Source organism: Quercus lobata, chromosome 10, assembly GCF_001633185.2.
Source record: "Quercus lobata isolate SW786 chromosome 10, ValleyOak3.0 Primary Assembly, whole genome shotgun sequence".
Classification (NCBI taxonomy): Eukaryota; Viridiplantae; Streptophyta; class Magnoliopsida; order Fagales; family Fagaceae; genus Quercus; species Quercus lobata.
In genome coordinates this window covers 48,407,393-48,695,750 of record NC_044913.1, presented here as the reverse complement: position 1 = coordinate 48,695,750, position 288,358 = coordinate 48,407,393, and the positions used below count along the sequence as shown (strand labels likewise).

At 35.9% G+C, this 288,358-nt stretch overlaps 18 protein-coding genes, 4 long non-coding RNA genes, 3 other non-coding genes and 1 pseudogene across 41 annotated transcripts; 11 read left to right on the top strand and 15 right to left on the bottom strand.

Moving 5' to 3' along the window:
* Positions 1 to 1,123: 1,123 nt before the first annotated feature.
* On the top strand, positions 1,124 to 1,708 carry LOC115964885. The gene has a single exon (XM_031084116.1). The coding sequence runs from the start codon at positions 1,124 to 1,126 to the stop codon at positions 1,706 to 1,708; it is 585 nt and encodes a 194-aa protein (XP_030939976.1).
* Positions 1,709 to 26,331: 24,623 nt separating this feature from the next.
* Positions 26,332 to 46,239, top strand: LOC115963631 (3-oxo-Delta(4,5)-steroid 5-beta-reductase-like). Of its 2 annotated transcripts, none has more exons than XM_031082717.1 (3): positions 26,332 to 26,721; positions 44,866 to 45,553; positions 45,747 to 46,239. In XM_031082717.1, the coding sequence occupies exons 2-3, from the start codon at positions 44,878 to 44,880 to the stop codon at positions 46,202 to 46,204; spliced, it is 1,134 nt and encodes a 377-aa protein (XP_030938577.1). In that variant the 5' UTR covers positions 26,332 to 26,721; positions 44,866 to 44,877; the 3' UTR covers positions 46,205 to 46,239. The 2 variants fall into 2 exon arrangements, with proteins under 2 accessions (XP_030938577.1, XP_030938578.1); XM_031082718.1 differs by lacking the exon at positions 26,332 to 26,721 and adding an exon at positions 39,391 to 39,404 and having other exon boundaries at positions 44,865 to 45,553.
* On the top strand, positions 26,704 to 37,912 carry LOC115963630 (3-oxo-Delta(4,5)-steroid 5-beta-reductase-like). 3 transcript variants are annotated; one of them, XM_031082716.1, is made up of 2 exons: positions 26,704 to 27,397; positions 37,365 to 37,912. In XM_031082716.1, the coding sequence occupies exons 1-2, from the start codon at positions 26,722 to 26,724 to the stop codon at positions 37,820 to 37,822; spliced, it is 1,134 nt and encodes a 377-aa protein (XP_030938576.1). In that variant the 5' UTR covers positions 26,704 to 26,721; the 3' UTR covers positions 37,823 to 37,912. The 3 variants fall into 3 exon arrangements, with proteins under 3 accessions (XP_030938576.1, XP_030938574.1, XP_030938573.1); XM_031082714.1 differs by lacking the exon at positions 37,365 to 37,912 and adding an exon at positions 27,583 to 28,167; XM_031082713.1 differs by lacking the exon at positions 37,365 to 37,912 and adding an exon at positions 27,580 to 28,167.
* On the bottom strand, positions 28,592 to 33,163 carry LOC115963632. The gene is made up of 2 exons (XR_004085860.1): positions 33,041 to 33,163; positions 28,592 to 32,588 (listed from the first exon to the last, which is right to left on the bottom strand). It is a non-coding gene; the product is annotated as an uncharacterized LOC115963632 (long non-coding RNA).
* A 28,751-nt stretch (positions 46,240 to 74,990) lies between the features above and the next one.
* LOC115965485 (3-oxo-Delta(4,5)-steroid 5-beta-reductase-like) lies at positions 74,991 to 76,429 on the top strand. The gene is made up of 2 exons (XM_031084719.1): positions 74,991 to 75,735; positions 75,921 to 76,429. Exons 1-2 carry the CDS (start codon positions 75,060 to 75,062, stop codon positions 76,376 to 76,378), a joined length of 1,134 nt encoding a protein of 377 aa, XP_030940579.1. The 5' UTR covers positions 74,991 to 75,059; the 3' UTR covers positions 76,379 to 76,429.
* A 13,049-nt stretch (positions 76,430 to 89,478) lies between these two features.
* LOC115963064 lies at positions 89,479 to 90,148 on the bottom strand. Its single transcript, XR_004085674.1, has 2 exons — positions 89,973 to 90,148; positions 89,479 to 89,885 (listed from the first exon to the last, which is right to left on the bottom strand). It is a non-coding gene; the product is annotated as an uncharacterized LOC115963064 (long non-coding RNA).
* A 30,006-nt stretch (positions 90,149 to 120,154) lies between these two features.
* Positions 120,155 to 132,436, top strand: LOC115963033. 5 transcript variants are annotated; one of them, XM_031081917.1, is made up of 21 exons: positions 120,155 to 120,262; positions 120,366 to 120,432; positions 120,819 to 120,947; positions 121,454 to 121,528; positions 122,238 to 122,353; positions 123,897 to 124,011; positions 124,432 to 124,560; positions 125,310 to 125,357; positions 125,553 to 125,758; positions 125,877 to 126,073; positions 126,177 to 126,466; positions 127,670 to 127,819; positions 127,915 to 128,271; positions 128,406 to 128,555; positions 129,073 to 129,148; positions 129,395 to 129,522; positions 129,645 to 129,845; positions 130,491 to 130,631; positions 130,724 to 130,849; positions 131,151 to 131,357; positions 132,043 to 132,436. In XM_031081917.1, the coding sequence occupies exons 3-21, from the start codon at positions 120,822 to 120,824 to the stop codon at positions 132,199 to 132,201; spliced, it is 2,997 nt and encodes a 998-aa protein (XP_030937777.1). In that variant the 5' UTR covers positions 120,155 to 120,262; positions 120,366 to 120,432; positions 120,819 to 120,821; the 3' UTR covers positions 132,202 to 132,436. The 5 variants fall into 5 exon arrangements, with proteins under 5 accessions (XP_030937777.1, XP_030937775.1, XP_030937776.1 ...); XM_031081915.1 differs by having other exon boundaries at positions 120,794 to 120,947; XM_031081916.1 differs by having other exon boundaries at positions 120,366 to 120,436; positions 120,794 to 120,947.
* A 4,621-nt stretch (positions 132,437 to 137,057) lies between these two features.
* On the top strand, positions 137,058 to 147,885 carry LOC115963759 (ATPase family AAA domain-containing protein At1g05910). Of its 3 annotated transcripts, none has more exons than XM_031082905.1 (11): positions 137,058 to 137,174; positions 137,439 to 137,741; positions 139,376 to 139,477; positions 139,613 to 141,436; positions 141,522 to 141,710; positions 141,869 to 142,011; positions 142,385 to 142,630; positions 142,983 to 143,169; positions 145,841 to 145,906; positions 145,992 to 146,241; positions 147,377 to 147,885. In XM_031082905.1, exons 2-11 carry the CDS (start codon positions 137,499 to 137,501, stop codon positions 147,766 to 147,768), a joined length of 3,642 nt encoding a protein of 1,213 aa, XP_030938765.1. In that variant the 5' UTR covers positions 137,058 to 137,174; positions 137,439 to 137,498; the 3' UTR covers positions 147,769 to 147,885. The 3 variants fall into 3 exon arrangements, with proteins under 3 accessions (XP_030938765.1, XP_030938763.1, XP_030938762.1); XM_031082903.1 differs by having other exon boundaries at positions 137,413 to 137,741; XM_031082902.1 differs by having other exon boundaries at positions 137,403 to 137,741.
* A 951-nt stretch (positions 147,886 to 148,836) lies between these two features.
* Positions 148,837 to 167,840, bottom strand: LOC115963760. 2 transcript variants are annotated; one of them, XM_031082906.1, is made up of 10 exons: positions 167,469 to 167,837; positions 165,555 to 166,080; positions 164,038 to 164,188; positions 161,287 to 161,397; positions 158,676 to 159,171; positions 153,108 to 153,506; positions 152,549 to 152,618; positions 151,601 to 151,779; positions 150,058 to 150,124; positions 148,837 to 149,342 (listed from the first exon to the last, which is right to left on the bottom strand). In XM_031082906.1, the coding sequence occupies exons 1-10, from the start codon at positions 167,607 to 167,609 to the stop codon at positions 149,194 to 149,196; spliced, it is 2,289 nt and encodes a 762-aa protein (XP_030938766.1). In that variant the 5' UTR covers positions 167,610 to 167,837; the 3' UTR covers positions 148,837 to 149,193. The 2 variants fall into 2 exon arrangements, with proteins under 2 accessions (XP_030938766.1, XP_030938767.1); XM_031082907.1 differs by lacking the exons at positions 148,837 to 149,342; positions 150,058 to 150,124; positions 151,601 to 151,779; positions 152,549 to 152,618 and adding an exon at positions 152,630 to 153,015 and having other exon boundaries at positions 153,067 to 153,506; positions 167,469 to 167,840.
* A 4,467-nt stretch (positions 167,841 to 172,307) lies between these two features.
* Positions 172,308 to 184,050, top strand: LOC115963189 (endonuclease III homolog 1, chloroplastic-like). Of its 4 annotated transcripts, none has more exons than XM_031082113.1 (11): positions 172,308 to 172,495; positions 172,599 to 172,720; positions 173,093 to 173,150; positions 175,353 to 175,421; positions 177,078 to 177,196; positions 178,840 to 178,906; positions 180,844 to 180,935; positions 181,021 to 181,158; positions 181,237 to 181,341; positions 182,365 to 182,448; positions 183,595 to 184,050. In XM_031082113.1, exons 1-11 carry the CDS (start codon positions 172,336 to 172,338, stop codon positions 183,736 to 183,738), a joined length of 1,158 nt encoding a protein of 385 aa, XP_030937973.1. In that variant the 5' UTR covers positions 172,308 to 172,335; the 3' UTR covers positions 183,739 to 184,050. The 4 variants fall into 4 exon arrangements, with proteins under 4 accessions (XP_030937973.1, XP_030937972.1, XP_030937971.1 ...); XM_031082112.1 differs by having other exon boundaries at positions 172,593 to 172,720; XM_031082111.1 differs by having other exon boundaries at positions 172,590 to 172,720.
* An 823-nt stretch (positions 184,051 to 184,873) lies between these two features.
* Positions 184,874 to 190,701, bottom strand: LOC115963191 (protein farnesyltransferase/geranylgeranyltransferase type-1 subunit alpha). 2 transcript variants are annotated; one of them, XM_031082115.1, is made up of 5 exons: positions 190,349 to 190,701; positions 188,430 to 188,539; positions 186,675 to 186,795; positions 186,360 to 186,455; positions 184,874 to 185,552 (listed from the first exon to the last, which is right to left on the bottom strand). In XM_031082115.1, exons 1-5 carry the CDS (start codon positions 190,586 to 190,588, stop codon positions 185,121 to 185,123), a joined length of 999 nt encoding a protein of 332 aa, XP_030937975.1. In that variant the 5' UTR covers positions 190,589 to 190,701; the 3' UTR covers positions 184,874 to 185,120. The 2 variants fall into 2 exon arrangements, with proteins under 2 accessions (XP_030937975.1, XP_030937976.1); XM_031082116.1 differs by having other exon boundaries at positions 186,675 to 186,805; positions 190,349 to 190,560.
* A 2,114-nt stretch (positions 190,702 to 192,815) lies between these two features.
* LOC115965820 lies at positions 192,816 to 195,409 on the bottom strand. Its single transcript, XR_004086200.1, has 2 exons — positions 195,324 to 195,409; positions 192,816 to 193,365 (listed from the first exon to the last, which is right to left on the bottom strand). It is a non-coding gene; the product is annotated as an uncharacterized LOC115965820 (long non-coding RNA).
* Positions 195,410 to 202,600: 7,191 nt separating this feature from the next.
* LOC115966129 lies at positions 202,601 to 202,817 on the bottom strand. Its single transcript, XR_004086319.1, has one exon. It is a non-coding gene; the product is annotated as a small nucleolar RNA U3 (small nucleolar RNA).
* A 4,579-nt stretch (positions 202,818 to 207,396) lies between these two features.
* LOC115964883 lies at positions 207,397 to 211,570 on the top strand. Its single transcript, XM_031084115.1, has 2 exons — positions 207,397 to 207,502; positions 207,648 to 211,570. Exons 1-2 carry the CDS (start codon positions 207,397 to 207,399, stop codon positions 211,568 to 211,570), a joined length of 4,029 nt encoding a protein of 1,342 aa, XP_030939975.1.
* A 1,484-nt stretch (positions 211,571 to 213,054) lies between these two features.
* LOC115963907 (H/ACA ribonucleoprotein complex non-core subunit NAF1) lies at positions 213,055 to 217,877 on the top strand. 2 transcript variants are annotated; one of them, XM_031083141.1, is made up of 4 exons: positions 213,055 to 213,355; positions 213,712 to 214,644; positions 215,465 to 215,542; positions 216,522 to 217,877. In XM_031083141.1, exons 2-4 carry the CDS (start codon positions 213,712 to 213,714, stop codon positions 217,647 to 217,649), a joined length of 2,139 nt encoding a protein of 712 aa, XP_030939001.1. In that variant the 5' UTR covers positions 213,055 to 213,355; the 3' UTR covers positions 217,650 to 217,877. The 2 variants fall into 2 exon arrangements, with proteins under 2 accessions (XP_030939001.1, XP_030939002.1); XM_031083142.1 differs by lacking the exon at positions 213,055 to 213,355 and having other exon boundaries at positions 213,364 to 214,644.
* A 2,622-nt stretch (positions 217,878 to 220,499) lies between these two features.
* On the bottom strand, positions 220,500 to 226,150 carry LOC115963547 (protein ULTRAPETALA 1-like). The gene is made up of 3 exons (XM_031082587.1): positions 225,373 to 226,150; positions 223,511 to 223,835; positions 220,500 to 220,911 (listed from the first exon to the last, which is right to left on the bottom strand). Exons 1-3 carry the CDS (start codon positions 225,584 to 225,586, stop codon positions 220,737 to 220,739), a joined length of 714 nt encoding a protein of 237 aa, XP_030938447.1. The 5' UTR covers positions 225,587 to 226,150; the 3' UTR covers positions 220,500 to 220,736.
* An 18,168-nt stretch (positions 226,151 to 244,318) lies between these two features.
* Positions 244,319 to 247,007, bottom strand: LOC115964207 (glutamate formimidoyltransferase-like). The gene is made up of 3 exons (XM_031083565.1): positions 246,930 to 247,007; positions 245,265 to 245,676; positions 244,319 to 245,153 (listed from the first exon to the last, which is right to left on the bottom strand). Exons 1-3 carry the CDS (start codon positions 246,951 to 246,953, stop codon positions 244,636 to 244,638), a joined length of 954 nt encoding a protein of 317 aa, XP_030939425.1. The 5' UTR covers positions 246,954 to 247,007; the 3' UTR covers positions 244,319 to 244,635.
* A 5,819-nt stretch (positions 247,008 to 252,826) lies between these two features.
* LOC115963597 (glutamate formimidoyltransferase-like) lies at positions 252,827 to 256,346 on the bottom strand. The gene is made up of 4 exons (XM_031082666.1): positions 256,286 to 256,346; positions 255,731 to 255,798; positions 253,938 to 254,349; positions 252,827 to 253,501 (listed from the first exon to the last, which is right to left on the bottom strand). Exons 1-4 carry the CDS (start codon positions 256,341 to 256,343, stop codon positions 252,984 to 252,986), a joined length of 1,056 nt encoding a protein of 351 aa, XP_030938526.1. The 5' UTR covers positions 256,344 to 256,346; the 3' UTR covers positions 252,827 to 252,983.
* Positions 256,347 to 260,248: 3,902 nt separating this feature from the next.
* On the bottom strand, positions 260,249 to 261,808 carry LOC115964882 (annotated as a pseudogene).
* A 3,407-nt stretch (positions 261,809 to 265,215) lies between these two features.
* Positions 265,216 to 267,588, bottom strand: LOC115963596 (pentatricopeptide repeat-containing protein At3g02650, mitochondrial-like). Its single transcript, XM_031082665.1, has one exon. It carries the CDS (start codon positions 267,407 to 267,409, stop codon positions 265,637 to 265,639), a length of 1,773 nt encoding a protein of 590 aa, XP_030938525.1. The 5' UTR covers positions 267,410 to 267,588; the 3' UTR covers positions 265,216 to 265,636.
* Positions 267,589 to 269,492: 1,904 nt separating this feature from the next.
* On the bottom strand, positions 269,493 to 274,349 carry LOC115963668 (glutamate formimidoyltransferase-like). 2 transcript variants are annotated; one of them, XM_031082761.1, is made up of 5 exons: positions 274,176 to 274,349; positions 273,951 to 274,077; positions 272,134 to 272,197; positions 270,531 to 270,942; positions 269,493 to 270,176 (listed from the first exon to the last, which is right to left on the bottom strand). In XM_031082761.1, the coding sequence occupies exons 3-5, from the start codon at positions 272,155 to 272,157 to the stop codon at positions 269,659 to 269,661; spliced, it is 954 nt and encodes a 317-aa protein (XP_030938621.1). In that variant the 5' UTR covers positions 272,158 to 272,197; positions 273,951 to 274,077; positions 274,176 to 274,349; the 3' UTR covers positions 269,493 to 269,658. The 2 variants fall into 2 exon arrangements, with proteins under 2 accessions (XP_030938621.1, XP_030938620.1); XM_031082760.1 differs by lacking the exons at positions 273,951 to 274,077; positions 274,176 to 274,349 and having other exon boundaries at positions 272,134 to 272,579.
* An 829-nt stretch (positions 274,350 to 275,178) lies between these two features.
* LOC115963669 (formimidoyltransferase-cyclodeaminase) lies at positions 275,179 to 277,672 on the bottom strand. The gene is made up of 3 exons (XM_031082762.1): positions 277,573 to 277,672; positions 276,226 to 276,644; positions 275,179 to 275,794 (listed from the first exon to the last, which is right to left on the bottom strand). Exons 2-3 carry the CDS (start codon positions 276,614 to 276,616, stop codon positions 275,295 to 275,297), a joined length of 891 nt encoding a protein of 296 aa, XP_030938622.1. The 5' UTR covers positions 276,617 to 276,644; positions 277,573 to 277,672; the 3' UTR covers positions 275,179 to 275,294.
* A 2,241-nt stretch (positions 277,673 to 279,913) lies between these two features.
* Positions 279,914 to 284,820, bottom strand: LOC115962494. The gene is made up of 4 exons (XR_004085441.1): positions 284,639 to 284,820; positions 282,951 to 283,021; positions 282,602 to 282,688; positions 279,914 to 280,238 (listed from the first exon to the last, which is right to left on the bottom strand). It is a non-coding gene; the product is annotated as an uncharacterized LOC115962494 (long non-coding RNA).
* On the top strand, positions 282,229 to 282,358 carry LOC115966122. Its single transcript, XR_004086312.1, has one exon. It is a non-coding gene; the product is annotated as a U6atac minor spliceosomal RNA (small nuclear RNA).
* Positions 284,821 to 285,079: 259 nt separating the features above from the next.
* Positions 285,080 to 285,151, bottom strand: TRNAD-GUC. The gene has a single exon. It is a non-coding gene; the product is annotated as a tRNA-Asp (tRNA).
* Positions 285,152 to 286,905: 1,754 nt separating this feature from the next.
* LOC115964881 (enoyl-CoA delta isomerase 2, peroxisomal-like) lies at positions 286,906 to 287,947 on the top strand. Its single transcript, XM_031084114.1, has 2 exons — positions 286,906 to 286,958; positions 287,335 to 287,947. The coding sequence occupies exons 1-2, from the start codon at positions 286,906 to 286,908 to the stop codon at positions 287,945 to 287,947; spliced, it is 666 nt and encodes a 221-aa protein (XP_030939974.1).
* Positions 287,948 to 288,358: the final 411 nt, after the last annotated feature.

The following is a 288,358-nucleotide window of genomic DNA, read 5'->3' as shown; positions in this document are numbered from 1 at the left end:
CCCTCCTAACGAGACTTTTTCCTATGAGGAAGAGCGGCCTAGCAAACGCGGCCACAAAAGCCCGTCTTACCAAGGCCTGGCCAATGATGCCATGAGTAAGGCCTTGGATCGCATCTCCCAGTCGCCATTCACACGTAGAATAGAGAGGGTAGCGCTTCCTCGACGGTTCAATTAACCGACGTTTGCCATATACAATGGTCGGACTGACCTAGTAAAGCATGTAAGCCAATTCAACCAGAGGATGGCCGTCCACTCCAGGGATGAGGCGTTAATGTGTAAGGTGTTTCCGTCCAGCTTGGGATCCATGGCGATGAGATGGTTTGATGCCCTCCAGCCGAATTCCATAGATTCCTTTAAACAGCTGACGCAGGCTTTTGGTTCCCGCTTCATCACCAGTACTAGAGTCCCTCGGCCCCTCGATTCCCTCTTATCCTTGTCCATGCGGGAAGGAGAAACGCTGAAGGCCTACTCGGACAGATACTGGGAAATGTACAATGAGATAGAAGGAAATTACGATGACGTCGCCATTAGTACATTCAAAAGGGACCTGCCGACAGAGCATGGCTTAAGAAAGTCCCTTACTGGGAAGCCAGTCACCAGCGTGCGCCAACTCATGGACAAAATAGACAAGTACAAAAGGGTCGAGGAGGACCAGTAGACGGGGAAGGGTAAAGCGAAGGTTGTCCCTCAGGAGAGGAGGGACTTCAAGTCGGACCGCTTTAACAGCAGTAACAGGCCGAGAAGAGACTACGTGGAACAGTCCAGACCTACTGGGGCTCAGGCAATCCACGCTGTGTTCTGAGAACCATTGCACAAGATCTTGGAGAAGGTGAAGTGCGAACCTTTCTTTCAGTGGCCGAACAAGATAGCAGGCGACCCCTCAAAACGCAATCAAAATCTGTACTGCGCGTACCATCAGGAGCCCGGTCACACCACTGACGATTGCAAGAATTTGAAAAACCAATTGGATCAGCTTGTCCGAGAAGGAAAGTTGAGGCATCTATTGCACCGCCCTGAACAGTCGAATGTCGAAACCAGACAAGGCACATTGAGGCCACCCATTGGCACAATCAATGTCATTCTTACCGCACCTGGGAGGACCGGTTTTAGCCCTTTCAGAGTAATGTCAGTGGGCAGGTTCTCGATTGAGCCAGACGAAAGGGAATCCAAGAGAGCCAAAGTGAGTGCCACGCCATTGATCGGGTTCATGGAGGAAGACAAGCAAGGAACCCTTCAACCCCACGACGATGCCCTAGTCGTTACGCTCAGAATAGGAGGTTATGACGTGAAAAGGGTGTTAGTTGATCAGGGCAGCGCCGTGGAGGTAATATACCCCGATTTGTATAAGGGGTTGAACTTGAAGCCAGAAGACCTATCGCCATACGATTCCCCTCTGGTCAGCTTTGAAGGAAAGATCGTCATCCCGAAAGGCATGATTAGGCTGCCTGTGCAAACAGACTCGGACGTGGTAGAGGTGAACTTCATTGTCGTAGATGCATACTCCCCCTACACAGCTATTGTGGCCCGGCCGTGGCTTCATGCACTGGGGGCTGTGCCATCAACCTTGCACCAAAAAGTGAAGTATCCGTCAGGAGGTCAAGTTAAAGAAATAATAGGGAATCAAGGAATGGCTAGGCAATGCATGGTGTCGGCAATCTCACGACGACCAAATAGGGAACCTTCCACTTCAGCCGAGAGCGGCTTATAGCAATCAATGACCCCGGTCCAAACTACGGGTAGTGGAGGACCGGCCATGGAGATGAACTATGAGGAGCTGGAGAAAGTACTCGTCGGATCAGATCCTGGGAGGTTTTTTCAGATCAGCTTAGAATTACCAGCAAAGGAGAAGTCAGCGCTAGTTGATTTTCTTCGACGGAATGAGGACGTATTCGCCTGGGATCCCTATGAAGCCCCCGGGGTTGACTCAGATCTCATATGCCATCACCTTAATGTTAACCCGGCCATAACACCAAAGAAGCAACCTCCTCGGCGGCCGTCAAAAGAACATACAGACGCCATGAGAGAAGAGGTCGCAAAATTGAAGAAAGCTGGGGCTATCAAGGAAGTATTCTACCCCGAATGGTTAGCAAACACAGTCGTGGTAAAGAAGAAGAGCGGGAAATGGCGGGTCCGCGTAGACTTCACGGACTTAAACAAGGCCTACTCAAAGGATCCTTTCCCAATGCCGCGGATAGACCGATTGGTAGATGCGACTGTCGGACACCCTCGAATGAGTTTTTTGGACGCTTTCCAAGGCTACCATCAGATATCCCTGGCTGTCGAAGACCAAGAAAAAACCGCTTTTGTCACCCCAGTTGGCAACTATCATTATAAGGTGATGCCATTTGGCCTGAAGAATGCCGGGTCGACCTATCAAAGGATGATGACTAGGATGTTTGAACAGCAGATGGGTAAAACCGTTGAAGTGTATATAGATGACATGGTGGTAAAGAGCAAATTGGTGGTTGACCACATCAGAGACCTCGACGAAGTGTTTCAAATTCTGAGAAAGTACAAGCTACGACTGAACGCATCCAAATGTTCATTTGGGGTGGGATAAGGAAAGTTCTTGGGCTATATGGTGACCCACCGAGGAATAGAAGTCAACCCTGACCAAATAAGAGCCATTCATAGCTTGCAGCCTCCTCGGAATCCTAAAGAGGTCCAGAAGCTTACCAGCATGATAGCTGCTTTAAACCGTTTCATCTCCCACTCAACGGACAGATGCAGGCCTTTTTTCCTCCTATTGCACAAGTGGAAGGGCTTCGAGTGGATTGAAGAGTGTGCTTTAGCTTTCCAACAGCTCAAGGAATACCTCGCCCGACCACCAATCATGTCCAGTCCCGATGCCGACGAGGTCTTGTTCGCATACATCGCGGTAGCCTCTCATGCGGTGAGCTTAGTGCTAATCCGAGAAGACAACGGCACGCAGCGGCCCGTGTATTACGTAAGCAAATCGCTGCAGGAGGCAGAGACCCGATATCTGCCCCTCAAAAAAGCTATATTGGCCGTCGTACAAGCCACGCGGAAGCTCCCCCACTATTTTCAGGCACATACAGTAGTTGTGCTAACTCAACTTCCACTGAAATAAGTCCTCCGCAGTGCCGACTACACAGGTAGAATAGCTAAGTGGGGAACAATCCTGAGCGCCTTCGACATTAGATACATGCCTCGCACCGCCATAAAAGGTTAGGTCCTCGCCGACCTAGTAGCTGAATTTGTGGAGCCCACCCAAGAAGGGATGGAAATGTCGGGATCACCAAGTGCCGATGGGAAACTGGTCAGCATGGTCTCTCAGCATGAGCACAATAGGTGGAGAGCACACATCGATGGTGCAGCAAACCAAAGGGGCTCAGGGGTGGGGCTTGCTCTAGTCTCTCCTGAAGGGATAACCATAGAAAAGTCGTTGAGGCTCGGATTCTCGGCCACGAATAACGAAGCCGAGTATGAGGCACTATTGGAGGGGATGTCGATGATCCGAAAATTGGGTGGAAAATGCGCAAGCATATTCTCGGATTCGAGACTCATTGTGGGACAAGTAAATGGGGAATTGGAGGCGAAGGATGAAAGAATGCAAGGGTACATTGCTCTGGCTAAACACCTGCAGACCCATTTTGATAACTTCCGTTTAACGCATATACCCAGGAGTGGGAACACCCATGCTGATTCTCTCGCAACATTGGCCACCACCTCGGCTCAGCCCCTTCCACGGGTTATTTTAGTTGAAGATCTCTGCCGCCCAACAACAGAGGAGGCCAACGGTATTCGGGTACACAGCGTCGGGGCAGGGCCTAGCTGGATGGACCCTTTGGTGCTGTTCTTAAAGCACGACACCTTACCGGACGATAAGGTTGAGGCTGACAAAATCTGGAGGAAAGCTTCTCAATTCTGGCTGTCCGAGGACTCCAAACTTTACAGACGCTCGTTCTCGGGGCCATACTTGCTATGTGTGCACCCAGGAGCTACAGAACTCATCCTGGAGGAGTTACATGAAGGGATTTGTGGAAGCCATACGGGGGGCAGGTCCCTCTCCCACAGGGCCATGACGCTGGGTTACTGGTGGCCGAGCATGCATAAAGAGGCTCTGGAATATGTGAAGAAGTGCGACCAATGCCAAAGGTTCACCCCGAACATACATCAGCCGGGCGGAGAACTTAACCCGTTGTCCAGCCCTTGGCCATTCGCACAATGGGGCCTAGACATACTAGGGCCGTTCCCCAAAGCGGCTGGGAACAAGAAATTTCTTCTCGTCGGCACAGATTACTTCACAAAGTGGGTCGAAGCTGAGGCGCTGGCAAACATCAGGGATGTCGATGTCAAGAAATTTGTCTGGAAAAATATTATCACTAGGTTCGGGACCCCACACACCCTGATCTCGGACAACGGCCTCCAATTTGACAGCAAAGCCTTTAGAGAATACTGCAATGAGCTGGGAATTATCAACCGATACTCCACACCGGCCTACCCACAGGGTAATGGACAGGCGGAAGCCATCAACAAAACCATAGTGAATGGACTGAAGAAGAGGTTGGACGACGCGAAAGGGAGGTGGGTTGAAGAGTTAGCCCACGTCTTGTGGACATACCGCACCACGCCTCGCAGGTCCACGGGAGAAACCCCATTTTCATTGACCTACGGAGCCGAGGCTGTCATCCCACTGGAGATAACTTCCCGACCCGGAGGACTACTGCCTTCAACCCCATTGCTAATAATAGCCTTCTGGAAAAAAGCCTAGATCTCCTCGAAGAAAAAAGGGAAAGTGCGATGGTTCACCTAGCCTATTATCAGCAAAAGCTCAAACAGGACTACGACGCCAAGGTGAAGTCAAGGCCCTTAATACCCGGGGATCTGGTGCTGAGGAAAGTCCTGGGCACCACGAGGAACCCTGCATGGGGAAAGCTTGGACCAAACTAGGAGGGCCCATACCGTATCACTTCCGTAGCCGGTATTGGGGCATACTTTTTGGAAGACTTGGACGAACATGTAGTACCACGTCCATGGAATGTAAATAACCTGAAAAGGTACTGTTATTAATGAAAGACACCATACTTGACGCCGTGTTATTTTACAGCTATTTGGGATAAGTGTTAAACAGAACCCAAGTCTTGCATGGCTCCTCGGACCATAGACTTGGGGAAAATTAACCTCGCAACAATTCTCAATAAGTGTTAAATAGAACCTAAGTCCTGCATGGCTCCTCGGACCACAGACTTGGGGGAAATTAACCTCGCAACGATTCTCAATAAGTGTTAAATAGAACCCAAGTCCTGCATGGCTCCTCGGACCATAGACTTGGGGGAAATTAACCTTGCAACAATTCTCAATAAGTGTTAAACAGAACCCAAGTCCTGCATGGTTCCTCGGACCACAGACTTGGGGGAAATTAACCACGAAGCAATTCTCAATAAGTGTTAAACAAAACCCAAGTCCTGCATGGCTCCTCGGACCACAGACTTGGGGGAAATTAACCTCGCAACAATTCTCAATAAGTGTTAAACAGAACCCAAATCCTGCATGGCTCCTCGGACCACAGACTTGGGGGAAATTAACCTCGCAACAATTATCAATAAGTGTTAAACAGAACCCAAGTCCTGCATGGATCCTCGGACCACAGACTTGGGGGAAATTAACCACGAAGCAATTCTCAATAAGTGTTAAACAGAACCCAAGTCCTGCATGGCTCCTCGGACCACAGACTTGGGGGAAATTAACCTTGCAACGATTCTCAATAAGTGTTAAACAGAACCCAAGTCCTGCATGGCTCCTCGAACCACAGACTTGGGGGAAATTAATCTCGCAACAATTCTCAATAAGTGTTAAACAGAACCCAAGTCTTGCATGGCTCCTCGGACCACAGAATTGGGGGGAAATTAACCTTGCATCAATTCTCAATAAGTGTTAAACAGAACCCAAGTCCTGCATGGCTCCTCGGACCACAGACTTGGGGGAAAATTAACCACGAAACAATTCTCAATAAGTGTTAAACAGAGCCCAAGTCCTGCATGGCTCCTAGAACCACAGACTTGGGGGAAACTAACCTCGCAACAATTCTCACTCAGTGTTAAACAGAACCCAAGTCCTGCATGGCTCCTCGGACCACAGACTTGGGGGAAATTAACCTCGCAACAATTCTCACTAAGCGCTAAACAAAACCCAAGTCCTGCATGGCTCCTCGGACCACGAACTTGGGAGAAATTAGCCTCGCAGCAATTTGGTCTAGATTATTGGCTATCATTCTTTACACATTCATTCACTCATGCTTGGTTTTAGCGGTTAATGGCAGAATAGATATCCATTTATGATATAAAAAAATTAAAAAAGAAAACAGAAGAGAAAGTAAAACAACAAGAATAAAAGGAAACGACGCTTTTCATTAAAATCCCCAAAAGTGATCCTTTTACAATCATTAAATAGAACAAAATATAAAAAGGTCTGAACAAGTAAGATCCTATACTACTTTCCTAAATTTGATCCCTGAGCAAGCTCGGGCTGGTCGTCCGCTGGCTGTGGCCCCAGAATAGTTTCTTTGGGCCTGTGCAACAACCTCCCTAATTGAAAGACTGTCCTCGGGTACCTTGTCCTTCACGGCCGGTTGCGCATCCTCAGCTTCAGGCATAGCGGACCCCGAGGCTAAAGCCTTCGTTAGGAGAGGCTCTTCAGTCGCGACCTCGTCAGGGATCTCACGAACGTCCTCAGGAAAAAAGATGTTCTCAGTTTTTCTAAGATTGGAATCCGCTGGGACTGCCGCCCGGTCCAAGGCCACACCCCAAGACAGGGTGATGTATTCCCTGCATACAGTAGCCACCTCCTCGGCCAGCCTGACCTTAGTGTCCTTGACCCCGCGATCATAAGAGGCCGCCACTGCTTTCTCAGCCGCCTCCCTGGCTAGACGGGCCTCCCCCTTGACCTTCGTAAGCTCGGACTTGAGATCTGAAACTACCTGCTTCTCTGTCGCGAGATTTTCCTCGGATTGACGGAGCTGTAGGCACAGATCCTCAGCCTGCTTAGTAGCGTTTTTAAGGCTGGCTTCCGCGCTCGCATGGTTCTTCTTTGCCTCCTTTACTTCATGGCTCAGACCATCATTTTCCTTCTTGAGGTCGCCTGCAATCCTCTCGGCAGTACAGCGGGACTGAGCCTCGTTGTGGAGGTCCTCACGTGCCTTCTTAGCCCATTCCTTAGCAACGAAGATTTGCTGAGTAACCTGCGCCGGAAAAGCAAAGGTTTAATTAAAGAGAATAATGCATAAATAGATATGTAACAAGAGAAAGAGGTAGGAGAAGTTCTCACTTACCATGGCCATGTCCCTCTTCAGTGACATGAAGAGCTCGGGCTGCCGAGTATCCCGTAGCCCATTCATGTCATGAGGTAAAAGAAGAGGCTGCTGCAGGGCCTCAGCCAAGAATGACGCCTCCCGACGTTGGGATTCCCAAAGGGTTGCATCCCAAGAAATTGGAGCGCCATCCAGTTTGAGCCGCGGCGACCATATTCGCTGCTCCCTCCGAATAGCCGCCTCGTCTCGGCTATCAATGGACTTGGTCCTCTTCTCTTTGGGCTCCTTGGTCTCTTTGCCCTTCTTCTGGGGTTTGGCTTTTTCTTGGCCAACCTCACCCTCCTCCAACTCCCCCACAGGCCTTTTCCGCCTTAAATTGGGCATAGGCTGCAGTGTGGCATCCGATGTGGGAGGAGGAGGAGGAGGAGCCTTGGAGGTCGGCTGCTCCTTTGGGGCATCCTTGGAGGACTACCCTTTGTTCCTATTGGCAAGAAGGCCCCTGAGGCCAGACCTTTGTCTCAGGTCCATTCCTTCTTCTTCAAGCTCTTGGCTGGTACCAACTTGTGCGGTTACTAAACCCAGGTTAGGGGCTGCCTAGGCGCGGTCTAGATCTGAATCAGAATCCGAGAGCTCTACTATCCTGGCCGACGCCTCTCCCTCCTCGGCGAAGTGAAACTGGTCTATCTGATCCTCCAAAGACGAGTGCGAGGAACCGGCTTCTTCCGCTGGGATAACTACTACGGGAAAGGCACACTGAGCAGGCAGCTGGACGGGGGGTAAATCTCTCGAAGCAAGAAAGCCTGGTACGGAGACGTCTATCCGTGCCAATCGCGGACTACCTGCCCTAATTGCTTGGCCAGGCTCCACTAGAGCACGAGTAAGGGGAACGTAGTCCAAAATCAGAGGCGCAGCTCGCAATTGCCCGTCTGTACTCACATAAATCTCAGACCTTAGAAGGAAATTGAGTGCCTGGACGTTGACCAAACTAAGCCGAGGAGTCGTATGCTTCTTGTCTGCAAGATCCGAAGAGAGGGATATGTTAGTCCGAGGAGGCAAACAAGTAAAGTCAGAATCGAAATAATAAAAGAAAAAGGGGAAAAGATCAAAACTAAGATCCTTTCCAAGGGATCTAACTCTATGGTGCCCCACCTGGTTTTCCTGCCCTGACCGGGTAGTGAAGACCGTCGTGCCACCGTCCGGAGACGATCAAAAGGTCGTCCTTCAAGCCTTTGTTGGACTTGGGAAGGCAGGATATCAACCTCACCTCATCGGACCTGGACTTCAAGTAATATGAGTCGCCGAGGCTGTGCAGTTCATATAAATGAACCACATCATGCCATGTAAGGCTGAGGTTCATCTGATTGTTCAGGACCTCTATGCACCCCAGGATCCGGAACATATTCGGGACGCATTGGTGAGGGGCCAACCTATGACCATGCAAATAATCCCTAGTTATCCTCCCCATAGGGATGGTCATTCCTCCTTCCACAAAGGCTATCACTGGAATGGCGACCTCCCCCATTTTCCTCTTGATTAAGACCTCCTCCAGAGGACAATACTCTAGACCTACCTTCGGCGGAATACAGTATTTGGCCCTGAATTCCTCCATACCGGCCGGGGAATTTACCAATTTGTCAAGTTTACCCATCCCCCTAATCCTAGGTGACGCGAAGACGATTTATTTAAGGAGTAATGCCGGAAAAAGGCAATGGAGAGGGAACGTACACTTACGGGTGAGGAATTTGCAGGAAATCTTCAAGGGGACGACTGCGAGGGCTTGAACGCTTTAAAAGGGAGAGTGCGAGAGTGCTCTGAGTGCTTGAGTGCTTGTCCAAAAATGAGAAGGGAATGCCTTTTGAAAATCTTATGTACCCAGGAGAAGCCGGACAGACATACTCCCGCCTAGGGAAACAGAAATTATCACAACCGTTGATCTAGTGTCCAACCGTAGGATCAAAATATATAAAACCGCTAAAAGCAATAATTAACGCCGTATGGGTCATCAACCACCCCTGTCATAAATGAGGCACGTGAGAAGCATACTTTCGCGCAAGTGAAGCAGGGACCCACAGCAGATAATCCTATGAATGTCAAAATCCCGCCCTTCCTCCTCGGACAAGAAAGAAGGAGCTGGAATTTTGAGGGGCTATTGTAGGGGTGAAATTCCCAAAACTAACAGTGGGCCTGAGGACCCACACGAAGCCTAACCATGACCCAACGAGGAATAGGGGCCCAAATGACTTCTGGCCCAACCCTGTTGAGCCTGGTTCGTTCTAGAAGACGTTTGAGGAGGAATGCCTCCTCGGACACGCGAATATGGGCCCAATGAGCGTCCCCTTCACAGTGAAGAACCCATCCAGGCGAACGTGGGTAGGAGGGTGAGCCTCACGCAACAGGAAAGAAGAAAATGTAAGACATCAGGGAGAAGCCACAACTGCCGCATTAAATGTAAGAAAGCTACCTTTTCAGCCGCATTAATGTGGAGAAGATAGGCGAACAGTGTTACATTGGCCAGTGCAACTCACAAAAGGATAAAGGAGATGTCTGATGGGACAGGCACTCAAGTGAAGGTCCAGATAGCTAACAAGTGTAAGGTTTTTATCAATTCAAGGAGGCTATATAAGAGAAGGAGATCCCCATGAAGAGGGGATCGGGGAATTAAGAGAAAAGAGAGAGAGAAAGGTGAAAGAACTCTATAGTCTGTAAACAGAGCAAGAGGTGCACTTATACGTCTCATCAGACCGATATCCTATTAAACATAAGTGGAATATTCTCACATTCAACATGTTGCATGGCGTACATCTAACTGACGTTCACTTTGTCTAGTCCTAGCTTTGTAACCCACCCTCTACAAATTCATTGTCTGGGGACCTTTGGGGCCAGAACCACTTACTTGCTGGGCCTGGGCCCCAAAAACCCCCCCTACAATATATATATATGATTTAGAATTTAATTAGTTTTAAACTCTTAGGTTTTTACACTTAATAATTCATTTGTCACAAAAATTAAAAATCTATATGGACACGTGGCAGAAAATTGGACTCTAATTGAAATTCAATTTAGAATTTAATTGGATTTGAACTCTTTGATTTTAACACTCAATAATTTACTTGGCTCAAAATTAAAAATTAAATGAGACATATGGCGCAAAATTGAGAATCCAATTAAAATCTAATTGGATTTTCTCTAAGTTTTGACTATATATATATATATATGTTTTTTTTTTCTTTTTTTCTTTTGCTAAATGAACTTTCTTCATCATTAGTTCTTCATTATATTAGAAAAATATGTATGCTGTATAAATTTTTTTGCTTATATGAGCTGCACTTTTTATGAAATTGGTTCAGTTGAAAATATATTTTTATGGACAAAAGAAACCTAAGGTGTAGGGGTAAAATTCCTAAGGTCAACAATGGGCCTTGGGCCCCGCACGGAGCCCAACCATGACTAAAAGGGAAAAAGGGGACCAAAAGGCCTCTGGCCCAGTCCTGTTGAGCCCAGTTTATTTTAAATGACATCCGAGGAGAAATGTCTCCTCGGACACACAAATATGGGCCCAATGTGCGCCCCCTCCACAGTGAAGAACCATCCCAAACAAACGTGGATAGTAGGATGAGCCTCACACAGCAGGAAATAGGAAAATGTAAGACGTCCAGGGAGAAGCCACAACTGCCACATTAAATGCAAGGAAGCTACTTTTTCAGCCACATTAATGTGGAGACGACAGGCGAACAGTGTTACATTGGCCAGTGCAACTCACAGAAAGATAAGGTGGATGTCCGATGGGACAGACACTCAAGTGAAGGTCCAGATGGTTAACAAGTGTAAGGCCCTTATCGATTTAAGGAGGCTATATAAGAGAAGGAAATCCCCATGAAGAAGGGATCGGAGAATTTAGAGAAAAGAGAGAGAGAGGTTAAAGAATTCTGTAGTCTTTAACCAGAGTGAAAGGTGCACTCATACGTCTCTTCGGACTAGTATCCTGTAAACTTAAATGGAATATTCTCACGTTCAGACTGTTGCATGGCATACAACAAACTAACGTTCACTTCGTCCAGCCCTAGTTCTGTAACCCGTTCTCTACAAATTCATTGTCTAGGGACTTTTGGGCCAGAACCACTTACTTGTTGGGCCTGGGCCCCAAAAACCACCCCTACAATTGGCGCCATCTGTGGGAAGAACTTGTGTCTCGACAAGTGAAACTGTAAGAAATGGAAGGATCAAGTCCGCGCCAAACCGGACATGCAAATTCCCAACGGCAGGACAATTTTATGAATCTCGAACGAGAGAAGGACCAAGAAATCAACGAGAGGGCAGTGTGAACACCTCTTACACGAGTAGAAGCCGCTCAAAAGGGAAAGATCATGCATCCCATAAGCAAAACGATTGAAAGGCTCTACAGCAAGAGATTGATGATTTGAAGAAGAAGCTGCGCCGAGCGCAGCGAAAACGTCCTTCACCCGGCTCGGACACTAGCAGTGATGAGGATAACGAATACAGGCGAAGATCAAGAACCCCTCCGAGCAAGACTTTTTCCTATGAGGAATAGCGGCCTCGCAAACGCGGCCACAAAAGCCCATCTTACCTAGGCCTGGCCAACGATGCCATGAGCAAGGCCCTGGATCGCATCTCCCAGTCGCCTTTCACGCGTAAAATAGAGAGGGCAGTGCTTCCTCGACAGTTCCATCAACCAACGTTTGCCATATACAATGGTCGGACTGACCGAGTAGAGCATGTAAGCCAATTTAATCAGAGGATGGCCGTCCACTCCAGGGATGAGGCGTTAATGTGTAAGGTGTTTCCGTCCAGCTTGGGACCTATGGCGATGAGATGGTTTGATGCCCTCCAGCCGAATTCCATAGATTCCTTTAAATTGCTGACACAAGCTTTTGGTTCCTGCTTCATCACCAGAAGTAGAGTCCCTCGGCCCCTCGATTCCCTCCTATCCTTGTCCATGCGAGGTGGAAAGACGCTGAAGGCCTACTCAGACAGGTACTGGGAAATGTATAATGAGATAGAAGGAAATTACGATGACGTCGCCATTAATACGTTCAAAAGGGGTCTATCGATAGAGCATGGCTTAAGAAAGTCCCTCACTGGGAAGCCAGTCACCAGCGTGCGCCAACTCATGGACAGAATTGACAAGTACAAAAGGGTCGAGGAGGACCAGCAGATGGGGAAGGGTAAAGCGAAGGTTGTCCCTCAGGAGAGGAGGGATTTCAGGTCGGACCGCTTTAACAGCAGTAACAGGCCGAGAAGAGACTACGCGGAACAGTCTAGATCTACTGGGGCTCAGGCAGTCCATATTGTGTTCCGAGAACCATTACACAAGATCCTAGAGAAGGTGAAGTGCGAACCTTCCTTTCAATGGCCGAATAGGATGGCAGGTGACCCCTCAAAACGTAATCAGAATCTGTATTACGCGTACCACTAGGAGCCAGGTCACACCACCGATGATTGCAGGAATCTGAAAAACCATTTGGATCGGCTTGTCCGAGAAGGGAAGTTGAGGCATCTGTTGCATCGCCCTGAAGGATGGTAGGAACAGTCAAATATCGAAACCAGACAAAGCACATTGAGGCCACCCATTGGCACAATAAATGTCATTCTTGCCGCACCTAGAAGGACCAGTTCCAGCCCTTTCAGTGTAATGTCAGTGGGCAGGTTCCTGACTAAGCCGGACGACAGGGAATCCAAGAGAGCCAGAGTGAGTGCCACGCCCTTAATCGGGTTCTTGGAGGAGGACAAGCAGGGAACCCTTCAACCCCACGATGATGCCCTAGTCGTCACGCTCAGAATTAGAGGTTATGACGTGAAAAGGGTGTTAGTTGATCAAGGCAGCGCCGTGGAGGTAATGTACCCTGATTTGTATAAGGGGTTGAACTTGAAGCCAGAAGACCTGTCGCCATACGATTCCCCTCTGGTCAGCATTGAAGGAAAAACCGTCACCCCGAAAGGCATGATTAGGCTGCCTGTGCAAACAGACTCAGACGTGGTAGAGGTGAACTTCATTGTGGTAGATGCGTACTCCCCCTACACAACTATCGTGGCCCGACCGTGGCTTCACGCACTAGGGGCTATGCCATCAACCTTGCACCAAAAAGTAAAGTATCTGTCAGGAGGTCAAGTCAAAGAAATAATAGGGAACCAATGAATGGCTAGGCAATGCATGGTGTCGGCAATCTCACGACGACCAAATAGTAAACCTTCCACTTCAGCCGGGAACGGCTTATAGCAATTAATGACCCTGGTCCCAACTGCGGGTGGTGGAGGACCAGCCCCGGAGGTGAGCTGTGAGGAGCTGGAGAAAGTACTCGTCGGATCAGACCCTGAGAGGTTTTTTCAGATCGGATCAGAATTACCACTACAGGAGAAGTCAACACTAATTGATTTTCTCCGACGGAATGTGGACGTATTCGCCTGGGATCCCTATGAGGCCCCCAGAGTAGACTCAGATCTCATATGCCATCACCTTAATGTTAACCCGGCTATAACGTCTAAGAAGCAACCTCCTCGGCGACAATCAAAAGAACATGCAGACGCTGTGAGAGAAGAGGTCGCAAAATTGAAGAAAGCTGGGGCTATCAAAGAAGTATTCTACCCCGAATGGTTAGCCAACACAGTCGTGGTAAAAAAGAAAAGCGGGAAATGGCGGGTCTGCGTAGACTTCATGAACTTAAACAAGGCCTGCCCGAAGGATCATTTCCCAATGCCACGGATAGACCGATTGGTAGATTCGACTGTCGGACACCCCCGAATGAGTTTTTTGGACGCCTTCCAGGGCTACCATCAGATATCCCTGGCTGTCGAAGACCAAGAAAAAATTGTTTTTGTCACCCTAGTCGGAAACTATCATTATAAGGTGATGCCTTTTGGCTTGAAGAATGCCGGGTCGACCTATCAAAGCATGATGATTAGGATGTTTGAACAACATATGGGTAAGAGCGTTGAAGTGTATATAGATGACATGGTGGTAAAAAGTAAATTGGTGGCCGACCACATCAGAGACCTCGGCGAAGTCTTTCAAATTCTGAGAAAGTACAAGCTACGACTGAACGCATCCAAATGTTCATTTTTGGTGGGATCAGGAAAATTCTTAGGCTATATGGTGACCCACAGAGGAATAGAAGTTAACCCTGACCAAATAAGAGCCATTCATAGCCTGTAGCCTCCTCGGAATCCCAAAGAAGTCCAGAAGCTCACTGGCATGATAGCTGCTTTAAACCGTTTGATCTCCCGCTCAGCGAACAGATGCAAGCCTTTCTTCCTCCTATTGCACAAGTGGAAGGGCTTCGAGTGGACTGAGGAGTGTGCTTTAGCTTTCCAACAGCTCAAGGAATACTTCGCCCGACCACCAGTTATGTCCAGTCCCGATGCCAACGAGGTGTTGTTCGCCTACATCGCAGTAGCCTCTCATGCGGTGAGCTTAGTGCTAATCCGAGAAGACAACGGCACGCAGCGACCCGTCTATTACGTGAGCAAATCGTTGCAGTAGGCAGAAACCCGGTATCTCCCCCTCGAAAAAGCTATCTTGGCCGTCGTACAAGCCACGCGGAAGCTCCCCCACTATTTTCAGGTACATACAGTAGTTGTGCTAACTCAACTTCCATTGAAATCCGTCCTCCGCAGCGCCGACTACACAGGTAGAATTGCAAAATGGGGAACGATCCTGGGCGCCTTCGACATTAGATACATGCCTCGCACCACCGTAAAGGGTCAGGTCCTCTCTGATCTAGTAGCTGAATTTGCGGAGCCCACCCTAGAAGGAAAGGGAGTGTCGGGATCACTAAGTGCTGGTGAGAAACTAATCAGCACAGTCTCTCAGCATGAACACAATCGGTGGAAAGCACACATCGACGGTGCAACGAACCAAAGGGGCTCAGGGGTGGGGCTCATTCTAGTCTCTCCCGAAGGGATAACCATAGAAAAGTCGTTGAGGTTCGGATTCTCAGCCACGAATAACGAAGCCGAGTATGAGGCGCTATTGGAGGGAATTTCAATGATCCGAAAATTGGGTGGAAAATTCGTAAACATGTTCTCGGATTCGAGACTCATCGTGGGATAAGTAAACGGGGAGTTGGAGGCAAAGGATGAAAGAATGCAAGAGCACCTGGCCTGGGCTAGGCACTTGCAAACCCATTTCTATCACTTCCGTTTAACGCATGTACCCAGGAGTGGGAACACCCATGTTGATTCTCTCGCAACGCTGGCTACCTCCTCGGCTGAGCCCCTTCCATGGGTTATTTTAGTTGAATATCTCTACCGCCCAACAACAGAGAAGGCCAACGGAATTCGGGTACACAACGTCAGGGCAGGACCTAGCTGGATGGATCCTCTGGTGCTGTTCTTAAAGCACGACACCTTGCCAGACGATAAGGTTGAGGCCGACAAAATTAGGAGGAAAGCTTCTTGATTCTGGCTGTCCGATGACTCCAAACTTTACAGACGCTCGTTCTCGGGGCCATACCTGCTGTGTGTGCACCCAGAGGCTACTGAACTCATCCTGAAGGAGTTACATGAAGGAATTTACGGAAGTCATACGAGGGGTAGATCCCTGTCCCACAGGCCCATAACGCTGGGTTACTGGTGGTCGAGCATGCATAAAGAGGCTCTGGAATATGTGAAGAAGTCCGACTAGTGCCAAAGGTTCCCCCCGAACATACACCAGTCAGGCGGAGAACTTAACCCGCTGTCCAGCCCTTGGCCATTCGCACACTGGGGTCTAGACATACTAGGACCATTCCCCAAAGCGGCAAGGAACAAGAAATTTCTTCTCGTCGGCACTGATTACTTCACAAAGTGGGTCGAAGCTGAGGCACTGGCAAACATTAGGGACGTCGATGTCAAGAAGTTTGTTTGGAAAAATATTATCACTAGGTTCGGGACCCCGCACGCCTTGATCTCAGACAACGGCCTCCAGTTTGACAGCAAAGCCTTCAGAAAATACTGTAATGAACTGGGAATTATCAATCGATACTCCACACCGACCTACCCACAGGGTAATGGACAGGCGGAAGCCATCAATAAAACCATAGTGAATGGGCTGAAAAAGAGGTTGGACGATGCGAAAGGGAGGTGGGTTGAAGAGTTAGCCCACGTCTTGTGGACATACCGCACCACGCCTCGCAGGTCCATGGGAGAAACCCCCTTTTCAATGACCTACAAAGCCGAGGCTATCATCCCACTGGAGATAAACTTCCCAACACAGAGGACTACTGCTTTCAGCCCCATTGCTAATAACAAACTTCTGGAAAAAAGCTTGGACCTCATCGAAGAAAAAAGGGAAAGTGCAATGGTCCACCTAGCATACTATCAGCAAAAGTTCAAACAGGGTTACGACGCCAAAGTGAAGTCAAGGCCATTGGCGCCCGGGGATCTAGTACTGAGGAAGGTCCTGGGCACCTCGAGGAACCCTGCATGGGAAAAACTCGGACCAAATTAGGAAGGCCCATACTGTATCACTTCCGTAGCCGGCATAGGAGCCTACTTTTTGGAAGATTTGGATGACCATGTAGTGCCACGCCCTTGGAATGTAAATAACCTGAAAAGGTACTGTTATTAATGAAAGACATCATTCTTGACGCCGCATTACTGTACAGCTACTTGGATTAAGTGTTAAACAGAACTCAAGTCCTGCCTGGCTCCTCGGACCACAGACTTGGAGGAAATTAACCTCGCAACTATTTTCACTAAGTGTTAAACAGAACCCAAGTCCTACCTGGCCTTTCGGACAACAGACTTGGGGGAAATTAACCTCGCAGCTATTTTCACTAAGTGTTAAACAGAACCCAAGTCCTGCCTGGCTCCTCGGACCACAGACTTGGGGAAATTAACCTCGCAGCTATTTTCACTAAGTGTTAAACAGAACCCAAGTCCTGCCTGGCCCCTCGGACCACAGACTTGGGGGAAATTAACCTCGCAGCTATTTTCACTAAGTGTTAAACAGAACCCAAGTCCTACTTGGGGGAAATTAACCTCACAGCTATTTTCACTAAGTGTTAAATAGAACCCAAGTCCTGCCTGGCCCCTCGGACCACAGACTTAGGGGAAATTAACCTCGCAGTTATTTTCACTAAGTGTTAAACAGAACCCAAGTCCTGTCTGGCCCCTCGGACCACAAACTTGGGGGAAATTAACCTCGCAGCTATTTTGACTAAGTGTTAAACATAACCCAAGTCCTGCCTGGCTCCTCGGACCACAGACTTGGGGGAAATGAACCTCGCAGCTATTTTCACTAAATGTTAAACAGAACCCAAGTCCTGCCTGGCCCCTCGGACCACAGACTTGGGGGAAATTAATCTCGCAGCTATTTTCACTAAGTGTTAAATAGAACTCAAGTCCTGCCTGGCCCCTCGAACCACAGACTTGGGGGAAATTAACCTCGCAGCTATTTTCACTAAGTGTTAAACAGAACCCAAGTCCTGCTTGATTCCTCGGACCACAGACTTGAGGGAAATTAATCTCGCAGCTATTTTCACTAAGTGTTAAACAGAACTCAAGTCCTGCCTGGCTCCTCGGACTACAGACTTTGGAGAAATTAACCTCGAAGCTATTTTGTCTAATTATCGACTATCATTTTTTACATATTCATTCACTCATGCTTGGTTTTCAACAGTTAATGGCAGAATAGACATCTATTTATGATGAAAACAGAAGAGAAAGTAAAACAACAAGATTTAAAGGAAAACGACACCTTTCATTAAAATCCAAAAGCGATCCTTTTACAAACATTAACAGAACAAAATATAAAGGGTAAAACAAATAAAATCCTACACTACTTTCCTAAGTCTGAACCCTGAGTAGGCCCGGGTTGATCATCTGCTGCTTGGGGTCCTGAAACAGTCTCCTTAGCCTGTGCAACAACCTCCCTGATTGAAAGACTGTCCTCAGGCAACTTGTCCTTCACGGCCGGCTGCGCATCCTCAGCTTCAGGCATAGGGGAGTCCGAGGCTAAGGCCTTCGTTGGGAGAGGCTCTTCAGGGGCAACCACGTCGGGGATCTCATGAATATCCTTCGGAAAAAAGATATTCTCAGCTTTCCAGAGATCGGAGTCCGCTGGGACTGCTGCCCGATCCAAGGCTACACCCCAAGACATGGTGATGCAATCCCTGCATACAGCGACCACCTCCTCAGTCAGCTTGATCTCAGTGTCCCTGACTCCGCGATCATAAGAGGTTGCCATTGCTTTCTCGGCCGCCTCCCTGGCCAAGCGGGCCTCCTCCTTGACCTTCGCAAGCTCGGCTTTGAGATCTGAAACCGCCTGCTTCTCTGTCACGAGTTTTTCCTCGGACTGGCGGAGTTGTTGGCGCAGATCCTCAGCCTGCTTAGTGGCGTTTTTAAGGCCGGCCTCCGCGCTCGCACGACCCTTTTTTGCCTCCTTTACTTCATTGCTCAGGCGATCATTTTCCTGCCTGAGGTCGCCAGCGGTCTTCTCGACAACACAGCGGGGCTGAGCCTCACTGTGAAGGTCCTCACGAGCCTTTTTGGCCCATTCCTCAGCAACAAAGATTTGTTGAGTGACCTGCGCTAGAAAAGTAAAAGCCAAATTAAAAGGGAATGACGAATAAACAGATACGTAATAAGAAAATGAGGTAGGAGAAGCTTTCATTTACCATGACCATGTCCCTCTTCAGCGACATGAAAATGTCTGGTTGCCGAGTATCCCGGAGACCCCTCATATCGCGAGGCAAAAGAAGAGACTGTTGCAGGGCCTCAGCCAAGAATGACGCCTGCCCTCGTTGAGATTCCCACAGGGTCGCATCCCAGGAAATTGGGGCGTCGTCCAATTCGAGCCGTGGCGACCATATCCGCTGCTCCCTCCGAATAGCCGCCTCGTCTCGGCTATCAATGGACTTGGTCCTCTTCTCCTTAAGCTCTTTAGTCTCTTTGCCTTTCTTCTGAGGCTTGGCCTTTTCGTGGCCAACCTCACCCTCCTCCAATTCTTCCACAGGCTTTTTTCTCCTCAAATTGGGCATTGGTTGCAATACCGCATCCGACGTGGGAGGAGGAGGAGGAGGAGCCTTGGAGGTGGGCTGTTCCTTTGGGACATCCTTGGAGGACTGCCCTTTGTTCCTGTTGGAAAGGAGGCCCCTGAGACCAGACCTTGGTTTCAGATCCATTCCTTCTTCCTCGATCTCTTGATTGGTATCGACTTGCGCAAATACTAGACCAAGATCAGGGGCTGCCGAGGTGCGGTCTAAATCCGAGTCAGAGTCCGAGAGCTCTACTGGCCTGGCCGACACCTGTCCCTCCTCGACAAAATGGAAGTGGTCTATCTGATCTTCCAAAGACGAGTGCGAGGAACCGGCTTCTTCCACTGGGACAACTACTGCGGGAAAAGCACGCTGAGCAGGCAGCTGGACGGGAGGTAAATCTCTCGAAACGAGAAAACCTGGTATGGAGATGTCGATTCGTGCTAATCGTGGACTGCCAGCCCTGATTGCTTGACCGACGTCCACTCTAGAGCACGAGTAAGGGGCTCGTAGTCCAAAATCAGAGGTGCAGCCAGCAATTGCCCGTCTGCACTCACGTAAATTTCAGACCTTAGAAGGAAATTGAGTGCTGGGACGTTGACTAAACTTAGTCGAGGAGTCGTATGCGCCTTGTCTGCAAAGCCCAAAGAAAGGGTTACGTTAGTCCGAGGAGGCAAACAAGCGAAATCAAAATTGAAACAAAGAAAAAGAAAAATCAAAACTAAGATCCCTTCCAAGGGATCTAACTCTATGGTGCCCCACTTGGTTTTCCTGCCCTGACCGGGCAGTGAATATCGTCGTGCCATGGTCTGGAGACGATTAAAAGATCGCCCTTCAAGCCTTTGTTGGACTTGGGAAGGCAGGATTTCAACCTCACCTCATTGGACCTGGACTTCAAGTAATATAAGTCGTCGAGGCTATGCAATTCATATAGATGAACCACGTCATGCCATGAAAGGCCAAGGTTCATCTGATCGTTCAAGACGTCTACGCACCCTAAAATCCGGAACATATTCGCGACGCATTGGTGAGGGGCCAACCTATGACAACGCAAATAATCCCTAGTTATCCTCTCCATAAGGATGGTCATTCCTCCTTCCACAAAGGCTATCACAGGAATGGTAACCTGCCCCGTCCTCCTCTTGATTAAGACTTCCTCCAAAGAACAATACTCTAGACTTACTTTCGGCGGGATACGGTACTTAGCCCTGAAGCCTTCTATACCGGCCGGGGAATCTACCATTTTCTCAAGCTTACCCATCCCCCTAATCCTAGTGACGCGAGGACGATTTACTTAAGGAATAACGCCGGAAAAGGCAACGGAAAAGAAATGTGCACTTACGGGTGAGGAACTTGCAGTAAATCTTCAAAGGGACGACTGCGAAGGCTTGAACACTTTGAAAGGGAAAGTACTGGAGTGCTCTGAGTGCTTGTTCAAAAATGAGAAGGGAATGCCTTTGAAAAATCTTATATATCCGGGAGAAGCTGGACAGACATACTCCCGCCTAGAGAAATGGAAATGATACCAACCATTGATCTAGCATCCAACCGTCAGATTGAAAGGATATAAAACCGCTAAAAGCAATAATTAGCGTCTCATGGGTCATTAAACACCTCCGTCATTAATGAGGCACGTGAGAAGCATATCTCCGCATGGGTGAAGCAGGAATCCACAATAAATAATCCTATAAATGTCAAAATCCTGCCTTTCCTCCTCGGACAAGAAAGAAAGAGCCGAAATTTTGAGGGGCTATTGTAGGGGTAAAATTCCTAAAGTCAACAATGGGCCTTGGGCCCCGCACGGAGCCCAACCATGATCAAAAGGGAAAAGGGGGACCAAAAGGCTTCTGGCCCAGTCCTATTGAGCCCAGTTTATTTTAAATGACGTCCGAGGAGAAATGTCTCCTCGGACACACAAATATGGGCCCAATGTGCGCCCCCTCCACAATGAAGAACCATCCCAGACAAACGTGGGTAGTAGGATGAGCCTCACACAGCACAAAAGAGGAAAATGTAAGACATCCAGGGAGAAGCCACAATTGCCGTATTAAATGCAAGGAAGCTACTTTTTCAGCCGTATTAATGTGGAGAAGACAGGCAAACGGTGTTATATTGGCCAGTGCAACTCACAGAAAGATAAAGTGGATGTCCGATGGGACATGCACTCAAGTGAAGGTTCAGATGGTTAACAAGTGTAAGACCCTTATCGATTTAAGGAGGTTATATAAGAGAAGGAAATCCCCATGAAGAAGGGATCGGAGAATTTAGAGAAAAAAGAGAGAGAGGTTAAAGAATTCTGTAGTCTTTAACCAGAGCGAGAGGTGCACTCATACGTCTCCTCGGACTGGTATCCTGTAAACTTAAACGGAATATTCTCACGTTCAGACTGTTGCATGACATACAACAAACTAACGTTCACTTCGTCCAGCCCTAGTTCTGTAACCTGCTCTCTACAAATTCATTGTCTAGGGACTTTTGGGCCAGAACCACTTACTTGTTGGGCCTGGACCCCAAAAACTGCCCCTACATAAGGAATAGCACCTAAGTACTGTACCTAAATCTTGTTTTATTTTTATACTTGTTTACCTTTTCTATTTTACACAAATATTCACAATTAATGTGAAAATTTATATATTTTAAAGGCCAAAATGCAAAAACTCACATTCTAAATTTCATCACTTTTCATTTTAGTCTTCTTTAATCTTCTAAATTTCAAACTTCTTCAATTCAATCCTCTGTTAACTCACCACTCATATTTGCCATTAACCTGCTCAAAACAACATTATTTTGACCATAATTTAGTAATTTAATTTTATTATTTATTTCTTAATTAAACAATTTTAATAAAATAAAAGAACTACAAATTAAAATAACCCCCCTTATCCAATTGCAAATTCTATCTCACATGACATCACAGTCAAAAATAACAAAATCATGAGGGACATGAGTCCTAAAACGTATAATATCTACACAGTTGGAACGGAAGCGTTACATTCAATCTCACATGACATCACAGCCAAAGATTAAAGGAATACAATACTACACCGTTTTTTCAGAAGCTTCCGATTACTAGGATCTGCTGAATACTCTCTCTCTCTCTCTCTATGACTCTCTATTAGTCTTTCCTTCCTTTTTCGTCTTCCTAGTCTTTGTGCTTTTCTTAATTTCTCATATTGGACTGGTTCTTCATCTGACCTGCCCCTTTTACTTTTCTCAATCATATCTTTCTTTCAGTTTTAGTTTTCTCAATCGTATCTTCCTTTCATTCTTTAATTAAATTCATCATGTTACGAACCTAATGGATAACGATGTTGATTTGAAATTTATAGACTACTCTGATATGGCCTCAATTATTTTATTATTTGCATTCCATAGATAACCTTCACCTTTCATATCATTTATAGACTATTCTGATATAATGGTCTCCTACGTAACACTACCGTTACTTAGTATAACTTTTAGCCAAAGTGACAAAACTATGTTCAGGGTTGGAGGCAGACGTATAAATACTAGATCCCCAACACATTACCCGACCAAATTCAAACGTAAAAAATAAAATATAAATAGTAGTTATTACACTCTATTTTTGTCTAAAAAGTTTTTGCCAGTATTTGATTTTGAGTAACCCATTCATAAAGTCTTTATTATAAAATTTTAACTTATTTTTAATGTATGTTTGTATACTTAAAGTTATATTAAACTTGTTGTGTGTTTGTTTCTATAATAAAAAATTTTAAAAAATGATAATTATCTCACATTACATAAAATAGTACGTTGTGTGTAGTATAACTTGCCCACACTCCCTTAAAAATTATCATAGCTTTTAAATAGAGTTGTTGTGTGCTTTTATATTAAAACATCTTTCTCTCTTCCTTGCGTGTGTATTTGTTTCTTAAAATATAAATAAATAAATATATATATATATATATTAAACTTTGTATATTATAGATTAAAATACTAATAGTATTTTATTAAAAAATATTAATGCATTACTCACCAACTTGACAACCAATTTTCAAATATAAATGTTTTCAATGTCAGATCTAATATTAAATAATTTTTTTTTTTTTAATTTCATTATAGATTTTCTTCATAATTAATTACTTTTTACTTTACCTAACCTGTTATATTTTATTCCTAAAGTTGTATCATGAGTTTGATTTAATTTCTCTCTTTTGACTTTTTAACGTATTTGCTTATGTATAGGTTTTTGGAAGCCTTATTTATTTTTTATTTTTATAAGGGCAAATATAATTTTTCCAACTTTCAATAAACAAAAAATTAATCTAAAAGCACAATAAGTTATAAGTTATAGGTGTTCAAGTTTATTTCATGTTTCATATATAACATGTATACACTTTTATGGAATTATTAAACTTATAAACTATTATAATTTATCAGACCGTAAACTTAATACTTTATATAAAATTCAATTCTTTTTTCATTTTTTTCTTTCATTTGTATTGAAAGAAATACGGAAAAAAGGGTTAATCAGTGTCTTAAAGATTTTTGTGAAAACAATATGGCTCATTCTAGGCTAATTAACCTAATGTGTCAAAGACTGGGTAAGGTCCTATAGGAATAATAACACGTTAGAGAGATTACATTAGGGAGAGGATTTGGCAAAAGATGCAAGGGTGGAAAGAAAGATTACTATCACAAGGCGGTAGAGAAGTGTTGATAAAAGTGGTCCTTCAAGCTATGCCCACTTTCACCATGGGATGCTTCAAACTCCCAAAAAGTCTATGCAAGGATATTGAATCTCTAATTCGGAAATTTTGGTGGGGCTATAAGGGGGAAGCACGAAAAATTCATTGGGTGGGATGCAAAAAATTGTGCAAGTCAAAGAGCCACGAAGGGTTGGGATTCAAGGATATTGAACTCTTCAATATTGCTATGCTAGGCAAGCAAGTTTGGAGATTGATCCATAACAAAGACTCTCTCTTCTACAAGGTCTTTAAAGCTAAATATTTTCCCAATTGTTCAATTCTGGATGAGGGGGTGAAGGAGAATGGCTCATATGCTTGGCAAAGCATTCTAAAAGCACAAGGGGTGGTGAGGATGGGGTCAAAATGGAGAATTGGAGATGGACAATCTGTCAGGATCCGTGGGGACAAGTGGCTACCTGACTTGTTCTCTAGTCGTGTGGTGTCACCGCAGAAAAACTTCCCCAACAACACTCGAGTCTGTGCTCTTATTGATGAGGAAAATAGACGTTGGATGGAGGATCGGATGCGTGAGGAATTTCTGCCACATGAAGCTGAAGCAATCCTTAGCCTACCTTTGAGTTTCAATGGCAAAGAGGACAGGTTGATATGGGCTGAAACGACGAATGGTTATTACACCACTAAATTAGCATACCGACTTCTATTATAGGCAGCAGAGGCAGCGGTTCCTGGCACTTCAAACTCAGCGGCTCAGAAGCCTTTCTGGCAGGAGCTTTGGTCACTGAATGTGCCAAACAAAATTCGTCATTTCTTGTGGCGTGCGGCCAATGACTCCCTTCCAACAAAAAAGAACCTACAGAAGAGGAATATCATTCAAGACTCAACCTGTGAACGTTGTGGAGGTGGAATTGAAGATGGAGTCCATGCAATATGGGGCTGCCAAATGATCAAACAAGTTTGGTGGGAACTGGAAAAGTGCAGAGAATTCTTGAACGAAAATTTTGCTAGTTTCCATGACTTGCTACAAGGAATCCTCGCCCAGAAAATTCCAAACTTGGCTGAGCTCTTTGCCTTTATTGGGTGGAGTATCTGGCATGAACGAAACGCAAGGAGGTTGGGCTCACCTTCTCTGCCAATTGAGAAAATATACAAAGATGCTGTGGAGCGCTTAAGAGAGTTTCATTCAGTCCAAGAAGAACCGAGAACCCAACTAACGGTGCACCATCCAACTCACTGGCTGCCACCATTGCCTTCAGTTTACAAGGTAAATTTTGATGGCGCTACTTTTCCGGACATCGCTGCAGCAGGTCTGGGTGTGGTTGTACGTGATTCAGAGGGCTTGGTCATTGCAGCGCTATCGGAACAAATCCATTTGCCTCCAACTGTGGCAGCTTTGGAAGCGTTGGCTTGCAGGAGATCCATAGTATTTGCAATTGAACTTGGGCTTCAGGATGTGGTTTTCGAAGGCGATTCAGAGTTTATCTTTAAACTCCTCACTGCAGAGCAACCATGCATGTCAGCATTTGGGCACATTATTCAAGAATCCCGCTCCCTAGCATCAACATTTAGGTCGGCTACTTTCACTCACACCAAGCGCCAGGGTAACAACGTTGCAAACAAACTCGCTAAGCTAGCGAAGAATTTGTATGTACCACAAGTATGGTTAAAGGACATTCATCGTAATGTAACAGAGCTTGTAACTGCTAACAGAATTTTCCTGCATGTTTAATGACAAGTTCTTTCCGGTTTCTCAAAAAAAAAAAAAAAAAAAAGAATAATAACACGTTATGGTCCAAGAAGTTTATGGCCCGAACTCAATATTAATCGAATGCAATTGGGTCGAACTGGAACCCGACTAATCCAAATTGAGGTCTAGTTTTTTTTTTTTTTTTTGAGGTCTAGTTGTGGGGCAAGTAGTTCACAAAAAGTTTGAATATTATATATATATATATATATATATATATATAATAAAAAAACCTAATTTAAGAGAAAATCAAATCTCCTTTTAATTACAACCCAGAAATATCAATTAATCAAAAACCGTTGATCTCCCCCACACAATTAAATGTTCAGAACCAAAAATTGGGTACTTTTTTTTTAGTACAACTAATTTTGATTTTGAGCATTTTGGCACTTTTTTTTGTTCAATAGATCATATAAAAACATACGAATAAAAAAATACTCTATAACGAGGGTTTTATATTAATTTTACGTAGAATGAACGAATAAAAAAAATACTCTATAACGAAGGTTTTATATTAATTTTACATAGAATAAGTGAATGACTTTCTATTTTAGATAAATTTTAGTAAAAATTTATGTAAATTTCGATTACTTTTAGTCAGTTAATAGTGAATATTACAGCCCATCCTATTCTTACATGAATATTGGAATGTAATCATATATTATTTCCTAAAATTACACATTCAAATTTAGAGATAAAACTAAAGTCTATGAAAATGATGTAAGGGTCTACCTAACATTGCTCTTCCTTAGCAGCGAGAGAGGTCCCACCAATGCCGGTCAATATATAGCAACTCCTTCGTCCTTCCACTTGTTCAAATCTCCAAACCAACTTGCCGACTTACTAAGCTCATTTCATTTTTCTATCATTTTTAGATCAGGTTATAAAAATCTCTCTGATTAGTAAAGGCAATTCAGATAGCAACCATATGAAATTTCTCTTTGATTTTTGACGCCACCAAACACCTTATAACAACAACAACGCCTTCCACCACTCATATCTTATACCCAATCCAATAGATCAAACTCTCTCTCTCCCTCTCTTTCTCTCTCTCTCTCTCTCTCTCTCATGGAGCAAGAGGTCCCTAACACCAACACACCAGTAGCACTGGTTGTGGGAGTGACAGGCATGGTAGGGTTGAGCTTGGCTGAAGCTTTAAAGAGTCCAACAGCCCTTGGTGGTCCATGGAAAGTCTACGGCTCAGCTCGCCGCCCCAAGCCGACATGGTTCCCTTCCTCCACCCTTGACCATTACATAACTTTTGATGCCTTAAACTTTGATGACACACTCAAACATCTCGCCCCAATAGCCCATGAAATTACCCACGTCTTTTGGGTAGCAATCCAAGTACGTGAAAATGAAGAATCTAACGTAGCTGCCAACTCTACCATGCTTGAAAATGTTATTAAAGCTCTCAAATCAGCCACACCTTCACGGCTATGTCATATAACATTGCAAACCGGAACCAAACATTACATGGGTCCGATCTTTGATCCAGTTCTTGGAACCCAACTTGTGCATCATGAACCTCCATTTCATGAGGACATGCCTCGACTACCCTATCCTAACTTCTATTATGCCTTAGAAGACCTTTTGGCTTCATACTCACCATCACTCTCATATTCTGTGCACCGTTCTTCTAGAATAGTTGGTGCATCCTCAAGGAGCTTCTACAATGTATTGCTGACTCTATGCGTGTATGCTACTATCTGTAAATACCAAGGCTTGCCCTTTCGGTATCCAGGTATTTAATTATAATTCTAATACTCTCCCATAATAAATAGAGCACAGCACATGAGATTTTTAACAATTTAAATGAGATGCAAAATATAAATAGAGATCAAACTCATGATTTTTTGATTTAATATCATGATAAATTTGTGGTATTAGGAAATGATGAATTTAATCACTTAATAAAAATTCTAGCAAGTACAAAATACACATGGGAGAATTTCTGCGACATGTCAGATGCACGTGTGTTAGCGGAGCAACAAATTTGGGCTGCGGTAACGGAAAGAGCCAAGAACCAAGCCTTTAATTGCACCAATGGTGATGTTTATACGTGGAAGAGCTTATGGAAGGTGTGTTGTGAGGTCTTTGATGTTGAGTTTGTGCCATTTGATGAGAATGAAAAGTTTGATTGGGTTGGGATGATGAAGAAGAAGGGAAGGGTGTGGGATGAGATCGTTGAAAAGTATGGGCTCTATAAGACCAACATGGAGGAAATTGTTTGTCCAGAGGCATGCGATTTAGCTTTGCATTTTGATTTTCAACATGTTTGTAGCATGAACAAGAGTTGTGAGTTTGGATTTTTTGGGTATGCCAATACATTGAAGAGTATTGGCATGTGGGTGGGACGATTAAGAGACATGAAAATAATACCCTAGTTACGAAATCATGATTGCAAAGAATGTAATAAAATAATTTCTTAGATTGAAGTTTCACTTGGTGTAAGATTCTACTATTGTTGTATTATTGAGAGGTGAAATGAAATACATAGTTATCTGTTTTTTATTTTTTGCTGAATAAAATAAAGCTAGCTTTTTTTTTTTTCATATAGTTACAATGGGATCAGGATACTTTGTTGCACTTTGTTGCTTCCGGTGTCTGTGAAGAACTTTCTTCATTATATATACTAACATTTAACCCGCACAATGTGCGGGAACATTTAACATATTTAAAATACCATCAATTTAACATAACAATACAATAAAATTCATTGAAATTCATTTGGGTAATGCAGTGCGTCCATCATTTGTTCTACTTGTAAGTATACTTTTTACACTCTTGACCGTATATTGGGTGAAAATATTAAAGCCTATAAACATGTTCCCATCTTTTTCTGAAGTTCCAAAAGCTCCTAACAATATTTAAGGCACTCAGCATGATGTACAACAGTTAATATTTTTAAGAAAGGCTTGTTAATGTCAATCACTTCAAAAAACAAAAATGACAATTGTGTAATATAGAGTCAGGTTCAATAACAATGCCAAAAGTTCAAAATTCCCCAATAGCAGAAAATTAAGTCTAAGATCTCTTTAACCAAAAAACAATTTAGTTAGATTACCCATATTCTGTCCATGATGCACTGAAGTGCCAGCTCTATTTCACTCGGATGAATTGAAACATCACCATCCACCTGCAAAAACTATAGCACATATGAACCCCCACAAATGTAGTCCATCTTGAACGTGCCAACTCCAAAGGTATACACAATAGGAACAAACTGGATTCTTTGGTGTGGTAAAAGGTCATTGTTGTCCTACTCGAGGAAATAGCATAATGAAGACCTATTTAAACATAACCTTTGAAAAGATAGAAACTAATACAACCTTTTGAGCCCCACGTTCCAAAAAATTCTTTCAATAGTAGAAGTGCACCTATATTCATAATCCATTCAAACTATTTCTATTGATCTATAACAATCACGAAAACTAAGGAGAGCATATTCAATAATATTAAAAGGTAAAATTCCAACATATAGATACAAAGAAACAATATTTTAATTTCTATTAGTAGAAACACTTTAAGAAGAAAAATTTAAATGTGGAAAAACCAAAATCAAACCTTTATGAAAAAAAAAAAAAACCACCTTAAATTCTCTAAATTTGATGGTTTGAATCTAAATGACTTTGATAGAGTAACTAATTGATAAGAGAAAGCATAGCTGATAGTTCAAAGGAATTCGGATGTAGCTAAAAGTATTATAAGATCTTTTATAGCTAACACTTAGCACTAAGCAACAGAATCACTTACACCTCTGCTAGGGAAATCCAAATTGGAATGTAGATGCCTAAGATTGATGTTCTATTCTTAAATAGATAAAAATGCATCAAGCATAGTTAATAATTGCAACTTTTAATACACAAACAGCATCTAAATTAAATCCCTAAAAGCCATAAAAGAACAAAAGAACCTAAACAAAATTGGAAAAAATAAATAAATACATATTTTTTCCCTTCCAAGTTACACTTTGCATCTTTTGTAGTCCGAATTCTAAGAATGCATCTTACAATCCCAGCCACCAAATTTCCACCATGGAAGTTTCAAGTGTGTAATGGTCATAAGCACCATAGTGTCAATCAAATTTTTGTTAATAATTAAAAGCACATAATTCTTGTAATTCAAGCAGTTTTATTTTTTTGATAAGTTGTAATTCAAATAGTTCTTTAGAAATTTTTACAAAATCTGTCCAAAGTTGAAGCACATACATGCTGGAGGAATTGCATCTAAAATCTCATTTTGAACAAATTTAAACACATCAATTAGTTAGACTTATACATTAGAGAACATGATTGGTGCTAAAATTCCTTCTTTTCACTAACTATAGACATTTCCTTCACTTCAGATAGACTATTATTTCTACATCAATTTCATAATTTTTTTTTTTTTTTAAATAAAATTTTAGGCAGGAAGAAACTTCTTAATGTATGAATGATTCAACATAGTTCTCCAATTCACCTGAGACACTCTACACATACCATGTCCTCCCTATTCCTAAATTTTTCTTTCTTTCTTTTTGACCCTTTCCCACATAAGTATAAAATTTAAAATGCATAGTAGAAAGAAAAACACATACACATTATTGAACAAACAGTATAAAAATAAATAAATAAATAAATTGCAGGTGATACACGACAGCTTATTTTATAGCATGAAGAGATTATGTATCAGGCTTCAATCCGAGATTGGAGGGATCAATTTGTATTTATTAAAATCTGTAACTGGATTAACAAATTATCACCAAATTCTAGGCACATAATTTGTTAGATGGGTTAGTAGTATTGTTAAGTTTTTGTAAATACATTTGTTTTGGAGGCTTTTGTTGCTATTCTTTCTTGAAGGTGCCGGAGCTTATGTGTTTTTTTCAATAAAAGTTTCTTACGGAATTCTTAAAAAAAATAAATAAATAATTAACTATAGCATTAAAAAACCCAAACAAAGGTTCTTTTTTACCTTGACAGGTCCACAGTTCGACTTGAGGTTAATCTTCTGCGTTAGTGCTATATTCCTGAAATCATTCACGACGTTAAAAGACAAATAGAGAATATAAACTAAAAAGACAAAGCTTTGATACAGAAACCCAAAAACCCAAAACACAAATCTATCCCAAAAACCTAAAACCGAACCAAAATACCCAAAACTAAGTCATAAATCTTAGTTATATTCAAATCGAAGGAAAGGAAAAAATTCTGGCTTTGATATAGAAACCCAAACCAAAATACAAATCTAACCCAAAAAACTAAAACCCAACCAAAATACCCAAAACTAAGTCATGAAACCCAATTTAAGATTTTAGCATTTGGTTCATTTTCAAATATTCTAAAAAGATTAGACATACTAAAACAAAATATACTGACCATATTGGAACTCTTAACTCTTCCAATTAGAAAGTAACAATTTGTCAATGCCACCCTCCCTTGAAATCAACATAGGTAAATAAGCATATCCATAAATAAAAGAATTTGTGCAAAAAGTATAGCAAGCTAATAAGAAAACAATTGTAACTAATCATAAAATTCAGCAAATTTAGACCACATTTGGTAACATAAAAATTCATGACAGCAGTAATATGCAAGTCCATAAGACATTTATCAGTTCATAAGACGGGAATTGATTCTAAAACCACACTGCTAGTCGATCATTGTGGTTCTTTGTTGCTATGTTGTAGCATTATTCACAGATTGCTATTCTACACCTAGTCTAGTGCTAGTGTGTTAGTGATTTGGCCATTTGGTCAACTGACTGGCTAATATACTTATTGTGGGTCCAAATGCGAACACCCAATACTAAGAGAATTTTTTTTGAATAAATAGCTTTCTCTTTTTGTTTTCCTAAGCTCTGTGTTTTTTCAGATTTGATAAACTCAATAACTTATAAAGAATAAAATAAAATAAAAAATCTTCATTAACACATACCTAAACAATTATACAAATAAAACCAAACAGGCAATTAAGCTAAAGCTAAACCAAATCTACTAAAAAAACCTAGATAGCAAAAAAAGCAGAACTTGAAACTTACACATGAAAGCAAAGAGCATAAAAGCAAGAGCTGTAGGCTTGTTGACTCCAAGTTGCTTAAGATTTTGCTGATCTCTCAATGGTGTAGACCAAGAATGAAACTGTTTCTGTGGCTTCTACATTTGCTTCTCATCAAGAAGGAATCAATAAAATAAGACTAATAGCATTCTTTTACTCTGATTTTGTGCTAAAGTTTAAATTTCAATAATTCCATTCACTCAAATTCTTTTCTTTGTCATCCAAATTTTACATGGGTCATTATCAAAGTTAGGGCCCATGGATTCCAGGATATAGATGTGTATTTGGTAGTGGGGCTGTGGGGTAGTGTTTAAGAGCCTCCCAATCAATTGCATAGCCATGAAAAAAAATATGTACATGCTATGTAATACTACCAATTGCCTCACATTTGTTTCATAATTCATTTTTTCCACCATGTTGATATCTTCTAGACTTCATCCTCGAAATTTTTAGTTCAAATTCATTGTTCATAAATGAATAAATCATTTAGATTTATCATGGTATGAGGGCGGCAAAAATTGAATCCAATCATCACTAATTAAGTCTAAAAGGGATTTCATTGAACATGTGGAATGCAATAAAAACAAATATATAGAATATCAAAATAACATATATAGAACAATGCAAATTTTCATCTGCATTCAAAGAAACCCAAAAATTCATATCAGCTCCCATTTAGTAACACCATAGACACAGCAGCAAGCAACGAAACATATATTGTAGGATTCCAAGATTATATTAGCTTACCAATAAAAGCTATTGTGGCCCATTTCATTGTTGCATAACCCCCCATCATTGAAATTTTTTAGTCTTACGGTGCAGGAGGCTGGCCTGACAGTGGCAGTGTCCTTCAGATTTCTCTCTCTCTATATGCTGGACCAAAAAAACTCGCTGACCCTGAGATTTCTCTGTCTTTAGCGGCTGTTCTAGAATGCATAATAACCTCTCTCTCTTTTTTTCTATTCTAAGCTAAGATGGGTTAGATTGTAAGAGATGCTATTGGTTGTTGATTAAAGAGAAGAGGTCTGTTCAATTTCTGAAGAGGCAAAATTGGTTTGCGCTTTTGGATTTTCTTTTTTCCTCTGTCTGTTGGTTAGGAACGGAACATGCATACAGTAATAAAGTGGGCCGAATTGAAGATGGCAGAAAATGGTAAATTACACAACAGAGAGAGAATCTGAGGAAAATTAACAACGCTATTCTGAAATCTACAAACCGTAACAGAAAATCCCAAAACATCAAAGCAAATATCTAAATCTATACCTACCCAACCAAAATACCCAAAAACTAAGTCATATTACATTAAGTCATATTTCATACCCAGAAATAAGAAAGGGGAGAAAAATTACCGGTGGTGGAAAAACTGACCATAACGGTGGAACTTAGATATTTCTCTCTTCACACCGTACTACTCTGTCTCTCTTTGTGATTGATTGTGTATCTTTCTCAGACTCTGTCTCTCTCTTTCTGCTTTCTCCTTTCTCCGCGTAGCAATCTTTCTTTTTTAATTTTTTTTAAGCGGTTAGTTTCCTTTTTATACGGGCTCTCAAACAGTGTAGTGAAACATTATCGCTTTTAAACGGTGTCGTAACCTTACCAAACATTGTAATTTATCGCCTTTTAATTTAAACGTGGCAGAATCTCCTTAAAGGTTTCTGCTATTATATATGGTATTAGATTAGATTAGATTAGATTTGTTTTTTTGGTAAATGAACTTTCTTCAATATTAGAAAAGTATGTATACTATATAGAATTTTGCTTATATGAGCTTCTCTTTATACGATATTGGTTTAGTTGAAAATATCTTTTTATACTGCGCTTGTTTACATTTACTATTTTACACTTGAACAAAAAATATGCCAAAATGCTCTAAATCAAAACTGGTTATAGTTATACTCTAAATTTTGTCAAATTATAGCCACGTTAAGGTGTTCTCGAAGAAAAAAAAGTCCATATTTATAAGATTTATTATATTAAATTTGTACTTTTGATCATCTGAGCACATTTTCATACCAAATAGAAGGCTATTATATGAAATTAAGGTACCCAATTTTAGGTTCTGAACATTTAATTGCTTGGGGAGATCATAGGTTTTTGATTAATAGTAGTTTTAGGATTGTAATTAAAAGGAGATTTGATTTTCTTTTAAATTAGGGTTTTTCGTATATTAAAAAGATATATTCAAACTTTTGGAGGACTACTTGCCCCGCAACTAGACCTCAAGTTGGGTTAGTTGGGTTAATTGTGTTCAAGTAATTTGATTCAAGTGAGATTGGGTATGGGCCATAAACTTATGGATTGTTATTTCTATATGAAACCTTACCTAGTCTTTGACAAGTTAGGTTAACCTAGAATCTGCCATGTTGTTTTCACATAAAAAAAATTTTAATATTCTGAATAACTACTTTTTTTCGTATTTCTTTCGATACAAATAATAAAAAAAAGAACTGAAAAAAAGAATTGAATAGTATATAAATTATTAAGGGCATAGTCAGAAAATTAATACTAGTTCATAAGTATAATAATTTCATAAAAATTTATACATGTTATATATGAAATATGAAATAAACTTAAACACTTATAACTTATTGCGCTATTGGATTTTTTTTTTTTTTTTTTTTTGAAAGTTGGCAAATATTTATACTTAATAAAAATATTAAGGCTTTTAAACCCTATACATAAGCAAATACGTTAAAAAAGTCAAACGAAAAAAAAAAAAAAAAAAACCAAACTCATGCAATATATACAACTTTAGGAATAGAATATAACATGTTAGATAAAGTAAAAAGTAATTAATTATGAAGAAAATCAATAATGAAATTACAACAACAAAAATTTAATGTTAGATTTGACATTAAAAACAGTTATATTTGAAAATTGTTTGTCAAAGTTGATGAATAATGCATCCAACAGAAAAATATTGGAAGGTAAAAATACTTAAAATAAAATACTATTAGCATTTTAATCTATAATATACAAAGTTTAATATAACTTAAGCATACGTACATACATTAAAAATAAGTTAAAATTTTTATAATAAAGACTTATGAATGGGTTGGGTTAGATCAACTTAGACGGATTGACTCAATAAGTCAGATACTGGAAAAAACTCTTTAGTCTAAAATAGAGTGCTATAACTATTGACACGTCTACCTCCAGCCCTGAACATTGTTTTGTCACTTTGGCTAAAAGTCATACTAAGTAACAGCGTAGTTAGTGGTTGCTCCATGAATTTTGTTTAAGGGATTATTAAGAAACTAAATTAAATTTTTTTTTTTAATAAAAAGAGAACTTGAATATATCAAGTTATCGACAAAAACAAAATAAATAAAGTTTTACAATTTCCTTCTACAAATTTTCAAATTTTGAATTGTTACATGATAGTTTATTATGAGTATTTATTTCCAATGTGGGTAGTTATGACCATTTTATTTTGTTAAGTTTGGCAAACATTTTTATTTTTATGCAGTTTTTATTATCTATTAATTTGTCATCGTTTTTATAAAAATATTTTAAACTAAATGAATAAACTTAACTTATTGGCTCTGTATTAATTACTAACACATATAACCATATTCATTTATACATAAAATAGGAGTAATACACTACGCGTCTACTTTACCAATTAAATGTTTAAGCAATCACTAACTTTACCATTTTTCTTCTTGAATATTTCTGACTATATAACAAAAAGTTATTATAACATGATAACAATACACACACAAGTAATAAACCCTTTCTATTTCCTAATTATTAAATTATATAAAATTATATTATATTTATACTATAGACACACAATTATCCACACACATCATTATTCACACAAATAATATTATAATAAAAAGTAATGTACACAATTAATATTAGACACACTCACACACATATAATATAAATTTATAATAAAGAGTGACACTTACAGTTTACAAGCACTTACTCATACTCTTAGAGATGAAAATACTTATAGTAAGGGTGTGTAAAAATATTTTTAAGAATAAATTAAAGTATTAAACTAACAAAAAATATTATAAATATATATAATATATATATTTTTTTTAAGTCAGGGGGTTCATTTGAACCCCTTGAACAAAGGGTAGAGCCATCCCTGATAGTAGTGTTACGTAGGTAGGAGGCTATATCAAAATAGTCTATATTAGATATTCAAGAAGTTTAGGGATGAAAACCACATAGGGTATGACTTGATGGTAGGAGTCTTTGTCCTAGCACTCAGAGAAGAGTGGTTCAAACGATAGTCCCAGCAAACCCCGCATGATACATTTCAAATCCCCAAACTAAACCAACTTATTGGCTTGCTTACGGTCTAATTTCACAACTGGCTAACTTGTGTGCCTTATTACTTTTCGTCAATTACTAACTAGTCACAATCAAATAGGTTGAATAAGTTGTGCGTGCTCACTTGGTGTATAAATCCGTCTTTTGCATTTACTTACTATCATTTTCTATCATTTTCAGATCAGAATGTAAAGCCAATTCAGATAACAACCATATGAAATTTCTCTTTGATATTTCCGTAGCCTTTATTGACTTTTGAAAATTTACTAGCAGCCCTGTGAAATTTGACTCACTAGGCATATCGAGCACCACTGTTCGTAAACTTTATAATTAAGCTGAGCTTTAAGTTTAGATTGACTATTAAAGAAGGAAAATGTTAGTGCTACTGCTGATTTTATTAACCAAAAAAAAAACTTTATAAATGATGCAATAAGTAATGTAATTAGTGTATCATTTCAAAGATATGATAATTTTTTTTTAATGGTCATTGGTGACATATCAGCTTATAAAGGTTTATGTAACAAAATTAAAAATTCATAGTATCCCTCATTTTACTCATTAAAAAAATATCATAGTTTTTAAATCCAAACCATTCAATGAATTGAAAAAAGGAAATGTTTAAGATTTTTGAAGTCAAACCGAGGTTTGACCAAGGTCAAATTGTTATAATGTTATTGTGGGGGCCAGTTAATCAGGAAGTACTGTTAAAGCAGTACTAACTGGGCCTATGACCCGATCCAAGGACGTTAGACCATCCGAGGAGGTCCAGATAAGATTATAAGGAGAATGGAGTGAAGAGAGGAGTAGAGATAATATGAGATAAGTCCAATGAGCGTCCGAGGATAAAAGCCATCTCAACAACATGTGTCCGAGGTCAGTACGAGTGTCATATCATCATGGACTTACTTTGAAGTCATATCATCATGGACTTACTTTGAAGTTACATCATTACCAAGAGTTAGACGTCGAACAAGGGATAAGAAATGAGAAGGGCAACAAATATCTTCAAAAAGCTGCTACCTCCGCATTAAATGAATCCCAACCAACTCTCTAGTCGCATTAATGTGGAAGTGACGCCTGAACAGTGATCAAGCAGCCTTACAGCTACTAGTTGATGGTTCTGAGAAGTGTTAGATGGGACAGGAAGGAGTTCCCCGAAATATTTCGTTTCAATAGAAAATCTGAAATGGATTCCGAAATAATATTCATAACTTTCTATTACTCCCCTTAATAAATGGAGCCTAACACATGATATTTTTAACAACTTAAATGAGATGTAGAGTATAAACAAAGATCAAAATCATGACTTTTTGCTTTAATACCATGATAAATTTGTGGTATTAGGAGATGGTGAGTTTAATAACTTAACTATAATTCTAATAGGTACAAAATACACGTGGGAGAATTTCTGCAACATGTCAGATGCACGCGTGTTAACGAAGCAACAGATTTGGGCTGCGATAACGGATAGAGCTAATAACCAAGCCTTTAATTGCACCAATGGTGATGTTTTTACGTGGAAGTGCTTCTGGAAGGTGTGTTGTGAGATCTTTGATGTAGAGTTTGTGCCATTTGATGAGAATGAAAAGTTTGATTGGGTTGGGATGATGAAGAAGAAGGGAAGGGTGTGGGATGAGATCGTTGAAAAGTATGGGCTCTACAAGACCAACATGGAGGAAATTGTTTGTCTAGAGGTAGTCGATGCGGTTCTGCATTTTGATTTTCCACATGTTTGTAGCATGAACAAGAGTCGCGAGTTTGGTTTTTTTGGGTTTGCCAATACATTGAAGAGTATTGGCATGTGGGTAGGGCGATTAAGAGACATGAAAATAATACCCTAGTTACGAAATCATGATTCCTTTGATGTGTATTGCTTGAGGAATGTAGCAAAGAATGTAAATAAAATAATTTCTTAGATTGATGTTTCACTTTGGTGTAAGATTCTACTATTGGTGTATGATCCAAAGGTGAAATGAAATAAATATAGTTATTAGCTTTTTTTTTTTTTTTGTTCACTACCAAATCAGGATATTTTGTTGCATCTAGCTACGTTGAAGAACTTTCTTCATTATTTATATTAGTGTGTAGCTCCGTGCATGTGTATGAGTACAATTAAATACAATTATAATTATACTTTTCAAATGATACATGGTATTAACTTAAACTTTTTTTAAACCATACATTTCTAATATATGTAATGCATAGTTTCTCATATATATATATATATATATATATATGATTTAGAATTTAATTAGTTTTAAACTCTTAGGTTTTTACACCCAATAATTCATTTGTCACAAAAATTAAAAACCTATATGGACATGTGGCAGCAAATTGGACTCTAATTGAAATTCAATTTAGAATTTAATTGGATTTAGACTCTTTTGATTTTAACACTCAATAATTCACTTGGCTCAAAATTAAAAATTAAATAAGACATATGGCGCAAAATTGAGAATCCAATTAAAATCTAATTGGATTTTCTCTAAGTTTTGACTATATATATATATATATATATTTTCTCTTCTTTTCTTTTCTTCTTTTGGTAAATGAACTTTCTTCATCATTAGTTCTTCATTATATTAGAAAAATATGTATGCTGTATAAATTTTTTTGCTTATATGAGCTGCACTTTTTACAATATTGGTTCAGTTGAAAATATATTTTTATGGATAAAATTTAAGTACAGTACCTTAGGTGTTGTTCCTTAAGTTTCCATCTTAAGATTCAGCCATATGACTACTTAACTTAAAAATACATTTTCATCCCACGAGAAAAAATCCACATAGCAGAATCTTAAAAAGGGAATCTAAGGAACAACACTTAAGTACTGTACCTAAGTTTTGTTTTATTTTTATACTTGTTTACCTTTTCTATTTTACACAAATATTCACAATTAATGTGAAAATTTTCATATTTTAAAGGCCAAAATGCAAAAACTCACCTTCTAAATTTCATCACTTTTCATTTCAGTCTTCTTTGTTTGCATTCTGTCATTTTAGTCCTCTAAATTTCAAACTTCTTCAATTCAATCCTCTATTAACTCACCACTCATATTTGCCATTAACTTGCTCAAAACGACATTATTTTGACCATAATTTAATAATTTAATTTAATAATTTATTTCTTAATTAAACAATTTTAATAAAATAAAAAAACCAGAAATTAAAATAACCCCCCTCATCCAATTGCTCGTCCTATCTCACATGACATCACAGTCAAAAAGAACAAAATCGTGAGAGGCATGAGCTCCAAAGCAGACAATATCTACACAGTTGGAACGGAATCGTTACATTCAATCTCACATGACATCACAGCCAAAGATTAAAGGAATACAATACTACACCATTTTTTCAGAATCTTCCGGTTACTAGGATCTGCTGAATCCTCTTCCTCAATTCAGCTCTCTCTCTCTCTCTCTCTAAGTCTTTCCTTCCTTTTTCGTCTTCCTAATCTTTGTGCTTTTCTTTATTTCTCATATTGGACTGGTTCTTGATCTGACCTGCCCCTTTTACTTTTCTCAATCATATCTTTCTTTCAATTTTACTTTTCTCAATCGTATCTTCCTTTCATTCTTTAATTAAATTCATCCTGTTACGAACCTAATGGATAACGATGTTGATTTGAAATTTATAGACTATGATATGGCCTCAATTATTTTATTATTTGCATTCCATAGATAACCTTCACCTTTCTTATCATTTATAGACTATTTGTTGGGTTCATTGCACCATGAGTTCAGCCCACTTGTAATAGACATGCTCATTTAATGAGCTTGTCTTTAATGTTTCTTATCTTTTCTTCATCATGTACAAAAGTCAGCATAAGTTATTGGGTTGGTTGGCTTAGGCGTGTTGGACACGCTAAGAAAAAAGAAAAGAAAGATACAAAGGCCTAAGAGCATCAGCATCAGAGAATTCTATCCTATTCTATTTTATTATCTCAAAAAGCCACTTTATTACTTATACCATACCATTTTACAATTCTTTCAACATCCCAAAATTCTATTTTACCATACTACACATTAAAACAATATAAAGTAAAATAAAAACAATATAAAAATATTCACTCTACAACCACAACTCAGTAAGCCCAAATATCCGCCGACGATTCGTACTCATTGTGATTAACTAATTCCAGCAACATGTACAAAGGAGTTCCTCTAAAATCCCATCAGAACAAAAATCCCATATTAAAAAAAAAAAAAAAAAAAAAAACCAGCGTCACAACAGAAACCAAGCAACACAGGACTCGCCAACAGAAACCCAGCCTCACAATAGAAACCCAGAAACATTGACCTCGCCGTGACCCACTTCAGCCATACCACAACCCACTCCGATCTTCAATCTCCGTGACCTATGCCGTGACCCACTTCAGCCATACCCACAACTCATTTCAGCCCACTCTGATCTCCAATCTCCGATCACCGTGACCCACGCCGTGACCCACTTTAGCCATACCCACAACCCACTTCAGCCCACTCCAATCTTCGATCTCCGCGACCCATGCCGTGACCCGCGCTGTGACCCACTTCAGCCATACCCACAACCCACTTCAGCCCACTCCAATCTCTGATCTCCGTGACCAATGCTGTGACCCACTCCGATCTCCGTGACCCACAACTCACCTTAGCCATACCCACCACTTCCTTTAAGCACCAGTCACAGCCAAAAAAAAAAAAAAAAAAAAAAACAACCACAAAACCCGCCGTATCGCAACCCACCAGAAAAAATGAACCATTGTGAGATGTTGGGAGGTGGATGATGTTTGGATTTGAAAAGAGGAGAGAGTAGATGAGAAAGAGAGAAGGAAGAGAGAGAAGAGAACATAAATTATGAGAGAGGAGAGAGAAATGTCGGGGAAAGTTGATTAAAATATATATATATTTTTTATATTGCAAAAAAATTTGCAATACCTGCGTTTAACATTCCCTGATGCAGAACCCTTTAAGGCTTAAAATGCCAAATTCTCCTAATATTTGGCATTAGCATTGTCCAATGTTGATTCTCTAAGGAGTGGAAGAAAAAGATTTTGTTTGAAGTAAAGTCAAAGTAAGTGGTTTGCATTTATTGTGATTTGATGGGAAGAGTGTGGAAGGAAGAAAAGAAGAAAAGGTGAAAGAAATAAAAGGGAAAGGCCATTCGGCCATTTGGGGCAGAGAGAAGAAGTGAAGTCCCAGAGAAAAATGAAGTCCCAGCAAGTGAGACCGAGGATTAAGTGCAGTCTGGCAGAACTGTGTGAGTGAGTGAGCAAGCAAAAGAGAAGAGAAAAATAGAGGGAATAAGAGAAAATTGTGAGAAATATACGGTGAGAAAGAGAAATGAGTGAAAAGAAAAAGAGAGTTTTTTTTTTTTTTTTTGGAAAGGCCATTCGGCCATTTGGGGCAGAGAGAAGAAGTGAAGTCCCAGAGAAAAGAGAAGTCCCAGCAAGTGAGACCAAGGATTAAGTGCAGTCTGGTAGAACTGTGTGAGTGAGTGAGCAAGCAAAAGATAAGAGAAAAATAGAGAGAATAAGAGAAAATTGTGAGAAATATACGGTGAAATTATTCAAGTTGTAATATCTAAGTGTTGTAATCTCTATTTAATATAGTGAAATTATTCGGAGTTTGTCCCGTGGTTTTTCCATTCAAGAAGAAAGGGTTTCCACGTAAATCTTTGTGTTCTTGTGTGGTTATGCTTCCGCTGTGCTTGCTAAAATTTATTCAATGTTATAGAAAATTTTTCTCAACACTATTCTAATATAATGGTCTACTACGTAACACTACTGTTACTTAGTATAACTTTTAGCCAAAGTGACAAAACTATGTTCAGGGTTGGAGGCAGACGTATAAATACTAGATCCCCAACACATTACCTGACCAAATTCGAACGTAAAAAATAAAATATAAATAACAGTTATTGCACTCTATTATTGTCTAAAAAGTTTTTGCCAGTATTTGATTTTGAGTAACCCATTCATAAAGTCTTTATTATAAAATTTTAACTTATTTTTAATGTATGTTTGTATACTTAAAGTTATATTAAACTTGTGTGTGTTTATTTCTATAATAAAAAATTTTAAAAAATGATAATTGTCTCACATTGCATAAAATAGTGCGTTGTGTGTAGTATAACTTGTCAACCCTCCCTTAAAAATTATCATAGTTTTTAAATGAAGTTGTTGTGTGCCTTTGTATTAAAAACTCTTTCCCTCTTCCTTGTGTGTATATTTGTTTTAAAAAAAAAAATTATATTCAACTTTGTATATTATAGATTAAAATACTAATAGTATTTATTAAAAAATATTAATGCATTACTCACCAACTTGACAACCAATTTTCAAATATAAATGTTTTCAATGTCAGATCTGATATTAAATATATATATATATATATATATATACATATATATATATATATATATATATATATATTTGTAATTTCATTATAGATTTTCTTCATAATTAATTACTTTTTACTTTACTTAACCTGTTATATTTTATTCCTAAAGTTGTGTGGGGCCAAAGAACTTGACAATCCCGGCCCACTTTGTACTGGGCCCAAGGCCCGCGCCAAGGAGGGAGAAATGGCCGAGGACAGACAAAGAAAGCCCAAATGGCCTAGAAACGTTGCCGAAGACGATCCTACTCTCGGCATCCCAAATCCCAAGAGGAGAGAACAGCACACCGGTAAAGGCAGTCTCCCAGAGCGCCCCCAGGGGAAGGATAAGTACATTAGGATACCCATAGGCATATGATGCAGGAGCAATCCAAGGAGAAACTGTCACCTTCGCATTAAATGCACCCAACTAACGTTCTGACCGCATTAATGAGGAAATAACCCCTGAACAATGCGGGCTTGGTTGCCGCAACTCACAGAGGATTTGGGAAGGTGGCTGATGGGATGAGTACTCTAGTAGTGACCTGCATGATTAACAGGTGGAGGGCCAAGATCGACTGGAAAGAAGTATATAATATGGGAGACCCTCCAAGAATGGGGGATCGCGAAAAAAGAGTAGGAGGAGAGAAAAAGGAGGAAGCTATGGCAGTCTGCATGATCTTAAAAACCCCTGTAACCTAATATTGAAAGAAGAAGAAGAAGAATACTAAGTTTCTTAGACGAAACACCTGAGGACAAAATTCCATACTTTAACCCATTTCCTTGTTACTCAGCCCACACCTAACCGTGTCTAGTGATTGTGGTTCGAACTAAGACCTAGTTCTTAAACTCATTCTCTAAAAATTTATTGTATTGGGCTAGTTGGGCTTGAGGCCTTTCATCCAATAGAAGGAGCGCTCGAACCCAGTCCCTACAAGTTGTATCATGAGTTTGATTTAATTTTTCTCTTTTGACTTTTTAACGTATTTGCTTATGTATAGGTTTTTAGAAGCCTTAATTTTTTTTATAAGTGCAAATATAATTTTGCCAACTTTTAATAAACAAAAAATTAATCCAAAAGCACAATGAGTTGTAGGTGTTCAAGTTTATTTCATGTTTCATATATAACATGTATACACTTTTATGGAATTATTAAACTTATAAACTATTTTATCAGACCGTAAACTTAAGAATTTATATAAAATTCAGTTCTTTTTTCATTTTTATTTTATTTTATTTGTATTGAAAGAAATACGGAAAAAAGGGTTAATCAGTGTATTAAAAAAAAATTTTGTGAAAACAATATGGCTCATTCTAGGCTATTAACCTAATGTGTCAAAGACTGGGTAAGGTTCATATAGGAATAATAACACGTTATGGTCCAAGAAGTTTATGGCCCAAACTCAATATTAATCGAATGCAATTGGGTCGAACTGGAACCCAACTAATCCAAATTGAGGTCTAGTTGGGGGGCAGGTAGTTCCCAAAAAGTTTGAATATTATATATATATATATATATAAAATAAAAAAACCTAATTTAAGAGAAAATCAAATCACCTTTTAATTACAACCCTGAAATATCAATTAATCAAAAACCGTTGATCTCCCCCACACAATTAAATGTTCAGAACCTAAAATTGGGTACTTTTTTTATTTTTTATTTTAGTACAACTAGTTTTGATTTAGAGCTTTTTGGCACTTTTTTTTGTTCAATAGATCATATAAAAACATACGAATAAAAAAATACTCTATAACGAGGGTTTTATATTAATTTTACATAGAATGAGTGAATGACTTTCTATTTTAGATAAATTTTAGTAAAAATTTATGTAAAATCGATTACTTTTAGTCAGCTAATAGTGAATATTACAGCGCATCCTATTCTTACATGAATATTGGAATGTAATCATATATTATTTCTAAAATTACACGTTCAAATTTAGAGATAAAACTAAAGTCTATGAAAATGATATAAGGGTCTACTTAACATTGCTCTTACTTATCAGTGAGAGGTCCCACCAATGCCGGTCAATATATAGCAACTCCTTCCACTCGTTCAAATCTCCAAACCAAACCAACTTGCCGACTTGGTTATGCAAGTTCAATTTCACACCTTGCTAATTTGTGTGGCTTATTACTTTTTGTCGATCTCTCATAAGTCACATTGAGATCATAAGTCACATTCACATAGATCAAGTAAGTTTTGTGCGCTCTCATGGTGTATAAATCCATCTTTGTACGTCATTACTTTCTAAGCTCATTTCATTTGTTATCACTTTTATCAGAATTGTGCATGGTCACATGATATATAAATCCGTCTTTGTACATCATTCACTTACTAGGCTCATTTCATTTTTCTATCATTTTTAGATCAGGTTATAAAAATCTCTCTGATTACTAAAGCCAATTCAGAATCTCAGATAGCAACCATATGAAATTTCTCTTTGATTTTTGACGCCACCAAACACCAGATAACAACAACAACGCCTTCCACCACTCATATCTTATACCCAATCCAATAGATCAAACTCTCTCTCTCTCATGGAGCAAGAGGTCCCTAACACTAACACACCAGTAGCACTGGTTGTGGGAGTGACAGGCATGGCAGGGTTGAGCTTGGCTGAAGCTTTAAAGAGTCCAACGGCCCTTGGTGGTCCATGGAAAGTCTACGGCTCAGCTCGCCGCCCCAAGCCGACATGGTTCCCTTCCTCCACCCTTGACCATTACATAACTTTTGACGCCTTAAACTTTGATGACACACTCAAACATCTCGCCCCAATAGCCCATGAAATTACCCATGTCTTTTGGGTAGCAATCCAAGTACGTGAAAATGAAGAATCTAACGTAGCTGCCAACTCTACCATGCTTGAAAATGTTATTAAATCTCTCAAATCAGCCACACCTTCACGGCTATGTCATATAACATTGCAAACCGGAACCAAACATTACATGGGTCCGATCTTTGATCCAGTTCTTGGAACCCAACTTGTGCATCATGAACCTCCTTTTCATGAGGACATGCCTCGACTACCCTACCCTAACTTCTATTATGCCTTAGAAGACCTTTTGGCTTCATACTCACCATCACTCTCATATTCTGTGCACCGTTCTTCTATAATAGTTGGTGCATCCTCAAGGAGCTTCTACAATGCATTGCTGACTCTATGCGTGTATGCTACTATCTGTAAATACCAAGGCCTGCCCTTTCGGTATCCAGGTATTTAATTATAATTCTAATACTCTCCCTTAATAAATAGAGTACAGCACATAAGCATATAAGATTGTTAACAATTTAAATGAGATGCAGAGTATAAATAGAGATCAAACTTATGACTTTTTGCTTTAATAACATGATAAATTTGTGGTAATAGGAGATGATGAGTTTAATCACTTAACAATAATTCTAACAGGTACAAAATACACATGGGAGAATTTCTGCGACATGTCAGATGCACGTGTGTTAGCGGAGCAACAAATTTGGGCTGCGGTAACGGAAAGAGCCAAGAACCAAGCCTTTAATTGCACCAATGGTGATGTTTATACGTGGAAGAGCTTATGGAAGGTGTGTTGTGAGGTCTTTGATGTTGAGTTTGTGCCATTTGATGAGAATGAAAAGTTTGATTGGGTTGGGATGATGAAGAAGAAGGGAAGGGTGTGGGATGAGATCGTTGAAAAGTATGGGCTCTATAAGACCAACATGGAGGAAATTGTTTGTCCAAAGGCATTCGATGCAGCTTTGCACTTTGATTTTCCACATGTTTGTAGCATGAACAAGAGTCGTGAGTTTGGGTTTTTTGGGTATGCCAATACATTGAAGAGTATTGGCCTGTGGGTGGGGCGATTAAGAGACATGAAAATAATACCCTAGTTACGAAATCATGATTGCAAAGAATTTAATAAAATAATTTCTTAGATTGAAGTTTCACTTGGTGTAAGATTCTACATTTCTACTATTGTTGTATTATTCAGAGGTGAAATGAAATACATAGTTATCTGTTTTTTATTTTTTGCTGAATAAAATAAAGCTAGCTTTTTTTTTTTTTTTTTTTTTTTTTCATATAGTTACAACGGGATCAGGATACTTTGTTGCTTCCGGTGTCTGTGAAGAACTTTCTTCATTATATATATTTACTTTTTTGGTAAATGAACTTTCTTCATTATATTAGAAAAGTATGTCTAGTATATAGAATTTTGCTTATATAAGCTTCTCTTTATATGATATTGGTTTAGTTGAAAATATCTTTTTATACTGCGCTTGTTTACATTTACTATTTTACACTTGAACAAAAAATATGCCAAAATGCTCTAAATCAAAACTGGTTATAGTTATACTCTAAATTTTGTCAAATTATAGCCACATTAAGGTGTTCTTGAAGAAAAAAAAGTCCATATTTATGAGATTTATTATATTAAATTTGTACTTTTGATCATCTGAGCACGTTGTCATACCAAATAGAAGGCTATTATATGAAATTAAGGTACCCAATTTTAGGTTATGAACATTTAATTGCTTGGGGAGATCATAGGTTTTTGATTAATCGTAATTTTAGGATTGTAATTAAAAGGAGATTTGATTTTCTTTTAAATTAGGGTTTTTCGTATATTAAAAAGATGTGTTAAAACTTTTGGAGGACTACTTGCCCCGCAACTAGACCTTAAGTTGGATTAATTGGGTTCAAGTTAAACCTAATTGGATTCAAGTGAGATTGGGCATGGGCCATAAACTAACGGATTGTTATTTCCATATGAACCTTACCTAGTCTTTGACAAGTTAGGTTAACCTAGAATCTGCCATGCTGTTTTCACATAAAAAAACTTTAATATTCTGAATAATACTTTTTTCGTATTTCTTTCGATACAAATAAAAAAAAAAAGAACTGAAAAAAAGAATTGAATAGTATATAAATTATTAAGGGCATAGTCAGAAAATTAATACTAGTTCATAAGTATAATATACATGTTATATATGAAATATGAAATAAACTTAAACACTTATAACTTATTGCGCATTTGGATTAATTTTTTTTTTTGTTGAAAGTTGGCAAAATTATATTTGTACTTAATAAAAATATTATGGCTTTTAAAAACCTATACATAAGCAAATACGTTAAAAAGTCAAAGGAAAAAAAAAATCAAACCAAACTCATGCAATATATACAACTTTAGGAATAAAATATAACATGTTAGATAAAGTAAAAAGTAATTAATTATGAAGAAAACCAATAATGAAATTACAACAACAACAACAAAAATTTAATGTTAGATTTGACATTAAAAACATTTATATTTGAAATTTGTTTGTCAAAGTTGATGAATAATGCATCCAACAGAAAAATATTGGAAGGTAAAAATACTTAAAATAAAATACTATTAGCATTTTAATCTATAATATACAAAGTTTAATATAACTTAAGCATACATACATACATTAAAAATAAGTTAAAAATTTTATAATAAAGACTTATGAATAGGTTGGGTTTAGATCAACTTTGTCGGATTGACTCAATAAGTCAGATACTGGAAAAAACTCTTTAGTCTAAAATAGAGTGCTATAACTATTGACACGTCTACCTCCAGCCCTGAACGTAGTTTTGTCACTTTGGCTAAAAGTCATACTAAGTAACAGTAGTTTTGTTTAAAGGATTGTAAAGAAACTTAAATTAAAATTTTTTAACAAAAAGAGAACTTGAATATATCAAGTTATCGACAAAAATAAAAAATAAAATTTTACAATTTGCTTCTATAAATTTTCAAATTTTGAATTGTTACATGATAGTTTATTATGAATATTTATTTCCAATGTGAATAACTATGACCATTTTATTTTGTTAAGTTTGGCTAATATTTTTATTTTTATGCAGTTTTTATTATCTATTAATTTGTCATTGTTTTTGTAAAAATATTTTAAACTAAATGAATAAACTTAACTTATTGACTCTGTATTAATTATTGACACATACAACCACACTCATTTATACATAAAATAATACACTACATGTCTACTTTACCAATTAAATGCTTAAGCAATCACTAACTTTACAATTTTTCTTCTTGAATTTTTTTGACTTTATAACAAAAAGTTATTATAACATGATAACAATACGCACACATGTAATAAACCCTTTCTATTTCCTAATTATTAAATTATATAAAGTTATATTGTATTTATACTGTAGACACACAATTATCCACACACATAGTTGTCAAAACATGAATTATATCGTGAATCATTATTCACACAAATAACATTATAACAAAAAGTAATGTACACAATTAATATTAGACATACTCACACACATATGATATAAATTTATAATAAAGGGTGATACTTACAGTTTACAAACACCTATTCATACTCTTTGAGTTGGAAATACTTATAGTAAGGGTGTATAAGATTTAAGTTAGGATGTGCAAAAATATTTTTAAGAATAAATTAAAGTATTAAACTAACAAAAAAATATATTATAAATATATACAATTTTTTTTTTTTTGAAGTCAAGGGGTTCGTTTAAACCCTCTGAACAAATGGTAGAGCCGCCCTGACAATAGTGTTACGTAGGTAGGAGGCCATATCAAAATAGTCTATATTACATGTTCAAGAAGTTTAGGGATGAAAACCACATAGGGTATGGCTTGATGATAGGAGTGTTTGTCCTAGCACTCAAAGAGAAGTGGTTCAAGCGATAGTCCCAGCAAACCCCGTATGATAAAACTAAACCAACTTATTGGCTTGCTTATGGTCTAATTTCACAACTTGCTAATTTGTGTGCCTTATTACTTTTCGTCAATTACTCACAAGTCACAATCACATAGGTCGAATAAGTTGTGCGTGCTCACTTGGTGTATAAATTCGTCTTTGCACGGCATTTACTTACTATCATTTTCAGATCAGAATGTAAAGCCAATTCAGATAACAACCATATGAAATTTCTCTTTGATTTTTCCGTAGCCTTTATTGACTTCTGAAAATTTACTAGCAGCCCTGTGAAATTTGACTCACTAGGCATATCGAGCACCACTGTTCGTAAACTTTATAATTAAGCTGAGCTTCAAGATTAGATTGACTATTAAAGAAGGAAAATGTTAGTGCTACTGCTGATTTTATTAACCAAAAAAAAAAAACTGTATAAATGATGCGATAAGTAATGTAATTAGTGTATCATTTCAAAGATATGATAAATTTTTTTTTTAATGGTCATGGGTGACATATCAGCTTATAAAGGTTTATGTAACAAAATTAAAAATTCATAGTATCCCTCATTTTACTCATTAAAAAAATATCATAGTTTTTAAATCCAAACCATTCAATGAATTGAAAAATGGAAATGTTTAAAATTTTTGAAGTCAAACCGAGGTTTGACCAAGGTCAAATTGTTATAATGTCATAATTAGTTTAAAATTAAATTAAAATCCAAATAAATTTATGTAAAAAATGCAAAAATTACTAAAAAAATTATCTAAAGCAATTTAAATAATTTTCAAATGAATTTCTATAATTTTTATAAAGTGAATAGATAATAACGAAGTATAAACAAGCATAAAAAATTTATTTAATAATCTTTAAAAATAAAAAGCATTTTAATCTAAAATAAAATCATTTTTAACATGAATTCATAAATTGCACATTCACATGTAATGATGTAAAAAGCATAATTCTTGAACACAAATAAATTTATCAAATAATAATTAAATACAAATTTTTTAATCGTACAAAAGTAAAATAAATATAATACAAATTCAATAAATGACACAAGAAAACTAGTCAGCCTGGTGGTCAAAGTGCCTAATATTAATTTAAAAGGTTAAGAGATTTAGGACAATGGTTTTATTAATGTATGCCCTTAGGGCATACATTAATAAATCATTTTAGGAAATTTTTTTTATAGATAAATAAAAAAGTGATTAACTGTTTTGACAGTTTTTTCAATTTCCCATAAAAACTTTCCCAAAATAGATGATACGCCCTAAAGGCATACATTAATCGAGCCTTTAGAACAATGGCTCAACTAATTGGCATTTACTCTATTTTCAAATGAGATATTTAAATTCAAACCTCTCTTTCTAACTATAAAATTATTATTAAAATAAATAAAATTAAAAATAAAAAACAAAAACAAAATTGAAGATGTATCAGAAGGGGGAAACAAAACAAGCTGAAATAATATTGACATGGCTACTTTACCACATGTTTCTCAAATAATGCTAATAATACATAAAAAGACATAATTTTGGCCAAACTTTGTCATGTAATAAGTTGTGAGTAGTAGAGGTGTGTCCCTACATGAACTCATCACAAGACAAGTTGTGTCAAAAATGTCATTTTATGTGTCATAGCATTATGTCACTCTAATCAACAACAAACAAAACATGACATGACATGACACCCATTTATTGTCACTTTTATCTCTTGTTTTTTAATAATGAGAAGCCACGACTAAGCATTAATTTATCAGAGGCGAAAAATACACTTTTGGTTCCTACATTTTGGGTCAATTCACATTTTAGTCCCTAAATTGATTTTGGTCTAATTTAGTCCCTGAAATCAGAAAATCATTCTTGTTTTGGTCTCTGCTATCAACCCATTAATAGAAAAGTCTTACGTGGCAAACAGAGGTCCTACATATCAAGGCCACCCATTTAAATAATATTAGACTAATCCTACGTGTACCACACTTACACCCACGTGACCCCCACATGACCCAGCCACGTCATCTTCTCTCCACTCAACCCCCCACCTGACGCCCCACGTGATCTCACTCCTCAACTACCTTCATTGATGTTAGACCTAAAACCCCCAAATTTCACCTGAACCCTAAAATCCCCAAGTCAACTTGTCTTCCTCGTCCTCGTCCCTGAGAAAACTCAAACCCATTTCCTTGAAAACCTAATTGGTGAAGTGAGATACTGATTCCCTGAAAAATCACAATGAATCAAAATAAAGAGGGAATGATAATGTGATTTGAAGAGCGGAGAACGTTGCAATTTCAAGTTCAAATTTGATAATCTGACATTTGAAGTTTCGAATCTGACATCTAAGAATCTGAGAGTCTAAGTTTCAAGTTCAAAAAGGTTTCTCTGTTTCAATCTCTCTCTCTTTCTCTAACCTTTAACACTTTTTCTCTGTCTCTATGTATGTATATATGTCTCTCTCATTGATTAGGGACCACACTTTTAATGATTTATTATGCCTTTATTTGTATAATGTTGTCTGTTTGGTTGGTTTTTTTTTTTTTTTTTTTTTTTTTTGGCCTTTAGGGATCAAGTTGGCCGGTCCATGTGTATTCCCTGTTATCAGTAATATATATATATATATATATATATATATATATATATATATATATATATATATATTGTTTCATGTTGAAGGATATTGTTTTGAATGTATAGTGTCAGTGCATGTTTAACCGTTGGTTGAGTTTTGTCTTTATTAGATTAAAATATGTTGACTATATATTTCATGCATACATAATGGATGAGTTCTTTACTTTGTATGTGCATCATGGTGGGTATTTCAGTGAAAATCCTCAGGAGTATGTGGGGGTGATGTAGGGGTAGTAGATGATTGTGATCCTAATAAGTGGTCTAAGGTAGAAATTAAGTCTATTTGTAAAGATTTTTGGTATACATCTGTTAGTAGGTTGTGGTACAAAATGCCTGGAGATAATGAGGAGGGTAGGAAGTTCCACTTGATTAATGATGATCATGATGCAATGTTAATGACTGATTTGGTGAGGGGTCATGGACAGATTCATGTATATGTAGAATGTCCAGTACATAAGCCTATCCTTATTAATGGTGGTAATGGTGTGACTTTAGATCTTATTATAGAGCCTAAAGGATGTAGAGCCTTTGGATGTTAGTGAACTTGATGGGTACACTTCTAGTGAACCTAAACCTGCTTATGATGGTTATTACAATGGTTAGGTCTATTTTTGTAGTAGTGGTTCTAATGATGATGATGAGTTTTATGATGGTGGTGATGATTTTGATGGTCATCAGTACTTCTATGAGGGATATAGAGATGGTGGTTCTAATGATGATGATGAGTTATATGATGGTGATGATGATTTTTATGGCCATCAGTACTTCTATGAGGGTGATAGGGATGATAGGGATGGTGGTGTTGATGATAAGGGTGGTTGGGATGGTGGTCATGATGAGGGTGGTATGGGTGCTGATGATGGCAATCTTGATGGTGAAGGTCATGCTCCCACTAATGTAGATGGTAACCAAAGTGATTCAAATGTTAAAGTATTTGGATGCAAGAGACCAGGTAAGGAACTAGTTGTTAAGGAACCACAAGAGGATAGAGCTGTCACCACTGACAATAATGACAGTGATGAAGATAGTGATGTGGAAGAGGCTAGAGAAATGAACCCCAGCCAGAGGTATGGATGAAGATAATAGTGACAGCTGGGACAATAAGGTTGTGGTGCAATTGCTAGATCAGATGGATGCTGGTGTGAGTTATATATTCTATATCATGCATTAATATGAGAGTTGTTTATGTTTGCAGCTTGAAGACATCAAGTTGTATTTAATAAATAGATCCCAAAAAAAATAGACTCAGTATTTTGAAGGTAGAGTCTGAGTTATGCCCAAAAGTCTGTAAAAAATTACATAGAGAAAAGATGGGCAGTAGTAGATGGTTGGCTTGTTGGGCTTCTGACACAAAATTTGAGATTAAGAATGGGCTACAAAGCTTCATTGTGGACCTAGCTAAGAGAACATGTAGTTGTAGGAAATGGGACATCAATGGTATCCCATACTGCCATACAATTTCATGCATATTCTTCAATAGAAAGGCAGCTGAGAAGTATATTAATGACTGTTACAAAGTCAGCATATACAAGACATGCTATGAACCCATCATTGATCCAATAAATTGTCATAATATGTGGACCCCAATTGGTCTCTCACCTGTGCAACCTCCCATAAAGAAAATGCCACCTGGCAGGCCCAAGAAAAAGAGAGCAAAGTTACCCAATGAACCAAGTTGGGGTCATAGCAAGGGTTTGGTATTGCCAAGAGATGCAAGTCATGTGGGAAACTAGGCCACAACAAAAGAAGTTGCAAAGGTGGGGTTGGAGGGAATTCTTCATTACCTACAGTTGCTGGTGGTGGTCCAAACCAAAGGAGACCTAGGCCAAAAAAGGTAAAAAATATATAGAAATTTGTGCATGTTTATAGTTTTCAATTTTTTTATGTTAACTTAATTGTATATGCTGCTTGTAAACAACTAACAAGGTCCATGCTGGTGGACCAAGTGAAGGAGTGACCATCAATGAGCCAAATACTACAAGGGTACCACCTACCAACAAACAACCTAACTAGCAGCCAGCAATCCAACAACCAACAATGCACCCCCCCCAACATTACAACATCTAATCCAAGCAGGAACATCCATGGAAACGTAAATAAGAGAATGAAGGGGATTGTCACAAGACTCTTAAGAAATGCATCAAGGTACAGAGAAGTATTGAGGTTTGCTAAGAGCCAGTCATCTACGCATGGTCCAAGGTTATAAGCTAATGGAGTCTAAGCAATGTCTGCTTTTTCTTCTTCTTTCTTTTTTTTTTTTTTCTTTTCTTTTGGGGTAGTCAATGTGAAAATTTGTAATTGGCAGAAATGGCCTTTTTGTTGGTTATAATTATGGCTGAATTATGTACATTTTGGTAAAACTAAACAGTGGTAGCTAAGTACTATAATTTGTGGTGTAATCACCTTTTGTTTTTATTGCCTGAACTATGGCTGAATTATGTAGCTTTCTTGTATGCTTGATATCAGTATATGGTGCTTTTTCTTTTTTCTTTTTCTTTTTTGCAAGGAATGTTGTTATCATTTACTTTGAAAAGTATTTAGTTGGAATTTGTCAATGCCTTAATGCTTTGTGTGTTGGACAGATTCATGTATTCTCCCAAATGTGTAGTTGGATTTGTCTGTCATGTATATGTTGTAGCCCTTTTACTTGGTATCACATAGTTTGGTAGAATTGGTAGCTTAAGTTCAATCCATTACACACAATGACCAACTTAAGTTCATCCATAACAAACCAGTTAACAATGAACAATTTAACTGAAACATATTAATACTTTAATTTCAATCCATGATAACTTCTTTTCATTCATACTGAAATTACAAGGTAATTGGGATACATAAGTCCACAAAATGCTCCACAATGCAATATGGAAACACACTGACAAAAAGCATGCCAAACCTTTAAACAAGACATGCTATCATACTTCATTTCTCTACCTTAACCCTGCCTACACCATAACCCACCCATCTAATCCACCAAAGCTAGAATCAAACAAAGGCAAATCCCATATATCACTAATGCCAATATCAAAGATACTATCAAACACTTCTCCCTCTTCTTGCAGGTTGATACCTCAGCCTCGAGTTTGAGAATTGTCTACCTCTGTTTTACGATAAGCACCTTACCACGCAGACAAATATCATCATCAACCCATTGAAAAAATTTGCACATCAGGACCAACCTGAAATTAAACCCAAATCAACCCAACCCATTATAAAAATGAACTAAAGAAGAAAATTAGGAGATATTGAAAGAACTCGGACTTTATCCAGTAATTGAGACACCCATAGAACCTTCTGCCAGGATTGTTCTCTATCTAAGACACCACTAGAACTAGTTTAACAGGGTTAGGGCAGTAGCACATGTGTGGTGCCACACCTCAAGCTTACCGAGGATGATGCCGAGCTTGATTCAATCTTTTTATCGCAGTTTGGAGCAAGCTTTGATGAGTGGGTGAAGCAGAGGCAGCCCTGTGAGTGATTTAGGGTTCTTCGAGTGTGTCTGGGTAAGGGGTGGCTGAAGGTAATTAATGAGTGGGGTCACTTGAGGGTCATGTGAGGCGCTGAGTGGTAGGCAGATGATGTGACTGGGTCACGTGGGTGTAAGTGGTACATGTAAGATTAGTCTAATATTATGTAAATGGGTGGCCTTGACATATAGGACCTCCGTTTGCCATATATGACTTTTCTATTAATAGGTTGACGGCAAGAACCAAAACAGAAATGATTTTCTGATTTCAAGGACTGAACTAGGCACAAAATCAATTTAGAGACCATAATTCGAATTAGCCCAAAATATAGAGACCAAAAGTGTATTTTCGTCTTTATCAAATTTAATTAATTGTTGGACTTTGCAACTAGACGATTGGCTAAAATCAATTTTTCTTTCTTTTTGAATTGCCTAGAAACAAACTTGGCTCAATGAAACAAGTATAATACTTAAAAAGATTGGTCCAGATTGGGTAGAATCAAACTCTTTTTTCTTCTTCTTTTGAATTGCCTAGTAGCAAACTTGGGCTAATTAAACAAGTATATAGTACTTAATAAGATTGGTCCAAATTGACTAGAATCAAACCACTTTTTTTTTTCTTTTTGAATTTCCTAGAAACAAACTTGGGCTAATTAAACAAGTATAGTACTTAATAAGATTGGTCCAAATTGCTATGAGATTGGTCTAGATTGGCTAAAATCTTTTTTGTTGTTGTTGTTGTTGTTGTTGTTGTTTGAATTGCCTAGAAACCAACTTGGGCCAAGTAAACAAGTATAGTACTTAATAAGATTGGTCTAAAATCCAAATTGCTATAAAACAAAGGGAAAAGTTAAGCAATGCGCTAATAACACTAGTTTAGTAGTTATTTTTAGAAACTTCTTATGAGGAAAAAAAAACTAGTTTTTGTAATAGCTTTTTATATTTTTCATGAAAATGGTATTAAAATTTTCTTAAAATTGTCCATTAACAAATGCTTTAAAGACACTCATTAACTAGACCCTAAAATGAAATATTTTCCAAAGTTAATGTTTTGTTCCTATTATAATGCTTTGTAGTGCAATGGTGGCTTCAGATTTTTTTTTTAGGGAGTAATTAAGAAACTTAAATTAGAAAAATAATAATATAAAAAGAACTTGAATATATCAAGTTATCGACACACAAAAAAAAAATACATACGCAAATAATGAATACATAAAATTTTATAATTTCCTTCTATGAGTTTTCATATTTTAAAATCGTTTCATGATAGTTTATTATTAGTCGTCATTATCTATTTTCAATGTAATTAGTAGGTGTGATAATTTTATTTTGCTAAGTTTGTATAACATTTTTATTTTTGTGCAATTGTCATTATCTATTTGTCATTGTTTTTATAAAATATTTTAAAATATTTTAACCTAAATGACAAAACTCAACCCATTTGCATTGTAATAATTATTGACCTACATAGCCACATTCATCCATACATAAATGATACATTAAGTGTCTACTTAATCAATCAAATGTTTGAACAATCACCAACTTTACTTTTTTTTCCTTCTTGAATTACTAACTTTATTACAAAAAAATATTATAACATGATAACAATACACATACATGTAGGAATGGCAACGGGTCGGGTTCGGGCCGGGTTTTTCAATACCCGGACCCGACCTGCAGGCCAAGACCCGTGGCCCGAACTCGGCCCGTTTACTACACGGATTTTTTTCCCGGGACCCGGACCCGCCACAGCCGGACTCCATGGGCCCCGCGGACCCGTTAAGCCCTGCCAGATTTGGGCCGGATTGGGCCCAAATCATGGCCCAACCAAAAAAAAAAAAAAAAAAGAATTGAAGAATAAAAGACTTTTATACTTTGCCCCCTCTCTCTTCCCTCTGCAACACCACTTCTGTGCCGACCCATTGCCAATGAATTGGGTATGCAAAGTAACACAACACAGAAATTCAAAGAGTTTTTTAACAAATTCATCATAGTTTCAAACTACCTGAGCTCTTCAAAGGAATCAATAAAAAGATCATTTTTTTATATTACATGAATGCAAATATAATACTTTCAAAAACCAAAACTTGTGTAATAATCACAACTAGAAACTTGTATATAAATTCAACTCATTTTGTGAACTTTTACAATCAAAATTAGGAAATCAGTAACGAAATCAGTAACCCATCCCCAGTCCCCACAGGAAAACCCATACCCAAAAAAAAAAAAAAAAAAAATCCTTCCTTGCGTTTTGTTCTTATTGTACCCACTAAAAAACCCATAGAAAAATCTTAATATCACCGTAATACCATAATCAAAACAATTGTAATACCTTGCTATCATCATCAATACCCAAAGACATCACCCACATCTTAATCACAGAACAGCAACCCTAGCAGAGACCCATTCCTCCACCACCGAATCAAGCCTCAAAAAATCAGAGAAAACAACTCAATGATTGAGATGAAATGAACCCCAAAAAAAAAAGAAAAAGAAAAAGAAAAGAGAGAGAACGAGGCGGTCCGGTGGAGACACACGGAGGGAGCAAGGCGGCTGGGCTGAGGCAGTGAGGCGTGGAATGAATGGGGCTGAGGCCGGCGACAGTGATGCAGGGATGAGAGTGAGTGTGAGAGTGACTAAGGGTAAGTGTGTGAGGGTGGCGTGAGCTGCTGCTGCTGCTGCTGCTGATGAAAAAAAATGAGGGAATTAGGGTTAGTAATAGCAATATATATATAGGGGTTTTTTTTGTAATTTCAGGGTAACCGGGTTATATCTGGGCCGGGTTTCGGGTTTTTTTATAAAACCCGTACCCGACCCGGACCCGCTTCATGTTTTTTTTTTTTTTTTTAAAATCCATACCCGACCCTATTCCTAATCGGATCGGGTAAAATCCGGCCTATTAGGGTCGGATCGGGCCGGGTACCCACGGGTCGGGCAAAAATTGCCATCCCTACATACATGTAACAAACTCTCTATATTTCCTAATTATTAAATTATATAAAGTTATATTATATTTATACTACACACACAAAATTTAACACAAATAGTATTATAACAAAAGAAAAATAATGTACACAATTAGTATAAACAGGCATAAAAATTGTCTTTAATAATCTTTAAAATTAAAAAGCATTTTAATCTAGAATAAAATCATTTTTAACATGAATTCATAAATTGCACATTCACATGTAATGATGTAAAAAGCATAATTCTTGAACACAAATAAATTTATCAAGTAATAATTAAATACAAATTTATTAATCATATAAAAGTAAGATAAATATAATACAAATTCAATAAAATAAACAAGAAAACTAGTCAACCTAGTGGTCAAAGTGCTTAATATTGATTTAAAAGGCTAAGAGATTTAGAACAAGGGTTTTACTAACGTGTGTTCTTAGGGTTTTATTAACGTGTGCCTTTAGGGCATACATTAGTAAACGGTGGGGCCCAGCAATTCGTGGACCAGGCCCATTTGCCCTTAGAAAGTCCGAGGGCCCAATCCGAGGAGAACTGTGGCCCAAGCTCCATGACGCCGAGTACGGACCAATTTTTGGGAGGCAGCCGAGGACAGTCTAGTCCTCGGCAGGCCCATAATCCGCCCAGAATAAAGGGATAAATTCGTAAGGAAATCCAAAATACCTTGGGGCGATTACCCTAAATACCCTTCTGGATAAGGCCCAATGCCTGGCAGAACCGTACTCTACAGCTTTATCAAGTCATCCCCAACAATTCCGGGATTAGACTGATGGGACCAATGTCAGTATTTGTAAAGACTGACCCTACACGTGGACGAAGGACATCGAACGCACACTAGTATAAAAGGAGAAGTAAGTGAATCTAGCAGGGGGAGGAAAAAAGGGAGACTTCATGAGGAAGATCGCCGGAACGATCCATGCACAGAACAGAGAAAGTCCTCCGTTGGACAGCCGGAAAGGACCACAAGGGCCCTCGGATCAAGTCCGAGGATCCCATTCTCAGAGGTGGCAGTATGGCGGGGCTTTAAACGTTTAGGCCCAGTCCATTTTCCACAGGGATCTTTCTGAAATCCAGACCGGACCATCCCCCCGTGACCAAGCCCAAGCTTTTCAAGCCCACTCTCTACAAATCGTATTGTGAGGGATCTCTCCCGCGTGAACCCTAAGATGTCACTGGGCCGCGCAGGAACCGTGTCCCTACATAAACCATTTTAAAAAAAAAATTATGGAAAAATGAAAAAGTGATTAACTATTTTTATAGCTTTTTTAATTCCTTATAAAAATTTTCCCAAAATAAATTATTAATATATGCCCTAGGGGTATATTTTAACCGGAACCTTAGAAGAATGGCTCAATTGACTGGCATTTACTATACTGTTGTTAGAAATATAAAATAATTTTTGTAATCCCTTTAATTAAGTAATTAGCTAGTTGGTTGAGATTAGGATAAGGTAGTTAGAATTTAAGCACATATAGCTCATTTAACACACGGCTTAATTCATAGAGCACATGTTAAATTAACTGGCAATTATCTTGAGCCGTATAGGCCAATGACATTAGAGATAGTCTCCTATAAATACATAATTGTAATTCAACATTGGATATGAATTGAAGAATAAACCAACTCATTGCTTAGTGCATCTCTCTCTCTCTCTCTCTCTCTCTTAATCTCTCTCTTAATCTCTCTCTTTCTTAATTACTCTCTCAATAATTCTCTATGGAAAGTGACTATCTCGAATTAAGTCAATTCTCTTCCCATTAAGAACCACCTGGTTCCTAACAGTTTTCAAATGAGATATTTAAATTTAAACCTTTCTTTCTAACTATAAAATTATTATTAAAAACAAAAAAAAAAAAAACAAAATTGAAGATGTATCAGAAGGGGGACAAAACAAGCTAAGATAATACTGACATGGCTAGTTTACTGCATGTTTCTCCAGTTAATGCTAGAAATACATAAAATGACACAATTTTTACTACAACTTGACATGTGATAAGTTATGAGTGATAGAAGTGTCCCTACGTGAACCATCATCATATCTCTACTATTCATAACTCGTCATAGGACAAGTTGCCTAAAAAATTACGTGATTTTGTGCGTGCATTATGTCACTCCAATCATCAACAAACAAAACATCAGATCAAAAAACAAACAAAATATGACATGACATGACACCCACACTTTTTTTTTCTTTTTATAATGAGCTGCCACAACTAAGCATTAATTTATCAAATTTAATTAATTGATGGACATTTACAACGAGACAATTGGCTAGAATCTTTTTTTTTTTTTTTTTTTGAATTGCCTAGAAACAAACTTGGCTCAATGAAATAAGTATAGTACTCAAAAAGATTGGACCAGATTAGGTAGAATCAAACTTTTTTTTCTTCTTTTGAATTGCCTAAAAGCAAACTTGGGCTAATTGAATAAGTATAGTACTTAATAAGATTGGTCCAGATTGGTTAGAATCAAACCTCATTTTTTTTCTTTCTTTTTGAATTGCCTAGAAACAAACTTGGGCTAATTAAACAAGTATAGTACTTAATATGATTGGTTCAGATTGCTATAAAACGAAGGGAAAAGTTAAGAAATGTGCTAATAACACTAGTTTAGCAATTATCTATTAACTATATAAAAAGCGGCTATGCCACTACAGTGTTTAGCCACTGTTCACATAACGTATTGCACTGTTCATCTACAGTGCAGTTTTGGTGAGCCACTTTTTTTTTAGTTTTGAATAGTTATAGATTTTTTTTTCGGTCTTCCGTTTGTTTTTTTTTCTTTTATATATATTGTTATACTAACATAATAAATTTCACAATATTTTCACAATTATTGAGGTGTCAATTTCTTATAAGTCAAAATAAAATAATAAAATATGAAACTGTGACTAACCACAACTGAAAATAAATATTTTGTGAAAATGTTGCAATACTTGTTAGATAAAGCGGCTATGCCGCTACAATGTTTAGCCACTGTTCGCATAACGTATTGCACTGTTCATCTACAATGCAATTTTGGTGAGCCACTTTTTTTTTTCTTTTTTTTAGTTTTGAATAGTTAAAGATTTTTTTTTTTTCGGTCTTCCGTTTGTTTTTTTTTTCTTTTATATATATTGTTATACTGACACAACAAATTTCACAATATTTTCACAATTATTGAAGTGTCAATTTCTTATAAGTCAAAATAAAATAATAAAATATGAAATTGTGACCAACCACAACTGAAAATAAATGTTTTGTGAAAATGTTGTGACACTTGTTAGATAAATGTGTAAAAGCTACAGTAATCAATGTGTGTGTGTGTGTTTTTTTTCTTTTAAATATTTATGTAAGCTGGTATATATATTGTTATACTGACACAACAAATTTCACAATATTTTCACAATTATTGACATGTCAATTTTTGACAAGTCGAAATAAAATAATAAAATATGAGACTGTGACTAACCACAACTAAAAATAAATGTTTTGAGAAAATGTTACAACACTTATTGTGCAATGCTTTTATTTTATCATCAATGTGTGTATGCACTGTATCTATAGTGCTTTTGGTTTAGTTAACTGGCATTGTAGCTACAGTGCCTTTTTTTTTTTTTTCCTTTCAGTAATCGGTTTGTGTTTTTTTTTTTTTTTTCTTTTAAATATTTATGTAACCTAGTATATATATTGTTATACTGACACAAAAAATTTCACAATATTTTTACAATTATTGACGTGTCAATGTCTTACAAGTCAAAATAAAATAATAAAAATATAAGACAGTAACCAACCACAACTAAAAATAAATGTTTTGAAAAAATGTTACAACACTTATTGTGCAGTGCTTTTACTTTATTCAACTGGCACTGTAGCTACAATGCCAAATTTTTTTTTTTTTTTTTTAGATATTTATGTAAGCTGGTATATATATTGTTATACTAACATAACAAATTTTACAATATTTTCTCAATTATTGACGTGTCAATTTATTACAAGTCGAAATAAAATAATAAAATATGAGACTGTGACCAACCACAAATAAAAATAAATGTTTTGAGAAAATGTTATAACATTTATTGTGCGGTGCTTTTGGTTTATCCAACTGGCACGGTAGATATAGTGCCTAAAGTGTTTTTTTTTTCTTTTCTTTTAAATATTTATGTAAGCTGGTATATATATATATATATATTGTTATATTGACATAACAAATTTCACAATATTTTTACAATTATTGACGTGTCAATTTCTTACAAGTCGAAATAAAATAATAAAATATGATATTGTGATCAACCACAACTAAAAATAAATGTTTTGAGAAAATGTTACAACACTTATTGTTATCACAATATTTTCACAACTGTTGAAATCTCAATTTTTTATAGATTAAATAAAAAAAATGCTAAATCCAGAACATTTTAACATTAATTTCTACCGTGCCTAAAGTTTTTTTTTTTTTTTTCCAGTTATCGGTTTGTGTTTTTTTTCCCCTTTTAAATATTTATGTAATTTGGCATATCTATTTCTATTAAATATATAAAAAGAGCCAAAGGTTCATGAATAGTCTTTTTTTGGTTTATTCAATTAGTGAGGTGCACTTTTTTTTTTTTTTTTTTTTTTTTTTTTTTAAGATCTTTATATGTTTACTTTGTACTTACAATGCAAGTTCACATTGTAAATACACAAAAGTGGTTAATATTATACACATTCACACAAAAAATGCTAAATATTGTACAAATTTTGTAAATACGTACAAAATTTGCCAATTTTTTTATGTCTACAATATAAATTTACATTGTAATTAAGTACAATGTATACATAGAGATATTGTGAAAGTGAAAATGTTGTGACGCATGTGTCAAGTCCTTATGAGTCAAAATACAATAAAATAAAATAATAAAATATCATACCGAGATCTAGCACAACTAAAAATGTCGTGACATATTATTGTTATTATAATATATTCACAACTATTGAGATGTAAGTTATAGGTCAAAATAAAATAATAAAATATTGGACTAAGATCCATCATGGTCTTATACGAATGAGATTAACTTTTTATGACATAATTATCAAAATTCTTAAAATTAATGTCTCTTTTGATTAATGTAAATCTCTATGTATTTTAAAAATCTAATGATTTATATCTTTATTTTGTGATACAAATAAAATTTAGAATTGATCTTAATCACTACTTTTTTTTCATGGCCAGCACGTGCCTTACACGTGCTGCCCTAAGTAGTATTTAGAAACTTCTTAAGAGATAAAAAAAAAACTAGTTTTTTTAATAGCTTTTTATATTTTTAATGAAAATGATATTGAAATTTTCCTAAAATTGTCATAAAATTGTCCATTAACAAATGCTTTAAAGACAAATGCTCCAGGAAAAAATATAAGTATCATATTTGTATCTTTGTAATTTAGTATGCATTTTGGCTCTCTCTTTTTTTTTTTTTTTTTTTTTTTTTTTTTTTTTTTTTTTTTTTTTTTTATAGAATAGATTATATTAGAAATATGTGAATGTAAAAATTTTATATAATTGGAGTTTTATAATTTCACATAAAATGATTTTTTTCATTTTGAGATACAGATTTTGTAAAAACTGCTATGTGAATTATTGTTACGTTTAGTTAATAGTGACATCTTGAGGATGTGACTTGAAACTGTTTAAAAAGTTCATAGTTTTAATTAAAATATTTTAGAATATAAGAATTAATATGAAACTACCACCCAAAATTATAAGAGAATTATGTTAGCTACCCAAGTCCTTAAATAAAGGGTAGCTACTTAATTAATGCAAAAAGAAGATCATTATTCGGCGAAACCACAATCTTTAAAACCTGATTTTTATTATATAATACATGACTTGGTGTCCGTCTTTCTTATTTGAAGTTGCAACACATTTAACTACTTTCTCCAAAATTACTTAAATGCAGAGCCAGTGGAGGTAAAACTAAAAATATTATCTAGTTGGGGGCCATCTCCAATTTTGAAAAATTATTATTTCCATCTCCTCCTCTCATGAAAATGAAATGCTACTCAAATCTATAATATCCAAACCAACCACATGTCCTCATAGAGATTAGGATAGTGTTTCTAGAAGGATATATTAGCGTGTGAGAGATCTTCTTGTATTTAATTTAGTAATCATCAACAATTTTATTCAAAGTGATCTTAATTTCATATAGGTTCCAATTAGCTCAACTGGTAAAGTTTCTAATAATTGTATAAGAGATCTGAGGTTCAATCTCTGCCTACATCAAAAACTGATTAGTGTCTTAACTTGATGATAAAAAACTATCATCAGAAGCAGTGGCAGAGCCAGGATTTGACTCTAGGGGGGGCAAAATTTATATACACTATGCATGCATATTGAAACACACACATATTACATATATGTTGGATAGTTGTAAAGGATTTTTTTTTTATTTTTTTTTTGCATAAATAAGCCATCTTCTTTTATATATATATATATATATATATATATATAGAGTAAAAATTCCATTTATAAATGAAAATATTTTTAGTAATTAAGTATGAACACCAAATACAACTAACGTTAGTTTGTGTTATTATATAATTATCTCAAAATTTTGGTTTATTATACAAAATTTTATGAAGTAGGATAATTATTACATAAATAATTTTTTTTAGTAAGGATCCACATGGTGAAGTGGAGAATTGACACCAAGTCCCAGCCAAAGCTAGAGAAAGAGATGCAACTTTGAGATGGATATATTGTCAAACCAAATACAAACCTTCTTCTTACTAAAATTTAAAAGCCACCCAACAATTTTTTTTGCTGAGCCAGGGGGGGCAACTGCCCCCTCTCGAACCCCCTGGCTCCGCCCCTGATCAGAAGCGGACATCATAGGTTGAACTCTCTAAAAAAAAAGTGATCTTAATTTCAAGTAAGCTTTCATCAAAATTTATTAAAGTTCTTAATTGTTAATCAATTCCTTAGTTTTCAATCTAATTTTCTTTATGTTTGTAATTGCTTTTATGTGTGTGTTTTATCCTTTTTTTTCTTTTCCTCAACAAGACTTCTTTTTTTTAATATCTTTCCATTTCCACTTTTCTATACCAAACACATAACATGAAAAAATAAAGATTGGCAAATGAAGCGCATTTAAAAGGACCCAATGAGAGACTTACGAATGTCATTGGACCGCACATGAGCCTATATGAACCCATGTAACAAATTGAGCCATTTTCAAATTGTTACCATGCCACATACCATACCACATATTTCACATACTCTACCACATATTCGAGCAAAATTCAAGTGAAGCGCATCAAATGGACCTAATGAGAGTTACGAATGTCTTTTTTTGGTCAAATGGATACAGAAAGAACAGAAAAGCAAAAAAACTAAGGACTAACAAAACTTCCAGGGCACTGCCTGGCAAAACTAACTCCAGTGCAGTCCATCTCTACAACCTCACATAAATCCACAGGCGGATTTTCATACAAAATAAAATTCAAAGACTGATTGGCGCCCTTCCTCGCAAGTTTGTCTGCGCATCTGTTGGCCTCCCGATAGCAGTGATTAATTCTAACTTGAGGAATCTTAGAAACCAGGTACCTGCAGTCTTCTAACAGAGGCGCAACTGCATTGTTTGAATACTGGGATTTGGCTAACATGTCCACTACAGCCTTAGCATCTACTTCCACTTCAACCATAGCCAAGTTACGATCAATACAGAGAGTTACGAATGTCATTGGACCACACATGAGCCTATATGAACCCATGTAACAAATTGAGCCATTTTTGAATTCTATACATCACATCATGAATTTATTGGCTCACAAAGAATTAAGCCAACATAGTGATTGGCAATTTCAAACGGCATGGATTGTCGTATAAAGCAATTTTGCCACCCAATTACATGTATTCCTGACATTTTCTGTGTGATGGCTGTCACAACTAAGCACAAGCCAAATAGCCAATTAATGCCCTAATAATTATTAGGGTACTTATCTACTTGTATTTATATTCCCCCTCTGGTAAGGTATCAAAATAATTTATATTCCCTCTCTTGTAAGGTATCAAAATAACAAAAGGAATGGATCTTTCCTTCCCATCCTTTGCTTCACTAAGACAGCTTCCCCTTCCATTATTATATCAAATCCCCAAACCAAAATAAACAACTTTGATCAACTCTCAGTCATGGAGCAAGAGATTCCTAACACACTAGTAGCACTAGTTGTGGGAGTGACAGGCATGGCAGGCCTAAGCTTGGCTGAAGCTCTAAAGAGTCCCACAGCCCTTGGTGGTCCATGGAAAGTCTACGGCTCAGCTCGCCGCCCCAAGCCAACTTGGTTCCCCTCCTCCATCCTTGACCACTACATAACCTTTGATGCCTCAAAACTTTGATGACACACTCAAACAGCTCTCCCCAATAGCCCATGAAGTTACCCATGTCTTTTGGGTGGCAATTCAAGTCCGTGAAAACGAAGAATCCAACATTGCCGCCAACTCCTCCATGCTTGAAAACGTTATCAAAGTCCTCAAATCAGCTACACCTTCAAGACTATGTCATGTAGCATTGCAAACAAATATGGGCTGTGGTTACAGATAATGCTAAGAACCACGCGTTCAATTGCACCAACGGTGATGTTTTTACGTGGAAGAGCTTATGGAAGGTGCTTTGTGAGGTCTTTGATGTTGAGCTTGTGCCGTTTGAAGAGAATGAAGAGTCTAATTGGGTTGGGATGATGAAGGAGAAGGGAAGGGTGTGGGATGAGATTGTTGAAAAGTATGGTCTCTATAAGACCAACATGGGGGAGATTGTTTGTGTTGAGGCGGTAAATGCTATTTTGCATTTTGAATTTCAGGATGTTTGTAGCATGAACAAGAGTCGTGAGTTTGGGTTTTGGGGAGATGCCAATACATTGAAGAGTATTGGTATGTGGGTGGGGCGATATAGAGACATGAAAATAATACCTTAAACTATCAAATCATGAATGGTTCTGTTATTTTATCTCTTAAGGAATGGAACCAATAATTAAATAGAATAATGTGTTAGGTTCAAGTTTAGCTTGGTGTAAGATTCTAGTAATGCTAAGGCCATTGTATATATGAAAGGGCTGCTAGCATGCTAAGTCTTGTATACAAGCTGCTTAGAGTTTGTGTTTATTAGATTAACTTGAAATGTAGTCATCGACGTTGTTTGCGAAGTTGAAAGTGAACATTTTAGAATTTTGGCATATATTTTCACAAACATAGAATCAACTACAGCTTCTGCCTCGCTTCCTGCCAATGTAAAAAGAGTATAGGAAGGAAGAGGCCTCTATTGGTCCCAACTTCACTTCTCAAGAGTCCAAACCGACCATTTAATTAACCATTCTTTCATTCTCATGAGTTAAAGTTAATATGTAATGGGATTTCTCCTATAAAGTTTTGGTTTAGAATTTACCATATTCTTTCACTAAAATGTGATTTGATTTAATCCCTTAAAATTTCAGTGACTTCTTCGGCCTTGCATCTACTGATATGATTATAAAAGGCTTGAAACAATTTAAGGACTTTGTAATGAGAAATAAACAACATTTTGGGTTATATTTTAAATTTAAATATATATATATATATATAGTAAATAGAATTCAATGGCAACATAAACTACAAGAATGAGATTTTATGAACTCTGTGCATGCATTATTATTATACAAACAAAATTTTTGTCTAACTCAAATCATTTGCAACTGAAAAAAAAAATAATAATAACTAAATGAAAATTCTAATTCATAAAGAAGAGAGAAACAACTCAATCCATGTACACACAGGAAGGGTACGAGGGTTCATAAAGACTTAAAATTGATCCTTCTTTTCTTCAAATCCATCTTGATTTGGACGCTGATTCTGTTTACCGACCCGACCCGACTCAAGACACATATATAGACTCATTTATCCAACAGTCCAAACCCAAACCCCTCCACCAGATCCACTTGGTTACAACCCGAAATAACAGACTTGAGACTGAGACACCCGTAACCAACCGATCCGATCACCCTTAACTCGACCCGGCAGCAGCATTGACCCGACTCAAACCCCTCCACCAGATCCTTACAACCCGAAATAGCAGACTGGGACTCCCTTAACCAACCGACTCGGCAGCAGCATTGACCGGTCCAACGCCCCCAAAAAAAACAAATCTTAGGGTTTGGCTGAGAGAGAGATTGAGAAGAAACTGACCCGTTAACCCGACTTGACATGATGAACCCGTTTCAACAGATTTCTCAGGGGTTTTGGAGTTTGGAGTTCTTGATCATCAACGCTAAGATCCTCTGGCGAATGGACTCAACTTGGCGCTTGAGATTCAACACCACAATGGGGTCGGTAGCAGAGACATCGATTGCGTCCAGTTCATCTTGAAGTGCAGTGAAAGACGCACTTGTTCCCACGTCGGAATCATTCACACCCTTGCGTCTTTTTCTGCACACAGCAATTTCCTCCATTGAAAACCCAGAGAGATCAGAGAGAGCGTGGATCCAATTGAACGTATCAGAGAGAGAGAGCGTGTAGAGAAAGCTAAGAATTCAAAAATTATAGACCGTTACTAACGAGGGGACTGGCGGTGGATATTTATAGATGACATTACACACCAAAACTATGCCGTTTAGAAGTGCCACTAATTTAAGACCAGGGGCAAAAATAATAAAATATTACTGTATATAATTATCCATTTATATATATATATTTAAATAATTTTTTATATATAAATAATAATAATTTTTTATAGATTCTCAAAAAAATAAATAATTATTTTATAAAAATATATTTAAATTATTAAATATAATAATCATTGATCTCTGAAAGGTGAGCATCACATGGAGACTCTCATTTTGAGTCCATATGCATAATAAAATTTTTATAGGTGACATCACATAAAGATCAAAAGCAATATTGGGCATGTCAAAATGAACCTTATTGTTTTGTTGAATTTGTCTAGGCATTTTAATCATTCCATGTGGGAAGAAGTTTAATTAAATTTGAAAATGATTAAGGTCAGTAATTTGTTTATGTTTTGCTAAATTGTACACACACATTGCTTGGTTTGGCAATTGCTTTGATTAATGTTTTTATTTTTATTTAAAAAAAAAGTGGCTTTTGATGTATTTGTTTTTGGTGTTTTATGAAAGTACAGGAAAGCAGTGATTCTTAAGTCAGTGAGTATGTGCCTCTTTTCAAGAAATTGGAGAGTTCATTTCTTGGCTGTTTTTGTTATTGTAACTTATTTTCACTATTTTGAATAGAACTAATGATTCTTGTGGATGTTAAATTTGCATTTGTTAAGTTGCATTTGGGTTTGAGGATTTAAAACAAGGGTTTTAAGAATAGTTGTTAGTATAATTGTGCGTTTGGGAATAATGTGTGCATTTTACAATACTTCCAGCATCCCAAACTTTTATTTTCCTATTCTACTCATTAAAATAATGTGTGCGTTTGGGAAGCGTGTTTGTGTTTCCTAAACGTACGTTTTGCGTTTTCAGCCCTTTTTTTTTTTTTTTTTTGCACGTGTTTCAGGCCAATATTTTTACTGTTCATTCACTATTACGGTTACTATTCATGAACAGTAGCCACAATATTTGACTTTTCCCGTGAATAGTACACGATGTGCATTGTTCACGAACCCACAAATTTTATTTTTTAACCACTTTTTCATTAAAAATGGGTCCCACGGTACTATTCACACATTTAAAAATTATTTTACTACAATGTTTTTCAGTTTTCAGTTTTCAGCTGTATCCAAATGGACCCAATATATCTACACAATAAAATAATATTTCCCCCCAATCACCATGATTTATTCTTTCTTTCTCATTCTTTCTGTTCAACAATCACAAATTTTATAGAAAACACCATCACCACATGCCCACCACCGCCCACCAGCAACCCATAATCTACCATCAACACCAAAAAAAAAAAAAACACAGACCATCAAACACCAATCACCCAAACACCACAGCCCAACGCCGATCACCCAAACACCACACTGATCACCCAAAAAAAAAAAAAAAAACCACTTGCAGATCTCCACAGCCCAACGCTGATCACCTAAACACCGATCACCCAAGCCGATCCAAACCCACGCAACCCATGGCAAACCCACAACCCAACGCCGATCATCCAAACACCAATCACCCACGCCGATCCGAACCCACGCAACCCACGGCAAACCAACGCTGATCTCCACACCACACCCAAACCCACACCGATCTGAACCCACGTAACCCACGACAAACCCACAGCCCAATGCCAATCTCCACACCACACCCAAATACCAATCTCTGCGCCAAACCCCAAACGCCGATCTCCACTCCACCATATTGATCTGGAGTTTTGGTGGTTATTGAGTTTTGAGTTTTGTAGGCTATGGAGTTTTGAGTCTAGAGAGAGGGAGTGAGTGAAGACTGAAAGGAGAGAGAATCAGAGATTGAGAGACGGATAGAGAGAGAGACAATAAAATATTAGTTTTTTTTTTTTTTTAGAATTGTGCTACAGTGCAATTCTAAAAATAGAATTGCACTATAGCACTATTGCAAAAATTTTGCAATAGTTAGCAATAGCATTTCCTGATGCAATACATTTTAGGGCTTAGAATGCCAAATATCCCTTAGATTTGGTATTAGCATTTCTCAATGCTAATGCTCTAATGAAAGCAAAGAATATGGGATATCAGATAGGGATGGCAATTTTTACCCGACCCGCGAGTACCCGGCCTGGCCTGACCCTAATGGGCCGGGTTTTACCCAGTCTGATTAGGAATAAGGTCAAGTATGGGTTTTTAAAAAAAAAACCCGAAGCGGGTCTAGGTCGGGTCCAGGTTTTATCAAAACAACTTGAGACCCGACTCGAAATCTGACCCGGATAAAAACCCGATACCCTAAAATTACAAAAATACCCTATATATATATATACCTATAATCTAACCCTAATCCTTCATTTCTCTTCAGCAGCAACTGAACTTAGCAGCCTCCCTGCCTCAGTCCGACACTCCTTCTCCCTCATTTCAGCTCAGTCCCACACTCCGACACTCCCTCACCCTCACTCCCACATTCCCTCACGCCCCCCTCCCTCAGTTCGACACTCCCTCTCCCTCAGCTCAGTCACTCCAACACACCCTCAGTTCGACAAAGGTACCAACTTGTTCAAAACGTTGACCCACCATTTGAGACAGCTCCGTCTCTTTCTCTCGCTCAATAGCCAGCCCCAGGTTGAGCCTCCATGGCTGAACCTTGTTGAGGGAAGAAATTGATGCCTCTAAATGAAATGTTAGGAAACCAAACCGAGACTTAACTATGGGCTCTTGAGATGACACCCATAGGCTTTCGGTGTGATGACAAGCCTATCCAAGCAAGAAGAAACAAGAACTGCACTTAACAAAACAGCAACAAAGGCCCAATAAAAAATATGTTACAATACTTAATTAGTAAATTAGTGGTCTTGTTTTAATAGTCCAAGGGAAAACGAATTCTCCAACGGTAAGGGTGAAGTTGTTCTTAAGTCCAAAAGGTAAATTGTCCAACAGTAGGGGTGGAATTACACGGTCCAACCATCAATAATTAGATAGATTTAGGCAAATTTTAGGTCCTTATGTGTCTCATTCAAGAGGAATTTATTGTGCTTTCAGCCATTGTTACATCAATGTGAGGAAAAAGTTCAATCGTTACAAATACATCATACCCTTCAACAGTAAAGTAAAAAATAAAAATTAAAGGCTCCATAGGAAGAAAAATGGAGGATTAATTGGCATGGTGTGAAGGGAGAGAAAAACCCCCAACTCAGTGCAGCAAATTTTAAGCTAAGACTTTAGTGAGTGTAAATTTGTAAGGCATGAATGAGATGAATGTGGGCTGCTTTTGGGTTAGTGAGATGGGGTTGATGCTGAGACTGAAGTCTTTTATGGGTAATGGGCTGTTTGTGGTTAGCTAGAAGAAAATTATGAGCTGTGGTAGTGTAAAGGGAGGAGAAGAATGTCTGGGATCAAATGGGTATGGGTTGAAGGTGATGGATGGTGAGCTAGAAGAAAGTTGAACCACTAGTAAAAATGGCCAACGAATTTCAGAGTCTCAGAGTCTCGGAGGGGTGGCTTAGTTGGTTTTTTTTAGTTAGCTTCCTTGTGCTTTTATAATGGAGTTTTCAGAGAAGCATTTATTGACAAAGCTCCAAAAAATGTGTGACCACTCAGAGGTGATGAATCAGAGTCAAGCTTCCTTGAGATTCTTGCTCAGAAGTAGGAAAATCCATTTAGGGGGGTTGCTTTGCTTTTTTGGGTAATGATGGGATTTTAGAACTTTTTGCATTAAATGCCAGAATTCTTAGGGCTGAGTTTGATTATTGTGATTTGAGGCGTGTATCATGAGTGAATCCTAATGCTGCAACTGAGATTCGGACCCTTGAGAAGTAAGATTTAACACCCCAAGCCAGGTGTCAAGTTTTAGTCTACTTCAAGGGGGTTCCGTTAGAGATCCCTTTATGCCCTCCAAACCACATGTTCCCAATTTTTCCCCTATAGGATTCATGGGCTTGGCACATGAATCACGTTTTGAACATTTTTTAGTATTTTTAACATCAATTTGTTGGAGTTTGAATAATTTGGTTTCAGCTTCCCTTCCGCTGGAGGTGCTGTTTTGAGGAAGATGATGGAGTTCCATCATTCTTTAAACTCCAGCTGATATGACAGCCCTTGGGCACTGTTCACGTCAAGTAGAGGGTGACAAAAAACTGATGGGATAGCCTTTAGTCCATTCTCAACGGTTTGGTTCCCTTGTATGAGTCCTTAGTTGCTCTTTTTGGTTAAGCATGAACAAGGGCAGTTCTGCTTTGCCTCCTACTGGTGTTTTTTTTGCTTGGGCTTGCTCTCATGGGCTGGGTTGTGTGCACATATTGCCATGGGTCTTCATTCCTCATGGACTTTTATTAGTAAATATTTTTTGGGTTTTTCATAAATACTTGCAATGGGCCTTTGGGCAATTTGTAATGTTTGAAACAATAGGACAAGTTTCAAAATACTTTTGTAAATAATATTTACTTTGACGAATTCTATGTTGCAAATAATGTTCATGGTTTCTAATAATTGCATCATGACTTAAATGATGATCTTATGGGTTTGAATGTTTACCATGAGTGTTTGAAGGTGTATATTATGGATGTCGCGATGCAAATGACGTCCATGTATTTCATGGGTTTTATAATACAAGAACATAATCCTCAAGATAGCTCTCAATGAGTTTTTTCATAAGATGATTACCATGGTAACATTTTAACGTGATATTTTTTCTTTGCCAAGCGTTGATAATTTTGGACTCTTTTCTTTTTGATGAAGTAGTGCCAATGAAAATTAGGCTTTGATGTTGCCAATAAGAATTGGGTTTTGATATTGCTAATGAGAATTGGGCTTTGATGTTGCCAATAACAATTGGGCTTTGATGTTGCCAATGAGAATTGGGTTTTGATGTTGCCAATGAGAATTGGGCTTTGATATTGTCAATGAGAATTGGGCTTTGGATGAATGAATCGCCATGGGTTTGAATCATGGGCTTTGATTATGGATTTGAATTCCACTGATAAAATTGTTTTGCCATGGACTTGAATCATAGACTTTGATTATGAATTTGAATTCCACTAATAAAATTGTTTTGCCATGGACTTGAATCATGAGTTTTTCAAATATTACCAAGTATAAGTATTCTTGGGCTTTAAATATAATAAGGTGTGTGTATTTGAAAGTGAATAGGTGGTACTTAAATAAAGTTAGGTGTGATAAAAAAAAAAAAGTACCCTAACAAACCTAAACACTCTTCCCTTTATCTCTAGATCAAAAACCCAAGGCCGAAGACCTCAAGCTCTCTCTCTCTGATCTCCAACTTAGGGCCAAGACTCTCTTCTCTCTCCATTTCTATTTTTATCTTCTTCTTTATATTTATTTTTTGTTTGATTCGAAATCTCCTCCGTTGGTTTGGTTATTTCTGGGTTTGAGGATTGAAAATGGGATTTTTATTATTATTATTATTTTTAATATTTGGGTGTTGTTGTCGAGATTTGGAAAGAAGGGATTTTTGGGATTGTTTGTTTGGCCGTGGGATTGATGTTAAGTTTAGGGCTTGTTTCAAAAAAAGCTTCCTTTCTGGTTGGGCTTAACGGGGCCCGCGGAGCCCGACGGGGGCGAGTCCGGGCCTTAGAAAAAAATCCGTTTAGTAAACAGACTAAGTTTGGTTCGTGGGCCTTAGTCCGCGGGTCAGGTCCGGGTATGCAAAAACCGACCCAAACCCAACTCGTTGTCATTCCTAATATCAGAGGCTATGGCTGGGTTTGGATTCAGCTTTTACGTTTTACGTTTGCGTTTTCAGCTGTTTTTTTTTTTTTTTTTTTTAGCCGGTTTTGTTGACTTTTCCATGGTAAATAGTGCATCCGTACACTGTTCAAGGACCCACAAATCCCACTTTTCAGTAACTTTTTCATTAAAAATAGGTCTCACAGTACTATTCACACATTTAAAAATTATTTTACTACAGTGTTTTCAGTTTTCAATTTTTAATTTCAACAAAATAAGTTCTATCTAAACAGACCCTATATGTTATTAGCCATGATAAATATTCCATGATAAATATTTGGTTCAAATTTCCAACTATGTCAAGAAGGCTGGGTGGATGGACAGAACTTTTCTTTCAGACTTTAGCAATTTGCACCGACAGGGACTAATCACTAAAATTTTGTTTGTTCCTAGAATAGTGATCCATTTTGTCTTTAGACCTTGCCGACAAAACTACTGGATATCCGGTTTACTGTATAAGCTAAATATCTGGACTTTTTTTTTTTTTTTTTTTTTTTTTGAGAAAGAATATCTGGACTTCTTTGTACTGCCTTTTTAGTTTAATATATGTTATCCTTATTTACCAAAAAAAGAAAAGAAAAAGCCTATCTCATCCCCAAACCATTAGATCAAATTCTCTCTCTCTCTCTCTCTCTCTCTCTCATGGAGCAAGAGGTTCCTAACACTAATACACCAGTAGCGCTGGTTGTGGGAGTGACAGGCATGGTAGGGTTGAGCTTGGCTGAAGCTTTAAAGAGTCCAACAGCCCTTGGTGGTCCATGGAAAGTCTACGGCTCAGCTCGCCGCCCCAAGCCGACATGGTTCCCTTTCTCCACCCTTGACCATTACATAACTTTTGACGCCTTAAACTTTGATGACACACTCAAACATCTAGCCCCAATAGCCCATGAAATTACCCATGTCTTTTGGGTAGCAATCCAAGTACGTGAAAATGAAGAATCAAACGTAGCTGCCAACTCTACCATGCTTGAAAATGTTATTAAAGCTCTCAAATCAGCCACACCTTCACGGCTATGTCATATAACATTGCAAACCGGAACCAAACATTACATGGGTCCGATCTATGATCCAGTTCTTGGAACCCAACTTGTGCATCAGGAACCTCCATTTCATGAGGACATGCCTCGACTACCCTACCCTAATTTCTATTATGCCTTAGAAGACCTTTTGGCTTCATACTCACCATCACTCTCATATTCTGTGCACCGTTCTTCTAGAATAGTTGGTGCATCCTCAAGGAGCTTCTACAATGCATTGCTGACTCTATGCGTGTATGCTACTATCTGTAAATACCAAGGCTTGCCCTTTAGGTATCCAGGTATTTAATTATAATTCTAATACTCTCCCTTAATTAATAGAGCACGGCACATGAGATTTTTAACAATTTAAATGAGATGCAGATTATAAATAGAGATCAAACTCATGACTTTTTTATTTAATATCATGATAAATTTGTGGTATTAGGAGATGATGAGTTTAATTACTTAACAATAATTCTAACAGGTACAAAATACACATGGGAGAATTTCTGTGACATGTCAGATGCACGTGTGTTAGCGGAGCAACAAATTTGGGCTGCGGTAACGGAAAGAGCCAAGAACCAAGCCTTTAATTGCACCAATGGTGATGTTTATACGTGGAAGAGCTTATGGAAGGTGTGTTGTGAGGTCTTTGATGTTGAGTTTGTGCCATTTGATGAGAATGAAAAGTTTGATTGGGTTGGGATGATGAAGAAGAAGGGAAGGGTGTGGGATGAGATCGTTGAAAAGTATGGGCTCTATAAGACCAACATGGAGGAAATTGTTTGTCCAGAGGCATGCGATTTAGCTTTGCATTTTGATTTTCAACATGTTTGTAGCATGAACAAGAGTCGTGAGTTTGGATTTTTTGGGTATGCCAATACATTGAAGAGTATTGGCATGTGGGTGGGACGATTAAGAGACATGAAAATAATACCCTAGTTACGAAATCATGATTGCAAAGAATGTAATAAAATAATTTCTTAGATTGAAGTTTCACTATTATTCAGAGGTGAAATGAAATACATAGTTATCTGTTTTTTATTTTTTGCTGAATAAAATAAAGCTAGCTTTTTTTTTCATATAGTTACAAGGGGATCAGGATACTTTGTTGCTTCCGGTCTGTGAAGAACTTTCTTCATTATATATAAATATATATATATATATATATATATATATTTTGGTAAATGAACTTTCTTCATTATATTAGAAAAGTATGTATACTATATAGAATTTTGCTTATATGAGCTTCTCTTTATACGATATTATATTGGTTTAGTTGAAAATATCTTTTTATACTGCGCTTGTTTACATTTACTATTTTACACTTGAACAAAAAATATGCCAAAATGCTTTGAATCAAAACCGGTTATAGTTATACTCTAAATTTTGTCAAATTATAGCCCCGTTAAGGAGTTCTTGAAGAAAAAAAGTCCATATTTATGAGATTTATTATATTAAATTTGTACTTTTGATCATCTGAGTACGTTTTCATACCAAATAGAAGGTGTAAGGACACAATTATTCAATGACCCAAGAATAACATTGGGCTCGTACGTAAAAGGTCCGAACAATACAATTCATAGAGAGTGAGTTAGAAAGGCTGGACCTTGGTCGTTGTACGGCGGTTTGGGCGTGATTTTCATTGAAGCTCATATGAAGGTAGGCTTAGCCAAAATAGCTATGCTTCACATCGATGTAGCTCGGAGAGTTTGAGTCCTCGGACTTAGTCCGAGGAGCATCACATTCTTCCTTTTGTAGGATCCTTTTTTTTCCCCCCTCTCTCCCCTGGCTCACTTCCCCTTTTATACCAGTGTTTTCTTCCCGTTTTTCATCTACGTGTCAGTTTTTCCTTTTTGGGGTAATGACTCGTCCTATCAATCCATACGTCAGAGTGGTTGGGGGTGGTTGGGAAAAGTTAAATAGCATGGTCTGGAGTATGGGTTTGTCAAGTGCAGGGCTCCACATTACGGTGTTGACAGCTTTCTCCCTTGTACTGCTCTTGTACTGAGTTTGTCCTTTTCTTCAGGCATTTTGTGAGGTGTTGAGCGTGAGATCGTCCTCGGCCACATCCTTGGGCCTTTAAGGGGCTTTCATCATACGTCATCGGCAGTAGGGCTCCTCAGCCTGGGCTTTGGGCCCTGAATACAAAGTGGGCTGGGATCTCAGATTTCAGGCCCCACAATAGCCCCTCAAAATCCTACTGCCCGGCCTTGTTGTTGGGGAGGAGGGTTTTGGTAATATTAGGCCCAAACCATGATTGGCCCAGCTCAACATTTCTTTAATGCTGGGGTTTTTTCGTTTGCATGGGGGGCGCACCAAATTTGTGAGACATCCCTCTAGGTTTTCTCTCATGGCATCCTCAACGTTTCAGTGTTCAAGGCGCGCCATTAATACGTTTCCTTCACGAGGTTATTCAAACTTTGCGGTTGCAGATGGTGTTGGAAATTGTGCCAAGACCGTCTTGTCTGTAGCACTTATTGGAAACTTGCATGGATTAAATGCCACCGGTTTGCTCTCTATATAAATAGGATAGGGGGTCACTCCCCTTGCATATAAACCTTTCTGCTCCCTTCAGAATCATAATCCTTCCGCCATACTCACAATCTCCATTTCCAGTGCCATCCAACCTTAGAGCAATATGTTTGAGGCATGGGTGGGGATGAAGGATCTTCACCCGCTTCAGAGGCATCGAATCCTTCCGAGACTCAAGGTGATGTGGTCTGGACAGGGGAGGCATAGATTCAAGATAATCCTCCGTTTTGACAAGGGGGAAATGGTATTTCTCCCTCTTTCAGTCAAAATCCGAAGCAGGTACTGGTCGCATCAGATTCTTGGTGCGTCAGAAGTAAGGTTTTCCGCCATCAGCGCCGTCTGCTCTATCGCAGGCGTGGTTATATGGAGGCTCATCAACTTCCGGCTCCCTGCACCTTTTCTTCAACGGTGCTAGCCCGAAGTCGGGCTTTCTGCACCTTTTCTTCTACGGTGCAAGCCCCAAGTTGGGTTCTTTTGCTGCCTGAGTCGTAGGCATGTAAAAGTATTGAGGAATGGTCTCCTTAGACAACATTTTGGAACGGCAGCATCCCTCTTCTCTGCACCTCTTCTTCGGCTTTTTCTTCACTCTCTTGTATCTTTTCTTTCCGCTTATGTAGTTAGCTTTTAGTATAAGCTTATTCGAGCTTTTTCATTGTACGTTGTACTGTTTCTTTGTGCTAATAAAAGATGAATTTGTTTTCCTCTAAATACTTTTCTTTTTTGCGGCAATTACTTTGTGAATGAGTATGCTACATGTGTATTTTCCTTTAATGAAAGTTAGGACAGGAAACCTTGTGACGAAAAACTACCAATTTGAACCTATTGAAACTATCAAATATAATAACACCAATCAATAGCAAATTAAACTTATGAGACTAACCGAGATAACGGTTGAGTGTACCGCAACGCACGTGAGGTAGGTGCCCGAGAATGAGGAACCCAAAATAATCCATCCGAGAGGGTTGCCGAGTAGTGTGGAACTTTGGCCGTGTTTTCAATAATACTTGGCCTTCGCTCCGAGGACCGAGGTTTGATTGTACCGGGTTGTGCCCAAAACTTGCATTATTTATTTTTTATTTAAGTAGTTGGTTTCCCCATAGGCTTGAACCCGAGGACCATACAAGGCCTTGGTTATGTCCAAAACTTGTATTTTTTCTTTTTAAGTAGTTGGTTTTCCCATAGGCTTGAGTCCGAGGACCATACAAGGCCTTGGTTCTGTCCAAAACTTGTATTTTTTCTTTTAAATAGTTGGTTTCCCCATAGGCTTGAGTCCGAGGACCATACAAGGCCTTGGTTCTGTCCAAAACTTGTATTTTTTCTTTTAAGTAGTTGGTTTCCCCATAGGCTTGAGTCCGAGGACCATACAAGGCCTTGGTTCTGTCCAAAACTTGTATTTTTTCTTTTAAGTAGTTGGTTTCCCCATAGGCTTGAGTCCGAGGACCATACAAGGCCTTGGTTCTGTCCAAAACTTGTATTTTTTCTTTTAAGTAGTTGGTTTCCCCATAGGCTTGAGTCCGAGGACCATACAAGGCATTGGTTCTGTCCAAAACTTGATCATACAAGGTCTTGGTTCTGTCCAAAACTTGTATTTTTTCTTTTAAGTAGTTGGTTTTCCCATAAGCTTGAGTCCGAGGACCATACAAGGCTTTGATTCTGTCCAAAACTTGTATTTTTTCTTTTAAGTAGTTGGTTTCCCATAGGCTTGAGTCCGAGGACCATACAAGGCCTTGATTCTGTCCAAAACTTGTATTTTTTCTTTTAAGTAGTTGGTTTCCCCATAGGCTTGAGTCCGAGGACCATACAAGGCCTTGGTTCTGTCCAAAACTTGTATTTTTTCTTTTAAGTGGTTGGTTCCAGGCTTGAGTCCGAGGACCATACAAGGCCTTGGTTCTGTCCAAAACTTGTATTTTTTCTTTTAAGTAGTTGGTTTCCCCATAGGCTTGAGTCCGAGGACCATACAAGGCATTGGTTCTGTCCAAAACTTGACCATACAAGGTCTTGGTTCTGTCCAAAACTTGTATTTTTTCTTTTAAGTAGTTGGTTTTCCCATAGACTTGAGTCCGAGGACCATACAAGGCTTTGGTTCTGTCCAAAACTTGTATTTTTTCTTTTAAGTAGTTGGTTTCCCATAGGCTTGAGTCCGAGACCATAAAGCCCTTGATTCTGTCTCAAAAACTTGTATTTTTTCTTTTAAGTAGTTGGTTTCCCCATAGGCTTGAGTCCCAGGACCCATACAAGGCCTTGGTTCTTCCAAAACTGTATTTTTTCTTTTAAGTGGTTGGTTTCCCATAGGCTTGAGTCGAGGACCATACGAAGGCCTTGTTCTGTCCAAAACTTGGTATTTTTTTCTTTTAAGTAGTTGGTTTCCTATAGGGCCTTGAGTCGAGGACCATACACATGCTTGGTTCTGTCCAAAACTTGTATTTTTTCTTTTAAGTAGTTGTTTTCTCTAAGGCTTGAGTCGAGGACCATTACAAGATGCGTTTGGTTCATGTCCAAAACTTGTATATTTTTCTTTTAATGTAGTTAGTACCAGAGGGCCTTCAGTCACGAGGACCATACAAGGCCTTGTTCTGTCCAAAACTTGTATTTTTTTCTTTTAGTAGTCTGGTTTCCCCTAGTTAGGCTTGAGTCCGAGGACCATACAAGGTCTTGGTTCTGTCCAAAACTTGTATTTTTTCTTTTAAGTAGTTGGTTTCCCCATAGGCTTGAGTCCGAGGACCATACAAGGCCTTGGTTTTGTCCAAAACTTGTATTTTTTTATTTATTTATTTACTTTTCGAAGGTTAGCCCCTAGACCAAGGTGGGGAGAGTTAGCTTGATGTTGGAAGCCCCTAGAGCTACCCATGCCCTCAGCACTGCGAGGCGCAGCCCCTGGCGAAAATTTATGTCGGAGCAACAACTGCATGTCGCTGGAAATGGAGGAACCTTTGCAGACCTCTGCTTGATAGAGGCTTGACTCCACTGCCACCTGCGCCAATGCGCAAGCCTCCCCACAGACGGCGCCAATTGTAAGGACACAATTATTCAGCGACCCAAAAATGACATTGGGCTCTTACGTAAAAGACCCGAACAATACAATTCATAGAGAGTGGGCTAGAAAGGCTGGACCTTGGTCGTTGGACGGCGGTTTGGTCGTGATTTTCATGGAAGCTCATACGAAGGTAGGCTTAACCAGAATAGCTATGCTTCACATCGGTGTAGCTCGGAGGGTTTGAGTCCTCGGACTAAGTCCGAGGAGCATCACATTCTTCCTATTCTTCCTTTTGTGGGATCCTTTTTTTTCCCCCCTTTCCCCCCTGGCTCTCTTCCCCTTTTATACCAATGTTTTCTTCCCATTTTTCATCTACGTGTCAGTTTTTCCTTTTTAGGGTAATGACTCGTCCTATCAATCCATACGTCAGAGTGGTTGGGGGTGGTTGGGAAAAGTTAAATAGCATGGTCTGGAGTATGGGCTTGTCAGGTGCAGGGCTCCACATTACGGTGTTGGCAGCTTTCTCCCTTGTACTGCTCTTATACTGAATTTGTCCTTTTCTTCAGGCGTTTTGTGAGGTGTTGAGCGTGAGATCGTCCTCGGCCACATCCTTGGGCCTTTAAGGGGCTTTCATCATATGTTCTCGACAGTAGGGCTCCTCGGCCTGGGCTTTGGGCCCTGAATACAAAGTGGGCTGGGACCTCAGATTTCGGGCCCCACAGAAGGCTATTATATGAAATTAAGGTACCCAATTTTAGGTTCTGAACATTTAATTGCTTGGGGAGATCATAGGTTTTTGATTAATCGTAATTTTAGGATTGTAATTAAAAGGAGATTTGATTTTCTTTTAAATTAAGGTTTTTCATATATTAAAAAGATATATTCAAACTTTTGGAGGACTACTTGTCCCGCAACTAGACCTCAAGTTGGGTTAATTAGGTTCAAGTTAGATCTAATTGGATTCAAGTGAGATTGGATATGGGTCATAAACTTACAGATTGTTATTTCTATATGAACCTTACCTAGTCTTTGACAAGTTAGGTTAACCTAGAATCTACCATGTTGTTTTCACATAAAAAAACTTTAATATTCTAAATAACTACTTTTTTTTCGTATTTCTTTCAATACAAAAAAAAAAAAAAAAAAAAAAAAAAAAGAATTGAATAGTATATAAATTATTAAGGGCATAGTCAGAAAATTAATACTAGTTCATAAGTATAATAATTTCATAAAAATTTATACATGTTATATATGAAATATGAAATAAACTTAAACACTTATAACTTATTGCGCTTTTGGATTAATTTTTTTTGTTGAAAGTTGGCAAAATTATATTTGTACTTAATAAAAATATTAAGGCTTTTAAAAACCTATTCATAAGCAAATACGTTAAAAAGTCAAAGAAAAAAAAATCAAACCAAACTCATGCAATATATACAACTTTAGGAATAAAATATAACATGTTAGATAATGTAAAAAGTAATTAATTATGAAGAAAATCAATAATGAAATTACAACAACAACAAAAATTTAATGTTAGATTTGACATTAAAAACATTTATATTTGAAAATTGTTTGTCAAAGTTGATGAATAATGCATCCAACAAAAAAATATTGGAAGGTAAAATTACTTAAAATAAAATACTATTAGCATTTTAATCTATAATATACAAAGTTAAATATAACTTAAGCATACATACATACATTAAAAATAAGTTAAAAATTTTATAATAAAGACTTATGAATGGGTTGGGTTAGATCAACTTGGTCAGATTAACTCAATAAGTCAGATACTGGAAAAAACTCTTTAGTCTAAAATAGAGTGCTATAACTATTGACACGTCTACCTCCAGCCCTGAACAAAGTTTTGTCACTTTGGCTAAAAGTCATACTAAGTAACAGCAGTAAGTAGCTGCTCCATAAATTTTGTTTAAGGGATCATTAAGAAATTTAAATTAAAATTTTTTTAACAAAGAGAGAATTTGAATATATCAAGTTATCAAAAAGAAAAATAAAAAATAAAAAATAAAGTTTTACAATTTCCTTCTACAAATTTTCAAATTTTGAATTGTTACATGATAGTTTATTATGAGTATTTATTTCAGTGTGGGTAGCTATTTGTTTTTATAAAAATATTTTAAACTAAATGAATAAACTTAACTTATTGATTCTGTATTAATTATTGACGCATACAACTATACTCATTTATATATAAAATAATACACTACGTGTCTACTTTATCAATTAAATGTTTAAGCAATCACTAACTTTACAATTTTTCTTCTTGAATTTTTCTGAATTTAGGTCCGTTTGGATTGAGCTTATTGTTGCTGAAACTGAAAACTGAAAGTACTGTAACAAAATAATTTTTAAATGTGTGAATAGTATCGTGAGACCCATTTTTAATATTTTTAATGCGTGAACAGTATATGAACAGTACATGAACAGTGAACCCATGTGTTATTGTTCACGTGCAAAAAAAAAAAAAAAAAAAAAAAAAAAAAAAAAAAAAGCAAAACGTGTAACTGAAAACGCAAGAATAAGCACTCCCCAAACGCTCACTTTATAATAAAAAGTTATTATAACATGATAACAATACACACACATGTAATAAATCCTTTCTATTTCCTAATTATTAAATTATATAAAGTTATATTATATTTATACTGTAGACAGACCATTATCCACACACATTATTATTCACACAAATAATATTATAACAAAAAGTAATGTACACAATTAATATTAGATACACTCACACACATATAATATAAATTTATAATAAAGAGTGACACTTACAGTTTACAAACACTTACTCATACTATTAGAGTTAGAAATACTTATAGTAAGGGTGTATAAGATTTAAGTTAAGGCGTGCAAAAATATTTTTAAGAATAAATTAAAGTATTAAACTAACAGAAAAATATATTATAAATATATACAATTTTTTTTTTTTTTTTAGGGGTTCGAACAAAGGGTAGAGCCACCCCTAACAATAGTGTTACGTAGGTAGGAGGCCATATCAAAATAGTCTATATTAGATGTTCAAGAAGTTTAGGGATGAAAACCAGACAGGGTATGGCTTGATGGTAAGAGTCTTTGTCCTAACACTCAGAGAGGAGTGGTTCAAGTGATAGACCCAGCAAACCCCGTGTGATACATTTCAAATCCCCAACTAAACCAACTTATTGGCTTGCTTATGGTCTAATTTCACAACTTGCTAACTTGAGTGCCTTATTACTTTTCATCAATTACTCACAAGTCACAATCATATAGGTCGAATAAGTTGTGCGTGCTCACTTGGTGCATAAATCCGTCTTTGTACGGCATTTACTTACTATCATTTTCTATCATTTTCAGATCAGAATGTAAAGCCAATTCAGATAACAACCATATGAAATTTCTCTTTGATTTTTCCGTAGCCTTTATTGACTTTTGAAAATTTACTAGCAGCCCTGTGAAATTTGACTCACTAGGCATATCGATCGAGCACCACTGTTCGTAAACTTTATAATTAAGCTGAGCTTCAAGTTTAGATTGACTATTAAAGAAGGAAAATGTTAGTGCTACTGCTGATTTGATTAACCCAAAAAAAAACTTTATAAATGATGCGATAAGTAATGTAATTAGTGTATCATTTCAAAGATATGATAATTTTTTTTTTAATGGTCATTGGTGACATATCAGCTTATAAAGTTTTATGTAACAAAATTAAAAATTCATAGTATCCATCATTTTACTTATTAAAAAAATATCATAGTTTATAAATCCAAACCATTCAATGAATTGAAAAAAATGAAATGTTTAAGATTTTTGAAGTCAAACCGAGGTTTGACCAAGGTTAAATTGTTATAATGTTATAATTAATTTAAAATTAAATTAAAATCCAAATAAATGTATGGAATTTGTAAAAATAGCAAAATTTACTAAAAAAATTATCTAAAGCAATTTAAATAAATTTCAAATGAATTTCTATAATTTTTATAAAGTGAATAGATAATAATGAAGTATAAACAAGGGTAAAAAATTTCTTTAATAATCTTTAAAAATAAAAAGCATTTTAATCTAAAATAAAATCATTTTTAACATGAATTTATAAATTGCACATTCACATGTAATGATGTAAAAAGCATAATTCTTGAACACAAATAAATTTATCAAGTAATAATTAAATACAAATTTTTTAATCGTACAAAAGTAAAATAAATATAATACAAATTCAATAAAAGACACAGGCAAACTAGTCAGCCTGGTGGTCAAAGGGCCTAATATTAATTTAGAAGGCTAAGAGATTTAGGAAAAGGGTTTTATTAATGTGTGCCCTTAGGGCATACATTAATAAATCATTTTATGAAATTTTTTATAGAAAAATAAAAAAGTGATTAACTGTTTTGACAATTTTTTTAATTCCCCATAAAAACTTTCCCAAAATGAATGATTAATATATGCTTTAAGGGCATACATTAACCAAGCCTTTAGAACAATGGCTCAATTAAGTGGCATTTACTATATTTTTGAATGAGATATTTAAATTCAAACCTCTCTTTCTAACTTTAAAATTATTATTAAAATAAATAAAAACAAAAACAAAATTGAAGATGTATCAGAAGGGGGAAACAAAACAAGCTAAGATAATATTAACATGGCTAGTTTACCACATGTTTCTCAAATAATGCTAGGAATACATAAAAAGACACAATTTTGGCCAAACCTTGTCATTTAATAAGTTGTGAGTAATAGAGGTGTGTCCCTACATGAACCCATCACATGACAAGTTGTGTCAAAAATGTCATTTTATGTGTCATAGCATTATGTTACTCTAATCAACAACAAACAAAACATGACATGACATTACACCCATTTTTTGTCACTTTTATCTCTTATTTTTTTATAATGAGATGCCACGATTAAGCATTAATTTATCAGAGGCGAAAAATACACTTTTAGTCCCTACATTTTGGGTCGATTCACATTTTAGTCCCTAAATTTATTTTGCGTCTAATTTAGTCCCTGAAATCAGAAAATCATTCTTGTTTTGGTCTCTGCTATCAACCCATTAACAGAAAAGTCTTACATGGCAAACAGAGGTCTTATGTATCAAGGCCACCCATTTAAATAATATTAGACTAATCCTACGTGTTCCACACTTACACCCACGTGACCCCCACATGACCCAGCCACGTCATCTTCTCGCCACTCAGCCCCCCACCTAACCCCCCATGTGATCTCACTCCTCAACTACCTTCATTAATGTCAGACCTAAAACCTCCAAAATTCACCTGAACCCTAAAATCCCCAAATCAACTCGTCTTCCTCGTCCTCATCCCTGAGAAAACTCAAACCCATTTCCTTGAAAACCTAATTGGTGAAGTGAGATACCGATTCCCTGAAAAATCACAGTGAATCAAAATAAAGAGGGAATGATAATGTGATTTGAAGAGGGGAGAACGTTGCAATTTCAAGTTCAAATCTGATAATCTGACATTTGAAGTTTCGAATCTGACATCTAAGAATCTGAGAGTTTAAGTTTCAAGTTCGAAAAGGTTTCTCTATTTCAATCTCTCTCTCTCTCTCTCTCTCTCTCTCTCTCTCTCTCTCCTTTACCGCTTTTTCTGTCTCTATGTATGTATATCTGTCTCTCTCATTGATTAGGGACCACACTTCTAATGATTTATTATGCTTTTATTTGTATAATGTTGTCTATTTGGTTGGTTTTTTTTTTTTTTTTTTGGCCTTTAAGGATCAAGGTGGTCTATGTGTATTCCTTGTTATCAGTATATATTATATATATATATATATATATATATATATATATATATATATATATATATATATATATTGTTTTGAATGTATAGTGTCAGTGCATGTTTGACTGTTTGGTTGAGTTTTGTCTTTATTAGATTAAAATATGTTGACTATATATTTCATGCATACATAATGGACGAGTTCTTTACTTTGTATGTGCATCATGGTGGGTACTTCAGTGAAAATCCTCAGGAGTATGTGGGGGTGATGTAGGGGTAGTAGATGATTGTGATCCTAATAAGTGGTCTAAGGTAGAAATTGAGTCTATTTGTAAAGATTTTTGGTATATATATGTTAGTAGGTTGTGGTACAAAATGCCCGGGGATAATGAGGAGGGTAGGAAGTTCCACTTGATTAATGATGATCATGATGCAATGTTAATGATTGATTTGGTGAGGGGTCATGGACAGATTCACGTATATGTAAAGCGTCCAATACATAAGCCTATCCTTATTAATGGTGGTAATGGTGTGACTCTGGATCTTATTATAGAGCCTAAGGATGTAGAGCCTTTGGATGTTAGTGAACCTGATGGGTACACTTCTAGTGAACTTGAACCTGCTTATGATGGTTATTACAATGGTTAGGTCTATTTTTGTAGTAGTGTTTCTAATGATGATGATGAGGAGTTCTATGATGGTGATGATGATTTTTATGGCCATCAGTACTTCTATGAGGGTGATAGGGATGATAGGGATAGTGGTGTTGATGATGAGGATGGTTAGGATGGTGGTCATGGTAAGGGTGGTAGGGGTGCTAGTGATGGCAATCTTGATGGTGAAGGTCATGCTTCCACTAATGTAGATGGTAACTAAAGTGATTCAAATGTTAAAGTATTTGGATGCAAGAGACCAGGTAATGAACTAGTTGTTGAGGAACCACAAGAGGATAGGGCTGTCACCACTGACAGTGATAAGGATAGTGATATGGAAAAGGCTAGACAAATGAACCCCAACTAGAGGTATGGGTGAAGATAGTAGTGACAGCTGGGACAATAAGGTTGTGGTGCAATTGCCAGATCAGATGGATGCTAGTATGAGTTATATATTCTATATCATGTACTAATATGAGAGTTGTTTATGTTTGCAGCTTGAAGACATCATGTTGTATTTAATAATAGATCCCAAAAAAATAGACTCAGTATTTTGAAGGTAGAGTCTGAGTTATGCCCAAAAGTCTATAAAAATTACATAGAGAAAAGATGGGCAGCAGTAGATGGTTGGCTTGTTGGGCTTCTGACACAAATTTTGAGATTAAGAATAGGCTACAAAGCTTCATTGTGGACCTAGCTAAGAGAACATGTAGTTGTAGGAAATGGGACATCAATGGTATCCCATACTGCCATGCAATTTCATGCATATTCTTCAATAGAAAGGTAGCTGAGAAGTATATTAATGACCGTTACAAAGTCAACATGTACAAGACATGCTATGAACCCATCATTGATCCAATAAATTGTCATAATATGTGGACCCCAATTGGTCTCTCACCTATGCAACCTCCCATAAAGAGAATGCCACCTAGCAAGCCCAAGAAAAAGAGAGAAAGGTTACCCAATGAACCAAGTTAGGGTCACAGCAAGGGTTTGGGTATTGCCATGAGATGCAAGTCATGTGGGAAACTAGGCCACAACAAAAGAAGTTGCAAAGGTGGGGTTGGAGGGAATTCTTCACTACCTACAGTTGCTGGTGGTGGTCCAAACCAAAGGAGACCTAGGCTAAAAAAGGTAAAAAAAATATAGACATTTGTGCATGTTTATAGTTTTCAATTTTTTTTGGTTAACTTAATTGTATATGCTGTTTGTAAACAACTAACAAGGTCTATGCTGGTGGACCAAGTGGAGGAGTGACCGTCAATGAGCCAAATACTACAAGGGTACCACCTACCAACAAACAACCCAACTAGCAGCCAGCAACCAACAATCCAGTAGCCAGCAACCAGCAATCCAACAACCAACAATGCACCCCCCCACACTACAACATCTAATCCAAGCAGGAACATCCATGGAAACGCAAATAAGAGAAAGAAGGGGATTGTCACAAGTAAGACTCTAAATGCATTAAGAAATGCATCAAGGTACAGAGAAGCATTGAGGTTTGTTGAGAGCTAGTCATCTGCGCATGGTCCAAGGTTATAAGCTGGTGGAGTCTGAGCAATGTCCGCTTTTTCTTCTTTTTTTTTTTTTTTTTTTTTTGGGTAGTCAATGTGAAAATTTGTAATTGGCAAAAACGGCATTTTTGTTGGTTGTAATGATGGCTGAATTATGTACATTTTGGTAGAGCTAAACAGTGGCAGCTAAGTACTGTAATTTGTGGGGCGATCACCTTTTGTTTTTATTGCCTAAACTATGGCCGAATTATGTAGCTTTCTTGTATGCTTGATATCAGTATATGGTTTTTTCTTTTTCTTTTTTTCTTTTTCTTTTTTTTTTTTTGCAGAGAATGTTGTTAGCATTTACTTTGAAAACCTTTGTTAGATTTTGTATTCTGAGTATTTAGTTGGAATTTGTCAATGCCTTAATGCTTTGTGTGTTGGACAGATTCATGTATTCTCCCAAATGTGTAGTTGGATTTGTTTGTCATGTATATATTGTAGCCTTTTTGCTTGGTATCACATAGTTTGGCAGAATTGGTAGCTTAAGTTCAATCCATTACACACAATGACCAACTTTAGTTCATCCATTACAAACCAATTAACAATGAACAATTTAACTAAAACATATTAATACTTTAATTTCAATCCATGATAACTTCTTTTCATTCATACTGAAATTACAAGGTAATTGGGATACGTAACTCCACAAAATGCTCCATAATGCAATATGGAAACACACTGACAAAAAGCATGCCAAACCTTCAAACAAGACATGCTATCATACTTCATTTCTCTACCTTAATCCTGCCTACACCATAACCCACCCATCTAATCCACCAAAGCTAGAATCACACAAAGGCAAATCCCATACATCACTAATGTCAATATCAAAGACACTGTCAAACACTTCTCCCTCTTCTTGCAGATTGATGCCTCAGCCTCAAGTTTGAGAATGGTTAGCTTTTGTTTTGCGATAAACACCTTACCACGCAGACAAATCTCATCATCAACCCATTGAAAAAATTTGCACATTCGACCAACCTGAAATTGAACCCAAATCAACCCAACCCACTATAAAAACGAACTAAAGAAGAAAATTAGGAGATATTGAAAGAACTCGGACTTTACCCAGTAATTGGGACACCCATAGAACCTTCTACCAGGATTGTTCTCTGTCTATGACACCACTAGAACCAGTTTAGCAAGGTTAAGGCAGTAGCACATGCGTGGTGCCACTCCTCAAGCTTACCGAGGATGATGCCAAGCTTGATTCCATCTTTTTATCGCAGTTTGGAGCAAGTTTTGATGAGTGGGTGAAGTAGAGGCAGCCTTGTGAGTGATTTAGGGTTCTTCAAGTGTGACTGAAGGTAATTAATGAGTGGGGTCACTTGAGGGTCATGTGGGGGGCTGAGTGGTAGGTAGATGATGTGACTAGGTCACATGGGTGTAAGTGGTACACGTAAGATTAGTCTAATATTATGTAAATGGGTGGCCTTGACATATAAGACCTCTGTTTGCCATATATGACTTTTCTATTAGTAGGTTGACGGCAAGAACCAAAACAGAAATGATTTTCTGATTTCAAGGACTGAACTAAGTGCAAAATCAATTTAGGGACCATAATACGAATTAGCCCAAAATGTAGGGACCAAAAGTGTATTTTCGTCTTTATCAAATTTAATTAATTGTTGGACTTTGCAACTAGATGATTGGCTAAAATTTTTTTTTTTTTCCTTCTTTTTTGAATTGCCTAGAAACAAACTTGGCTCAATGAAACAAGTATAATACTTAAAAAGATTGGTCCAGGTTGGGTAGAATCAAACTCTTTTTTTTTTCTTATTTTGTATTGCCTAGAAGCAAACTTGGGCTAATTGAACAAGTATATAGTACTTAATAAGATTGGTCCAAATTGACTAGAATCAAACCACTTTTTTTTTTCTTTTTGAATTTCCTAGAAACAAACTTGGGCTAATTAAACAAGTATAGTACTTAATAAGATTGGTCCAAATTGCTACGAGATTGGCTAAAATCAAACCTTTTTTTTTTTTTTTGGTTGTTGTTTGAATAGCCTAGAAACCAACTTGGGCCAAGTAAACAAGTATAGTACTTAATAAGATTGGTCTAGAATCTAGATTGCTATAAAACAAAGAGAAAAGTTAAGCAATGCACTAATAACACTAGTTTAGTAGTTATTTTTAGAAACTTCTTACGAGGAAAAAAAAATAGTTTTTGTAATAGCTTTTTATATTTTTCATGAAAATGGTATTGAAATTTTCTTAAAATTGTTTATTAACAAATGCTCTAAAGACACTCCTTAACTAGACCTTAAAATGAAATATTTTCCAAAGTTAATGTTTTGTTCCTATTATAATGCTTTGTAGTGCAATGGTGGCTTCGGATTTTTTTTTTCTTCAGGGAGTCATTAAGAAACTTAAATTAGAAAAATAATAATATAAAGAGAACTTGAATATATCATGTGGGGGCCGGTTAATTAATAATTATTAAAACCGTATTAACTGGGCCTATAGCCCATCCGAGGATGTAAAACTGTCCAAGGAGGCCCATATCAGGTTATAAGGATAACCAAATGAAAAGAAGAGTAGATATCACGTGAGGTGAGTTCAGTATTCGTCCGAGAACAAAATCCTTCTCGGCAATATGTGTCCGAGAACGACCTAAACACCATATGGTTACAAACACACTTCAGAGCTACATTACCATTAAAGGTGGGACATGAGACCAAGGGTAGGAAAGAAAAGGTAAACAAATATCTTGAACAACTACTGCCTCCGCATTAATTGCCTCTCAACCAACTCTCTAGCCGCATTAATGTGGAGGTGATGCCTGAACAGTGATGAAGCAGCCTTACAGCTACTGGTTGGAGGTTCCAAAAGGTGTTGGATGGGACAGGAAGGGATCCCTCGAACCCAACCTACACGTGTGTGGTGAAGATGACACCAAGAGGGCAGTATATAACATGGAAGAATGCATCGCCAAAAAGGATCGGGACTTCAAAACAAGTAGTACTTAGAAGAAAATCTTATGAAATAAAGAACTGAACTTACTTCAAGGAGAAATTATCGTTATATTGGTGTTAATCCATCTATAAACGTTAAGTTTAATTGTTTTTCTTTTGGAGTTAATCTAGTTCTGTGACATCCATGCTCTACAAATTTATTATTTGGGCCTTTAACGTTCGAACCCAATACGAATTTGGGATCGTTACAAATTGAGTCCTTACATATCAAGTTATCGACACACACACACCAAAAAAAAAAAAATACACACGCAAATAATGAATACATAAAATTTTATAATTTCCTTCTATGAGTTTTCATATTTTAAAATCGTTGCATGATAGTTCATTATTAGTCGTCATTATCTATTTTCAATGTAATTAGTAGGTGTGATAATTTTATTTTGTTAAGTTTGTATAACATTTTTATTTTTGTGCAATTGTCATTATCTATTTGTCACTGTTTTTATAAAATATTTTAAACTATTTTTCTGAGAAAGAAAATATTTTAAACTAAATGACAAAACTCAACACATTTGCATTGTAATAATTATTGACCTACATAGCCATATTCATCCATACATAAATAATACATTAAGTGTCTACTTAATCAATCAAATGCTTGAACAATCACCAACTTTACTTTTTTTTTCCTTCTTGAATTACTAACTTTATTACAAAAAAATATTATAACATGATAACAATACACACACATATAACAAACTCTCTATATTTCCTAATTATTAAATTATATAAAGTTACCTTATATTTATACTATACACACAAAATTTAACACAAATAATATTATAACAAAAGAAAAATAATGTACACAATTAGTATAAATAGGCATAAAAATTGTCTTTAATAATCTTTAAAAATAAAAAGCGTTTTATCTAGAATAAAATCATTTTTAACATGAATTCATAAATTGCACATTCACATGTAATGATGTAAAAAGCATAATTCTTGAACACAAATAAATTTATCAAGTAATAATTAAATACAAATTTATTAATCATATAAAAGTAAGATAAATATAATACAAATTCAATAAAAGAAACAAGAAAACTAGTCAGGCTAGTGGTCAAAGTGCTTAATATTGATTTAGAAGACTAAGAGATTTAGAACAACGGTTTTACTAACGTGTGTTCTTAGGGTTTTATTAACGTGTGCCTTTAGGGCATACATTAGTAAACCATTTTAAGAAAAAATTTATGGAAAAATGAAAACGTGATTAACTATTTTAACAGTTTTTTCAATTCCTCATAAAAATTTTCCCAAAATAAATTATTAATATATGCCCTAGGGGTTTATATTAACCGGAACCTTAGAAGAATGGCTCAATTAACTGGCATTTACTATATTATTATTAGTTTGGGGCCAGAGAATTTGTGGTCCCGGCCTACTTTCCATTAGGGCTCAAGGCCCACACCGAGGAGAATAGTTGCCGAGGACAAGTAGTGAAAGTTCAAATGGCTTGGAGATGCAGCCGAGGATGACCCTGTCCTCGGCATCCCAAGGACTAAAAGGGAATAACAACATGTCATCAAAGCAACCTCCAAAGCGCTCCCGGAAGAAAAGGCGAGTGGAATGGGACTCGCACGGGGGTGCGGTGTGGGAATGGTTCAAGGGAAAGACGTCACCTCCGCATTGAATGCGCTAACAAACGTCCTAGCCACATTGATGGGAAAGGACCCCTGAACAGTGTGGCTTCGGTTATTGCAACTAACAGAAAGTGGGGGGGAGGCGGCTGATGGGACAGGCACTCGAGTAGTTACCTGCCGGATCGACAGATGGAATGTCAGGATCGACTGAGAATGACTATATAATGTAAGGATTCATGCACCAAGAAAAAGACCCAGAAAAAGGGAAAGGAATAATAAGAATATGAAGTTCAATGGACAAGGTCCATGAACCAACTTGGTTCGTCTCTGAGCGTCCATCACGAACACCATGACTAACCACTGTCCGGTGATCAAGGTCTAGCCTTTCAACCCACTCTCTACAAATTTTATTGTTTGAGCTTTTAACGTGCAAACCCAACATCAGTTTGAGATCGTTACAAATCGAGTCCTTACAATTAGAAATATGAAATAATTGTTATAATCCTTTTAGTTAGGTAGTTAGCTAGTTGGTTGAGATTATGATGAGTTAGTTAGAATTTAAGCACATGTAGCTCATTTAACACATGGCTTAATTCATAAAACACATGTTAAATTAACTAGTCAATTATCTTGAGCCGTATAGGCCAATGACATTAGAGATAGTCTCCTATAAATACATTATTGTAATTCAATATTGGATATGAATTGAAGAATAAACCAACTCATTGCTTAGTGCATCTCTCTCTCTCTCTCTTTCTTAATTACTCTCTCAATATTTCTTTATGGAGAGTGATTATCTCAAATTAAGTCAATTCTCTTACAATTTTTATCCATTCCCATTAAGAACCACCTGGTTCCTAACAGTTTTCAAATGAAATATTTAAATTTAAACCTTTCTTTCTAACTATAAAATTATGATTAAAAACAAAAACAAAAACAAAATTGAAGATGTATTAGAAGGGGGAACAAAACAAGTTAAGATAATACTGACATGGCTAGTTTACTGCATGTTTCTCCGGTTAATGCTAGAAATATATACAATGATACAATTTTTACCACAACTTAACATGTGATAAGTTGTAAGTGATAGAGATGTGTCCCTACATGAACCATCATTATATCTCTACTACTCATAACTCACCATATGACAAGTTACCTCAAAAATTATGTCATTTTGTGTGTGCATTATGTCACTACATTAGATCAAAAAACAAACAAAATATGACATGACATGACACTCATTAATTGTCACTTTTTTTCTTTTTCTTTTTTTTATAATGAGCTGCCACAACTAAGCATTAATTCATCAAATTTAATTAATTGATGGACATTTACAACGAGACAATTGGCTAGAATCTTTTTTTTTTTTTTTCTCTCTCTTTGAATGGCCTAGAAACAAACTTGGCTCAATGAAATAAGTATAGTACTCAAAAAGATTGGTCTAGATTGCGTAAAATCAAACTTTTTTTTCTTCTTTTGAATTGCCTAAAAGCAAATTTGGGCTAATTGAATAAGTATAGTACTTAATAAGGTTGGTCCAGATTGGCTAGAATCAAACCTCTTTTTTTTTTTTCCTTTCTTTTTGAATTGCCTAGAAACAAACTTGGGCTAATTAAACAAGTATAGTACTTAATAAGATTGGTCCAGATTGCTATAAAACGAAGGGAAAAGTTAAGAAATGCGCTAATTACACTAGTTTAGCAATTATTTTTAGAAACTTCTTAAGAGAGAAAAAAAAAAAAAAAAAAACTAGTTTTTTTAATAGCTTTTTATATTTTTAATGAAAATGATATTGAAATTTTCCTAAAATTGTCCATTAACAAATGTTTTAAAGACAAATGCTCCAGGAAAAAATATAAGTATCATATTTGTATCTTTGTAATTTAGTATGCATTTTGGCTCTCTTTTTCTTTTCTTTTTTAGAATAGATTATATTAGAAATATGTGAATGTAAAAATTTTATATAATTGGAGTTTTATAATTTCACATAAAATGATTTTTTTTTTTTCATTTTGAGATACAGATTTTGTAAAAACTGCTGTGAATTATTGTTACGTTTAGTTAATAGTGACATCTTGAGGTTGTGACTTGAAACTGTTTAAAAGTTCATAGTTTTAATTAAAATATTTTAGAATATAAGAGTTAATATGAAACCACCGCCCAAAAGTATAAGAGAATTATGTTAGCTACCCAAGTCCTTAAATGAAGGGTAGCTACTTAATTAATGCAAAAAGAAGATCATTATTCGGTGAAACCACAATCTTTAAAACCTTATTTTTATTATATAATATAGGGTCATGCTAACGAATGCCCTAAGGGCACTGGTTAAGAATCTATTTTAGGAAAGTTTTGACATCACTTTTATGGGAAATGAAAAAAACTGTCAAAACATTAATTGTTTTTTTTTCTTTTCTCATAAAAATTTTCTTTAACTGGATTCATAACCAGTGCCTTAAGAGCACTTGTTAGCATTTCCCTATAATATATGATTTGGTATCCGTCTTTCTTATTTGAAGTTGCAACTCATTTATCTACTTTTTCCAATATTACTTAAATGCAGAGCCAGTAGAGGTAAAACTAAAAATATTATCTAGGTGGGGGCCATCTCCAATCTTGAAAAATTATTATTTCCATCTCCCCCTCTCATGAAAATGAAATGCTACTCAAATCTATAATATCCAAACCAACCACATGTCCTCATAGAGATTAGGATAGTGTTTCTAGAAGAATATATTAGTGTGTGAGAGATCTTCTTGTATTTAATTTAGTGATCATCAACAATTTTATTCAAAGTGATCTTAATTTCATGTAGGTTCCAATTAGCTCAACTGGTAAAGTCCCTAATAGTTGTATAAAAAATCCGAGATTCAATCTCCGCTTACATCAAAAATTGATTAGTGTCTTGATCTGATGATAAAAAACTATCATCAGAAGTGGACGCCATAGGTTGAACTCTCTCCAAAAAAAAAAAAAAAGTGATCTTAATTTTAAGTAAGCTTTCATCAAAATTTATTCAAGTTCTTAATTGTTAATCAATTCCTTAGTTTTCAATCTAATTTTCTTTATGTTTGTAATTGCTTTTATGTGTGTGTTTTATCCTTTTTTTTTCCTCAACAAGACTTCTTTCTTTTTTTTAAATATCTTTCCATTTCCACTTTTCTATACCAAACACATAAAATGAAAAAATAAAGATTGGCAAATGAAGCGCATTTAAAAGGACCCAATGAGAGACTTACGAATGTCATTGGACCGCACATGAGCCTATATGAACCCATGTAACAAATTGAGCCATTTTCAAATTGTTAGAGCATCCACAGCAGTGGAGCTAAATTTTTAGCAATTTAGCTCCACCAAAAGTTACTTTATCTATTTTACCTACACACATACTGCAGCAGTGGATCTATTTTAGCTTTCAGCATAATAAAATAATATAAACATCGCAATAAAATATTATAACTACTACAATAAAATAATATATTTCACTACCAAAAAAAAATATTACACCACCAACCTCAACCACCTCTACCATCAACCACAGACACAACCACCACCAACACCACCACCACCACCACCACCACCACCACTACCGGCAGTCACAGCAAAAAAAAAAAAAAACCACAACGAGCACAAGCCCACTGCCACAAACACAAACACAAGCCCACTTGCCCACAATAGATCGAAAAACATAAACACAAACCCACATCGGCGCTGGGCCTCGCAGAGAGAGGGTGGAGCTCGGTCGGCGCTGGGCCTCGCAGAGAGAGGGTGGAGCTCGGTTGGCGCAGGGCAGTGAGGAGTGGTCGGCGCTGGGTTAGGCTTCGATCGGTGATCGGCGCTGGGCAGCGAGGATGGTTGACGTTGGGCTGGGCTTCGATCGGCGATCGGTGCTGAGGAGTGGTCGACGTTGGGCTGGGCTTCGATCGGCAATCGGCGCTGGGTAGCGAGGAGTGGTCGGCGCTGGGATGGACTTCGATCGGCGATCGGCGCTGGGTAGTGAGGAGTGGTCGGCGTTGGGCTTTGGAGCAACGGACTGAGCAGAGAGGTCGGTTTGATTAAAATGGAGGACTGGAATAGGAAGAAAGAGGAAGAAAGAAGAGACACCGAAGAGAGAGAAAGAAAAAGAAAAAGGAAAAAAATATTTTTTTAATAAAAGAGGAGAGAAGAATTTAATAAAATAATATTTTTTCTTTTAGATGTTATGAACAGTGCACATCTATTTATAGATGTGCACTGTAGCAATGAAGCTAAATTTTTTAGATTTAGCTCCACTGCTGCAGCAAGGTTTTTGGGTTTGAGGAGCTAAATTTTAGCATTATAGTATTTTAACTCCACTGCTACAAATGCTCTTACCATGCCACATACCAAATATCCATACCACATATTTCACATACTCTACCACATATTCGAGCAAAATTCAAGTGAAGCGCATCAAATGGACCCAATGAGAGTTACGAATGTCATTGGACCACACATGAGCCAATATGAACCCATGTAACAAATTGAGCCATTTTTGAATTCTATACATCACATCATGAATTTATTGGCTCACAAAGAATTAAGCCAACATAGTGATTGGCAATTTCAAACGGCATGGATTGTCGTATAAAGCAATTTTGCAACCCAATTACATGTATTCCTGACATTTTGTGTGTGATGGCTGTGTCACAACTAAGCACAAGCCAAATAGCCAATTAATGCCCTAATAATTATTAGGGTACTTATCTACTTGTATTTATATTCCCTCTCTGGTAAGGTATCAAAATAATTTAATTCCCTTTCTTGTAAGGTATCAAAATAACAAAAGGAAAGGATCCTTTCCTTCCCATCCTTTGCTTCACTAAGACAGCTTCCCCTTCCATTATTATATCAAATCCCCAAACCAAAAAAAACAACTTTGATCAACTCTCAGTCATGGAGCAAGAGATTCCTAACACACCAGTAGCACTAGTTGTGGGAGTGACAGGAATGGCAGGCCTAAGCTTGGCTGAAGCTCTAAAGAGTCCCACAGCCCCAAGCCAACTTGGTTCCCCTCCTCCATCCTTGACCACTACATAACCTTTGATGCCTCAAACTTTGATGACACACTCAAACAGCTCTCCCCAATAGCCCATGAAGTTACCCATGTCTTTTGGGTGGCAATCCAAGTCCGTGAAAACGAAGAATCCAACATTGCCGCCAACTCTTCCATGCTTGAAAACGTTATCAAAGTCCTCAAATCAGCTACACCTTCAAGACTATGTCATGTAGCATTGCAAACAAATATGGGCTGTGGTTACAGATTATGCTAAGAACCACGCGTTCAATTGGGTTGGGATGATGAAGGAGAAGGGAAGGATGTGGGATGAGATTGTTGAAAAGTATGGTCTCTATAAGACCAACATAGAGGATATTGTTTGTGTAGAGGCGGTAAATGCTGTTTTGCATTTTGAATTTCAGAATGTTTGTAGCATGAACAAGAGTCGTGAGTTTGGGTTTTGGGGATATGCCAATACATTGAAGAGTATTGGTATGGGGTGGGGAGATATAGAGACATGAAAATAATACCTTAAACTATCAAATCATGAATGGTTTTGTTATTTTTTTCTCCTAAGGAATGGAACCAATAATTAAATAGAATAATGTGTTAGGTTCAAGTTCAACTTGGTGTAAGATTCTAGTAATGCTACATCATCCAGAAGTGAAATTAAATAAAGCTAGCTATTATTAATCTTCTATAATATTCTTTGATAATTGCATACCTTGAGTTGCAGTCCTGTTAGTCTTGGGTTGCCTCGAGCCAGCACTGCATGTGTGGGCTGTTTATGCAAGCTATGCAAGTGGACACAACCAAGCAATAGCATGGCAGTTGACTTTCAAGGGGTTAAGGTTGTGAACACGGCTGTGTGTGTACGCATGCGCACGTGTGCAGCAGAGTGTACTAGCTTGAGACAAAGTGTACTAGTTAAGACTAGGATTATTGTAATTGAGTTGTTAGCTGTTATTTTAAAAGGCATGTTCCTGACTAGTGATTAAAGAAGCTAACTGTTAGGGAGTTACAGGCCATTGTATAAAAGGGCTGCTAGCATGCTAAGGCCCTGTTTGGTACACCATATTATCCACGTTGTTTGCGCAGTTGAAAGTGAACATTTTAGAATTTTGGCAAATATTTTCACAAACATAGAATCAACTACAGCTTCTGCCTTGCTTCCTGCCAATGTAAAAGGAGTATAGGAAGGAAGAGGCCTCTATTGGTCCCAATTAACTTCACTTCTCAAGAGTCCAAACCGACCATTTAATTAACCATTCTTTCATTCTCATGAGTTAAAGTTAATATGTAATGGGATTTCTCCTATAAAGTTTTGGTTTAGAATTTACCATATTCTTTCACTAAAATGTGATTTGATTTAATCCCTTAAAATTTCAGTGACTTCTTCGGCCTTGCATCTACTGATATGATTATAAAAGGCTTGACACAATTTAAGGTAATGAGAAATAAACAACATTTTGGGTTATTGTTTTAACTATCAATTTTAAATTAAAAATATATATAGCAATAGAATTCAATGGCAACTTAAATAAACTACAAGAATGAGATTTTATGAAATCTGTGCACGCATTATTATTATTATTATAAGTTGTAACTAAATAGTAAATACAAAAAAAAAAATTTGTCTAACTCAAATCAATTGCAACTGAAAAAAAAAAATAATAATAATAATAACTAACTGAAAACTCTAATTCATAAAGAAGAGAGAAACAACTCAATCCATGTACACACAGGAAGTGTACGAGGGTTCAAAAACTAAAATTGATCCTTCTTTTCTTCAAACCCATCTTGCTTTGGACGCTGATTCTGTTTACCGACCCGACCCAATGGCCCTGATTCCAACCCGACCCAACTCAAGACGCATATATAGACTCATTTAACCAACAGTCCAAACCCCTCCATCAGATCCACTTGATTGCAACCCGAAATAGCAGACTGAGACTGAGACACCCGTAACCAACCGATCCGCTCACCCTTAACTCGACCCGGCAGCAGCATTGACCCGACCCGACTCAAGACGCTGAGACTCGTTTACCCAATACTCCAAACTCAAACCCCTCCGCCAGATCCACTTGATTACAACCCGAAATAGCAGACCGGGACTCCCTTAACCAACCGATCCGGCAGCAGCATTGACCCGATCCAACGCCCCCAAAAAACAAATCTTAGGGTTCGGCTGAGAGAGAGATTGAGAAGAAACTGACCCGTTAACCCGACTTGACATGATGAACCCGTTTCAACAGATTTCTCAGGGGTTTTGGAGTTTGGAGTTCTTGATCATCAACGCTAAGATCCTCTGGCGAATGGACTCAACTTGGCGCTTGAGATTCAACACCACAATGGGGTCGGTAGCAGAGACATCGATTGCGTCCAGTTCATCTTGAAGTGCAGTGAAAGACGCACTTGTTCCCACGTCGGAATCATTCACACCCTTGCGTCTTTTTCTGCACACAGCAATTTCCTCCATTGAAAACCCAGAGAGATCAGAGAGAGCGTGTATCCAATTGAACGTATCAGAGAGAGAGAGCGTGTAGAGAAAGCTAAGAATTCAAAAATTATAGACCGTTACTAACGAGGGGACTGGCGGTGGATATTTATAGATGACATTACACACCAAAACTATGCCGTTTAGAAGTGCCACTAATTTAAGACCAGGGGCAAAAATAATAAAATATTACTGTATATAATTATCCATTTATATATATATATATATATATTTAAATAATTTTTTATATATAAATAATAATAATTTTTTATAGATTCTCAAAAAAATAAATAATTATTTTATAAAAATATATTTAAATTATTAAATATAATAATCATTGATCTCTGAAAGGTGAGCATCACATGGAGACTCTCATTTTGAGTCCATATGCATAATAAAATTTTTATAGGTGACATCACATAAAGATCAAAAGCAATATTGGGCATGTCAAAATGAACCTTATTGTTTTGTTGAATTTGTCTAGGCATTTCAATCATTCCATGTGGGAAGAAGTTTAATTAAATTTGAAAATGATTAAGGTCGGTAATTCGTTTATGTTTTGCTAAATTGTAAACACACATTGCTTAGTTTGGCAATTGCTTTGATTAATGTTTTTTATTTTTTATTTAAAAAAAAATGGCTTTTGATGTATTTGTTTTTGGTGTTTTATGAAGGTACAAGAATGCAGTGATTCTTAAGTCAGTGAGTATGTGCCTCTTTTCAAAAAATTGGAGAGTTCATTTCTTGGCTGTTTTTGTTATTGTAATGTATTTTCACTATTTTGAATAGAACTAATGATTCTTGTGGATGTTAAATTTGCATTTGTTAGGTTGCATTTGGGTTTGAGGATTTAAAACAAGGGTTTTAAGAATAGTTGTTAGTATAATTGTTAGATGATTTTGTCCAGCCAAAAACACTTGCAATATTATGAATTTGAAATGATATTTAAAATCTAATAATTTTATGTAAGGAAACTTAGCCCAAAAGGGGGAAGAAAGCGTCACGCTTGAGTATTAGATTTCTTTTGTTCTCAAAAATGTTTGAAATTGAAAAAATTTTCAATCCAAACATGAGATAAAATTCAGTTTGGCAACAATAATTATTAAAGGATATAATAGTAATGGATATAGTTTTGCATTTTTCTTTCCACCTTTTTGAATAGTAAACGAACTCAAACAATTAACCCATCCTTGGATGTCGTCCACGACCAAACCACGTCCAAAGAAAACAATCTAATGATTGAACAACACTAGTCCTTTAACAACGAAATGATCCAGTCTAGAATTCCTTCATGGACGATTAGATATATGGACGAGTATATGTATATGCATATACGAGTGAATTACACTTGATAAATCCTACAAAGAATTCTCCAAAAGTTCCACATAATCATACGATGGACACATAATCAGTAACAGATATAGTTTTGCATTTTTCTTTCCACCTTTTTGAATAGTAAACGAACTCAAACAATTAGTTAATTATTTTTCTCCATGCAAAAATACTGTGTTGTTAACTCATACTTTCATCTACATGTGGTGAAAATGAAAGTCACCATTCATTGAGATTTTTATTTTTTTTTGTTAAATGTGAAATATATTTTTAAAATTTTGTGCATGTACCTTTGCGACATGATTTTATTCTTATAACATGGCCTTTTTTTCTTTTTGTTAAATTGAAATATATTTTTAAAATTTTGCACATGTACCTTTGCAACATGATTATTTACTATCTATGGGGAATTCCAATTTCAAGTGAATAAGTGATGGAATTTTTTGTGGTGTTCAATGTTGTGTTGTTTCGAGCCCTTCAAAGAACTAATTTTTTGTAATTATTAAACTATGTAAAGTTGTATTATATTTATACTATACATGCACACATTCACCAAATAATATTATAACAAAAAAAAAAAAAAAAAAAAACCCACACAATTAGTATCAAACACACACTCACAAACATAATATATGGGCAAAGCAAAACTAAGGTATAGTTTTTAGGTGATGTTCCTTAGATTTCCCTCTTAAACTTCAGCCAGGTGAGTAAGAAAATATTCTCTTATACTCATTTTACATTTATTATTCTTCTCAAAAAAAAAAAAATATGAACATTATGTTTTTGCCTTTTATATCAACGCATTAATTATATATTGTGTAAAATAGTAGATGTAAAATGAGTATAAGAGAATATTTTCACTTAAGCTCCGTTTGTTTCGATAGAAAACCTTGTGTAAAGATAGTTTTCCATGTTTTCCAGTATTTAGTAGCATAAAAAAAGATGAGTTAAAGGAAAACTATCTTTGGTCAACATAAAAAGTATGGCTTATTTTTAGACATTATTTTCCATTAAATTTTTTTGGAAAACAACTTTATCTAACAGCAAGCTAAATAAGGAAAGTTAGGAAATTATTTTTCAACTCATTTAAAATTGTTACCAAACATTGGAAAATAAGATAGTTTTATAGAAAATAATTTTTGAAAAATGAATCATTTTCTAGAAAACATCATTGCTGAAACAAACAGAGCGATTGTATCTTGTAATGATTTTCTCATTATTATTATTATTATTATTGGTGGGGGATCAAATTAGAACCTAACCCATCTATGATGTATTTAGTCCTTAACCACTAAGTAAGGTGTTGATGTTAAAAGGCATAAGCATAATAGAGGAGAGGACCTTGGATTATTTGTGAGACAGATGCTGAAAATATTAATCAGACTTGGTCAAAGTAAGATTTCAAATGACTTTATGAAAGACTTCTAGACTTCTATAATAATATATTTCTGACTTATTTGTGTGTTGGGCGAGTTAGTCCAACGATGGGATCCCAAAAGTTGTGTTTCTAATGGAAACAAAAGTAAAGACGGCGATGGAGAAGGTTATGGAGAAAATTAAGTTTGTGAATGGGCTTGTTGTGCCTAGTGAAGGTAGGGGCGGAGGCTTAGCAATGTTATGGAAAAGAGAGGTACATCTAGAAATTATGGTATATTCAAGGAACTATATAGACGCAATTGTCACGAAGCAAGTTTTTAGTATCAAGTGGAGGATCACGGGGTTTTATGGGCACCCGAATACGCATAAAAGAAAGGAATCGTGGGAGGAGTTGGCGGCTTTGAACAGAAAATTCAAACTTCCTTGGTTGTGTTTTGGTTATTTTAATGAAATCCTATCTATAAGGGAAAAGATGGGGGGTGCTACGAGGTCTCAGAGACAAATGGAGGGCTTTAGGGAGGTGATTAATATATCTGGCTTTAAGGATTTGGGGTACAATGGCTCTGACTTCACTTGGTGTAATATGCAAGAGGGAGAAAACCGGGTCTATTTGAGGTTAGACCGAGCTTTTGCCACGAATGAGTGGATACACCAATTTAAAGGGATAAGAGTTCTTCATTTGGTAGACTCAACGTCTTACCATTATGCCTTACTAATTACTGATAAAATTACTCCAAGTTAGCCACAGAAGAGAAGATTTCATTTCGAAGCCATGTGGACAAAAAAGAAGGAATGTAGGGAGATCATAAAATTGGCTTGGGAGGGTTACCCGAACCAAAACACTCGTAAAGGAATTGCGGCTGGTCTACAAAATTGTGCAGCAGACTTTTTGAGATGGAATGCTTCAGTTTTTGGCCACATCCCAAAACAGATTCAGAATAAGAGGAAAGCACTCAACACCATGGTGTTGCAAGATAGAAATGGAATGATGGGGAAGGAGATAAACAGGTTGAGCAGTGAGATCAATGATCTTCTGGATAGTGAGGAGATATTATGGCACCAAAGGTCAAGAGTTCAATGGTATGGGCAAGGGAATTGCAATACTAAGTTTTTTTTCATTCAAAAGCCTCTCAGAGGAAAAAGAAGAACACGATTACAGGCCTATGGGATGAGAATGGGAATTGGTGTGTGACAAGTGAAAGTATTGCAACAATAGCCATTAGCTATTTTGAGAAGCTATACACAACATCCCATCCAAGCCAAATTTCAGAAGTCACTGACACCATTCCAACTAGGGTCACTGATGAGATGAACCAAAGCTTAACTTAAACTTTTACAAGGAGCGAAGTGGAAGCCGCACTGAAGTAGATGCATCCTACAAAGGCTCCCGGCCCCGACGATATGTTTGCTATTTTTTTCCAAAAATATTGGGATGTTGTTGGAAATGATATAACATGCATGGTTCTAAATGTTTTAAATGTACGCTACAATTTGTCACTATAAAGGCTTGCCCTTTCGATACATGTGCTAGCCGAGGTAACTAATATGGGTTGTGGTTACAGATAAAAAGCTAAGAACCATGAGTTCAATTGCACCAATGGTGTTGTTTTTACGTGAAAGAGCTTATGGAAGGTGCTTTGTGAGGTGTTTGATGTTTGTGGCATTTGATGGGAGAAAATGGGCAAATGCCCTTTTCTCCCAAACTAAGCAGGGTTTTGCCCCATTTTCCAAACTAATTAAAGAAATGCCCCTCTTTTATAACTTGATTTAAGATAAATCGAGTTTAAAAAAAAAAAAATTCTGGAGCCCTATAGTGGCGTTTTTAAGGACCTATAGTGATGTTTTAAGGACCTATAGTGGCGTTTTATAACTCGACCTCCATGAAATCGAGTTATAGGCAATTTTTTTTTACCTATAACTCGATTTCATAGAGATCGAGTTACAAAACGCCACTATAGGTCCTAAAAACGTCACTATAGGCTTCTTAAAAACGCTGCTATAGGGCCTAACTCGATTTATCACAAATCGAGTTTCAAAAAAGAGGTATTTCCCTAATTAGTTTGGGAAATGAGGCAAAGAGCTGCTATTTTTGCCCGAAAAGGGCATTTGGCAATTTTTTCCGCATTTGATGAGAACGAAAGGTTTGATTGGATTGAGATGATGAAGGAGAAGGGAAGTGTGTGGGATCGATAAGATTGTTGAAAAGAATGGGCTCTATAAGACCAACATGAAGGAGATTGTTTGTGTTGAGGCGGTCGATGCTATTTTGCATTTTGATTTTTAACATGTTTGTAGCATGAACAACAGTTGCGAGTTTGGAATAATTTTGTTATATGCCATTGCCAATACATTGAAGAGTATTGGTATGTGGGTGGGGATGGGGGTGATACAGAGACATGAAAACAATACATTAATTACAAAATCATCTATGTTACAATACATTTAAGATTCTAGTAATGCTACATCATCCAGGAGTGAAATTAAATAAAGCTAGCTATTATTAATTTTCTACAATATTCTTTGATACTTTATTTTCTTGAAAAAGGCTAGATTAAACTTAAATGTGCCCCTATTGAAAAACTCTTTTAAAAACCCTCGGTAGCATTGCGTTGCCTTGAGACAATCACTGCATGGTTGTGCGCAAGTGTATAGCATAGTGTACAAGCTTGTAAACATGTGCATTGAGACTAGGCCTATTGACTATTGTAATTGTCACCTCTTGTTGTTTTCATGGAGACAAATATGGTTTAAATCCTCACTTCCTCATTGTAACTATGAAAAAAAAAAAAAAAAAAAAAAAGACGTGCTTGATTAGAGAAGTAGTTGGGTAGTTAGAGGTTGTTAGCGCTTGTTTTTTTTAGTTACCTTGAAATGCCATTGACGTTGTTTGTGAAGTTGAAAGTGCACATTTTAGAATTTTGGAAAATAATTTCACAAACATAGAATCAATTACATCTTCTGCCTTGCTTCCTGGCAATGTAAAAGGAGCATCAAAAGGAAGAGGCCTCTATTGATCCCAACTTCACTTCTCTAGAGTCCAGATCGACCATATATTAACCACTCTTTCATTCCGAGTTAAAGTTAACGTGTAATGGGATGTCTTCTATAAAGTTTTGGTTTAGAATTGGCATGTTCTTTCACTAAAATGTTATTTCAGTGACTTCTTCCGGCTTGCATCTATTGATATATGATTATAAAAAGCTTGAAACAATTTAAGGACTTCGTAATGAGAAATAAACAACATTTTGGATTATTCTTTTAAATATCAATTTTAAATTTAAAAAAAAAAAAAAGATATAACAATAGAATTCAGGCCAAAATGGGCATTTGCCTCTTTTGCCCAAAAGATGTAGCAAAATGCCCATGTTCTGAAACTATCTAGCAAAATGCACCTGTTTTGAAACTCGATTTGATGAAAATCGAGTAATGTGAGAAATTTTACATGGAACTCAAGTTCCATGTATTTTTTTTTTTTTTTTTTAAAGTTTGATTTCACATAACTCGATTTTCTAAAAATCGAGTTTTTCATTAAAACTCGATTTTTAGAAAATCGAGTTTAAAACATGAGCATTTTACTAGATAATTTCAAAACAATGGCATTTTGCTGAAAAGTTTTGGCGAAATAGACAAATGCCCATTTTGGCCATAGAATTCGATCACAACATAAACTACAAGAACAAGATTTCATGAATTCCATTAAAAAAATGCATGCATTATTATTATAAGTTGTAACTAAATAATAACAAATTATTGTCTAACTCAAATCAATTGGGACGAGCTAGTCCCTGCAATAAATCTAATTTAAAATGTATCTTTAAAAAAATTAATAACTAAAAATTTTAATCCAAATGAAAAGAGAAACAACTCAATCCATGTACATAGGAAGTGTACGAAGGTTCACTAAGATTTAAAATTTATCCTCTTTTCTTTAAACTTACCTTGATTTGGATGCTAATTTTGTTTACCAGACTCAACCCAATAGCCCTAAATCCAACCCAACCCAACTCAAGATATTGAGACTTGTTTACTCAACTCCAAACCCAAACCCAAACTCCTCTAACAAATCCACTTAATTACAACTAGAAATAATAGATTAAGTGTCTGTTTGGCTAGAGCTTTTAAGCTCTAGCTTTTAGAGGTTTTTAAAACCTCACTTTCTCGCACTCTTTCAAAGTATAATTGTAGCACACTTCTAGCAAAGAGCTAAATAAATAGTTCCCAAATGAACAATAAGACTCATTCAACCAACCAACCAAATCACCCTTAACTTGACCTAGAAGTAGCATTGACCCAGTCCAACCACCCTATTTCCAATGCCCAAAAAAATCTAGGGTTTCGTTGATCAACAAGATCTAAGAGAGGAATGAGAGAAATAGCGAAGTAACTGACCCGTTAACCCGACTTGACAAATTGACCCGTTTCAAATTCAAGTGTTTTGGAGTCTGGACTTCATGATCATTAATGATAAGACCCTCAAGCAAATGGACTCAACTTCACACTAGAGATTCAACTACACAATGAGGTTGGCAGCAATGGTAGCTCAATCATTAGGTCATTTAGGAAGTCGCCTAAGACCCCAAATAAAAGAAGGCCTTTTAAAATAGAATATATTATATTTATTTGTCTCATAGTATTGCACAAAAATAATAAAAAAAAAATTAGGGCCTTTCTTTTAAGGGGAAAAATATATCTTCTGCCAATAGAATGTCTTGTATATCTATCTTACAATGTAAAAATTTTGTAAGGCCCAAATATTTAAAAATAAAAAAAATATAATTTTTAAATATTACATTCTTTTCAAATGTTCAACATTTGATTAATATGTTTAAATATGTTGGGTAGTTTAAGAGTGTAAAAATTTTTAATCTTCCAAAAATTTTACTCTCTCTCTCTCTCTCTCTCTCTCTTGTTGGGTGAGCTGCACCATGTTCCAGCCCACACTTTGTCTTAGCTCATTAAATGAGCTTGTTGGACAAGTGCTGAGAAGTCAGCAAAGTGAAATGGGTTTGCTGGAGCAGCTTTTCTGAAAGAGAAGAATTGAGTTCATCTTTTCCTCTATAATTATGTACAAAAGTCCAGCAACATTTATGAAGGGATGTACAAAAGTCAAGCCACATAAATGAATATGTGATGTTAAACTTGTGAGACACGTTGGAAGGAAGAAAGAAAAGAAAGAAGTAAAAGGCAAGGGTCATTCGGCTAAGGGAGAGCTGAAGAAAAGAAATTGGTTGAAGCAAAGTCAAGATAAGTTGGCTTGCATTTATTGTAACTTGATGTGAAGGTGTAAAAGGAAGAAAAGAAGGAAAAGATGAAGAAATAAATAGAGAGGCCATTCGGATAGTGAAGATGGGTTGAAGAAGTGAAGTCCCAGGGGGTGAAGATGTGAAGCCCCAGAGAAAAGAGAAGTCCCAGCAAGTGAGATTGAGGACTAAGTGTAGTCTGGCAGAACTGCGTGGGTGAGTGAGCAAGCAAAAGAGAAAAGAAAAATAGAGAGAGTAAGAGAAAATTGTGAGAAATATACAGTGAGAAAGAGAACAGCGAGTGAAAAGAAAAAGAGAGTTTTTTTTTGCTCAAGTTCTATCTTTAAATGTTGTAATCTCTATTTAATATAGTGAAATTATTCGGAGTTTGTCCCGTGGTTTTTCCCTTAAAGGAGAAAGGGTTTCCACGTAAATCTTTGTGTTTTTGTGTGGTTGTGCTTCCGCTGTACTTGCTGAAATTTATTCACAGTTATATAGAATTTTTCCCAACATCTCTCTCTCTCTCTCTCTCTCTCTCTCTCTCTCTCTCTCTCTCTCTCTCTCTCAAAATTAAAATTAAAACTAATAGTTTTCAAGACAAATTCATTACTAAAATCCATTATTCAATAACTGAAGTCCAACATTGTCAAGAGAGATAGTAACTGTAAGGACGCGATTCGTGGCGGACCGTAACAGTGTCGGGTTCGCACGTAAAAAGGCCCCTAACAATATCATTTGTAGAGCGTGGGTTTGGAAGGCTAGGCCCTGGTTGACAGGCAGTGGGTTTTTCGCGGTGTTCGTGCAAGTTTAAGTTTTCCTTCACCCCTGGAGTCTTTCTCCTGGAGGTGGGCTGGGAGGCTCTGGTTTCTGGCCATTTTTCCCAACCCCCTCCATAGATTACTTACTTTTCCTTTTATACTAGCTCGCGTCCACTGTCCTTCGTCCACGCGTAGGGTTAAACTTTCCAAAATTGATACTTGTCCCATCAGTCCATACTCAAAGTCGTTAGGGATGGTTGTAAAAGCCAAAGAATGCGGCTCTGTCAGGTTCAGAGCATTAAATGGCAGTAACAGCAGCTTTCCCAGGATATTTTAGATCTTTCTTCCCAGTTTCAGTCCTATACCGTCTTTACCCCTCTTTCAGGGGGGGAACTTTGGGTCTGCCGAGGACTGAGCTGTCCTCGGCGGTATCCATAGGCTATCTTGTCGAGCTTGGGCCATAGCCCTCCTCGGTTTGGGCCTTCGGATTCTCCCCGGGTAGATGGGCCTGGCCCATAAATCATTTGGGCCCCACAGTAACCATTTAAAATATGATATTTGTTTTGATATTGATTGTTTTGATGTTTTTAGAATTAAACATTTTAAAATACATTTTATAAATAGATGAAAATAGTCCAACTAATGTATTAAATTATATAAAAATGTTGGATTCTTTTTTCTAATTCATGTATCACTTATAAAATATTAAGTAACAATATATTTTACATTTACGTCTAACCCTTTGTATTGAGGTATTCAATAGAAACGAATTGTTTAAAATTTACAAGTTTTTAAAACTTTTTATTTTATATTTAAAATACTCTACACTTGAAACTCTTCATAGAAATGTGGTCATATTTGCATGAAAGACATTTAACATACTAATAACACAATTAATATTTCATGATTTTGGCATGATCATGGTATTATTAGTACAAAGAAACCAATCAATCGAGGAAAAAAGTTGATAAAATATATATATATATATATATATATATATATATATACATATCATATTGATGATTTTATGCATAGAAGTGTTCAACAAATACCATCATTTGGGATATTGGAAGAAACTAATAACTCTTCACAAATAGCTTCACTTTAAAGTTTAAACTGTGACTTAGACCACAAAATAAGTTGAACCGGCCCTGGTTGGTAGTAGACACAGTGATCAAATCAATTGCCACTGGGGAGTGCCTTAGACCACAACACTTTTTTTTTTTGGGGGTAAACCGGAGAGTGCATTAAAGATTATAAAGAAGTATAGAGTCTAGGGTATAAAACACCCCAAGCGTCAGCTAAAAACTGGTACAAAATGTAAGAAGGAGGACTAGAATGTAAAACAAGGGAGTTGGGATTATGCAATCCTTCTTTGGCCAAAATGTCCACTCAATGGTTCCCCTTGCGGTGTATATAACTGATGTGAGCTTCCTCAAAATACTGGAGGAAGGACCTGCAGTCAACAATAAGAGAATTATAAGGATGGGAATGATCATAGTGAGTGCTAATAATGTCCACTACAGCCTGAGCATCTATCTCTATTAGCAATTTTCGAACATTTAAGTTTTTGGCAAGGACAAGTCCATCTCTAAGGCCCCATAATTCTGCTGCCATAGAGTGAGTAAAGCTGATAGCTCTGTTGAAGCTTCCGATCCAGTTGTTGTTGTGGTCCCTGATAATACCACCAGCAAAGGCTTTACCCGAGTTGCCACGTGCCGAGCCATCTATATTGAGCTTGTAAACACCTTGGGGCGGGGGTTTCCACCCGATCTGTAGGACGTTGGATTTACGGGTGAGGGTCGTGGGGGAAGTGTGTAAAAGATCTCCTGGAAGAGATCCTTGATCTTTTCCACAATTTTTTGGGTTACGAAGGGTTGCGCTTCCATGGCAAATTTGTTGCGGGTTGTCCAAATAGTCTAGGTTGCCAAGGGAAAAGTAACCCTCTAAGGGATGTTTTGCATGCATGGGGTGTTGGCGGAGGAAGTGGCCATGCATTTGAGTCAATCAAAGAGGTTTGGGGAGAGGAAGTCATGAGTGGGCGTGGTGTTATATAGACTGCACCAAACGGGAAATACCGCTGGGCAATCTCTAAGAATGAGCAAGGTGGTTTCTTTGTCTGTAAGGCAGAGTGGGCAAGTGTCATCAGTAAGAATGTGCTGTTTGCAGAGTTGGTTTTTGGTGAGGAGCCAATCATAGCATGAGAGCCAGAGGAAGGTTGAAACTCTAGGGATGGTGGGAATTCTCCAAATCCATTTCTAGGTGGGAGCGTCAGTTTTTAATGGGAGGTTAGCAGCGAGGAGGTTGGCTGATCGAGGTTTGAACTAGCCATTAGGAGAGTAGTTCCATTTGTGCAGGTCATCTTGTAAGGAGGAGAGGGGATTGGGGGTAGCATGGATGATATCACGGATATGTTGGGGTAGCACAAAGGATAAAGTATGGAGGTCCCAGTTGCCGTGGGTAAGGGTCCGTTTGGATACAGCTGAAAATTGAAAACTGAAACTGAAAACTGAAAAACACTGTAGCGAAATAATTTTTAAATGTGTGAATAGTATCGTGGGACCCATTTTTAATGAAAAAGTTGCTGAAAAGTGAAATTTGTGGGTCCGTAAACAGTACACGATGTGCTGTGATTGGTCCAAAAGAATTTGAAAAGTCAAAGTTTGCGGCTACTGTTCATTGAACAGTGCATGAACAGTAGCCGCAACACCCAAAACGCCCCAAAACGCGTGAAAAAAAAAAAAAAAAAAAAAAACGCAAACGCAGGATTGGACAGAAAACGCCCAATCCAAACACACTCTTAGACGTCCATAACCTTAAGGAGAGGTCACTGGAATGGAAGGGCCCATGAATGAAATTACGGAGTGGACCATGCTCGGTCCAATTGTCTTGCCAAAAAAGGGTAGACACATCATTTCTAATGAGCCATCTAATGCCCTTGTTGCATATGTCCTTAGCTTTTGTAAGGTTGCTCCAAACCAAGGATTTGCTTTTTGCAATGCTAGCAGTTGATGGGTATTTTTTCCTGAGCGTGTTAAGCCCAAACCTCGGTGGAGTTGTTACGCATGTCCCAAACTCTTTTCACGAGAAGGGCCTTGTTACGACAATAGCTCTTTTTTATTCCCAAACCTCCCAGATGTTTGGGTTTGGTGACAATGTTCCAGTTCAAGGAGTGGATTTTTCTGCTAGTGGTTGTATGTCCACAGTACTTTCATAGTAAATGTTGGAACATTTTAATATTAAATAATTAAAATGAGTAAATGTTATAACATAAATGTAAAGATGTGGGAGTGAATATGGAAGATGAAGAGTTGTGAAAAATGTTTAATCCCACATTGAAAAGGAGAGAGACTATTTTATTCTTTTTAATTGTGGTGATTAATGGGCTAACATGAATTGTCTCAGATATTGGGCTAGATACGTGCGCAAGGGGGAGGTGAAGAGTAGAGGTATCATAAATGGAAATGAATCAGCCCCTTGGATCCTCCTACTTGACAATCCATTCAGAATAATTACCATATCCGTTGGTGAGTAAATGGCCCGAATTAATACTCCATTTTTATTATGGACAATGAAGAGCCATTAACCCACTTAATGGACTATCCGTTTGGGCCTATTCATTCTTCAGAAACTCCTCATCTCACCATTAATTGTGTAACTCCAGCCCATCAGATTAATATCCAACAATTAATCTTGTAACACCCATTACATCAGAATAATTGGACCTAATTAATTAGAATAAATTGGGTAGTAATTTCGTAAGGCCCATTGAGCCTATAAATAGACTCATTCAGACCCAATCCAAGTTACTGAAATTTACAATACACACTAAAAAAAAAATAGAGAGATTATTGGCAAGGAAGGGTGTTCTTTCTGGTGGAGCTTTGGGCCGCGCCTCAGTCCAAATAGTGTTGTGTATTTCCTTTCTTTATATTAATAATATTCAAAAGTACTATTCAGTTTCTCTTTGTGTATTATTTCCATTATTATTGTGTTTGCACCAACAGTAAATTATAAGTGCTAAATTATTATTGGTTCTAATTTAAATTTATTATTGAAATTACTTTTTTGCCTATCAATAACAAACCGTAACAATGTGCCACTTTTAATTTGCTGTGAAAATGTAGTGAACATAACATTTTTTTTTTTTAATATATAAGTTTTTATTTTCTCACATCCACGATGAGAACCAAACCCATTTACAATGAATGAAATTTCTCTTCAAATTAGTTTGGAAAAAAATCCTTCAAACTCTTCCCATTTTTTTTTTATCGGACTTGAAATTTTAAAATTTATCTGTTGGATTGCATGTTCTTTATGTTTTTAACACACATGTCAAATTTTATTCAAATTGGATGTTATTAACTATTAGATCAATAAACTTATTTTTTATGCATTATTTAAGACAAAAAAACTTGAAATTTAAATATTTGATTAATAATATAGCTATTAATCTTTGATCTTTTTGAAAATTTACAATCATAGAGGATATAATAAGAATATACAATTCAACAATTAAATTTTCAAAATTCACATCTAATAAAAATATATATATATATAAGAGGAGTTTAAAGAATTTTTCTCCAAAATCTTGTTCGTCGTTCGCTCTGTTTGTTTTAACAAAAAACATCATTATGAAAATGACTCGTTTTCCAAAAAAATGTTTTATGAAAAACTAACTCATTTGCCATATTTGACTATTTGTTGACTCTAAAAATAAGCTAGACAACATTTTCCAAATTTTGGTTTGCATAAAAATTAAAAATTAGTAATATATATAAATATATATATATATATATTTTTTTTTTGAGAATGAAATGATTCACTCATTCATTTATATGTAGACAATCATGATACAGAGTATCTATGGCAAGTGGTGGCTCATCTTCCAACCAATGCATATCATTCACAACATTCTTAGCAAATCTAGCTAAAGAATGAGCCACCATATTTCCTCCTCTTTTCACAAAGAATTTTCATTCATAAAATATAGACCAAGGACAAAATCAACCAAACTTTTATTAATGTGGTTGATTAAAGAGCAAATGAGAGTAGTGAAGCTTAAGATACAATTGGATGTGATATAGGTGCCTTCGTTCACTATATTGAGGTCAGATGGGACCGCTGCTTCCGAAGTATGCTTCCATTGGGTGGTGGCAATCTGAAAGTGGCAGGTGGCATACGGATACGGTGGCAAGAGACTGCAGGTCTCTCTCTGGATTCATTGGTTAAACTTTTTCTTCTTTTTTCTTTCTATTTTTGTGATTAACAGCAAATAAACAGTGTTACAATAATGTGATTTCAAGATTTAATTTGTTACCTTTGAAAATATAAAATTTATTTTGGACTATCCGCAAACTATAGAAACTAAAATTGAAACTTCAAAAAAAAAAAAAAAAAATTAATGAGAGGGGACTATATCCTTACTCTTTCAGTAAAGATGATGAAATACCCAAAGAGCCACTAAGAAAAAGGAAACAACATTTTCTTAACAACAAAATGCGCTAATTTAGCCATTCAATATTTCTTTGCTTAGGAAAAAATTATTATTATTAGGTCCATTCCTCTCACATAGAAGTGTATCCCACCCACTATAGGGTCATTCCTATGCGAGAGGAAGAAAATATACTCCCAAACTATTTAATAAATTTCTCAAAAAAAAAAAAAGAAGAGAGAGAGAGAGAGAGAGAGAGAGGCTGTTCAGGGACCAACTACCAAGGTCCCATGGTCCATGGATATGAAAATATCCAATTATTACTACCAGCTCAAGCTAAAAAAAAAAAACCGTGAAAAATGTCAGAGAGAGAGAGGCTGTTCAGGGACCAACTACCAAGCTCCCATGGTCCATGGATATGAAAATATCCAATTATTACTACCAGCTCAAGCTAAAAAAAAAAAAAAACCGTGAAAAATGTCATCTAATTAATATCAATTCACTCGTACCAACTAACATCTTCCCCCAAACAAAATCCAGCTGCCACACAATTATACAAGTGAAGTGAACTACAAAGAGTACCAATCCATTGGGGCCATTACAAATAAAATTAAATAAGATTCCGACTTTAGTGAGAATCTAATTGATAGCACCAACAGCTCGATCGTCAGAGAAGCGGAAAAAACAAAAAAATTAGGGCAAAACACAAAAAATTTGGGACCAGAGTAAGTAGAAACCATAATAATTGATGAACAAATGAAGTTAACACTCCAACAAAATAAAAAGATAATTCTGCCTTTAAAATCATATGTATTCCCAAAATCTTTAAAGATAAATAATTGTTTTTACAAAGATGCTTTTTTTTTTTTTTTTTAATGTTTTATTGCTTATAACAAGTGAGAGGTAGAGGATTTAAACCTATATTCTTTTCATTGAGAAAGCTTTATGATATCACTAAAGTACTAAACCACTAAACTCTTTGTACAACGGTGAACACTCTCAATTTACTTGGAAGAATAATATTCAACCATTCATTATCAACTTCTCAGTTGTAAAAGATATTTGGATCTCTTAAGTTAAATGTAGAGATCATTCAATAAAATATTACAATTTGTTTTTTTTTTTGATAAACTCACACGCCACAAGCAAAACTGCATGCGGCAGTTACTTGCGCGGAGCGAATTATATACAAGGAAACACACACACACTTGCCCGATGTGGGACACTTAGTCCCACTGTTTGGCCTGAGCAAGGCACGTGATATTTTTTGATAAACTCACAAATATTACAATTTGTTAAATAAATAAATAACTTCATTATTTGAAATTAGCTATATCAACTTCTTTGTTTTAGATACATTTCTCAAACAAATATCTAACCAATAGTCAGTTGCTCAAAATGGATCTAATATGATAAGTATACGTTTTATTGATAAATTCCTGGTTACAATATGGGATGGGGGAGTTTCTCTTGGGTGTATGCAGTCCCTTCGTCCCACACGCACCTAGTTATTATAGGATGGAATCCCATGAGAGTGGCCCTAAGATAGTGGCAAGAGGTTTCGAACCTAGAATTTCATGAATATCATGAGGTCTTAAGAACTACTAACTCAACATCTTAGAGTTACTCTTGGCTACCTTTCAAAGATGAAATAAAAGCAATAGATAATTGGAATTAATAAAAAGAAGAGGAAGAAGAAGTACCAAAAGATGTATTGTAGTTGAAACCCATGATTTATTGGTGTCTTTTATTGCTTTTGCTGGACAAAACCGTTGGTCATTGGCTCATTGCCAGTAAACGAACTCAACCAACTTTTACTTTGCAAGGTTGGCCAAGGCGTGAATCTCTTTAAGGCAATGAGGATATTTTGAGGCTATCATTTCTGGTTTCTTCAATAAGTAAAGTTACGAAAAGGACAAAGAGATATGAGCATGAGGCTGTCAGCATTATGTTACTTGCCTTTTGGTTTTCATTCCCCTAAACAAGACAAAGTCTTAGAATTTGTAATGTGAGATAGTGATATTTGTAATTATTTTTTAAATTTTTATTCACACATATCACTGTTCTCCCATGACATATTCTTGACTTTTTGTCTACTTAGAATAATTAAACCAAAAGCTAATTAACATATGGGAGTTGTGAGGTGTATACAAATTTTATTAATTGAAATTTATTCGGATATTCCAGGGACCTTCCACATAGGTCATTGAAAAAATATTATAAAAATAAATAAATTTAATTAAAAATAAATTAAAAAACAAAAATAGATAAAGTTTACTAAGAACTAAGCAACTTTTGGATAGGATGAAGTTTACTAAGGATTGGGAAAAACATTTTAATCCTTTTGTTTATTTAAAAGTTGGAAGAACTCAACAGACCTTGCCCTCTCTTAAAGGGTAAAGACAAAATAGATGTGACAATCTGATTACTTCAACATACATTGAAAAATATTGAATTAAATTATAATGCACACCGTATTTATTTATAAATAAATGAGTTTTTTTAGAGATATAAATAAATGGGTTGAGTGCATTTTACTCCTTTTTTTAACAAACAATTTTAGCTAAAAATCTTCTATATTAATTTTTTTTTTCACATAAATTTTCCATTTCATGCGCCTATTAAACAAACTTAAATAGTTTATGTCTTCCAAGAGTCATTGTGAGAAACCTAAAAAATTAACTTAAGACATTTGTTGAAAATCACCCTAACCTTATCATTAGATTCATTACTAACACAATAAAATATCAAATATAAAATTTTTAATTTTGTTGGTGTTAATTAATTTGGGAAGATTTTTTCAAAAGAACAAAGAATGATACCTTCAATTATACAAGAATTTTACAAGTTAGAATACTACCCTTCTAACTAATAGTCTAATACAAGTAAACCATTATGTATTATAGTTAGCAGTTGATAAAAATAGCTTCTTTTTATTGATGAGAGGACCTAATGGTCATCCTTGTATTATAGTATTGAATAATTTCTCAAATCATACAAGATTAGCTTAATAAATTTCCAATATTTTGATTTAAAACCAAAAAACAAAAGCTTCTAATAATAGATTTTTAAGTAAATTACTTTTTAAATACTATCATATTTTAGAGATGGTTTCAAATTAAATCACACATTTACAAAATTTTCAAATCAAACATTACATTTGCAAAAAATATTTTAATTGAAACCATAAACCCATTACACACAAAGCTATTAATTCTATTAATGAAATATAGGGTGAAAAAATAATCATGTATCATATGCACATGTTTTTATTTGAAATAAATCAATAATCACATAAAGTTCTTTCGTATAAACATTTTTTCATTAACGATACAACATAAATGTATTAATGATTTGATTTATAATTTTTTTTTTTAAAGGTTTAGACTGCGTTTGTTTTGGCTAAAAAAGATTTCAGAAAATCATTTTACACCATCCTATGTGTTTGGTAAGCACAGAAAATTGGGTCAAACAGAAATCAATTTCCGCATTGATTGTAAAATAACCCTCCCAAGCCTGAAATGAATTTCAGTTTCTATTTTACCTTCAAATGATTCCTACCCTAGGAAAATAGAAGAGAGAGAGAGAAATAGCAAGAAGAGATCGCACCAGAAGCAACCCCAGATCGCACCACTGCCCCCAACCCTAGATCACACCGGTCTCGTCGTACCCTAGCACCAGTGAGATCGCGCCGCCTGAAGCATCGCCGAGATCGCGCCACCTGTAGCACCATCGAGATTGCATCCTAGCACTGGCAAGATCGCACCCATAGTTGCCGCTGGAAGCTCATTGGTGCCGCCATCTAGATTGTCACCACCCAAGACCGTTCCATCCAAAACCGAACTCGTTCTCGACCCACCCAAGACCAAGCTCGTTCTTGACACAAAAATCTTGTTCTCCCTCTTGCTCAATGTCGCTGATTTGGCTGCCATCGACCACCAGCCCACTCCACTCCACCCCCAAACCCACCTGATCTGGCCGCTGCTGTCCTCCATCCACTCTAATCTCTCTTTTTCCTCAATCTATCACTCTTTCTCCCTCCGATCTCACTCTTTCTTCCTCTTACTCAATGTTTTTATTTTGATTTTTGGTTGTGTTAAGTGTATATTTTGAAATTTTCTATAATAAAATTTGTTTGGATGCTAAGAAAATGTGAAAAATTTATAGAAAAATAGCATTTTTAGAATGTTACCAAAAACTAAAAATCGTTTTTCGGATTATTTTTCCATTGCACAACCAAACACCCGGATTTCATTTTCTTTACGAGAATTCACTTTCCCATGCATTCATTTTACACTCAGAATTCGATTTACATTGAACTAAACACAGCCTTAATTTCAAATTTACGAGACTTGGGGTTCCACTCGTAAAGTCTTTTATCATTGGTTAAGAAATCTTAAATTTGAATTTGTCTTACATTAAAAACTAATTGATGTTCTAATTTGATAGTAAAAAGTAATCATCATAAAACAGGCATTATAGAATAAAAATATTATTGTCTCTATTAATAAAATTATGAGATTTAATTTGAAAATTTTCTCATAATATGTAAATTAAAATATAATTCAATCTAATTTTTTGGAAGAAAAAAAAAAAAGTGGAAAAGTGAAAATAATTATGTGGCAGAAAAAGTCAAAAAGTGAATAGTGGAGGGACATTTCTGTCAAGCAATCAAAAAAGCAAACGCCCTTAAATCTCGGGACCGTTGGGGCTTTTGGCATTATCTGGTTTTTAATCCCTTACCCCTAAACAACTGTATATGTTTTTTTTTTCGGTTTTGCATAATCTTATTGAACAGAGGCTAAAGTCACAGCTCCTTATCCAAACTACCAATCACAGCCCCAAAAATTAATTGATCAGCCACCGTAACCGTACAATCAAATAACTCAGTGGTCCCTTTGCTTAGATCAGTCCTTCACTGCATTGATTGCATGAAAGCGACTGTTCAAATTGTGGGCTGTCACCAATGTTATTACACATAGCTGTCACTTTAGCATGAATGTTTTTTTTTTTTTAAAGAAACTTTTATAAAGGAGATATTGGGTTTTAACGGAAAGTTCCTCATACGAATGTTTGGAAGTGAGGAAAAAAAACAAAAAGCCAGGGGGATATTTCAAGCCTCTGCCCCCATTGGCAATATTCTGAGGTAAAATTCATTTAATCTGAATTGAGTTTTCATATAAATATTTGATAATTTGTTTATTTATTTCTTATTACTACATAATTCTTTGGGTTTTTGGCATTTTCAGGCTTGCCCAGATCTTGATCTTAGCAGCTTGGTCTTGCCCAAAAGTTTACTTCCTGTAATTTTAATTGGTGGGTATGTCTTTAAATTTGAAAATTTTTGATTGATTCTGGTGAATTTAATTGTTTTGTCTCTTTTTTTTGTTTTTTTTAGAGTCTATGGACCTTAAAATCTGCTAAATTCAATCTGGGTTGTAGGAATTTTTATTGTTTATGATGCTTGGAAACATTGGCTACACAGTTATGCTGTTGGGAAAACCTAAGAATTTGCTAAAATTCAACTGGGATTTTTGAACTTGTACTGTACCCTTTTAATGAAAGCATTATAAGAACACAATTCTAGGATAGTTTTGTGAGTTTAAGTTGTTTTGGTCAAGTGGGTCAGTCAGTTTATGCCAAATTGTTAATCTGAGGTTATGATGTTGACTTTCAGAGCCTGGGGTTTTGTGTTGCCTTAGGAAATGGGGGTTATGTCAAGGCGGGTTGTGCCTGTCTGTGGTAGCCTCTGTTTCTTCTGTCCCTCATTGCGTGCGAGGTCCAGACAGCCCGTGAAACGGTACAAGAAGTTGGTCTCAGAGATATTAAAGGTGAATTTTCAGCTAATGTAATGCCATTTTACTTCAATTCATATCCTTTCAAGGCTTGTTGTTGATATTTGCTCATGTGGAAAACTTTTGAGTTAGCTTAGCAATTCAAGGACTGTTATATATATGACTACTCTCATCAAATATGATTTTATTTGTTCTTCTGGAAGCAGAGTTGACTATGCAAATCTATGATTTTATTCAGTTTAGGTGCTATCAACGTCAAGTATGTGGTACTTTAGTAGTGGTACCTTAGTTATAATAAGTTCGATCTAGGCCAAGAGACTTGTGGCTCAATTGGCGCTTCCTAATGTTTCCAATAGAGATGTTTAGGGTTTAAATACAGTAGGGAAGTAGAGGATGCTTCTCCCAAAAGGTCTCAGATGCTTACGATTCCCAGCGCTGCAACACCCCCCCCCCCCCCCAAAAAAAAACACCCAAATTAAATGAATGAAAGAAAGAAATGAGCCATCTGATATGCTTATACCTTTTCCAATTATATATGGCAGGATGCTGAACCAAATGATAGGAAAATTGGGAAACTTTGTGAATATGCTTCGAAGAATCCATTGCGTATCCCCAAGGTACATTCTCTTAGAAGCTATTATATTGCAGATGATTTAGTCATGTATATGTATATGTTTTTATAATTGGTATGTTATAGATCCAACGGTCTTGAATCCAATACCTCACCCTCTGCTTTTCTCTTACAAGGGGAGGAAGGGTCATTTTTTCATTTATATTCTCTTTTCAATTCATTAGTTTTGATGGAAAGGAAAAAAAATTTAGCCAACTCATGTTTATTAATATTTGTACTCATCTTCATCAACCCATCCGTATTTACAAAGACTTAGGTTTGCTTCCCATATGCTGTTTATATGGTGGTGCTATCATTACTTACACTTCCATATTGTTTTTCAATTATTGGGTTAGTTTTGAACCAAGAATTTAAAATTATTGCTCTCTTTTTTCATTTCTGGCCCTACTTGCTATTAAGATGAATTATGATATTATGTCAAAAAAGTTACAAATTCTTTCCAAAAACCATTGAAAGTAGTTAATAAGCTAAATTGGTGAAAACAAATGTCTAACTCAAAAAATTGGAAAAAAAAAAATTCTAGAGCTTTCGACTTTTGAAATTTCCATGATAATGTCATGTTGTAGATTTTTGGTTTAAATGCCTACCTACAAGGAAAAGAAGAATGTCTATGCTCTTATCACAGAATAAATAAATTAATAAAAAGATTGTCTATTTGCTTCACTCTCACGTCACTCAATGTTTTGCCTCCACAGATTACCGATCAATTAGAGCAGAGATGTTACAAGGATTTGCGGAATGAGAACTTTAGATCCGTAAAAGTTGTGTTGTGCATTTATAGGAAGTTGCTATCATCATGCAAGGAACAGATGTAAGTTTGATGGATTTTAATTGAGATATCAATGGATTGTCATTGTGTTTTTATCTTCTTCTTTTTTCTTTTTTCTTTTTTTTTTTTTCACCACTGAGAGAGAAAGGTGGTGTGAGGGGGGTTGGAAGAGTTTGGAAATTTGAAATGCAATGAAGAAAAGTCTGCATTAGGCAGATCATTGTCTAGCTGACTATTGGGCAGCAGTGCTGGAAGATGTTTATGCCAGGGATCCAACCCTGTGGTCCCTCAGCTGGATTTACATAAGAGAAAACTGAATCAAATAGCAGATAATTTTTGCATGTTGATTATAATTTTGTTTTTCTTAGTGATGATGTTACATAATTTATAAATTATAACAGACATGTGAGTTGTGATAGACACCTTATAAGTTGGTAGTGATTAATATCCAAAAGCAATACAGATCACATTGAAGAAGTCATCAATGGAATAGATAATAACATGTTTATTTATAACTTATCAAAAAAAAAAAAATGTTGCTCTTTCAACGTTTATCTTCTCATTTTTAAGTATTTCATTATTATGAAGTCAATAAATATATCTCTGCATCAAGTTTTATTTATGACCAGATAAAAAAGAAAAGAGAAAATATGTACTTCTCTGCTGGTAAAAAAAAAAAAAAAGACTGGAAAAAGAGAATGTGCCAAATCTTGACAGTGTCTAAATGTCTACTTATGCTGCTTTATAATACTCTTTGATTTTAGCTGCTTATCCAATTAGGGGTGAATGCCCCTGGATTACTTGAAAATTGGTTCTAGCAGGAGGGGTCAATTACCTATAGGTTTTACTGGCTAGACATAAGTCCAAAGGGCTCTTCTTTAGAGGGTTCTGCATTATCCCCACAAAAAAAAAAAAAAAAAAAGGTTGATTTTTAGAGAACCTATTTTTATGTAATTTTTAGAAAGTATTATTAAATGCTGTAGAAAGAATACATATTTTCCCTGGTTAAATGGGGTTCTTTATCTGATACTTGAAATGTTATTTGGCTGGCAGATTCTGCTTTCAGAACTTAAAAACTGAGACTTGAAATGTACTCTGGAAAAAAGAATTCTGGAAACTAAGGAATACTATTTCAGCCAGTTTTTTTTGTTTTTCAGAACTTTTTTTTATTAATGGCAAAACCATAATAAACTGAAGCAATCTAAAGTTATCAAAAAAAAAAAAAAAAGATGGAGTTTGAGGGGGAGAAAAAAAGATAGAGAAGGGGAAAGTCCTGAGAATGTAGGACTGTCCCTGCTACTTCACAAGAAACTACTCTTAGTAAATGTATGCATAAGCCTTGTAGCAAGAAAATTTTTTTATTGAATGTTTTGTTTGATTATTTATTTATTATTGGTAAGTTACACACATGTAGACCTCACCCTCCATCTCATTCTCATGGAGTAGAGCTCATTGGCAATATTTTGTTTGCTTGATTGCTTCTGTTTGGTTGCTTATTTGCTTCTTTCTGAAATTTCACTTTTCCATTTAAAAATGAAAGTATTTAAAATTTGTGATATTCACTGGAAGCTTTCAATTCTTGCAGGCCACTATTTGCTAGTAGTTTATTAGGGGTTGTTCGAACTCTTTTAGAACAAACTCGGCAGGATGAAATGCAGATTTCAGGATGCAATATTCTTGTTGAATTTGTAAATAGCCAGGTATGTAATGGATAGAAAGATGAAGTTTTGATCTGTTTAGTCAATATTTAATGAAAAATCTGTTTATAATATGGCCATGCACATGGTAGAAGTGCATATGGAGGAATTCATTCAGTGAGGCCCTAACAAAATTCACTACCCCATCAATAAATCTTTTAGTAAATTTAAAGCAGACAGTCCATTTAATCTTCTGGACATCAACAGGAAAGAAAATGGAGTGGTTGAAGTGAATGCCTAAACCTCGGATAATGTGATTTTGAATTTACAGATGCTGTAGAGGGACCTGTTGAATCCTCCCCATATTGCTTGAGAACATACATATATCAAGTTAATTCTGTATATAAGTTAGGCCATTGATCATAGATGCTTTAATTACCTATTTTGTCATTAATTAATACTGACATCCTGAAATAAAAGTAGATTGATGGTACATACATGTTCAACTTAGAGGGTCTCATTCCGAAACTTTGTCAATTGGCTCAAGAATTTGGAGACAATGAAAGAGCATTATGTTTACGTTCAGCAGGACTCCAAGCTTTGGCTTTTATGGTACAATTTTTTTCCTAGATCAAATCTCACTTCTTGCTCAAACATATCTATCTTACATTTATTCATACATGTATATACTGCTCTTTCTTTTTCTTATGCTTGACTTCTTTACCCGAAATACCCCCAATGTAATTATATTTGTATGTGTGGATTATTCTATTTCATGACCTAGTTTTGTAGTATGTGTGACATGTCTTTTTCTCTTATATATGGATTATTCTATCGCTATATTTTCAGTTTGTTCTTGCTTTGACATTCATGCTAGGAGAATTTAACATAGCAATGATAATCAAGTTTTTTTTGGCTTGATATGTGTGAGGTCCACTGCATTAGTTAGCTGCAATTTATCCAAATTTGGTAGGTATGGAAATAATATGATTAGATTATATCAGCCTTATATTAGACCAGATAGGATACTCTTTGTAGTTATGTTTCACCTTTGTATTCAATTCAAGGTTTTGTCAAATTGTATTTACAGAATTTGATCTCTCTAATCACATGGTGTGTGCACCTTGTATATAGTTTTTGTCTTACTTCAATTACTGCTTCTTTTTAAAATTTTAATTTATTAAATTGTTTCATCAATGCTTCTTTTTGCGCTTGAAATGGTATTTTTCCCTTTTCATATCACCTCATTTTTTTTACGTAATTTTCTCTACCCACGCCATTTGGCTAGTGCTTCGTAATGTATGCTTTTTCCACACTGTTTGATGTCCGTTGTTTTTTTGTCTCCACTATACTGTGCCTAGGTACGGTTCATGGGTGAGCACTCCCATATCTCAATGGACTTTGATAATGTGAGTAGTCCTTTCCTTTTGTCACATTTATTATTAATGCTTTTCAGCTTTTGACATAAGCAATGACCTTAAAAGCTAAAAATTGTTTATCTTTTGGGTTAAAATTTAAGGTTTTATTTCGAAGTACACTAGCAAGAGTGGATATCCATGGATCAATTTGAAATCTTTTTGTTTTTTTTACCTGTTCTGTAATAGATCATATCAGTGACCTTGGAGAACTACATGGATCTCCAAATGAGCTCCAAGAATGGAAAGGAAGATGTCTTACACTCTCAATCCCAGGACCAGTGGGTTCTAGGAGTGGTTAAAGCAGAGGAACATGACTCATCTTTCCCCGATATCAGCAAGAAGGTTCCTTCGTTGCCAAGTGCTCTGACTAACCCTCATTTGGACCCCACCATGTAAAGCTTTTCAATTTTTGTTTCCAAATCATCACCTTTTTTATCAAAAACTATACATTTTATATACAAAAAGTATATAAACTTATAGCATCCTTGCATTTATTTGCCAATTTCACAGTGATGCTTCCCAAAGTCCTGCTTACTGGTCAAGGGTTTGCTTGCGTAATATGGCCAGATTGGCAAAGGAAGCCACAACAGTGCGGCGTGTGCTTGAACCCCTTTTTCATAGTTTTGATGCTGAAAACCACTGGTCTCCAGAAAAAGGAATTGCCTCTTCTGTTTTGATGTATTTGCAGTCACTTTTGGAGGAATCAGGTTACAATTGATCTTTAATTCTCTATCATTGCCTAAAATAATTATTTTTTAATAAATCATTGGTGCATAATTGATATTTGTTATATTTATTGTACAACACCAGGAGATAACTCCCATCTCTTATTGTCTATCCTGGTCAAGCACTTGGATCATAAGAATGTCATCAAAAAACCTCTTGTACAGATAAATATTGTTAATGTCACCACAAAACTTGCAAAAAATGCAAAGCCGCAGGCCTCAGTTGCGATCATTGCTGCAATAACTGACCTGATCAAAAATTTACGGAAGTGCCTGCAAAATTTAGCCGAAGTACCCAGCCCTAGAGATCTTACAGATAAGTGGAATACTCTTCACTCGGCTCTTGAAAAATGCATTTCACAGATGTCAATTAAGGTTTGTAATTTTTCTGTTTTTGTGTTTTAGATGAATTTTGAGCAATTTGTAAAATATCCAGAATACTGAAGTGAAAACATCAAGAAAGGCATGACATTTTTTTTTTTTTTTTAAATCCAGGTCGTTTTCTAATTTTACTTAATTTGTGGAAGTTTGTGTAGATTTTGGACCTTGTTCTATTTAAATAATCTTTTTATTAATTGTCTGTCAATTGCATGACATACCTTTCTGGAGTATCTGTTTTTGTCTTCAATCAGTTAGCCAATTTGTTATTGGAATGAAATCCATATTAAAAGTGGTCCTCATTGCACATGATAAACATTTTTTCCTATTACGGATGCTCTTGTTAGGGAGGAAAAGTGAGAGGATGGAAGAGGGTGGAGAGAAAATGGAAGATGGGTTGATTTTTTCTTTTGTTTGGTAGGGTAGAAAAGTGGAAAGCAAAAGGAGCTGCATTTATTTTCTTTTCAGGCCCACCATTTTGAAGCCTCACAAAATGGGAGGAAAAGAGGAGAAAAATGTATTATATAGGTGATTTGACAATTTTATCCCCCAAATATATTAAAAATAATTTAATATAAAAACATATTTCCACCTCTCTATCCCTCCTACCATACACTTATAAATAGAATATATTCATCTCTCTTTCCTTGTTTTAAAACAAAAAAAAAAAAACATTCTTTTTATATTTTTTTTCCTCATACATTTTTATTATTCCTACCAAACAAAGCCTTAAACTTGTGTCCCAATATTCTCATTTTCACTCCACCTTTTCTAAGGTAGCGTTTTTTGTGCTATGAAGCATTGTTGGCCTTATAGTTGTAAACTCCTGAGAATGATAAGTATGTGGTGATTCTGGAACATATAGTAGTTCCTCACACGTTTTACTCCTCTTCAACCAAATGAGCAACATCCCAGTATCAACAAATTATATGTGCTTATCAAGCTTTACTATTCAGTTCTGCTTCAGATTTGATTTACTTTTCAAGATTTTCAACTTTTTTTTTCCCACACAAGCAAATCCGAGTAAATTAAATAGATTTTATGGGATACAGTTCAGAAACTAGCTTCTCCTTGTTATTTATTATTATTATTTTTCGTGTGGTTTTTTTTTAAAGGGGAGGGAGGGGGCGGAGTTCTCAGCTGTGAAAATCATTCTAGTTGCATCATAGTTACTTTACAAAGCCTATTTTTTATTAACAGGTGGGAGATGTGGGACCTATTCTTGATTTGATGGCAGTGGTGCTCGAGAATATCCCAACAACTGCTGTTGTGGCTAGAACAACACTCTTTGCTGTATTCCAAACTGCAAAGATTATCTCTCCCATCCCTAATGTATCTTACCACAAAAAGGCAAGTGCATTTACGTAGATTGTACAATGCTGGTACATTTTGAGATATTGTAAAACCATCCAAGTTTCTGAGATAATATTTATGGCCTCTTTCAGGCTTTTCCTGATGCTCTGTTTCACCAACTGCTCGTAGCAATGGCCCATCCAGACCCTGAAACACGAGTTAGGGCACACAGTGTTTTCTCCATGGTGCTTATGCCATCCCTTTTTTGTTCTTGGTTAGACCAGAACATCAAACCTTCATCAGAAGTCTCTAGGTTTTCATCAGTTGGTACATTGCAAACAGTAAGGAATGGAAGCTTCTCCATTCAGGACGAAGATAAAGACACCACAGAACCCATGAATGTTGATCAGAGAAGTCAAAACTCAGTTGTGGATTTGGAACAATCTGGAATTAATCCATCACCTGATCACTCTTACAGTTTTAAGCATGCTTTGGCTGGTGGAAAACTGGTACGAAACTGCAACTCATATATTTTGAAGTTCTTTGGTTAACAATTCAGAATTTAGAATTCTAGTTAACATATCATGGGAATCACGTATTTTAAATATTAATTGAAATTTCTCATCTATTTGAAAATGTCCAGGAGCTAACTTCACTTCGGTTGAGCAGTCACCAAGTCAGTCTCTTGCTTTCATCTATTTGGGTTCAGGCAACATCTGCAGAAAACACTCCTGCAAATTTCGCAGCAATGGCCCACACTTACAACATTGCTTTACTTTTTACCCGATCTAAGGTGGGGTGTTGCACATTGTTCATGCTATCACTGGTTCTGTCCAATCTTATTTTTCTTGCACTTTGCTTTCATTTTAAGTGTTATACCTCTAGATTTTTCATATCCCCTTCCCACCCCTACATACTTTAATCAACGTGGTGGTTAGACAGCATATAATCTACCATGAAATATCCTGCATCAGAAATTAATCTGACAAGAATCTCTACCTGTCAATGTCATTGATTTTTTTTCTGTCTGGACCTCATGATAAAGGCCATCAAAACTTTGGTGAATGGGGATTCCATGTTCAGTTGGTAGGGAGCAATGGTCTGACATGGTAGATTGGTTCTTTGCTTGGATTAAGGAGAGGAATTTCCATAGATACAGAAAATGACCAGTGTTTTCCACCTTTTAATACTAATTTTGATTTTATGTTAAAATTGACGATGACATTTTTGAAGTTTCATACTTAAAAAGCTTTCACTCAACTTACTGAGAACAGCTGTCTCAACTCTGATGATTTATTTTGTCTTGACAGACCTCCAGTCATGTGGCACTAGTAAGATGTTTCCAGCTGGCATTCTCCCTTCGAAGCATCTCTCTAGATCAAGAAGGTAAGCTGAATGTATGATTGAATTATGCTTTTCTCTGCTTCTTTTAAAAACAGATAGTCAAATATGTATTGACTATTGAGTAGAATGTGGTCCCTAGCAGGCCAGCACAAAGGTAGACCATGTAGAAACAGCAGGCTTGTCAAGAAACTCTAAAATCCTTGAATGATCTTTTATATTCATTCTCTCTCTCTCTCTCTCTTCATCAATCTAAGAAGAAAATGATAGTTTCTTGCACACTTATTGCAGGAGGTTTACAACTATCTCGCAGAAGGTCTCTCTTTACCTTGGCATCATCAATGCTAATATTTTCAGCCAGGGCAGGCAGTCTCCCAGAGCTAATTCCTGTTGTCAAAGCATCCTTGACAGATAAAATGGTTAATTCCAGCACCTATCCTACAGATTAAGGCTCATTATACCCACCCCATTGAGAAGGAATTTATTTCTTCTAGCTTCTTTTTATTGTCCTAGATCCTTTTATTGAAATTGCATGTTACAGGTTGATCCTTATCTTGAATTGGTCGACGATATCCGGCTACAGGCTGTCTCTATAGAGTCTAATAAAAAGAAGATATTAAATGGAACACAGGAAGATGAAGTTGCTGCATCAAAATCTCTCTCAGCAATAGAGTCAGATGACCAACAGTTGAAACAAACTGTGATATCACACTTCATGTCTAAATTTGCAACATTGTCAGAGGTGATATACCAGTTCATTATAATGCAGTCTCTTAAGAATATGTCTTTTTAAGTGGACATTTTTTTAATCAAAATATGAAAATATGTTCATTAAGTATATAACAGCTATTAAAGACTAAGCCTTTGATTGGTTTAGCAACTGTCAATAGTTGTCTTTGGGGATTTAGGAAGTTGTAAATATAACTAAAAGGATCGCTATGTAGAAAGTGTTGTTCCCTACTAGTCAACTAGAGAGGAAAAAAAGTTATTTCAAAAACTGAGTCGCATAAGAAGATCATGATGAAGAAAGGAGTGGCCGATAAACATTGATGATTATGTCATTGAGTTCGTATGATAGAGCACTTAACATTGAATTCATAGTTCGTTCAAAAAAAAAAAAAAAAAACATTGAATTCATAGTCTTTGGCAAGCCAGCTTCTGGCTGCTTCTTGGTTTCACTTACTTTGTGAGGTGGTTTTCTGAAATGTATAAATGGATTGCCTGATTGAATGGTCTACAATTGAATTCCCGGTGTACAATTGTTGTGTTTTTAATCAAAGTTCCATCAAATGTGCTATTGCTTTCTAGCTCTCTGAGCTGTTTATGTTTGTCTGTATGAATATTTCTTCTGGTATTAATTGTGTATTAAAATTTTTTTTCTCCCCAGGATGAGTTGTCAAGCATAAAGAACCAACTCTCACAGGGATTTTCTCCTGATGATGCATATACCATAGGACCTCCGTTGTTTATGGAGACGCCACACCCTTGTTCCCCTCTTGCCCGCATGGAGATTCCAGAGTTTGATGAGGTAGAACATGCAGTGGTTGTATCTCCATCTTCACCACTCTAGCAACCATCTTATATGACACAGTTCTTCTGACATGATTGCCTTTCTTTCAGGCGTCAGGAGCATTGACGGATGAAGAAGCCTTCCCTGAACCAAGTGGAAGTCAGTCGGGTCGCAGAACATCACTTTCTATTAATACCACCCTTGACATTATAAGTGTTAATCAGCTTTTGGAATCAGTAAGAAAAACTAGTTTTTGGAATCAGCCGATCCCTTTACTACAATCAAATTGAAGTTTCCTGAGCTTCTGGATTTAAAAATATATATATGTATTAGCTTTTACCTGATTGGCCTTGGTGGTTTGTGCAATCACAGCCATTCATCTTTTCATACTTCTGTAGCCACCACTCTCTCCTGGTCTTAAAATTTCAACACATGGGAAGGAGAGGACTAACCTCTACCGTGAACATTTTATCATATATTATATGAGTATAAATTCCTTATTGCCTTGTGTCTAACTTGTGTCTAAATTATCATCAGGTTTTGGAGACAGCTAGACAAGTTGCTAGCTTCCCAGTTTCTTCTATGCCAATACCTTATGACCAAATGAAGAGCCAGTGTGAAGCCCTTGTGACAGGGAAACAGCAGAAGATGTCAGTGCTTCAAAGTTTCAAGCATAAACAAGAGTCAAAGGCAATAATTCTCTCTGATCAAAATGAAAAGAAATTATGCCTTTTTCCATCCAAGGTGAGTAAATTCATCTAGATTTTCCCTCATTATGGTAATTAAGTCTGGCCTGTGTAGGAATTAGAAGAAGAGAGAAATAAGGTTTAAAGAAAGAGTTGGGGGAGGGGGGTGTTCATGGTGGCCTCTATCACCCCATGTAGATTTGAAACATTATCTAATGTCCTTGAAGGATATGAAAGCATGAGAGAACACTCTTACATGAAAAGCTTGGTCACTTTCGGTACACCAACTTGAATTTTTTGCCCCAATCACATCTGAATGTCAATGAACTCTGCAGCGAAAACAGGTGGGGGTGGGGGAGAATGTCAGTTGAAATTGTTGTTTTTGTTCATTATGATTTCAAGGGGGGGTTCTCATACAAAGGTTTGGAATGGAAAAGAGGGGGGCAGTTCATAATATCAGTCAAAGCAATGTGTTTATACCACTTTGGAAGTTCCCTATCCATCATATGATCTGGAGAGAGAGTCAGACCTATGTTATGCGCTATATTTAAGAAAACATTATGGCTCAGTAACATTAATATAATATTTTGGCTATGAAAGTCAATGTATTAATAATATGGTAGTTGGTAGACATAGTTTAGGATTGCAGACATTTTAACATCTTGAATGCTGGGTGGTTGTGTTATTAATATACATTTTGAAGAAAACACCACTGAATTGTTCTTTCTTGGCTATTGTTTCAGGCAACAGAGTTTTCAGAAGGAGATCTAAAGCTGATAAATGTGGAGCCAATTCGGGTGCATGATCAGCTTCAGCTCTGTTCACTTGAGTATGGACAGAATTCTTTCAGATTACCTCCTTCAAGCCCTTTTGACAAATTCTTGAAAGCAGCTGGATGCTAATAGAATTGGTTGTCATGCATTAATGTAACTATCTATTGTTCATTTTCTTTGTTCTCTTTTTTCTTCTCCAACGAGTCGGGTATTTTTTCATTCTTTAGCTTTAGTACAGATCAGTTTCTAGTTTTAAATGTATGAAATGAGCAGGGACGAGAGTGCGTGTTGGAGAAAATTGGTTGTCTTTTGCAAGAACATATTTGAATATTTGGCAATAGTTGTTAATATTTAAATAGATGCATACCTCCTCCATACAGGACATTATACTTTGTAATTATATGTAAGACCCTTCTCTAAACATTTTTTTTTAAATAAATTATTTATGTTGTATACAAGCTATTCGATTTCTTTTTTCTTTTCTTTTTTTGCCTTCTGGGACTCTTTTTTTATTATAATAATTGTTGTTGTGATCACTGTCATTCTCGTCATCATCATCTTTCACCACAAGTGTGTACAAACAGAAACACGAGGGAGCATGGAATTGATATATGGATAAATGGCTATAACGAATCTTATGAGACGTTTTATGAGACATTCTTTTCACAATATGTGTAAATTTCACATGTTGTGGGAGGATAGGAAAAAAAAAAAAGTATCTTATAAGACAATCTTGCGAGACCTCTCTCACAACAGCTGTGAGTCTCGTAAGACTATCTCATGATATAACCTCTCAATAGAATGGTATTATGCGATTGTCTGATGTCATCTTCATAAGAGTAAAGGGATGAGACAACTAGTAAAAAAGACTTCAATCAACTATGGAAAATATGATTAATATTCTGCCTTCCACTTTACGCAATAAACAGTGATCAACAGGTTAGTCAAGGAAAAAGCTCCCAAGAACCAACGCAGAAGGCCCTTACATCAAATTCATGATTATTGGATAAAGACCGGCACCGTTCTCCACTCTGACACGAACGTATCGAAGAAGTTTTGAAATGCTTCATGCTCCTAGTCATCCATGCAATGCCCAATAAAAAGATACACCCGTATGATTGGCATCACTATGTCTATGCGGAAAATCAAAGCACCGTTTGTTGACTGCAATTTCATACAAGTCTTGGGGGGAAAAAAAAAACTTTTTAAGATAAAATTTGAACCTATAACATTTGCTCTATGACAATTGTTATTTATCATTAAGTTAAGACACTAATTTATTTTTGATGTAAGCGAGGTTTAAATTTCAAATTTCTTATCTGACTATAAGAGGCTACCGGTTGAGCTAACTAGAGAAAAAAAAAATTGGATATTGTGAAAATTGCTCAGTATTTTGTTTTTAAGCAACTACATAAGCAATTTGCATATTTCAGAGAGAGAATGAGAAAAATGTCAATAATCAATAATATTATAAAAAGGTTCCGGTTAATGTGTGCTCTTAGAAAAGTTTTTATGAGGAATTAAAAAAATGTCAAAACAGTTAATCATTTTTTTCATTTTTCCATAAAAAAAATTCTTAGAATGATTTAATAATGCATACCCGAAAGGGCATACGTTAGTAAAACCCTTATTAAAAAAAGGGTTTGGGGGTGGGGAAGAGAGATGGCCTCCTTTTGTGTTATCTTTTGAATGTCTATAATAATGAATACAAAAACTATATAAAAATTATGCATTTAAAGAAAAAAAAAAAAAAAAAAAACTCTTCAAATAAGGCTAAGTGGTTAAAAAAAATTAATTTTATACATAATTTTTAATAAAATTTCAACTCATTCTAATTGTCCTTCCCACTTCCTTTGTTAGTTACTCTCTTTCTCTCTCTCTCTGAACGTATTATTGTAAAATTTGAAACTTTTCTTATTTTCTTAAGAGTTTTTCAGTACATGTGAAGTGGCTAATATAATTTAAAGACTCAACTCAACCTCTCAAAGCTTCAAATTTTTTAATGCATGTCAATTATGAGTAGTTCGCATACAAGGTACATGTACATCACATTGAGACAAGAGTCGTATAATGTTATCATGACACAAACTCTATGCCTCTACCACAGGGGGCGTCATATATTATTGTCGAAACTTAAAACTCAAAACTTGCTTGTAGTGTAAAATTGACTCTCTCTCTCTCTCTCTCTCTCTTGGCTAATGGTGTTAAATTGACTGATTCTAAAATAAAAAAATATATAGTGTAAAATTGACTCTCTCTCTCTCTCTCTCTCTCTCTCTCTCTCTCTCTCTCTCTCTCTCTCTCTTTTGGCTAATAGTGTTAAGTTGACTGATTATAAAATTAAAAAAAATATATTGTGTAAAATTGACTGATTATAAAAATAAATTAATGATAAAAAGTGTAAAATTGGCATTATGTCTTGCAATATCAAACTAACTTTAATATATATCACTGTTTGAATAATTGTCTTAACCTATATCCTACATATTACAATTCCAATAATTACTGAAACTTCAAAAAAAAATTGAGAGAATACTGAAACTTCAGTTTGATAATACGTTTGTATTGGTTTTGTAAAAAGATAAACTTAAAATATTAGTATAAGTTCTCCAATAAAATTTAAAATGCTAGCAACCCCAGAAATTGTATATAAATTTTGTATTTCATGACATAGTTCTAGACTTCTAGCTAGGCAACTGCAAATAAAAGACTCTTTTTAATAGCATAGATTAAAAAAGGGTTTTATTAACGGATAATAGATATTTAGTTTTGAAATATAATACAACATTCTTCATTATAAATAAATAAAAATATATTTACCAATAATTCATCAGTTTACACACATAAATTCATTAAGATTGTGTACACTTTAAAAAAAAAAAAATTATTGGAGTGTGATTTTATTTTTTTTCAAGATAACAAATGCTATGATGATATAAATTAAGGAATAAGAAATGTTTAATTATAAGTTATACCGCATATTCTTTCAAAAGGAATATTAAAGTTTCAGAATTTGAGAGTATTTAGATTTTACACCTTAAAGTTTCAGAATTTGAATTTTACCTTCTGAAATTTGGGAGTATTTGGATTTTACACCCTAACATTTTAGAATTTAGATTTTACCCCATAAGTTTTAAAAGTGTTTGGATTTTACTTCCTAAAATTTGGGAGTGTTTGAATTTTACACCCTAAAATTTTAGAATTTATGGGTGTAAAATCCAAACACTTACAAAAATCTTGTGGTAAAATTCAAATTCTGAAACGTCAAAATGTAAAATCTAAACACCCCAAATTCTAAAAGGTAAAATCTAAATTTTGAAATTTTAGAGTGTAAAATCTACATACTCTTAAATTTTAAGGGTGTAATTTGTAATTTATCCTAGATATTGTGTACAATTTGACTTTATCTTTTCAAAAAAAAAGTATAAAAATATTATTAGGGAGTAGGTACCTTACAACAATATCAACAAAAATAAAAGTTTGGCTTAACTTTAGTACTTTTTTAATTGAAGGTGTTCTTTTATTTTAATGCATAATTCTAAGGACTCGATTTGTAACGACCCAAAATGATATTGGGTTCGCACGTAAAAAGGCCCAAACAATATAATTTGTAGAGCGTGGGTGTTAAGAACTAGATTAACCTCCGTAAAATAAAAAGATTCAATCTCACGTTTATTGATGGATCAGAGCTGCTACAACAATCGGTTTTTCTTTGAAATAGATACAGTTCTTTTGTTTTTCACCTTTTCTTCTTGAGTCTTCTCTTTTTTCCTCTATATCTTCTGATCATTTTCCTGCATGCCCTCTTTTCATGTTATATACCGCCCTCTTTATTCCATCTTCACCACACACGTGTAGGTTGGGTTCAGGGGATCTCTTTCTGTCTCATCTAACACCTTCTGGAACCTCCTTCTAGTAGCTGTAAGGCTGCTTCATCACTGTTCAGACATCATTTCCACATTAATGCGGTCAGAGAGTTGGTTGAGAGGCAATTAATGCGGGGGCAGCTGTTACCGTAGATATTTGTTTGCCTTCTCTCTCCCACCTTTGGCCCCTTATCCCACCTTGAGTGGTGATGTAGCTTCGAAATGTGTTTGTTACTTGATGGCGTCCTGGTCGTCCTCGGACTTGTATTGCCGAGAATGGTTTTGTCCTCGGACGAATACTGAACTCCCCTTTCATGATATTCCTTCTTCCCTTCGTTTGGTTACCCCTTTAATCTGATATAGGCCTCCTCGGACAGGTTTGCCTCTTCGGATGGGCCACAGGCCCAATCAACTTGACTTTAATAGTTTTAGTGACTAACCGGCCCCCACAATAATAGTAAGTGATAGTGGATTTTAATTTCCACAAAATTATAGTAGATTTAGTACAAAATTAGCTTATTTTTAGCCAACACTATCCTCCCATCTACTCTCCCTCCTTCCCTATCTATCCAAACAAGTCATTTGTTAGTGGGTGATGTGGCAGTTTCTCATTAAAATAAAAGGAGATTTTAGTTAAAAATAAAGTATTGGAAGTAAGCCAAAACCATCAAATAAAACCCCAAAATATTTATATTAAAAAAAAAAAAAACCATGTATTGGACGGAGCAAAATAAGCCCAATGATAATCTGCCACATCAGCATAAATAAAACTCCTCCAACTAACACAACGATCTTCATCCTACGTGGCAAGCATTCATTCGCTGGCTTCCGTAACGTAATGTCACTGCCAAACACACAAACACGGTAAAAAAATATTATCACACACACGTGGCGCTCAAAACAAGGCAGCAAAGGCAGAAGAGAGACTTCAAGCATAGCAATTAGCAAAGCAAAGCAAAAACAACAAAGGCCTGCCTGGGTCCCATTTTTCCTTAGCCTCGAACTTCGAACTCGGAACTCGTGACTCACCCCCGAGTCCGTACTGAGTCACCCAACCCAAAACCCAATCACCCAAACCCAAACCTTCGACTTTCTCTCTCTCTTTAGGTTTTTTATATACCTCCACTCCACACCTCTCTCTCTCTCTCACTCCCAAAGGGTTTTAGCTCTCTCTCTCTCTCTCTTTCTCTCTCTGCAAATTTCAACCGTTAGATCTCTCTGTGTGTCTCTGATCAGGTAAATCTCCACCCTCCATCTCCTTCCTCTCACGATCGTCAAATTTTTTTCTGCAAATGATTTTTCAAAAACAAAAAAAAATTCATCAACTCAGCTAGCTTGAAATTCATTCGCGTTTTCACAAAAAAAAAAAATCACATTTCCATTTATACCCCTCCCCCTGCACGAGTTTTACACTGCATGCACTTTTTTCCTGTTAATTTCTGCAATTGACCGTTAATTTTACAGTTATATACAGTTGCTCTGTGTGTGTGTGGAGTGCAGAGTGGAGATAGAATTTTTTTGGTGGTTTTTGGGTTTGGGGGTTGGAAAATTGGAATTGGTATGCACTCGAAGAAATCAGGAGGAGGAGGAGGAGGAAGGGATGGAGAGGGTGGCGGTGCGGCGGGGGAGGGGATGGCGATGCCGGTGCGAACGAGCGATAGGCTGCGGAGGAGGCCGAAGATGTACGGGAGAGCGTATTTGTACTATACAGGGAACATCAGGAAGCAGAAGACCAAGAGCAAGACCAGGACTGCCGCTTCTCAGATTGCCAAAATGCTCTGTGTTCGCACTCCCAGTAAAGATGTCAGTGCTTCCTTCCTTCCTTCCTTCCTTCTATTTTCGAACCCTTTTGTATTTGTTTGTTTTTAATTTAAGTGTGTATTGAAGAACAGCCTTATGTAGCTCAATGATTCTTGATTTTTTGATTTTTCGAAGCCTTTGTATTTGTTTGTTTTTAATTTAAGTGTGTATTGAAGAACAGCCTTATGTAGCTCAAATTGGCACCACTCCTAGTGTTTCCAACAAACACGTCTATAGAATTATTTAAAATGCATGCACATAATGAGTCTTGAAGCCCTCTGTCCTGTTGTTTCGACATTAACATCTCATTTTCTCGTGTTTGGTAGCAACCTTAAAAATTAGTTGGAAAACTAACTTTTGACTTCCCTTATTTAGGATGGGGTGAGATAAAGTTGTTTTCCAGATATAAGGGAAGTCAAGAGATAGTTTTTCTTTGACCCTTTTTTTTTTTTGATACCCACGAAACACATGAATATGTAGAAAAGTATCTTCACATAAGGTTTTACATCAAAACAAACAGAGCGTTATAGCTTGAGTTCATTGGTGAAATGCTAGTGCATCTTGAACTCATGACAACATTCTCCATTTCTTATTGTGGAAGGAGGAAGTTCATTAGAACATTTTGGTAAAATATGGGAATTATTGTGTACAAAGTATATTGTGAAGCTTTTTTTTTAGGGTACGTTTGGTCCATGAAGTTGGGGCAAAAATTCAACTTTGGTCACTGAAATTTCAAAAGGCAACAATTTTGTCCCTCTATGGGGTTGGTTTGATTTTGGTACCTTATTAAGTCCTAAAAAATAGAGTGCCTTAGCAGCCTGTTAATCACATAAACCAACAAAAAAAAATAGATGGAGGGACAAAATCCTAACTTTTTAGGTACCAAATGCTAACTTTTTAAATTTGACGGACTAAAAACACCAATTTTCAGGGATGAAAAGTATAATTTATCTTCTTCTGCTTTAGTGTTCTTTAGTTTTTGGTTATGCATCATTCGTTTTTAAGAGACAACTTGATGAATTGTAATGTGATAGTCTTAGCCAGTAGTGTCATTAGAAACTGTTAATATCTTAATATTAAAAATAAATAAATAAAAGAAAATAAGAAGAAGAAGAAAAAGAAGAAGAGAAAACTGCACTGGAAATTCTGTGAATTTTTGTGTGGTGTAAATTTGCGATTTTTTGTGTTGGAGTTTCATGTTCGTACTTTCAAATTATGTGCTGTAATTCTTGTTGATAACACATGAAGTTGGAAAACACAGGCATTGTTAATGCACCAAAAGTCAAAAGTTATATCATTAATTTTCTTGCTTCTATTATAACTAAAATCCTTTCACGGAGGTTCAACACATCGATAGCATGAGTTTATGTAATATTCAGAATTTTCCTTGTATGGTGGTGAAGATATAATTGCTTTTGCTTATATGACTATTTGATAGCAGATTGTAATTTGTAGTGAGAGAGACATAAATTTAATGGTTAGCAGTCATTGGTTTTGTGATGTATCATCTTTTACGCTTTTGCCAGAAATATGTCCTCTTTTGTTGAAGCAAATAAGATCAAGACAGTGGTCCCTTTCCATAGATTTTTCAAGCATTTTCATATTCTCATATATGTTTTTGATGCTTATATTTGCAGTCAGTTGCAACCAACCTTAGGCGTTCCACAAGAAAGAGAAGGGTTTCTGTAAATCTCGAGGATTACACAGATAGTTCTGGAACAGAGGATGAAGACTTAATGGTGAGATCTATTACTCTACCAACATGCAATTTTTGTGGAAGTTAGTTATTAGCTTGGCTATGCTAGGGTTTTTATCTTCAACAATACCATACAAAATTTTCTTTTTGGGACTAAAGTTGCACCGTTTTGTTTCAGAGACCCACATTTCGACGTTTGAGGAACCGGGTTGACAATAGTATGAGTCATGATGACTTATCATCTCCCAAGCGTAGGAAGATTGTGGATACTAAACCAGCACCTAGGCGTGAAGGACTGCGCCCTCGTCGTTCTAAATCAATGGCAAGAGAACGGTTGGAGTTAGAGTCTGATGATGAGCAAGGTACTTCATTAGAGAAGGCAGGTCAAGATGACATGGAAAATGGGAATGATGTTGACGATAATGACGCAGATGATGGTCAAAATGAAGGTGAGGGTGAAGATGAGGATGACGGTGAGGATGAAGGAGATGACGATGGTGATGGTGATGATGAAGAGGGTGAAGAAGAACAAGAGGGAAGGAGGAGATATGATCTCCGAAATCGTGCAGAAGTAAGACGGCTGTCTATGGAAGAAGGTAAGCCAAGACCTAGATCTCCTCGAAGAGTATTACACCAAGGAATGGGGACTAAGGTTGGTAGGGATGTAAGGAAGGGTGGATCAAGAGTTCATAAGCGTCATCGTATGACGAGAGCTGAAGATTCTGATGATTCTCTTCTTGTGGATGAGCTGGACCAAGGCCCTGCAATTCCCTGGGGGAGAGGTGGGAGCAGATCTGGGCCTCCTTGGCTTCTTGGGGGACTAGAGATGCATGGGACAACAGCATGGGGATTGAATATTGCTGCATCAGGTTGGGGTCATCAGGGTGATGCTTTTACTACGTTGACTTCTGGGATTCAAACTGCTGGGCCAAGCTCAAAGGGAGGGGCTGACATTCAACCTTTACAGGTTGATGAGAGTGTTAGTTTTAATGATATTGGTGGGCTTTCTGAATATATTGATGCTTTGAAGGAAATGGTTTTCTTTCCCTTATTATATCCAGATTTCTTTGCTAGTTATCACATCACCCCACCAAGAGGAGTATTGTTATGTGGTCCTCCTGGCACTGGGAAAACGTTAATTGCCAGAGCATTAGCCTGTGCTGCGTCAAAGGCTGGCCAGAAAGTGAGTTTTTACATGCGTAAGGGAGCCGATGTTCTAAGCAAATGGGTTGGTGAGGCTGAAAGACAATTGAAACTACTTTTTGAGGAAGCACAAAGGAATCAGCCTTCCATCATCTTTTTTGATGAAATAGATGGACTCGCTCCTGTGAGATCTAGCAAACAAGAGCAAATTCATAATTCTATTGTATCTACATTGCTTGCTTTAATGGATGGTCTTGATTCTCGTGGACAAGTTGTTTTAATCGGAGCTACCAACAGGATTGATGCCATTGATGGAGCCTTGCGACGCCCTGGTCGATTTGATCGTGAATTTAATTTTCCTTTGCCTGGATGTGAGGCACGTGCTGAAATTTTGGACATTCACACTCGCAAATGGAAACATCCTCCTTCAAAGGATCTAAAATTGGAACTTGCAGCTAGTTGTGTAGGCTACTGTGGTGCTGATTTAAAAGCTCTGTGCACTGAAGCTGCCATTCGTGCTTTTCGTGAAAAATATCCTCAGGTTTACACAAGTGATGACAAATTTGTGATTGATGTTGATTCAGTAAAGGTTGAGAAGTATCACTTTGTTGAAGCCATGTCAACAATTACCCCAGCTGCTCACCGAGGAGCTGTTGTGCACTCTAGGCCGCTGTCTTCAGTAGTTGCACCATGTCTACAAAGACATCTTCAGAAAGCCATGAATACTATATCAGACATATTCCCTCCAATTGGAGTTTCATCAGAGTTGACCAAGCTTTCTATGCTCTCTTATGGTTCTGCTATTCCTCTTGTCTACAGGCCTCGACTTCTAATTTATGGTGGTGAAGGTACTGGGCTGGTAAATATCATGGAACTTATTGAATATGATAAATTACCACTATGCGAACTGCAAACTAAATATACTTACTGCTTTAGTTTAACAGGATCATATTGGGCCAGCAATTTTACATGAAATGGAGAAATTTCCCGTTCATTCTCTAGGACTTCCATCTCTTCTTTCAGATCCTAGTGCAAAGACCCCAGAGGAGGCACTGGTACATATATTTGGTGAAGCAAGGAGAACAACACCATCAATACTCTATTTACCTCAGTTCAACCTTTGGTGGGAGAATGTGAGTGATTTTTTTGCACATCTGATGTGAATTATGTGCTAAATAAGCAATTTTGCATGCTCAAAATTCATTTTTATTCTTATAATGTGCTTCACAAATCCTTGATATACCCTGTGTTGCTCTTCTGCTGTCTAATTTTAATAGACTTGATATTGCAGGCACATGAGCAGCTCAGGGCTGTCCTGCAGACTTTGCTGGAAGAATTGCCTTCTGACTTACCTATATTATTTCTTGGAACATCCTCTGTTCCACTTGCTGAAATTGAAGATGTGCCTTCTTCAATATTTTCTCTCCGTTATGTGTATGCATTCCTTTGTTTTTTGAAAGCTCTTTGGCAAATACTGATATTTGTAACTCTTCTGGTACTTATTTTAAATGTTGGTGATTGTCATGGTAAAAAATCATGGATTTCAATTCTTTTAATAGTCCTCTTATATTGCAGATTCCGACTCTGTCATTTCTGATTCTTATGATGCATATTTTTAAATGCTTACTAGACATGCACGACGGTTTTTACTCAATTTAGTGTTTTTGGCTAATGTTAATATTCGCTAAACCTGATGCATTAAACTTAAAATTTTTGAAGTCAATTTTATCATATCAGAAGTGCTTTTCATGCCTGAAGTTAATTTTATACTCTTATGTTTATTATTATTTTATTTTTTTGGGGTCAGCTACCAGGTCAGTGAACCATCTGCTGAAGACAGATCTTTGTTCTTTGACCACTTAATTGAAGCTGCTCTGTCAGTCTTGTCGGAGGGCACAGCAAAAAAATCACCCAAGTCGGCCTCCCTCACTGAACTTCCTAAGGCACCAAAAGTGGCAAGTGGTCCAAAGGTCTCTGAGTTAAAAGCCAAGGTAGAAGCTGAGCAGCATGCCCTTCGCCGATTGCGAATGTGCCTAAGAGATGTTTGCAACCGGTAAGATAGTCCTTTCCTTTCTACCCCTAGTCCACTCCATAAAGATTGGTATATTTCGTTAATTGATATCACTGCATTTCTTGGTTTTGTCATTAATTGCATTTTGTGTCAGATTATGAGGCAAGATGTTTGTTTTAACACTGTCCTTATCCAATAAATATAATGATGAATAGTGCACAATTATGTTGGGTTTTAACTTTGTGTTCTTATCCAATTAATAGTATTGGATATTTCAGCCCACTTCAACACATATGAGCTCCTGTCCTATTTAAATTTGTCATAATATTTTATCAGAAATCTTCTATATAATCTTTCCCTCTCTCTTATATATTTTTTGTTCGTGTGTCTGCAGGGTTTTGTATGATAAACGGTTTAGCGCCTTCCATTTTCCAGTCTTGGACGAGGATGCTCCAAACTACCGTTCAATTATCCAGAACCCTCTGGACGTGTCTACTCTGCTTCAACGTGTTGATTCAGGGCAGTATATTACATGTTCAACATTCGCGCAAGAAGTAGATCTCATTGTTTCCAATGCGAAGGTGCGTGTTCTTTGCTATGGTTTTTGCATGTAACTAAATATTTGTTGAAATGTCTCATAGTGACCAGGACAATGTTTGGAAGTTTAGATGCTGTATATTGTTGTAATAGGAAATTGTACAGGCCAGTTGAAGCACCAAAATCTTTTAGCACTAGCTTACAGCCTGCACATAAATGATATTAGGATTCGCAGTAACATTGCTCCATATAGGAGTGTATAAGTAATTGTCATTTATGTTCCAAAAGTTACATTTTAATTCCTTTTCTCCCTGTCATAACTCATACGCTTCCTTGATTGAGTTATAACCTAACACAGGGAAGTTCTTATGTTAGACCTCAAAACACCTTTGTGTTTATTCATATTATCATATATGGCTAAATCAAAAACAAAATTGAAAATATATATATTGCTGAGTTACACAAGCACCGATCTCAAATGACACGTTCTCTTCATAAAAATACCTACCAAAAGAACATTGATTTAGAAAGCCTAAATACATCATTAATTAAGGGATATATAAAAAAATATTATTACAAGCAATTGTGCCAAGGAATGTTATAAAAATCAAACCATTTAAAGAACCGAGAAAGGAAGGTTTAAAGGTTGAGTTGGGGTTCAACCGGAACTTGAAATGTGATGACATCATGATTAATTGTAATACAAATAAATGGATTCGATTTGAAAAAAAATAATAATAATAAAGCTAAATTGATTGAAAATAATATATAAAAAAATTTAACTAATTTTCAAATGATTTTCACAAATTTTGTAAGACAAATAAAAAAATAATAAAGCATAAACTAGCATAAATAAATAATGGATTTATTAATCCTTCAAGCACAAAGCAGCTTAATCTAAAACTATCATTTTCAAAATAAATATATTAGTTGTTCATTAATTAACTAATATATATTTGTTGTCATGGGATGGTCAAGTGTGTTAGGATAAGAAAGAATAGGGGCAATGCTGTGGCACTCATTTAGCAAGGTCTATGAAAGGGGTTGAATTGAAATAAAATTATAATTATCATACGTGTTCATCTAGGATGCATGGGTACAGGTATGGGTACAATACAGCGACAAGCAATTTTTGAAAAATTATAACATGATATGGCAGATTGGAAATTGTTACGACATGGATACAACACCCCAAATAAAGTGTCCGTGCATCCTAGGTGTTCATTAATTTGGTTTTATAGCCTGATGTTTAGCATGTAATATCCTTAAAGAACAAGTCACAGATTCGAAACCCCATCCCGCCATTGCAATTTTTCCAACATTTAAGACCTAGTCCAAGTGTCTGACCATGAATGGTTTAATAGTTTGCCAGTCAGACTGGCAGCTTGGACGGTTCACTAGCATAAAGTGAATGATCCCATTATCAAAGCTATAAAACTGGCTTCATTGACAGGTTGCAGTTGACCTGGTCAGACCGTCCAGTCCAGTCTAGGTTTAAAAACCATGGTACAAGTTAATTCTATGGAAAAAATTAGATATTACTGTAAGAGATTTTTCTAAAGTAATGTCTTTTTTGTTATTGACATTATTGTTAATGTTGGTAATAATTTGTACTAAAATATGTATGTTCTCTTGTACCACACAAACAGTGCAAAGTAAGATATTGATTTTTAGAACTTTTTTTTTTTATTGCTTGTGATTGACTGAACTATCATGCTGTTTGTTGCTTTAAAAGAAAAACATTCTTCCTATGAAAATTTTTTGTATTTCCAAATAACCAAATTCAGTAATAATTGTTCTCTTAATGGTTTTTTTAAAATAAATATTTTGTAGGATGCCAATAAGTGATAATGTTCTGTTTCAATTAATCCTGCTTATGAACTGATTGTGCTGACATCCCTATTACGTCACCAAGTTGTCTGTGTATTGCATGCAATGTAGAAAGTCAAAACCATATAATATTCAATAGGCTAGCTATGTTGTGAATTTATCTGTAAGAACAAAACCATTAACAGAAACTTGGTTATAACCAGTCAGGGTCTCTGCTCTTTTAAGTGGCGAGTTCAGAGAGTTTGACGAAGCTTCTGGCCCGCAGTTGGTTAAAAAAATAATAATAACAACCAGAAGTTAGGCTAAAGTGAAGTAACAACTTATGCTGATGCATGTAATTTATCAATAATATTAATTTATAATAAGTGTTACTTCACGCACCGACCTTCACTTTTATAAGGGTGGAGTGTGACCTTTTTTGAGGAGATTGCGAAAGCATTTGCTGATCAACTCCCACTCATTACCCAGTGACCGGGCAGGACCCAGGAATTTAGCTTCACTGTTTGTTTGGGATGCTGGTTCTTTCATGAAGTAGGGTGTTCTATGGTGTTGCTTTTGCATTGAATCTCACTGTTGTTTCTGTTGCCAAAAAGTTTGCATTAAGCTTACTTGAGAATTGCAATTTTTTTTTTTTAATGTTTTATACAAATGAGTTCATGTTTAGTCATTACGTGTAACTGCTTTGAATATCTGAAGTTCAACCAAATAAACAGGGTGCTATAAACTTTATTTTGTGACTTGATTACTGCATTTTTGTACTACTGAGTTCCTTAAGAACATGTTGCACAAAGATTAACTCAAACAGTTATTGTAATTACATTTTGATGTTTGTCTTACAATTTTTATCATATGGCAATTTGATGTATTCTGCTGTCCCTGGTTCAGGCTTACAATGGAGATGATTATAACGGTGCTAGGATTGTTAGTAGAGCTTATGAACTTCGAGATGCAGTAAGTTTATTTGTTCATTGCTTTTGAGTTGTGGGTGCTCAGTCACATGTCATAAAGTTGCTCCTTTGTTTTGTTTCCCTCTCAGGTGCATGGGATGCTATCACAAATGGACCCTGCATTGGTTGCATACTGTGACAAGATTGCTGCCCAAGGTGGTCCTATGCATTTGCCAGATGATTTGGCAGGTTCTACTTTCCCATCTAACCCTGTTGTGCAGCTGGGAACTGTTACCAGAGTGAGTGCACGACTTCGTAATGTCCAACCAGAGGTTAATCTAGATCAAAGTTATGAGGCACTGAAACGGCAAAAGAAGAATGCTGATGCTGCACATGCAGGTATTAAAACCTTTGTAGTTGTTATGCTTTTAGTACTATGCCTCAATGAAATCACTGCCAAAACAGCAGAGACCTTGCCCGGTTGTAACAAGGACCAAAGTTTCTGTTAATGGTTCTAACTTATCTGTAAGAACAAAAAACCATTAACGCAATATCTTCCTTTACTAGGTATCATTTTGTAACTGTCTTCTAAAAAGGCTCATATATATGTACTGGGGAATAGGCAAGAGAAGAAATTGGGCAGTTTAAAATTTTCAAAAATCATCCACAACTGGAACACACTTTCAAATAAAATGGGCAGTAAGCAATAAATCCCTTGTAAAAACTCGTATACATCTTACTTATCAAAAATAAAAATAAAAAAATAAAAAATCGTATAAATCTTTGACCTAGATTTTGAATTAGTTTTGATTTTCAAGTAATAGAACTTTCAACTAAAACTGCATGTGACCTGATCGAGATTTTTCTTCTTATTATTGGTAAGTTTATACATGCATTTGGTGGATTTTCAACCTATGACCTTACTTTCCACTTATGTTTATAAGGGGAGGAGGTACCACTTGGCTAGAGTTCATTGGTCCATTAGAGATTTTATATTTATTAAGTTGTGATTCTCATTTCATATTTATTTTTTATACATTGGTACATTAGAGATTATTATATTTATTAGCATCACTTTTTAACATCAATTTTGTTAGTATCATGAAAGAGATGCATAGATGGAACAAGTCTAAATTGTATTTAATTCCTACCTCACCGAATTTCCCTGGAGTTAGCACAGATGCATACGGATTTCAACTCCCTCTAAATTGTTTGTGTTATAAAATCCATCTTAGGTATCAATCTCTGGTACATCACTGACCTGAGAGGGGATGCATAAAAAATTAAAGGCCTACTGTAGTACTTACCATCGCAGCATCACTATAGTTTCTTTTTTCTTTTTTCTTCTTTTTTTTTTTTCTTTATTTATTTATTCATTTTTTCTCTCACACACACCCACCGCACACAACATGCCCATTGCCAGAGTGATCTTTTTCTAGTTTCTTATCTGAACTTCTGAATTTCTCATGTTTAAATTTCTATTAGAATCAGATAGAAAACTTAATATCTTGATATTGAACTTGGTGACAATCAGCTTCAACAGTAGAAGATAAGTCACGGCAGCAAGATTCACAACTGCCAAAGTCATCCCAGGAACCTGAGACAAATGATGAAAATCCTGAAAGACCAGAAACCTCATCTGCTGATGGTAATCAGCATGAAACTTCTGGAGAAGCTTCTGGTCATGCTGATGGGAGCGGATCTGAAGATGTCGTAATGTCTGATGGTGATATTTCAAACCAAGTGGAGTCTGTCAAGCTGCTTCTCGTGAAGCATACCGCTAGCTACAGCATTCCACAGCTTGAAAGGCTTTACACACGAATAATGAAGGGTATTTTTGAAACCAAAGCCGAAGTAAAAGATGATCTTAAGCCTTCAATTTTGAGGTATTTATTGAAATTTGCTGAGGATGAGGCAAATTTCTAATGCGTTTACATTTTTTTATAACTTTAAACCAAAAAAAAAAAAAAATCCAAAAATCAAAAAGATACCAGCAATGTAAAGTCGGGATTTTCTTTTCAATGCAAAAATCATTGAGTGAAATCAATCTCTGTCCCTCTCTTTCAATTATTTCAACGTGGGAAATGTTTCCCCACTCAGTTTTGTAGCAAATGGATCTGCATAGTGTTTTAGATCATTTCTTTAAGGGATTTATGCCACAATTAGGGCGGCCGTTCGGAAAGGTTTTTAAGAAATTGGCGTTGTGAATGCACTGAGATTCCTCTAAGGTATGGGAATTCTCTTTGCTTTAATCGTATCCAAGCATGGGAAGCCGTGAAAACTATCATTGTGAATGCATTCATTCCTCAAAGACGTAGCCATCTTCTGTGCTTTTATTGTATCCAAGCACGAGAAGCCATTAAATAAGACCCAAGATCATCAAAAGAATGGTGTATTGTCAGCCCAAGCGTGTATCCTTTAGTGCATTAAAACAAATATGCAATTCATATATGCTAAGTTTACGGGCCGATTGCCCTAGTACTTAGTGTATTACACCAGAGGCATGAATGGAATAAAAGTTAGAAGCAATCAATTGCCAGAGCCATGAGTTGATCGTAGTCATAGGCATGTGTACAAACACCCAAACAGAGACGCAATACTCAAATAATAAAAATTGGGGGCACACGTGCATAATTGCACAAGCACGCAATACGCTACTGAGAGACCGAGGCAGAAATTTCTTTTGCAGTCAATTGATCTGAGGTGGACTTCCATCTCATCCAAATCTTCCATGGCATCTATATTCACACTACAAAGATTTCCTACATATGGAACAGTTGGTATGAAGAACCACAGAGGACCCAGCATAGATGTAAGGTCCACATTACCTTCACCAATAATAACATGAAGCTAACATGAAGCATTGGTACCTCTTAACCAGTTAAATTGATAGACTATTGTAGCTCGACACAAGTTATAGACTGGGATGAAAAATTATGAACCCATCTACATTCCACAGTTAAGTAACCAACCCAGGACGCATATATCCGAACAAAACCCAAAATGCTGACTTGTGTTCAATTATATTCCTTTAATTTGTAGGTTAAAGTACCTGTACTTTGGACTGAATACACAGAATTAAGGCCACTTTCTCAGAAATTGTGTACCACATCTTACAAGGACCGATCAATGAAATCAACCTATTGGTATTGTATAAGTTGTTAGTACTTTAAGTATCTTGTTTGCACAGACATCAAAGATTTGAGCTTTTGACGTCTATAACATGGTAACATAAGAACCCTGTGCATAGGTGCTCTTTCCTCATCCCAGTGCTCAAAACGAACCTTATATATGGTATGAATCTCAAGCTAACATGCCTTACTATTACTTGTAATTGAAAAGACCTAAAAGCTATGGGGTTGAACTTGCCATTGCTCGTAACTTGGCCAGCATCTGTGCAGCAGCTGATTCTCTTGCTTCCCGAGGATTGGAACGCGTGTCACCACCTGTTGTACATTCAAAATCCACCCCATTTACAGTGACGTTGGCTCTGTATCCACCTACAAACGGCAAACAGAGTAACAATTACTTTTTTAATGCATGATATGTAGATGCATTATAAATTTTAAATGGCCATCTTCTAGATTTAAGGTACATCACTGGATGCGTTTCTCAAAATGACAGCAAAGGTAGGAGTGAAGATACTGCTACAAGAAAAGCTTTCTATCAAGAATATATTTAAAGTTCACATCCATGGCCAATTTCACATTGATACAGAAACCATCAAGAATTTCAAATCATCTCTCAAGATTAGCCTCTTCCCTCTAGGATTATGGCATACAGCATAATGAGGCAGCAAATTTCAATGCATTAGGATTTTGCAAATACCATAATAAGGCGACATAATTTAGGTTTTATTGGAATTTTGAAAATAAATACAAGACATGAGAAATCCTTGTGAGGACCATTTTTGTAAACAGCAAATGGTATAATCTGATTGGTAAACATCCCTAAATTTAGAATAGCCAGTTTTAAACTTGAAGAAAATTAACAAAAAGGAAAAGGCTGGAAACTTAGAAAACTAATGAGGAACTTGATGGATGATCAGGGACCAATCCAATGCTCTAGTAATTGGAATATAAATTACATATTTTCAATCATCAGTTTCATATGAAATACAAAAACAGCTACACCAACAGTACTTCATTGACAGCATATCACAAGTATTTTAGGTCCCCGTTATTTAGAATATAAAATTAACTTAGATGATCTTACCATCTGATGTGAATACACAGTAAGTTGGCAACACCCAATTGCTCTCATTACACACCCTATCCAATTCCTGCCAAAGTAAACAAGTTGTTATAAGAGAATATCTAATACAAAAAAATAATAATAATAATAAATATGATGCTTAGAATCTCCATCTTTATTCCAAAATTTGTATAGAAAATGAGTGATAGTTTCATAAATGAGTAAAGATCATAAGACACTCTAGCACACGGTCCCAGGGCACAAATTAGTAAGTACATTGCATCAGTCACAATATTAAATTTATGTGATGACTAAACAAATATATATAGCATAACCACCATCTTTAAATCCACATTTTCTCAATTCGGTACTGTTGGAAGTTGCAGCATGATATGACAATTTGTTAAGACTATATGTATCCACAATACTTGGGCATTTAACTACACAAGATATAAAAGTTGTGTTTGGTATTGTTGCTCTTAGTATTTAACACATTACTGGCCAACTTTTCTGACACTTAAAGCTTTGGGATGATTGGCTTGAGACAAAGTAGAAAATTGTTTGTTGGGGTTTTTTTTGGGCGTAGGAGGTATTATGTTTGAATCTTAGGAGCCCCAAAAGTTTTTGTTTTGGCTCTACCTTTATTATTATTTCCATTTCCATTTAGTGGTTCAGAGTCTCAGACCTACATGTGGAAGGGGGCGGCTGGGAGGGTAGGGTGTTTAGTGTGTGGAACATTTTGCACATTTCCCAACAGCTTAAGCTTTTGGGACTGATGGGTTTCAACAGTTGCAACAAATTACATGTCCAGCATCTGGTAAAAAAAAATAAATGTCCAGCAAACACTTTGAGGTTTGCAATAGATTGCATCTGAAGTCCTAACTGGCCAATAATGGCTTGATGTTGATGGAAGGCAAGTGGGACAACACAATCACAAACCATAAAATATTTTATAGCCAAATTTATTTCTCAAACGAAACAATTGTGGCTAGTAACAAAGCATTTTCATCTTTCCGAGACAAATTAATTTGCAACCAAGAAAACATCTGTATATCATTAAAGACAAACCTCCATCAAATTTGCTTGGGTTTTCTACAAATATCACCCATGGACTCTGATTTGGTCCTTGGACTTTTGATTGACAACTAACCCCTGGACAAGAGGTCTGTGAGATATCAAACTTTCTGTTAATGTCTTCCATTAAAGCCTAAAAGATTTATTGACATGATATGCACATGATTTCTACCACATTATCAATAATTTCAAAAATGACATTATTACAATGTGCACATCGCATAACTAAATCTGTTAGGCTTTGATGGAAAATACTAACAAAAGATTTGATTTGTTACAAATCCAATGTCCAAATTAATTGTTCAAATCAAAAGTCCAAAGACCAAATTGACACTCATGTCAAAGTCTGAGAATGATATTCGTTTGCATGATAAAAAAGATAATTGACCCTTATAAGGTGTTACAACATATATACATCAGTGCTCAGTGATAAATTTAGAAGAACCCCCAAGAGTTTAAAGCTATATAAGAATTTAATGATAAAACTTGCCTCGCATGGATATTGCATACTGAGAACAGCCTCTGACAATCGTTTCCTCTTGAAGGTTTGAGGCGAAAGCTGGTCTTCGAGTTGCTGCTTAGTCCTTTCTTGGGTAATACTTCTTAGGCATACATCATTACAACCTTCTATGACGGATTCTATCTTCAAGGCCAAATCATCTTCACCACCTATTATAATAAGAAACACGGTACATAAGAATAGGTTATGTCTCTCTATTGATTGCTATGTTGGCCCAGTCACTTATAGATGTAAGGATAGGCTCTAGAAAATACAAGCACCAGGAATCCTAAGCTCGCAGGAGTGAAATCTTATTACAAGAATTTTCCTTCTCTTTTGATGTAAAATTCAATTGTTTTGAGATCTTAACTTCATACAAGTTTATCATATGAAGGCAAGATAAGTCATATTTTTTATGATTTGACTTTGGATGCCAAAGAGATGCTCCCAAACCTGGGGACCAATCAAAAAGGGTACGAGCAGACATTGTTTTCAATTGATCCAAGGAGCTCTCCATGTCTTCAAAACTGCGTTGATTCTGCTCATTCCATACCAGCGGCCAGCCACATCAAACAAGCCTCCACCATATTCCAAATATCCATACCATGTTCCCAAACCAATTTCTCCAGCTAAATAACAAAGAAGCAACATTCCCCACCAAAACATTTGGGAGGCACTTTTTAACTTGATGCAAAATCCCAGGTCATGATTTTCTATAGTGACTACAACTTACAACCATGAGTCCATATGGCTTACAAATTTCATCCCATAACCAGTGAACTACACCAGAACTGTCAACTTTTAGTGCTTGTTATAGTTAGGGTCTCTCTTATATTTTAAGCATTTAATTGAGAAATGTTAGATAAAATATGAAGCCCCAAATGCAAAAAACAAAACATAAATGGGAGGAGGAAAAAAGAAGCTTAAAGGAAATCACACCATTTAAAATCTTCTGGATTTTTTTATCACACAGTGCAATCTCATCTTCTATATTCCGCTGCTGAAGTGACTGCAAACACAAGCAAAAAATCAAAACAGTGTGAATCTTCCCAGGGTTTTGAAGTAGAATGAAGCTATTGTCAAAACCAAGCAACCCCTAGAAGGCAAATATGACATGTCAGTATGGGTTGACAAAAGCAAAATACCATCCAATGAGTCATTTTGGAAAACTCTACAGACGGAAAGCCAATCAATATTAATTGATAACATCCAATCTACAAAGCTTCAAATCATGTAAATTACAAAATACCATTGTAGACTTAGTAGATGTCACTGATTTTTGTCACCTAATTGGTACCAAACCACTGCATGCATACGGGCATCACACCACCAACCTTATCACATACAGAAGATATGCAATAATTCACAAAGTACTGGTCCCTCCCTCCTCTCTCTGTAAGTGTGATAGTTGAAAATGAATAATCTTAATCGCTACTTTTTTTTTAGCAAGTAATAATCTTAATCGCTATTATAACAAGTTAAAGGATCAAAATAATACCAGTTGATCCCTTTTTCTAAGAAGAACTCTCAAAGCAGCACATGACAGTTCATCTTGCTTTGACACTACAGCAGTTGGCAATAAAGCAGCATGTGACAATTCATATTGCTTTGGCACTATAAAATTTTGCAACAAAGCAGCACGTGACAATTCATCTTGCTTTGGCACTGTAGAATTTTGCAATAAAGCAGCACCTGACCATTCATCTTGCTTTGATACACTAGTATTTTTCGATCTGTCAATATCTAATTCGGTGGATTGATAAGCAACCAGAGCATGATCGCCTCTCCCACCTTGAACTGACAAGATATTGTTGCAGATTTTATTTCCAGCAGCAATCTGTTTACCTCTGCATTCACTAACGCAAGGACTCGTCATCAAACCCATCATCTCATCATCCTGCCAACATGAAGGCTATAATATTACATAGATTATAAAGGAAAGCCAAAGAAAGCACAAAGAAGCTTGTTATAGTTATACAAGGTACATAAACATGATCTTGAACCTACATTTGTGCTTCTTGACACTAAAAGGAATAACATATGCATTTATCAATCTACAAAATCTATACATCGTCACCCTTGTCACGAGCTAAATCTCTTAATACTTGTACCTATTGTTATGAACACAGTTGCTTGGAAAGGCAATTTAGCATGGTTGCAGGGAAATTATACAGTAATGTTAGGCTGGTTGAACGGTAGGGAGGCAATTTCTCCTCCTAGAATGGAGAGGAAAACTTGAGAAGTGGAATTATCTGCTTAATTCCATTCACAATTTTCAACATACATAAATATTCAAGATGAAATAGCCCCATCACAATCCAATCCTGAGATTTAGGAACCAACTACTATCTGAATTTTAAAAACAAAATAAAGCTGATTGCAGTTGAAAATAATGCAGAGCTAATCATCCTAATCCACAATTACTGCTGGTTGGTTATCCAATCTGCAACTACTGCTGCTGCTTGGCTTGCTGTACTGGCTTTGTTGCATGGCTTGCTGCATCTACTGTCTCTATGGATTTTTTCAATGGTCATAACACCATCATATGACACCCTTTTATGGATGACACAAACAACTTAGTAGGAGATATATGTTTTCTGGACATCCTCTGGACATGTACCAATTACAAAAAAATTTGAAGGAAAAAAGGCAGGGATGTGTACTTCCTACTAAATATCGAACAATTATAAGGAGGTTGTGAACAAGATATAAGCAAGATTTTTTTTTTTTTTTTAATTTTTTGAGTTAGTAGTTGGGAGTGGAGAGATTTGAACCCTAGATATCTCCGTTGAAAACACCAGGAAGTGCCAATTGAGCTACAAGGCTCTTGGCATAAGCATGATTTATCGTGCACAAGAGCCAAGTAACAATTAGCATATGTTGAGTCTCTTCAAATTACCAGAAAGCTATGTCGTTTTTTGCAGAAGACATGACAAGAGCTGATAATTTCAAGGCTTCCAGCATCACACCACATCAATCAGCATTACACCTCCCTCTCCCACATGTTACTTAACCTCAATTCAACCAACAATATCACTAAAAGATTCATGGAAATTTTTTGGATTCCCTTTAGAAATTACAACCAATAAAACACGCTTTCTCAACCTTATTTAAACCCAAGTCCCCCACCTCCCTCTTTTCTCTCATAAGATATGCTCAACTAAGTTTGTGGCTTTGTGAGTCCCCATCAAGTAATCAAAGTACACAGATTTATTTCCTAGACTCATATTTATAAAGGATCCCTTAATATAAAGACATTGTTTCTTTCGGCATAAGACATTTTTGCTAGGGGAACACTTTTCAAGAAAATGAATTGTTTTCTATTGTTGGTTAAGATCTTAGAAATGAATTTCTATTGGTTGGTTGTGGTAATGTGGGAGAGTATCGCATCATGGGGAGGTGATGAGGACAAGGAAGAGCTCAAGGAAAAAAAAGATAAAATATTCAAAGATTCAAGAATTATGGTCTAGTTTTGATATCGGACCTTCTTTGCACCTTTGATAGGCCATTTTAGTTATTAGTATTGAGTCTTTTAGGTTGAGAAGCTGCTGGATCAGTTTTAATTAAGGTCTATTAGAATAAGGGCAATTTAGTAATTTCTAGAAATCTGGAATGGGCTGTCCTTGGCCGTACCAAAGGCCCATGAGTCTTATTTTATGTTTACGTATTATTAAGTCTTTTATTTAATGACAAGGAAGCTTGCATTTCTGACGTATTATGCTTCTAGGAGGATGGAAATGATAGAATTTGGAATTTGAGATTTGAGATTTCCTTGAGTTCATTCAATCTCGGATCCCTAGGGGTGGTGGGAGTGACACTTCTCATTGGTGTCTCAACAGGAATGGCAAGTTTGATACCTGGTCCTATTACCATAACATGAGGGGTGTAGCTGCCTCCAATTTTCCATGGAAGGGTGTTTGGAAAGCTAAGATCCCTAAGAGGGTGGCATTTTTTGTATGGACAGCAGTTCATGGACAGATCCTTACATAGGATAATCTTATGCTTAGGGGGCGCATTTTGGTGAATCGGTGTTGTATGTGCCATCGGAATGAGGAAACTATGGATCATCTCCACCTCCATTGTCCTGTAGCTCACTCTCTGTGGGTTTATATGTTTCAAATCTTTGGGACCCAATGGGTCATGCCAGGCTCTGTGGAAAGCTTGGTGTATTGTTGGAGCTATTGGCTGGGTAAATTTAATTCAGACATTTGGAATATGGTTCTTGGCTGTTTGATGTGAATTGTTTGGATGGAAAGAAATCGGCACTCTTTTGAGGATACTGAGAAATCCTTGGCTCAATTACAAGCTCTATGCCAGAAGACTTTATTTGATTGGTCTAGGTGTTGGGGCTTCTCGGATTGTTCTACTATCTTGGAGTTTATTTCTTCTTTTAGTATTGCACTTTAAGTTTTTACTTATTTGTTGCTGTTTGTTTGTTTGTTGCATTTCTTTGTGTTCACCATCATGAACACCTTGTATTTGCTTTCTTTTGTTTTACAATTTTGTTTAATAATACTCTTATTACCTATCAAAAAAAAAAATTCCTATTCATTCTAGGAATAGGTTATTTAGAGTCCAAGTCCTACTAGGAAAAGGATAACTATAGCTTCTATATAAAGGCTCTTTTGTGGTCATGTGATAGCAGAATATTTTGATTAATAAAATTCAGCAGCTTATTTTAAGCTTTTGTTTGTGTGATGCAAACTTTTCCGAGGTGTGATGCTTAGGAAGACCTAGGGGTGATTGCCTAGTGTTTTATTTATGTTATTTTCTGTTTATCCTCTGTTTCAGCCCCAAACAGCCGTCAACATTCATTCTCTTCTAACCTAAACTCTTAAACATCACTCCTTATTCAAGAATTCATCAAGAAACCTGGTATAGTGCTGAACTTCTTAATGGTCCTGCATCAAGAGGGTGGATGACGGGGAAGGGAGGGAGTTGGTAATAGACTAAAAATTGGTTACAATTTCCTTGGGTTAGGCCTTGGATAGATTACATTAGAGTTGCTAGTTTTTGCTCCATGATAGACTATAAATTGCTAGCATTGATTAGCATGATCTCTTCTTTTCTTTTTCTTTTTTTGTAATCAGGTTGGATCAAGTTGAAGGTTTTTTTTTTTTTTTTTTTAAATAAAAAAATAAAAAATAATAATAATAATAATAAGGTTGGACTCATTTGATAGTTTAAGGCTTTTTGGTTAGTGGGTCAGGTTGAGTTTAGGATATTTAGGCTGGTTTTTAGGGTCAGATAAAAAAATAATAATAATTAATAGGTTAAGTCAAAGAAAGGCTTGGGTTTTTAAAAACTAGCTGGGTCAAGGGCGCAATTTGGCTTAAATGGGATTTTGAAAGGCCAAAAAGTGCTAGGGATCCAAAAGTTGAGGGAGGCCTCTACTATGGCCACATAACATGACAACAGCTAATTCATGAGTGATGCAATCTCCTGACAGGGCTTCAGCAACCGCACATTGCAACAAGGAGTGAGCAACTGTGAATTTTTAAGTTGCAGCACGCGAGGACCGGTCGTGAACCAGAGAGGTGCTTTGGATACTGCTAGGAGACAATCTTGTGACAATCGGTCACAATGTGAACTTCAAAGTGATGGTAATAGCTGACTTTGGGTTTTGTTTGGGTCTATTTGGCCTTAGTGATGACACATCACCTTCTTTGACACCGGCCTTGAGGCCCTTGACAAAATTCTTACATTGTCATTTTTCTGCATATTAAGGTCCATGATCTAACATGAGTTCTAGTCAACCCAACTAGTAAAATCTCTTGTCGACGAATAAGAGATATAAGGTTTAATCTCCACTTACACTAAAAATCAATTGGTGTTTTAATTTGATAATTAAAAGCAATCATCAAGAATGAACATCATAGGTTAAAAACAATCTCTCAAAAACAAAAAAGGTCCATGGTCTAACAGTTCTAGGGTTTTTTTTTTTTTTTTGGTGGTTGGTAGCGTAGTTGGTACGGTGGATTTTGATTTATGACCCACAAAGATGATTCAAATAGGATCGAATTTAGCTTGGATAACAAGTTTGATACAAGAAAAGACAAAAATGATGCAACAATAAAACTGAAGAAATAGATAACCTAGGCTCTAGGAGTCAACTTCTAAGGTTGGCTAAAGTCAAAACCAAACCATTAGAAAATCCGAAGGGAGATTTTATTAGTAAATCAAACTATAAAGTGTTTTTGTAGGAGTACATTAGCACACTTATAAAGACTATTAAAAGTAAACCCTAAATTAGTTTACTTAGGAAACCATAGTCTAATTGACTTGGAAAATCCAAATTTTTTTAATTAAAAAAATAATCTTGACTATAAAAAATTAAATTAAATTAAATACAAAACTTAAAATGCAAATCCAATTGAACAATAAAAGTACAAACAACAAAATTTTCTTCACGTTTGCACATCAAAAAATAGATTCTTTAACATGTATTCTCAATTTAGTCATAACAATCTGAAGCTCTATACTAGAAATCTACTTGGGTCACAAGGAGCTTCCTTACATAATACATTTCACTTTTAACTTTAACTTTGGCATTTATAATTTCATATTTCATTCAAATAAAAAAAAGTAGTAAAATGAAATGACAAAATTTACAGTTTCACATTAGCTTACACTTTTGGAACAATAGGTTATTTATCATGGTATCAAAGCATGAAGTCTTGAGTTCAAACCATATCTCCATCTTATTCTTACCACCAATTAAAAATTTCCCATGCATTGAGCCCCAATTAATAAGGCAGTTTAGGCCCAAACGTGAAGGAGGAGTATCTATGTCTGATAAGCAGTTTTAAGAATCGTCAGCTAATTTTTGCAAGTCACTTGGTTTAATATTTAGGTAACTTCAGGTTACTAAACACATTCAACCTAAGGTTGACTTATGATAATCAGTGGCTATGTTTGATAAGCAGTTATGCACTTGTGGCTCCACAAACGAAAAGTCAACAGGAGTTATGGATGGTAGACAAGAATGAGAAAAACACAACATAATAAATTTTATTTAAAGAAAAAATGAAAAAGGCTGTAACTTAAGTGGATAAAGTGACTGAACCTTGACAATACTAGGTGAGCCATTCAAATCATCTTCCACACAATTAGTCCTCTTTTCTTGTTGATTGTGAACTTGCATAGTATTTGCTATATTTTCGCATTTGCCTCCATTCTGGGAGGGAACCATGAAAGAAAAATCCACATCCCTATTTTCTTCTCGAGACACAACCTGGATAGTATTTGCTATATTCTTGAACTGCTCTCCATTCTGGGAGGTAACCATGAAACGCTCATCCTCATCTCTACTTTGAGGCCCAGTAAGAGAACCAGACAACCCAATCATGCAACTTCCATTATTATTCTTCTGCCTGAGTGATTCGGTATTAACACTCCTTGTATTATTGCCAAAACCCCCTACTAATCCATCACTTACAGGAGATCTATCTTGCATTTTATGAATTTCTGGAGTGCAAGGTCTCTCTGTCCTCTCGTGGCTGTTCACAATTGAATTTCTCTCTCCCTCCCTTAAAACTGGCAAACTATCTGAGGAAACTTCCCTGCAGAATGTTTTTCCATCTTTTTTGGTAAGTAAATGAATGAAATGAAAACAAAAATAAAAGAGCACAAGGGCATAACCCACTGACTATACAAGAAATGATGAAAGCCACACCCTTCAACCTCCCCAAGTGTTAACTGGCTGGTAATAAACCAGTACTAGAAACCTGAGAAGTAAATCTAAGAATAAAATACAGGCTGTACAAACACCAAGAAGGACCACAGCTAATCAGCTAAGGTAAAGAATTCATCAAAAAGCTTGAAAGTGTCATATTTCTTAAAGAGGAATAAAAATTTTACAAAACGCTCAAAGCATCAACACACAAGATGATTATAATGCATCCTCACAGCAATTAACAATCAGTCAAAAAAAAAAAAAAAAAGAGCAATGAAATCCAGAGAAGAATCATAATGTAGACTTAGACATGCATGCTTCCAGTCAAATAAAGAATGAAAGAAAATGACTTTGAATGAAGTCCCATCAACTCTACATTGAAAATCTAAATTACAGTAGATACAAGATCCTGCATCACATCTAAATTAAATAGGAGGTAAAAAAGAAAATAACCCCCCCCCACCAGGGGGAAAAAAGTACAAGGGCATATCTAGCACTCACATAAACTTTATAAAAGATGCAAGCATAGAAATAAAGTCAGGAGTGGTATTGATAGAGGATCAAGATCCTATACATTTGCCTCAAAATAGAGAGGGTCCATTTTGTGATTCAGATTTAGTTTTCATAAGTCAGAGGGTGTACATGGAGCCACGTTGAAATTTCATTCCACCAAATAAGGAATTACAACTGATTTTAAATGGCATGGCACTCTTCACCTTTAGAGTTGAACTACCAATTCTTTACCATGAGATTGACTCTCCATTTCAACACAAAAAGATAGAATTATTTTCTGTTGATAGAACTAGAAAGCCATTTCCATGCAGTCCAGCTACACAAGTTCAGAAAACTAATTCGTCCTACTATTCAGGCTCCTCATGTCTGAACCATAAAGAATTCTTCTTATTGGGCAACCTCAGTCAATGATTAACTGAAATAAACTTTTGTGACTGAGCAGTCTTCTTCGTTTCAATTAAAAACAAACTAAGCACAAGGATTACTAAAAAAGTAAAAAAAATTCACAATTCGAGTTCTAAGAAATCCAAGACATTTCTCTGTGACCACTCTTTTTAATGATAAGTAGAAATGATTATGTGACTAAAATTTCAGATTGATGAACAAATGCATCTTACAGGGGAAGTATAGTGGTGTTGTATGTGCAAGAATAGTGGGGGACAACTGAGCTTCTTTTACTTCATTTTTCAGTGGCCAAAGACTATTGGTCTTTTTTATTAGAATTATTGGGAGTATCTTGGGTTATGACAAAGATATTGATTCAGATGCTGGCAAGGAAAGATTTCATCATCACAGGTGGTCAAAAATAAAGGCTATTCCATAGTCCACATTGCAGATAATTTGGCAAGAAAGTAATAGTAGAACCTTTGATGGCATTGAACATCCTCATCGTATTATTAAATAGTCTTTGTTAAGATCATTGTATGATTGGATGAATGCTTTGCACAGCATCCCTGCATTTGTCCTTTATAGAATTTCTACATCTTTTGAATTTCAGATTGTAATTAGTTAGGAATAGTTGAATAAACATCCTGAGTATTTGAACTATCCCCTTGGTTTAATAAAGTGAGTTTACTTATGAACAAAAATGCATTCATCTCATAGGGCATTCGGTGTGTCGGCAAATAAACACAGTATGCATAATGAACAGTTCTTGTTGATGTAGTCATATTAAAAATATGCCATGTGTGCTTCTGTAATAAAAAAAATTAACACACATATGACATCTGCATCAGACAGTATTTATCTTATCCAAGATTTTTCAATGAAGGGTTAAATTTTTTGAAGATCCAAAATGAAAAGTTCATAATTTTATAAATGCAACAGCACCAAATCTTGACATCAAGCGTTCAAGTGAGTCTGAACCCCTAGCAAATCCACAACCAAGAGATACAATCTTTACTAGAAACTACTTCATGCAGCTAAAACATTTCTTTTCAAATTATAAACCATAATGAAGGTAATTTGACTGAAAAAAAAGTAGGTGCACCTTGAAAGCCATGTTGACACTATCCTAGCATAAGGACGCACATGGAAGTACTCAACAGCCGGGGTAACCATCCATCTGCTGGAACTTTTTCTGACCAGAGTTCCCTGCAAGCTATTTAAATAGCAAGAAAAAAAGGCTCATTCAGAAAATATATAGTGGATTATGTTATTAAGTACCTAACAAAAAAACATTTCAGGTCAAACAACAAAATCAACAGTTGATCAAGAAAGAGCAGTTTATATAATGAGAAATTTTTAAGCATAAAGCGTATATTCTATCTTGAAGCAGAAGCATCAAATTTGGTGTTTCCTTCAATAAATGGAACCTACATAGCTGCGTCTCAATTATTCAGTAAATACAGAAAGAACAGTTTCTCTCTAAAACAACCAAACGAAATCATATAAAAAATATATATAAAATAAAATAAACCCTTAATTTACCCATCTTTGTCATTTTCTTCTCAGTATCATTTAACAGTCAAGTTAATTATCCACATTAAACTTAAAGTAACATATATCAAGAAATTTCATCAAAGAAAGTAATTCCACCCTGAGCATATGTTGCATTGCAATCCAAAAGGTGAGGAAAATCAACAGTTTATGCCATCAACTACTGTTGCAAAGATGCAAGCATAAAACTTTTATGTGTTGTGATAATAAAGAAGATAGTAATAGACACAACATTTATAGTTACCCTAGTCTTGCAAGACAGATGCAAAAACATTGTTTGTAAATAGAAGAGAAATTCTTTGACAGCTAGAAAGGTGACAGTGCAACCATAGAGTACAGTTAGAGAAACAATATTCCCTTCAGAAGCAAAGGTTAAGGCAAAGCCCCAGAATATGTGTGCATGGATGTCACTTGTAAAAAAAATGTGTGCATTGTTGTTAATTAGGTTTTTATGTTTCATCTGGTTATTCTAGAGTCAAGGGTATTTTAGTATCTCTACAATTGTTGGGTATGGGCCATGGGTTTTATATTAAAAAGTCTTAGCTAGTTTATGGGTCTTTATGTGTGGCCTTTGATTTGATTCATTTAAGGATTGGTTTACTAGTCAAAGTAGGACTCCTAGTTCTATTAAGAGACATTAAGATTAAGGGTCTATACAAGTGTGTTATTGTGCTCGCCACTAGCTTCATCGTCTCCAACAATGTCCTAAACACCTACAAGAATGCCAGCTTTGTTGTACATTTAAGGAAACACGTCACCTGGGACCTTATCAAAGTCCTCATCGTGTGGAACCGTCCCATTGCTCCAATTTTGCCCACATCATCCTCGCCCTTGATTCTGTATTATATCGGCTAGTATAAGCCCAACTATGTTTGAGAATTGCAAGGTGTTGTCTGAAAACTACAAGATTCGGTGGATGACGAATGCGGATGTGGATTCCATCAATATCAGGTTGGAGGTGGCAAATCAGAGAGGATTACCTAACATTGGTTGAGTTTTCACTTTTCATCTTAATTTTACATCTTAATACAACATCAACTCAATTTTTTTAAAATAATAATAATTTATATATGTTTTGATTAAATTTAAATTTTTTAAAATTTTAAGTAATTTTCATAAAAAAATTTAAAATGAATTTTATATAATAAGCATGTGTGCACTTGAACACATGTGATCACTCAAACTGACTGAATTTTAATATACAGATCAACTTCACAAATATGAAAGTCTTAAGGAGTTATAAGGAAGAATTGAAACCCTGGAGAGATGTGTTTGCATTTTGACTGAACATTAAAGCAAAATTGCTATCATTTTAGAATACACTGTTCTCAATACCAAGATTCTCATCAACTTACCATATGGGGTATAAATTTAAGGGTACAATTCACCTCATAATTGGTTTACAAGTCCAACTTTCTCACGGAGCAGGAAAAAGAAAACTCAATCACTGTTATTTTCATCACCATTCAAGATCTAGAGCAAGTCAGGGAGTAAACTCCACTTATCTGAAATTTGAGACTCCAAGCTGTAATTCACATATAAGTAATTGGATTGACACAAAGTTACAAGTGTGTGTGGAGCTTCTTCGCTTTTTCTAACTAATTTCCTCTTTTAAGATAAAATAATTAAATGTATTTCTGTGAACAAAACTGAACAGGAAGTAAAATCAAATGGAAATTTTTTTTTTTTTTTTTTTGATAGGTAAAAATCAAATGGAAAATAAAAAACAGAAATAAAGCAAAGGCACAAAATTTGAAAATGAAACACAAAAACAGAAACCTCCCACATTTATCTTCCACAAGCAAAGAAATACAATATAAGAACAAGAAACAGCTTGTCTTCCACTCTCTTTTTTTTAAAAGGTAAATAATTTATTGAAAAAACTTTCATGCAAAAAGGCACAAAATAGCCAGAAGGATTACAAAACAACTAGAAATTATGTACAAGAAAAAAGAGTCTTATGAACAATGGAAAGGAATCACTTGATGTGAGTCCCCATGCAATTCTCTTCCATTGTCTTATAGGGATATTCTGACCCTAGTTTGTAACACACATTTTTTTATTAAAAATAGATACAAAAGCAAATAAATTTCTGTTCACAGTTACAGGTGTCAGGTAGATTGATTGATAAACTAGTTTGAAATTTTAGAACACATGTAACCCATTTTTATCCAATAGTTTGTGTTTGGACCCAATCATACTTCCAAATGCACCCCCTACGGGAGTTAATTGAGGGGGGAAGAAGAAAATGACACAACATACATACACATGCACACATAAAAGTTTCTGCCTAGTGCCAAACCTGTCAATGGTATCTTTAATGGGAACTCGATCAACATCCTCATTGACTGATTTGATGCATTGCATTATATAAAAGCGAGCAGCTGTCTTTTCTTTGCTGAGAGAATATACAGCATGCCTTTCCGAGACCATAAGATCAGTCTGATTGATACCTGTTCCAGATACAAGAATCATATTCAATTATCTGCAAGTATCTGGAAACAAAAAAATTAAATTCTGATGTTTTTTTAATACACTCTAACAAGTGCTAACTATGAGCCAGGTAATTCCTAAACGATTCGGCTGCCAATTGATACTGCCATTAAATGTTATATTCACGGCAGAAATTTAATTTAAGTTGGTCAAATATAGCTGCAAGGAAAATAGCCAACATTAATTTTACATTAAAAAGGCAATGGCCCGATGCCATTCCACACCTCCTATGGGGTTTGTTTCCAGGGTTCAAACACTCATTCTAACACTTGGCAAATTTCACATTAAAACATTGATACATGAACAAAGTGCTTCATCCTTACAAAACTAAAAATGGTTCAACTTCTGCATTTCTTTTTTATTTTTTTAATTGATTGGTAACAACATACACAACCAATGGGTCTTGAACCCATAACCTCACCCTCCACCTTAGCTCATTGGCTTCAACTTCCACCCTCCTGTCACCAAATGGTTGAAAATTGATTAATATGTAACTGAGACCAATTACCATTATTTCCTTATTAGATAGGCTGCTCCCTAGGAAATTTATAGGATTTAATACTTTTCCCCAAAAAAAAAAAATTGCAATATATATTCATGAAAATATCACCAATAATCAAAGCCTAAAGTACAACAGAATCACAAATGTGAAATTCCAGCAAAGCCTCAACAATATTCAAGTAATGCCATCCAAAATGATTTAAACAAGATTTTTAATGCCACAGTAAAAACTAAGATCAATGTTGGAGAATGATAATAGATCTTACAAGCACCAAAAATGATAATTCAAAGAGATGATTATGGCTGTGAGGTTCTAATCCCATGCCACACATAATGGAAGGAAACAAGGGTAGGCAAATCTCATACGTTCATAAATATAAAAATAATGAATAATCACATTTTCATTGACAGCAACATTTGAATTTTGGATTATAGCAATATTACCATTGCTATAAGTAAATCCATTTCATTAATATATGAAGATATAGATGTTTCATGTCAGGCGTATACAGAATCAATTTAAAAAATAATATTGGGAAAATAACATTAAAGGCAAAAATAAAATTCTGAGACATCCATGTTACTGAATCAGCATGTTTTTCCCAAGATTGGAAACAATTTTCAAACCAATCCTGCTGTCATTTTATAGTTTTACCAGAAAAGCCAGATGACATACGGGTGGCAAAGCAACAAAAAAAGAGAATCCAGTAGGGATATTATCCGATTAAAATGGTTACAAAAGATTAAAAAAAAATGTTCCACTGCAGTGTCAAAATTTTACGATTTATTCATCTACCTGTTTAATATGTAAGGAACATAACATACCTGTTGCTTCCTTAACAGCTGCATATGCAAGCTGGAGCAAACCAGATTCATCAACACTCGATTCATCTTTTGAAGGTTTTCTAATGAATCTTTTCTTTTTGTTCGACTGATTTGCATCCACTGTACCTTCTACAGTGGGGTTGGAGATATCCACGTCTTTTTCAATTACTGACCAAACTCCCTGCGTGATGGAACTGAATCGCAAAAAGAAGTTCTCCTTATTGGAGTCAACCAAGAGCACTGCAACTTTGGATATTGGCCATCCTTCTATGTTTGGGACATCTTTTGATGCATCCAAACTTGCAGATATATCACATGCTTCCATGATTCTTTTCTCTGTTTCTGAAAGCTGCTTCTTCAAGTCATCAATTTCAGTATCATCAGAACTTTGCATGAGCTTCATATGTGCCAACAAAGTTGGTTTCAGAACTACAGACAACTTGCAAAAGGCCTCAAAACCCAAAACTTCCAGCTGTGGATTCTGTTTCCTGAGGTAGTAGTTGTACAGTAACACAGCAGCATGCATCTATAGGAAATCGATTTTAAAAGCAAAAAACAAGCAGTCAAGTGGATGTGCAGGGATTACATATAATTGAAAACATCAGTATGAGCGTGCAATGGTGGTGTAAGTGTGGGTGTAGGCATGTAATAAGAGCGTATAGCCTCCTGGCAATAGCAACCAGCCCACTTGCTAAATTGTCCTTTTTATTACGTCTACTAGAGTCGGAAATACTTCAATATATTAACTTCATATGGTAGGACGGAGATATTGTTTATGGGCTCCATAGAAAGAAATATACGCTGTAAGAACAATTCTTTTGCTTAAATTTTTGTTTTTTTGGACTGAAAAAATCATTCCTTGTGGATGCAACAATAATAATCCTCTCAAAAAACTAATCAGTGAAATTAAGTTGAGATCGGATTTGTTTGGATCCTGGAATAGACAACGTACAGAACTTCCACTCATTCTCGTTACAAATATTCGCTTACATCAAACCATATATCCAAGGACTGGCAAGTTCATTCTCAATATCTACACTGTAAATTTACAAAGCCCAGTCTTATTCTATTTAATCATTTGACCATCATTCTAACGCTATCCTCACATATGGGGGAAAATTATAGAATACTCCCGGAGTACTACAAATGCGTACTCCCTCTTTCGCATGAATTGTGTGAGTCCCACCATAAATTTAATTAATGGGAGCTACTACTATGTGAGAGGAGCAGTACGCATTTATAATTTGCCTCATGTATGGGTCTAAACTCAACTTAATAAGTGAGCCCCACCATGTGCGATTTTTAACTTTTCAAATTAAATGTAGAGTGGAGACTAGAGACAAGGTTCAAGATCACAACTACCTGCTTTGATACCACGAAAACTACCGTTTGTCTCAGAAGCTAAAATTGTTAAAAAATGGTGAATTTAAACATTGATTAGCTCTAATTCCAATACTTTTAACTCCAAAATTTATATCCAAATTAATCTTTGAAAGTTTAAGTTGGAAAGAACAATCATGACTTTATATTCCCTCAAAACCTTAGAATGAAATTGGGTTTAACAAAATTTTCACAAAAATTTCCAAAATACCCTTATATATAAAAAAAAAATTATTTAAAAATATAGGTAAAATAGTAATATTGTAATAAAAGGATTCCATCCGTACCTTTTACGTTACGCCCAAACAAGTTTAGTTACCTCCAAACAAGGTTTTTTAACTACATTCCATTCATTTTCATTACTTTATGATTTACTCGCTACATTTCTTTATTAAACTCCCAAAACGAAGTGTAAATGTTAATAAACATAGACATATAGAAATAGAATACATAAAAAGGGCACACCAAGTGTTTGTGTTATTGTGCGTGTGAATAAGAAAGGCGAAATAGTGAAGAAGAAGAAGAATTGGAGACCTGTTTGGCGACAGATTGTTGCTGAGGAAGTGAAGGAGTTTGGTTAATAGATTTAGCCGACGGAAGCATTGGGGAAACCAGATATTCCAACAATGCCATGACCGCATCCTCTGTTGGACACGCTTCTTCCAATTTTCCCATCTCTCTCCGCCAAATTCAAAGTTTTCTAGGGCTTGAAATTTGTTATAGTTGTAGTGTGAGATAGTGAGTGAGAGAGTGATTTTTTTTTTTTTTTTTCCTCACAGTGTGTGTGTGAGACTGAGACTAGTGGCAGTCTATTTATTATGAATAGGGAAGACAATAGTAGTGTGAATTTAATTGGACTTTCGAGGTTTAAATAAAAAAACCAACCCCATACAGGAATATTGTGCGTTTCCACTTTTCATTTTGCAGGCTTTCTGCGTCTTTGGCGGGACCCCCTTTTTTTAATTTTTTCAGATTTCCATTTCCCAATATTGATTTAACTACCCGTACGTTTTTTTTTTTTTTGAAGAGACAGAGAGAGAGTGAGAAGAACGTGAACATTAATTAATTCTTGTTGCAAGTTTTTTTTTTAATCAAAATTATTTGAAAGTTAAAATGCAAAACTTATCATCTATATTTCATTAAAATTTATTTTAGTCTATTCATTTCAATGCTTTAATTTTCAAATTTATTTAATTAAGAGTTTTTCATCAATTTTTGTTATGAGTTGTGGTTAATTTTCCAATTTTTTAAATTTTTCTTCAAGTTTTTTTAATTAAAAAATTCAATTAATGATTGAATAATGTTTTCCATATTTTTTTTCCAAAAAATTTTAACAAAAGTTAATGGAAAGTACTTAATTGAGTAAATCTGAAATTTAAAATACTGAAATGAATGAAAATAAAATTAAAGAACTTAAATGAATTCTCGAGAAACTTAGAAGGTGAGTTTTGTATTTTAGTCTAGTTTGAAAAATAGAAATTATTTAAGCATGTAAATTTTTTTTCATAATAAAAAGCCAATTTATTAAGGGTGCTTTTAGGGCAATTATTAACAAACTATTTTAGGGAATGTTTAACACCTCTTTTATGATAAATATAAAAAGTTGTCATAACTTTTTTTTTTCCTTCTCCCATAAAAATTTTCTTAAAATTGTTCACTAACAAATGTCCATTAAGGGTGCTTTTAGGGCAATTATTAACAAGCTATTTTAGGGAAGGTTTAACACCTCTTTTATAATAAATAGAAAAAGCTATCATAACTTTTTTTTTCCTTCTCCCATAAAAACTTTTTTAATATAACAAATGTCCTTAAGGCATCTATTAATGTTTTCTTTTTTTAATGGGAAAACGTTAATATTTAATCATAATTGGCTGGTGGTAAATCGTTGTTATGGATTATGTCCCATTCCAATTGGAATAACTGATAAATATCATACTAGTAAGCAAACCATAATAAGAAACCCATTCATTCCATCTTGAACAAAATTTTGAGTTATTTTGGCCAATTTTGATTGGTAATTCAAGTTTGCTTTTGTATATATATAAGTGGTAATGGAATTGATTGGTTCCAAGATATTTTATTTTAATAGACAAACTAAAACAAGACCGAAATGAAATTCACAACATTGATACTAACCATTTTTATTTTACATCTAACTTTTTTTTTTTTTTTTACAATATGCTAGACTCAGCTACCTATTATGGAGTAATGGTAGTTTAAGATAATATTGCAGCATAAGTTTGAACAATGCCTTTTTAAACTTTATATACGCAAGACATTTTTGAATAGAAACTTTAGGGATACTAAATGAATCTTTTATATTTTAAAATAATGCAGTAACTGAAACTTAGCATACTAAAATGGTGGCAAGGCCATATCAATTCAATTTTAGACCAAAATTTAATGATATAAATGTAACAAATGAAATTTCGTGGGCTAAATATAAATTTGAACAAGAAACCCATTCGTTTCATCTTGGACTAAATTCCGGGACATGTCAACCAATTTCTAATTTAATTATATATATTCTTATTTCTTATTAAATTTTTTTTATGAATAAACTGAAAAAAGTGGGAATCATATTGGAACTGTTAAACAAATAATGATTAGACGATCAAAATGGGAGGGGGGGTTCTTTATGATGAGAGGTAATCAATTGTGAACTAATGGTAATTTAGGATAATCTTGCAACATACGTTTGATAGAAGCCTTTTTACATTTCACACACGCATGACACATATCACATAATCCCTCTTTTAGTTTCCAAAAAAAAAAACTTAACCCCTCTTTTGGATGTCAACCTAATTGTATCACTATATGTACTAAATAATTTTTTTTGTTTTTAAAGAATCATGTAATAAATAAAACTTAAGGCCTGTTTAGTTGGAGAGATAGAAAAGTGGGGGATAAAAAATGAGAAGGGAGTGGAAAAGTTAGGGGATAAAAAATATTTCATTTTTCTTTCATTTTGTTTGGTTTGAATAGTGTAAAACGGGAGGGACGGAAAACTCATTTTTTTGGTTGAGAAGAAAAATAAAAGGATAGAAAAAGTAGTTTGTGTAAATTTATTCTAAAGTCCTTATTTCATTACATATAAGAATAATAAAATAATACTTATTTATTAATTCAAATTAATAAAATAACATTTTATAAAAATTAAAACATTATACATATTATATTTTTTTTCTCTCTTTGTTATTATATTTATTACATTTTTTTATAAAACAATGGGGAAAAAAGAAGAAGAAGAAAAGCACAAAGATTGGTTCTGAATAAGCATAAAAAGAAAGAAAAAAACAAAGGGAAAAAAAAAGTAGACGACATCAACCAAAAGAAGAAAAAAGAAAACAGTATTAGGGGAAAAAGAGAGAGAATAGGAAAAGAACAAAGTCAACAAACCAACAAAGAAAGAAAAGGACGAAAAGAAGGAAAAAAAAAAAATTTAAAGAGACAGAGACGTTCAATGTTACAACAAAGGTGTACGAGGACAAGAAAGTAAGGGGCTGTTTGGATGACTTTTTTTTATCACTCAATTTTCATAAATTGATTTCCATCACTCATCGTTTATCACTTTAAAATACCACACTCGTTTGACACCATCACTCAATATTTTTCCCACTATTTGTGGGCCCCATACTTGTCACTCGGTGCTTTTTTTTTTTTTTTTCCAGTACCAAGAAACTCGAACAAAAAAAAAAAAACCAGATCACCGAACCCAGGAAAGAAGAAGAAGAAGAAGAGAAGAAAAGAAAAAAAAAAAAGAAAAGGAAGACACCTGACCAGGAAGAAGGAAAAAAAAAAAGAAAAAAAAAAAGGAAGACACCTGAGATTGAACCCAAGAAGAAGAAAGGGAAAAAAAAAAATAGATTGGTCAAAAGGTGCGGCTGAGTTATGACTAATGGGTCCCTTTATGTGTTTAATTACAAAAATGTCATTTAGTTATGAGTTATGGAAACTGAAAACACCTTTGAGGTGTTTTCAGTTTCCATAACTCATCACTAAAAATTCAGAGAATTAAGTGATAGAAACAAAGTTATGGTGGTGCCAAACAGACTTCTAGCTATGGGTCTCACCATTTTTGAGTTATGAGTTATGGAAACAAAGTTATGAGTTATAGAAATTAATGATCCAAACACTTACTTGGTTGCGCCAAAATCATCCAAGTTTTTCCTCCAAATCGGAGAAAAAACATTTTGGTGGGTTTTAAAATAAAATATGTAGGCCTCATCAAAATTTCTCAAAATTTTCACCATAACCAAACAATTCCCCAAACCATTTTTCTCTCCCCCTTTTTATGTTCTCCCTATTTTTATCCAACTGAATAGACCCTTAGTAGACTAAAATTGTGACAAGGCTATATCAATTTTATTTTAGTCCTAATTTTAACAATATAAATGTAACAAGAGAAATTTTATGGACTAAATCATAAAAAGCCCAAACCACATGGAGTAAGTACCATTTGCACATGATCTCATATGTATTTAGTGTATTTTTGCATTTGAGTGGTTGCTAATGTGTGTTTGTTTTTTTAAATTACTTTGCATATTTGCTATAGAGTAAAACCCTTCGGGTTCCTCTCTTAGTGCATTGACTAATTCACCACATTTTCTAAATTTAATTGTTTTTTTTTTTTAATACAAAAAATGCGATGTGTTGATTAATACATCCACATTATTGAATTTAATTAAGCAACTATTTCTTCTATAAAAAAAAAAAAAAAAAAAAAATTAAGCACCTGTCAAGATCTTTATAGCTGAAACACCTTGCTGTTTGTGTTTCCAATAAGAAGTCCATATTTGAAATCCATTATCCCCATCACTATAATTATCATATTATGAAGGGAAAAAAAAAAAAAAAAAAAAAAGTAACCTGACTAGGTTACAACGCCTAAGAAAGAGAAACTAATTTGAGGTTTACATATGTATAATTTAAATTTAACTCACTTGTTAGTTGTTACAATAATGAATAATTTTTTTTAACTCTTTATTTTTTTTCTTATAATTCGATAAATGGCAAGGGAATATTTTAAGTTTTGAACCATAGATATTTTAATTGAAATCCAAAAATACCAAAAAATGTCATTGGAGCTACAAAGATTCTTGATTTCTTTAACTTTTGTACATTTAAATTTTTTTCATTTTTGATAATTTTAACCAAATCATCTCTTATACTTGAATTTTTTTTTTTTGTAAATCTCTTATACTTGAATTTATCACATTAGTTACTCTTGTAATAAATAATTTGACAATTAAAAAGATTAATGAATCCATTAAATCCCATAATTAAAAAGATTAATGTACATCAACACAAACCTTAATTTAAATTTATAAATAAATAGATAAACTATATTAGATTTATTCTGACACAGTCCTTGCGTCCCTCCAAAACCCAAGAAAAGAAAATGTCCCTCATTCTCCTAGGAACTAACTTGTGCACATCTTCACTTGCTTTTGGTTTTGGGCGAATCAGATTGTTCGGCGCCATGTCCAAACCCAACAAAACACTCTCTTCCAAACTCCTCCATTCCAAAACCCAAGTGCCCATTTCAGACCCAAACCCAGGTCATTGTTCTCTCTTACTTTCACAATGCACATATATATGCTCTTCTAATACAATCCCATTTTACTGTCTTCTTTTGTGTTCTGTTTTTTTAAGGAGTTCCAGGTTCTGAATCTTCCAATGGAGGTTCTGTCCCAGAACAACATTTTTATGTGAGGAAAAAGAGAGTGAAAAAGTTAGTACAAGTTAAAGAAGAGGATCATGAAGCAGAATCCAATAACAAGAAAGTATGAAGATTTTTAGTTCTCTTGAATTTAAAATCTGTTTTTTAGTTGTTTGATGTTTGATTTAGTGTTGATGTGACATGGGTTTGTTTTGTTTTTTGTTTTTTGAATGTATGTCTCTGCCTTTTATAGTGACTATTAGTATTTTATAGTTATTCATGAAAGAAACAATGATTGTTTAGTCTCAACAACTGGAATAGAATCCCATAGAGAATGGGGTTTTCATTTTAGATTTTATTGGAGTACCCATGTTTCATTTTGGAATAAATTTTATGATTTGATTATTTTCTCTTGGAAAACTTAAACTCTACAGGGTCATATTTATGGTCAGTGGTTTCTTTCCATATAAAATCATGATCGGCTTTTTCTATGCAGCTGCCTGGCCTACCTGACATTGAAGAATTCGCATACAAAAATGATTCTTTTCCGTCAAGTAAGGACCCCTGTTGCCAACACTTTCTTGGCATGTTTGATGTCTTGAGTCATTTACACTGAGCATGCAAATGATGATAGATATGTTAGGTTCATAGCAGTTTGCATGCATTTATTGAAAACTTATGTAGCCTTCTTTACATATGCTACTGAAGTGGGTGAATTTATCTCATATAGCCTATATTTATGTCGAGTCATTTTCAAACTATGACAATAGTTTCGGAGTGACCTTCCAACTTAATTTTGCAAGCTGTGGAGAAGTAGTAATATTGTATTTGTGATGGGACACCTTTGAATAATGAGTTGATTGTATTCAACTTACTTTTAACCTAAAACAGTGAGTGACTTTGGAAAGATATCAGATGAATGTTTAATTGGTCAGCTGTTTGTTTATCTGCTATCCCCTAAGGAGATATGATATATAGCCAAGGCAGACCATTTATAATATCAGCTTGATGACCAAATTGGAATTTTATTTGAAGTTTCCATGTCTTTGAGAATTTTAAAACCAGAGTTACCCATTGTGTTTTATCTGTCAATTGATACGAAGATTAACGCAGAGTTTGCTTTCTAGGAAGTTGACTCAGTCATGACAACAAGTTGTGTTACAAGTGAAGTTATTAAGACTTATAAAATTATAATAGAAGAGAAAATGAAACAAAAGACAAGGAAATTATAGGTGTAACGGAAAAATAAATTGCAGTAAAATGAATTGCCATCAATTTACTTGCATATTTATAATTGTCTGAAAAGTTAGGAAGCAAGAATGATGGACGGGTTCGTTTATATATATATACTCTGTCAAGTAAATGGAAGTGGGGTAATGTTTTGGCTGTTGGCTTTGCCTCTCAGAAAACAGTGCTTTCTTTTTCCCGCACTTCTGTTCCTTTTTCCCCTTTTGTTTTGTCTAGGTAGGACTGAAGCTACATCCCACTCTACCCCATTACTACTTGAGCAAAGGCCCGTAAACCTTTTGGTTAGTCACATTGGATCAATGTAAGTTGGTTTCACTTGCAATTCTCCTTATATCTTTATAACATGAAAGGATGGATATGGAATTACATTAATGGAAAAAGGGTTATATTTGGAGGCTTGGAGGGTGAGGTAGCAGGGATGTATTACTTGAGCAAAGTAAGCCTTTTGGTTAGTCACATTGGATCAATGTTTTTCAACTTCACTTGCGATTCTCCTTTTATCTTTATAACATGAAGGGATGGATATAGAATTACCTTAATGGGAAAAAAAGGATTATATTTGGAGGCTTGGAGGGTGAGGTAGCAGGGATGTATTACTTGAGCAAAGTAAGCCTTTTGGTTAGTCACATTGGATCAATGTTTTTCAACTTCACTTGCGATTCTCCTTTTATCTTTATAACATGAAGGGATGGATATAGAATTACCTTAATGGGAAAAAAAGGATTATATTTGGAGGCTTGGAGGGTGAGGTAGCAGGGATCTACTGGCTGTTTCTTTTGAGTAAGCTGGACTTCTTGACGCTTTCTTTTTTCACTTGTCACCTTACATTCTTCAGAATTATGATATCTAGAATAAAAACCGCATGGATTTGGGCCAATTCTCTTTGATGCCATGTGGGTTGCATTTTGAAAGTACACAATTTGCTTTATGAAGTACAACTGAAGCCAGTTTTGCTTTCAAAAGTAATAAAAGCACTTATAAAATGCTGGAAATTATGAGTTCAAAATTTCTATATGAAATTTTATGTTCTCCACATTATCCCCCAGATGTTGATTTATTGGAAAATGTTGGACATTTATGTTTGTTGGGAACCATCAGTTCACAAGGTAATGCTGTTACTTAGAGGCTGGCAATGTATATTAAGCATACTGTATACCACATTCTAACTATGTTGAATGCCAATGTTTATAGAAAGTGTATTTATAGATCCTGCTTTTGGATAATTCTAGAATAGTAATCTCAACAAAATAGGTAAGGCAATTTTAACATATCTTGTGAGCAATTTTTCTCAAATAAAAGAATCTGAGATATTTAGAGTTCTCAAATTCATGCAATGTTAGACTGTGTATATCAATTTATTATTGCATTACACGTCATCCATGTCATGAGTACTATGTGTGTGTGGAGAGGTCCCTCTCTCTCTCTCTCTCTCTCTCACAAACACACACACAAAATCACATTCACTGTCCTGGCCTGGAAAATTTTTCTCATGTAAAAAAATTGTGCAGGGAAGTCAAATCCTGCCTCAGATGTGCTTCCAGTGAAAACTGAAGTTGCTTCTTCAATCAGACCTAGAGGTACATGCAGAAGCAGTACATATTGTAAATTGCTTTTGGAAATTAGAAGATAAAGGGAGTTTTATATTATGCCCATAAATAGGAGATTTTTTTTAGAGAAATTATGAACCAGCTACAAGTCACTTTAGCTAGAAAGTGTTTGTGTTTTATGTATCCTCATTATACGTACGATCATTTCAAAAAGATTTATCTGATAATTGCATCCTCAGGTTTTCCTTGTTCTTTTTAGAATAAAATGGTTCATAGAACACTGCTTCTGGTTTCTGATTAAAGATTGATGATTGGATCATTTACATCTCCTGTTAATATGTGGATTGATGAAATATCTATAGTTTTTTTTTTTTTTTTTGGGGGGGGGGTGGGTGGTGGGGGGGTTGGTTTGGCAGAGTTTTTGCCTCTTCTAGCGGCAGATAATGTTCACCAAAACGAGGAGACTTTCCCTTGCAGCCCAAGATTCTTTTTTTGGCAGAGTTCTTGCCTCTTCTAGTGGCCAAAAAGGTTCGCCAAGACGAGTAGACTTTCTCTCTTTTCGAGAGAATAGTATTTAGAGAAAACCCTCATAAGAAATTTATCTGCTGTAAGGTTGACCTTAATCCTTGAAATGGGTGTATGCATTGACTTTTGTTAAATCTGCTGCTAAAATATGGGATTGTGTGCCTTATTTTTGGGATATTTCTTTGATGGAAACTCCAATTCCTTTTCATTATAAAGGATCTCAGTTTTTCTGCTGAAACTTCTTCTTTTCCTTTCAGTAGGTTTGTTCTAGGGGGAGGATGAGACCTGAGGATTAAAATGATCTTTGTTGCTTGTTGCATGTGCACATATTTCTCCTAATTGGACCCCTCATAACTATAGCTTCCTGGTCTATTATGCCTTGGGCCTTTTTAGGCATGTTCTATTGGCATTATTTGGAAGCCTGGCTGATAGCTTTATAATTTATACTAATTTCTTGATCCAAAAATGATTGCCAATGCTCCTGTAGAATTACTGTATACATTTTTCTATTTCTTATCCATGATGTGAAGCAGCAGACAAAGAATTTTTCTCTTTTTATAGTGAAGCATGCTGGGTATTAAGCCTATGCAGAATATTCAGACTGTCTGTTAAAGATTGGCACATTGAGCCCAGACTGGTTCATTCATTTATAACTTGTATTAAAAAAGATGCACATTGTGCCTTGCTTTGCTTGGAAGCATGTTATCAAGATCATATTGTTGAATGTTGAGTGTTGACAAAATTGTGGTTTAACTGCCAAAATACTGTAATTTGATGGCTGCAGTCAGTTATATAAGGAAGTTCTTTTCTTTAAAGGGTGCTTTTTCATGTCATGGTTTTTGATTCCTGGTGGTGCTTGTGATATTGGACCATTATAATGATTTCAGTGGTCTTTGTCAGTGATACTAGTCAATATATGGGCTACATAAAATCCAAAAATCTCATGGCATGTTGGTTTCACATGCAAGTACAATGAGGATCTTAGACTTTCAGTTGTCCCACATAAATCTAAGTCTAACCATATGAAAGAGTAATGTTGTCTTTTTATCACCCATTTTCATGTGAATATCACATATTATGATGAAAAGGTCGCCTTTTATGTTTAATATGTTTTTATGGCTGTTTGCATGGGTGGCTTAACTGGAAGTTTGGTTAATACAGGTGAACCACCTCCAAATTGGATAAAAGTCCTTGAAGGGATTCGCAAAATGAGGTCTTCTGAGGATGCACCGGTAGACACAATGGGATGTGAGAAAGCTGGCAGTTCTCTTCCTCCTAAGGTATAATTCTCCCTTGTCTAGTAATGGGTAGAGTAAGTGAAAAGAGCATATGGAGTGATAGACCTTATGTTAGTATCATTATCTCTTTCGCAGCTGTTGATAAACTCTCTAATACTAGCAATCAGATGTTCAACTTCATAAAATGTAGGCTTTGAGAATGACAGAATGCTTTCAAAGTTTGTATATCCTGGACACTCACCTGTTTTTTTTTTTAAAGTGGAGGAATGGTGAAGAGAAAATCAAGGTGTACACTCAAAAAAAAAAGAAAAAAAAAAAAAAGAAGGAGAAATCAAAGAACCTAAGTAATGTTTATATAATTCCTTTTAGGAATGTTATGATAAATCATAATATTGTAAACATCTAGTTTTACTTCTGGGACAGTATTGGAAAATTTATATGGTCCGGTGGGAGAATCAAGGTGGTAGATGCCTGGAGGTGTCAGAATTTCAAAGCGGCTTTAGAAAAGGAGTTTTTTTGGTACTAAAGTCCATAAGAGAATGTGGGAGGAGGATAGATTCTCGAAAACTTTCCAATTAGGCCCTTTGTTTTTGGTATGATGACTGATGAGTTTTTATTGGGTTTTGAATAGTCTTTTTAGAGGAGATCTGATGTAATAACCCTTCATTATGTTCTACCAAAAGGACAGGTGTAATAAAATCTTTTTGTTTTGGAATAGGTTTGGATGATTGTTTCTTGTATCATGACTTATCACTGGGTTCTGAATTGTTTGACTAAAGGAGATCACAGTGTAATAATCCCTCATTAGCCACAACTCTATCTTGATATATTTCTAGATCCCTGTGAGGTGGTTTGGGTGGCTAAGGACCAGCTGAACCATAACTAGAGCAATGCATCTGAGATAGATCTATGGATACTTGGAGAAAGAAGCAGATACTTTGCTAGATTTCTTGCGCGTTGGAAGTTGTTAGAACTTAGAATTATTATTGAATGATTAAATTCACCATTTCCTATCAACTTAAGCTTTTATGACAATTGGTAAATTTTCATGGTATCAAAACAGGTGGTTCTAAGTTTGAACCATATTTCTTCTCTACCTCCCAATTATAAAGTTAAAAATCCCACGTGCTAGGCCTCATTTATTTAGGAGTCTACTCTAGGCCCACACGTGAGGTGAAGTGTTAGAACTATGGTTGAATGATTAAATTCACAATTTCCTAATAGCTTAAGCTTTTGGGACAATTGGTAATTTATTAGAAGTATAAACCCTTTAATTTCCAATTACTAGGAGGGTAGAATCATTTGAAACCTCTAAACATGGAACAAACCAATCAACCCCTCAAGAAGGGATTAACTAATTCAAACGACACAGGTTTTAAAATGATAACAAATCCAACTCTTTTTCCATATTCTTTCAGTCTGTACCACAAGACATCCTTACTCATTAATAATGATTTCAAGCTTTTCAAATTTAATATAGTACAAGCACCAATGAGCCTTGGACTCATGGTCAAATGTTCTTTTACAGAACTAGCCTAGTGTTGGGCTTAGCAGGCCTGTCACCCTAACATGGTTTTTTACTTTCTGACATATTACAATATCAGTTCTTTTTTATTTCATAAAGTTTTTACTTTGTGCATGAATAGTATGCATAGGTTGATTATTTATATTTTGTCTTTCATCAGGAAAGAAGATTTGCTGTCTTAGTATCTTCGCTTCTGTCAAGTCAAACCAAGGATAATGTTACTAATGGCAAGTCTTCCTGCTCTTAAAGTTTATTGTCACTGAGAAAAACTTTTTAATAGGCTGTTTCTGTTTGTTCTTACCAGGAATTTGTATCATCAGTATGTTTCAGATTGTAGTTATAATCAGTGATACAATTTCAGGACAGTGCACAGTCCACATGAAGGAAGTTAACTATTGCTATTAGCTTTTAGTCATCATCAGAATACTTTCATATACATGAGCACGTGTGCACACACACACAGAGATCTAGTGATAAGCTGTTTTTTTTATATAGCTAAGGATGCAACAAAGACCATCTCAGAAGCCTTGAATTAACAAGTTATGATGGCAAACTAGGGAAAATAGAAATTATGAGTTTGCTGGTCAAGACAGGTCTGGAATGTAGACGAGCCAAGCTGGGCTGAGCCATGCATGGATTGGTTGAAGCTTGAATTAATTTAATCTAAGGGAGACATGTGCTTGAGCATGGGATTAACTTCTTCAGCTGAGCTAGCTCAGCTTCAATAAAAAATATCCTTTTGATTGACTCAAAACTCAAAAGACTTCAAGAGATTACCTTTTCCCACAAGTGTGGATGGAGAGTGAGGTAGTGAGTTTAAAACCTAAAAAGTCAATTTTATTAGTCTGTCTGCTCTCCATCAAAATCTAACTATGTGATAGGAGCCATGAGAAAATTTAACATTGTCCTGTCAGAGCACCCAATCATTTTATGATAATAATCACAATTCAGAAGACCTCATGAGATTAGCTCCTTCCACAAGTGTGGATGGAGGGTGAGGTAGCGAGTTTAAAAACATGTAAATTTCATTAGTTCGCCTGCTTTCCATCAAAAACTAACGATGTGATAGGAGCCATGAGAGCATTTAACATTGTCCCGTCCAAGCTCCCAATTCATTTTATGATTAATCTTAAAATATTAGACACCTGTTTTTTCTTCTAGATCCTTTTTTTGATAATATACTTTTTTAGCTGTTACTTAACTTTTTACAAATAATTGATCAGAAGTGAGTAGATTGCAGATTGCTAAAATGTAGAGTTCCGGATTTTATTTGGAAAAATCTTGAAAAAGTCTATATTAATCAATAAAAAATGTTCAAGACTGTTCAAGTGGTAAAAAACTATTGTACAAAATACAAAAAATAAGCTCATGGCCATATACAATCTAATTGGGCAGTTGTTATTGAACTAGAGTGTATTGATTTTTTTTTTTTGGGGAATATTTACATATGAGACTCCTTGAGTTTGTATTGAGACTGTTTAAAATTACTTGGTTACTTCACGTGCATTAACTGGCCATGTAAGCAACCTAAATAGATATAGAAAGTTGTTCCCTGTAAGGCTGTAATAAGAGTTATAATGGTAAGATATGATGATGAACATGGAAATTTTATGGGAGTCTAAGAGATAGTGGGATAAATTTTATGTTGGTCTCCAAAAGCATGTATGTGCCCTATTGTGCTCTATATATACTGTGCTAGTTTAGAACCCCGTGCATATGCATGGGCACAATACACACACACGCACATCATATACTTATAAAAGTTTCTATCTAATAAGTAACAAACTGTTCATAGTAGTATTATGTAAAAAGTTAATAAATTTGAATTATTTTTAGCTAGTCACACAAATGGCATTGGAAAGCAAAATCTTTCGAACTCTCTTTTCTTCTCATTTTAGATATAGAATTAGATATGATTGGGGTTTTTGTGGTTCATTTATATTGGACTTCTCGTAATTTGCACTCAATTAGCTCACTTAGCACAAAAATTAAAAAAATTAGATGGGACATGTGGCACAAAATTAGAGCTCAATCTTAGAATTTAATTGGATTTTCTCTCAGTTTTGGCATATATATATATATATGATTCCTTAGTTGCTCTAAATCATGTTCTGATTTTTCATTGATGCCCTTCAAACTCTACTGACAAAGGTCAAGATTGCAGGAGCAATTCAGCGTCTCCTTCAAAATGATCTGCTCGTTGCTGATGCCATTGACAAAGCCGATGAAGCAACTATCAAAAGCTTGATTTACCCCGTATATCTGTTTTCTGGAGTAGTTTATGAAACTTCTACTACCTCTTTCTATTTTTTTTTTAATTGTTATTTAAAAAAAATTTTAGGTTGGATTTTATACAAGAAAAGCTGAGAATATGAAGAAAATTGCAAAAATATGTCTCATGAAGTATGATGGTGACATACCTAGCTCATTGGAGGAACTACTCTTACTTCCAGGGATAGGCCCTAAGATGGCTCATTTGGTAGGGCTTGTTTGCATTATTTGATTAAATCAGATTGCTGCCTAGCATCTCAAAGTTGTGTGGTATGTGGTGCTTTAGGTTATGAATGTTGGATGGAATAATGTTCAAGGGATATGTGTAGATACCCATGTACACCGCATTTGTAATCGGCTTGGATGGGTTTCAAGACCAGGCACAAAACAGGTACCTCTCATTGCTATCCATTTGATCCATACAAGCAGCTTTCAGCTTTGGTGGTTTGCCAATGAACTTTAGCTTAAATGACACTTCTTACATAATAATGGGATGGGAGGTGAGGTTATGGGTTCAAGACCCATTGGGTGCATAACTTACCAATCAAAAAAACTTTGATGGTTTTTTAAAATTGACTTTCACACTTTGGAGATTTTCCCTTGCTCTCATCAAATATTTTGCCAATGAGTTCTAACTCAACTAACACCTATTCCCTTCATGGGAATAGGGTGGAAGATGATATCATGGATTTGAGACCTATTGTGTGTATGTGTAAATTAAAGAGCAAAAAGGTATTTTGGATTGTAGAACATCTACAACTTAACCAAATTTTGGCAGTTTCCCTGGTGTGTGTGTGTGTGTGTGTGTGATATATATATATATATATATATATTGGCGGAGCTAGAATGTTAGTTTAGGGGGGCAAGATTAAAGATACGGTTAACGGGTTAAGAGCTGAATTAATTCTAAAATTATTAATCGATATTAACAAAAAACAAATCAACTTATTAGAACCGTAATTATCATAAAAAAATACAATATAAATATAACTGATAATTTTTTCTTTCAAATGTATATTTCATATAATTAAAGTAAATATACAAAAATCAATGGCATCTTCACCCTTCTGGTGCAAACTAAGCTTTGTTTTGTTTCTGCCTCTGTTAGGTCAATCAATTTACTTGGCAGACATGAGTTAATAATATATGGCAGCATAAATATAGAGCAAATGTTTTTTTGGTGGGGTCAGGGGGGGCAATTGCCCCCCTTGGCTCTACTATTGTGTGTGTGTGTGTATATATATATATATATATATATAAAAGACCTGTTCGTCTACCGATTATATTTGTTTGCATGAGATATATTTACAATCTTGAATCACTGCAAGTTAGGGATAACTCAGTGGCCCTTTCACGACTCTCATAATTATTTAGTGGCGTAACATCAGTTGCTAATCCTTGTTGTCTTTACTAGAAAACTTCAACACCTGAGCAAACAAGAGAGGCGTTACAACTGTGGCTACCGAAGGAAGAATGGGTTCCAATAAACCCTCTTTTGGTAAGTGTAGCTGACTCATACTGACAAAAAAAGGAAAAATAAGAAGGGGAAAGGGGGGGGGGGGATCGGCACTTGTGCTGTAGTTGTGCACATAGATTTGTCAACTTATACATTTGGTATTTATAATCATGTGTGAATGTACATTTAATTCTGTGCTGGCAAATTCAGGATTTTTTTTTTCTCCCTTTTCGGCAGGTCTTTCTGTTACTAAAGTTGAAACATTGTGTCGTGTGAGTATTGACTAATGCATACTGAGAGTACAGCTGGTTGCTGGGTCATCAATTTAATATATAGCAACATACTATTGCACTGCATGATTCTGAAACCAATTATAATATACTGTTTATTAGTTTTACCGACTCTATTCTTATGGTTTAAAATACAAAATACAAGTATGTTTTCCTTTATATATTTTAAACTGCGTGGTTAAAACCTGGAGAAAGAAGGCACCAAAAGTTCAAGGGACCACATCATCTGCCCCTCCCCCTTTTATCTGGGAAAAAATTCTTATAATTGTACTTATCATTATTTAACAATTTTGTTAGATGGGATTGTGGTCACCAAGGATTTGAAAATAAAGATATTGCATAATTTGCATGGTAGTATCCTTGTCTAGCAGACCCAAAGAACACTATTGCACTGCATGATTCTGAAACCAATTATAATATACTGTTTATTAGTTTTACCGACTCTATTCTTATGGTTTAAAATACAAAATACAAGTATGTTTTCCTTTATATATTTTAAACTGCGTGGTTAAAACCTGGAGAAAGAAGGCACCAAAAGTTCAAGGGACCACATCATCTGCCCCTCCCCCTTTTATCTGGGAAAAAATTCTTATAATTGTACTTATCATTATTTAACAATTTTGTTAGATGGGATTGTGGTCACCAAGGATTTGAAAATAAAGATATTGCATAATTTGCATGGTAGTATCCTTGTCTAGCAGACCCAAAGAACAAAAGTGATTTATGTATTTAAAAAATGTGTGCTCTACTTCAATTAGGCATGTGCTTGCGCTTTGTGCTTAATTGTGTGACTGAGCGTGACACTGTTAATCACCTTACTGTGGCATCCCAATACAGGTGCAGACATGTAATTGTTAAATCCTTTTTTTCTTTTTGGTTCTGATTTGTATTTATACAGGTAGGATTTGGGCAGACAATTTGTACTCCTGTCAGGCCTAACTGTGGAAGGTGTAGTGTAAGTGAGCTCTGCCCATCAGCCTTCAAGGAAACCTCAAGCCCTTCATCCAAGTCGAAAAAGTCCAGTCTTAAAAGGAAGCTTTAATCTGATTGATTCTTGTAAGGTGTTTTGGTTTTTCACCCCATCTCTGAACGTTGCAATCCCGAAGGGTTCAAAATATTCATATTTTTGAATATCTCTTTTGTGTTTTCCCACCTTGTATCATAGATAGCCTGTTCATGTAATTTAGGAGGAAGATGATTTGCCTCTGTATATTGGTGAAAGGGAATAGGAGCAATGCAGATTTTGGATGATTTCGGCTGGCAAAACTTTTGTGAGAAGTGTTTGTCATTGAACTAACATTGTAATATATATCAAGCTATCAAAATCGATCTCTCTCAATATTTGTTAAGTCAAGTATCATTATGCAATGAGAAGATCGGATTTAAATTTTAGTGGTAACACAACAATGATGACTTATAAAGGCTTGAAAACTGAAAAAGGCCTTGGAACGTGAGAACCCACTACAAAATAATTTTCTGTAGAAATGTTGTGAAATGGTAAGGCAGCCAATAAAAATTGTTATACTTGAATGAATTTAAATTTCTCTTGTGCTTCCATTAACATTGCCAAAGTTAAATTTATTGATGGTGCTTCCTTACAGATAGTGATCAGACATTTATGTTGTGATTAAACACCAAATCTCTCTACAAAATGGATGAACATCATAAACTACATAGAACAGTTCCTTGTATACTGTGCCTTAGATTCCTAAACTGAACTTTAAAAACTTGGTTGTATTATCATTTTCATGCACGCCTCAACTATGACTTCACAATTCCAAACCTCTTGCTGAATTGGGACACAAGTATGCCGGTATGGCATCATTTCTCTCCCGTAGGCATCCGCGCCAAACTCAAAACGTCTCTGCAAAATGATGGGCCCTAAAATTGACTCTACAAACAACCATCTTTCAACCAATGCTGTGAAACAATGAATGTTATTATTATTATTTTGAATTGGAAGATAGAGAAACAATGAATGTTATTAAGTCAGACTATTTAAATCCAGTTCGCAGTTTTTGTCAAACCAGTATCTTATGCATGTCTAGCGATCTCTTTGATTTCAAATGTCATTTCTAGAGAAACTACTAACAAGGTCATTATCTGAAATGACAGAATCTTTCATGGAAACCTAAAATTTGCAGGGTTACATTTTCTAGGGTAATGCAAGCAACTAATTTCATTTGCTAGGCAGAAAAAAATGACATTAATCAGCGGATGATAAGTGGTGTTCCAATTAAATAATAATGTTAGGCAAATTGGACTAGGGTTTTTTAACATTATATTCTTACAGCAAAAATATCCTTGCAAACATATTACCAAGGATCATGACCATGTATCCAACTCGACCTGTAGACACAAATAACCAGAAGACGAATTGACAGTGAGAAGAAGCAACCAGCTCATCCATTAGTCCTAAAGATATTAAGTCGCATGTGGAAGCTTGCTCTTACGCCACCGCCAATAGTTAGCTCTGATAGGGTCTACATGTTCCAAGATAAAACAAACTGATTTTGCCAAGTCAGAATCTGGTTCAACAGTGCCCGACATCTCTAGAGCCGCGACGACATCTTTGGCCTCTTGACTTGGTTGGAGACCATGGCAGAGAAGATCCAAAAGTGTGCTCAGAGCAAACACAAAGTTGCTTTTGGTATTCAAAACCCTCAAACACAGTAAGGAAACTTGATGATCATTCACCCAAGACTGAGTGTCGCCTTTGTAAAGCCCTCGAAGGTATCTCCATGGGCTCTCATTCTCTGGGTGGGCCAGAATGGCTTCAACAGTGTAACTCACTTCAGACTCTCTCATAGCCTCTAGGCCTCCCAGGAGGGGAGATCTTGTTATAACAAAGTATCTCTGTTACACATAAAACATGTGGTTGTTGATTTACCAAGACGAGAAAAAAAGGGAGAAATAATCAAATAACCCAGCCCGCCAATTTTTAACAAAGATGCAAAGATGGAAAGCAGAAAAGTAAACTTACGCAGAGCAAAATGCCAACATAATTAGCAGGCATCAATGTAAATAAAAAAAGGTCATGGTAGCAGCAAAGTTTGACAAGAATTTAAGGAATCAAAGACCAATAGTAGAAGGTTGAGATGAAGTTGTAACAAGCAGTAGTCATTTCTAATGGTATTCCTACTGTTTTTTTTGCTACATAGGATGATGGGACCTTGCCCCTAGGGTTTGAATCTGAGTTGCCACTGAGCCAAGATGCTCTTGGCACATTGTAACAGTATTCAAAATAGTTAAATAACAAAAAGCCTATCATGAGTTGTTTGTTGTAGATTCACAGTTTTAGTAAATCCATAACTAAAGGTTGCATATTAAATTAAAAAGAAAAGAAAAGGACCAAGCCAAACTAGCCATGAGAAGGTCCACCATGAAATCCACAGCAAAATTGTTCTAATCAGCTGATTGTCTGAGTATGGGACTACACTCATCAGAACTTATATTATCTTGTACTAAATTGCATTAGTGCAATAGATAAATTAGTTAACTTCCACCCATGTCCCACTTCCCCCCCCCCCCCCCACAACCTTTTAATAAGAAATTAGAGGCATGAACAAAGTAACTCACACAAATGCACGTGTGACTACCACTTTATTTTTATTACATTGGATTATTATGATCAAACAGCAGATGCCCATCATCTCACTGTACCTGATTCCAAGCAGAATTGTTAAAAATGTCTTCTTCAAGGAGCTCCCGACAGTAGTCAAGCTCATCTTCCCATCCCCCTAGCGCCAGCAGAACCCACTGCATTAATGAAAAGAAAGAAAACAAAAAACAAAAAAAAAGTTAGATATGATTCTATTTCACCACCAAGTATAACTTGAAATATATAGAAGCCTCCAAGCAACAGTGCTCAAAATAATTCCAATTACTTAAAGGAATATATATATATATACAGGGAATCATGCAAGGAAGTGCTTAATGTCACCCATTTAGCATAAAGAAGGCAACAGCAGCACAAACCTGCCTATGGGACCAGGCATGGTAATGTTTCGCATCAGCGGATAGTATCTTCTTGGTGAACTCAAGTTCCTTGTCTGCAGCATCAGTTCCCAATTTTTCAGCAACCCACCGCCTATGATGCCTACAAATATCTGTCATTAAGATCAATGCAGTGGTATCTGGGTAAGGGTAAAATAAACTACAGAAACTCCCAAAAAGAACTCAGAACAGAAAATTTGTAGTTGGATGGAGAGTTTAAGATGAAAACTAGACTGACATGACTCAGAAGAATCTATTCAAACAAAACTATTATTTAAAATACTAAAGAAGAGAATAGGAAGTATGCATTGATAGAAGATACTAGACTCAACATGACGTAGACAAATTGGGGAATTTGTCCATGCATGGTTGTGGTGGATTTAGGGTTTAATAGAAAAGATGAAGGTCGGATTTAGGGTTCTAAGGAAGCAAGAGAAAAGAGAAATATGTGGAGTTCAGGTGAAGTATGAACAATACCCGAAAATAGTAGCACAAAAAAGTGAAGAAGAAAAGAGAAAGAAAGAATTACACAAAGGCCAACATACCTCAATACTTCAAACATTCAGTGTTTTTATAAATCTATCTATTTTTAAAGTACATTGAACACAAATATATATATATATAAGGACTCATTCTTGTTTAACTAGTAAACTGAGAACCTGATAAGGTATTAACTAATAAAAGACCAACCTGGATTAAAGGAAAATAAAACCTTAGATAATTTAGAATCTCTTAGAAAATTCTAGATTCAACAAAACTACTGAAATACCCATAATTTGCAAGGATTGCAGAAATTACAATTTTGCCCTTGAATACTAAATTGACCATTACTTGTTAAATAAAAACTCAAATTAAAACAGTTTCAGCCCTCCGACAAATATAACTATACTTTTAAAAGCATGACTTTTACTTCAATTGGACTTCACACGTGGGCCCATAAATTTCTTGAAATGATGAATTTGCAAAATAATAACAAATTTAATCTTCCATGGATGCATCACAACAGGACTTTTAGACCATATTACACAAATACACCAGAAATGAATCAGGGCCTTGGAAGATAGGGCATTACCATTTAAGTTTAACCGAATAATGGTAAGAAACTCTATGCCCAACTTACAGCCAATAAGTATTTACTCAAAACAAAGGGAACTAAAGAGGCATTCTGTGCCAGCACCCTCTATTCTAGTGGATAATTTATGTAGATGCCTATTCGACACCATTTCAGACATGATATCTATGTTAAAACTTAATTTGGTTCAAGCTCTGAGTTACAAACTAAGATTCATATGATTTAATGCATAGTGGTTAGGTCATAGCACCACAGTCTATTAATTACATCTTAACTAAATTAGCACCTCCAAGTTCAATCAAGTCATCACAATTTCTTATTTTCGTAATCTCTCCATCCAATAATTGGCATCTTAAAAATGAATATTTAAAGAGCCTAAAAATTGAAAATTCAAGTTTTCTTTTTCATTGGGCGGAGGAGATGGGTGACCAAGAGTATGAATTTGGATTGGAAAAAATGGTTAAAAAAATACATGGGGCTGCCCTAATTAGTTTGTTTAGAATCCATAGCTGACTGCAAAGTTTAGGGTGATTGCATCTTGTTTTCAGATACAACATCAGCTTCAAATTTTTAATACATCTTCATTAAACGTTTCTTTTATTTTACATACATTGTAAACAAAAACTAAGAGAAATGAATCAAAATGTATAGATACTATGGCTCACCATATCTGATAATTTTTTGAATTATTCTTAGCAATGTTGTCGATAAAATCCAATTCAACTTGCAAGTCAATATCAAGTGCCTCGAGTACCAAACGCCTGAAATGCCATACCTACCAAAAAAAAAAAGGATTTCTTAGTCCCAGATCCAAAACTAAATTGTCACCAACATTTTTCAAGAATATCATCTAAGAGAAAAAATTGGCCTCCTTTACAAACATCTTAGTATCTGGAATGTTATGGGTTCTTGTTTAAAAACACAATTTCCTAGCCTCACATGTGAAAGAGTTTGTATATCATATATGTTTCTAAAGAATGCTCTCTCTCTCTCTCTCTCTCTCTCTCTCTCTCTCTCTATATATATATATATATATATATACATACACATATATAAGTAATACTAAGTTAGTTCAAGAGGTCGGGCTTGGTGCCAAGACAAGTGCCTTCCATCAAAAGCAACAAGTCGCAGGTTCAATTCCGGGAGTCAACCTCTCAAAAAAATAAAAAGGGAGTAAGGCTGCCCACCAATCACGACTCCAAGACCTTGCAGAATGGGAGCTTTGTGCATTGGGTATGACCTTTAAGAAATACTAAGTTCAAAGTTCAAACAAATATCAATCATCTAATATCCAAAGAATTTCAATAACGAGTGCTTAAAGAAGCTGAAGCTCTCTGCACTCTAACATCAAGGGTAGTAAGCTTAAAGCCCAATTGTGAATTTGAATTAATTTTGACAATTAATTAAAAGAAAAAAGATCATAACCCATAAACAGAGAAAATTGTATGTTTTGACAACTTCATGAGACATGAGTTCTCAATATATAAATTATTCATAAATATCAGACAGTTTAGTCCAAATTCATCAACTTTTTGATATACTAGCATCAATTTGATTAAGCTTCAAAAATTGAACAAATATTCTCTACTGTACTGATATTTAGAAGAGGAATTACAAACTAGCCAAGAAAAGAGTCTGTTCTTATACAGAATGAAAGAGAAAAAGATCAGGCAAAACATTGATTTTCCACAACTTCATGAGTTCTCAATATGTAAATTATTCATAAATATCAGACAATTCAGTACAAATTTTGCAACTTTTTGGGATATTAACATCAATTTGATGAAGTTTGTTAAAAGTGAACAAATATTCTCAGCTAGTATATTGATAATACAAGAGGAAATTACAAACTACCCACACACACACACACAAAGACCCGAATTCTAAATTCTTAAGACTGCAAACATTGATTTTCCACAACTTCATGACTTCTAAATATACAAATTATCAACAAATATCAGACAGATTAATACAAATTTACCAACTTTTTGTGATATTAACATCAATTTCATTAACCTTCTTAAAATTGAAAAAATATTCTCAGCTATACTGATATTTAGAAGAGGAAATTATCAAATCACAAACAAACGCAGAAAGCAATTTTACATTTTTTTTTTTTTTTTAAATTTGGTTTATAAATCGCACTTTAAAGACCTGAGTTTCTGAATTCATAACAAAACAAACAAACCCAAAACCATTAAGACATCTCACATGTTCAAACCTTTGAAGAGAGAGGATACAGTGTAGATTATTCATAAATATCAGAGAGTTTAGTACAAATTTAGCAACGTTTTGATATATTAGCATCAATTTGATTAACCTTCTTAAAATTGAACAAATATTCTCAGCTATACTGACATTTAGAAGAGAAAATTATTAAATCACAAACAAACCCAGAAAGCAATTTTACATTTTTTGTTTATAAATCGCATTTTAAAGACCTGGGTTTCTAAATTCATAACAAAACAAACAAACCCAACACCGCTAAACCATCTCACGCGTTTAAAGTTTAAACCTTTGAATCCACGAATTGCAATAGAGAGAGAGAGAGAGAGAGAGAGAGAGAGAGAGAGAGAGGTATTACAGTGTAATTGCCGGGGTTGAAGGAAATGGCTTCGGCGGTGAGATTGAGGGCGCGAGAGGATCGCTCGTCGGCGACATAGATGGCTCGGAAGTAGTCCATGGTTTCGACAAAGTCAGGCTTATAGTCGATTGGGACAACCGGGTTCGGACCATCGTCTTGCGGGACAGGAGTCACGTCGGACCACTCCGGTCTCTCGCTCAGTGGGACCCTCTGCATCACTTCGTCTTCGTCGGACTCCATTCGTCTGAAACTCGGTAAGGAATGAATGAGTGAGTGAAGAGTGGTTTCTGGTTTCTACTTTCTACTACTTTACGCAAGGAATTGTCCTTTTGTTTTTGTTTTTTCTTGGTTTTTTTTTTAATGAATTGACAATTCTAACGTGGAAATTATATATAATTTAAAATTTGACATTTTATCTGTATGAGATTTGATCAAAATTTAAGTTGTTTGTTTGTGGTTTGAAATTCCACAATACTAGTCGCTAACCCGTGCGATGCACGGGAAATGTATTGAGTACAATATATAATTTAATCTTTGTTTATTTTACTACAACACCAAAATTGAATTTGTAAAATAAAATCATATAGCTAAAACATTTGTTAACAGCTATACGTTTCAGACATTTATTAAACTATATTATTATTATTATTATTATTATCGACTTAACAGTATTTTAATATATGATACCAACACGCTTCAAGAAAATATCCAACACTGAAAACAATTTCGAAAACAAACTCAACTAAACAGTTTGATGAATAAATATATTACAATCTATAATATAAGCCAAGAAATAAACTTTGAAACCAATATGAACAAAATCCATGTCAAACAAAACCATTTCGATAATTAAGAATATGACTCACTAAAGTCATGAAAAACACAGGATTCATTACCAAAAAAAAAAAAAAAAAGCATCTTTAGTCTTTATAGATTTTGCCTAAGTACCCAGATACGATGACACATACTCACACAAAAAGAGACATAAACACGGACAATTAAAGAAAAAATAAGAAAAACAAAAGAGACGTAAACACGGACAATTAAAGAAAAAATATAGGAAAAAAAGTTAGGAATAGAAATATAAGATAAAGATGGGTTACCCTCAAAAAGAATAATCCATGAATATTCATTGAAATCTTCTAGATAATTTCTGATAATAGAAAAAATAAAACCCAAAAGTTATGATGTTAAAACTTCCAAAAGGCCAAAAAAAAAAAAATTTTTAAAAAATCAGAAGATTCAAAGCTTCAAAAGTATTGAAATAAAACAATATATATATATATATATAAAATTACGCAATAGAGAAATACAATAGAAAGAAGAGAATTCATGATTATAGCTTTTCCACTTATGTATTGGACTCCTCTCCTTCTTCGGTCAATGCATCAAGGTTAGGGTTATTTGATTTGTTCAATAAAAATTTGAAGATTTAATTAAAAGATTCAGGCCCAGCAATTAAATAAACAAAACAACAATTGACAAACTTATAAGAAAAAGCAACAAATCTATAATTTTTATTGAACAAATCAAATAACCCTAACCTTGATGCATTGACCGAAGAAGGAGAGGAGTCCAATACATAAGTGGAATATGTGAATTGTGAAGCATGAGCCGCCCTAAAAAAAATTCTTGAAGAAAAATAAGTTTTAAGGAGAAAATTATGTTGCAGCAAAAATAAGTTTTTGGGGATTAGGTTTTCTATGCAAGCAATTCTTAAATAGGAGAGAATAAAGGCGGTGGGAGAGTGTCCTTATTTGGCTAGAAGTCTAATTTGCATTGGAAAAGGAAAACAGTGATGAGGTGGAAAATTTAATTTAATTTAAATATTGTACTGACGTGGAAAATTGTGGGAGCTTCAAAAGCTTCGGTTTTATATATATATATATTTGCATTGGAAAAGGAAAACAGTGATGAGGTGGAAAATTTAATTTAATTTAAATATTGTACTGACGTGGAAAATTGTGGGAGCTTCAAAAGCTATACCCGTGCGATGCACGGGAAAACTATTGAAAATAAGATTTTAAAAAGAGAATTTTATTAATTTTAGTTTATATCAAATATTTATTTATGGTAGTTTAAAATATTATTTTAAATCTTCATTTCATTTTATTTTAGTTGGAATAACTTATATAATTAATTGAAATGCTTATAAATAAGAGATGACATTAATAATATACTATATATAGTTAGTGATTATTCAAGATATCATTCAAATATGACAATTTTTTGGTTTTAAAAAAAGAACAATATTAATGCATTTAAACACAAAATACTATATTGTTCAATAGATATTACAACTTTAAAACTAAAACATGAGTAGTAATTTTTAATGGATTGGGGTAATAGCACAACTTTTAATAGAAAAAAAAAATATTTGATTTAAAATTTTTTGGAGTATCACTATAGTAAAAATGCCGAAAGGAAGCAAGAAATTCCACTAAAAAATGCTACAAATACATTTGGGTTTTTTTTTTTTTTTTTTCAATGAGCAGGTACATTACTGTTTAGTAGAGTCTTAATACATGGGGGATACTCCTCCATCCAATACATCATTGTCTAGCAAACCCAGCTAGTTCTTTGCTTCAAATGCTATCTTCTCTGTTGGTCCGTTTGTTCAAGGAGCCACAAGAGAAAAATATATTCCTAATAGAAGAACCAACTACCAAGTAGTAACTACCAAGTAGTCTAACATCATTAAGGATGTGGCCAATGCTCAAATTGGTAGGTCCAGCTAACTTGCCTTTGGTTTCGATTTGACCATAATAGCCAACCTCCACCGCAACTAATACAATCAACTGGATTGGTTAAAACAATTATCAAATACTGGGAGTATAAAAATACAATCAACTGGATTGGTTAAAACAATATATCACATACTGGGAATATAAAAATACAAAACTTGGTATTATGTATATTTAAATATCATTGCAGGCTTCTTGAATTCCACCCATCACAAAAGCCACGGCTTACATCAAATTGGCCTTTGAAATTTTGATCTCCTTCATCCCTGGAACCTGGAAAATCAAATTTCTGGACTAATTGAAAATTTGTAAATATTTCCAACTATCTTCTAACGATGAAATTATTATATCTTTTCAAGAACAAAAAGGAAAACAAAGACCAAACGTACTATGTAGCAAATTTGAAACCTATCACCAAGAAAAAGAATTAAACCTATTGGAAATTCATTAATTGGTACCAATGCAAGTAATTGGTACGCTAAAATATATTGATGAGTAGATAATGGTGACGATGAGAGAATAAAACTTTATAGGAAAAAAATAATATGAATAAATTACTTGTGTATGCTTTGAAGTTACTACCATATCTATCAAAATTTTGAGGAGAAAAATAGAATGAAGTTACTTGTGTATGCTTTTATTATTGATGCAACGATTTCTCTAATGTTAAAGTGAAAAAATAATATTCACTCTCACAACAACTCAAAACATTTACTTAATATATTATATCATCCATACCATCTAGCCACCACTTCCATTCCGGGTGATCATCTCTAACCACCCTCTAAAATTTTGTGGTTGCCTATGTTTCCGGCCCAACACAAAATTCTACTCCCCACCTTTAAACAAAACTTCACAACTTCGCAAATAATTCTTGTCACATTTAGAGATCTCAAATCAACAATTTTCATTGTAGAAACCAAAATACACACTCAGTAGTTCCACCACTATAAATTATACAACAAATTGAGCTATAGCAAATATTGGTAACACAAAATCTCATAAAGGATTTAAAAGTATATTCCAAGAGGAAAAAAACAACAAATTTTTAATACAAATAGTTAGAGTCTACCTTTTAATTTGGAGTATGTACATGTTTTCTTAAAGAATATAATCGTGTGAAACTTGAAAGCAAGTTCAAAGAATAGGTGCAACACATAAAAGCCAGTCATTCATTTAAGTTGGAGAAAAAAAATCCATCCTAGTTCAATTGAAAAAGCATAAAAAAAAATGACAGTCATGTTTTTACATCACACAAAAAATGACATTGAGAAATAAGGCCAACAAATACATCTCACCCTGATTAAATCAACAACACATCATCACATTCCCTACTTATCTTCCTTCTTACCACTCTCCATGTATTATGACTTCTAGAACAACAACAAAAAATCACTTACAAATTTTATCAAACGGCTTGTGTACATGTAAGAAAAAAAAACTTAATGAAAAGAGAGAATTTTAAAAAGAAAAGAGAGTACCATGTTGCAGCAACACCAGCATCTAAGCATTCTATCAAACACATGTTCAGCAATCTCAAACAACTATACTAACCAACCCCAACCTTCAAAAAAAATTCCCACGAAATCCAAAATAGTGGCAGCCCCAACATAACATTCCATAGGCTATCATATAATAAGATCCAGAGATTATAATAATTTATAAAAAGGGAAAACCAATGTAAATGAAGACGACAGTAACACTATATATCAAACCAAAACAAAGCCAAAATTGAAATCAAATAGAAGAATCCCAGGAAACAAAAATCCAATAAAAATTGCATAACCAAAAAAAGGGAAAAAGAAAATCCAAACCAATGTAAAATGAAGATGAGAAAAACACTATATATCAACTAAAACAAACCCAAAATTAAAACCAAATAGAAGAATCCCAAGAAACCAAAAATCCAATAAAAATTGCACACAAAAAAAACGGAAAAAGAAAATCTAATTACAAAAATTTTGTGATTGTTCTTTGCCATAGATTTGACAACAAAGTAAGAAGAAGAAAACGTGGAAATCTGCAAAGAAAAAAAAAAAAAAACTTAAATCCAGAGCAACCCGCAACCCACAACCACAAACCAACAAAAATTCCATGAAAACAAAAACAAAAAAACTTAAATCCAGAGCAACCCACAACCACAAACTAACAAAATTCCATGAACAATTGAAGTGGATAGAAAGAGAGCAATATATAGAAATAAAGGAGAGTAAAAAACATGTTTTAATTACCTCAAAATAAAACATGATGGGCTAGATTGAGCGATGATGGAGAGGCAAAGAGAAATCGATGTAGTGGCGGTGATCCATGGCGGCAGCGCGGCGGGAGGATTGAGTTTTGGCATATATTAGAAAACAGAGAGGTTTTGGGGTTTAGACGTGAAGGCTGAAGAGGGAGTTGTAACTTGGATTAGGGTTATAATTTGATAATCTATATATATATATATATATATATATATTAAGAAGATTTTAAAAAAAAAAAAAAAAAAAACGTTAAGAAGAATTAAAAAAAAAAAAAAAAGAAGAAGAGGTGACGTGAAAGGATTAGGGTTATAATTTGATAATCTATATATATATATATAACGTTAAGAAGAATTTAAAAAAAAAGAAAAAAGAAAAAAAGAGGTGACGTGGAAAATTGTGGAGCTAGCAGAGGCTTCGGTTTTATATATATATATAGATAAGCGTTCTGTTGGATTCATTTTTATATTGTATTTTGAGCAAGACTTAGGTACAGTACTTAGGTGTTGTTCCTTAGATTCATCTTTTAAGATTCTGCCATGTGATTTTTTTCTTATTAATGAAAGTGTATTTTTTAAGTTAAGTAGTCACATGACAGAATCTTAAGAGGAAAACCTAAGAAACAACACCTAAGGTATCGTACATAAGTTTTGTTTTTGTATTTTTATTTTTATTTTTTTTTCTTTTGTGTTTTGGAGAAGAGAGATATAAAAGTGAAGCAAAATTATGTATTTAGCCATGTTTTTAATAAAGGTGAGTTACAGAACTCTAACTGAGTTAACATCAGGTGGATAATTTGTAATTTGTCAAACCATAAGTAGATAACTTAAATTTCGGCCAAACCACAAGTAAGTTGTAATTTTGCTCAAAAAAAGAAGAGTATACATATTTGGTTCCTATCCTTTACACAATATTGCAATTTGGTTTTTAACCTTTCCATTGTGTTAATTTGATTCCTAAACTTTCAGTGTCATGTAAATTTAATCCCCACAATTATCTCTTGGATAAAAATTGCTAACATAACAAACGACCAAAATAAAAAATTAGTTTATTAACACATCAACAAAAATTAATTTTTTATTTTATTTGTTAACCATGTCAACAATTTTCATCCAAGAGATAATGATAGAGATTAAATTGATACGACATTGAAAAGTTGGAGACCAAATTAATACAATTAAAAGATTAGTGGTCAAATTGAAATACGATGTAAATGATAATGGCCAAATATGTAGTTTACCCAATAAAGAAATAAGGTTATTTATATATATATATATATATATATATATATATTTGTTTGTTTTCTCTTTGGTTAGTTTTTATTTTTTATTTTATTTTTTTAACCGTTAATGTATAGATGTAACAAAAGTATTCGGATCATTATGCAATGTCTTAATCAAATGCCTCTTTATATTTTAATATTTTGCATTTTTAATTACTTATGTTTGATATTATCTTTATATTTTTCTTTGTAGTCAATCTTCGTTTACTAAAATTACTATATACTTATCCTACATTTGGTGGTCGAATTACAAACTGCTATAAACGAAAATGCTAATATGAAAATGAAATTAAACACAAATGTTGAAGATACAAAACAAAAATAAAAGAACGAAACAAAAATAATCACAAACTTCACTCTATTTGTTTTAGCAATAATGTTTTATAGAAAATGAGTCATTTAAAAAAATTATAAAACCATCTCATTTTTCTCTATTTGGTAGCAACTTTAAATAAATTGAAAAACAACTCCTAACTTCATTATTTAACTTATTGTGAGATAGAGTTATTTTCCGGTTAGTGAAAAACAATTTTTAAAAATAAGTTATACTTTTTATGTTTACTGAAAATAGTTTTCCTTTAACTCATTTTTTCTAATGTTATTAAACACTGGAAAACACAAAAAATTATCTTTGATCAAGAATTTCCATTGAAACAAACAGAGCGCTCAAAAGTATATTTTAATTTAAAAAATATATCTAGCAAATTGTAAGTTTTAGAATATGGAGAGATTAAAATTTATCAAACTAAAAAGAATTAGTGCTTTCTTTGTTTCAGCATTAATGTTTTCTGGAAAATAGTTCAGGTGGGGGTCGGCTAATCAATAAATTATTAAAGTCGTGTAAATTGGGCCTGTGGCCCATCCGAGGACGTAAAACTATCTGAGGAGGCCCAAATCAGGTTGTAACGGTAACCAAACGAAAAGGAAGAGTAGATATCACGTAAGGTGAGTTCAGTATTCGTCCGAGGACAAAATCCTTCTCGGCAATATGAGTCCGAGGACGACCTAAACGCCACCTTGTTATAAACATACTTCGAAGTTACGTTACCACTAAAAGTGGGATATAGGGCCAAGGGTAAGAAAGAAAAGGGAAACAAATATCTATGACAGCAGCTGCCTCCGCATTAATTGCCTCTCAACCAACTCTCTGGCCACATTAATGTGGAGGTGATGCCTGAACAATGATGAAGCAGCCTTACAGCTGCTGATTGGAGGTTCCAGAAGGTGTTAGATAGGACAGAAAGAAATCCCCCGAACCTAACCTACACATGTGTGGTGAAGATGATATCAAGAGGGCAGTATATAACATGAAAGAAGGCATTGAGGGAAGAGGATTGGAACATCAAAAAACAGAGAATACTCAGAAGAAAACCTTATGAACCAAAGAACTGAACTTGCTTCAAAGAAAAATTGATCGTTATATCTGTGCTAATCTATTTATAAACGTGAGGTTTAATCGTTTTTCTTTTAGAGTTAATCTAGTTCTTGGACACTCACGCTCTACAAATTTTATTGTTTGGGTCTTCAACGTACGAACCCAATACCAGTTTGGGATCGTTACAAATTGTGTCCTTACAGTTCATTTTCTAGAGAGCATTTTTTAGAAAATAATTTCATTTTCCAGTGTTTGGTAACAACCTTGAAAATGAGCTTAAGAGCGTATTCTGGTATTTGGTACACACAAATTTTTATAACATTTCTTGTATAATTTAAAACATGTATAACATCTGTATTGTGTAAACCCACCTAATGTAATCAATATAAATAAATAAATAAATAACCAATAATGAATTTGGTTTCAAACTAAAATTTTGACAACAGATACAATCAAAATTATTTGTCTAACTTTCATGATCTCAAACACTCATTATGCTCATATATATGAATAATAATGTAAATTATATATATATATATATATATATATATATATCAACCATACTTCTCATAATTCAAAATAACCATAAGCTCTATTTTAAACAGTCGCCAAAATAATCTAGTACAAATAGTTTTTTTTTTTTTTTTTTTGAAGCCACAAATAGTTTGATAAATATCAAAATGTCAAATTGTTATAGAACTGTTGACCTATCTATGAGGGGGGAAAAATAAAAATCTTATTAGAGAACAGTGCTACAAAGGGGAAGAGAAACAGGGAGAAAAAAAGAGAAGAGAGACAGATAGAGAGAGGAATTTGTGGGAAGAGAAGAGACTAGAGGGGGTGGCAATGAGAGTGTGAGAAAGGAAAAAAGAAAAAAGAAAAAGGAAGACAAGAAATGAGAGAGCTTACTGTGAGAAAGACTAAAGGTGTGAAAGAAAATATTGTTTCCCATGTCAGAAGAAGATAATATTTATAAGAGTTATGTGTTGTGTGAGAGAGAGATTGTTTTCCAAAAAATTTATTTGGAAAATAACCTATAGAAAATAAGTCTTATTTTTATTAGGGCTTTTCGTTGACTAAAGATAGTTTTTCGTTAACTAAATTTTTTTTATACTACCAAATACTGGAAAATGTAGAAAACTATTTTTATAGAAGGTTTTCAAGCGAAATAAACAGAGTGTAGAGATTCTCTCTTTTTAATTTTTTTACTTAATCCTCTGTCAAACTTTTTTTATTTTGGTGAGTTAGAGAATCTTATTGAACTTTTTATTCATCCATAGCTCACAAGAAATTGGGTGGGTGAATTTTTTTAATCCTTTATTGTTATTTTAGTCTTAAGAATCATCGGTCTCTCTAATAAATTGAAGGTAAGGTTGTCTATTTTTACCTCTCCCAAATCCCACAAAAATGAAAGTTTGTGCATTGAGTATGACCAGAATTGTTAGTCTCTTAAGGGCATTAGCATCTAGCTCATCAAAAACATTTTCTTAACCAAAATGAAAAGTATGGTAATTAAGTCTGCGTTTGTTTAGCACTGCGTCTGCCTGCGCTTTTTGGCTGGTCTCATGGCATTGTTTATGGACCAGTCAAAGTACAAAAACGTGTGAACAGTAGCAAGTGAACAATATTTTGCTTTTTAAAAATATTTTGTTACAGTATTTTCAGTAATAAATTTTCAGTTTTCAGTAAATAAGCGGTATCCAAACAGATCCTTAAAAAGACTTAAAAAATCCCACTTTTGACTATGCTCAACAGGTTTTAAGAACCTGTAATGTATTGTAAAGTTTTTCTTCTCTTTTTTATTCAAACTTTATCTATCTCTTATCAAAAGATATATGATTAATGTTTTAATTGGATGAATAAGAAAATCAATACTAGGTTGTAGGTTGTGTTTGAAAAGCCTGTAATTAATTAAATTTTTTTTGTTATAACATTGACTTTTTGCGTTAAAATTTGGCTAAGGTTTACTAGATAGGACGTGAATGCTTTACGGTACAAGTAATTAAGTAAACATGGTCCTCTAGTGAGGAAGAAAAGTAATTCTAAAGCCAAAATGCCCAACACATTTCTACTATTACTTCTTATAAATATGCTCCTTAAGAGCACTAGCATTGAAAAATGCTATCCTATACTATTATACCATCTCAAAAAATCACTTTATTACTTATACCATCCCATTTTACAATACCTCCTACATCAAAAAACTCTATTTTTATTAAAATATTATTTTTTAATCTTTCTTTATCATTTATTTCTAACCGTTTTTTTGTGATTGAATCACATTTTCCTGGGCTTTCCCAACATTTTTTTTTTCCTTTCTTTCTTCCTTATCCTCTGGCACTGGTTCAACACACAAATTTTTCCCTTAACCTCTGGCACAAATTTCTCCCATGATGCACAGATCAACCAATCCAAACCCATCACACACACACAGAGCTCTGGTTCAACACACAAAGCCACACACACACACACAGACCCATGATGAACCGATCAACCAATCCAAAACCATCACACACACACACCGAGCCACACACAAACCACACTGATCGGAGCAACGGCCATACACCGATCGGAGCAAATGGCAATCAGAGAGAGGAAAGATAAACCCACACACACACATTGAGACACACACAAACCACACCGATCGGAGCAATGGCCATACACCGATCGGAGCAAACGGCAATCAGAGAGAGGAAAGATCAACCCACACACACACACACACACCGAGCCACACACAAACCACACCGATCGGAGCAACGACCATACACCGATCGGAGCAAACGACAATCAGAGAGAGGAAAGATTAACCCAAATCCAAAACCCAAAACCCATAACCCACGACTCACCATGCCGATCCACCACTTGACCCATGATACACCGATCGGAGCAAACCCAACCCACATCGGAACAAACCCATCAGAGCAAACGGTAATCAGAGAGAGGAAAGATCAACCCAAATCCAAAACCCATAAACCATAACCCACCGCCCACCATGCCGATCCACCACTTGACCCGTGATACACCGACCGGAGCAAATCAGACCCACATCGGAACAAACCCATCGAACCCAGTGGAGGAAACGGCAATCAGCGAGAGGAAATGGAGAGGGAGAATGAGAGAGACGAGGACAGTTGAGAGATGAGGAGAGAGTGGAGCTCAGCAGAATATAATATGATTATATGTTTTAGAATAGTGCTACAGTACTATTCTAAAGTTAGAATAGTACTGTAGCACTATTGCAAAAAAATTTGCAATAGTGAGCTTTACCATTCCTTGATGCAATCGGTTTTAAGCCTTAAAATGTTAAATTGTCCTTAGATTTAGCATTAGCATTTTTCAATGCTAATGCAAGTTCCAACATTTGAAAGACAATATAATGAAATACATAAGTGTTTTGCCTAAAACCACTTGCTATATGAATCATGCTCCTTAAGTTCCACTTTTTGTGAATATGCTCCCTTACCGACACAACTACTTGTTGCAACTCTACTTAGGGTCGTTTATTATGCATGTATGAAGTGCATTCCAATGGAACCCATTTTATAAATATATAAAATATCAATTGACCAACCAACAAAAATACTTTAGGGTCAGACAATAGAGAGGAGAGAAAGAGGAAGAACTTGCAGAATCTTGATTGCCAACAAAGCAAGGAATGATGTTTAAGTTTTTGTTGGTGAATTCCATGATAATGTAACTGCCAAATGAGTCTGTAATGTGTTCATACAAATTTAAGATAATTTGTACAAGAAGCAAACTCAAGAGAAACAGTTTATAAAGATTTGACTGTCATTCGATTGCCATTCGATCAATTGAAATCTTGGGTCCGGTATTGGAACTTGGAAGGATGAAAATTTCAGATTGAATTTTTGAGTTTCAATTTGCCTATTGCCTAGTGTCTGCAAAGTGACTTCACATCTGCCCACTGATAATCTCTGATTCTCTTCACTTCTTAGTGAGTTTCGACTTGCAGGAATGAAATAAATTTCAGCAAAAGTATTTAATGAGGAGGCAACAATTTGAAGCTTATTAAACATAATTTATTCCGTAGACATAAAACTCCTGATAGTTTATGCGAGGAGTTTGGCAAAGAAACAGAAACTACTGCCCATGTTCTTGTGGTTGTGCTAGAGCTAATGAGGCAGGAATGTTTGTGGTGATCAGAGATGGTATCATCAGCAAAGTGGTTGTTCTGCTGGCTAGATCATGTTATAATGATCATGAGAACTCAATATAATTGCAATAAAAATTCAACTATGATAATACTGATCTAAAAACCATAAGCCCTTCTCAAAAGCCAAGATATAACCTCATAGCATAGTCAGAATCAAATGTTCCTAGTTGTTAGGACATCATCCAATCTCTAACAAGTAGAAGTGACATGTATTAGGCCAACAACCCCTCTTTGCTAACATCACTAAAAATTTTTATCAAACACACATAGGAATAATAATAAAACATCAATTTTGTAATCACAGTTTTCTATTGCATTCCAGATGCTGTACAAGAAAATTTGCCCAAAATAAATTTTTTAAAAAAAGAGTCGGGAATTTTATCAAACACCTTGTATAACATGACTACATAAGTCCAAAAAGCAAAAATTGTTTTGGAAGCCCGTCAGACAGCCATGCGACCATCCCAACCGAGGCAAGCCCAAGTTGAGAACGATCCTCTACAGACTGATGCCTCAACCAGAAGCATCAGGGCCGTTATTCACGCTCTGATCGCACGGCCATGATTCATCCACCGGGTTTAGGTCCTGTCTCCTTTGTGATCAAGGATACAGAGGTACGATCCTATAGAACAAATCCTGTTCAAGTAAGGTCGTGACCAAACTAGCTGAAACGAGTCTTATAAACTTAAGTCTTGCTAACTATTTAGTCGATGTGGGACAAGCTCACTTGGGTTACAGAATCATGGTACTTTCTGATTGACACAACTGCCCTTTTAAACCTTCCCACTTCATTCATTGCTGTCTACGCAAGGACAAATATGCCCCCTTAGAGCATCTCTAGCAGATTAGGTAAATTTTTGTATTGTTTGGAGAATGAACAGTGACTTTTACCTTTTAATTACCCACTTTTTTAAATACACTTTCCAACAAATTCTCTATCATATTATTTCTTCATTCATTATTTATTCTTTTTTTAACAACTATACATCTTCCAACATTTTTTTTATTCAATACCTTATTATTATAATAGAAAAAAAAAATTTGAAGAATGAACAGTAGCCCATCAGACTTGATGAACTATTGTTCATGAGCCAAAAAAAAATTTAGGATATAGAGAGTCCATTGGAGAATGAACAGTAACATATTTTGTGGATTTACTTTCTAAAGTAGAGAGCATTTGGTGTTTAGCTCTCCTGTTGGAGATGCTCTTAGTCCCCTGGACCAATTAGGATACAACTATTAAATTTTAATTACTTGGTCGATCTTAGCATCCCCATCAACTTGTGCATAAATTTTTCCATTTTACACATCTAAAATCTACTTTTTCTATTTTACACTCTCATTTTTACAAAACACTCACATCAGTTTGTCTATTATACACATTTATTCAAATAAAATATTCTAAACCCAGCCACCATCAACCCGATCAATACCCAACCACCATCAATGATTAATCCCCAGCTTCCATCAACTTGATCAATACCCATCAACCTGATCAATACTCATCAAAATCATCAAAGCCCAGCCACCATCAACCCACAGATCAATACCCATCAAACAAAACTGATCAAACAAAAAATTTAAAAAGGATCAAAGTCTGGTGTTTATTGGTGAGGCTGGATTGATTGGCGAGGCTAATCAATGAGGCTGATCGGTGAGGCTGGACTGATCGGAGTCAGTGAGGCTGGACTGATCATGTCGATGAGACTGGACTAAGGGACCAGAGATAAAAAAAAACAGAGGTGTGAGACTGAGAAGCTGATTGGTGAGGCTGATCGGCGAGGCTGGACTGATCGACATTGGTAAGGTTAGACTGATTGTGTCGATGAGGCTGGACTGAGGGACCGGAGATAAAAGAGAGAGAGGTGAGAATGAGAAGCTGAAATGAGAGAGTGAGGTGAAGGAGAGAGAAAAAAATATAAAATAATAAATGCAAAAGCTACAGTAACTGTGCATATATGCACAGTTACTGTAGCAATTGTGCATAAATGCACACTTTTAGACAAGCTGATGTGGTTTTTTTTAGGCCAAAATGTGTAAAAAGAGTACTTTTTCTATTTTGCAAAACTATCCACAATCTGATGTGAATGCTCTTAGTATCTTACCCTTTGGCTACGGCTATGGCCTATGACTTTTTTATTTTAAATATATTTTTGCTTTTTTTTTTCAAAGCAAAATAAGTAATCCTAATATATAAAAAAGCATAATAAGTAATGCTATAGATACAAAAATACTTATTAGTTCTTATATGGACTCATTATTGACATTATTTTTTTGCTTATTACTAACAATTTGTCATATTAGCAAAATTTTTTTTTCTTGTTTATAAACTTTCTCAAGTTAAACTGGTGTCTGTCCTCATGTTGTAGAAATGTAGATTGGAATCATTAAAACCAAGTGACATTCATTTAATTTAGTAAAAATATATATCTATGTGACATGCTAAAATGTTTGTAAATGATAACCTCATTTGTTTTTGTAAAAAAGTAAAAGAGAATTTTAGTTGTAGTAGTGCGGTTCAAATTTTGAACAAAACATTTTCACTATTAATAATGAGAATTATACAAAAATTTAAGAATTAATTAATGTATTACAAATAAAAATTGCATCATTCAATGTTAATAAAATATAAGTTAAAGAAAAATAATAATGGTTTCTTAACACATTTCAAATTAATCTACAAAATTTCATATTAATTTTTCTTGAATCTAAAGCAAGCGTCTATCTTACAAAAATAATGTTGGGATTTTTTTTTTTTTTTTCTCTATTGGGGGGTCATAAAACTACTACTTTTTTATTAGTTTAGAAGATGTGAATGGTAGACAAACTCTCCCCTAATTTTGGAGATATATTTCTTGAGCTCACATGTGAATTCTTATTTTGGATGTTGCCATCGCACTAAAGGCCAACATCTAAAATTCAAAGCATGAGAAAATTTTGGATTATTCAAAATAAAAAAAATATACTAAAATTTAAAGCTAAATTAATAAATGAAAAAAGGAACACCTTTTCAATATTGCTTAACAACCATTACTTGAAAAATCTTATGATGGAGCCCTCGCTCATATTAAGGAGCTACCCCAAATCTAAAATTTAGCATATTTTTAGGGAGGCAAATCAGTGTGTTGATACAATTGCTAAGTTATGAGCCAATCAATTTAGTGACCATGTGTTTTTTTGATAGCTCACCACCTGTGGTGGAAAACCTACTAGCTTTTGATAAAGTCAAACTCTTCTATAATAGACTTATTCGCAGTTGATTTATACTTGCATTCGATGTATTACCAAAAAAAAAAAATCATCTATAACTAATTTTGTACTAAATGTCACATCAATCTCCCTTTCATAGTACAAAATCAAAAAATCTATTTAAGGAATTATCTTTATTTCATTGTACAAAATTGTCGTGGGAATAAGAGGAGGCCCATCCCACTCGGACTTGGCCTAATTGAATTCGGTTAGCCCTGTTCCCTTTTTTATTTTAAGCCGAGCAGAATGTGGACAAATGTGCTTCACCTCGAGGGTTCCCTTGATGATTTGCACTGTTGGGGGTAATTGCCAGGGCTAGGACCAATGTCTTTCTGAGCACAAAATTGGTGTTAGGCACAAGTTACTAAATAGTCTTCCCAATGTTAGAGCCCGCCCGATAGAAGATTTGACATAAGGAATAGTGCCATAGACATGAAGAGCCACTTATGCTCTAGGAGGGGTAGGACCCACACACGTGTGAAATATTCTGTCATCATGAGGGCTCCACTAATAGAAGGGTATAAAAGAGGAAAGAGGGGTGGAACAAAGGGTCGGAACAAAAATTGGGAGAGGGATAAATGAGAGAAAAGTGAGAATAGAGTTTGGGGTTTAGTGAACTTGCACAGACCTCAAACGGGTAGCTCAGCTGCCGGGGAATCTCCTTGGCTAGGCCTAATCTAAAGCAATTCAATGACAAGTTAGGTCAAGGTATGATCCACCATTGAGAAACCCACCCCAGGGATCTCCCATTGTAGGTTTCATCTCGAACAATAACACAAATAAATTAGGGGGCCCAAATCCCGACGTGGCCCAAGGGTTTCTTGGAGGAAAGGCCACTACAAAAATAATGTTTTTTAATGCATTTTAACTGCCAAATGGTTGGTCTAAAGCTAATGTTGATGGAGTGGTATTCACGTACCAGAAAGAAGAAGGAATGGTGGTCACTTCATTCGTATTCAAGCTCTTATTGATCTGTCCATGCCTCTGTGCCGAGGCCGGTTGATATCTATTGGAGGAGGAGGAAAGCAGGTGTGGGTCGCCTTTAAGTATGAGAGGTTGCCAAACCTATGCTACTGGTGCGGGCGACTTACACACGATGACAGAGATTGTGACTTATGGATTGATAGCGAGGGCACACTTACACCTGAGCAACGTGAGTTTGGATCACATTTGAGAGCTCCGCCGTTTGTCGCTGCAAGGAAAAGCTCAATTGTAGTTCCTGGGTTCTATGTCGCAAAGAAGAAAGGGAGCTCAGGTGTATCGGAGGGCGGAGTTTCAGGCCGGAATCCTATTTCTGGCAGAGGAACATCACCGGAGCTATCAAATAATGTAACGGTTTGCAATGAAGGGGTTATTAATGTAGCCCATTATTCCTCATTAAGTCCAAATGCAAATGAGGAAATCAATATGGCAGATACGGTTGAGAAAGGGTTTCCTAACGTGAAAAGCACTGAGAAAATTGGTCAAACCGAACCAAATATGGAAGCTAATAATGACAGAAATCATTTGGCACATTTATTTGGAGCGGCTAATATCATGGGATCAGACCTAAGAGGAATTAAGTCTCACGCCGTTTCTGAAATTGAGCCAAACGAGTTTGAATTTCATTCAAACACATTTAATGCCTCAATTACCTCACAGTCCGTTGGCCACACTAAATTCCAGGATTTCAATGCTACATTAAAGGAGATTGACACGGCTATTGCTCAGTTTGATAACGGGAATGTATCTGAATTAAAGTCTAATAAGGAAACTGCACGTGCCACTAATTCTGTGCAACCAAAATCTAGTGAAGCACGTGACACAAGCAGGGATGTTCTCTCCTCCACCACGCATCGTGTTCTACCAACCTAGACAAGGAAAAAACGGGCAGCAACAGGCAGCCAAGGCGTGGTTAATGAGCTCCTCTCCAGTAGAAAACGTGAACTCTCAGAGAAGGAGTTATCCTCAGATTTCCCTAGCAAACGTCATCAGAGTATTCACAATGCCAAGGATGATTATCTTGAAGTGGTGGAGGCTGTTGAACAGCCCCGCCAAGCACAATGAATTGCCTCAGTTGGAACTGCCGTGGTTTGGGGCAATCACGGGCAGTTCTTGAACTCACCGATTTGGTGAAAAAATACGCTCCATCCATTCTCTTTCTGATGGAAACAAGATCTAAAGACCACTAACTTAAAAATCTCTGTTCAAAGCTTCACTTGGAGAATGTTTTTATTGAGTCTCGGATTAATACAGGAGGAGGATTGGCACTTTACTGGAAAGAGGGGATTGATCTTAAAGTTCTGGACTCAACACCAACTTACATTGATGCAGTAGTTAACCCAGGAATGGATGACGCCTGGCGGTTCACGGGTTTCTATGGGAATCCAATAACAGCCAACCGGGAACATTCTTGGGCACTACTTAAACACCTTTGCATAAAAATGGATTTACCATGGATATGTGTAGGGGATTTCAACGAGATCACCAAAGCAGAAGAAAAGAAGGGGGGTGCTCACAGACCAGAAACTCAGATGAAAGCATTTAGAGATGCCTTGGATTTTTGTGGATTCCGTGATTTGGGGTTCGTTGGTTTACCATTCACTTGGTGCAATAACCAATTTGATGGAGAAGTAACATGGATTCGTTTGGATAGAGGGGTGGCAACACCGTCATGGTCACATTTGTTCCCCACAGTTCGTGTTCATCACATACCAGGTACATTATCTGACCATTGTCCTTTATGGTTATGCTCTGATGATGAAAATGTTAGATTTTACAAGAAATCCAGGCCTTTTCGTTTTGAGGCGGTGTGGCTAAAAGATGAAAGATGTGAAGGTATTATAAAAAAAGCGTGGAGTGACAGAACTATGGGGGAACCAGTTGACAAATTAATCCGAAAGGTAGATGCCTGCAGATCAAGTCTGCAAACATGGAGTAGAACTTCTTTTGGCAATATCCGTCGATTGCTAAACCAAAAAAAGAAACAACTAGCACAAGCTGAAGCTATGTCTATGGCTGGAGATCATCATGATCAGATTCGTGTTCTTAGAAGTGAAGTGTATGAACTCATGGTGAAAGAAGAATGCCTGTGGCACCAGAGATCAAGGGTTGATTGGTTGAAGAGTGGTGACATGAACACAAGTTATTTCCATAGCCGAGCAACACAAAGGAACAAGAGGAATTTTATTTCCAAATTGAACATGAATGATGGATTGGTGGTGACAGATGAAAAACAAATTGGTGAGGCTATGGTAGACTATTTCAAACAGATTTTTGCTTCCACCATGCCCTCGAACTTTGATCAGATTCTCCAAGGCATTGATACAAAGGTCACTCCAGCCATGAATGCAGACCTCACAAGAGAATTTACCGCAGATGAAGTTGAATTTGCTTTGAAGCAAATGAAGCCCCTAACTGCTCCAGGACTGGATGGTATGTCCCCCATTTTCTACAAGTCTTGTTGGAATTTTATTGGTCATGATGTCATTGATGCTTCCCTAGCAATTCTAAATTCGGGTAATATGCCTGCTAGTCTCAATCATACTTACATATCACTCATTCCAAAAATAAAATCTCCAGAAAAAGCCACTGATTTTAGGCCAATAAGTCTTTGCAATGTATTATACAAAATTGTCTCTAAAACCATAGCCAATCGCTTAAAGAAACTTCTCCCCAAATTGGTGTCAGAATCCCAAAGTGCATTTATGTCAGATAGACTTATATCAGACAACATCCTTGTAGCCTTTGAAACCCTTCATCACCTTAAGACAAAAACAAAAGGGAAATCCGGATTCATGGCCATTAAGCTCGATATGAGCAAAGCATATGACAGAGTGGAATGGGCATTCCTAGAAAAAGTAATGGAAAAATTGGGCTTTGATAATAGGTGGATTACACTTGTTAGTTCCTGCATTCGATCTGTCTCCTTCTCTGTGTTGGTTAATGGTGAACCCCATGGTAATTTCACTCCTAATAGGGGACTCCGTCAAGGAGATCCACTGTCACCTTATTTGTTTCTCTTGTGTGCAGAAGGGTTACATTCACTTATCCAACAAGCAGAAATTTCAGGCACAATCAAAGGAGTCTCCCTTTGTAGTACAGGTCCAAAAGTTTCACACTTGTTCTTTGCCGATGATAGCTTGCTCTTTTGTAGGGCAAATTCACAAGAGGCTAGTTCTATCATGGAGATTTTGAAACAGTATGAAGAAGCATCAGGGCAACAAATAAACCGAGAAAAAACTCAACTCTTCTTTAGCCCCAATACGGATCCACATGTGCAAGAGGAAATCAAGACTTTGCTAGGAGTGGCAACCACTACTAATTATGAAAAATATCTCGGTTTACCCTCTTTTGTGGGGAGAGGAAAAAAACAAAGTTTTGGCTACATTAGGGAGAGGATTTGGCATAAGATGCAAGGGTGGAAAGAAAGGTTACTATCACAAGGCGGGAGAGAAGTGTTAATTAAAGCGGTCCTTCAAGCTATGCCCACTTTCACCATGGGATGCTTCAAAATCCCAAAAAGTCTTTGCAAGGATATTGAATCCTTAATACGGAAATTTTGGTGGGGTTATAAGGGGGAAGCACGAAAAATTCATTGGGTGGGATGGAAAAAATTATGCAAGTCAAAGAGCCATGGAGGGTTGGGATTCAAGGATATTGAACTCTTCAATATTGCTATGCTAGGCAAGCAAGTTTGGAGATTGATCCATAACAAAGACTCTCTATTCTACAAGGTGTTTAAGGCCAAATTTTTCCCCAATTGTTCAATTCTGGATGAGGGGGTAAAGGAGAATGGTTCATATGCTTGGCAAAGCATTCTAAAAGCACGAGGGGTGGTGAGGATGGGATCAAAATGGAGAATTGGAGATGGACATTCTGTCAGGATCCGTGGGGACAAGTGGCTACCTGATTTGTTCTCTAGCCGAGTGGTGTCTCCACAGAAAAATTTCCCAAACAACACTCGAGTATGTGCTCTTATTGACGAGGAAAATAGATGCTGGATGGAGGATCGGATACGTGAGGAATTTCTGCCACATGAAGCTGAAGCAATCCTTAGTCTACCTTTGAGTTTTAACGGCAAAGAGGACAGGTTGATATGGGCTGAAACGGCGAATGGTTATTACACCACGAAGTCAGCATACCGACTACTTTTACAGGCAGCAGAGGCAGCGGCTCCTGGCACTTCAAATCCAGCTGATCAGAAGCCTTTCTGGCAGGAGCTTTGGTCACTGAATGTGCCAAACAAAATTCGTCACTTCTTGTGGCGCGCGGCAAACGACTCCCTTCCAACAAAAAAGAACCTGCTGAAGAGGAACATCATTCAAGACACAACTTGCGAACGTTGTGGAGGTGAAATTGAAGATGGAATCCATGCAATATGGGGCTGCCAAATGATCAAACAAGTTTGGTGGGAGCTGGAAAAATGCAGAGAATTCTTGAACGAAAAATTTGCTAGTTTCCATGACTTGCTGCAAGGAATCCTTGCCCAGAAAATTCCGAATTTCGCTGAGCTATTTGCCTTTATCGGGTGGAGTATTTGGCATGATCGAAACGCAAGGAGGTTGGGCTCACCTTCTCTGCCAACTGAGAAAATTTACAGAGTCGCCGTGGAGCGCTTAAGGGAGTTTCATTCAGTCCAAGAAGATCCGAGACCTCAGTTACCGGTGCATCACCCAACTCACTGGCTGCCACCGTCGCCCTCAGTCTATAAGGTAAATTTCGATGGCGCCACTTTTCTGGACATCGCTGCTGCTGGTCTGGGTGTGGTTATACGCGATTCAGAGGGTTTAGTCATTGCAGCGCTATCAGAACGAATCCACTTGCCTCCAACGGTAGCAGCTTTGGAAGCGTTGGCTTGCAGAAGATCAATCGTTTTTGCAAGGGAACTTGGGCTGCAGGATGTGGTTTTCGAAGGCGATTCAGAGGTTGTCTTTAAACTCCTCACAGCAGAGCAACCTTGCATGGCAGGATTTGGACACATTATTGATGAATCACGATCCCTAGCAGCAGTATTCAGGTCGGCTACCTTCACTCACACCAAGCGCCAGGGAAACAAAGTTGCAGACAAACTCGCTAAGCTAGCGAAAAATTTGTATGAACCACAAGTATGGTTAGAGGAAATTCATTGTAGTGTAACAGAGCTTGTAAATGCAGACAGGATTTCCATGCATGTTTAATGACAAGTTTCTTTCCGGTTTCTCAAAAAAAAAAAAAAAGAAAGAAGAAGGAATGGGTGTGGTGATCACGGATGGCCTGGGACGTGTTGCTGCTGTAATGAGTAAGAATTTCAACTTTCTGCTAGGCTAACTAGAAGCTAAAGTTAAAGCAATGGAGGTCGCAGTGATCTTTGCACTAAAGGTTGGTACTTGGTATACATGAGGTTATCTTTGAAAGCAATTCCAACATTCTTTGCAATGTCTTGCAAGGAAAAATCAATGGCTGCCCACAACAATTTTAGAGAATGTTATCATTGAACTGACCTACAGCTGCAAGCTTTTGGTCGTATGGAAATTTCACATGTTAAAGAGAGCTAGGAAATAATGTTGATTAGCCCAACACATTGTTAGGTAGAGGATAACCCTGCATGTATTGAGAATGTACTAGCACTTGGTGCAGAACCTTTATTGTGTTGAATGAAATTTCATAATTTCACAATAAAATAAAATAAAAATAAAGTAACCCGTAAAAGGAGTATTTTTGTGCATTTTTTTTGAAAACTAGTGTTTTTAATTTTGTGCATGGAATAGAACTTAATTGGTGTTGTAATATCCGACATAGTATTAAATGTTCCATTAGACCGTGCCTTATAAAAAGGTAAGATTTGCGATTTACTCGTAGAACATGTGCTTAGAAATTTTGTGTTCAAAAAATACAATTTCAGTTATAATTTGGAAATCATGAAGTGATGAAACTACTATTTGTAATAATTCATCTCTTTATTTACCTTGCAATACTATGAAAAATGCCAAAAGTACAAACTATTTTATCAGTTTTTTTTATTATTATAAATTATTAATGTGGTGAGTAGTTATTAATAAGTAAAAAAGTGATATTAATAATGAAGCCAAATGAAAACCAATTTTATATAAAAATAGTATTTACCATGTCATTTATTGTCGTTTGAAAATTGGATCCCATTAGGAAAATTTTTATCGGAAATTGAAAATTCTTTTCTCGATAAAAAATTTCTTAAAATAGTTTACTAACATATGTCTTAAGGGCATAATTAACCGAAACATCTCCAACTGTGTCATACGTACTTAGTACCCAAAATCTTCAAAAACTCTAGCCCCCAACTCACTAGGGTTTAAGTGTTAATACTGACACCAAAACAAAACAAAACCTCTGCTCCATTTTTATCATCAGCTAGCACCAAAACCCATCAAACAAAGGTCTTTCTTTGATAGAATTTCAAATTCTACAACACACCTATATTTTCTTACCCAAACACACGTTGATTGCTTGTATTTTTTCTTTGGTTGTAGATGGTTGGGTTTATCTATAATACCCAGAAATTTTAAGGTCTAGCAATTCTTATCTTATAAATATGTATTTTGTTTCGAGAATTATGTTGAGAGGGATTAAATTTATATTTAAAAAGATAGGGGTATTTTGGTAATTGGGTTTGGAACTAGATAAAACCCTAAACCCTGATCACTTTCCCCTTAGTAGCCGTAACTCCCTCCCCGTTTTAGTTTTGCCCTTACTTTGATCTCTCTCTCTTTCTCTCTGGGTTTTACGCTACGTCTCTGAAAGTCTGAACCCCCGAAGAGAAAATTGGACCACGCCGCCACAGCTACATTCTCTGCCATTCGATTTCTTCGGGTGACTCAAACTGAAACTAGCCTTTTTGTCCTGGAGTTTCAGCTCTATGCCTTGCTCCCTTTCCGACCCTCTGCTCTTACTTCCCTATTCAGAATTGAGAAAGGTTGCATCTACGGTCTTGGTTTGCCTAAGTCTAGGTAATCACCCTAGCCTTTTTTTCCATTCTAAGACTTTCTTAACTAATACTGTACACATCGACTTTTATTTATGCGTTTGAGGGGATAAATTTGGAGTATAACGTTTTAATTTTTATGGGGTTTGATATATTGTGTTATTATTGGGTTCAATGCATGTATTGGGTTGGGAATGGTTTAGGTGAATCTCTTGATAATAGAAGAGCTTAGGCTAAATGGATAAAAAAAATTACTAATGTGAAGGGATGAGGGTTTGGACTAAAAAAATTATCATTATAGTTGGGTTCGGGGCGTGACAGTGTTGGACAGACACCAAAACTCCATTTTCTGATTACTTTTTATTTGTTCTTTGGTTATAGATGGTTGGGTTTATCTCTGAACCCACTACTGAAAACCTCGACCCAGTTCAAAAGCTCAAGAATTCAAACCACCCAGTTGATCCTTCAGATCAAAAAGCCACTGATTTCTCCTTCTCTGATTCATTCCCTGATTTTGATTCCATTAAGGATTGGTTTGAGGATATACCTGTACCTGGTATGGCTGATATAGGTCTGTTTGAGTTTGGGGCTTCTGAGAAGCCCATTGAGCCGAGGGCTGATGGGTCTAATTCTGGAGTGAAAGTGAAGGTGGAGGAGATGGAGACTGAAAATTTTGGTGATGGGTCTGAGCCAAAAGTTGCTGAGGTGAAGGTGGAGGAGTGGGAAAAGTTGGGGAAATTTAGTAAATGCATTGAGGAAGAGATGGGGAGGGTTAGTTTGGATGTTGAGCCTGGGAATTTGGGTCTTGATGGTGGTGGTGGAAATGGGGTGAAGAGTGAGGTGGTAAGTGATGGGAATGAGAGTGGAAGTTCGGTTCCAAGTAGTGAAAGTTCGGAGTCTGAGAGTGATTCATCTTCGTCGGAGGAGGGGGCTTCGAGTAGCGATAGTAGTGATGATGAGGAGGAAAAGGAGGGGGGTCTAAAGGAAGTGAAGGTGGAGGCGGCGACTTCGAGTAGTGATAGTAGTGATGATGAGGAGGAGGAAGAGGAGGGTCTAAAGGAAGTGAAGGTGGAGGCGATGGATGGTGCTGATGAGGCCGGTGAAGTTGAAGAAGGTGAGATAAGGGATGCTGATGGGCAGGAGATAGTTGGTGGGACTGAAGATGATGATGACAAGGAGGTGAAAGAGGAGGAGGAGGAGGAAATTGATGAAGATGATGGAAAGCTGATGGCTAGTTTTAGCGATTTTGAAGAGGATGAAGATGATGAAGGTGCTGCTCCAAAGGGACCCATTAGATCAAAGCATGAGCTTGAGGTATGCAAATGTCACTTTGGTTTTGTGTGTCTGAAAATTTACTCTCTAATTGTCTCATTTGCATTCTTTGTAGCTTGAGGAATAAATTTGAGTATTTCTTGCATTCTTCATGGTAAAATCTTGCATATTTGATTGGATAATGGCCCTAAATGCTTTGATAGATGTTGCTGTTGCAGGTTAGGATAGATTTTGATTTCTGTCTTTTATTCCCCCTTCTAGGACAATTGGTTTGGGTGTCTATTGCAGCAATTTAATCATATCCTGCTCCTGAAATTTATGAGTGTAAATTTGAATTGGCCGATTTAGAGTGGCCATAGGAGCTTATTATTTTAAACATTATGTGCATTAGTACATCGCTAAGCAACAATTAGTTAATTTTTTAAACAGGTAGTCTAAAAAATTATAAGCATCTTCATTCTCAAAGGGGAAGTAAAATTTAATGATCAACCAAGTATGCTGAAACTGAAAATGGTTAAATGACAAGCTTAAACAATCCAAACTAGAGTTCTAATATGAAGGACTAGTTGTTCTTAGGCTATTTAAATGTTGGATGTCAGTTACCCTGGGGTAATTGACCTGTTAAAATTAACCTTTAAACCACATGATTCATGAAAATTGAACAAAGTGCAACATCTCTATTTTCTAATTTCATTTAACTTGTGATACCCGCACAAGAAACACGCCCATGCTTTTTGTTCCTTTCTATTTCAAAATATGGTTTCTAATGAGGATTACTTGCTTATTTATTCCATTGATGATGCTAAGTTTTGGTTCCTTTAAAGTGATATCACAGCCTGCAATAAATTGTATTGAATTGCAGGTCCTCCCTCCTGTTCCTCCGGTGAATGAGACCCTGCAGCCACATCATCAGATGCTTCCTGTGGGAGTTGTCTTATCGGTGAGTTCATGGAAAACAATAAGCATATCACCCTATTATTTTTATTATTTTGATTGGTTCATGACCTTTTTAAGTATTGATAACCACTCCAACTGTATACTGACCTGACATTGTGTGAGGCCAAAGTTTAAAACATTTTCATGTTTGATCATTGAGCTCAAAAACCTCTTCCTATTGAGCATCGATTGGCCTGTTTAGAGTAGGGGTGGCTAGAATCGACCTATCATTCTAAACCCTGATTTTGTCAACACACTTTCCACAAGCAATGGCTTTTTAGGAATTCTCTCTCTGCAATGCTATCATAGGCTCATAGCCAATATAACACATTGATCTAGTCAACAAGTTATTGTGGTTGAAACAATTTCAAGTTTTTAAGAAATTAGAGTCCCATGGTCTACGACTTGACTATTAGTGGATTAAAATTTATATATTATTATTTGTTTTCTATTTCTATTTTTACTGGATAATGGAAACATGCATATATCCTATATTCCTATTCATTGGCTGGAATAAGAAGTATAGCGGTATCACAACTGGCCTGTAGGCCTTGCTTATATATTGGTAGTTGACACTTGACGGTAAGTTGAACAGGTATAGGGCTGATGATAATGCCTAGCTATGTGCCTGTGGTTTATACATTGATCAATTGTGGTTTGTTGGTTTCTTGGCAATGCATTCCCATCAGTTTAATGAAAGCGATAAACAACTAATTCACGGAAAATAATACATGCCTCCAGTGGGTTACAGTGGGTCACTAACCCACTACCACACCCTCCACCCTGTTCTTACAGTAGTTGCTGGAGCTCATTGGCCCAAGAATTTGATCTTAACTATTACGGCAGAACCATATATTTTGACATAAACTCTGTTGGTCAGTTGAATGTTGTAGCTTTAGGAGCTGGATAACCCCTTAAGCAACTTTAAATTGATTTCAAAGCAGTGTTGGCTAGATCAGTTTGATGATATTTACTACTTGCAGATTCTTGGTGCCCAAGTCATTGTCGAGGGAGTTGAGAAGCACAACCCTATTAGTGAGGGTTCAATCCTCTGGGTAACTGAAAGCAGATCTCCATTGGGGTTTGTGGATGAAATATTTGGACCTGTCAAAAATCCATACTATAAGATAAGATACAATTCAGAAAGTGAAGTCCCATCTGGGATCCATGAGGGCTCTTTGATCTCTTTTGTTCCAGAGTTTGCGAATCATGTGCTCAATGACAAGAGTCTTTACCAGAAAGGGTATGATGCATCTGGTGCAAATGACGAGGAGATGTCAGATGAGGCAGAGTTTTCAGATGATGAAAAAGAGGCTGAGTACAAAAGAATGCAAAAAATGACAAAGAGGGGCACACAAGACGAGAATTTTGGAAACAAGAAAAACAATAGAAGGAAGGTCAGAAATAAGGATGGGCCCTGGAAAAATACTCAACCTTCACCCCAGAAACCCCAGAACCTACCATCTAATCAAAGTCAGCATAATTTCTCACCATCTGCAGCCTTTTTTGATCATGGTTCGTCCTCATCTTCCATAGGACAGGGTTTTGTTATTGGCAATGGTTTTATTCCACCATTTCCACCAACAGCGCAGACCATTGGTTTTAACACACCTTCAAATGGAGTTTGGGCAAATGGGATGGCATATCAGCCACCACAGGGTGCAGTCTTTCCTAATGGATTTCCAGGTAATGGTGTGCCTTGGTTCTCTCAGAATCCTCATCAACATCCGTGTCAAATGCCTATGCCAAACAGAATGCCATTTCAACAGCATTTTGATCCTAGTCAGACACATCCTACTGCTAATTTACCAGGAGTTGGACCCACATATGCACAAGGGCTCATGGTTCAAAATGACTTCAATCAAAGGGCATTTGGGATGGGTTTACAGGGCCAACTTACTCACCCATCAATGAATGTGGGAGAACCAGGAATTTCGTCCAATGGGTTACAAGTCCAACAAAACTCTATGCAGCAATCTGTTTTTGCTCCTGGTAATGTTGAAGCTGCCCAACAATTTAATGCAGGTGCATCTTCTGGTCGTGGAAGGAAACCATATTGTCGAGGGGGTGGTCGTTTTGCAGGTGGGAGAGCTCGGCAGCAATCCAAGTGATGGCTTTTGTGTGCCCCGATGCATTAAAACTTGTGGAATTTGACTTATAATAGGCTATGGCCAATGCAATTTTGGAATCGCTTTGTTCATATCTGTTTAATATATGCAAATGAGTGTTCAAAAAATAATTCCCTTGCAGATTCTTATGTTGGTATTGTAACAGAGGCAGCCTAGTTTTGTTTTTTATTTTTTATTTTTGTGTAATGGAAAATGAAAATTCACTCATTAGGTGAACAGTTCACCCTTAGAAAGTGTACCATACAGAAAAGGTGGAACCTCAACCCAATATTCATAGCCCTTTTGCATATCTTGCTAATCCATGACACCCTCATTTTTTTCCCTAGGCCCATAAGCAAAAACAACAGTGTAATTTGAGTGTAATGCAGTGGCCTGAGCTCTAGCCAAATCAGTAATATGCCCAACTCTAGATTGAACTTGTTTCTCTGCTTGTAAAGCTTTTATGGTCCCCAAGGAATCACCCCTCAATAACATCAAAAGGACAGCATGAGACGGTTATACCCCAAGCTGCTGCAATTGCTCTAGCTTCCGTACTCTCTTGTCATCTCGGTTTAAAACACCTACTCTAATTTTCTGTATCTCTTCAAGAGCAGCCCCATCTGTAATTAACTTGAAACCAACATGCTTGTGGAGGAGCCCAACGAGCAGGTGGATTTTGACTTTAAAGCAGTAGGTACCTGTTGTGCCTGTTCGTAGTCATGCATATAGGCCATAGAACATCAATATGCTTGATTGCTTGTCAAGCCCTCTTCCTCTCCTGTCCGAGACAAAGACCATAGAAACTCAACAGCTGAGCCCATTTAAACATTACAAATCAAATTCGCTCAGCATTAATATACATTACAAATCAAATTCGCTCAGCATTAATATATATATATATATATATATATTCCTATCATGATTATTTCACTGCCTGGTTCAAATTCATGTTTCATCAGAATGAAAATATGACTCATTCATGGTTTGTTAATTTTGACAAGGATTTCAATTCCAATTTGCCTCTTTTGGTTCATAAGATGGTGAACCCAGTTTGGCTCTACTCTTGAAATATTCCTAGAATAATTAGTGGGTTCTTTCAAATATTTTACAAAGCGTGTTCAAAGTTGATTCTTACGGTGCTAAATTCCCTCCTTTGCTCCATTTCATAAAAAGATATAAGGTTCTTTGAATCTTGAAATGGCAATATGATTAGGAAGGGAATGTTCTCACTCGCCGTTGGTATGTTAAGTGGTGGGATAAGTTTCCTCATATACAAGCAATTGTTAACAATGTTACCAGAGATTTCCCCTCCCCCAATATTTTACCTACTAAAACTAGATCCACAGTGCAAATAGTTGAACTAGCCAATGCACCTGCTTCTACATCTGCTACAATTTTTAAGTCCTCTACTAAGCCTAAAAAGAAAGATTCTCCTTTGAAGGAAATTCGCAAGGACCTGACACTCTATATGCCCTCCTAAAGAAACTTATCAAGGAGGAAGAAGCTGCAGCAAATCATGATTCAGAGGATGAACGGTCTTCTGAAGCATCTGTTACAAAAAAACCCATATTACCCCTATAATTAGGAACTGTTTGGTCATGATGAAGAAGATACTCCTGATTTAGCGGAAGATTGATTCTCTTATTTGTCTGGCCTGCACAACGGTCAAAATACTACAATGTTTCCCAATTATTGTACTACCCACAAATGATTATGCTTTTGAAAAAAGAAGATTCTTCATGTTTTGTCACTTTCGGCACAATTTGGACTGAAGTTCCACTCTGCTTTTTCTCATGATATATATATATATATATATTTATATATATTTCCCTCTCTTTTCTATAAGCCCTTTTTTCGTTTCTTTCATTTTCCTTCTTTTGGATTTGACTGTAAAAATTAAAATAATGATGGGGGTCAATGACTACATATGATCAGATTTCTAGTCCTGGATATCCTCAAGGAATTTTTGACAAGATCATGTGAAACATGAAAGTTCGAAATTCCTTTTTTGTGCATAAAGTGGGCCACTGACAATTTTAGGATTCATGTGATCAAATGTGAACTCATGGGAACTTAGACATACAATAGCATTCCGTGAGTCTTGACTCTCGAGTTTATATTATGCTCACATCATGATGTGCGTGAAAGAAGGGACTACACACTAGAAAATCAATATTGGGAGATCGACAAAGAGCCCACCCTATTTCTGACCAAACGAATGCTGAATCATGTTCCCATTATATATTCAAAATCAATTACTTGTGATCTTATATTGATATCACAAAAAACAAATTAGGTTTAACCAAAAAAAAAAAAAAACAAATTAGGGACTGGACACGTGGGTTATAGAACCACAATTGCTTGTTTTTTTTTAGTAAACCAGTTTCAAGGTGTATCATATTCATGTTTGTCATTTCATTGGTCAGTAGGTTGCACGCGCACACAAACTTCAATCATTTCGTTTATGATGAGCAGGATTTTAATTCCTACAGCGTTTTGAGACAATACTACCCACAAGAATGCATCTCTTGCTTGATTAAGTTGTTTCGGTACCATAGGGGGTTACACCATTAAGGATTTTGCTTGAGTTAGACAATTTGAATTGATAGTTAGGAGATAGGGGATTATATTCATTGGAAACACGAGTAGTCAGTTGAGCTACAAGGCTTTTAAAATTTTGATTTGAGATGTTACAAGTTCCCACAAGAATGCATCTCTGCAGCCAGCAGGCCATATATTATGCCATTCCATTAAATGAAATTGGAACCACTATTAACAGTAGAGCTCCTTGGGGGAAAAGTGATGGTAAATGAATTCAATAATGGAAATAAAAAACAAATATCACACATAAGAGAAATATAAATGAAGGAAATAAATTACTGAATTTGAAGTTCTGAACCAGTCAATGAGAACAGCAAATACTGATAAACCCAGGGACTGGAAATTCATGTTCAAAATAAAGAAGACAAAGACAATGGAAGCTTTTTTTTTCAAATGTGTGGGGGGGTGGCGCTTGAATGCAGCACCAATAATGGGCAGAGAACCCACACAAAGGGGAAATCATCAGGATAGCAAGGTTACTTTAGAGACTCAAGTTTTTGCATTCATCGTAAAGTCGACACAAGTCTGGCAGCTGCAATCTGAGAAACGGCAGATTTCACATCCAAAACACACACAAGAAGTGCAACCCTTGCATGTTGGAGACCGGGTGCAGCCCCTGTACACCCTGCGACTTGCTCGTTCTTCATCATCATCGCATGAAATTCTGAATTCAGAAAGCAATGTTCACATTATCTACCATCCAACTTATTTAACCAAAGATAATAAAAACAGTGTACTTGCACCCTAAAAACATTGGTGGGAATACATAGATATAAAACATACATACATAGATGTTTATTTTTGTATTAGTGTGCATGTATGGGGTGGGGGTTGCAGCACCCCTTCTTCTATCTCATAGTTTTTGTCTTTTAAAAATTAATTAATTAATTTTATAAAGAAGAAGAGTATTTAACATTTTAACTTGTCTCATACTTAAATTTAAAATATGATAATAGAAATTTTTTACTTTTTGGAATAATAGAATATTCAATTCGATCATACCCAAAAAAAAAATAAAAATCTGATTTTTTTTTTTTAATTTATATATATATATATATATATATTTTTTGTGTTCTTCTGATATAATGTTGTTGCATAACTGTTGTAGTACTATTTTATCCTCACACAATCGTGCCTTGTAGTTTATCCAATTTATTTATGTTTATACATGATAAATATATAAAATCTGCACAAAATATACATAAAATATTTGTGCACATGTATGTATTGTTCCCAAATCAACCCAAATTAGCATCCCAATCAATTCATACCACGATTCCAAGTAGAAAACCAACTAAGCCTGCCCCCACCATACCACGTTCTGGGCACAAAAGCATATGATGAGCATGAAAACACCTGGTTCCAGGTAACCATGACGCATTTAATATTAGAGAGGAAGATCAAAGCAAATGATTTGATCCAAGACCCCAATCTTGGAAAAGATGTAGGTTAGTTTTTTATGGCTTTGTTCAGTCAAGAACAGATGAACCACACTTCTACAAATTTTGAGGATTGGATTCCCCATTTTACTGCTAAGCTCCAACTTTGTGAGTAGTAAAAGTATTCATTTACCAATATCACCATTTATGTTGTCTCCTTCAAAAGCATATCCAAAAGAGGGATCTCTTGACTTGACGAAATTCGTCAAAGTCCAATTCTAATCTAATTCTGCTTAATGGAAAGTAATTAACCCTGAAGTCACCTTAGACTAATTTGATTGAAAAGAAATAATAGTCTACTTTCATGTTGAAACTATCATTAGATATAACTCTGCTTATAATAACCCCATCCTCAGTTATTTGCTGCGTCTGTGGCATTAAGCACGAGTAAAATATCCATGAGACATTTCTTTACAACTCTGCTTACCCATATGTGCACATGTTGACATTTCTATTTTCCATCTTCCATAACTTTAAAAATTTCTCCATTCAAAGTAGCCAGAAAAACTCTAGTCCTCATAGAAAATGGCATAATAAAGTCCTCTTATTAAACTCAACAAAACTAAGCCTTAATTCCAACAAATTGGGAATCACATACACTATTTCACACATGCAATAGCACCAACAGCTAGTACCCATCAACCATTGTTGCTGCTGCACATCCTCACCTTTGAAGGACACCTTAGATAGTCTTGTCCATTTCTCATTACCATGTTAGTTGAAGCTCTACAAACGGTAAATTATCATCAAAATATCACCCACCTCAAATGTTGGTTTAAAATTGAGTACACGTCTAGCAAAATATATCATTTGGAGATTCGAAGAAATGTCACCAATAGACAGACAACAAGAAATCAGCTGTAACTGATTACCAAACAATAAACAAAAAGCAAGCAGAGTTCCTGAAGCAGGTAACCATAGAGAAGCTTTTACTAAGTTCAATATAGCACCAATAGGTAAATGCTTATTGTTATGGCCTTCAACCTTTACATAGCCATGTTTCATGATGAATTGAAGTGGTTTGAAGTCCCTTAAAAGTGGAAACCCTGCTTTCCGATCACAAGGTGTGGGTAAGAGGTTGAGACCACAAAGATATTGGAAGTTCCAATTTGATTATGCAGATGCAGACATGTCCACTTTACAGCGCAAAATAAGTTTACCTTCTGTCTAAGGGAGCGTGCATGATCATCTGCATTCCATCTAGAAGACACAATGATATAAAAGGGCCAACTGATTTCTTTATCTAAATTAGGAGAACCAAAATAATAATTCTCTCCAATCATTCAATCAACCAAAATTACATTGTAAATTTCCCTTCAGGCTTCAGCTGACATACCATATAATTTAGCCTTTTAGATTTGATGGCTACTATGAGAAATCAAACAATATGGCACTATGGCAAAACTCTGAAACTAACAAGACAAGTACCCCTTAATCTATTAAGCAAACTGACATCTTCAACTATCAATTTAGGACTAATATTGCAACCATCCAGGTTACTAACAAACTATAGATGTTATTTGCTGTAACAAAGTTCAAATGCTTCCTAGGTGGAAAAGACGACTCTATGACAAACGACGCCAAATGAGTACAGACAGAGATATTGAACAGGCCACCACAGTGAATGAGCATCCAATTAAGCCGTTAGAAAAGGATTTAACTCATTGACAATTTCCAGATACCTAGAGTATAGGGGTAAAAGGATTAAAATCGCAACACATTCCTGAATGGCCAATAGCATAACATATCAAACAAACAGAACGCAACATTATTCATTCAAGAATACTAAAAGAAGAATTCATTCAATGTAAGGGGAAAACATACTTGTCATATGGCAGATCAGAACATTTCCAATTTGAATCTGCCAAAGCATCATGATGAATCCGACATTCCTCTTTTGTCCGCAGACGAAACCTTCGATCCTTGTTGCACCTAGTACAGCGAATAAACTCATCACGATGACAAGCTCGTCCATTATGAGATCTATGGGACCCATTAGCATTTTTTGATGCTTGGTTGTAGTACTTGAGCAGCACTGTCTTAAACAATGGAACCTTCTCCTCGTTAACTATGACCCACACATTATTCTTCCATTTCCTTGCTGTCTCTCTTCCAGAATGTTTCTCAAATGCAGCCGGAGTCAGCTTGTCTAGTCATTCAAATTGTCAATAAAATAATTAGATTATCATAATTAAAGGAAAGAATGAGGATAAAAATCCTGGGATTGTATCATATGGTATATGCTATAAACATCAGAAAGCAAATTGCAAGCATGAAAACATAAAGCAGGGTAAGAAGAAATAATAGGCCTGTATCCCTATCAGTTCAACACATTCAACATTCAAAACATCGTGCTGACCAAGACAAAGGCCTAAACTAACTGCCCAAGTCATCACATTTACCACATTCACAAAAGAGCCATACGATGACTAACTGTATACAGAAGAATGGTGAAAGAGTGATAGTTCCAAGTAGGTGATCCTTTCACTTCTGAGCATTGGAGTAGAAGAAAATAACAATGCTCAACTGCAAGACAAGTCAAAGATAAACAGAAGAAATCTCCCCCTAATCGACCTAAGTTTCTTTCAGAAGGAGATAAGAAACCATATATTGAGTCAACCCCTAAACATACACTTTTGATGTTAGAACATCCAGATGTCTCAAGTTCTCATCCAACTCAGTCATCAACCCAAGTTCAAAGTGCTATCTTTCGAGAATCAAGTTTGGCATATTACAAAGAATTCTTGCAATAATCCTCTCCCGAAGTTTCTAGGAGCTGATCAGACATGCTCTGCTATGGCAAGCCTCTGATATCAACAATTGTGTAAAGTAGGAATGCAACACCATCTTAATTCTGATATCTCACCAACTGTAAGACTTAAACCTTCAATCTAGATACCTGCATCATAAAAATGAAAAGACATGCAGACCAAGAGATGCATAATCCAAACTTGTCAAACCGTACGCATGCTTGCTCATCAGAATTCAAGTTCAGAGTCTGAGAGTTGCCTGGAGAGGATAATAGCCTAAGAACAAACCGATCATCATAGCATCACCCCCAGATATGCCAATGTCAAAAATGACAAACAAAATTCACCAACCAGGTTCGTCTTTACATTCCAACAGAACGAAGAAGAAGAAAATATAGAGAAAACGCATAAAATATATAGCCAATGCTACATCATCCCACAAGGCCACTCTGTCAAACACAAAGAACAGAACTTGGAGGTCAAAAACCAATCTTTGTTTACCTAAGCCTAATACATTGCTGTCATAAATATAACAACAATGTAGGTCTTATTTAAAGACTCCACCTCAAAAGACAACCACTCATATAAGCCATGTTCCAATCTAAAACCAAACCATATCAAGCCGGAAGTATATCCAACCACATAGAACTCCACCCACTCACTCAGACAAAACAACATACACATAAATTGTGTAACAGGAAAGACAATGAAAAGCTCTCCATCATCAACCTTAGACTCTGATCCCGAAGCAGATTAAAACAGAAAGTGACACACATCAACGTCAAAACCAGTTCACCACAACCTCTATCTTTCACACACAAACACACACACATAGACGCATCCAACATGCATAAAAATCAAAACCCATTTCCTGAAAATACCAAAAGAGAGATAGAGAAAGAGAAAGAGAGAGATAGAGAGAAAAAAGAGAGAGACCTTCCTGACAACCAGGGGTGCATTCACAAGTGATTTCAAGGTCACCATTTTGGAAAACCCTAAGCCTCCCAACAGCATCACCATATCTGTGACTGGTACAACCACACGTGACCTCTATATAGTTCAAACATCTCCTTACCCCACTCATCTCACTCAGCTCTTCCTCGCTAAACATCACCACCAACTCACTTTCTCTCTCTACCCCATTAGCCATTTTTCTCTCTCTATAAAGCCAAAAAAGAGAGAGACTAATAAAAATCTGTTCTTTGATAAAGATAAAAAATAAGGAAACAAATAGACACCAACCCTGAAAACCCTTCGGAGAGAAATCGAAGAAAAAGTCAAAAATAAGCGAAAAGAAATCAAAAAAAGAAAATGGGTATTTGGGTTTGTATGGTTGTAGAGAGAGATAAAAGCTCAAAAAGCTCGCATCTTGAAAGGGTTACTCCGAGAGATCTGGTGAAGAAAACGCTGAGAGCGGTAGAGAGAGAAGAAAGAGAGAGAGAGAGAGAGAGAGAGAGAGAGAGAGGGTTGGGTTGGTGATGGGGCTTTGTGTTGTGTTGTGAGGGAAATGAGCTGGCCTATGGAGAGTTGAAACAAATGTCGTGGGGTGAATGAGGTTTTTAAAGGGGTTAAAAAAAAAAAAAAAAAAAAAAAAAGGAGCGCTTGGCCTTTTGCCCTGGTGCTCTCTTCTCTTCTCTTCTAGTTCTATTACACTACTAATTGCATGATAGGACATATGAGAGAGAGAGCGGGTGAGACTTTTAAGAGAGAGAGAGAGAGCTTTGCTTTGGGGTCAGGGCCTTTGAGTTTTTATGTGGGGGAAAATCCCTCTCATGTGAAGGAGACGAGGTTGTTTCGAAAAGTGTTTTTAAGTGTGTGTTGTGTACTCTTTTTTTAAAATTTTTTTTTTTATAGTGTTTTATTTATTTTTATTTATTAATAGTACTTTTTTTTAAGGTAAACACACTGTTCTCAACTTTTCATGAATAGGGTTACTTACATTTTTTTACTACTACTAGTAAATTAGGAGTTTTTATTACGAGGTTATAGGTGTGTTCTGCATATTTTTATTTATTTAATAGCAATCCGAATATCAATATCTACTTGGTTTTTGATATCCCAAGATTTATAGTAATTAAACAAAAACTCTTTGAATTCTCTAATCACAATGATACGCATATGACTGTATTAAAGTTCCTCTTCCCAAGATATTGATAATATTAAGGTGAAGTGGAATAGATTTTTTTTTTGATAATCTGGAATAGATTTATCATAACCTGAAGTAGGGCCTAAGTATGTTTAGGATGGGGAAATGAAATGAGAGGAGAGAGGAAAACTAGGAGAATATATATATAAATTTATTGAGAAAACGACTATAAGGAGGACCATCGGACCCATCTCAATGAGGAAGAGAACATAAAAAAAAGGGTTATCCTATTTACAAAAAAGCAACCAAGGACCAATTTTTGAGTAAAAAAAAAAAAAACCTGATTTTCAATGAACAAAAATAAAAATCCCTAGAGAGTAAAGAGTTGAAAGCTTGCTTGATATTTATGGTGAACATTTTTATAGAGTTGAGGTTCATGAAGATGAGGTAAAATATAACTTCTATTATTGTAGTAATTTTTCGCTCTCTAAATGTATGACTATGAGAGTCAATGAGTTCTTACCCACTTCTCTTCTCTACTTCCCTCACATTCATTTGTTCAAATATAGTAAATAAGTTAAGTGTATGGAGGAAGACGAAGGAAGAAGCTAGTGCGTTGACAAAGTAAAAAATGATGCTTGGTGATTAATTACCGAAGAAAAAGAAGATGCTGTTGCTTGCTGGTGGTGAGAATATTACTATTTACTACTATAAAAATGTTGTGGTTTGCAATCAAAAACCAACTCACACTCGAACTTTATTTGTTTTTTGCAATTTGATTTCAACAAGTCATGAATTATGTGACTTTTTCATGTGCGGTTTGGCTGTGTTGTGTTAGGTTGAAATACCCGTATGGTGGTTAGGCATCATGTCATCATGACTCATGCATCCAAAGTCAGTGACATTTCAATAGTGGTGAAGAACACACCAACGTTCCAAATATTGCTTGCACAGTGGTAGTACAAAGCCATTTGAACAACCCTTCCATAAATAAATTTTTTTTTTGTGTGTGTTGTTATATATATTTATTATTAATATTTTATATTTTTGGGTTGTTTATATAAATTTGGAGCCAGAATTTATGGACATTTAACACCTATCACTATCTCAGCCAGTTTTTCGTATGTGCTTGCACAGATTTTTATATCAATAAAAGTTTAACCCACCTATTTTTTATTAATTATTTTGCACGAATATAAGTACAACAGAACTTGTCCTGCCTTATCAAAATTACAATTTTGTTAACATTTTAGTATTAGTTTAGGAATACGAAGTACCTCTAATAAACTTTGAGGCACATATCAAAAAAAAATAATAATAATAAACTTTGACGCAACATTAAAATAGTACTCCTACTTTATATTAAAGTTGGCGTGACGACAGGGAAACAACAGTAATTGTTCCTGTTACTATAACAAATGACCATAATTGTTTATTTCCTCTGGCAAAAAAAAAAAAAAAAAAAAAAAAAATCGATTGGGCACCATCAAATTCACCAAAACCAAGAGATGATGGATAATTATTTAAAGTGAAATCCACCGAATGATGGGTTTTTTTTTTTTTTTTAATATTGAATGATGGGTCTTAATTCTTAAAGATTTTCAATGTTAATGTTAACATTGCATGATTTTGTTGGAAAAGCATGGCAGATTGCCTTGTTTATAGAAAGTAGAAACACAGACGTGTACAAAGTTTTATGGTTTCTTTTTGGGTGCTTTACTCACTTTTCTTGGTTGTCATACAATTTTTCTTTGTAGGGTAATATGGCTTTTGTATCCCACTATTACTAATCTAGTATGCATGGCATTGTTTATTGCATTATCAACTAGTAAATGATTGCAATGTTTAGGTCTAGCACGCATTATAGCTACCTCACACTCCCTCTTCATGCTTTCTTTGCGGTTCTGAAGATATGTGCTTCCAAAAGGACCATCCAGTTCTAGGCAAACTTGCTCAGTGTGCCCTTTGAATTCCCAACAAGGTTAATTTCCTCTAGGACACAATTACTCAATCAATTGACCTTAGCAACTCACAGTATCCAGTTAGATATTACTTGGCAGTGCAAGAAAGCCAGTGGAGGCCTGCTTTCCATTTCTAATGATGATCCCTATTTGTCTATTCTTTTTGGGGTCAAGGACTCAAGGAGCATCATTCCTCAGTTGGCATTTTAACCAAGACAGGTTTTTATGCACTCCGAGAATCATATCTTCCTCATAATGCATTTGGGATTGCTTATTTTTATTGGTTTACTTTGCTTAATGTTAAAATACATTACACATATTTGATTTCGCATTGTATATGTTTTTAGCATTGCTTAGTCAACCCTTGATTAAGGGCTTGAATCAATGCATGTCAATTCTCCTTAATTCATGCATAAATTTAAAGGCTTCATTGGTTAACTATCTTGTATGTGTACACAGAGTATAGATAGATGTGGATTCCAATTAGCTCAACTGGTAAAGTTTTAAAAGGTTGAATAAGAGATCTAAAGTTCAATCATCACCTACACTAAAAATCGATTGATGTTTTGGTCTGATAATAAAAAATTATCATCAGGAGTAAAAAAAAAAAAGTATAAATAGATATTGTATATACATTTTAATATATAAAACATAGAGATTTCATTCGGAACATGTCCCTCTCCCTTCTTTTTTTACTTTTATATTTAAAAAACAATTTGAATTAAATTATAACTTGTATCCAAATAAAGTGGTACTTTTTACTTAAACACAATGAATCGTGTGAGCCCTCCATTTCTTGGACAGGTTCGTACTTGTTGGTGCAATGCATAAACAATAACAATTTAGGTACATTTGGATCAACTTGTTGGAAGGCATTGAACTATATACTATGTCCCTAAATCCCAATTTGGCTTTATATATCAAATAAAAGGTGGAATCAGGGGCCAAGTAGTTGGATTGTTCTGTTAGTACCGCATCCTAGCATGATGCCATCATCATTTTTATTGAAAAGTAAGTTGAAAATCCTTGATATGGTTGCCTCAACTTTTATGGTAGATAGAATAATAAACAAGCCTCTTTTTTACTGTGGCATGCGATTCTCCTTTATGATTGATTGGTTTGATTTATACCCCAGCTAGCTCCTTTGCATTCAAAAAAGTTCACACATAGCCAACCATTACCTTAAGAAGTGCAACATACAATAATAGACCTCTTTAGAATATTTTAAAGGTCTTAAATTACTATGTTCCATACATGTATGACAGCTTCTCTCTCTCTCTCAATGTACAATGATAATGAACTTTTCAAACGTAACAATCAAAACCCATCAAATAGTTGTAAGTGTAATAGAACAAAAGTAAGAGTAAGACCTTAATTTCATATATTTCTTCTCCTATATATGCTATGACCAAGACCAATTCTTTTACAATATTCCAGCTATGGCTAGTTGCTTTCTATTCGAGTCTATGAACTTTTGCCGCGTGGAAAAATGTTTGGTGGTCTTCTTGACTAAAAGCTTGGCTGTAAATTTTGAACAAAGCTCATGACTTGACCTTGGATTCCCAAGAGGACCAGTCAAGTTCCAGCTTGGTAAATGTCGCTGGCCTAACAATTTGATATGTATATACTACATATATAGCTCTAGTGTAGTCCTTTTGACATTTCAGTACTAAATAGTAAATATGAATTCTTCTATTTGATGAGCCTGAGGCGTGAGCCACAAAATACAAAATTATTGGGCGGCCGCCAACTTCTGCTCTGTCAAACGGTTATGAGTTTCTTTTTCCATAGCATCCTATGCAAAGTCCAAGAGTTCGGCTACAGGAACCAAATTTTTTCTCTTACATACTTTCTCACAAACTCGTCTCATTGAAGTCCATCACAACACACAGAAATTACACAATTTTGGTGGAAATGTCGGTGACAATTTTGATATCACTGATTACACATCAAATCTTATAATATTTTTTATAATTGATAAGATAACAAGTTATGATCGGCATATAATAAAAATGATATTTTGAGTTTTAAGTTAAATTAATAGGTAAAATTTTTTGTTATCAAATAAAAAATCTAATTCCCACTTATATCAAATAATTAATTAATATCTTAATTTAATAAAAAAAAAAACAGTTATATTAAACGGATATCATAAATTTGAAATAGGGTGTATCTATAAAAATATGAAAACATGATCAGCTTGCTGGGTGGGCTTGAAAATGTGGGTTCAAATACCATCACCTTACGGTGCCTATACACTTGGCCGGTCCCTATATCTGCTTACAGCCTCACACCCTACACTTGGCCGGTGCCTACCAGGCTACCACTAGGTTCACTGCCACATCCACCTCCTACAAATAGAGCCATATTAATAGTCCAAAACCCAGAAAATGTACTGCCATCTAGGTCAGCTACACAGCACATATGAGAAAATATACGACTACAGCTCATTTGGTTACAATTTTCCCACAATTTTATTGCATAGAATTATGGATGGTGAAAAAAAAAATAGATTAGTATGAAAGTTATTCGTAACTACTTGTAAGGAGAGGGTATTTAAGAGCTTTCAAACACATGTTTAAACTATCAATTAGCTTAATCTAGCCTTTAGGTCGCCCCCTCTCGGATCCGACCACAAAAGCCACGTCCATACAAAATATTAAGAACCCATAAGTAAAATTTATCATTAAAAATCGGCTTGTAAGGGAGACCACAAAAGCCACGCTCATAAAAAATGTTAAGAACCCATAAATAAAATTTGCTATTGAAAATCGGCTTGTAAAGGAAGGACATTGAAGAATTTATAAATATATATTTAAACTTATACTTAAACAATATAAAACACTTATTACAATCATAACAATTTATAAACTCATATAAACTCACTATTTTTACTAAATACTCATAACTTGTTGCAGGAATAAATTGCGACAAAAATGTTAGTTTAGTCAGAGTCCTCACATTATTGGTTACTGTTTCTCTAACGGAGGCCAAAATTAAAAAAGAAAAAAAAAAGGTCAAGGACAAGGTGCATTCCTTCAAAGTAAAGGGTAAAAAAGATTGATTTGGTTTTTGTGCAACAAATGGTGCGTATGTCAGCTATGTTGAGGTCATGGTTCAGCATGTATGGATACAATAATGCAAAATATCTGACGTCTGAGTATGAGTCTGAGAGGATGCGCAAAATCCAATGTTACTCTCTTTCTTTTCTTTTTTTACTGTGAATCAATCTGTCAATCTGGCCATAAGGTACAGCATATTTAAGCTTTTGGTAACATCTGAAGCTGACGATAAGACCTTTTGTGGTCAGATCTCATTCAATGAAACCAGTTTTTTACCCAAGCGTGGCATGGAGTAATTTGCTACGCACTAAACTGCGACACTGGAAACTAATCACTAAAAGTTAGGGTTTGTTTAGAGGAGTATAATAATGTTTTGTAATTTTTTAAAATATTTATGTAAAAAAAAAAAAGTGTAAAAATATATATATAATATTATTTAAAAATTAAAAATGAGTTGTTTAACAACTTTAAAACTTTACCAAAAGGTGCTTAAATAGCTGTGTTGGATGCTTAATTTTCTTTTTTTCAATATTTTTTGCAAATACTCTTATTGTTAACCTTTTGTTATATAATTAACAAAAACATTAATAAAAACTATATCTTTTTATAAACATAGTACAAATAAACTATTAAAAATAAACAAAATCTAAATGCATACTTACGTCACATGCTTATATATCTTGTGGTGTACACAAATACTAGAGGAAAATCAAACTTTAAACCATCATTCATTACTCTTCATTCAATTTTCATCACTTGTCACTCATTACTTATTACTTAAAATGTCCCAACTTCCTAAACCCTATATGTTTGGCACACTGTTTTCAACTTCTCATCACTCAAAAATTTGTACTTTTTGTGGGACCCACTACCTGAGCACCATGTTAGGCTCACAGTTACCATACCTGCGTGTATCCTCTCTCTCCCCATAAATCCACTTTTCTCCCTTTTTTTTTTCATCACTCTCCCCTAATACCCAGACACATGGTACAAACCCCTCTCCACCCTTCCATTCTCTTCCTCTCGCCGAGTTCAAACAGCGTTGATCTCCACCTCACCTAGCGCCGATCTCCACCGGTACCTAGCTTGCAAGATCACCTTTGACGGGTAGCAACAACACTGATCTCCTCCATCATGACCCAACAGCGTTGATCAAGAATGTAGGAAAGGACATGCAAGATTGATTCCACCCCTCTTCTCTGCCCCTTTACTCTCTTTCATTTCTTACTTTTGGGTTTTGTTTGTGTTTGGAGAAGAAATTTTTAGATTTATTGTGTGGATGAACATGTTTGTGGGTTTGTGTTTGTGTGTTAGTGTGTATGATCAATATCATGTGTTTATGTGTTTGATTTTATGGGTTTGAGAAATCGGTATCCATGTGTTTTTTTTTATTTTTTTTTATTTTTAAAAGTTACCCATGTGTTTCTGTGAAAAAGAAAAGAAAGAAAAAGAAAAAAAAAATGGTTGTTGGAGTGAGTCTGTGAAGAAGAAAGAAAGAAAGAAAAAGAAAGAAGAAAACATGAAATCCAAAAAAGCCGTTGAGTGAGAATGTGAAGAAGAAATGAGAGAAAAAAATAAAAAAATAAAAGTAAGGATGTGACTTCTCTAACTGTGGGTCCCATGCATGTGTGTTTATTTACCAAAATGCCATGGAAACTCGGTTTTCATAACTTGAAAACACCTAAAATGTGTTTTTAATTTCTATAACTCATCACTAAAAAATTAGAGAACTGAGTGATGGAAACAAAAATTGAAAACAAATCCAAGCAAATTATTCAGCCGTGGGACCTACCAGTTTTGAGTTATGGATGATGAAAACAGAGTAATGGGTGATGGAAAACAACAAATCCAAACAGCCCCTTAGTATTCAAGGGAATATGGATTCAATGAATTTTCCTTGTTAGTTATGAAGTTCATTTTTTACACTATATTTGGTTGCACTTGGAAAAAGAAAAGTAGCAAGGAAAGGTAGAGTGTAAAAGGAAATAAAATATATATATTTTTAAAAATACTAGAGATACAAATTATTTTACAAAAACTTTTATGTTGCAGGTTGGAATATAAAAAGAAAAATGAAGAAAACAAAGAAGGGAATAATTTTCTAAAACTCACTTTCATTATTAAAGTTTGGAGTTATTTTTGTTTTTTAAGTAATAAACCTGTTTAATAATATTATTCTATTAACGTTGTTTATATTTTTTGAAAATACGTGTGGATAAAAAATTATATAAAAATATATATAATATTATTTAAACAGACAAATTTTTTTTTAAAGTACACAGCCTTACAAAAGTTCGGTTTGTTTTGATGCATGCAACACGGCTAGCTCTTCCGAGTAATTCCCATCATTACAGTATCTTCCTTAGATTGTCCTAGTAACATGGATGACGGTTCCATCAGAGAGATGCCCATGTCTAAGAGGAGCGGGGCACCTGTGGCTATCACTTTGCCTTGAACACACAAGATGTAAAAGTACTTTGTATATCCCTTCTAATCTTTGTCATGATTCTTTCCTTGTATCTTTTCTGTACTGTTGCTGACACTCTTTCTTGTTTCCTCTTTCCAGCCTATCAAGGCTGAGGCAGATGAGCTTGTGTGGAGGCTCAACATGATCTGAAGCTACAGGTAACAAAGTTCTCGAAAGCAGCTCATGAGTTTGGGAATGGTGAATCTGGTGGTCCTCGTTGATGACTCAAGATGGAGCAGCAAGCTGAGGACAAATCTGTTTTTGTTTTTCATGCTTATTTATATTCTTGTTTTATTTATTTCCATTCACTTTTATTTTCAAACTTCAGTTATGTAACTCTAATTAATTATTTTCTTTGAATTACACGTTTAACAAAGTGATAGTTTTATTTGTATTGAGATTGAATGCTGTTTGTTTTTTGTGGGCATTGGAGGGGGTGATTGTGGCACTATCTTCAGCATATTTCCATAGTGTAGGGGCAAAAAATAGGAACCCAAAAAGAACTTTCTTGAATAGTTTGCGGTTGAAAAAAGGTTTTTTTTTTTTTTTTTTTTGTGTGTGTGTGTGTGTAAAGTTTAAGAATAGGAAAACATTTTTAATAGTGTAAACTAATGGATTGGAGCACAAGATCCAAGCTAAGTCCTATATTTACTAAATACATGTGTCATATATAAAATATTTTTTGTTGAGCTAGCTAACCCACTCTTCACATACAAATTCATTTATAATTATTTTTTCTTTCTCCTCAAATATGAATTTTTAATCTAGTTCTACAATATTTCCCCAATTTCAACATTTTCTTTCGGTCAAGGCTTAGAGGTTGAAGCCTAAGCCATATGATTATTTCCAATAGTTTAGGTGGCTAATGGTTAATTTTATAGTTTTAGGAGATTGAAATTGACCCAATAATTAAGGTGGGAAAAATGCAATTAACTATTAGAAAATAGCAAATACCCCAACATTGGACCCAAGCCAAGTCTTATTAGTTTTATCAAGGTATTTTGGGTGTTCAAGCCAATATTGATTTTTCAGCTAGTACAAGAAGAAAAAAGAAAGAGTTAATTGCACTTTTCCCCCTTAACTATTTTGTTAACTTCAATCCCCCTATACTATAAAATCAATCAATATACTTTATGAACTATTAGAAAATAGCAAATACCCCCTATTGTTACCAATTTTCATTAACTTCATGAATTTTAAAGGGATATTAAAAAAAAAAAGAATTATGTTAGATCTAAAAATAATCATGCAAAATACCAAATATATCTTAGTTAAAAAATTAATCACATCACGATTCTCTTCCCTAGGATCTCTCTCTCTCTCTCTCAAAATTAAGGTTTACAGATTTGAACAATTTTACATTCATAAGCATCACACATACTTACAAATCTATTACCCATAAATTCAAAGAAACCAACCAATACAAACCCCATTGTCAACAATGTGGTAGCCAATGGAGCACAATTGTGATGCTCGTAATGGCATAAAAGCTTCTTTGCTGCATTCTATGTAAAAGGAATTAAAATATTTTCAAGTGTTACATTAGAGATAAGAACAAATTAAATGTTGACATTTTGTTTCATTTGGTTCAATGTTTTAAGACTTTTCATCCCTCACATATACACACAAAACTCATTGCATTTTAATTCACGATTTTTTACCTTTTGCACCTCTACCCCTTTATATATATATACACACACTCATAGCTCTAACATTGTTGTTTCATATAATTCTAATTCGTATGAGTTGACTACAACCAAGGAGAGGAGGCTTGCATTTTGTATTAAGTGACATCGGCAATTATGACTTTGATGTTAAGGTCGGACATTGTAGATTTGTGAGTTTTGTAAATGATGTGATTGACTGTGGGTGTTTAGGATATGTATTTTATTTTAGAATTAAAGAAAAAGAGAAATACACATTCTATATCAAATTTTATTCTATAATATTTCTCTAATTTTTTTTTCTCATTACTTCAATTGAATAATAAAATTGGATATGTATGTACAATTTATAATTATTGCTTTTTATGATAAACTCATTACTAATAAAGTTCTATAAAAATTATGCTATAATATATATACAACATTTTTCAAAACCATCTTACATAAAACATTACAATATTATCCATACATCGCACAAGTAACTTACTAGTTTTAAACAATATATAGGAAATCAAAAGATTCCATTACCCTTCATTGGTCTTAACATAAAATTGGACAATCATAAGTTATTGCCTGTTTGTAAGTTGTAACCATTGTTTAAATAACAGTTTTAAGTATTTAAATAATATTATACGTATTTTCACACACTTTTTCACCCACATATATTTCTAAAAAATACAAATAAAGTTACTAAAAATCTCTTACCAAATGCCCTTGCTTATTTCCAATAGTTTAGGGGGACATTGATTGATTTTATTGATTAGGGAAATTGAAGTTGACCCAATAATCAAGGAGGGAAAAGTGCAATTAGTCGAAAACAAATAAAAAGAAAAAAAATAGTTTAGAAAAATTATTATAAAAAATATTATTTGGACTTATAGGTGGATATTAACTTCTATGGATGGAAACATATAAAAATAGTAGCAATCCTTACCTCGGAAAAAAAAAAAAAATAGCGATAACCTGCCAAGAACCATTGTAGTTCTATGTAGGACCCACAGCTAAATGCATACATTTTTTGGAAAATCAAATTTCTTTGGCATAATAAAATTTGTCTCTTTTTTTATATATTTATAATGAACTTCATCATGAATTTAATGAGTAAAACCCACAAAGAATATGAGAATAGAGAACATCATTCACCTTGCTCTAGACTATTTAAAAATTACTCACATTTGTTGCATGCTTTTTTGTGAATAAGAAGGTTATAGTAGAGATTTATTGATTTATTTTTATTTTTAAAAAGAGTCATGTTAATAGTCGTCTTTAGGACAATTTTAATAAATTATATTAGAAAAGTTTTAATGCAACTTTTATAGAAAATATAAAAAAAATTTCAAAAAAATTAATTGTGGGCCCGAGAGGTCTGCAACCCAGCCCAAACTCTACCTGGGCCCAGAACCCGTGCCGAAGGGGTATCCTGCCGATGACGAATGGTCAATGGCCGACGTGGCGAAGGGAATGGCTGAGGACTTACCCTGTCCTCGGCATTCCGGAGCTGTAATAGAAGGACCCACACTGCGGTGTAGGCAACCCCCAAACAGCCCCCCTCCAGGGGATGTGAACGAAATGGGGCCCATAGGGAAGCAGGGTGTGAAAGTTGGACTAAAGAAAACGCGTCCTTTCTTCAGTAAATGCACCTGCCAATACCCAGAGATGGTTGAAAAGAAAAGACGTTTGGACAGTGTGAACCTTGATCCATGCAACTAATAGAAAGTTAGATGGGACGGCTGACGGGACAGATACAGAGATAAGCTCCCGCTTGACCTACAAGTGGAGGGTCAGGATCAACCAGGCCGGACTATATAATAAAAAGGAAGGTGCGCCAAAAAAGGGGGGCTGGGAAAAATGGCCAAGAAACGAGAGCCTCCCAGCCCACCTCCATGAGAAGTACTCTAGGGGTGACGATCGTTTAACCTTGTATGAACCCCCTGAAAAACCCACCGCCTATCGATCAAGGCCTAGCCTTTCAAACCCACGCTCTACAAATGATATTGTTAGGGCCGTTTTACGTGCGAACCCGACACCGTTACGGTCCGCCACGAATCGTGACCCTACAATTGGCGCCGTCTGTGGGAAAGGCTTGCGTGTTGGCGCAGGTGGTAGGTCGAAACAGTTCCTCTGATATTTCTAACCGTTGGTTATAGAGTTCAAGTATAAAATCTCACTAGGGGCTACGTTTCTTGACGAGGGGCTTAGCTGAAGAACTAACTCCCCTAAAAGCTAAAGCTCCTCGTACAGAACAAATTAGGCGCTTGGTAACGTTAACCGTATAGATAAACTCAAGGGGCTGGGCTGAAGAGCTAGCTCCCCTAGAGCTAAAGGCAAGCCAAGGCCCCATACAAAGAGAAAACTAGGTTTTGGACAGAACCAAGGCATTGCATAGTCCTCGGACTCAAGCCTGTGGGAAAACCAACTACCTGGATGTGGAAAACTAGGTTTTGGACAGAACCAAGGCATTGCATAGTCCTCGAACTCAAGCCTATGGGAAAACCAACTACCTGGATGTGGAAAACTAGGTTTTGGACAGAACCAAGGCATTGCATAGTCCTCGGACTCAAGCCTGTGGGAAAACCAACTACCTGGATGTGGAAAACTAGGTTTTGGACATAACCAAGGCATTGCATAGTCCTCGGACTCAAGCCTGTGGGAAAACCAACTACCTGGATGTGGAACCAACTATGGCACGTAAACCTCAAAATCCATCCGAGGAGGACTCCTAGTTCACAAATGGGTTAATACCTTGAATGCATAGATTCCACAATCTACCCTCGAGTCCCTAGTGCCAAAGGGGTTGATCCGGTACGACGCAATTCATTACCCAAAAACACAATCAAAGTCCCTCGCTACTTAGCTACCCTTTCAGACGAATTATTTAGAGATTATCGTTCTCGGACATTGGTCTAGCATGCATCGCGTAGTACTCAGCGCTTATCCCGGTTAGTTCCAAGAATTTAATTTATTGAAAGTTATCATTGTTATACTTGATAATATTTGTGAGTTTGAATTAGTAGGAACCTGTATTAAAGCATTTTTTCTGCTCGGAATATCCTTAAGAGCAAGCTTGCATTTAATATTCATGCATAAAGTAGTTGTTACGGAGAAGAAAGATATGTATAGAGAAATGGACTCATGTTCTATTAAGACAAAGAAACAGTACAGTGTACAATGAAAAGCTGAAACAAGCTTACACTAAAGCTGACTACATAAGTAAAGGGAAATACAAGCGAGTGGAGAGAAAGCCGTGGGGACAGCTCAGACGAGAGGTTGGCTACTGCGCCAAGTTGTTGTCTAAGGAAACTATTCCTCGACACTTCTGCATGCCCATAACTCAGGCAGCCAAAGAACCTGACCTCAGGCTAACACCATCTACAGAAAAGGCGCAGGGAGCCGGAAGTTGGGAAGCCCCCGCAAGAATTTGCCGGTTACAAGGTAGACAGTGCTGATGGTGGAAATTCCTTCTTCGGACATACCAAAAATCTGGCATGACCAGAACCTGCTTCGGATTTTGACTGAAAGGGGGGGGAGACACCCTCCCCCCTCCGTAGAAGTGTAAATTTCTCTTAAGTTTATGCTTTCTTGGCCCGTGCATCACTCCTTCGAGTCTCGGGAGGACACGGCGCCTCCGCGGTGGAGAAAGTTCTTTTTCCCTAACCCTCGCCTCAAACATGATTTCCTAAAGGAGGAAGCTGAAGGATTTGTGCGTAGGAAAAGTAACTTTCTCTCCTATTTATATCAAAAGATAAGATAGTAGCATTTAATTCACGCAGCGTCCCAAGGAACGCTACAGACAAAATGTCTCTGGCTCGATTTCCAACGTCGTCTGCAACCCTGAAGTTAGAGGAGTCTCGAGAAGGCGCACCTCGAATACTGGGACGCCCACAAAATATCGCGTGGCCTGAGAATACGGAAATACCCCCTAATTTTGGGCCTAGTCAACTCACGGCCCAGGCCCGATTCAGCACAAGGGCCCGGGGACAGAACCTAGGTCTTGAATGGTCCTCGGACTCAAACCTATGGGGAAACCAAATACTTGGGTAAGTAAAGGTTTGAATTTCGTAAGATGGGCTACTTGATAAAAACGTCAAGTCACTTCGTCTACGGTTTAAACACCATAGAAGGTTAAGGCCAATAAGGGGGTAAGGAAGGTGGTGGGACGCCCCAGCATTTAGTGGTATAAGAGGGCTATTCATTTGGCAGGGGATATGTCCTCGGACGGTTATTTCTCACACGGCATCAAGCCTTCGGTTCTCTCCTCGGCTAGTTCCGGGTAAGTACTATTTTTTACGGGTCGGCCTTATTGTGCCAAGCACTTCTATTAAAGCTATGGCGACATCATTTTATTATCAAATATTTTGGTCTTAGTCGTCATTGATTTAGATGCTATATTATTGTGCCGAGCAGCGCTTGCAAATTTATGAAAACGTAGAGACATAACATGCGAAATAAGGTAGACAACAATTTTTATTAATATAAAAAATTATTACAACATACAAAAAGGGGCTCAAACGAGCCTATACAAAATGTAAACTGCCTAAGCAACCATTACATCTGTAGTACAGAAAAGTAAACTGTCAAGCGTCTTTTAAACTCGTCTTCAAAGTTTCTCCAATCTCTGCCTCATTGCTGCTCATACTAAGAGAGGGACTCACTTTAAAGAAGAAAATGAATGAAGAAGAAGGAAATAGTAAGGAAGAAATCAATGACGAAGATGAAGGGGATGAATAAAGAAAATGGAGGACATGAGTAAAGAAGGAGGAGAAGAGGAGAGAGAGATGAAGAGACAAAGAGAGGAACAAAAGATAGAAAAGAAACAGCACCAGGGCGGAACTGGTGCTGGGAAGACAATAAGAAGAGGGAGGGGGAGGGCACCAAGGAGCAAAAGAGGGAGAAGCAGAAGCACTTAGCCCCTGCCTCAGCCCTGACTCCTAACACGCCGGTGCCATATTAGGTACGATCGTGAGGAGCCGGATGGTAACGATCTTGGGTGTTCTCGACTCAGTCACGTCGAAAGTTTGACGTGACGAGTCCCTGTTTCGGATTTTGACTGAAAGAAGGATGAGGTTGATTTTGAGTCTTCGCCATCCTTGTCCCGATCGAGCCATGATAAACTTTATCGGAACATGGCGTTTTTGGGAGGGATGGGGCTTTTGCATCCCTTGTTGTTATGGTAAAGTATTTTACGATTAAGTGTATAAACCAGCGAGTAAACCGAATCCTAAGGGAGGCTAAGTATTCCAGAGTCGCAGGGGGATGAAAAAGGATTTTTGGTAAAAACAATCACCTCCTCCTGTCCTACTTATACAGAGGGCGGAGCGGGGGGCATTTAATAGGTTTAGATCTCCAAAGGAATCAGCAAACCCAAACACGCCGGTTCCACTTCTCCACCCCATCAAAATAAACCGTCGAATTAAAGTAGTCTCGTAAATAGTGATTATTCAAAGCGCGTTTTGGATACCCCAAGCGATAAGAACGCCTCAAGCGCGAAATTAAAAACTATCTCGTAGACCGGTGAATCTCTTGGGCATATGAGAAACCGCCAGCATGTTTAATAGGCCGAATAGATTAGGCCACAGGAAGAAGTTTGGCGTCACCAAAACCCCCCTGTCCAGCCCAGAGGTTGGACAGCCGGGTTTTGAGGGGCTAATGTAGGGCGTAAATGATTTATGGGCCAAGCCGAGGAGGATTATGGCCCAAGTTCAACAAAATAGCCTTTGGGTACCGCCGAGGGTAGTTCAGTCCTCGGCAGACCCAAAGTTCCCCCTCGTAAAGAAGGGTAAAAATGGTATAAAACTGAAACTCGGAAAAAAGATCTAAAATATCCGGAGAAAGCTGCTGTTATTATCATTTAATGCTCTGAACCTGACAGAGCCGCATTCTTTGGCTTTTACAACCATTCCTAACGACTTTGAGTATGGACTGATGGGACAAGTATCAATCCTGGAAAGTTTAACCCTACGCGTGGACGAAGGACAGTGGACGCGAGCTAGTATAAAAGGAAAGGTAAGTAATCTATAGTGGGGGCTGGGAAAAATGGCCAAGAAACGAGAGCCTCCCAGCCCACCTCCATGAGAAGTACTCTAGGGGTGACGATCGTTTAACCTTGTATGAACCCCCTGAAAAACCCACCGCCTATCGATCAAGGCCTAGCCTTTCAAACCCACGCTCTACAAATGATATTGTTAGGGCCGTTTTACGTGCGAACCCGACACTGTTACGGTCCGCCACGAATCGTGACCCTACATTTACCTTATACTTAAAACTTACACTCAAAATTGTTTGTACTTGTTAGTTTTTTTTTTTTTGGTTCTCTCTCTATGAATTGGATATTTAGCAGATTACAGAAAGGGGCGGTATATATATATATATATACACACACATATACACGCATTTGATTTTTACTTCCTGAGAGTTCTGGCTTTATTTGCTCCTTCAGGTATATTCATGTATCATATTCTATTAATTTGAGCAGTTAGGCAGTTTAGGACTCTTAGTCACAACTGGGAGTGGGGACCAAAAATCAAACCTTCTTCACATGCTTCTTTGAGTATTTTAGTTGTTGATTTCGGAATTTGGGAGTTTATAGTCACTTCATTTGTGTTAGTTATTGTTAAATGTGTGCAGTTTTACATAAATCCCATGTTTTTTTATTTTGAGAAACATTGAATCCTCAGGCTTTAAAATGTTGTTTATATACTCATTATGAAGCTGGCTTTGGTTCTGGTACCTAGCCTCCTTGCTTCTCTTTGGACCTCTTCTTCCATTCAGAAGATTGGTGGGTTTCTCAACTTTTCTGGGATTCTCAGCCAATTCAGGGAATTGGCTATTGACCAAAAAATGAATGTAGTACAAGCAATTGGTGTTGGGAAAAATGTTAATTCTCACCCAGGAAGAGTTTACTGATAGGAAGTGGATTCTTACATGTATGAAGATGGTGATCATATCAATTGTGCTGTTTTTGATTGCCTGTTTTGGGCTATTTTACTCTCCCTATGGTGGAGAGCAATTGCCTTTCAAAGCTACATTGTTTGTATGATGAATCTTGAGTTGGCATTTTGTTGAGTTGGATTTGACAGTAATGGGGTATCGAAAATGAAATCATGTGACTAGATTCGCATATCTGATTGTGGGGACTAAGGGTGATAGTCATAGGATGGTGAGGACCTTAGAGTCAGTGTATTAACCAAGATGCCAATATATTCTACATTTGGATCTTGAGGCACTGCCCTGAAAGATTGGAATTGGATTTCGGTGAAGTGAAGAATATGCGTGTTAATGATTAGTAATCTTTTTATTCAAACCTAATTAGGTTGGAACGCATATTAATTCTTTGAAGGCTATGCCATATTTACCTAATGTTGCTTTCTTGATTGTTTTACTGGGTTGAAATTGTAAAATGCATGAACAGTGAAACTACCTAAAAAGATTTCCATTTTAGTTGATCACATTTATAATGGGCATGCAATATTTACCTGTGTTGTAGGAACCATAAAGCAAATCAATCATCATGATCAAGGACTGGACTTATCAGAAGAAAATCTTACATTGCTTGTACCCATGTCATTCAAGATGTTTACAGGTAAGTATGATATAACCTTTTTAGTTCATTGAGCACAACAGTTCTGAAAATATTTTACGCCAAAGTGACTAATAGAAAAATGATCCTGTGAAAAATGCTAATTACAATGCGATCTCCCACCTTATTTTATTTAAGATTTCAGGCTTCAAGTAATATCTCTCTCTTTCTGTGTGTGTGTGTGTGTGTGTGTGTTGTGCATAGATGCACAGCAATGCCACTGGTAATGTTGGATCACAGCGAGGAGAAAATGCCTGAAGGCAGTTATCCCATAAAATGCCTGCTGGTTTGCTACAAAGTGCTATTAATGGATGTCATTTGGTTGTAGTCTTTGTGGCTGGGAATTTGTCAAAAATAGTACAACTTTATTTTCCATTTTCTATGAGGAAATCTCCTTACTAGTTGGTTCCCATGGTTATAATTTTCCCTCTAGCTAATTAATACAATATTTGTTGCACTAAATCTGACAGCTTGATGATTTAAATTTGGCATATTACTCTGGTTTGTAATTTTCAAAAGCTGTTTTGCTTTTCTTGTACACAGGTTCAACATGGCTAATGCTAACCCAGCCATTTATTGACTACTGTGTATAGGGATGGGATAGCCTTACACAACCATCACTTACGTAATACACAAAATTCAACTCTCCAGGAGGTTTTTTTCACTGTTATTTGCAACAGTCCAGAATTCCACAATACTGCAAGTAGGCAGTAGCCATGATCTCCACAATATTGCTTGTGGCAATCCTCCAGTGCAGCATCCAATCTCGTCGTTGATGAAGGTCCCTGACAAAATGGTTAAAAACAAAGTCCCATTTGCTCAAAAGTTGCAAAGGAGATCTTTCCTGGACAAGGTTAATAAAGAGCTTATAGGTGGCAGAAGCCGTTCTGCACCTGGTGCATGAAGGACCATGCACTTTGTGTAACATTGATAGTGCTTGGACCAGGTCATGGAGCTAAGAGGATCAGGAGCTGCTTGACATATGGTTTTTTTTGTGAAGATTTTCATTGAAAAAGCAGTGTTCATGACAACGGTAGGAGTTGTATAAACCCAACTGTACATTGCTGTATTCATAGATTATATGGCTGATGTAAACTGATGGAACTTTGTTTTCTTAATATTTTATCATACATTCAAGTTATAAACGTGATCAACTTACCAAAGAAATGAACATATGATCCACTTTACAGCAAAGTCATGAAGTGCATGACTCTTAAGTTTTGAAAAATCCAACTATTATATTGAATTTTCTCCTCCATTTTTTACCTTTCTGGTGGTCAAATAATATATTGATTAAGCTGGTTGTTTCCCTAACAATGTTTATTAGGAAATTTTGGCAAATTGAAACTTGGTAGATATGGCAGTTGTTTAAGAGTCTTTGATTTAGTCTCTTTGAGCAGAGGTTAAATTCATGTATTTTTCAATAATCATCTCTGGTGAAAAATCAGTAAAATAGCCCTTCTCCACTTCCACCCCTTCTTCAGCTGCTAGCATCTCAACCTGGTTCTGGACCCTATCTGCACCAATTTGATTTGGCTCCAAGAGCATGCAGGCAATCTCGGTTGAATCCTCTCCATGAACCAAGCCTAATGTCTGCACCGTGGGAAGCCCACCTCCTCGAGCACTCACCATCCTTGCAATTCTTCGAGCCACTGAGAAATCTGTGGACAAGATGGGTATGTTGTACAATGCAACCCATGGACGTGCTCCAATCATTGTGATGCCTCTTGCTCGAGAGACCTCGGACGGACCTTCATCGGGCTTCTCCAAAAGCATATCGGGCATGGTCCATCCTGCCCATTGGTTGCCCATAGAGTTAGGCCGGTAATATCCAAGTTCACGCCTAATGGTGTCTAGAGCCTTGCCTGTTGGATGTGCTGCAGCATAAAGAAACACTGGCACTGCAACAGAGAAAGAAAATGTAATCATCGAACTGACTAGTGCAAATACATTTCAAGTAAGAGTAGTTTTAGGGACTATTTTCTAGAACGCTTTAGAAGGGTTCAACTAACCTTGGAATCGATTTGCAATGTCTGCTGCCACTGCCTTTGCAAGCCAAGCTGCTTCATCCAGTGATGCTCGAGCCAATGGATGGAAAAGAATGTCGTCCACAACACCAAGCCGAGGGTGAGTCCCGGAGTGCAACTCAAGGTTAATGGCTCCAAATGCAGCCTCAACCATGGCTAGGACAGCTTGTTGCAAGGGACTATAAATGGCATTCCCTGTTATATCTTGCACAACATATGATACAAGTGTGTACCGAACCCTATTATATGCTCGGTCCTCAAATTTGTTCACGATGACAGTTTCAGGGTTAAGCCTTGTAGCTTGTTCAATAGCATCAAGAGCACCACGGTTACGTGATTCAGAGATAAAGATCTTGCAACATAGTAGCACAGATTGCTCTATGGTTTTCTTCTTATCCTTTTGCAAGAGAAGCCAACATTTAAGTAAAACAATTCAGCTTCTTTTAATTACAATGATATATGAATCTTTACTTACAATAAAATGAGGGTTATTTGCCTTCAACAACAAAAAAAAGGTTACTTCATTGTCCTTTAGACCATATGTGATTAATATTTGTTAATTCTTAACAATAATACAACTAAATTTTAGTCTAATCATCGATCTATCGTACCCTTCCTTTATCTAGATTTAGATTTGACTATAAACAAAATATGTGACACTAAGTTCATACATATTTGGAATTGATTTTTTTAAATTGATAAGTTATACAAGCATCTAATTGGTCTTATCTAGGAGGAGTTTTAGTTGAGGCCGAGTATGTTGGCATATTTCAAGCCTTATTTCATTAGTCAAGGCCCACATTGTATTGTAGGACAAAGTAATAAAACAACTTATCCACTTTTCATTATTAGTGCAAATCCATTTCTTTTCCTTATCATTGCACGTGCATCACATGTTCACATTTAGGTTCCACTACCACTAGTCAATAAACAAGTGTACGGTTGTTTTCTTCATATCAGAGAGGGTTTGTTAGTTGTTACTTATTCTTCTTCTTTTTATTTTATTTGATGAATGAAGTCTTTCATATTACTGAGAATTGGTATTTGCACATATAATATTGTAAGAGTTAAATACTGAAGATAGGCATAGCATAAAGCTTGATAATTGTAATAGATACCGGATAACAAGGTAGGAACTACTGCATTGATGGACTTATTATCAAGCAATGCATAAAACTTAATCAAAGGATGAGTGTGCTTAGAATATGTTACTTTGAGGTAGTGCATTTTTGAGTTTTGTCCACTCATATTTAGTTATCCAAAGTAGGATAAGTGAACCTAAATTATAATATATCAATACAAAAATTTGGTTGAGATTCTTTTTTCTTTTTTTTGTCAAATTACATATATAAAAAAAAAAAAAAAAATTCAGAAAAATAATTTTCCTAGTACCACTCAAACTGCACATTAAAACGTAGACTTGGATCCAAACCCACACTAAATCCAAGGTTGAATGGTATGGATAAAATTGGCCAGAGCACCAAATTTAATCACTTCTCTTCCCTTTCCTATTTCATTTTTACCATGATTTAAAGGAAAATAACCAAAGGATGAGTGAAAATGTACACAAATATTTTAACTTTGAAGGGCCCTTGTAGTGATATAGCACCTAGACAAAGAAGAAAAAAAAGAGGGAGGAAGAGTCCTTACCTTGCAACTTGGGTTGAAATCCATTCCTCGCCCCACTGCTCTGCTTAACCTTTTTTTGTTTTTTGCTACCACCTACTTTGTATCACAAGAACTGAATGGGCAGGTGCTGTGAGACCGAGAATGCATATAAAAGGCATTGAGGTTGTGAGTCAGCATTGATATAAACACCCATATAAGCCAATGTCTCACTGCTTTTCGTGTCAGTGCTCAATCATAATGAGAGCTACGTTTGCTGGAATCATGAATCACGTGGTGCTACTAAGCAGCATCATCGACCATGGTTTCCTTCAATCAAATTTTAACACCACAAGCATTGCAGAAAATTGATATCCTTCTGCTGGGAGATGACCCTGTCAATCAATGATGGTCTATCGTATGTGATTATTTGTATAATAGGAAATATAAGTTCATAGTGATCATTTTTATTTTCTTAATGCAATAGAATTAGAAGTGCACTCTATAATCTTCATAACATTCAGTCACGACACCAAATGGATTTTATTTATTTATTTTATATTCTTATTGTAAGTGAAATTTGAACCTATCTACCTAAGTACTTTATGACAACGATAAACCTATTGAACTGACTGAATACCCACCAAAAAAGTGCTAAATCATTAGGCTTGGAGCTTTATGATACTCTTCAAAAAGGTGGAAGCATGCTTTGTTTGTCATATATGCACTTTGAAGAAAACCACTTTCATCTTTGTTGTCAAAAGATGCCAGCTTGGAAGCAGTTTCTCCCACAGAATCAAGGACATAAATAAAAAGAAACCCATTGTATTGGATCCTTTCCAGATTCCATTGGATTAGCATGTGAAAACCCAGAACGCAAAACTAACATTGGTCCTATATATTCACATATTCAAATTAATTATTTGATAATTAATTCACCTTTTGCAGAAACATAAGAAATATATTCACATATCATATTGTATGTCAGACAAGAACAAGTTTATGTCTGATATACAACATGGTGATTATTCAAATTAACCACAAACTCACACGATGCATGAGAATATAAATATTATGTAATGAGATGTAATATATCATTCTATTATTATTTTTTTTTTTGTGTTTTATTAATTTTTTTAAGGAATAAGAAAATTATCGTAATAATCAAAACTCATTACAAAATTACAATGTTGTCTTAACCAAAATTAAAATGAAACCAAAGGAATAAAAAAATAGATTTTATAATTAGTAGGTAATTGAGCATATTTAAATTCATAGCTACATAGATTATGTTTTGATATAAACTCAAATTCCTATTTCCAAAAAAAAAATAATAATAATAATTGTTAACCCAAACCAAAATTCATCCAAAGTTATAAAAGGGAAAGAGATGACTTTCTGATGGGAAATTAAAAAAAAGAATACTGAAAAACATATTAAAAAAGAAAAAGAAAAGAACCATCAACCTTAATTTGAATTATAAGAAAGAACAAAAGTCCAGAGAGAGAGAGAGAGAGAGAGAGAGAGAGAGAGAGAGAGAGAGAGAGAGAGAGAGAGAGAGAGAGAGCTTACAATTTTTGTGTGAAAAAATATGAATTGAATAGGAAAAATAATATCAAATTTATACAAAATAAAATAGGGAAAAATGAGTCAAAATATAAGAAAGAAAAAAGAATAAAGGAAGTGCAACTGTAAAGTAAGGAATAGTGGGGAGATAAAGAGGTAAAAAGGTAGGGGTTTGGAAAAAGTGTAACAATAGGTGTGAACTAATAGGAAGAATGAGAGATTTTATTTTATTTTTTATTTTTTTAGAATAGGGAGAAAAAAGTTGAAAAAGAGATAAGAAAAGATAGAAAATAAGTGGATGATGTGACTATTGATGTGGTTCAATAGGAGTGTAACAACAATAATGGTTACGCTTCAGCTTTTAGATAGATATATAGATAGATGGAGCTATGATGTTTATTTGCAACGTGCTATGGCCAAGTTGATAATTATTAGATATTATTAATTACGCGATACGAGAGAATATAAATATTATGTAACTAGTTGCTAATCCATGTGATGCACAGAATGGTTAAATAAAAATAAAAAGTATTTGTTTTACTTAAAGGTCTATGACTTGACTCAAAAAAAAAAAATGTATAACTTGAAAATGAATGAAAATAAGTAATTTTTTGTTCAATATAATGGTTTAGAAAAATTCTTTTTCTTTCATATCATTGGTTTCACATAAAACATCTCGACGTGAACTATTCTATGGTGATGACTTCACATAATACTCAACTGCAATTAAATCTACTATCCACCATCAATTTAATTTATGTTATCTTGATAGTAGATCCACAAATTGCATTCTCATATCTTTAGAACTTGCTACATCATTATTATTATCTATATATAATATAAAACCGAAATTTTTGACTTTTTTTGAAAATGACTTTTTGAGAGACTTACGTTAGAATTAGGATTAAAAAATTATAAAAAAAATTAATTATAATTTTTTTTAATTAGACCTCACGTTAGAATTAAAAAGAAAAAAGGACTCACTTTAGGTTTCAAAAAAAAGAAAAAGAAAAAAGAAAGACTCACGTAAAAAAAAACCTCTAGGATTAAGGAAAAAAGAGAGAGATTCCTGTTAGGACTCTCTCTTCCCTCCTCAAATTTTTTGCAATTTGGTGTTATAAAATTGAAAGAATTAAATCAAATTAAAAAATATAAATAAAAAATGCTGATGTGGAAAATTGTGGATATGTCAACCAAAAATCAAAGGTTTCGGTTTTATATATATATATATAGAGAGGTCAACCAAAAGTCAAAGGCTTCAGTTTTATATATATACTAGTCGCTAATCTGTGCGTTGCACAGAAGAGTCTTACAAAAGTTTTAAAATTTCATTTTGCTTAAAGTTACGATCAATTGAAAATAAAAGTTACAATGTAATAGGAAAAAAAAAAAAAAATTCTAATACCAATAATGCATGATAAGTCCAACATCAATAATAATTTGGTATTCTTTGCTATCAGTAATAATTTGTAATACCAAAAATTTATGCTAAACATTAAATTAATAATTATTCCCAATACACCAACACACACTTTGGTGCGATGGTCATTCTACAAGTATAAGTACTTGTGGGGTATGGAGAGTATGGACCAGAGTTTAAGTTTCTAAGAGTGAGTTTTACATATATATACACGTAGATTATCTTAAAGTAGAATTTTTATTTTGTATCAAAAAAAATTATTCCCAATACTTAAAAATCATATGCAATAAGAACAATATTTTGATGTTGGGAAAAATGTTAATTCTCACCCAAGAAGAGTTTACTGATAGGAGGTGGTTTCTCCCATTTCTTAAGAGTGTGATCATATCAATTGTGTTGTTTTAGACAGCATCTTTTGGGCTATTTAACTCTCCATCATAGTTTTCAGAATCAGACCGGACCGGGAGGTCGGACCGTGAAAACCGAGAACCGGGATGAAAACCAGTTTTTTAAGCATAAAGAACCGGATTTTTTGTTAATTCTATGAACCGCTAAAACCGGGGTTGGACCGTACGAACTGGTGAGAACCGTGCGGTCCAACCCCTTAGCAATTTTTTTTTTTTTACAATTTTATTCTACTTAATTAAATTATCCATCTCTTACAAGGAATAAAAACAAATTATAATTAAAATCCTTCAAAGATATTCAATTTTACTTCAAAAATTAATCATAAATTTTAATGTTTTCATAGTTATTATTTTATTTTATTAACTTTCTTATTTAATTATTAAATATATGCTTGAAAATCATTAAATTTCCCTCACATATATAGATATATTGTCAATTTTGCTAGTTATATAAATTTAATATCTATATTTAGGCTTTAATTAATTATTTATTTAATTATGACATCATCACAGTTCGATCCCGGTTCGACCTCAAAAACCTTGAACCTCTCCCTTTAACGGTTCAATGAACGGTCCGGATCTGAAAACCTTGTTGGTGGATAGTAATGGGGTATCGAAAATGAAAGCACGTAGATTTGCGTATCTGAATGCATAATAATTCTTTGAAGCCTATGCCATATTTCTCAAATGTTGCTTTCTTGATTGTTTTACATTTGAGTAGTCCAAAAAAAAAAAAAAAAAATCCCTTTCTTTCTCTCTTTTGTGTTTATAAATAAAACTCTATTTTGTGGAAGTAAAATAACATTTGCTCTTTAAATGTACATATTTACTCCATGTTTACTGGGTGGACATTGTCAGTAAATAGCATGAATAGTGTGCAACTACCTAGGAAGATTCTTTCCTTTTTGTTTAATCATATTTATAATGGGGCCATGCAATAATTAACTATGTTGTAGGAGCCACAAAGCAAATCAATCATCAGATCCAGGACAGTGGACAGGACCTATCAGAAAATCCGTACATTGCTTGGTCCACTCAATGTCAATTGCTTCCCATTTCGTTTATGATATATACAGGTAAGAATGATATATGATATAAACTTCTTATCTGAAAATGCATTTTTTGCCTTTTTGTTTTTGGATGAATTCTGTTTATGATAGAAAATGGTCCTACCTTTTACAGATTTCGCTTCACTGTTTGCAAATAAAAAATCTTAATATTTATAGTGGCATGGATACATTGGCAAACTTAATGTACTGCTGATAGAACTGAAAAATGCTAATCACAATATGTGGCTGATAAATTGTAATCTCCCACTATATATATATATATATATATATATGTATTAAAGAGTTCAGGCTTCAAGTAGTATCTCTTTCTCTTACACACTGTGTGTGTTGTGCACAGATAGACAGCAATGCTACTGGCAGTGGTGACTGCAAGGTGTACATGCCTGAGGGCAGTTATCCCATATATGTGCTTTTTCACTGTTTGGCTATTCCTTGTAATTTAGCCTTTGAGTGAACTTCTCAACTGATTTGCAATTTAAAGTGATATTAATTGCCAGTCATTTGGTTGTAGTCTCTGTGGTTGGGAATTGGTTAAAATAGGACAACTTCCTATTCCATTTGCTATGAGGTGAACTCCTTACAAGTTGGTTCCCATGGTTATAGTTTTCCCTCTAGGCTCTAGCTAGTTAATACAATATTTGTGGCACTAAATCTGACAGCTTGCTGATTAAAATTTGGCTTATTACTCTGGTATTTTGAATGAGATGGTCTGTGAAAGTAACTTGTTTCAAAAGCTGTAATGCTAACCCAGCCATTTATTGATACTGTGTATGGGGATGGGATAGCCTCCCACAACCACCACTTACGTAATACAAAAAATACAACTCTTTTTTTTTTTTTTTTTTTTTTTTTTTTTTTTTTTTTTTTTTTCACACTGTTATTTTCAACATTCCAGAATTCCACAACACTGCAAGTAGGCAGTAGCCATGATCTCCACTGTATTGCTTGCGGCAATCCTCCCGAGCAGCAGCCAATCTTGTCGTTGGTGGACCTTGATAAAATGGTCATAAGCAAAGTCCCATTTGCTCAAAAGTTTTAAACGATGATCCTTTCCTAGACAAGGTTGATAAAGAGCTTCTAGGTGGCAGAAACCGTTCTGCACTTGTTGCATGAAGGACCATGCTCTTTGTGCAACATTTATACAGTGTTTAGACTAGGTCCTGGTGCTAAAAGGATCAGGAGCTGCCTGACATGTGGTTTTTTTTTGAATATTTTCATTGAAAAAGCAGTGTTATGACAAGGGTTAGAGTTGTATAATTCCAAATGTACATTGGTCTATTCATAGATCATATGGCCGATGTAAACTTGTGGAACTTTGTTTTTTCTTAATATTTTATTATACATTCAAGTTATAAACGTGATCAACTTACCAAAGAAATGTCCTATAAAAAAAAATAATAAATAAATAAGTACCAAAGAAATGAGCATGATCATCCACTTTACAGCAAAGTCATGAAGTGCATGGCTCTAAGTTTCGAAGAATCCAACTATTATATTGGATTTTCTCCTCCATTTTTTACCTTGTTTCTGGTGAAATAGTATAACGATTAAGGTGGTGGTTTCCCTTACAATTTTTGTTAGGACATTTTGGCAAATTGAAAATTGGTAGATTTGGCCAGTTGTTTGTAGTCTATGATTAGTCTCTTTGAGTAGAAGTTAAATTCATGTATTTTTCAATAATCATCTCTGGTGAAAAATCAGTAAAATAGCCCTTCTCCACTTCCACCCCTTCTTTAGCTGCTAGCATCTCAACCTGGTTCTGGACCCTATCTGCACCAATTTGATTCGGCTCCAAGAGCATGCAGGCAATCTCAGTTGAATCCTCTCCATGAACCAAGCCTAATGTCTGCACCGTGGGCAGCCCACCACCTCGAGCATTCACCATCCTTGCAATTCTTCGAGCCACTGAGAAATCTGTGGACAAGATGGGTATGTTGTACAATGCAACCCATGGACGTGCTCCAATCATTGTGATGCCTCTTGCTCGAGACACCTCGGACGGACCTTCATCGGGCTTCTCCAAAAGCATATCAGGCATGGTCCATCCTGCCCATTGGTTGCCCATAAAGTTAGGCCGATAATATCCAAGCTCACGCCTAATGGTGTCTAGAGCCTTGCCTGTTGGATGTGCTGCAGCATACAAAAACACTGGCACTGCAACAGAAAAGGAAAATGTTGTCATCGATATTACTAGTGCAAATACATTTCATGTAAGAATAGTTTTAGGGACTATTTTCTAGAACACTTTTCACAACGGTTGATATAGCCCATTGTAATTGAAAGAACATCATTTTTACCTGTCTCTACTACTGACATCATTTTTATTATGCATTAATAACATGTTATGTCAATATCTGTGAAACAAGTTGTCTTTAGACTTACTCTTCAAGTAAAATTGCATTTTTCTGTCATTAAGTAAGGATACAAATTTGTTCATGACTCGACATACTCTGTTATCCATGATATATCTAGGTAAAAGTGTAAAAGTGATCTTACTTTAATCACAATAAGCCACATCAACAATTGTAAATTTTTTTTTTCTACTTAGCTTGGCAACAATTGGAGGATGCTTTAGAAGGGTTCAACTGACCTTGGAATCGATTTGCAATGTCTGTTGCCACTGCCTTTGAAAGCCAAGCTGCTTCATCTAGTGATGCTCGAGCCAATGGATGGAAAAGAATTTCGTCCACAACACCAAGCCGGGGGTGAGTCCCAGTGTGCAACTCAAGGTTAATGGCTCCAAATGCAGCTTCAACCATGGCTAGGACAGCTTGTTGCAATGGACTATAAATGGCACTCCCCGTGGTATCTTGAACAACATATGATACAAGAGTGTACCGAACCCTATTATACGCTCGGTCCTCAAATTTGTTCACGATGACAGTTTCTGGGTTAAGCCTCGCGGCTTGTTCAATAGCGTCAAGGGCAGCACAGTTACGTGATTCAGAGATAAATAGCTTGCAGCATAGTAACACAGATTGGTCTATGGTTTTCTTCTTATCCTTTTGCAAGAGAAGCCAACATTCAAGTAAAGCAATTTAGCCTCTTTTTGTTACTATGATATATGAATATTCTTTACTTACGATAAAATGAGGGTTATTTGCCTTCAAACAAAGAAATAGGGGTTATTTCATTGCCCTTTATACCATATGTGATTATTATATGTTAATTCTTAACCATGGAATGATTAAATTCTAGTCTAATATTCAATCTATCGTATCCTTCCTTTATCTAGATTTAGATTCGACTATAAACAAAATATATGACACTAAGCACATACATATTTGGAATTGATTTTTTTAACTGGTAAGTTATGCATGCACCTAGTGGGTCTTAAACCCACGACCACACCCACCACCTAATACTTATAAGGAGAGGAGGTGTTAGTTGAGGTAGAGTTAGTTGGCATTCTACAATTTAAAGCCCTCTTTCAAGAGTTAAGGCCCAGGACAAAGTAATAAAATATCTTATCCACTTTTCATTATTAGTGCCAATCCATTTTTTTTCCTCATCACTGATTAGAAAATATTTATGGTCTTTAGGCACTCTTCAAAGCCAAGTTCATCTATCTAGATAGACTGCACGTGTGTCACATGTTCACATCTAGCTTCCACTACCACTAGTCAATGAACAAGTTTACGGCTTTTTCCTTCATGTTAGAGAGGGTTTGTTAGTTGTTGCTTTTTTTTTTTTGCTTGCCTTTGGTAATTGCTTCAAATCCTCAGCTACCACCTCAGATATCTGTCTTATTACTGAGAATTAAAATTTCCACATATAATATTGTATATATTTTAAGAGTTAAATAATGAAGATATGCATAGAATAAAGCTTGATAATTTAAATAGATACCGGATAACGAGGTAGGAACTACTGCATTGATGGATTTATTATCATGTAATGCATAAAACTTAATCAAAGGATGAGTGTTCTTAGAATATGTTTCTTTGAGGTAGTGCTTAGGGGTGACATTTATGATGAGTTTTGTCCACTCATCTTTAGTTATCCAAATAAGTGAACCTAAATTATAATATATCAATAGAAAAAGTTGGTTGAGATTCTTTTTTCTTTTTTGTCAAACTACATATATATATATATATATATATATAAAATCAGAAAACTAATTTCCCTAGTTGCATTCAAACTAACTACACATTAAACCCAAGGTTGAATAGAATATGGATAAAATTGGCCAAAGCTCCAAATTAGATCACTTCTCTTCCGTCCCCTATTTCATTTTTACCATGATTTAAAGGAAAATAACCAAGGTTGAGTGAAAATGTACACAAATATTTTAACTTTGAAGGTCCCTTGTGGTGATATAGCACCTAGACAAAGAAGAAAAAAAAAAAAAAAACAAAAAAGAGAGAGAGGAAGAGTCCTTACCTTGCAACTTAGGCTGAAATCCATTCCTTGCACCACTGCTCTGCTTAACCTTTTTCTGCTACCACCTACTTTGTATCACAAAATTTGAATGGGTAAGTGCTTTGAGACTGAGATGCATATAAAAGGCATTGAGGTTGTGAGTCAGCATTGATACAAAAACCCATATAATCTAATGTTCCCACTTCCCACTGCTTGACGTGTCAGTGCTCAATTATAATAAGGAGAGGCACGTCTGCTAGAGCCATGAATCATATGGTGCTACTAAGCATCATCACCGACCATGGTTTACTTCAATCAAATTCTAACACCACAAGCATTGCAGAAAATTGATATCCAGTTACTAGGAGATGACTCTGTCAATCAATGATGGTCCATTGTATGTGATTATGTGTATAATAGGAAATATAAGTCCAAAGTGATCATTTTTTTTAATGCAATAGAATTAGAAATCTATACTGTGCACTCCATAATGATTCAGGTCATGACACCAATCGATTTCTTCTTTTGTTCTAAGTGGAATTTGAACCTAATCGATGACAATAAATGTTACCATACATAAATGTGGAAGCATGCTTTGTTTGTCATATATGCACTTTGAAGAAAGCATTTGCATCTTTGTTATCAAAAGATGCCTGCTTGAAAGCAGTTTCTCCCATTTCTATTCATGGAACAAAGATATTATACAAGCCACAGAATCAAGGTTATAAATAAATAAAATGAAACCCATTGTATTGGATTCTTTCCAGATTCCTTTAGGTACGCATGTGAAAACCCAGAAAGCAAAACTAACAGTGGTCCTATATATTCACTTATTCAAATTAATTGTTTGATAATTAATTCACTTTTTGCAGAAACATAAGAAATATATTCACATATCATATGGTATTATCAGACAAGAACACGTATATGTCAGATATCCTTGTGCATATATATTTTTTAAGTTTTTCTCGTGCACAACGTGGTGATTATACAAATGGAGCTACGATGTTTATCTGCACAGTACTATGGCCAAGTTGATAATTATTAGATATTATTAATTACTACTACTACTACAAACAAAATAGTAAGGCATTAGAAATTATACTTTATTTTTTTTTCTTTTGTGAAGGTGTTACTATATATATTTAAAACTAAATCACTGCCCTAACTAAATAACAAGGTAACTGATAGTCTCATACAAGCTAACCAGATGAGGTGTAGAAGTAAAAAACTTAAATACTTCAGTAGTAATTACAATACAACACTAGGCTTACCAATTTAAACTGCAAAAAATTTAATGAAAAGGCAAAGGTGAGATGCAGATGGTTCTCATAATATTTATGGACCCTTTTACAAAAAAACTGCTGGAACCAGATTCAAAGCCTCCAAGAACTTTCAAAACTTGTCTAATTCAAGCTTGGAAGCCCTGAAAAACTTCTAGATCAAAATTTTCGTATATGAAAAAAATTGATCTCTCCAAGCCTTAAAGTTCTATTAGAATCAAGCTTGAAAGCTACCAAGAATTTCAACCGCTGATAAGTTAGAAAGTGGAGAGAGTGCATTGAAAGTATCACCTTCTACTTCTAGAATAATAATATGGCTGAACTGAGTTTGAACAGAACACGTGAGGGTGAATAAATAAGGCTAATTTTTAGCTTCTCTCCATAGTGTGCTACCTGAAACTAACACTAAGTTATTTGTATTTGTTTTTAGTTTTTTAGGTAGATTAAGTTACACTTATTCTACGATAAAATAATTTACCAATTGAGCTAATTGGACCTTACATTTGTTGTAACTTAAAAAAATATAACATTACTTAAAGTTTTAATGGAATAAATATTTTGAAAATTTCACAATTGGATTCCTAGTATGCTAAATTTCATGTCAATAGGATATATATATATACAGTTATACACACACATTTGACTATTAGTTCTTTAGAGTTTTGGCCTTATTTGTGCCTTCAAGTTTATTCATATTTAATATATTTGAGCAGTTTGGTAGTTTAGGACACTCAGTCACAGCTGGGGATAAAAAATTAAACCTTCTTCACATTTAGTTCTTGATTTCAGAATTTGGGAGTTAAGTCACTTCATTTGTGCCATTGTCAAAAGTATGCACTTTTACATAAACCCATGTTTTATTCTGAGAAACATTGAAGCCTCAGGCTTTAAATGTTGTTTATATACTCATTATGAAGGTGACATTGGTTCTGCTACTTAGCTTCCTTGCTTCTCTTTGGATCTCTTCTTCTATTCAGAAAATTGGTGGTTTTTGCTTTATTTCTCAACTTTTTTCAGGGATTCTCAGCTAATTCGGGGAATTGGGTCTTTAGCCAAAAAAGAATATAGTACAAGAAATTGATGTTGGGAAAAATGTTAATTCTCACCAAAGAAAGAGTTTACTGATAGGAGGTGGTTTCTTCCATTTCTTAAGAGTGTGATCATATCAATTGTGCTGTTTTAGACAGCGTCTTTTGGGCTATTTAACTCTTCCTATGGTGAGACCAATTGTCATTCAACATTATCTTGTTTGTTAAATGAATCTTAATTGGGTATTTTGTTGAATTGGATTTGAAAAATTGTTGGTGGACAGTAATGGGGTATCCAAAATGAAAGCACGTAGATTCGTATATCTGATTTTTGGGACTAAGGGTGATAATCATAGGATGATGAGGACCTTAGAGGTAGTGTATTAACCAAGATGCCAATATATTCTACATTTATATCTTGAGGCACTGCCCTGAAAGATTGGAATTGTCAATTAGGTTGAATGCATGCTAATTCTTTGAAGGTCATGCCATATTTACCTAATGTTGCTTTCTTGATTGTTTTACTTTTAAGTAGTAAAATAAAATCCTTTTCTTGTTCTCTTTTGTGTTATCTATATAAAACTCTATTTTGTGGAAGTAAAATATCATTTGCTCTTTAAATGTACATATTTACTCCATGTTTACTCGGTGGACATTGTCAGTAAATAGCATGAACAGTGTGCAACTACCTAAGAAGATTCTTTCCTTTTTGTTTAATCGTATTTATAATGGAGCCATGCAATAGTTAACTATGTTGTAGGAGCCACAAAGCAAATCAATCATCAGATCCAGGAAAGTGGACAGGACCTATCAGAAAATCCGTACATTGCTTGGACCACTCAATGTCAATTGCTTCCCTTTCATTTAAGATATTTACAGGTAAGTATGATATATGGTATAAAATTCTTATCTGAAAATGAATTTTTTGCCTTTTTGTTTTTGGATAAATTCTGTTTATGCATTTTATAGTAGCATGGATAGAAAATGGTCCCACCTTTTACAGATTTCGCTTCACTGTTTGCAAATTAAAAATCTTAATATTTATAGTAGCATGAATACATTGGCAAACTTAAAATACGGCTGACAGAAGTGAAAAATGCTAATCACAATGTGGTTGATAATTTTGTTTTTTCATTTACTTTTCCTTGGGGAAAGAGTGGGCAGATTGTAATCTCCCACCTTTTATATATACATATATATTAATGAGTTCAGGCTTCAAGCACTATCTCTTTCTCTTAAACAATGTTGTGTGTTGGGCACAGACAGCAATGCTACTGGTAGTGTTGACTGCGAGGAGAACATGCCTCAAGGCAGTTATATATGTGCTTTTTCACCGCTTGGCTATGTAATTTAGCCTTTGAGTGAACTCCTCAACTGATTTGCTACAAATTGCTGTTTAAAGTGCTATTAATTGCCAGTCCTTACTAGTTGGTTCCCATGGTTATAGTTCTCCCTCCAGGCTCTAGCTAGTTAATACGATATTTATTGCACTAAATCTGACAGCTTGCTGATTAAAATTTGGCATATTACTCTGGTTTGTAAATTAGAATGAATATTTTGAATGAGATGATCTGTGGAAGTAACTTGTTTCAAAAGCTGTTTTGTTTTTCTTGTACACAGTTTCACCCATGGCTAATGCTAACCCAGCCATTTATTGAGTACTGTGTTTGGGGATGGGATAGCCTCCCACAACCATCAATTATGTAATATACAAAATTCAACTCTCCAGGAGGTTTTTTTCACACTGTTATTTTCAACAGTCCAGAATTCCATAACACTGCCAGTAGGCAGTAACCATGATCTCCACTATATTGCTTGATTAAGGACCCTGGCAAAATGGTTAAAAGCAAAGTCCTATTTTCTCAAAAGTTTCAAAGGATGATCCTTTCCTAGACAGGGTGGATAAAGAGCTTCTAGGTGGCAGAAACCGTTCTGCACCTGGTGCATAAGGACCATGCTCTTTGTGCAACACTGAGACAGTGTTTAGACCAGGTCCTGGTGCTAGGAGGATCAGGGGCTTCTTGACATGTGGTTTTTTTTATTGAAATTTTCGTTGAAAAAGCAGTATTCATGACAAGGGTAAGAGTCATATAATCCTAACTGTACATTGGTGTATTAATATATTATATGGCTAATGTAAACTGGTGGAACTTTGTTTTCTTAATATTTTAATTATACATTCAAGTTATAAACATGATCAACTTACCAAAGAAATGAACACGATCCACTTTACAGCAAAGTCATGAAGTGCATAAATCTAAGCTTTAAAAAATCCTACTTTTATATTGGATTTTCTCCTCCATTTTTTTTTAACCTTTTGGTTGTCAAATAGTATATTGATTAAGCTGGTGGTTTCCCCTACAATGTTTATTAGGACATTTTGGCAAATTGAAACTTGATAGATATGACCAGTTGTTTAATAGTCCTTGATTAGTCTCTGTGAGCAGAGGTTAAATTCATGTAGTTTTCAATAATCATCTTTGGTGAAAAATCAGTAAAATAGCCCTTCTCCACTTCCTCCCCTTCTTCAGTTGCTAGCATCTCAACCTGGTACTGGACCCTAGCTATCTGAGCCAATTTGATTTGGCTCTAAGAGCATGTAGGCAATCTCAGTTGAATCCTCTCCATAAACCAAGCCTAATGTCTGCACCGTGGGCAGCCCACCTCCTTGAGCACTCACCATCCTTGCAATTCTTTGAGCCACTGAGAAATCTATTCACAAGATGGGTATGTTGTAAAATGCAATCCATGGACGTGCCCCAATCATTGTGATGCCTCTTGCTCGAGACAACTTGGATGGGCCTTCATTGGGCTTCTCCAAAAGCATATCAGGCATGGTTCATCTTGCCATTGGCTGCCCATAAAGTTAGGCTGGTAATATCCAAGCTCATGCCTAATGGTGTCCAGAGCCTTGCCTGTTGGATGTGCTGCAGCATACAAAAACACTGGCACTGCAACAGAAAAAGAAATTGTTGTCATCAAAATGACTAGTGCAAATACATTTCAAGTAAGAATAGTTTTAGGGACTATTTTCTAGAATTCTTTTCACAACTGTTGATATAGCTAGCTATGATTAAAAGAACATCACTTTTACCTGGCTCCACCGCTGACATTACTTTTATTATGCATTAATAATATGTAATGTCAATAACTATGAAAAAGTTTTCTTTAGACTTACCGTTCAAGTAAAACTACATTTTTCTATCATTAAGTCTAAGGAAACAAATTTTTTTATAACTCCTGACATACTTTGTTATCCTTGGTATATCTAGGTTAAAGTGATGTTACTTCAATCACAATAGGCCATGTCAACAATTGTGAAATTGTTTTTCCTACTTAACTTGGCAACAATTGGAGGATGCTTTAGAAGGGTTCAACTGACCTTGGAATTGATTTGTAATGTCTGCTGCCACTACCTTTGCCAGCCAAGCTGCTTCATCCAGTGATGCTCGAGCCAATGGATGGAAAAGAATGTTGTCCACAACACCAAGCCGGGGTGAGTCCCAGAGTGCAACTCAAGGTTAATGGCTCCAAATGCAGCCTCAACTATCGCTAGGACAGCTTGTTGCAATGGACTATAAATGGCACTGCCCGTGATATCTTGCACAACATAAGCATATGATACAAGAGTGTACTGAACATACTCAGTCCTCAAATTTGTTCACGATGACAGTTTCTGGGTTAAGCCTTGTAGCTTGTTCAATAGCTTCAAGGGCAGCATAATTACGTGATTCAGAGATACAGAACCTGCAAGAGAATCCAACATTCACGTGCAATAATTCAGCCTTTTTTTATTACTATGATATATGAATCTTTACTTACGATAAAATGAGGGCTATTTGCCTTCAACCAAAAAAAGAGGGGCTATTTCATTGTCCTTTAGACCATATTTGAATGTGATTATTATATGTTAATTCTTAACAATAGAATGACACTAAGCACATACATATTTAGAATTGATTTTTTTAACTAGTGAGTTATGCACACACCCCGTGGGTCTTGAACCTACAACCACACTCTCCACCTAATAATTATAAGGAGAGGAGATGCTAGTTGAGGCGAGTTAGTTGGCATTCTATAGTTATTTATGCTTGCACTGTTACACAGATTTAAAGCCTTATTTCAAGAGTCAAGGCCAACATTGTATTGTAGGACATAGTAATAAAATATCTTATCCACTTTTCATTATTAAGTGCCAATCCTTTTTTTTTTTTCCTCATCATTGATAAGAAGTTATGTTTGGTCTTTAGGCACTCTTCAAAGCCAAGTTCATCTATCTAGATAGACTGCACTCTTCAAGTGTACGGCTGTTTTCTTCCTGTTAGAGGGGGCTCGTTAGTTGTTGCTTTGTTTTTTTTTTTTTTTTGGCTTGCCTTTGTTAGTTGCTTCAAATCCTCAGCTACCACCTCAGATCTCTGTCTTATTACAGGGAATTGAAATTTGCACATATAATATTGTAAGAGTTAAATAATGAAGATAGGCATAGAATAAAGCTTGACAATTTAAATAGATACTGGATAACGAGGTAGGAACTACTGCATTGATGGACTTATTATCATGTAATGCATAAAACTTAATCAAAGAATGAGTGCGCTTAGAATATGTTACTTTGAAGTAGTGCTTAGGGGTGACATTTATGAGTTTTGTCCACTCATCTTTAGTTAGCCAAAAAAGGATAAGTGAACCCAAATTATAATATATCAATAGAAAATTTTGGTTGAGATTTAAAAAAAAAAAAAAAAAAAAAAAAATTTAATGGTGGCAAATCACATATAAAAAATAATCAGAAAACTAATTTTCTTATCTGCACTCAAACTGTATATTAAATCCAAGTTTGAATGGGGTATGGACTAAATTGGCCAAAGCTCCAAATTAGATCACTTCTCTTCCATCCCCTGTTTGATTTTTACCATGATTTTAAGGAAAATAACTAAGGTTGATGAAAATGTATAAATTAATATTTTAACTTTGAAGGACCCTTGTAGTGATCTAACACCTAGACAAAGAAGAAAAGAAAAGAAAAGAGGAAGAGTGCTTACCTTGCAACTTGGGTTGAAATCCATTCCTTGCCCCACTGATCTGCTTAACCCCCTTTTTTTTTGCTACCACCGACTTTGTATCTCAGGAACTGAATGGGCAAGTGCTGTGAGTCTGAGATGCATATAAAAGGCACTGAGGTTGTGAGTCAGCATTGATATAAACACCCATTTAAGCCAATGTTCCATTGCTTGACGTGTCAGTGCTCAATCATAATAAGGAGAGGCACGTTTGCTGGAACCATAAATCACATGGAGCTACTAAGCAGTATCACCGACCATGGTCTCCTTCAATCAACACCATACACACTGCCTAAATTACTAGAAGATGACCCTGTCAACCAATGATAGTCCCTTGTATGTGCTTATATGTATAGTAGGAAATGTTAGTCCAAAGGGTACACATATACATTTTTATATATATATATATATATATATATATTTTATACATATGATAGGTTTAAGAAAGATATAGCATGGTGTTTATTTCGTGGTGATTACTCTTTGGCATGAGATTATGACACTAATTAGTTTTTTTATTTTTTATTTTTTTAGGCATGATTTGAATCTAAATCTCTTATTAGCAACTATAAACTTTAATAGTTTACTAATTCCAACCCACCGCATGGGTTAAATTATTACTATGCAGTCCGTCATCCCACACACATTAAGTTAGTTAAGCTAACTCCAACTCACCACATGGGTTAAATTACTACCATGCAGTCCGTCATCCCACTCACACACTAGGTTAGTTAAGCTAACTCTAACCCACCACATGAAATCCTTTGGGGGTGGGCCTAAGATGTTGGCAAGAGGCTTCAAGATCTCATGGATATCATGAGGTCTTTAGAACCACTTAACCCCTTAGGGTTCAGTAGTAATTTTTTTATTAGTAATTCAGTAGTAATTACAAAACAAAACAAGATCTACCAATCTAAACTGCAAAATTTTTAATGAAAAGGCAAAGGTGAGATGCAGATTTAGTACGAAGACCTAATTATTTGGTTCTATTGGGTTTATAGGACTAGGTTGGCAAACTGCGATCTTGTATAATCAATTTAGAAATCTTGAGTGTCTCGAGTGTGTTTTGAAGACAAGTTCAAAACAAGCCAAGGTTGAAGCTTGAAAAAACCCAAGGTTTCTAGAATCTTAACCTTACCTCGATTCCAGCTCAATCCATCAAGTTTTTCCACCTCTCTTGAAACATCAACCGCAGATCCAAATTAAGTTCTAAAAAGCCGGTGATTGGAGTGAAGTTGCTGCAATTCAGTTCATCAAAGTTGCTGGTACAAAACTTCAAATGGGAGGCTCACTTGCCACAAGATCCAGAACAGAAAAGTCTAGAGTTGCATGAGGTCTCATTAGTAAATAAATAAATAATCCACGAGATAGCAGCAGATTTAGGCATGTCATTTGGTTGTAGTCTCAGTGGTTGGGAATTGATTAAAATAGGAAAACTTTCTTTTCCATTTGCTATGTGGAATCTCCTTACTAGTTGGTTCCAATGCTTATAGTTTCCCTCTAGCTAGTTAATACAATATTTGTTGCACTAAATCTAACAGCTTTCTGATTAAAATTTGGCGTATTAATCTGGTTTATAATTGGAATGAATATTTGGAATGAGATGATCTATGAATTTAATTTGTTTCAAAAGCTTCTTTGCTTTTCTTGTACACAGGTTCAACATGGCTAATGCTAACCCAGCCATATGTTGAGCACTGTGTATAGGGATGGGATAACCTCCCACAACGCTCATTTATCTAATACACAAAATTCAACTCTCCAGGGGGTTATTTTCACACTGTTATTTGCAACAGTCCAGAATTCCACAACACCACAAGTAGCAGTGGTGGCGCCATGTTTATGTCATGGTGTTCCCACGATCATGTCACACTGTTATCTTTAGTTTTTTCTTTTCTTTTCCTCTTTCCAATACACAATTTTCTAGCATTAGTAATCCGCATAACTCATTTTCAAGAGTTTGCTCTGCCCTCCCTGAATAATACAAATACCATATAACAATGTGTATGGACCTTCCAAATGGTGAAACATGAAATGTCTAAAGGATGAACAAACATCTCAAGATAAAACATGTTAAAATTTTATAGTAATAATAAAATAAATAAATAAGGTAAAAAGAAGTGCATGTAAAGGTCAAGTAGAGGAATGTTGAATGAACTAATTAAATTTAAGCAAGTCAAGATATCCTAGTAACAAAAAACAAGATCACATGCTAAATTAAACAAAACTTGACATTTGCATTGCTGCAACCAAAACCATTATTTCTACAGTCTGTAGAATGCATATCCCTCACTTGGATAAGACAGCTGCTTAACAGAATGTAAGTGAAAAACTGACACGAAATAATAGAAAAAGAAAAATAAATGAAGCTTCTCTGCCAATCTGACTGATGTGAAGGAATATATAATGCAATCCTTCAAAGAAGTCATACACAAGGCTTCACTCTTTATGTCATTGAAAAGAAGGGGAGGGGGGGGGGGGGGGGGGCCCATCGGTGTCTTTGTATCACATCTACTTCCTACAACCAGCTAAACAATTTAGGCCCCTGGCCCTCCACACTTATGAACCCAGCACTAGCTCCTCCTCTTCCATCTCCTTGACTGCTCTTATGAGACCCTTTGTGATTCCATTGAGGTGCAATCCTTTCTCTTTCATTTCCTCTAGCAGCTTCTCTGCTGTTTCCCAATCTAAAGCCTTTAGACAAAGAGATTGGATCAATTTATTGTACTCATCAACATTAGGTTGAACGCCAAAATCCTTCATCTCAGCCAACAACTTCAAAGCGTTGTCAAACTCTTCAAGTTTAGAATACCCACGAATGAGTGTATGGTAAGTCACAGGGGTCAGTTTAGAATGCTTCTTTTTTGCTTCTGACAAGAGTTTACAAGCCTCCTCCATCTGACCACCATTTGTGTAACCACTCATGATGACAGTATAAGTGTACACATCCGGTTTCAATCCCCTACTCTCCATCAGCTTCTTAATCTGTATAGCTTCTCCCAGATCCCCAGCCTTGGAATATCCACTGATAACTGAATTGAAAACTGCATTTCCAGGGGGCGGACCCTCTGTGATCATCTTAGAAAGCAACTGTTTTGCCCCATCGACATTTTTCATCCTACACAAACCATGAATGACAGTAGAAAACGGCTTAATTGCATATTTCCGTGCTTCTCCTGAAAAATCATCCAACATCTCCAAAGCCAATTTCACAGTTTCATCCTCCCTACAGAGTGAACTGATCAAAAAATTAACAGAAGATCGAGGAGTAATTTGGTTCTTCTCCTTTGCAAATAAATATACCGAATGGGCATCCTTAACCTTCCTCCCCTTACAAAGCCAAGATATGATCTTACCCACTTTCTCATTCTCAGGCAAACTTCCCTCATCAAGCATCTTTTCACAAACAGACCAAGCCCAGTCATACATTGATCGCCTAGATAGTGCTTCAATCGTGAAATAATAGGTATCAACATTTGGGACACACCCAAAATCCCCAAACTTGTTAAATACCTCCCAACTCGCCTTCCCTTTTCCCAATTTCGATAACAAAGCTATCAACTGATTGAGAATCTCCACATTCAACACACCATTTTCTTTCTCACCTATCTCCTTAATCAAATCCCACAAAGCATATGCATCTTTCTTCTTAAGTTCACGAGAAATTGCCCGCACAAGCGCATCCACCACACAGGTAGTCACCTTAAACTCAGATTTCTTCTTTAAAGCCCACTTGAAAAACCTAATCAAATTCTCACCCAAAACAAGTGGGGTTTCCAGAACTTTCACCACAAACTCCTCATGTAGAGTCAAACCCATGTCATCAAGAGCTGACTCTAAAGAGCCATCAACACTACTCTGCAATAAAGACAACAAATTCTCCAACTGCTCCACATTAATCACATAAACCTCCTCCTCTTCATTCCCATTTTCCTCCCCAGATTGGTCTGACCCAAAAAAATCATCCCAATCCCCAGGGACAACAATATCGAACTCGGTATCCCTATTTTCATCAATACCAACTAAACCTTGCTCAGAAACCCCATGAATCTCAGAATTCTCCAACTGGGTATCACCATTTTCAACAAAACCCACTGAGGACTCCTCAGAATAGAACCTGGGGTTTTGGCAAATAAATGATCTTTTGGGAAAACCCCAATTTGTTGAGAAAACAGGAAATTGAGACTCAGTTTGTGTTTGAGTTCGAGTAATAGAAGATGAAGAAGCAGGTACCTTGTGTTTCGGGATTTGAGTTGCATAGAACCTCCTCCATACTGCTCCACCTTGTCTGGACGACAAAGCACCTCTTGCCACCACCACCGACCTCCACATCCTCTCTCCCTCTAAGAAATGTGTTTACACTTTGTCGTGTTGAAGTGTTGTGAAGGGTTGTGTTGTGTTTCGGATTGTATCAGTGTTTACACTTGACTTTACCCTACTGTCATTTCTGTGGAAGTGTATCACGGAATACCAGATCAGCATCCAGTTGGTGTTGCATGCTCCAATAAAAATTCGACACCTGTATAAAAAGACAGATCTTTAAACTAGCTCATTTAAATCAAAAGTACAAAAATGGCCCTTGAAAATTTTCAAAGTCCCGCCACTCAACACGCTTTACCTTTATGCAAAATAAAAAATTTATCTCTCTCTTGCACAGCACATACATATATACAGTGTTCCCGGTCGTGTACCAGGAACACTGTGCCCATGGCGCCTTGGCCTAGGACTTTGAGGGCTTTAAGGTTGTCCAGGTTTAGCTCCGGCGAAGATGGTTTTGTCTGTAATTCCATTTTGTTTTTCTCTTGAGAGAGAGAGAGAGAGATGGTTTTGAGAGTTGGGATTTGGCTTTTATATAGGCTGCTTTTGAAGTAAAGTTTTTCTCTTTTGCTCTGTGATGTGGGTTTTTGTTTTTATTTGTATTTTTTCGCGTTGTTTGTGTGAGTGATTGACATGTTAGTATTCTTTACTTTCAGTTTTAATGGTTTGTTTGTTTGTATAATATGTTTATGATAGGAAAAGGCTGAGTTTTTTTTTTTTTTGGTTAATTTTTTTTTTCTTGTAATGGAGCAAGACATAAATTGCTTAGCTTTTGTCTTTTTGTGTAAGTGCATGTAAATATAAAAATATGTAATTGTATTGAAATTGCTGATCGGCTCTTGTCTCTTAGTGTAGGGTGGATGGGACCGTGCCACCGTGGCATTGAATTAGGGTAATGGTATGTGGTAGCTTAAAAGTAAGTGAATACATATTATAAAAGACAAAAAAAAAAAACTTTGTTAAGCAGTTTTGCAATGGGTTGAGCTGAGTGGATGATGCATATTTTTAGTCTTTACATTGTGCAAAGTAAATTAAACTGTGGGATGTGTGCTATATTGTGTAATTTATGCTTCTTGAAGGATTACCTTGAAAAATATTTTTAGAACTGTTACTGTTTACCAAAACACCCAAAATAGACCGGAATGACCCGAAATTTTTTTTGAAGTAGAATAGGGTGGGTTACTGTTCTGGTTTGTTTATCGACACAGTATTATCCGCCGTTATGACCAGAAACGGAATGAAATTAATAACATTGAATCAAACCTAATTACCTAAAGGCTAAAAAGAAATAAGATTGTATAATTTATATTTCCTAAGGAATACTCTGAAAAAAATTCCTAGAGCCACCATTTGCAAGTAGTCATGAGCTCCACTATATATTACTTGGGACAATCATCCAGGGCAGCATCCATTCTCGTCATCGATGAAGGACCTTGACAAAATGGTTAAAAACAAAGTCCCATTTGCTTAGAAGTTGCAAAAAAGACGATCCTTTCCTAGACAATGTTGATAAAGAGCTTCTAGCTCTAGGTCGCTAAAACCGTTTTGCATCTGTTGCATGAAGGACCGTGCTCTTTGTGCAACATTTATACTGTGTTTAGTCCAGGTCCTGGTGCTGAGAGGATCAGGGGCTGCTTGGCATGTGGCTTTTCAAAGATTTTTTTTTTTTTTTTTTGAAAAAGCTGTGTTCATGACAATGGTAAAGCAACCCCAACTGTACATTGGTGTATTCATAGATTATATGGCTGGTGTAAACTGGTGGATTTTTGTTTTCATAATATTTAATTAATTGTAGTACTTTTTGTTGAATCTTAAGTTCATTTCTTTTGAAGACCTTTATGAGTTGTTTTTCAACTCCAACACTTTCTGTATGAAGTCTTTTATGGAGTTACTTGTTAGCTGATAAGCTCTCAGCCTCCTTTTTTTTTCTCTGTTTCTTTGTTGTCTTTCATTGTTTTTGTGTTGACATCCTGAATACAAGTTTTAATGAATTACTGTTACTTATCAAACATTAAACATTCAAGTTTTAAACGTAATCAACTTACCAAAGAAAAAGAACATGATCCACTTTACAGCAAAGTCATGAAGTGCACGCCTCTAAGTTTTGGAAATCCGACTTTTATTTCAGATTTTCTCCATTTTTACCATTTTGGTGGCAAATAGTATATTAATGAAGCTGGTGGTTTCCGTTACAATGTTTTTTAGGACATTTTGGCAAATTGAAACTTTGTAGATATGACTAAGCTGTGTTCAATACTCTTTGATTAGTCTCTTTGAGCAGAGGTTAAATTCATGTATTTTTCAATAATCATCTCTGGTGAAAAATCAGTAAAATAGCCCTTCTCCACTTCCACCCCTTCTTCAGCTGCTAGCATCTCAACCTGGTTTTGGACCCTATCTGCACCAATTTGATTTGGCTCCAAGAGCATGCAGGCAATCTCGGTTGAATCCTCTCCATGAACCAAGCCTAATGTCTGCACCGTGGGAAGCCCACCTCCTCGAGCACTCACCATCCTTGCAATTCTTCGAGCCACTGAGAAATCTGTGGACAAGATGGGTATGTTGTACAATGCAACCCATGGACGTGCTCCAATCATTGTGATGCCTCTTGCTCGAGAGACCTCGGACGGACCTTCATCGGGCTTCTCCAAAAGCATATCGGGCATGGTCCATCCTGCCCATTGGTTGCCCATAAAGTTAGGTCGGTAATATCCAAGTTCACGCCTAATGGTGTCTAGAGCCTTGCCTATTGGATGTGCTGCAGCATACAGAAACACTGGCACTGCAACAGAAAAAGAAAATGTTATCATAGAAATGACCAGTGCAAAAACATTTCAAGTAAGAGTAGTGTTAGGAGACTATTTTGCAGAACTCCATTCTCAATTGTTGATATAGCCTTTTGTGATTGAAAGAACTTCATTTCACCTAGCAACGTCATGTCAATAATTATAAAAAATGTTGTCTTTTTAGACTTATGGTTCAAGTTAAACTACAATTTTCTGCTATTGAGTCTCAACTTTTATGATTGGTGATTAAAAAGTGATGTCTGTGGTAGACTTAGGTGAAAGGGATGTTACTCCAATATTTTTCTACTTAATTTGACAACAAATGGACACTTTAGAAGGGTTCAACTGACCTTGGAATCGATTGGCAATGTCTGCTGCCACTGATTTTGCAAGCCAAGCTGCTTCATCTAGTGATGCCTGAGCCAGTGGATGGAAGAGAATGTCATCTACAACACCGAGCCGGGGGTGAGTCCCAGTGTGCAACTCAAGGTTAATGGCTCCAAATGCAGCTTCAACCATGGCTAGGATAGCTTGTTGCAATGGACTATAAATGGCACTCCTTGTGGTATCTTGAACAACATATGATACAAGAGTGTACCGAACCCTATTATACGCTCGGTCCTCAAATTTGTTCACGATGACAGTTTCTGGGTTAAACCTTGCGGCTTGTTCAATAGCATCAAGGGCAGCATGGTTACGTGATTCAGAGATAAATAGCTTGCAGCACAGTAACACAGATTGGTCTATTGTTTTCTTCTTGTCCTTTTGCAAGAGAAGCCAACATTTAAGTAAAGCAATTCAGTTTGGAAAAACAGTACTTTATTTAATAAACTCTTTTTGTTACTATGATATATGAATCTTTAGGTAATGATAAAATCCTTTGTATCATACGTGATAATTATTTGCTTTAAATACTTTTCCTCATAATTCTAGTCTTAGGCACCCTACAAAGCCATAAAGTGTCTCATGTATTAGATATATATGCAATCTTTCTCATTGTATGTTGGTTCCACACAATTGTATAGTTTACACATTATGAGAGAGAAGATATATATATCCGATGCATAAGATAATTATTAATTCAAAGTCAAGTTAGATAGAATGTGCCTCACATGTTATCTAGCTTCCACTAGGACTAGTTAGTGAACAAGTGTACGGCTATTCTCTTCCCAGAATAGGAGATGGTTTATTAGTTGTCTATTTTTTTCCCCTCCTTGGTCTTGATTGCATTGGTAATAGCTTCCAATCCTTAGCTACCACATCAGAAATCTTGTCTTATTACTGATAATTGAAATTTGCTCATATAATATTTGTATGTAATAGTTAAATAATTGAAGATAGCGATCACATGGTACAAAAGCTTGATTATATTATTAGATACCGTATAACGATGTAGGAACTACACTGATGGACTTATTATCATGTAATGCATAAAACTTAATCAAAGGATGAGTGTGCTTAGAATGTTAATTTGAGTTAGTGCTTAGGAGCTTAGGGCTTACATTTATGAATTTAAAGGATGAATGGGCCCAAATTATAACACTTCAAGAAAGTTGGTTGGGGTTTTTTAGGAGGGGCAAATCAAAGAGTGCATCACCTGACTGAAAAAGTTAGTTGGGTTTATTTTCGGGGAGAAATCACATATAAAATCGTAACAAAAAGTAATTTTCCAAACTGCACCCAAACTGTAAATTAAATCCAAGGTTGTATAAGGTAGGGACAACATTGGCCAAAGCTCCAAATTAGATCACTTCTCTTCCCTCCCCTACTTAACTTTTAACATGATTTGAGGGGGGTGGGGGGGTGGGGGAATGGTTGGTCAAAATGTACAAAAATATTTTAACTTTAGTGATGTAGCACCTAGACAAAGAAGAAGAAGAAAGAAGAAACTTTGAAGGGACCTTGTAGTTAACTAGCACCTAGACAAAGAAGAAGAAAAAGAAGAGTCCTTACCTTGCAACTTGGGTTGAAATCCATTCCTTGCCTCACTGCTTTGCTTAACCCTTTTAGCTACCACCTACTTTGTATCACAAGAACTGAATGAGTAGGTGCTGTGAATCTGAGACGCATATAAAAGCCATTGCGGTAATAAATATTCTTGTGTGAGTCAGTATTGATACAAAAACCATATAAGCCAATGTTCACAGTGCTTGACGTGTCAGTGCTCAATTATAACAAGGAGAGGCACTTTTGCTGGAACCGTGAATCACATGCTTCTACTAATCAGCATCAACAACCATGCTCTCCTTCAATCAACACCACACGCATTGCTGGTCCCATGTATGTGCTTGTGTATAATAGGAGGAGATAATAAGTCCAAATGGCTTCTTTTTCTTTTTTTTTTTAAAGACATGATAGGATTAAAAATTTATGGTCTTTGCTTAATGATGATTGTTTTTTACTATCAAGTCACGATACCAATTGGTGTAATAAGTAGGATTTGAATTTAAGTCTCTTATTTAACGACAAAGAACTTTATTAATTAAGCTAACTGCAACCACCAAAAGGTTTAAATTGTTATGTTTAGAATTTTATGGTACTCTACACAAATGTGGAAGCAAGCTTTGTTAGTCATATTTTCACTTTCAAGAAAGCATTTGACAAAAAGACATTATACAACCCACAGAATCAAGGTTATAAATAAAGAGAAACCCACTGTATTGGACTCTTTACAGTTTAAGAATTTGGAAGTCTATTATGAAGTTCTTTATCCAATAATGTAGGTAAGCATGTGAAAATTGAAAACCCAGAACATGAAAGCAACAATGATCATATTCACATATTCGTATAAGTTGTGTTTGATAATTAATTAACCTTTTGAAAAACATAAGAAATATGCTCATATATCATATTGTCAGACAAGAAAACGTCTATGTCAGATATACTGGTGCATACTGCATACTGCATACTTAGTAATTCTCGTGCAGAACATGGTGATTATATAAATGGAGCTACGATGGTTGTCTGGAGACTCTGGATGGTGCAATGGCCATGGTTATAATAACTAGATATTATTGATTAATAGAAACAATATTATGGTTAATAGAAATAATACTTTATTTCTTCTTTTGTGAAGGAGTTGTTAATTTTTTAATTAAAATCACTGTCCTATATAACAAGGTAACTAATGGTCTCATATTAGCCAGCCAGTTGAGGTACAGAACTAAAAAACTTTAATACTGCAGTATTAATTACAATAAAAAACAAGGTTCACCAATTTAAACTGAAAATTTTTTAATGAAAAGGCAAAGGTGAGATGCAGATTCAGTACAAGGCCAAATTATTTGGTTCTCATAATATCTATGGACCCCTTGCAAAATATCTGTGGGGGCTTTCACGTGAGTTTATCTATCTTCAACTAACATTTCTATGAGTCATTCTCACCTACATTTCATAAGTATTATCATCCACTGATGAAGGACAAAATAGATATTAAATGCCAACTGGAAAAAGAGACAAAAAGGGAATTTGTGTAGTCAATCCAATTTTAGTTTGGGATAAGGTTCACTGTTCAGTTGGATGAGGTCTGAACTAGAAGATGAAACTTCAAAAATAAGAACAGAGATGGCACTTAATAGTTAAGTCCAAAGAAGAACAACAAAATATCGAAGTAGGAATGAAAGACACAAGTGATCTTCTGAGAAAGGACCTGTAAATGATTAACAAAGAAATTTCAACTGAGAAACATAAGAAATCTCTGAGGAGAATATCCTAATCTTATAACTATTAACTGCTGAATATATATATAGATGAAGGGGCTGATGCCAAACCTTGAGCCAAAGTGTACGGTTCAAATTTTTTTCATGTTAGCTTGTTCTCAGTGGTGTCTCTTGTGCATCCAGAAAATAGAAATTCCACTAGCCTCCTGTCTCCTAAACTACTGCTATGCAACTGAATCTGCAAAAACAGTTTTGTTAGAATACCCAGGATTCCAAAGTAATTAAACTCTAATCAACTAGGCATTTCAATTTCAGGAGGATTTATTGTTCATCTACCTCTATAATATTGACAAGGGTATAGCCAAGGCTGACTTGAGTCAAAAACCATTTTCTTTGATAGGACCAAGGGAGTGTCTAAAACATCAATAAGTACTACTTCTAGTCCCAACTGCCAACCAGAACTTTCAAGTCAAGGTTTTAATCACTTAAAATTCTTCGCCACACTCATGAATCTGGGATCAGGCTTGAGTCCAAAAACCGTTTTCTTTGATAGGACCAAGGGAGTGACTAAAACATCAATAAGTACTACTTCTAGTCCCAACTGCCAACCAAAACTTTCAAGTCAATGTTTTAATCACTTAAAATTCTTCGCCACACTCATGAATCTCGGATCAGGCATCAATAAGTACTACTTCTAGTCCCAACTGCCAACCAAAACTTTCGAGTCAAGGTTTTAATCACTTAAAATTCTTCGCCACTCTCATGAATCTGGGATCAGGCTTCAGTACAGAATATATTTGACTAGAAGCACCTCAGTCATAGTTAAAATTTGAATTGGTCAAAACATGGCACCTTGTTTGTTCATAGTAACAGATTTTTTTCTGAGAGTCCTTGAAAAAGTCCTTTGTTACCAAAAGACATCTCTGTGGCTCTCATCTTAATAAAATCATCTTTGAAGGCACGAGTAGGACAAGTGAAAGGCAATGATTTAGGAGTAAAAATATAGGATCAGAGATGAAACCATTGGGATCCGGTTAATAAGTCTAATGACACAAAACTTTTCACAATTGCAAAAATAACATGTGATTGTGTAGTGGTGCGTAGTAAAAATATTGCTAGTGGTGGCCCAGGTCGGTTTATGTAAAACTGATGCATCAAACACAGCTTTCTACCTTAGCAAGTTATGAAAAAGGTTATTTCCCCAGCATTGCTCTTATGTAATACCTCTAGAGAACAGCTTAATCTTTTTTTGCAGTCTTTCAAATGTAAATTCCAACACCATCCACTTTTAAGGTCGTGAAATATGGACAAAAACCGCAAAATAGTGAGCACATAGGACTAATGGACAATTAGAGATATCACTTGATTAGTATAAAAAATCATCCAAGACAAGAGTATCACCTTTCATTATAAATCCTTTAATAAAATTTTACACACAAAATGTTTTATTTTTGCCTAAAACTTTAAATATCTGTCAACTATTTCTTCCTGTGAAAGATCAGTGAAATATCCCTTCCCCACAGCAATATTCTCTTCCCTTGCAAGTCTCTCAACTTCTTGCTGAACTCTATCTCCTCCAACTTTACTTGGTTCCAGCAAATTACAAGCTACCTCAGTAACATCTTCACCATGTGCTAGTGCCATGGCTTGTACTGAAGGAAGTCCACCTCCTCTCCCACTTACTTGTTTTGCAATTCTCCGAACAACAGCAATATCAGTAGAGAAGATGGGAATATTGTAGTTATCAACCCACCGGGTTGCTCCAATTACTACAACACCTTTTTCTTGAGTCACTTGAGCAGGACCCTCATCTGGCTTCAGTGGCAGGAACTCTGGTTTCGGACCCCCAATCCATTGAGTTCCACTTGAGTTAGGCTTGAAATAACCCAGCTCTCTTCTAATTGTATCAAGCGTCCTCCCATCCTCATTGGCAGCTCCATATAGAAAAGTAGGGACTGCAGGCTATACAAATTCTAATTAGCAAAGAAAACATTACAAATTCAGGGAAAAAAAGAATGTAAAGAATATACATTGATACTATGTTACTATCACATAAGAAACACATTTTGAAACTGAAGTCCTTAGAAATTGCTATGCAGCTTGTGCTGTAATGCCTATTTCTAGTAAGAACTTAGATCAGTCTTGCATTCAAGAAATCAATTTCAGCTACTCATAATAGAATGACAATGCAAAATTTAAATTGCCAAGCTCAAAGGAGTATGATTAGTGGACTAAGCATCTTGAATTGATTCCCCATAGTCAAAAGTAACAAAATAGAGAACAAAGGAACAATGAGGACCATCACCCTCACCAATGATTTACAAAATCATTTAGTAGTTTACTACTAGCTACAGTTTGATTCAATCCCAAGGTTAAGGGCACAAACCTTGCATACTAGAGCCAATATCAGCTGCTGAAGACTTTGCAATTTCAGCCATTTGGTCCAACGAAGTCAGTGCTAGGGGATGAAAGCATACATGGTCGACAACTCCAAGTCGAGGATGACTTCCACAATGCAACTCAAGGTCAATTGTCTCAAAAGCTGCCTTAACCATGGCAAGCACAGCACTTTTCAAGTGACATGAGTTGCTAGATGGCTTTGGAGCTAATTTGGAGACAAGGGTGTAACCAACTCTATTGTAAGTCTCATCTTCAAACTTATTGATAATAGCAGCTTCTGGGAATAGCTTAGCTGCTCTTTCAATTGATTCCAATGCAGCCCTGTTCCGACTTTCAGATATGTATAGCTTGCAGCAAGCAAGCATCAGCTTTGACATATTCCTTCAACTTACTGTGGTTCTCAAACTGCAGAGAAAGATAGTTTTCAGATAACTAAATAACATCACCAACAGAATTGTGAGTTGTGGCTTTTTCTTGGACCACAAACCCAACCTCCCAAGCCACTAGTATACACATGATGGTAAATAGTAAAGAATGTTAAACACAATTGCAAAATTGCACTAGTAAAACCGAATTCAAATTCCACCTTCAAAGTATCAATAACTCTAATGAAATAACTGATGTGGCAACTTAGTGTACAATAAAAGATTAAAAGTAATGTCAATGGTGGCCCCATGTGAAAGTGATGCAATCACAATCTGCCATCTCAACAAGTTATGAAAAAAGTTGTAAAATTTGTTGTGTCTATGGCATTATTAAATTGGTAAAACCTATTGCACACGTGAGATGAAAACACTTTATTTCCAACTTGAAATTGAGTTTTCAACACATGATTTCAGTTGTTTTTTGTACCTGTGTGTATGGACATGTGTGCAAGTTGATGTGTGTAACACTGCCCATATTAAATATAGCTTACAGGGTTCTGGGTACTACACAAAGCAACCTACTACCCATTAATATCAAGCATGTTTGCTAAAAACACAATAAGAATAAAATTAGTTTTATATACTGCCCATTCTAATTACTCTCACGACTCTAGTGCAAATCCATCAAAAATAAATAAATAAACCAAAACCACAACAACCCAGATAAATTTTTCTAATGATGGTTACATTTTAAAGAGTTCTTGGGCCACTGTTTTCTGAGGCTAAAAATTGACTAAACAAGCTCTTGATTTCTTAGATGTTTCAAAATTTTTGTAATAAAGATCCACCATGCGACAACCACAAATTCAAGAAGAAAAAGAAGTGCGGTGAAAAAGCATAACGATTTTGTTAAAAAGAAGTGCGGGAGGGACAAAAAAAAAAAAAAAACCTATGTTTATAGTACGTACCTAGTTTGATGGTCTGTTTGTTGTGGCTGATGTCTTCCAATATCTAGAAGAGAACGAGATGTAAGAAGCTTTTGTTTGTTGAGTGCAGAAAAGGTGTGTATCTAAAAGGTTACGTGTAATAATAATATTGAGATATTAAAAGTTTCAACAACTTCCACACATTCTGAAACTGGATTCCTTTGAAATTGCTATGCTGCCTATTTCCAGTAATAAGAACTTAGATCAGTCTTGCATTATAGAAATCAATTTCAGCTACTCATAATAGAATTACAATTGCAAAATTTGGGTTGCCAAGATTAAAGGAGTTGGATTAGTGAATTAAGCACCTTGAATTGATTTTTGGATAATAATGACTGTCATAATCAGGTTTGTTGGTACTTCCATTCCTTCATGTATTATGTTTTCCTATATTCTTGCCAAATCAATTACTAGCAAACTTGATTCTTTGTTTTCCTCTAAGTAAAGTTGTAGTCTTTGTGCTTTCCAGATTTAAATATTTGTACTCCTATTCCTAAAGCCAATGGTGATTTGGGGCTAAGAAGATGTTGCTTTTATTAAAGTGCTGGGGAAAAAATTGACTTGAGAGCTGTTGAGGGCCAAAATGGCCATAAAATCCTAACTATATAGTTAGTAGACCCGGTTCCCAAACATTATCATTTACTAGCATCTCGAGTCTTAAAGACTTGATTTTGGGCCTCAAAATCGAGTCTTTGAGGCTCGGTTTTTGTATTCTGATGTAGAGACTCGAGTTCCACGTGGGCACGCCACGTGGAATTTGGCCACTTGGATCTCGAGCCTTAGAGACTTAGTTTGCTAAAAGTGAAACCGAGTCTCAAAAACTCGATTTTCAAATGTAATCATGTCTGGTCATGTCTGGGTCCCACAATTGCAGCTGGTTTTGTCTGGTCTGGGTCTCTCGGAATTCAGCAGAACCTTTGCACATGCTCTCTCACTCATTGTAGGCTTTCTCAACTCTCATACACATTCAGCAGCAGCAGCTTCCTCTCTCACTCATTTTCATTCCAACTTCACAACAGCAGCTTCCTCTCTCACTATTTGTCTCTCTCTTTCACTCTCATACAAAACTCACCCCCATTACAAACTTCAAATCAAACTCACCTTCCATATTTTCACATCCTCATGTCGGGTAAGGTTTCTCAATCTCTCTAAGACTCGAGTTCCACGTGGACACATCACGTGAAATTTGGCCACATCAGAACACAAAAACCGAGCCTCAAAGACTTGATTTTGAGGCCCAAAATCAAGTCTTTGAGACTCAAGATGCTAGTAAATGATAAAGTCCTCAAAATCAAGTCTTTGAGGCTCAAGATGCTAGTAAATGATAAAGTTTGGGAACCGAGTCTACTAACTATATAGTTAGGATTTTATGGCCATTTGGCCATTTTGGCCCTGTCTGAGGCCAAAATAAATTGTGGATTCAGATATTTGGAGGTAGGTCTTTATCAACTTGAACAAAACCCACTAATTTCTCCTGGCTGAGCAAAGAGTTGGTTGAAAAAAAAGAATGTGTTTCAAAGTGAGCGGGTGGTGGGTTACAAATTAGTGCATGGGATGATCCATGGATCCGAATGCTGTAAATTTTGATACCAGGCAGTGGGATCATGCTGAATTGATTGCAACCTTTGAGCCTAATGCTGTCAATAAGACCCTAACATTCACCTAACTTCTCAGGCCTCGTAGGATCAATAATTTAAAGGGTTCAAGTACCTGGACTGCCGGGCAATACAACCACATGATCGGAGATCCAGACAGCAGTTATATTAATGTTATTATTAGTTGGCCGAAAAGCCATCCTGCATCTAGCTATTTTACTGATCAAGTTTGTGGTAATATGGTAGGGGATGCTGTCAATCTTTTGCTCTTCTAGACTCTGTTTTGGGAAGCCGGAAACATCATTCAACACAATTTCATATAATAAAATAAAAGATAACGGAAGGTGCAGCGATCTGAAACGTATGATGTAATAACGGAAGGTGCAGCGATCTGAAACGTATGATGTAGCATACTACCCCATATTTGCCCAGTTCAAAGCAAACTCAACAAGATGGATCTCGTATGAGCAAATCGCAAATCAGGAATTTAACATTTAATACTGAATAAAAGTGTCTAGAATGTACACAAGTCGCCTATTCATGCAGAAAATTGTACATCTAGTAGAGACACTTTTGTTACTTTCTGTTTGTTTCACAGAAGGATTTATATGTTAAATAAATAAATTAAAAAAAAAAACCGCTGATCATTACTCATCAATTATCATTGGCATTGTGCCTGCGTAGCATTTTATCACTTTATGGCAAATTGGTCAGATAGGTCACCTGCAGTTCAAATTCCATCAACGGAATTTTGAATTTAATGATGGTTTCACGTTATTAGAACATTGAAGGCAATGTATCAAATTATGAGAATAACTAGAAAATAGACAACAAAATGAAAAGTGCTGACTGTATTCCGACAAGAGCAATTAACCACTAAATTTTATCACAGGATCAATCTCCATGAATTGATCATAAAATAGCCAACAGAAATGTTTGCCAACCAATAAAATGAAAAGTCAAAATATGTGAAGTCCAAGCCCACAACTTATTGCCAGGAAATTCTGTAACAGTTACAAGCTCCAACACTCAGTGTGATGCTTCCACCACTTTCTGTAAACAAACAGGAACGAGTACAGAAAAATTAAAATTTAAGACATTAAGAAAACAATATGCATATAACTGATTACTAAAATGGTAACATTTCCAACAAATTTCTATATACCCAGGTAGCATTTCAGTATTAGATACGCAAGGTACAAGGATGGTCCAACCAAACCCTCAACCCAAATCTATGACTAGCTATAGAAGGGCAGTAAGTAGTCCATAAACGGTGGTGATGTGTTCTAAAAGCCACCTAGATGTATTTTTCTCTGTTGATTTCCTTTAAGAACTCTAGTTTAGACATGTGGCATACATGAAACTATATTTTCACGAAGTCAACAAGCTCTAGATCAAGGAACACCTCTTTTCCTTATAAGAACAAGGTAAAGGCTGAGATCATGGATTGAAGTCGTAGACCCACCACCAAAAGGATAACATAGACCAGAAACTAACATGATTAGATGAATTCAAACCATCCAATACTATACACCATATCTAAGCAATATGAACATTTTGAGAAAAAGATTATTATATGAAAGTCCATCTCCTTTTTTATTTTTCTTTTTTGATAGGTAAAATAACTAACAAGCAATGGTCCTTGAAACAGTAGGAGTCGAACCCACATATATGACAGTCCAATTCATCTAATACCAACAACTTTTTTTTTTGGTTGATAAATTACAAAACTCCATAATTTAGAGATTAAACCCCACACTTTATTTTGTTTTGATAATTTGATGGTTGGGGGAGTGGGGATTTGAATGCTAGACGTCTCCATTGGAAAGACTAGGGGATACCAGTTGAGCTATAAGGCTCTTGGTAGAGATTAAACTCCACACTGTTACAAATTTCAAATTAAATCCTATACTTTAAAAAACGTTTCTATTCAAACCATAAACCCATTATGTGTAATGTTGTTAATAGAAAATGCTTGAACAAAATGATGATGTGCGGCTTGGAATGAAATGATGTCCATATATAATAGACATACATGTTGAAGAAACCACATAGCACCATTTTGTTTAAACATTTTCCTTAAACTAAAACACTGTAAATTGGTGTATGGTCTGAATTGAAACATTTTCAAAGTGTTGAGCTTAATTTGTACTACCCATAAACTATAGGTTTCAATTTTAATTACCCCCACCACTCTTTTTTATAAGTATGATGAGTTTTAAAATGAAATCCACTAACCATTACATATCCAACAATCAAAATGTATACATGATAAAAAAATGTAACAATAGAAAAGGGAAAAGACAACAATGAAGGGTTCCTTCTTTTGCTATTCATAGTTTCAAACAATCTCCTCCTTAAACAAGGCATCATTTTATTTAAAATTTCTCCACTAACGGCGTAATCTTAAATGTGTACAATAAATTGAAATGTTCTTGAAAGTATAGGATTGAATTTGAAACTTCTAAAAATGTGGCTCAATTTGAAACCACCCCTAAACCATGTGGTTTAAAATTTTAACTCCCCCCTCCCCCTCCCACTTTTTAAATAAGTATATAGAGAAGTAAAGCATGAATACCTTTAACCATTCCACATCCAACTATGAAAATGTACAATGAACTGATGAGGGGTTTCTTCTTTTGCTTTTCACATCTTTTTATTTCCTCATAATTACACCATAATTCTCCAGTGTACTCACCCCAATAAATTGTACACTTAACAGAAAGTTAATCTGTTACTTGCATGTGAATCTATATGATATCTCACATAAAATCTATGGTGATTTTATAACCAACCCCCCTCCAATGTTCACAAACTGACTGGAATTGACCAAGCTGATTGAAACTGATAGGAAGTATACTAGAACAATTCCTAAGATACTTACCTTCAACTGTTATTCGGTATGCTGCACACAAAAGTTTTTCATTTTTTCATTATAGGGTGTGGGTGTAGCAGATGTTCCATGAGTGCACTAAACTTGTGCATCAAACTATTTCCTTTTTAAAATGTGCAAATACATATTACATGCTTTGATGAAGGGAATGTGTTTGTAGAAAGGAGAGATGGTTGGCATCTCCCCTGACAGGTACAAGAACAGCCTTCGGGCTTACCTGTTACCTGCATATCTGGTTAAGGCTTCCCACCCTTTGAGGTGGATCTATAACCCAATTTAAAACTTATCCAAAAAAGAAGGGGACAATCAGAGGAACTGACAGACTGACTAGAGATAGCGACCAATTGGCATCACATAATTTTATTACTAAAGGAACAGGCAATGCACAGAGCCACAGACCCTCTAGCAACAAAAAATTATATTGCTTTAAATTTCTCATCACTAGGGTAGACCGCACCATTTCTTTTTTCTTTTTCTTTTTATAATTTTAATGATGGTCAAGTTAAAGAAAATATAGAGGTACCTCTTCCTTCTTGTCCTTGCCTCCCGAAAATAATTTGTACCCGGAAAAGAAAAGTAGGCCCCAGCCAGACAGAGAGGCAATTACAAACTGCAAAAGCATTATATTCGGTCAAGACAGTTTCCCATGTATACTACCCACTCATTTCAGTTTCATCAATGCCTCAGGAAACAGCACTAATGAAAACAAACAAAAGCTTTAACATCATAACATTAGTTTGATCATAGTGAAGTGTAAAGTACCAATATGACCTCCAAAGAAAAGAAAGAGTGTGAATGTTGAGGAAAAGGGAGGTTAACAAAGAGGGGGGAAGGGCATTTGGAGATCTGAGTTTTCAATAAATAAGACTCACATGCTCTTCCTTCCACTTAGATGGGCTCAATGGGTCTTGCCAGATGTTAACCCTTGGTGGACCATGGGAATCTGCAATAAACAAACAAATAAGTAGTGTTCATCAATTCATAATTTGTTACAACAAAAGGATTGTCCTTAACTAAGGATTACAAAGTTACAGTGGAATGAATGTGTTACATATATAATATCATATCTATCATTAAGACCCATATTTTTTTTTTTAATTCATATTTTAACATTGCAGAATTGATTTATCAATATGAAAAAGACAAAACAACAATAAAGCATTCCTGGCCTAAATGTGCTCAATAGTATTTCATTTGGCGAGAAAGCCATCTCTGCGATAAAAAATTATATATGGTTCCCCAAATCTTCCAATCCACTTATACATCCAAATTTCCAAATTTAACAAACACCCCTTATATATGAAGAAAACAAAACAATACGACTTGCACATTTAAATATATCTTTGATAGTTTCCACTGAACTTTTTTTTTTTTTTAAAATAAAGCTACAATGGAGTGAATGTCTTACATGTAAAATATAAAATCTGTCATTATGACCCATATGTTTTTTTCTCCATATCTTAACATTAAAAAAGTAATTTAATCAATATGAGAAAGACAAAACAACGATAAAGCATTCTTGGCCAAACAAATAAACTCAATTAACACCTCCTTTGGCTAGAAAGCCATCTCTGCTATAAGAAAATCATACATATTTCACCTGATCTTCCAATCCACTTATGCATCCCAAATTTTGAGATTAACAAACACCCTTATATATAAGGAATACAAATTAAAACAATATGATCTGCACATCTAAAAATATCTTTGACAATTTCCTCTGATAATTTTTTTTTTTAATAGATTTTAGCCAACGAGCTATAACTGGAAATAAAATTTAAATAATAATAATAATAATAATAAAATCCCACCATTAAACAGGTTCATACTCAACATTTGTCATATTTCGCCTTATCAAAATCACATTTTTGGTGTTCTCCCTCTTCAGGATTCAATGTTTGTGGCAAGGTTGATTTGGGTGATATCGGAGTAGTGATAATTTGAAAGGCTATTCCCCATTGCTTGATGTTTTGACGGGTGTGAGCCGACTATGTTAAAGCTGAAAGAGTATTTTATGAAGACGCTACTCGAGTGGATGAAGTTTTCTTTCTCAAATTTAAATTGAGCTTAGTGATTTTGGGTAATTTTAGAGTATTATTGTAATTTTCAGCTAGTAATAAATTTTATTATAATGAATCCCAAATATATATCCTCTCACACCATCATTGAATTTCAACTGTTTGGGACCTGAGAAACCACAAACAGTTAAAAAGACCTTCACTCAAACCCTAAAAACACAACCATTTACTTTTACACCAAAATTCACAATTTTTTTTTTTTTTTGGTTCAGATTTTCCAGCAACCAAAACAGAGATAAGAAAAGTCAAAACCTTTAAACTCATTAAAAACCTAATCTACCATAAAGACGCCCTAAAAAAATATATATATATATATTTTCTCCTTTCATTTTCCAAAATTTTCTCGGCAACCAAACAGAACCTAAGATTTGAGGATCTGATCTTGTGCGACAAATAAGACCGGTAATCGAGAGAAATCAAAGCGCGTGTGTATATATATATATATATATATATATATATGAATGTAAGTGCGAAAAAGTTACCAGCGGCACCGGCGAGGCCACGGCGGTGAATGAGATGAGGCGACGATGTTTGAGGAGATGAGAGTCGCGTTAGAGCTGCGGCTCTACGAGCTGCTGCTGCTGCCACAGTAGCCATTGCTTTGATGAGAGAGAGAGAGAGAGAGTGTGTGAGAGAGACCAAGCAGATCGGAAATGGATACACAGCACAGTATATATATGAATGAATATGCCAATGAGTAATGGATTAAAGCGACGTCGTCTGCTTCTTCTTACCAGTTACTAGGTCGAAATCAAGTAAGCTTTCAACGGCGATATTTCTCGTCTCAAGAAAGGAAGGTTGTAAAGTGAAAAAAAAGGAGCGTATATATTAAACGACGCCGTCTGCTTCTTTTCTTTTTCCTGTTTTAATAGGTTGACTTCGTCGTTATAAATTCATATTTCTCGTGTCCAAAAAATATAAATCGCCGTTGCCGGGGATCGAACCCGGGTCACCCGCGTGACAGGCGGGAATACTCACCACTATACTACAACGACTTTGATGCTTAACTCCACCATACGTCAAATACTTGATCATCACTTTCATAAGAGTTCTTTTGTTTTGTCCCTTTTTCCGTAAAACATAAAAACAAAATGGGACATGAGCTTGAGCTAGCACGGTAGAATAGCTTGAACTCTTGAGCTACATCAGCATTAAGATCTCCAAAATATAATTCTTAGGATTATAAACTTATAATAAACTTTAATTTTTGTTTTATTTAAAAAAAAAATTATAATCCAAAATCCTTATATATATTTATTTATTTATACATATAAAAATAAAAGAAGTGATGTCACACAAATTTTGGAGATTTTATTTTATTTCTTGCTGATGTTACATCCCATGGATTGATAATACGGTAGATGAAACTTAAACCTTTGTTTTTGCAAAATATCCTTTTAAGTATATTAAGCCTATTATTTGAGTGCCCGAAAAGGACACAATTCGGTGAACAAAACATGAATACGAATATACAATACAAGCTTTTGGTGGTTAGTGTTTAGTGTAAATGAATTCTTTTGATAATCTTCAATAACCAAGAATCCTCTATTAAGGAAGAGAATGAACTTGACAAGTCTACCAACCAAGAATCCTCCACTGTCTCTGCATCATTAGCTCCACCCCACCCCATGTAGAATAAACTCAATAAAGTAAATTGTGGATGTATGCTCTAAAGGTCGAATCACGTTTAAAATCTTACTTCATTTTTCCTTCATTTCCTATTTTTACATGGCATCATAATAAAATTAATCTTTGTTAACCCCTTGAGAATCTGATTCAAGCTCTTTTAAAATAGTTCAAGGGCTCACAACATTTCACATACTCTACAATGTGATTAAATTGGTGGCTTGATGGTAGGAAACCCTCATGGTCCATCACTTTGCAAGCCTATGGTTGTGGGTTTGAGTAGTAATACACCCCATCATGCTTGCATGGCTGGTCTCACACCATGTCAAATTTGGGTTTAAGTAGGTTAGGGCAATGACACCACCAACGAGCGCCCCCCCCCCCCCCCCCCCCTTTTTCCTCAACACACAAAAAAAAAAAGGAAAAAAAAAAATCCTATAAACAAACTACTCAAATGTCAAAAGGAGTATCAAAACTACAAATCAAATGCTAGGGCACAAATCCTTCAAAAAAATAAAGCTAACACGACCAACAACAACACTTGAGTTTTAGCTACACTAGCCATTTATGCTTTGATTATTTGATTACATGTCCACATAAAAGCACAACATATGCGAACAACTTAAATATAAATTAAACAACTTGCTTTTAAAGTCATCTCGTTGATTTGACTTTTAGCAAACTAGCTGATTCAAATTTAGTAGTATCTATTTGGAAAAAACTTATCTAGCATTTTTTTTTTTTTGTTCTTTTTTTTTTTATTGAAAGTACTATAAAATAACTAAAAACTCTTTCAACTATATATATATAAAGAATTAGAAAAATCAAACAATATGCAAAAAGGAAAAATGATAATAAAAGTAATAAGTAATAACTAACCAGATAACAGGTATCTGATTATACGATTTTCCTTTTGACACAAGCAATTTACGTACTTTTAAAATCATGCCCTGAGTAGAAGTGACATAAATATATGACTAGTCTTGCACAATAACTTCACAATTCCTTTAATATAGAAATAATAAAAATCATACTTGTTTATCTCAGGTGCTTGCTGCGCAAAGTAATGAAAAGGAATACTATGAGATAGATGAATAACTAAAATTGAAACTATAAAGATATTATGGCTCTGCTGCCCATATTTGTCAATGAAAATGAAGCTCGTAATGCAATTAAGTAACTAATACAGCTAAATGTTGCAGTGAAGAGATATAGCCTTTTAACTCTGCCATGATTTAACTTGAAGGGGCGCAAAATTTATATTTAACACTTATGTTTACACATGTGTAGGGACGGATCCAGGATTTTAAACTAGCGGAGGCCGGAGTATAAAGAAAAAAAAAAAAAAAACTCCAAATAGGTATTCATATAGTATTAAAAAAATTAGGGATAATTACACTTTACCCACCTGTGGTTTGCCTCTAATTTGACTTGCCTACTCATGGTTTCAATTTTGACACTTTACCCACTTGTGATTTCCTCCATTACTGATTCGTAACCCGCCTCTCCTTCATTCGTTACTCTAACACATAAGAACATACACAAACATAAGAACATATGCCCAGAAAAGTAATACAAATCAAATCAAGCAATACCATTTTAGCCTAACTCTCATCGAAACTCTCATCTTCGCACTCTCCCAAGTCAAATCCCAAGCTGTCCATGGCTCTGCACTCATCACCATCGCCCACGGCAAATTCTTCTCCAACGGCTTCGACCTCGCATGGGCCCAATCCGTCGGCTCCTCCTCTGACGCCGTAGATCGACTCCACCACTTGGTCGCTTCCTTCAAACTAGTCGCTTCCGCTCTCCTCTCCCTCCCTATGCCTATAATTGCTGCCCTCCCCAGCCACGCTGCCACCGCCGGATTCCTCCTCGTGCTCAGCCACGACTACGTCCTGATGAGGCACAATCGAGGCGTGCTGTACATGAGCGAGGTTGATATTGGCCTCACTTTCCCATATTTCACAGCTTTGATGAGGTCAAAGATCGGCTTCACCTTGACTCGGCGTGATATATTGTTGGCTGGGAGGAAGGTTAAGGGAGAAGAGGCAGTGAGGATGGGGATCATGGACTCGGCGGCGCACGATAGCGAGGAGAGGGAGTGGAACGGTGAGGTGTATGCGGAGATCAGAGCTAGGTTGGTTAGGTCTTCGTTTTCATAGCTGGGTTTTTCATGGTGTTTCATGGTGCTTTCTTGGCTGGGTTTTCATAGTTGGACTTGATTTTCATGGTTGGAAAACAGGTGGATTTTCGTTTGGATATTGAGAAAAAAATGGTGGAAAGAAATTTCTGTTTGAGTTCTTTTCTTTATTTATGTGCTTGTTTCCATGTGTTTGGCTTCATTTGGATTTTTGTTTTGATTTTTGATTTTTTAGTCTTTATTTGGAAAGAAAATCTTAATTTTCTTGGGAAAAATTTAAATACCCAGAAAATAGATCAAAAAAAAAAATCCTAGATGCTACAATGCAGTTTGAGGTGTTGCAGTTTGTTTTGCTTTTGTAGATTTACTGCCTTGCATCTAGGATCTTAGTTTGGTGAGCAAGTTGGATGGTATTGCTTGATTTGATTTGTAT

Bases quoted from the DNA above. Each gene is read 5' to 3' on its own strand.
- LOC115964885 (XM_031084116.1), top strand. From the start codon at position 1,124: ATGTCAGTGGGCAGGTTCTCGATTGAGCCAGACGAAAGGGAATCCAAG.
- LOC115963630 (XM_031082713.1), top strand. From the start codon at position 26,722: ATGGAGCAAGAGGTCCCTAACACCAACACACCAGTAGCACTGGTTGTG. The intron at 27,398-27,579 runs GTATTTAATTAT...TAAAAATTCTAG, and splicing joins CTTGCCCTTTCGGTATCCAG to CAAGTACAAAATACACATGG.
- LOC115963631 (XM_031082717.1), top strand. From the start codon at position 44,878: ATGGAGCAAGAGGTCCCTAACACTAACACACCAGTAGCACTGGTTGTG. The intron at 45,554-45,746 runs GTATTTAATTAT...TAATTCTAACAG, and splicing joins CCTGCCCTTTCGGTATCCAG to GTACAAAATACACATGGGAG.
- LOC115965485 (XM_031084719.1), top strand. From the start codon at position 75,060: ATGGAGCAAGAGGTTCCTAACACTAATACACCAGTAGCGCTGGTTGTG. The intron at 75,736-75,920 runs GTATTTAATTAT...TAATTCTAACAG, and splicing joins CTTGCCCTTTAGGTATCCAG to GTACAAAATACACATGGGAG.
- LOC115963033 (XM_031081917.1), top strand. From the start codon at position 120,822: ATGGGGGTTATGTCAAGGCGGGTTGTGCCTGTCTGTGGTAGCCTCTGT. The intron at 121,529-122,237 runs GTACATTCTCTT...TTGCCTCCACAG, and splicing joins ATCCATTGCGTATCCCCAAG to ATTACCGATCAATTAGAGCA. The intron at 128,556-129,072 runs GTGGGGTGTTGC...TTGTCTTGACAG, and splicing joins TACTTTTTACCCGATCTAAG to ACCTCCAGTCATGTGGCACT.
- LOC115963759 (XM_031082905.1), top strand. From the start codon at position 137,499: ATGCACTCGAAGAAATCAGGAGGAGGAGGAGGAGGAAGGGATGGAGAG. The intron at 145,907-145,991 runs GTAAGTTTATTT...TTTCCCTCTCAG, and splicing joins CTTATGAACTTCGAGATGCA to GTGCATGGGATGCTATCACA. The intron at 146,242-147,376 runs GTATTAAAACCT...GGTGACAATCAG, and splicing joins TGCTGATGCTGCACATGCAG to CTTCAACAGTAGAAGATAAG.
- LOC115963760 (XM_031082906.1), bottom strand. From the start codon at position 167,609: ATGGGAAAATTGGAAGAAGCGTGTCCAACAGAGGATGCGGTCATGGCA. The intron at 166,081-167,468 runs GTCTCCAATTCT...GATTTCCTATAG, and splicing joins AACAATCTGTCGCCAAACAG to ATGCATGCTGCTGTGTTACT. The intron at 150,125-151,600 runs GCAAGTTTTATC...TTACTTTGGCAG, and splicing joins GTATGCAATATCCATGCGAG to GAATTGGATAGGGTGTGTAA.
- LOC115963189 (XM_031082111.1), top strand. From the start codon at position 172,336: ATGTCCCTCATTCTCCTAGGAACTAACTTGTGCACATCTTCACTTGCT. The intron at 180,936-181,020 runs GTATATCTGTTT...AAAAAATTTTAG, and splicing joins TCAAAAGCTTGATTTACCCC to GTTGGATTTTATACAAGAAA. The intron at 181,342-182,364 runs GTACCTCTCATT...TGTCTTTACTAG, and splicing joins CAAGACCAGGCACAAAACAG to AAAACTTCAACACCTGAGCA.
- LOC115963191 (XM_031082115.1), bottom strand. From the start codon at position 190,588: ATGGAGTCCGACGAAGACGAAGTGATGCAGAGGGTCCCACTGAGCGAG. The intron at 188,540-190,348 runs GTAATACCTCTC...TTTTTTTGGTAG, and splicing joins TCAACCCCGGCAATTACACT to GTATGGCATTTCAGGCGTTT. The intron at 185,553-186,359 runs GTACAGTGAGAT...TATGTGTAACAG, and splicing joins ACAATTCTGCTTGGAATCAG to AGATACTTTGTTATAACAAG.
- LOC115964883 (XM_031084115.1), top strand. From the start codon at position 207,397: ATGCCAAGGATGATTATCTTGAAGTGGTGGAGGCTGTTGAACAGCCCC. The intron at 207,503-207,647 runs GTTCTTGAACTC...GGATTAATACAG, and splicing joins GTTTGGGGCAATCACGGGCA to GAGGAGGATTGGCACTTTAC.
- LOC115963907 (XM_031083141.1), top strand. From the start codon at position 213,712: ATGGTTGGGTTTATCTCTGAACCCACTACTGAAAACCTCGACCCAGTT. The intron at 214,645-215,464 runs GTATGCAAATGT...ATTGAATTGCAG, and splicing joins GATCAAAGCATGAGCTTGAG to GTCCTCCCTCCTGTTCCTCC. The intron at 215,543-216,521 runs GTGAGTTCATGG...TACTACTTGCAG, and splicing joins CTGTGGGAGTTGTCTTATCG to ATTCTTGGTGCCCAAGTCAT.
- LOC115963547 (XM_031082587.1), bottom strand. From the start codon at position 225,586: ATGGCTAATGGGGTAGAGAGAGAAAGTGAGTTGGTGGTGATGTTTAGC. The intron at 223,836-225,372 runs GTCTCTCTCTTT...TTGAATGACTAG, and splicing joins CACCCCTGGTTGTCAGGAAG to ACAAGCTGACTCCGGCTGCA. The intron at 220,912-223,510 runs GTATGTTTTCCC...TTCTGAATTCAG, and splicing joins TCTGATCTGCCATATGACAA to AATTTCATGCGATGATGATG.
- LOC115964207 (XM_031083565.1), bottom strand. From the start codon at position 246,953: ATGGATTTCAACCCAAGTTGCAAG. The intron at 245,677-246,929 runs GTAAGGACTCTT...CTCTTGCAAAAG, and splicing joins ATTTCAACCCAAGTTGCAAG to GATAAGAAGAAAACCATAGA. The intron at 245,154-245,264 runs GTTAGTTGAACC...TCTCTGTTGCAG, and splicing joins CATTGCAAATCGATTCCAAG to TGCCAGTGTTTCTTTATGCT.
- LOC115963597 (XM_031082666.1), bottom strand. From the start codon at position 256,343: ATGCAAATGCTTTCTTCAAAGTGCATATATGACAAACAAAGCATGCTT. The intron at 254,350-255,730 runs GTAAGGACTCTT...CTCTTGCAAAAG, and splicing joins ATTTCAGCCTAAGTTGCAAG to GATAAGAAGAAAACCATAGA. The intron at 253,502-253,937 runs GTCAGTTGAACC...TTTCTGTTGCAG, and splicing joins CATTGCAAATCGATTCCAAG to TGCCAGTGTTTTTGTATGCT.
- LOC115963596 (XM_031082665.1), bottom strand. From the start codon at position 267,409: ATGTGGAGGTCGGTGGTGGTGGCAAGAGGTGCTTTGTCGTCCAGACAA.
- LOC115963668 (XM_031082761.1), bottom strand. From the start codon at position 272,157: ATGGATTTCAACCCAAGTTGCAAG. The intron at 270,943-272,133 runs GTAAGGACTCTT...CTCTTGCAAAAG, and splicing joins ATTTCAACCCAAGTTGCAAG to GACAAGAAGAAAACAATAGA. The intron at 270,177-270,530 runs GTCAGTTGAACC...TTTCTGTTGCAG, and splicing joins CATTGCCAATCGATTCCAAG to TGCCAGTGTTTCTGTATGCT.
- LOC115963669 (XM_031082762.1), bottom strand. From the start codon at position 276,616: ATGTCAAAGCTGATGCTTGCTTGCTGCAAGCTATACATATCTGAAAGT. The intron at 275,795-276,225 runs GTTTGTGCCCTT...TATAGCCTGCAG, and splicing joins TATTGGCTCTAGTATGCAAG to TCCCTACTTTTCTATATGGA.
- LOC115964881 (XM_031084114.1), top strand. From the start codon at position 286,906: ATGGCTCTGCTGCCCATATTTGTCAATGAAAATGAAGCTCGTAATGCA. The intron at 286,959-287,334 runs GTAACTAATACA...CACAAACATAAG, and splicing joins GAAGCTCGTAATGCAATTAA to AACATATGCCCAGAAAAGTA.